Source organism: Micromys minutus, assembly GCF_963924665.1.
Source record: "Micromys minutus genome assembly, chromosome: 10".
Classification (NCBI taxonomy): domain Eukaryota; kingdom Metazoa; phylum Chordata; class Mammalia; order Rodentia; family Muridae; genus Micromys; species Micromys minutus.
In genome coordinates, this window is record NC_137979.1 from 26,489,597 (window position 1) to 26,772,004 (window position 282,408).

Genomic DNA, 282,408 nt, shown 5'->3' on the forward strand with positions numbered 1-282,408 from the left:
ACCGTATGAGTGCTGGAAATCGAACAGGCAAGGCTCTTAATTGTTCGGTCCTCTTTCCAGGCCTGGACCTTGAATTTATGGTTATTTTGCCTTCACAGCTCCCCTTCTCTCCTCACTCCCCGCCCGGCGAGTGCTGAGATCCCGCAGGTCTATGCATTGCCAGAAATGGGATGAACCAAGGGCCTCTTGTACACTAGGCAGATACTCTGAGGTACTTTCCCATCCTAGACCATACATTCTTGCCAACCTTCCTTCTGCTTTGGACGTTCCAAGAGTTAGTTATTTGACTATTTGATACACAGTGAGCACTCTTAACCATAATGTAAGGAAGGAATAAAAGAACAAAGGATTCATTGAGTAGGAGCTAGTACTACGTATCAGCTCTGGATTCGTGAGAATAAGTAAAGGGAAAATGTGCAACGTAGGCAAACGTTAAATTGTTATGGCTTTGGCTTTTGAGGAACAATGTTAATAGCCAATTAAATGTCACTTCTAATAGAGGCCTCCTAAACCAAACTGATTGGCAGAAGGCGGGCGTGAGCCTACCCCCACAACACCCCTCCCAGTGAAATCTGCTTTTAGACCCGCCTCCCTCACGCAAGTTGCACCGTCAATTGGGGTTTTCGCTAATCCATCAGAATGTCTCGGCGCCTATTGGGTGAGCTTCTGAACCCGGTTGCGCACTTCCTGGAGTTGGGAACGCGGGGCGGACGTCGTCTTTCCGCCATTGCTCTGCGAGCCCTGCCGCTACCTCAGTGAGGGACGCCAGGTGGGTGGCGGGCGTCTGAGGCTGGGCTGCAAGGCGGTCGAGTGGGCCGAGCGGCCTGAGGAGCTGCGCCACGCCCGGGTCGCGAGCGCTCAGCCCGGTTAGAGAGCAGGCCGGGAGGCTCCGGACGTGTTCCGCCAGCCCCTTGTGGGCCCGGGCCTAGCCGGTTAGTTTTGGCTTTGCCTCTCTATTCCAGATTCTCCCGGCATGGCCGGAGTGTTTCCTTACCGAGGGCCGGGTAACCCGGTGCCCGGCCCTCTAGCCCCGCTGCCGGATTACATGTCAGAGGAGAAGCTGCAGGAGAAAGGTGAGAGGCGAACGGGAACAGCGCGCGCGGGCCGGAACGTGCAGGCGGGTTTCATTTCTTCCTTCTATAGGCAGGTCATCTGGCATGTACTTATTAGCAGTATTTACATGTTTAAAATTTTATTTAAATCATTGAGAGTTTGGAAGCGTCTGTTATTTGCAGGAGCTAATAGTGTGTGTGTGTGTGTGTGTGTGTGTGTGTGTGTGTGTAAAATGCATCAATGGTGACAAAACCTGCTCCTTTATAGGGTTTGCATTACTATGAAGGAATTAGACAACAGCCCTTCCCTAAACATCTATAGCAAAAATGTCAGGGGGCTTGGGGTAATAAAATGGCAGGATATTTGGCAGTGAGTATTTCTCTTCACAGCACGGGAGAGTTACCCCAGGAGCAAGAGTTGGGGATAATTAGGGTAAATGTGTGCAGCCTTTTAAGCTGAGATGCTTTTATAGCTCGAAAATGGCAGCAGTTGCAGGCCAAGCGTTATGCAGAGAAGCGGAAATTTGGGTTTGTGGATGCTCAGAAGGAAGACATGCCCCCAGAACATGTCAGGAAGATCATTCGAGACCATGGAGACATGACCAACAGGAAGTTCCGTCATGACAAAAGGGTCTACTTGGGGTAAGTAACATCCCAGGATAATTTCATATGGTCCTTTTTCTGCCCCTTCATTGACAGTGTTGGATAGAGGGACTATTATTTGGAACATAACTTTTTAATTGAGACAGTTTTCTTGTGTGGATCTTTCTGTCCTGGAATTACCTCTGTAGACCAAGCTGTCCTTGAACCCACAAGGATCCCTATGCAAGGCAGAGGCCACCATGTCACCTAGGATGATTGTAAGAGTAAAGTAAGGACCACTGGGATTCAGTGATAGCTTCCAGATCTTCTACTTAAGCCATTTACTGCTTTGCTTTGCCCTGCTGATGTCATTGTTAAATAGCTGTTACTGTTGAACAGTTTGAAGCTCATATTAATATACTGCACACTCTGGATGCGTTTTGGTCACTAGCATTTGGGGGTTTAGGATGTTTAATTCCCAAAGTCTCTCTTTTACTGTTAATTCTGCAACCTTATGCTGTAGAGATTCTTAACATTTCATTTGGATGCCAAAATTTGGCCTGCTAAGTAATTGGTGTGGGGAAGCCTTGGAAATTTTATTTTAAAAATATTTTTTTGCCAGCACATGTCTGTAATCCCAGCACTTGGGAGTCATATCTCTTTGACTTTGAAACCAGCCTGGTCTACAGAGTGAGTTCTGTAATAGATAAAGCTGCACAAAGAAACCCTGTATTAAAACAAAACACAACAGAAAAATCGTTCTTAACCATGGTGGTGAGTTCATGTAACTCAGCACTCGAGTTGCAGGAGCATTACAGGCTTGAGACCAGCTCAAGCTGCTTTGTGAAGTGCTCATTAAAAGCAAGAGCCAAATGTGGCACAGGCATTAGACAGACAGGTGAGCTTCACTCAACAACACGCATCACTATTATTGAAACTTGCTTTTGGTCCTCAGTGAATAGATGGTAGATGAGAGAGAAATGGTTACTGCATAGAACAGTGAACGCGCTGGTATTTACAGGAAGGGCAGAAGGAAGTTGCTTTCAAAGGGACAGGTGTTGATTTATACAAGCCGAGTCCCACTTTGGTGGAACTAAGATACTTAGAAGGGAGAACAGTATTAGATGAAGGGAGCGATGAGCAGATAGGACTCGTAGTCACATAGGACCTGAGTCCTAATTTGGGGCTTTGGATCGTAAGGCAGCCTTTTGTGTGGAACATGTGGTAACTTATGGATGGCTTCTAATTATCTCTTGTCCTCATGTTGCAGAGCTCTCAAGTACATGCCCCATGCCGTTCTCAAGCTCCTAGAGAACATGCCCATGCCTTGGGAGCAGATCCGGGATGTGCCCGTGCTGTACCACATCACTGGAGCCATTTCCTTTGTTAATGAGATTCCCTGGGTTATTGAGCCGGTTTACATCTCCCAGTGGGGGTGAGAAGGGCTGAAGTATGGGGGCAGGGAGTTGGGGGCTGGTGGGGTATTGTGGGTGTTGGCTGTTGTTGCTTAGATCAGTGAGCATGATACTCTTACCTTGTAGGTCAATGTGGATCATGATGCGTAGAGAAAAAAGAGACAGGAGGCATTTCAAGAGGATGCGTTTTCCCCCTTTTGATGATGAGGAACCGCCCCTGGATTATGCTGACAACATCTTAGATGTTGAGCCACTGGAAGCTATTCAACTAGAGCTGGACCCTGAGGAAGATGCCCCTGTGTTGGACTGGTTCTATGACCACCAGCCATTGAGAGACAGTAGGAAGTGAGTGGAACTAATTTCTGTGAGAGTTCTGGAAACAGGAACTAATTTCTGTGGGAAGGCAGTAGGTAAGCTGCTTGGCTCAATGCCTACTTGATGTGGCCCTCCATCTTTTCCCTAGGTATGTTAATGGTTCCACCTACCAACGCTGGCAGTTCACATTGCCTATGATGTCCACTCTCTACCGACTGGCCAATCAGCTCCTGACTGACTTGGTAGATGACAACTACTTTTATCTCTTTGATCTGAAGGCCTTCTTTACCTCTAAGGCACTCAACATGGCCATTCCTGGGGGACCCAAATTTGAACCTCTTGTTCGAGACATCAACCTACAGTAAGTTGGGAGACTATCATTTTAGGCACCTTGTGTGTGTTGAAATTTATTTTAAGATTCTGTCTGACAATGGAACTAGTTACTCACTTGACTTTCTGTTCTAGGGATGAAGACTGGAATGAGTTCAACGATATTAATAAGATCATCATCCGTCAGCCTATTCGTACTGAGTACAAGATTGCTTTTCCTTACCTGTATAACAACCTTCCACACCACGTCCACCTGACCTGGTGAGACTCTTGGAACATAGCAATTAGAAGGGAAAGGCCTGAGCACAAGAACGTTTGCTGACTATTCCTCTTGTTACAGGTACCACACTCCCAATGTTGTGTTCATCAAGACTGAGGATCCTGATTTGCCAGCTTTTTACTTTGATCCTCTGATCAACCCAATCTCCCATAGACACTCAGTCAAGGTGAGAGGTGACCACATGCTTTGGAGGGTGGCAAGGAATGAGGGTCTTGAAGCTTGAGCTTGGCGTCTTATCCATGCTGGGCAACTCAGCAGCCTATGTTCCCCCTCCCCACTTTTCTTTTTGGACGTATACTGTAGGTTAGCTTAAATGTACCGCATAATTTCAGATTGGTCTTGTTCAGTCTCTTTGTCTTAGCTTCCTCCTACATACATTCAGGCCTCCTTCCTTGAGCTCAGGAGTTCTGACAGAAATCGATTATGGTGGGTACTTTCTATAGTATGGTGCTGGAGCTCCTTTGGGAGGCTTGTAGTGGTATGCGGGTGGGTTGATTTCCTGCTTAGCTCTTGTCTCTACTCCTTTGGCTCCTTGTCTTGCTCTTTAGGCTTCTCTTGTCAGTCATCCATTTTCATGGTATGTGTAGACACTGTGCTTGATCCCAGAGAGTTTTCTACTCATTTCAGCTCTGCACTCAGTGAATGGGAAATGAACCCTCCAGGATTCCTTTTTCAGAGCCAAGAACCACTGCCTGATGATGATGAGGAGTTCGAGCTCCCAGAGTTTGTAGAGCCCTTCCTGAAGGACACACCTCTCTATACGGACAACACAGCCAATGGCATTGCCCTGCTCTGGGCACCACGGCCCTTCAACCTACGCTCTGGTCGTACCCGCCGGGCCCTGGACATACCCCTTGTCAAGAACTGGTGAGTCTTCTCCCTAGGGGGTAGTAGATGTACAGTATAGGACTGAACAGGCATGCAGCCTTCCCAGGGTGTCTGCAAGGAGAGGTGGGCAAGGCTCTAATGGGCTTATTTAACCAGGTATCGAGAGCACTGTCCTGCTGGGCAGCCTGTGAAAGTTCGAGTCTCCTATCAGAAGCTGCTTAAGTATTATGTGTTGAATGCCCTCAAGCATCGGCCTCCCAAAGCCCAGAAGAAGAGGTAAGGTGCTGGAGGCCCTGGTACATACACCTTGTGTTCCAAAAATGTCAGTGTGTCACTTTAACTCTCTTATGTATGTTTACCCAGGTATCTGTTCCGCTCTTTCAAAGCTACCAAATTCTTTCAGTCTACCAAGCTGGACTGGGTGGAGGTTGGGCTGCAGGTTTGTCGCCAGGGCTACAACATGCTCAACCTTCTCATTCATCGTAAGAACCTCAACTATCTGCATTTGGACTATAACTTCAACCTGAAGCCTGTCAAGACACTCACCACCAAGGTGCCTGGCTGGGATCCCGAAGCTCTGCTGGACTTAGGGGTGGATGGCACTGTGGCATACCTCCTTCTGTGGCCACTATCATTAATGCTCTTTGTGTTCTTGGTCTTTTCAGGAAAGAAAGAAATCTCGTTTTGGAAATGCTTTCCATCTGTGTCGGGAAGTACTGCGTTTGACCAAGCTGGTTGTGGATAGTCATGTGCAGTATCGCTTGGGCAATGTAGATGCCTTCCAGGTGAGGCCATGTTGCCTGGACCCCTGCCCTGGGGGAGAGACAGGGTGAAGTCTGCTGGCTCTGGAGCTGGCTCTGGCTCTTAGTCTAATGGGTGATTTTATTGCAGCTGGCAGATGGATTGCAGTATATATTTGCCCACGTGGGACAGTTGACAGGCATGTATCGATACAAGTATAAGCTGATGCGGCAGATCCGCATGTGCAAGGACTTGAAACATCTCATCTATTACCGCTTCAACACGGTGAGACCCTGCCCTCACTGCCAGCCTTCACACTCTTGCTTTTTCTTTGCAGTTAGAGCTCTTTCCCTGGACCTCCTTGGAGATAATCTTTTGACTATGTTATTACTATGCTCAATGAATCTTAGCATTTCCTCTCACACCTACACTGAATCCATCCAGGAGTCTCACTTTCTGCCTTAAAGTTCTCATATGTGTCCCCGTTCTAGACTGTGAGGACTCAAACAGCACTTGCGCTATCCCCACAGCAGCCTGATTCATGTCCTTCCTTTACCTCTAGCCAGTTCTCTTTCTATCATTTTTCTAAAGGAATCATCCACTTATGTTCCTGATTTCTGCTTGACTGTAGGGTCCGGTAGGGAAAGGCCCTGGCTGTGGTTTCTGGGCTGCTGGCTGGCGGGTCTGGCTGTTTTTTATGCGTGGAATTACTCCCTTGCTAGAGCGATGGCTGGGCAACCTTCTGGCACGACAGTTTGAAGGTAAGTGGTTTTCTTTACCACAGGCTGTGTGCTGCTCCCTGTCTTTGTCTGCATTTGTCATCTACCCTGAGTCTGCTTTAAATGAGCCGGACCTGCTATTCTGGGTCTTGGGCTGTTCTCTGGGATTTTGAGTTATCGTGTTTGTATGCTCGTAGCTCTCAGAGGCGGCTTGTCTTTTTGCATGTGTGGATCTTATGGACACTTGTTACTCTTTTCTGATTTAATCTCTGGGCTGTCCCTTCACTTCTAGGCCGTCACTCAAAGGGAGTAGCAAAGACAGTAACAAAGCAACGAGTAGAGTCCCATTTTGACCTCGAGCTTAGGGCGGCTGTGATGCATGATATTCTGGACATGATGCCTGAGGGCATCAAACAGAACAAGGCCCGAACAATTCTGCAGCACCTCAGTGAAGCCTGGCGCTGCTGGAAAGCCAACATTCCTTGGAAGGTAGGCTTTCCTCCACCTCCGCAGAGGCACAACCTTTCATCCTTCTGTTCACCTTCTATTATCCCCCACCCCGCCTTGAGACACTCTCACTGTGCTGTCCTGGATGACAGTTGTGCAGGCCAGGCTGGTCAATCTGCCTCCATCTTTATGCTGGGGTTCAGGTGTGAAGCACTATGCTTGGCTCTTACTACTTTTTCATTGTGTTTGTACCTGCAGGTCCCGGGACTGCCAACACCTATAGAGAATATGATTCTTCGGTATGTTAAGGCCAAGGCTGATTGGTGGACCAATACTGCTCACTACAACCGTGAACGGATCCGTCGTGGGGCTACTGTAGACAAGACTGTTTGCAAAAAGAACCTGGGCCGCCTCACCCGCCTGTATCTGAAGGCAGAACAGGAGCGGCAGCATAATTACCTGAAGGTTGGGCCAGCGAGGCTGGGTGTGGGGACTGTAGAGTGAGAATTATGCTTTGCCCCAGTTTGGACGGTAGTGGGAGACTAACTTGATGTTCACCTTCCAGGATGGGCCTTACATCACAGCAGAGGAAGCAGTGGCAGTGTATACTACCACTGTGCACTGGTTGGAAAGCCGTAGATTCTCTCCCATCCCGTTCCCCCCACTCTCCTACAAGCATGATACCAAGTTGCTCATCTTGGCTCTGGAGCGTCTCAAGGAAGCTTATAGGTAAGGAGTAGCTGTAGAGTTCCTGATGGGAGGGTAACAGAAAGAGAATGGCATCATGGCCAGAGTTCAAAGACAGGTATAGTCCCTCCTGGTTTAGCATTTCATTTGCCTTTCTTTTTGCTTTCTTAGTGTGAAGTCTAGGTTAAACCAGTCTCAGAGGGAGGAGCTGGGTCTGATTGAACAAGCCTATGACAACCCCCATGAGGCTTTGTCCCGCATCAAGCGTCACCTCCTCACACAGAGAGCCTTTAAAGAAGTGAGTGAAATGCTCTCTAAGCTTTCTTTTGGTCTGTGCTATTTGTTCTTGGCATCTAGTGGGGGGCAGATTGACTTAGGTGAATTGATGTGAGCCAGGTTTCTCCTCCCACAGGTGGGCATTGAGTTTATGGATCTCTATAGCCACCTTGTGCCAGTGTATGATGTGGAACCACTGGAGAAAATAACTGATGCTTACCTGGACCAGTACCTGTGGTATGAAGCGGATAAACGCCGTCTTTTCCCGCCCTGGATCAAGCCTGCTGACACAGAACCACCTCCACTGCTTGTTTACAAGTGGTGTCAAGGTAAAACTTTGCTGGAGTTAGTTAGCCTCCACAAAGAAAGGAGATGAGTTGAGTTCTGTGTAGAGACTCAGGCCTCGGCTGCATGGTCCATTTTACATGATGAGAGTGACTAGTACTGTGTGGGTGGTGGTTCCATGTGCTTTAATCCCCGCGTTCAGGAGGCAGAGGCAGGCAGATCTCTGACTTTGAGGACAGCCAGGTCTGTCTATACAGAGAAACCCTGTCTAATGAACAGAAAGAAGAAAGAGTGAATACTACTGATGTTGAGCAAAGCTGATACTTACAGCAACCAGGAATGAATGAATGGATGGATGGATGAATAAGTGAATGAATGGTAGAGAGTTTTGGGATGTGTTGAGAGCTGCTGAGGTTACTAGTCCTGAAAAGAAATTGGTAATATGCCATAGCTCCGGCATTTTGCTTTTTCAGGCATCAATAACCTGCAGGATGTGTGGGAGACGAGTGAGGGCGAATGCAACGTCATGCTGGAGTCTCGGTTTGAGAAGATGTATGAGAAGATCGACTTGACCCTGCTCAACAGGCTGCTGCGCCTCATTGTGGACCACAACATAGCTGACTACATGACAGCCAAGAACAATGTTGTCATCAACTATAAGGTCTGACCCATTGAGTTAGGATTTGCTGAGGGAAAATGGAGGAGATTGGGCCCTAAAGTGCCTGGGACACAGCCAGCCATAGCCATAGCTAAGAGTTGTGGTTCTTTTTTTCCTCTTTCCATTTCTAGGACATGAACCATACAAATTCATATGGAATCATCAGAGGCCTGCAGTTTGCCTCCTTCATTGTACAATACTATGGCTTGGTGATGGACTTGCTTGTATTGGGATTGCACCGGGCCAGTGAGATGGCTGGGCCTCCTCAGATGCCAAATGACTTTCTCAGTTTTCAGGACATAGCCACTGAGGCTGCACACCCAATCCGACTCTTCTGTAGATACATTGATCGCATCCATATTTTCTTCAGGTAATGACACACGGCTCCTTTAACCAATGGCAGGGAGCCATGTTCTGCCTGTGAAGTGGCTCTTGTACCTTAGTTAACTAATTGGTTTTAGGCTATAAAGTGTAATGAAGCCCAGAGTTGCATAGTGTCCCCACTATGGAGCTGGAGTTCTTGAAGGGTCCTAGTATATTTGGACTTCAAGCATGTACCTTGTCTTAATATAGGTTCACAGCAGATGAAGCTCGGGATCTGATCCAGCGTTACCTGACAGAACATCCAGACCCCAACAATGAAAACATTGTTGGCTACAATAACAAGAAATGCTGGCCCCGAGATGCCCGTATGCGTCTCATGAAGCATGATGTCAACTTGTGAGTTTCGGTTGGGTTTATGGGGAATTACAAGGATATTAGTCCTAGGGACTCAGAAATCAATTAGGACTGAGGAAGTGGTGGCCTGGGTAGGAGGATTATAGGCCTGTTGGGGTGTCATCTTCCTGGTCTTTGAATGCAAGCGTGTCTTCAACAAACTGAAATGCCTCTGTTCTCTGTGGATAGGGGCCGGGCAGTATTCTGGGACATCAAAAACCGGCTGCCACGATCGGTGACTACAGTGCAGTGGGAGAATAGCTTTGTGTCTGTGTACAGTAAAGACAACCCCAACCTGCTGTTCAACATGTGTGGCTTTGAGTGCCGCATCCTGCCTAAGTGCCGTACCAGCTATGAAGAATTCACCCACAAGGACGGGGTCTGGAACCTACAGAATGAGGTACAGTCTAGTAAGATCATCATTTTGTCACCCCTGTAACTCTGGAGTCAGTGGGGTGAACAACAGTCAGAGCTTCTCATTATCATCCCAGTGGGTTGGGTTTAGTTACAGTTAATTCTTGCTTGTTTAAACTGTCTCTCTGTGACTCTGGCTTGTCTGGAGTTTACTTTGTAGATAAGACTGGCCCTGATTGTTTCAGCGATCAGCCTGCCTCTGTCTCTACCTTCCAAGAAGTTAGAGGCTTGTATCATGCTCCACTCTTTTTTTTTTTTTTTTTTTTTGAGACAAGGTCTCACTGTGTAGCTCTAACTAGCCAGCTTAGCTTTGAATTTACCAAGATCCACCTCTACATCTGCTGCTCCCTGAGGACTAAGATTAAATGTACACACTACCATGTCTGGCTTTTTGCTTTCATTTATGCCATGGTATTTGTGTGGAGGTCAGAGGACAACTTGTAGTCTGTTCTACTATGTGGGTTATGGGGTATAAGTAAGAAACTAAGGCTTGATAACAAGCACCTTTGCCTGCTCTGAGCCATCTCACCAGCCCCTCTGGAAGGTTCTGAGACAATTTAACACTGACTTTGTGGTTTAGGTTACTAAGGAGCGGACGGCTCAGTGTTTCCTGCGTGTGGATGATGAGTCAATGCAACGCTTCCATAACCGTGTGCGGCAGATTCTGATGGCCTCTGGTTCCACCACTTTCACCAAGGTATGTCGGGGCATAAGCCTTAGCTTCCCTGCCAGCCTCTGTCTTGGCATCCCTTCAGCTCCTCCCTGGTTTGAGTTTCTTTCTCAACATTGCCTGGTTTTCTAATCTTCGTGTATTATTTTGGGATGGTGACTTAGAATGTTAGATTTATTGGGGTTTATTTCTAAGGATTTCCTGCAAGAATTTAATAGGCTGCATTTGTGGGGGGTTTTGATGATTTTAAGTCAAAACAAAAGTGGAGTTTATAATTTGAAGAAGAGTATCTATTTTGCATTTTTCCTTGGCTTGTTATCTAAGTCAAACAGCTTATATTTTAGGGAGTAGTATAGAATAATGCAAGGTCTTTTGTTTATATTTATTTTTCTTTAAGTTGTTTCTGGGGCCCACTTAACACATTTGAGGAAAGCTAGAGATTTTTTTTTTAAACATTTGTTCTTTTTTATGTTATGAGTACATTTTTGCTGTCTTCAGACACACCAGAAGAGGGCATTATATCCTATTACAGATGATTGTGAGCACCATGTGGTTGCTGGGAATTGAACTCAGGACCTTTGGAAAAACAGTCAATGTTCTTAAGCCATCTCTCCAGCCCTGGAGATTTCTTAGTTGTATATATTTAGGGTCTTGCAAGGCCAGATCTCCCATGAAGAAATTTTTTGAATGTGGCTCTTTGGAATTAGCTTTTCCCTTTAGGTTGATCTCCCCATCTTTGGTAATTTCTGTGCTGTAGACATTTCGCATATACTAGATGTTTGCTACAAAGTAGAGCCCTTTCTCTTTGAGAGACAGGTCCATGAGCAAAGAACCACTAATATGATGTTTATAGAGCCATTGCATTTCATTATCTGGGAAGCTGAGAATACTAGAGTTGATGAGCTCAGATCCTATCTGAGTGTGGAAGAAGCAAGTGAAGGTGTTGAGCTTCAGCAGAGGTGTGGAGATGTACTCGGTTAGCATGGTGCTTGTATAGCTGTAAGAAGTTTAAGGTTGGCTGCAGTAAATTGTGGAGTTGGATATTTTCTAGATCCCTGGAAAAAGAATTTTTTGCAAACAAAAAAAGTGTAAGGCACTCTTTTCTTTAATTTTATAATTTTTTTTTTCCAAGACATGGTTTCCCTTCATGCAGCACTGGCTGTCCAGGAACTTGCTCTGTAGAACAGGCTGCCCTCAAACTCACAGAGCTCCACCTGCCTCTGCCAACCAAGTGCTAGGATTGCAAGTGTGTGCCACCACCACCAGGCAGTTTTCTGATTCTGTTCTGAAGGTTGGAAGCTCAAGGATGAGTGAGGCTGGAAGAATGGAGAGTGAGAGGAGGAGAGACAGATGAGGGTGATGGGAAGCTCTGAGGTGCACTAGCCAAGACTAAGGCCCAGAACCGAGCAGGTGCTCAGTTTCAGTTGCCTGAGGTGAGACTGAATGGGAGCCAGTGGGATTGGCATAGAACGTTCTTGGTGACCTTACAGCTATTTCAGGGTTGGGATGTAAGCCAGACGGTGTGGATGAAACTTGATGGGAGGTGAGTGGAGAGAGTGAATTTGCCAGAACTGGAGTAGATGCGTTAGAATCTCCCTTTTCTAGAGGGAGCTATCAGGACAGGGCTTTTTGTTTTACTTTGATTCACTTTCTTTTCTTTTGTTTTTTTGTATAATTCACTTGTGTATGATGCATTATAATCATATTAAACTCTAGTTATCCTCTTTAATCCCCCTTCCTGCTGCCCCCTCATTTAAAAAGGTGTGTGTGTGAGTGAGTGAGAGAGAGAGAAGGGTAGGGGGAGAAGAGAGAGATAAAAAGACAGGGTGGGGGTGGAGTGTTGCTCCATCGCTATCTTTCTATTCCTTTGATGCAGGGTCTCTTCTAGAGCCTGCAGCTCTAAAAGCCTGTGAACTCCAGCAATCCTCCTGTCTCAACCGTATTCAGAACCTTATGGGGAGTGATGAGAATTGTGGGAGGTGCTTCACAATCATGGTTAGACGTACATGATCTTGAGTCAGATTGATAATTGGGTCTGTTAGTAGTTAAGACTTTGGGAGGTCTCCCACCCTCCACTTCATTATCTATAAAATGAGGATAACCATAGTTCCTAGCTCAGAGGGCTTTTGTAAAAATTAATTAAATAATGCATATAGTAGTTCAGTAAGCCATATTATTTTATAAAGGGCTTTTATTAATTAGATCAGGATTATGATAAAAGCATAATGTTGGATTTGAACTTGTTTACTTTTTCTCCTTTTGTTTGTTTTGTTCATTTGTTTGCTTACTTAAGACAAGCGTTATATATAATCCAGGCTGACTCTAGACTCTTGATCCTCTGACTCAGCCTCTGAAGTACTGGGATTACAGGCATAAGCCATCTGACACTGATGTCAGGCCTCTACATATACATGTTCCCACACATATGTATGTATACACACTTATACTGACAGGTATATGTATCATATACAGCCACACCAGAAAACTCCCAAACCTGTCTCCTGGGTTAATAGAAGGAAAATCTCCAGGAGGCTGGAGGTGAATTGACCTTTCAAGCTCCTTTTCTTCTTCCATATTTATATTGTGTCTTGTGTGCTCACAAGTATACACATGCCACAACCTATGTGTGGATGTCAGAGGACAACTTGCAGGAGTCAGTTTTCTCCTCCCATGCAGGGTCCTAGGGTTAAAGTAAGGTAGGTCCTTCTGGTTTGACAGCAAGAACCCTTAACTCCATTTAACTGGTTTGTCTTTTCAGTTGTGTATTTTTGCTGTGCTGGGGATTGAACTCCGTGCTAGGTAACTGTTCTACCACTGATCCGTATTTTGAGATTAAAGTTTTCTGGTGTTGCCCAAACTGGACTTGAGCTCCTGGGCTCAACTGACCCATTGACCTCAACCTCCCAAATAACCGAGACTATAGGTGTCCTTTACTGCTGTGGCTTTTACTGTCCTCAGTTTCCCTTTCCCTCCAGTTTTGTTAGAGTCATGCTGTCACTCCCAGCTGGGTCACCACTCGTATGCTTTAGGGATTGTGTGGTACGTTTAGCTCAAGCCTGAATATGACCTTGATAAGATCCAGGAAAACAGAAATGTGCCTCCTTAGGTCCTCTGACTGACAGCTCTGCTTTACTTTGTAAGGGCGAAGGCTGCTTTTCTGATTAGTTCTTTGTTTTCCCGCAGTCATCAATGCTCTTTTCCTTCTTTGATCTGATCATCCCCCAAGTTTCTGTTATTCTGAAAGGAATAGTGTAATGTGACTAAACAGGGTCTTATCATGTATCACTGACTAGCCTAAAACTCACAGAGATTAAAGACTTGTATCGCCTGCTCAGCTATTAAAAATTACTTTGTATTACATTTATTTGGGTGGGTGGATGGGTGCTTGCCAAGAGTGTTTGTGGAGGTTTGAGAAGAAACTTGGAGAAGTAGGTTCTTCCCTTCACTATGTGGGTCCTGAGGATTAAACTCCAGTCTTTAGTCTTGGTGACAGTCTTACCCACTGAGCCATCAGAGTGACCCAGTCATCTCTCTCTTGGCTTTTTTCTATCCTAGTGGGTGTAAAGTAATTTTGTATGTTTTTTTTCCCCTTTCTGTAATTTCTAATGATTTTAAGATTAATCCTTACAGTAGGAATGTGAGTAACTAACTAGTAACTTCAAGACCCACATTGCTCATGTGAAATTTACTCTTTTCCCCTAACTTAGATTGTGAATAAGTGGAATACAGCTCTCATCGGCCTTATGACATATTTTCGAGAGGCTGTGGTGAATACACAGGAACTCCTAGACTTACTGGTGAAGTGTGAGAACAAGATCCAGACACGTATCAAGATTGGATTGAACTCCAAGATGCCAAGTCGGTTCCCCCCTGTTGTATTCTACACCCCTAAGGAGCTGGGTGGGCTTGGCATGCTCTCCATGGGCCATGTGCTTATTCCCCAGTCTGACCTCAGGTATGATGTGATTGACCTTCAGTGTTAACTTCATTGTTTCAACTCTGAGGGAAATGGGTTTTTTGGTTACAGTTGAGTTTACTTTTATCTCTTGTCTCAATTTTCCAAAACAGGTGGTCCAAGCAGACAGATGTAGGTATCACACACTTCCGTTCAGGAATGAGTCATGAAGAAGACCAACTGATTCCTAACTTGTACCGCTATATACAGCCATGGGAGAGCGAATTCATTGACTCCCAAAGGGTCTGGGCTGAGTATGCACTCAAGAGACAGGAGGCTATTGCTCAGAACAGGTGGGCATTCGGAGGGTGTGCCAATCACAGAGCTGGGGGTTGGGTCACAACACTTTGAATCTTATGTGGAGGTAATGGGCAGAGTTATGTTTTTAGGAGTTAAGACTGATTCTGTTTATCCTTGGCCAAAGAATGTTGAATGCTTCCTCTTTGTGAGAAAGGATGTTGACTCTGTTTTTTCTGGCAGACGCTTGACTTTAGAAGATTTAGAAGACTCGTGGGATAGAGGCATTCCCCGGATCAATACCCTCTTCCAAAAAGACAGGCACACATTGGCTTATGATAAAGGCTGGCGTGTCCGAACTGACTTTAAGCAGTACCAGGTATATGGAGTGGAGAGTAGAGCAAGTTTCTCCCAGTCGGGGTAGCTTGGCATCCCTATCACTGAGAGTGGTAGACACCCAGACGCTTCACTGTACCTGCTTCACTGTCTAGGTTTTGAAGCAGAACCCCTTTTGGTGGACACATCAGCGGCACGATGGCAAGCTTTGGAACCTCAACAACTACCGCACGGACATGATTCAGGCGCTGGGTGGTGTGGAGGGCATTTTGGAGCATACTCTCTTCAAGGGCACCTACTTCCCCACCTGGGAAGGTCTCTTCTGGTAAGGACTCTGCCGCGTTACAGGGACCCATCACAACTACCCGAGCCTCTTTGTTACCCCAGTGAGGGCTCGGCACCTCTGGGAGGTGGATGTGCAGCGTCTCATCTGGTTCCTCTGCTCATCAGGGAGAAAGCCAGCGGCTTTGAGGAATCCATGAAGTGGAAGAAACTGACCAATGCTCAGCGATCAGGATTAAACCAGATTCCTAATCGTAGATTCACTCTCTGGTGGTCCCCAACAATCAATCGAGCCAATGTGAGTGTGATTCTTCAGCAGGGGAGCTGAGGAAAGGGGTTTCTTTTGCCTTCATCTTTGTCCTAAAAACTGACCTCCTGTGGTCTCTGCAGGTCTATGTAGGCTTCCAGGTGCAGCTGGACTTGACAGGAATCTTCATGCATGGCAAGATCCCCACGCTGAAGATCTCTCTCATCCAGATATTCCGAGCTCACTTGTGGCAGAAGATCCATGAGAGCATCGTGATGGACTTGTGTCAGGTGAGCTGCAGTTGAGGGGTGACATCACAGTCACATCAGCTCACTCACTGTTTTTATTTTTTGAGACAAAGTCTATGTGGCCTTGACCTAGAGCTCCTTAGGCTGACTACCTGCCTCTGCCTTTGCTTCCCAAGGGCTCAGATTAAAAGTATGCACTGCCTCGAATAGCCAGCTTGCTCTTTTGAGAATGGGAAATTTATCATGAACATGCAAGGATTAGAATCTTATTGCCTCATCTAAATTCTCTCAGCTTTGAGTATAAGTGGATTTCTATAACGAGGCACATTTACTTCCAGGTCTTCGACCAGGAACTGGATGCCCTGGAAATTGAGACAGTACAAAAGGAGACAATCCATCCCCGAAAATCCTATAAGATGAACTCTTCCTGTGCAGATATACTACTCTTTGCTTCCTATAAGTGGAATGTCTCCCGGCCCTCGCTGCTGGCAGACTCCAAGTAAGTGTTCTGTGGCCCAGCTTTAGGTGTGAGGAACATTGGTGTTTCTGTGATAGGCATTAGCCCTGCCTCTTCTGCTTTGTTATTTTGGCTTTAACCTTATGATACTATTGCCTCAGCCCCTCCAAATGCTTGTTGTACAAAAGTGGGTACCATTCCCAGCTTTTGCCTGACATTCTTTTAAACTTTGGAGGCAATGTTAACCTCTGTAACCCGTCAGCAGTCAGACCTGCCTGTTTCCTGGGGGTCTTGCTGATCTGTTTGGTTGGTTGGCTTTGGTTTGTTTTGTTTTTGTTTGAGACAGGGTTTCTCCATGTAGTCCTGACTGTCCTGGAACTTCCCCTGTAGACCAGGCTGGTCTTGAACTCAGAGATCTACCTGACTCTGCCTCACAAGTGCTGGGATGAAAGCCAAGCACTACCACTGCATGGCTGAGGGTCTTGCAGATCCACAATGAGGAGGGGATGATTTTGAGATTTAGGTGCAATGTTGGGAGTTGTTGCGATTTTGAGACATTGGTTATGCTGTGGTTTCCTGGAAACCTGACCTTTTCCCCCGCCCTTAGGGATGTGATGGACAGCACTACCACACAGAAGTATTGGATTGACATCCAGTTACGATGGGGGGACTATGATTCCCATGATATTGAGCGCTATGCCCGGGCCAAGTTTCTGGATTACACCACAGACAACATGAGTATCTACCCTTCACCCACAGGGGTGCTCATTGCCATTGATCTGGCCTATAATCTACACAGGTGAGTTAGGGCTCAGAAGCATGGGATTTTCATTAGCCCTGTACTTTCTATGATTGTTTTGTTTCATTTATTTGAAGTACGGTCTCATTATATAGCCTTAGCTGTCCTAGAACTTACTATGTAGGCCAGCTTGTCCCCAAGCTCACAGAGATCCAACTGCTTCAACCTCCCGAGTGCCGGTACCAAAGGTGTGTGCCACCATGCCCTACACATCCGTCTTTGCACCAATTTTAGTTTGCCTGGCTAAGATGAGGTTTTTGTCTTCTGGGTCACTGACTCTCTGGATGTATGTGTGTTAGCAGATGTTTACATAAGCCTGGCCAACTATCTTTGTCCTTTTGTTGTACTTGGAGCTTTCTGCCTCTCCCTAAGTTCTTGTGACTCCCTTCATCCTCACAGTGCCTATGGAAACTGGTTCCCTGGGAGCAAGCCTCTCATACAGCAGGCCATGGCCAAGATCATGAAGGCAAACCCTGCCTTGTATGTGTTACGGGAACGGATACGCAAAGGATTGCAGCTGTATTCATCTGAGCCCACTGAGCCTTACCTGTCCTCCCAGAACTATGGTGAACTCTTCTCGAACCAGATTATCTGGTTTGTGGATGACACCAATGTCTACAGAGTGACTATCCACAAGGTGAGTCTTGGGTGCAGTGTGGGCATGCAGGCTTCAAGTGCCTATGAGAGAGTAAGACTTAAGTATGTATACACATTGGGTAAAATTGGGGTGATTATATCTAGGCCATGCTAACCAACATAATTGTTCTTTAGACCTTTGAGGGGAATTTGACAACCAAACCCATCAATGGGGCCATCTTCATCTTCAATCCACGAACAGGACAGCTGTTCCTCAAGATAATCCACACATCCGTATGGGCTGGACAAAAGCGTTTGGGCCAGGTAAGCTATTTAAATGATAGCGAGGCCATAGGACCTTTTTGTCTCATTTTTGGTAGGGGGCAAAGGGACATGATAAAAAACACCTATTTCTCTATTGAAAGACAGTATGGCTGGGTGTGGTAGCATATATCTCAGTATTCAAGAGGCAGGGAAGAGGGTTGCCATAGGTTTGAAGCCAGCCAAGGCTGTGCACAGTTATAATAGGGGTGGAGATATTGTGTGAATTTACCCCCTGAAATACTTGAGCTGAATGCAGAGCTTGTCAGCTTACTTTGCTCTGAGAGTTAGAATTACAGGTGACACCCCCCCTCCCAGTCTCACCCCCATCTGTGGCTGACAGTAAGTGGGTGCTGGGAATCCAAACTCTGGTCACAAACACTTGACTCAGTGACTCTGACTCCGTTCCTTAGCCTCCCTGGAAAGTGTTCCCATGGAGGAGGTCCAAGCCTGTGAAGTCCTTCCTTACCTTTGAGCTGGGCTTTCTGCGTCCTAAGCCTCTCACTTCTGTCTTGAAAGAGCAACTAAACATCTTTATAAAGCACACCCTGTGGCTTTCTAGACATTTGATACCTGGCTGGGCTGTACCTACCACATTTCTCATTTCTGTGCTCATATAAGTGTAGTGTAATGATCATACTATTGTAATCCTTTTGCGATTACCCCAAATCCCAGCACTCATCTCGCTTCCGGAGCTCTGTCCATATTTCTGTCTCTAGAAGAGCTCTCATTTTCACCATGCTCACTGCAGTCCTATTCAGGAAGTCTCATTTCTTTATGCATCTTTTATTAAATTATGTTACCTGTCTGGGCATGGTGGTACATGCCTTTTAATCCTGTCAGTTGGAAGGCAAAGGTAGGTGTATCTTTTGCAAGTTTGAAGCCAGTCTCTTCTACATATTGAGTTCTAAGCCAGCCAGGACTGCATAATGACAGCATGTCTCTAAAAAAAATGTTTTATTTTAATTGTATGTGGGGGAGGGCACTTACAGAAGCCAGGGGCATCAGATCTGGAGCTGGAGTTACAGGCAGTTGTAAGCTGCCTGGTATGGATGCTGGGAATCACATCCCCACGTCCTCCGAAAGAGCATGATCTTAACCTCAGGGCCCGCCGCTCTGGCGCCTGTCTTATGCCACTGTTTCTGAATCTTAATTCATCATTAAAATGTAGACACCTTTTTTAATTACTAAGTTTAGCACTCATGTTCATCATTACAGAAACAATTTATTTTAAGACTTTTTTTCTAGGTAATTGAGGGAGGTAGACTTAGTTTTTGTCTTTTTCTGTATTAGTTGGCCAAGTGGAAGACTGCTGAGGAAGTGGCTGCCCTGATCCGATCTCTGCCTGTGGAGGAACAGCCTAAACAGATCATTGTCACTCGGAAGGGCATGCTGGATCCACTGGAGGTGAGAGGTGGACACAGTAGAGGGTGGCCCCGGGCTCTCTGGCTGTGTTTCTGACTTCAAGCTTTGCTTTAGGTACACTTACTGGACTTCCCCAATATTGTGATCAAAGGATCAGAGCTCCAGCTGCCCTTCCAGGCTTGTCTCAAGGTGGAGAAGTTTGGGGATCTCATCCTTAAAGCCACAGAACCACAGATGGTTCTCTTCAACCTCTATGATGACTGGCTCAAGACTATCTCATCCTACACGGTAATTTGATACCTTAGGAGATGGGGGGGTCTCTCTGTGGTGAGTTTGGAGTCAGGAGATACTGTGTGCTTTAGGGCTCTCCAGAAGCCACTTGATAAGATCATTTTAAAAAATTTTTTTAAAAGATTTATTTATTTAATGTATGTGAATACACCATCGATGTCTTCAGACACACCAAAAGAAGGCATTGGGGTCCCCATTACAAATGGTTGTGAGCCACCATGTGGTTGCTGGGAATTGAACTGGAAGAACAGTCAGTGCTCTTAACTGCTGAGCCATCTCTCCAGCCCCATCTTTAAATTCTTTACCTATGTACACAAAGAACAAACTCTTGCTGGGGGGTTGGCACCTTAAGAAATTGGGGACAGTGCTATTCCTGTGAGGATAGGGGAAGGGGGGGGGAAATTCTTACAAAACTGACAGTCATACTTGACACATCTTTTCCCAGGCTTTCTCCCGCCTCATCCTGATTCTGCGCGCTTTGCATGTGAACAATGACAGAGCAAAGGTGATTCTGAAGCCCGACAAGACCACTGTTACAGAACCTCACCATATCTGGCCCACGTTGACTGATGAGGAGTGGATCAAGGTGGAGGTGCAGCTCAAGGATCTGATCTTGGCTGACTACGGCAAGAAAAACAAGTGAGGAGGGGCCAGGTGTCAGTGCAGTACGGGCAAGGTTGGCTTGGGACATAGGTTCTGCTGTTAGGTAATGCATGCCTGTGATCCTAGCACTTGGTAGGTAGAGGCAAGAGGTTCAAGAATTCAAAGTTATCTTCAAGTACATGAGTTAGAGGTTAATTTGGGCTACATAAGGTCATGTCTCAAAAGAAAAATAAACACCTTGGGTACTTAGAAATGCAGTTTTCAGTGAAGGCACTGATACCATTTTGAACAGATTTACTCTCTCTTTTTTTTTTTTTTTTTTTGTTCCTGCTGTCTGCATTTCTCTTGTGTTTCAGACAGGGTTTCATTGTCTATCCCAGGCTGACCTTAAGCTTCCAACAACCTTCTTGCCTTAACCTTGTAACTGCTGGATTCTCAGTTTATATCAGACTATATCTAACTACCCCCAATTTGGGGTTTCCATTTTTGAGAGTTGTCCTGTGTCAGGGCAATTTTTTTGGAAAAAAAGTAAAAGTTACAGGTGTGAACGAGCTGAAAGTACATGTGCACTTGGATACGGGGAGTCCTCACAGCATCTCCATTTCATGCTTTTCTTAGAAGTGTCAAAGAATGGTTTGTGGATAAAGGTGCTTGCTACCAAAAACCTGAGTTCAATCCCTAGAACCCACAAGGTGAAGGAGAAACCTTCTATAAGTTGTCCTTTGACTTCTACTCCTGCACTGTGATATGTCCCCCTCCTCCAGAGTAAATACATTTAAAAATTTAAAAGAAATGTTATTTGAGGATTATCCTGGCCCAGTATACCCTATCTACCCAAGTCTACTTTACTATCAAGACAAAAGTGACTAGTGTTTAACTCTGAGTGTCCCCACAGTGTGAATGTGGCATCATTGACACAATCAGAAATTCGAGACATCATCCTGGGAATGGAGATCTCAGCACCATCACAGCAGCGGCAGCAGATAGCTGAGATTGAGAAGCAGACCAAGGAACAGTCCCAGCTCACTGCTACACAGACTCGAACAGTCAACAAGCATGGTGACGAGATTATCACCTCAACCACTAGCAACTATGAGACCCAGACCTTCTCTTCAAAGACTGAATGGAGAGTCAGGTACTGTGGAGGGCAGGAAGGTGGGGTGGGTGGGCCTGTTGATGTTGCTGAGTGTGCTTGCACTGAGATGCTGACATTCCCTGTCTGTCCTTTAGGGCCATCTCTGCTGCCAACCTGCATCTACGGACCAATCACATTTATGTTTCATCTGATGACATCAAGGAGACTGGATATACATACATTCTTCCCAAAAATGTGCTTAAGAAGTTCATCTGCATATCTGATCTTCGTGCCCAAGTGAGTAACTATGACACACAGTGTGAATGCCCTTAGTCTGTGCCTAAAATTCACTTGATAGTTCAAGAAACTTTGAGGCGCTGATTTCAGAATTCATGGATGAATGAATAACTTGAAAAAGACAGCACAAACAAGAGCGTATCAAGACATAAAATAAAGCCAGCTCAATTAAGAGAAAATGTTATTGGGGTAGAATTTATTGGCAGGAGTAACAAATAGATTCAGGTGTATATAGTGCTGACATGCTGTTTCACATCTTGTATTACTGCATGAATTATGATACTGAGAAAAGAAAGGACAGGGTCATTTTCCATACCTCAGAGTAAACTATGAATGTAAATACTAGAGTGTTGGGAGAAAATACTGATGACCTTAGTGTTGGGAAGCCTGTAAACACAGCGTTAAGCACATCTGGGCGTGGTGGTACGCACTGACCCTCAGTGCTTGTACAGCTGAGGAGAGAGGGTTGCTGTGAGTTTAAAGGCAAACTTGAACTACAGACTGAAACAGCTGTATTCGATCTGGGTGTGGTGACACAGGCCTGTAACCCAGATTCTCTAGAAGTAGAAGTGGGTAGTCGAGAGTTCAGAGCCGGCTTCTGTGGCACGCTGAGTTTTGTTTTTTGGGTTTTGTTGTTGTTGTTTTAAGGTTTGTTTGTTTATAAATACATTGTCACTGTCTTCATACAGACTAGAAAAGAGCACCAATCTCATTATGGATGGTTATGAGCCACCCTGCGGTTGCTGGAATTTGAACTCAGGAAGAGCAGTCAGTACTCTTAACCACTGAGCCATCTCTCCAGCCCCCAGCATGCTGAGTTCTAGTCAGACAATGCCAAAGAAACTGTTTCAAAACAATGCACAAAACCTTACATAAAAATGACAGGCTGGTGAAATGGCTCTGCAGGTAAAGGAACTTGCTATCAATCTGCTAACCACAAGCTGAGCTCCAGGATCTACACAGTAGAAAGAGAATTGACTCCTGCAAACTGTCCTATGGCTTCCAACATCCAGTGTGACACATGTGCACATATGTTTTAAAAGCATTAAAACTTGGACAACAGATAACTGAGCAGATATAATGTGCTGCACAACCTGAGTTAAGTCCCCAAATTCCACTGTGGAAGAGAACCAGCTTTCAGAGTTGTCCTCCGACCTCCACATGCATACCACAGCATACATTCATCCACAGGTGCTTGTATAATAATAATAAAAAAGAAAGAGGGAGATGAAGAGATCACTCAGTGGTTAAGAGCACTGGCTGCTCTTCCACAGGTTCTGAATTCAAATCTCAACAAAGACATGGTGGCTCACAACCATCTGTAATGGGATCTGATGCCCTCTTCTGGTGTGTCTGAAGACAACTACAGTGTGCTCATATCTATAAAATAAACTAATCTGTTTAAAAAAAGAAAAGCTCCTTTCGTAACAGAGTACTATGTGAGTTTGGGGCCAGCTTGGTCTACATAGTGAATTCCAGGACAGCCAGGGTTACAGAGACAGAGAAATTTAAAAGGGAAAGAAAAAGGATATGGATAGAAAGCTCAACGACAGAAAGAACTTGGTATACATTACCTATGCATACCTGGGTTTACTTTCTTGTGTTGAGAAGAAAAAACCTGAGGCTGATGAGATGGCTCTGGGTAAGACACTTCTCACAGAAACCTGATGACCTGAGTTTGATGCTCCAGAAGCCCTGTAAAGGTGAAAGGAGAGAGCCTGTTTCATAGAGTTTTTCTCTGACCTTCACACTCAGTAGAACACATAAAATATATACACATATATTACATACACATATGAAATAATACATTAAAAATGCTTTTGCATATGGGTATTTTGTATGTCTATACACTATATGCATGCAGTACCTGTAGAAGGCAGAAGGTGTCTGGTCCCCTAAAACTGGAGTTACAGACAATTGTAAGCCACCATGTGGCAGGTCCTCTGGAAGAGCAACCAGTACTCTTAACCAGTGGGCCATCTCTCCAGACCCAAAAGTAAAGTTTTAAAAACTTCTGGCATTCTGGGTTGGTACTAAGAATAATTTCTGATCTCATCTCTAGATTGCAGGATACCTATATGGTGTAAGCCCTCCAGATAACCCTCAGGTGAAAGAGATCCGATGTATTGTGATGGTGCCACAGTGGGGCACTCACCAGACTGTACACCTGCCCAGCCAGCTGCCCCAGCATGAGTACCTCAAGGTTTGTGGTGGTGGTAGAGCCTAGGAATTGCATTTACTGTCATGTTACCTTAATGGGTGACATTTGTCTGCAGACAGATGAGTTGAATGTCTCTTTGTTGTTCTTTGCCTACAGGAGATGGAACCCTTAGGTTGGATCCACACTCAGCCCAATGAATCCCCCCAGCTATCACCCCAAGATGTTACCACTCATGCCAAAATCATGGCTGACAACCCATCTTGGGATGGGGAGAAAACTATTATCATCACCTGCAGGTGGGTTTGGGCCTCCTTGGGTGGAAATACAGGGCAGGCACTGCAGGCCAGGACCTGGATTGGTGGCCTGAGTGCTTAGCCTGTCTCTCCCACCCCCCCAACCTCCAGCTTCACACCAGGCTCCTGCACACTGACAGCCTACAAGCTGACCCCCAGTGGGTATGAGTGGGGTCGTCAGAACACAGACAAAGGCAACAACCCCAAAGGCTACCTACCATCACACTATGAGAGGGTTCAGATGCTCCTGTCAGACAGATTCCTCGGCTTCTTTATGGTCCCTGCCCAGTCCTCCTGGAACTACAATTTTATGGGTACGTGGTTGTGCGTGACAGTAGCCCAGCAAGTGTGGGGGTAGAGACAGATGACCAGCATGCATGGGTTCTTGGGGTCTGACTGCCTTGGAAATGGCCCAGGGGCCCAGGCTGGACAAGGCAGCAGACCCTTGTTAACATCTGATTTTTTTCCCCTTCTATAAGGTGTTCGACACGATCCCAACATGAAGTACGAACTGCAGCTGGCAAACCCCAAGGAATTCTACCATGAGGTCCACAGGCCTTCCCACTTCCTCAACTTTGCCCTCCTGCAGGAGGGTGAGGTCTACTCTGCAGACAGAGAGGACCTCTATGCCTAGTTACTTGCTTTTGCTTCAGATTCTCAAAGGCTGGAGCCTCTCAAATGCCCTCCCCACAGACAAGCTGCTGACATTCAGCAGCCTGCCCCTTTGTGTTTTGTGCTTGTGTTGATAGACTGTAATCCTAAACAAATGTAATAAATTTTATAAATAGGAGTGCTTTTGTTTTCTTGGGTCAAATACTGGGTATACATAAGTAAAAGTACTTGGAAACTACCATTTTCAACATCACTTCCAGGACCATGTGGTCCCTTTATAGCTGTAGTGCCCAGCCTGGTTCATTTGTAAACTTTGTGTGGTTCCTGGTGGGGTAACATAACTTAAGTGACTGTCCCTGCAGTCCAGTAGAGGCTGCTTGCTGACCTTCAGTCTTTCACTTCTCTGTAGTGCTTGGCAGCCAAGTCCAGGGGTGGAGCCTGGATCAGGCGCTATGGGGAGGGCTTGCCTAAAGTGACCATTTACAACCCTAGTCTTCAACTTGGATACCTGCCTGGAAGTTGGCCTTGGCCGTCCTGTGTCCAATGACCTTTTGGGGCTCAAGGAGCCCAGAGCACTCTCCCACCCCAGGTCCTTTCCCCCTATTTGTTCCTCCCTTATTGCTTCTACCCCGCCCCTTATGGCCCTAAACTTCCTGGGCAGGAACTTTTAAGCCTTTTTCCTGCCCTAGTTGAGGGTGTGGGTGGCTTTTGACCTTAAGAGGAAAAAATGGAGCCCAGGAGGGCAGCGCCTGGGCTACCCAGCCAGGCCTCTTCAGTGGGCGCGGGGTCACCTGCCGAGCTCGTGTACCATCTAGCGGGGGCTCTGGGCACTGAGCTACAGGAACTGGCACGCCGTTTCGGACCCGATGCGGCAGCCGGGCTGGTGCCACTAGTCGTGCGGGCGCTGGAGCTCTTGGAAAAGGCCGCCGTGGGGCCGGCTCCGGACTCGGTGAGTCACCGGCTCCTCCTTTTACCCCCAGGAGCCAGCAGGCCTAACCCTGAGACCCCTGGCTCCCCCAGCTGCAGGTGTCCGCACAGCAAGCCGAAGTGGAGCTACGGCGGCTGCGTGACGAGAACCAGCGCCTCCGCCAGGAGCTAGGCTCCGGGCCGCAGGGTGAGTGTGGGTCCGGCCGGAGCAGAGGGAGCTGGGGACAGTCGGGACCTGCGTATCCCAAAGACCGGCGGTGCTAAAAACATCTCTTCCTCAGAGGGGCGCGCGCTGCTCCGACAGCTCAAGGAGGTGACAGACAGACAGCGGGATGAGCTTAGGGCACACAACCGAGATCTGCTGCGCCGAAGCCAAGAGACCGAGGCGGTGAGGGCGGGGCCAGACGGAAGCGTGGAGTGGGAGGGGCCGCTGCGGCTCTCGGAGCTCCGCCTTCTAGCTCTCTTGCTCCACCCCCAGCTGCAGGAACAGCTGCAGCGCCTTCTGCTGGTCAACTCTGAGCTGCGGCACAAGCTGGCTGCAGTGCAGACCCAATTGAGGGCGGCGCAGGACCGGGAGAGGGAGCGCCAGATAGCTCGGGATGGCTCCCAACAGCTGGCTAAAGAACAGAGCTTGGAGCCCGATGCGGCAACCCCAGATAACCCGGTGAGAGCCGGAGCGGAGTCAAAATACATCCTCACTGCATTCAGCAGTTGGTGGTCCAGCCTGGGTATGCCCGGCATGAGTGTGCCATGCAGTATAGGAGGTACCCAGGAAGTCAGAAGGCAGCAAAAGCAGTTATTTGCCATCTATATAGGAGCAACCTTGTCCCCTAAGTTTTCCTAGCAGAAATTTCCCCTAACATTATTGTGAGCGCTGGGACTTAGGGGAGAGCTAAGAAAGGCTGCTCTCTGACTATTCCTGACCTTGCATAGGTGGATACTCAGAAGCAGCCAGGGAACCCTCCAGAGGGATTCAGCCGGGAAGAGCTTGAGCAGATCCTTCAGGAGCGGAATGAGCTCAAAGCCAACGTATTTTTGCTCAAGGAGGAGTTGGCGTACTTCCAGCGGTGAGGGACTGGAAGCCAGGATGCCTGTTCCTGGTTACCCCACCTTATTCTTTGGGTCATTTATAGATCAGCAGTGACAATTGTCAGTGTCCTGCTCAGGCACTGGGAAGAAGTAACTTCCATAGTCCTTGCCCTTCTGGAACCTCATTCAACAGGGCAGCACTGGGGGTCACCAAGCTGAAACAGCAAGCCTTATCCTTAGGAGGGGTCATCTAAGCTCAGTTCAGAGGCGTTGGCAGTACAGAGCTTTCACTTGTTTCCAGGGGAACAGTGAGCAGGTACTTGATTGACACCTATCAACTGTCTTCCCTTCCCTCTTCTCTAGAGAGCTGCTCACAGATCACCGGGTCCCTGGGCTTCTGCTTGAAGCCATGAAGGTAGCAGTCAAGAAACAGAGGAGGAAGATCAAGGCCAAGATGTTGGGGACACCGGAAGAAGCAGAGAGCAGGTAAGTTCCTGACTCAGTGCCCACCGAACAGATCCCTAGGCCTATTGCAGTTCTGCTATGCCCAGTGATGCCACACCCTGCACCTCACTAAGCCTGCTGTCCAGCTGCCGTCCTGTCCTGTTCTCTGGACACTGCTCCCACTTGCCCTGGCTGCCGTACCTCCTGCTGAAGAAACTGCGGATGCTCCTTCTCCAGACTCAGTTTTCTTCCTTGGCTGGATGTCTTTACTAAAGGAAGCTGTGCATCCTTGTGAGGGGCTGTTGTCTCCCAGGCTATAAGGTGTTCTTTATCCCCTCAGTGTCCCCTCTCCAGCCCTGAGGCCTCTGTGGTCTCTTCATTCTCTCCTCACGTTCCTGAAAGTCCTTCAGAAGGCTCCACATGAGCGGGACTCAGCATCCCTTAGGCCCTGATACATAGCCCTTGCATTTCTTTATCCTAGTGATGATGAGGATGGCTCTTGGCTCCTGCTCCCCAACGACAAGGAAGATGTTCCCCTAGTTCCTGGGTCCAGAATTCAGAATCTGTAAGTTGGAAGAAGGGAGGAGAGGAGGGCTAAGGGGGGCCTGCCTGGCTTTTCTCCATCCTTCCTTTCTGCTCCGTTGCCTTTCACGCTGTTCTAAGATCTGTCTTCCCTCCTGCTTCTCTGCCCTGTGACCTGTGCTGTCTCCTTTCTTCCAAAACCTCCTTTTCACCCTTCTCGACCCTCAGCCTGCATCCTTGACATCTCTCCTCCCTGGCTCAGTGTACCTCTCTTGGCTTTCCTTCCAGCGTTGGCATATGGTATCGGGGTGAATCTGAGACCCCTGAAGCTGAGACCAGCAACACAGCTCCCAGCAGGCTACAGGAAGGAGAAGAGGCCACAGCAACCCCACCTGCAACCTGTGGACAGCCTTCCAGCCCCAACTCCTGACTAGTTCTCTGCTTTCAATGAACTTCTTGGTCTGAGGACTTGAACTGTGCAGGAGGCTTAGCCATACTGTGTGTGGGTGTGGGACCTCAAATGAGGATGGGGCTCCCAGCTATACCTAGCCTGTACTAGGTATGATGAGACTTCATTCAACCTGTCTGTCTCCCTTTTTTGACATCTCTGTACCACATTTTAGAGCCAGAGGTAAAGGTATCTCTGAGCTCTGCTTTTCCCCCTTGTGAGGTAGATGGCTGCCTGCCTGTCTCCCTGGGGCTTGTGCAGGTGGTGAGAGTGGAATAAATACCCATAATACCCCTAAAAGTTCTTTCGGTCTGTCTGTCTGTCTGTCGTCCATGTTACCTCCCAGCCCTACCAGGAACAGAGGTATGGAGATGTTTCATTAGAAAGTCTCCTCAGCTCCTCACTGAAGATGAAGAACATCTCCTTATTTTGGGGGTATGGCTCCTACCCCCACCCCATTCCTTTGCCTGCCTCCAATGTTTAGGGAACCTGTAACTTCAATCTTTTGGCCTCCTCCTGGTTGTATTCACTCAGCTTTTACCATCAGCCCTATTTTCCCTTTCATTTCGGTGTGCTAAGCTGCCTGCCCTCTCCGGAGGTACCTCATAGCAGCCCGCCCTCTATCCTGGCTTCCTCAGGAAAAGCCTTGGGAGGAAGCAGGGAGGGGGTTGGGAGCTGTGGGGACCAGATCAAATCAGGCCCTCCTACTATGCTGGCCGCCATGGGGCTAGGGCTGGTGTTCTCACTGTTGCTGTTCTGGATTCGGGGGATCCAGGGATCCACGCTAGACCCAACTGGTCAGCACGTCTGTATGGGCAGCAGGTGGGTCTTGTGGGAGTCCGACTGATATGGTGGCTGACTAGTGTTGGGTCATTTTGGAAAATAAGAAGGTGGGTGGGAGGCCATGGGCCTCAAGGAAGGGGACTTTGAGCGGCAGCCTGTCAGATGATAGACTGTCATGCAGCTAATGGGAAGGGAAGAAGAGTCGGGGACATGGATACTGTGACTCGTGGCCTGATTTCCTAAGTGGAGCCGGGGAAGACTCCCATATCTCAGTGACCCATGCTATGGGGCCCTGCTACCCCACTTCTACCCTACAGCCCCTCTGAGCTCCATTGCTGTCCGGGCTGGAGGCAGAAAGATCAAGAATGCACCATCCGTGAGTAGCCAGGACAGTCCCCTAGCCAGGGAAAGGAAGGATGTGACCCGAGGGCAACCTTTCTACTCCATCTCCCCTCCTGAACCCTGGAAGCAGTGTCCACCCTGTGACATATTACCCCTGTCCAGCACGAAGGATGGCTTTGAAGGGAGTAGAACCCCAGGAGTGGGTGAGAGGCCCAGGGGTGCCCCTAACTTGCTTGTTCCCCAGTCCTTTCAAGCCTGGGTGGGATGTTTTTCAGCCATCTGTGAGGGACCTGATGCCTGCAGGAAAGATGAGGTGTGTGTGAAGCCAGGCCTCTGCCGATGCAAACCTGGATTCTTCGGAGCCCAGTGCAGCTCCCGTGAGTTTTAACGACTGGGTAAAGTTTCTGGGCAGAACTGGTTAAGGGGCAGGAAGCAGGATGTAGGCACAGTAGAGATGTGAACTTAGAGTGGTAAGGTTAAAATTCCCCAAGCTTTGCTTAGAAAATGGGCTCAGAAATCAGAAATGAGAAGTGATCCTGGAAATGGCCCTGGGTTTTTTTAGCCACAGTCAGAAAGCCCTGCTTATCCAGTACCTTCACTTTTAACTTCTCAGTAAATACAAATAAAGAGATGCAGAGGGTGTGAACCTGTCTCTACTAACTATACCTCAGACTTGAATGGTGGGTGGAAGAAGGTGCCTAGAACTAGGCTCTCAAAGGGTGAGTGGCAGACACAAAAAAATCCCTGAGTTGGAAGGGGACATATGTACTTTCCTGCAACCCTGGTAGGCATCTTCTACCTAAAATTCAGACACCAATAATGACCAAGGACAGGGGGCACCTTAGCAGAGAGAGGAAAAGGACATAAATGATATCCCATCCACCTGAGCCTGGGAACATCACTGTCAAACTCAAGATCTGTGTTCTGGAATGTGAAATGGAGGCTAAGCCAAGACTAGGGGTTTTGTCATCTGAATCTGGGGCCGGAAATGAGCTGAGTCCCAGGAGGAGAGGCTGCCAGATGTTCTCAGGGTCTGTCCTTGGCTCTTTCAGATTGGGCCTGTGTCCTCTTCCTTGAGGAAGGGTCAGGGCAAGGACCTGTGCCCAGCCCTGAACCTGATTATCTCCCATTCCTAACCTCACAGGCTGTCCAGGCCAGTACTGGGGCCCCGACTGTCGTGAGACCTGCCCTTGCCATCCACGTGGCCAGTGCGAACCAGCCACCGGCGTGTGCCAGTGCCAGCCCAGTTACTGGGGCAGGCTCTGTGAGTTCCCCTGCACCTGCGGACCCCACGGACAGTGCGACCCAAAGACCGGCTTGTGCCACTGTGACCCTGGCTGGTGGTCACCTACGTGTCGCCGCCCATGCCAGTGCAACCCAGCAGCACGCTGTGACCAGACCACCGGAGCCTGCATATGCCCGAAGGGCTGGTGGGGTCACCGCTGCAGCTTCAGTTGCAACTGCCACACCTCGCCCTGCATCCAGAACACCGGCCGCTGCACCTGCCTGCAGGGCTGGTGGGGTCCAGAGTGTAGTCATAGGTGCCAGTGTGTGCGAGGCCAGTGCAACGTCACCTCTGGCCGCTGCTCCTGCCCTCCCGGCTTCCACGGAGTCCATTGTGAGCTGCCTTGCAATCCTGGCCGGTATGGGGCTCAGTGCAAAGAAAGGTAAGCCAGCAACGGGGGTGGGGGCAAGAAACAAGACACGTGTACAGAGGGGGTTATCCCAGGCAATCTCCAAAATATATACAAGGCAAGGATGAAAGAAAAACAAACACGTCCGTGCACCTAGGTCTACATATACTTTCTTCTCTCAGCCTGTTAACGTTAAAAAGTACAGACCACTGGCTGGGGAGAGAGTGCAGTAGTGAAGAGGGCCTGAGTGTTGTTCTCACTTCCTCTCAGCACCCACATTGTTGCCTTCTGCTTTCCAGTAACTGCACTCATGTGTACATATACCCACAAACACACATGCAGACACACACACACTTTTTTTTTTTTTTTTTTTTTTTTTTTTTTTTTTTTGCATAGTAGTATATGCCTCTAATCTAAACTCTGGTGAGCAGAGGCAGGTAGATCTCTGCATGTTTGAGGCCAACCTGGTTTATGTAGTTCTAGGACATCCAGAACTACATAGTAAAACTCTGTCTCACAAAAAGTGTGTGTGTGTGTCTGTGTGTATGTGTGTGTGTGTGTATCCCTTGTAATCCTAGCGCTCAGAAGGCTGAAGCAAAAGGATTCGCAGTGAGGTTGCAAGTTCTTAGCCTGGTTTATATAGCAAGTTTAAGTCAGCCAGCATTTCATAAGTGAGACTCAAAAAAAAAAAAAAAAAAAAAAAAACAAAAACAAAAACAAAATGCTGTCCAGCCTGTTGGGGCTGGGCAGGCCTCTAATGTCAGCACATGGAAGGCAGAAACATAAGGATCACACATTAGATGTCAGCCTGTGCCACACACTGAGGTAGCATGTCTGTGTGTAAGGTCAGTAGTAACAAAGCAGGTTGGAGGCAGCAGGATCACTTTAATATCATCTTTGGCAACACAGCGAGTCTGAGGCTAGCCTGGGCTACATGAAGACACTGCCAGTGATTCCCTTCCCACAATGTAGCAATAAGCTCCATTTAGAACAAAGAATGGGTCTGGGGAAACAGATCAGTAATAGAAAGCTGGCCTGGCATGCACTAAGCCCTTGGTTCAGTTTCCAACACCAGAAAGGTCAGGGAGCAAAATGTAGAGCAAGATATTATATCCCATAATTAATAGTGAGTATCTAAAACAACCTGATCAAATGTAAGCAGACAACACAAACTCGGCCTTTCCTAAGAACGCATAAGAACGTGCTACAGTCTTTTTCTTTGTTTTCTTCCTTCCTTCCTTCCTTTTGTTTGGTTTGGTTTTGGTGTGGGTTCCAGTCTGGTGTGGCTTAGGCTGACTGTGATCCTCCTGCCTCCACCTCCCAAGCCCATGTACTGCAGCAGCCAGCTCCTCCCACATCTTTTCTTTGATATTTTTGAGACAGGGTCTTACTCTGTAGCCCAGACAGGCCTGGGACTCTCCAAATAACCCAGGCAACCTTCCCTCCTCTGCTTGTAATAAATGCCACACACACACACACACACACACACACACACACACACACCTCCAGTGCTAGTCAGAATCAGACAAGCTGATTTTTTTTTAAGACAAGGTCTTTTTGTGTATCTCAGGAACTGTTCACTTTGCAGAGCTCTTCCTGCCTCTGCCTCCAGAGTGCTAGAATTGTGAACATGGGCCACACCCAGCTCAGCTAAACTGATTTTATGATCACACTTTCTCCCTGATAATGGATCTCAAACGATTTTGTATCAGCAGAGAAGAATCTAGTTCCTGTTAGCACCACTGGAAAATTAAGATTGAGTTAATCCTGAAACTATCACGACAAAATAATTTCTATTTTCTCTATCTTTTCATTTATGTATTTTAAGTAATTTTTAAAGCTTTAGTTTTATACATGTGAGTGTTTTGCAGGCATGTGTGTCTGTGCACTGAATGCCTGCAGAGTCCAGAGGAGGACACTAAACCCCTAGAGTTGGAGTTCTATACAGCTGTAAGTCACCATGTGGGTGCTGGAAACAGAACCCTGTACCAACAGTGCTTCTCAGCCTCACTAAAGTTTCTGCCCTTTCACATAGTTCCTCATGATGTGCTGACCCCCAACCATCACATTATCTTCACTGCTACTTCATAACTGAATTTTGCTACCGTTATGAATTGTGACATGAATATCTGGTATGCAGGACATCTGATGTGTGACCCTTGTGAGAGGGTCTGTCAATGTCCTCAGAGGGGTCGTGACCCACAGGCTGAGAACCGCTGTTGCTCCTCAAGTCCAGCAAGTGTTCCTAACCATTGAGTCATCTCTCCAGCACCTATGTGTTTCTTTTTGAGACAAGATCTCACTATATAGACCAGGTTGACTTCAGACTCAGAGTTCTGCCTGCCTCTGCCTCTGCCTCTGCCTCTGCCTCTGCCTCTGCCCTGCTACATGATTTTTCAGGTGCTGGAATTAAAGGCCTGCGCCATAACTGGAAGCATTGTTGACCTTTTACAAAGACAGAATCTCGCATGGCTGGAGGGGTAGCTCAGCAGTGAGAAGCACTGACTGCTCTCGAACAGAACCAGAGTTTGATTCTCAGCACACGCACAATGGCTTGAAATCATCTGTCACCCCAGTTTCAGGGGAGCTGAAGCCTTCTTCCTGCTTCCTTGGTCAGGAGGCACTCAAGAGGTGCACAGACATACATGCATGCAAAATACCCATGCACATTTGAAAAAAGAAAGAAAGAAAGGGTTTCTTTCTACTGACTTCAGAGGCTGTGCCATGTGTGTGTTCAAGAAGAATGAGTTTGTAGATTTTTTTCATTATAGTTAAACTAATATATCCTTAAAAATTAAATAAAAAAGGAAAGGGTCTCTGTGTGTTGCCCAGGCTGGTCTCAAACTCCTGTGCTCAAATGACCCTCCTCTCAACAGCCTCCTAAGTGGTTCTTATGTGACATGTGTCACTGCCCTTAGCTGCTCAGTCTAACCTCAGAGATTGTGTGGTACGGGAAGCAGTGTGGGGGGGGGGGAGCCGTGAGTGGGAGGGAAGTGAGGGGTGGGAGGTAACTTGGCTGCTCTGAGCTGGTAGCTCCCAGCATCCTTTGTGGACTGAGGGAAAGATGAGTCACAGAGCAGGGAGTCAGGAGTGAGCTAGAGACCTGGAATCCCTCAGAGATACATCTGCCCAACCTTTCCAGTGTAAAACCCAGAGAAACTGAGGCTTTAGCTTGAGGGGTCCATCTGGGACCCAGGTTTTTCCACTGCCCTGAGGCCTGACGACGTGGGCAGTACTCAGGCTGGAAGGTATGGCACTCGGGCTGACCCCAGCGCTCCCATGATTCCTTTCTCTTGCCAGCTGTGGCCACTGTGAGCCGAATGCCACGTGCTCTCCAGTCACCGGCAACTGTGAGTCCTGCAAGCCGGGCTGGAACGGAACTCAGTGTAAGCAGCCATGTCCTCCGGGCACCTTCGGTGAGAGGTGCACGGGGCAGTGTCCCCGCTGCTGGCTTGGAGAGCCCTGCCAAGCAGAGACTGGGCACTGCCGGCGCTGCGACCCTGGTTGGCTGGGGCACAGGTGAGGGGATATCTTGATCTGAAAGCATTTTTCTCCTCGACCCCTCCTCTCAGCTGTTCTTTCTGGGAGGACCGCCACTTCCACAAAATTCACATTCACACAGTTCAGGGTCCGCCTCCTGGCCCGGCTGAGGGGAAGAGGAGGTTCTGAGAGGGTTCTGGGAAGGGTGTACATTTAGCTGACTCCTCCCTAGTCCTTTCCTTCTCCCTCGGGGACCTGTAGTTTGTCACCCACTTGGGTTTGGCTTCAGCTTCAGGTCCATGTATATTTGAGCTTTGCTGTAGGGGAACAGCCCTTTCGGGACCCCGGGAAGATGGGGGAAGATGGGAGAGGCTACAGGACCTTCCTGCCCTCCCAATTCTGAGTCCTGCTTCCCTCATGTGACCTCAGGTGTGAGAACCCTTGTCCCCCTGGTACCTTTGGGAAGGGCTGCAGCTCTACCTGCCCCACCTGTGTTCAGGGGACTTGTGATGCAGTTACTGGGGAATGTGTCTGCAGTGCTGGCTACTGGGGGACCAGGTAAGGACTAGGCCGTGGGGGCATGGGATTATGGGAAATGAGGTCAGACCTCTGTAATGTTTCTTAAATTTCCCCCACTGAGCCTCTTCACTTCCCAGAAACCCTGTGATGAGGATGTGTGGGGTCGGTTAATCTAAAAGTACTAAAAAAAAAAACAAACAAACAAAAAAAAAAACAAAGAAAGGAAAAGAAAAGAAACTTTTTAAAGGGAAAGAAAAAATAAAATAATTTTAAAGGGAAATAAAACTATCTGGAGGGGAAAAATGTAGTTGGTGCCTCATTCAGATGAGGATTTGCTTAGGGGTGGGACCAGGACCCCACTGATGCTCCTCTGGTTCTTCAGGAGGCAAGAGTCAGCGACCCCAGACAGGCGTCTAAATCTAAAGAACAACACATAGGGTCAAATGCAGGAGGCCTGTTCTTCAGAGAAAGGGATGGAGGTCCAGGGAGTTAGGGGCAGGGCTGGTCCTGATGCAAGGCATCTTACTTCTCCCACATTAAGACTGAGGGATAAGGGCTGTCACCCAAAGTCTCTACAGTAAAGCGCTCTCAACATTCCAGGCCACTTAGGATGTGGCTTAGAATGACTTCTGAGGGTCTCCTGGCAGGACCAGGGAGGACGGTATCTAGAAATCTATGTTACCTTCCCCTCTGTGGAGCCTTTAGCCCGCCTTTCCTATTATGTACCCCTAGCTGCAATAGTTCCTGCCCATCTGGTTTCCACGGAAACAACTGCTCTGCCCCCTGCCAATGCCCAGAGGGGCTCTGCCACCCTGTGTCTGGGGCCTGCCAGCTGGGTAAGTGGAGGGAACATGAAGGAACATTTGCTCATTTCCATGAGCTACAGGAGTCTTAGCAGCAGGGAAGGATTGGGTATACCACAGAGACTGGGTCCTCAAAGGCCCTGACTGTGTGACCATCCCCCATGTTCCTAGGCCAACATGGTAAAAATGCCCTCATCGTGGGCATCCTGGTACCTCTGCTCCTCCTCCTCATGGGCATCATCTGTTGTGTCTACTGCTGCTCAGCTACCCGGCTGGACCCCAAGGACAGGTAAACACTGGCCATTCCACGTGTTCCTTTGGGGATGGGGAAGGGCTGAACTTGTCACTCTTTAGGTAGAGTTGCCTGGCACAGACCGAAGCCTGGAACTACTTGTCTTCCTGACAAGAAAGTGTCTGAGTCACATGAACATGAGCAGGGGTCCTGGGCGGCAGGGGACTCAGAGTCAACCCTGCAGAAAAGGGGCTGAGCTCGTGACAGGAGAATCCACACGGCTCAGCAGAGAAGGGAAGAGACTGGATTTCAAACCATCAAGAAAGAGAGGGACCGGGCTGGGGAGATGGCTCAGCGGTCAGAGCCCTGCCTGCTCTTCCTGAGTTCAATTCCCAGCAACCACGTGGCGGCTCACAACCATCTGTAATGAGATCTGATGCCCTCTTCTGGTATGTCTGAAGACAGCTACGGTGTACTTAGATATAATAGATAAATAAATGTCTAAGAAAGAGAGGGACAGAGAAGTCGAAGCCGTGGATTTGCAGAGAGCACAGCCCGAAGAATAGATTATGGAGGAAGGACTGGGGAGGCCCAGAAGAATGTGTTCTCTCCATATTTCTTGGTCCCTTGGACACACCACATCATGGAAGTCTGGAATAGGGACTGTGGGGATGAGAGGGTTCATTTCTTCCATTTACAAAGATGCTGAGGTCTCAGCTGCTCTGGGCTCACACAGAGGCCCTGCCTGGCTCTTTGGACTCTGCCCAGGGTTCTTTCTCTTCTGTCATGCTAGGAATGAGAGCCAGGCTTGCTCCCGATAAGCAAGGGCTCTACTACTGAGCTTGCCCCCAGCCATGTTTGTTTGCTTGCTTTTTGATAAAATACCTCACTGTGTAGCCCAGGCTGTCATGAACTGGATATCTTCGTATTTCAGACACTCACGTGCTAGGAGGCTGGCACCATACTAGATCCTGATCCTTGATTCTGTCCTCTGTGCCGTGGACAGTCCTAATGAGCACATAGCCTGGCAGTAGGGAAGCGGCCCACCCCCAAGCCTCCGGAAGAAGAGGAGGACTTGTCCAGAGGCTGTCAGGGAACTCTGACAGACTGTCACTCCAGTTTGGAGCTGGAGTGCAGTGGCTGGTGAAGAATGGGTCTCCGCTAGGAGGGAAGTCCTAAGAGCTACGTTTCTGAGAAACCATTGCAGGCATCTAGTCTCAGTCCGGTTCCTGGCTGTGTCAAACCTGTCAGATTTACAACCGAGGCCAGGAACAGTGAAATCGGAGCCAACATGTTTACCCAGACATTCCTGGCTCTAGTCAGTGGTTCTCAACCTTCCTAACGCCGTGTGATCCTTTGATGCAGTTCCTCCTGTTGTGATCACCCCCCCCCACCATAGAATTATTTCTGTTACCATTTTGCAGCTGTAATTTTTAAAAAAGATTTATTTTATTTATACGAGTCCACTGTTGCTGTATCCAGACACACCATAAGAAGGCATCGGATCTCATAACAGATGGTTGTGAGCCACCATGTGGTTACTGGGAATTGAACTCAGGACCGCTAGAAGAGCAGTCAGTGCTCTTAACCGTTGAACCATCTCTCCAGCCCACACAACTGTAATTTTGCCACTGTTATGAATCATAATGTATTTGGGGATAGAAGTTTGCCGAAGGGATCGCGGCCTATAGGTTCAGTGCTCTAAAGTGATGTTGTCCTCTGTGATTGAGATTTGGACTCCATGGTTTGGATTTTACTCTGTTATCAATGTGCAGGGTCACTGAAGTAGATGTAGCCACCTGACACATCCTTCCAGTCTGACATGGCTTTCCTTAGGTCTTGTACCCTGACCACCCCTCTCCCCCTCCCTCAGGCCTGAGAGAAGTGGAGCTGCACTTTTCAGAATGAAGCAGCAGGTGTGGGGGGCCCTCACCAGCTTGGGCTCCTCATTGCCCTGTGGCTCCCTCAGTAACTACAAGCTACCCTGGGTGACAGGTAAGTGGGCACTGGGGGTCAGGGTCAGGAGTCGAGGGCTAAGATGGGCCAAGGCTTCCCATCAGACCCCATGCCTGACCTGGAATCCCTGCAGTTTCTCACCATGATCCGGAGATTCCCTTCAACCACAGCTTCATCGAGCCGCCCTCTGCCGGCTGGGCCTCTGACGACTCCTTCTCTTCTGATCCCGACTCTGGAGATGAGGACGAAGATCATGCCTACTTCATGCCACCTCGAGAAGGTAGCCCCAAACAGCTTGCTCAGCCCAGGAGGCCTTTGGCAGGTGTCTGTGCTTGCTTTTCACCACCTGCTGTTTTTGGCTCTGAGAACAAGCTTAGAACAAAGGAACATCTTGTCCTCACCAAGCTTGTAGTGACAGTAAAGAGGATAAACGTCATGTTGGGTACAGTGGTGCACACCTTTAATCCCAATATTTGGGAGGCAGAGGCAGGTGGATCTTTGTGGGTTTGAGGTCAAGGCCAGCTTGGTCTACATAGTGAGCTCCAGGAGAGCCAGAGGCTCTGTCTAAAAATAAAGAATAGATAGATATAGATATTAAATATATGTCACCTGACAGCAGAGGACAGAATGGGTCATCATTGCTAAAATTCCTTCCCAGGGGGAGACATGAGCAACCTCTACCCCATTCTTCTAAAACTAAGGTTCCCAACAACAAACGAAGACATGATGCTACCAAAGCTCGTTCTGGGAAGCAGTGAGTTTATTAGGTTTTCATATAGAGCGTACGTGAAGGGTTTTTACAGGGCACAGGAGCTCCTCCCTGCAATAGGCCATAGTTAGAAAGCCTTTACGCACAGGGGTGTGGGCTTACTCAGCCACATGATAGAGCCCTCCTCTCCTGTATGTTCTGCAGCTTATATATTCTGGCCCCTCCCCAGAGGCCTCATGCAGTTAAGGTTAGAGTTGCACACAACAGGTGATAGGGAGGGCTGGAGGCTCAGGTCAGTGTCTCTTAACCCATCCCTCCATGGGGTGTGTGTGTAAACAGTCAGCAAACCCAGCTGGAATAATCTTTTTCCAAGTGCGCAGGTGAAAACTCCAACATGTCAGTTGCTTGGCTCAGAGGATGGCTACAACGGTCATGCTTTAGTGGGGGTGGGAAGGGCATGCAAACAGAAAGGAGGGACTCGGAAGCTACCCATGCCTGGGGTAACTGGGGTTAAGCAATATGCCTGTTGGTAAGAGCTGTGTTGAGCTGAATCAGTGGGAACTGGCCAAGTGAAAATTAGGCAGCAGCGATGGTGTTTTGCATGAATGGAACCATGTGCAGTGGATCAAAGCAAAGAGGTGTAGAGAGAAAAGTGTACATTAGCCTCTCCCCACCTCACCCTTCCCTGCCACATTTCAAGGCCTCTGGGAAGATACTGTACCCCAGGTAGAATGGACTAGAGCAGTGTACCTAGCCAAAGCTCTTCTGTTTTCTCCCCTGCCAGAGACAGTCCCTATGGCCCAAGAAGAATCACCAGCAGCCAGCCTTGCTGGAGGCTCCTTCCCTCCCCCTGAGGACGCCTCCACACCATTCCCCATCCCACGTACCTCCAGCCTGGCTCGGGCCAAGAGGCCATCTGTCTCCTTTGCTGAAGGCACTAAGTTTGCACCACAGAATGGCCGAAGCTCTGGGGATCTCTCCAGCCCCATACGAAAACCCAAGAGACTCTCCAGAGGTGCTCAGCCACATCCTGAAGGGCAGGAGGCTGAAGAGTCTACAGGCCCAGAGCAAGCAAACACCGAGGAGGATGTTCCTACAGCCACAAGCTCTGGAGATGCTACGAATAGTCACAGCCAACTTCCACCTGGTAGCCAGACAGTGACCAAGTGTGTGGAAACCACTGATGGAGGCATCCAGGAGAGCTCAGGGTCAGTGGCCACTATCTATATGCTGGCAGGGACACCCCAGAAACCTGAGGGCCCTGTCTGGTCTGTCTTTCGTCGTTTGGGAAACTACCAGAAAGATCAGGCGGCACCCAAGGTAAAGAGTGCCATCCCTAAACCTTTGCGCCGATCTCTGGGTCGGAACCAGGCCAGCTCTGGGCTGTCCCAGAGCTCTGTCTCAGCTCCAGGGGCTGTGCTCCCCGGGGCCAAGGAGTCCACCGCAGTTAGGCCAGAGGAAGCATCCAGAGGTCTGGGAGATGGCATTGAGAGCTTAGGGACAGTCCAGGAGCCAGTCGCTGGAAGCAGTTCCCTGGAGAAGGGTTCCCAGAAGCAGGCTGAAGAGCAGGAGCAGGAGGAGCCCTTGTATGAGAATGTTGTGCCCATGGCGGTGCCGCTACAGCATTGAGGACCTTGAGTTTGGTGAGTGGGAAGACTGTGGATGGGGATGCAGTGAAAGAGGGATACTGAAGCTGCCGTGGACCAGATCGGGCTTTGTGCCGGGAAATGATGCCAAAGCTGTGACCGACTAAACAGAAACTCTGCCCTGGAAGAGATGAGGGTTAGAGGCCAGCTGGCTGTGGGTCTGGCCCTGGCGGTATCCCCAGGTGGGACTGGAAGGCCTGAGCAGAGACCCCGTGTAACAGGGTCAAAGGAAGGAGGAGATGGCAACAGGGCTTTTCCTCCCTTGTCCTGGATTCCGTTCCAAGACTATTCTTCCAGTCACTTCAAAACATTTTTTTTTCTTCTGAAATGAAAAACAACCTAAATGTTTTATGATAATGGTTGATTAAACATATTTCTTTTAGAAAATTTATTAATTTATTTACTTCTGGGGAGGGCATGTACCATGACCTGCATGTGGAGGTCAGTGGCCAATTCTTGGTAGTTCCTGTCATCTCATGAGTCTGGAGATGGAACTGGGGCCTGCAACTGTGCTTCTAACCACTGAGCCATCTTTTTTGGAGACAAGGTCTCTCTTACAGACCAAGCTGGTCTCAGACATGCTCTGTGGCTTCAAATGCTCTTGAGTTTATGATCCTCCTGTCTCTACTTCCCAAGTGCTGGTCTACACAACCTGTGGCTAGGCAAGCATGTTACCAACTGAGCTACACATATCAACAGATATTTCTTACAGCTGATTACTGCACAATGGCTAGATACATTTATTCAAGAAATATTTGCTAGGTGGGTCTGGAGAGATGGCTCAGTGGGGGAGAGCACTGACTGTTCTTCCAGAGGAGCTGGGCTTGGTCCCCAGCAACCCCATGGTGTCTCGCAGCTTGGCCTGTTGAGGGCATCAGGCATGAAGTCACTCACAGAACATGCATGCATGCAAAACACACACACATATGAAATACACTTAAAGATTTAAGAACTTGATATGTGAGAGTATGAAGTCACTAAGAGGGTGGGGGAGGGAGCACAGTGCAGTTCCCATGATCCACTGCTGTTTCCTTTGGTGCTGGAGATCAGGCCCAGGCTCTCATTCCTACTTGGCATCTGTTCTTTGGTTTCCCACACCACTCACCCCAACTTCTCTTTACATTTTTTTTTTTTAATGCTAGGCTGAGGCGGTGCATGCACTCAACCCTAACACTTGGGAGGCAGAGGCAGGCAGATCTCTTGAGTTTGAGGCTAGCTTGTTCTACAGAGCAACTTCCAGGACATCCAGGGCTACACAGAGAAACTCATCAAAACAAAACAAAGCCCCTCCTGACTTATTTCTTTAAGACTTGCCAAAAGTCCTGGAAGTCTAGCCTGGACTCTCTCAATTTTAAAAGAAGAATAAGAATTAGGACTGGAGAGATGGCTCAGCGGTTAAGAGCACTGACTGCTCTTCCAAAGGTCCTGAGTTCAATTCCCAGCAACTACATGGTGGCTCACAACCATCTGTAGTGGGATCTGATGCCCTTTTCTGTTATGTCTGAAATCAATGACAGTGTGCTCATATACATAAGAAAATATTTTAAAAAACGAATATGAAGCAAGAAGAGGAGAAGTAGTAGTTTTGTCTCAACAGTGATATCTTGTTTCATTGGAAAAAGCCACCTAAATCCTGTTTTCCATCTGGAATGTAAGGCTAATGGCTATATCCAGGACAGCTGTAGGGCTGGAGTGCACAGGATAAAAGCACCTACTACTAGTTTAGCTATCGATAAAAGGCAATCCTCATTGATCCTCCCATCATCCTTCCAGCACCCTGTGATCTTCCGTCCTTGAACCTGGTACTTTTCACTTGCTTGTGCTTTCCTTCCACAACTCATACTGTGCACCTAGGACTAGGGCATGTGCGCCCCCAAGGGATTTAGAGCCAGTGGAAAACGGGATACATATTATAAGGCATTACAGTCACCAGACAAAGAAAGCAAAAGGCAGTATCAAGAGTGGCTAGGGAAGGCTTCCCAGAGGTGCTGCCCAAGAAAGGGCCGTCAGTGAGAGCAGCAGAAAGCCAGAACCACAGCAATTCCACAGAAGTGGAGCATCCAGGACCAGGGAGGAAAAGGCTGCGGCGTAGGAAGCAGCATGGTCCAGTCAGTTGGGGAACTTGAACTTTATCTTGAAGAACAAGGTAGAGAGTTTCTGCAGGATCTAGCAATAGGTCAGGTTTATCAAGGTCAGGTTTACATTTCCCATAATTCACTGCAGAGTGGATATGCGATGCAGAGATTGCTGGATGAATAATTGTGTCCCAGGGACAGTAATGGGCAGATAAGATAAACAGAACACCAGTTTGTACTGGTGCAGTGGGGTGAAGGGTGAGGGAGAAAGAGAAGACTCACAGTAGATAACCTAACTATTCTGTTGAAAAGTTCAGTGTCTAACATCATTAGATGTTATTAGCTTAGCAGGGTGCCTTTGAACCTGAGTACTAGGAGACAGATGCCAGCCTGGTCTACATATTGAATTCCAGGACAGCCAGAGCTACATAGTGAGATCCTGTACACACACACACACACACACACATACACACACACACACACACACGTCTGAGGTGGAAGGGGGGCCCACAAGTTACAATTTTAAAGGGGGGGGGTCATTTTAGATACATGTCTGGAGAAGGTTCTCAAGAAGATTGCCTAGGGAAAATGCTGAAGGGTTTAATTTATTATTGGCAGGTGGTAGGTCCAATTTGGAGCTTATGAGATTCTGCACAGTAGGTCATCAGGCCTCAAACATACTAACAAGCTTAGAACAAGTCTGGGAGCGCATGCACTGGCAGGACGCTAACAAAGGTTCTGGGCACCAGGGGGCGCAGTCGAGCTGAGGGAAGCTGAGCCAAGCTGCAGGGGACTCCCTCAGCCACAAAGCCAGCTGGCCCTTGAAATGTAGAGAATCTGAGGGGTACCGAGTGTTTTCTGAAAATGACCTAGTGCCTCTCGTCAGGAAGACTCAGCTAGACAGAAAAATCTTTCGATCTGAGGCTCCATTTTCCGTCCAGGCAGGTCCTCAGAGCAGCGCAGTTCCGCTGATGATACAGAAAGGAGGGAGCTCTCTAGACCCCTAGCGATCTATTGCGCTCTCCAAAACCAGACTTAGATGAGGTGCTCGGGATTGCTCACAGCATGAAAGGTGGAAGAGAAAGTGTGCCAGCCACATGAGTCGTTTGGGAAAGGAGGGCAGGGCATGCCAAGGTGGCCGGCCTGAACACAGACCAGTCTCGGGAGGGCATCAAGAAAAGAGGGTACGGGATGGGGATGGTGACGCCTGAATGGAGGACCAGGGGCGACTCGGTCCGAAATCCTGACTACAGATCTTTAAGGGACACCGATTAAACACCAGGCAGGAGGCTCCTGAGGGCAAGGACCCGGCGAGTCAGGATATCCAGCAGGGATGCAGTAATGATGCCAGGACCTGGTCCGGGTGTTCTGATACCCGTAGACAGCGCCTGGATAGGACAAATGGGGCTAGACAGCGAGGAACCCGGACACAAAGCCCAAAGAGCAGTCCGGGAAACACAGCACAAAAGGGCGGCAATGGCCTGTGGAGCTGGAGCATCCGGCCCTGGTTCTCTCCGAGCGAGGACGGGGGTCTACACAGCGGGCCGAACCGTAAGGTGCTGGAGCCCAGCTCGCTGTGGACCGAGACATCCTGAAACGCTGACCCAAGGACTTGACAAAGGAAGAGGGCTCCGAGAAGAGCGCGGGGCGATGCCCGGGTCGAGGGGCACTCCAGTTTATCGGGGTAGAGCTGGGCCGGCTCGAGCCGCCCCCCAGCCCCCCCATTCCTCTTGTTTGTCTTCAAGTCCGGCCGGAACCGGCTTCGGCTCGCCGGGGGGCGGGCGGGTAGCTGCTGATTGGCGGATGCCTGTTTCCAGCCCCACTCAGCCAATCAACGGGCAGCAGTGTTTTTCATCTTAGGATAGGAATAAAAGGGCTGGAAATAAAGGGGACAGAAAAGGCGCCGGGCGGGCCCGACACACACTGGTAGGAGCCGGGTGAGCTGGACTCCCTGGATCCGGGTCTCTGACGAGGGTAGGGGAACCTGAAGCTGCTCACAGGCAGGGGTTAGAGGGAAAGTGCATGCTTGTCAGAGAGACGACACCGGGAGGGAGACGTAAGGAGAGGAACAAGGACAGAGGGACGGGATCCGCTTCTACGGAAACGGGCTAATTGCCGGGGTAACAGCCCGGCACGGGGGTCGCGCGGTTGGCTCGCGCCGCCGGTTTGAACCGGCTTCGCCTCTCCCATGCGGGGTTCGCGTGGCGGTAGCGCCTAGCGACCTAAACACTAACCAATGGCGCGGCAGTTCCTGTGCGTTCCCGCCAATGAACGCGCCGTGGGCGGGCCGTTCCGGGGCTCTCTGCTGATTTTGTGGTTGAAGGAATAAGCTCTAAGAAAGGGTCTCGAGTGCGGGCGGGAGGGAGCCTGTCAGGGTCCCTGGGAGTGGCAGCTCTCAGGTGTGCTCCTGCTCAGGTGACCTTACTGCAAACTGCCTCTTTTTCCGGCCCCCAAAGCAGCTGTTCAGTCTTGCTTGGGATCAGGACCAAGCTCCACGTCCTTGAGCATACATTAGCCCTTTTCCAGCTGCCATGCCTCAGTTTACCTCCGAGTGAACTAAGGGAGAAGCCTTTCCTCTAGGCCAGCAGGACTCCACTGTGTCCTAAGGTACCAGGCAGCTGTGGGTTCGGGGTGGCCCAGGTCCCTGACAGGGCTAGGGTTCTCTTCTTTTGCGCCTTGCACCTATAGCCTGGGCTGCAAGGGGCTGTCAGGCTGGTCGCTGTGCGCTAGCTGTTACACGGGTTGGGTAGAGCCACCGCTGAAGCGAGGTCTGCGCGCAGGTGTCTGCAGAGCCGGATCCAGGCCACCACCGCCACACCGCACCATGGCGCCCACCCTGGCCACTGCCCATCGGCGCCGCTGGTGGATGGCCTGCACCGCTGTGTTGGAGAACCTCCTCTTCTCGGCAGTCCTCCTGGGCTGGGGCTCTCTGCTCATCATGCTCAAGTCGGAGGGCTTTTACTCCTACCTGTGTACGAAGCCAGGTGAGATGGGCGCCTCGGTCGGGGGTCAGGTTCCTGGAGTGGGTCTTTGGGAGAGAGCGGTTGGTGGTGAAGATGTAAGTCAGCTATGCTTGCTTGCTGCACAGCGCCTCTGAGTGCCAAAAAGCCCATTGAATCCCCATTGAGCTCTCTGGGTGCATCTCATTCTCATCGTCCCTGTTTGTGGATGGAGAAACTGAGTCTGGGACAAGTCTTCCATTTGCCCAAGCTGCAGAGTAATAGACCCCTGCATGCAGTCAGGAACATTGCTGGCCTCCTGGTGTTCCAAGGCCTGTAGCATTGCTTGCCTTGCAGTAAACATGTGTGAGAAAGAGGAACTCTCATAGGCCGGAGTGCAGCAAGAGAGAGAGGAAGTGGCTTCGCCTCCACCCGAAGGAAGGTTCATCTAGACCTACGTGTTTTTAAGTCAGGCCATTATTGGAGTCTCCTTCAAGGCTTGCCAAGATAGAATTTCTTGTCTATTTTTTTGCTGCTTTATGATTCTCCAAAGGCGATTTCCTCTCCTGAACCTGCGAGAACATCTCAGTGGCTTTCTAAACATAGTAGGGAGGAAGAGGAAGGGAGATAGTGGTAAAAGAACGAGTGAAGGCAGGCTGAGGTTGGCCCCCATTGCCCCCACCCTTCCTTCTTCCAGTCCTGTCTTCCCACCCTGATTGCTGTAGGGCCCAGTCGGCGGCCATCCTCTCCCCTTCTTAGGCAACTGCTTCTTGGCTTTGTCTTTGCCTCTTGTCTGTGCCCCACCCCATACCTCAGTCTTGTTTGATGGAGCTGGCCCAGGTCTGACTCTGCAGGTCACTGCTGGTGTGTCTTTTTATTTCTAGAGTCCTATTAGTTTATTTTTTACTTTTAACGTTTCTCTTACATTTATTCATTTATGGAGGGAGCAGAACTGTGGAAGACAGGACAACTTTGGGCTGTTGACACTCTTTTTCCACTATGTGAATTCATGAGGTCAAACTCAGGCTGACAGACTTGGTGGCAAGTGGTTCAACGCCCTGAGTGTCACCTCTTTACCTCTAAGAAGTGGGCTTGCTATTTATTTATTTATTTACAAAATAGGGTTTCTCTGTGTAGCCCTGGCTGTCCTGAAACTCTCTTGGTAGAGAGGCTAGCCTCCAACTCAAAGATCCACCTGCCTCTGCCTCTGCCTCTGCCTCCTGAGTGCTGGGATCAAAGGCTTGCACCATTATTGCTGGACTCTAAAGATTTTTTGTTTGCCTTTTGTTCTTGAGACAGGATCTGGCTATGTAGCCCAGGCTGGCCATTACTTTGTAATCATGTCATCTCATTCTCCTGAGTGAAGGGCTGACAAGCCTGGACTACCTCACCCAGCCTCTCATTCTTGGCAGTCAGGGAAAGATCTGAACCCACTCCCACTGCCTGGCCTGTCAGTCAGTCTTCCCTTCCCTTCCCTTCCCTTCCCTTCCCTTCTCTGATCTACCCAGAGGATCTTTAGAATACAGAGCTTAGCAGGAGAGGGGAAAGGCGGGAGAAAGGGAGGGATCCAAAGGCCACCCGGGAGAGGGCAGAAAGCCTATCGTTTATAACCAACCTTTAGCCTTTAGCACTCAAAAATATTTCCTAATAGCCTTAGGGTTCTTGGCAGGTCTTTCCTCACATCAGCAAGAAATCTTGAGAGGCAAGAGTCAGACCTTGTTCCCTGACCAAGCTTTCTGTTTTGCTTCAGGGATGTCAGGAGGTTAAAGGCCCCTCTGAAAGGAACAGGTGGGAATGTTAGCTCTTTCTTCTCTCTTTGTTATAGGATATGCTGGGGATTTTTTAAAAGAAAAAGGAAAATATCATAAGCCCCATGCGAAACTTTTAGTACCTTATCCTGACCAGAGGGCTGCTGTGTTCAGATTTTTTTTTTCTTTTCTATTTTTTTTTTTCCTGACTCATGACCCTGGTGACATCAGATTATCCACTTTTACACAATTTCTCGGATGGTATGGGCACTATGGGTCTGGGAACTGCTTTCCTGGGGAAACCCTGTCTTCTTCCTTCCTTTGGGTGAGGGGAGTTCAGGGATTGTGCCAGCAGAGAGCTGAGTTTGTGTTGAGCCCTTGAGAAACGTGTCAGGTCACTCCTACAAAACACAGCGAAGGGGAAGGGTCAGGATCGTAGGTTGAACATCAACTTCTTATCCTATGCCTTTGCTCCTGTGTCTGATTTTGGTTTTTCTGATTATCTGGCAAACTCGCTGACCTAGCATCCTCAGCAGGAAAGCCTGCTGATTCTACAGGGCTTATCTCTCTAGCCTCCTTGCTTTGTGGAGTCCCAGGAACCTGTTGACTTTTGGGGCCAGAAACCTCTGCTCTTCCTTCACTGGGAGTGTCTAGCAAAGCTAGGGTCAAGGTTTGTAGTGTGGCCCAACACTGTCAGCCCTGGTGGATGGCTGAGTTGATTGCTTACGGCTTTGGAAGAGCTGACCTGTATACAGCTGATTGAGACTCGAATGTCTCAGCTTTTTGTTTTCTTTAAGACTGATGGCATGGATTTGTTCCCCAAAGGAAATTTGCCTGAACCTGTTGAAAGGTTTGGGACTCTAGCCAGAATCTGGCTACAGACACCGGCTTCCAGTTTGGTGATGTGGAAAAAGGAAAGGAACCCCTCATCTCTCTGTGGCCCAGGAGCTTGCTTGGCTTTTTCTGTCTCATGGACAAAGAACTTGGGAGCTGGGCTTGGGCATTTCATGAATTTTGTGCAAATGCTCACCTAGTAATAGCAACTAGAGCTGTCTCTTGTCCTCCTGGTATGGGCTGCTGAGTGTCTAGTCTGGGAAGAGGGGGCTTTCCCCAGCTAAATCCCTTGCCCACTATATGACCTCCATAGTCATTCTCTTGATATGACTGACCTCTTCCCTTGTGGTTTTTGTTGTTGTTGTTCTTTGGTGGATGTGGGGTGGTTGTTTTTGAGACAGGGTTTCATCATATAACCCTGACTAGCCTGAAATTCACTGTGTCAGCTGGACTGGTCCATCCACCTGCCTTGAGCCTGGGGTGGGGGCATTGGGAGTAGGGGGTAGAAATAAGACCAGCAATGGGGATCTGGTTGTGCCCAAGTGGGAGGCCTCCCTAAACTTAGGGCACAAGCCTCCAGGGTAATAAAGGGTGAGCTGGTGTTGGGGGCACCAGAGTAGGACATCCCTACACCTTGGAGGGGAAGATAGAAAGGACTGGCCCAGAAGAGAGCTAGAGGATTGGGCAGGTGGAAGGGCTGGGAGGCAGGGAAAACTGGATTTTATTCTCAAGGCCGGAAAGAAGCCAGAGGGGCAGAGGACTGCAGAATCCAGTGAACCTCTCAGAGGCTTGGGCTTGCTACATGCTGGATGTGACTGTGGGTGGAATGAGGTCTGAAGACAGAAACCTCTGGCGCCCCTGCTACACTTCAGCTCAGCTCTGAACAGGAAGATGGCCCCCACTTCGTGTGCACATGTGAATGCTCTCACATCTAAGGACATGTGTGCACATGCAAGTCGATGCTAAGATTCTTCTGTCACTCTCCAGTCCCCACCCCCGCCTCCCCACCCCAGACAGGGTTTCTCTGTGTGTTCTCAGCTGTCCTGGAACTCCACCCGGCTGGCTTCGAACTCACAGAGATCTGCCTGCCTCTGCCTCTGAGTGCTGGGATTAAGGCGTGTGCCACCATCCCCTGCTCCGTGTGCCCTTTTATTTATTGAGGTAGAGTCTCTTACTGAGCCCAGAGCTCACTGCCTTTCCATGGGTTCTGGGGAGCAGATGCTGGTGCTTAGGGTTTGCACAGGGAGCGCTTTATTCCCTGGCCTCAGATCTGTGTTCCCGGCCCTCACAGTCAGTACCTGGTAGGACTGTGACAGCAATAAGCAAGACCCTCACCCCTGGAAGACTCACTGTGTAGACCAGGCTGGCCTGGAACTGCCATAGCCTCTGGAATGCGGTGATTACGGTTGCAAACCACCTCCCTGGTCTTGTTTTAACTTCTTCCACCCCGTTTGCTTCTTACTTATTTATTTCTTTTCAGTGCTAGGGATCAAACGCAGGGCCTCACACCGGCCGGTTCTACTACTTAGCTACACCTTTATTTAGCTCACCCCTAGTTTATTTTGGATTCAGAAAAAGCCCAAAAAAGAAACAGTAAGGGGACTCAAAAGCTTGCACCCACAGCCTCTAAAACATTTCATAAAGCGTGACCCTTAGCTGTCACCACCACCCTTAGCCTCCCGTGACCTGGGTCCCCTCCCTGACATCTGTCAGCCTATTTTGTCTTAGTGTCTCATGAAGGTCCTGTCAGCTTGGGTTGGCTTTCCATGCCTTTGTGAGAGAGCGGAGGGACAGCCCCGTTCTCACTAGGTGATAGAAGAACCTCTGGTGGTGCCCAGCATTTCCCCAGCTTTGTTCTCTCTGCCTTCCAGACTGCTTTTAACCCATGGGGACTGGGACAGCACAGCCACAGTCTCCATTCCAGCCTAGTTCCACAAGACCTTCCACAGGATTCACACCTGCTCTGAAATGCCACGTGCCCTGGTGTGGAAGATGGGGTCAGACTGAGAGGGTGCCTAGGGGCTTGAGGAATGCCTACTACAGAACACGGTGGCCAGAACTCACAGGCTGCCTGCAGGAGGCTGCTGCTGCTGCTGCTGGGACCTCCATAAGAGGGCCCGCCCTGTGGTACTCTATGAGTTCTGCCTCCTGCTTGCTCTGTGGCTCAGGCGACCTCTCACCCACATCTCTCCTGCTGGGCTGACATGCTGCTTCCTGTTGCCGGATAGACTAAGGATGGAAAGAGAGGCAGGGGATGCTGGGGCAGGTACCCTCAGGAGGGCTGGCCAGGGGTCAGCACCATGAAGGGGAGGGGCTCAGTCACCAGCCAGAGAAAGGACTGCTAAGAAACTTAGGGGGTGTCTCCATGTGTGTGCCTCTTTGTTTCCTTAGCACCACGAGGGAGGTGTTCTGGAGCTCCCCACTCTCTTTGTTTGCCTGGGGTGAGAGGAGGGCTCTCTCTGACCCTAGAGAAGTCAAGGGGAGCCCTGAGTGGGGTCACAGAACCCTCATGCCTCCTCTGCCTTCTCTGTTAAGATTTTGTTTGTGAGGGGGCCAACAGTACAGGGCATTGTTCTCCCTTCCTGGCTCTGGCAGCCTAGTCCTCTTCTCGGCACACTGGCACACCAGTTTCTTGCCTGTCTTCTCCTTTGCTTCCCTGGCGGGGCTAGCCGGGGCTGCTCTGGCCACTTGATGGTTGAGGCACCTGTTTAATAAACAGGTCCGAAACAAGCTGGTCTGAGCTGGGTTGGTGCTGGCTGCACTCTAGACTGAGCCAGGGACCCCTTGGGGCCTGATACTTCCTAGTGTTCCTCTCTGGTTCTCTGTAGCCAAGTGGGAGAAGAGAAGACCAGGGCAGTCTGGGTATGAGCCTATGAGAGGGGATGATTGGTGTGGGCTGTTTACTGCTAACAGAAGTCTAGACTCCCAGAAGATTCAGTTCCCTCTCTATGTATGGGACACTTAAACTCCCCAGAGAAAAGAGGCCCTAACTGGTCCCCTAACTCCCAGATTATTTGCTGTTAGACATCACTTTCTGAAGGCAAGTGAGCAGAGTCCTGGTGACCCTCTTGGCAGGGATTTAAGAAAAGACACTGGTGGCTTGAAGTATTGGGACCTGCTCCTGAGCATGGTGACTCTCCATAAATGAAAGGCTAGACGCCCTCACTTCCGCCCTAGGCCCACTCCTCAGGAGCTCCATGTCTAGTTACAGACTGAACAGATCGTCAAATAACTGCAGAAACTTGTCTTTGTGTGCTTGCTTTTACCATATCAGGAGCCTACAAGTGCCTTGGGATTTAATCTTTTAAAATTTCATTCAGTTTGTGTGTGTGTGTGTGTGTGTGTGTGTGTGTGTGTGTGTGTGTAGCATGAACCACAGTGTGCATGTGGTAGTCAGTGAACAACTTGCAGGAGTTTGCTCTTTGTTTCCACTATAGGGGATCAAACTGAAGCCGTGGGGCCTTTGATCTCAGTGATCAGAAGGCAGAGGCAGGCAGATTCCTGAGTTCGAGGCCGTCCTGGTCTATGGCTCAAATTCCAGATCAACCAGGGCAATACAGAAAAAGAAAAACCCTGTCTAGGAAAACAAACAACAACTAGAGTCATGAATGGACCCTCGGGGACTCTTTAGGAGAGTGGGTCCCAATCTCTCAATAGGCTGTACTGACCTTGTGCCCCGCCCCCCCAAATCCTTCTTCCTCTCCTGCTCTGTGTCACTTGGGAGCTCATGGCACCTGAAGTTCTTGAGCACAAGTGATTGACGGCAGACCCTTGGTGGCCTCCTCCACCTGCCCACTGTAGCTCATCTGTGCCGGCTGCCCCGTACCTGCAGGATGCGGAGGAATGCTCGTTGCTGGGTGGAGGCCCTTCCCCCTACTGCAGGTCCAGTTCCTGTTCTGGCATGGCTGACACCGGAAACCAGTCTTCTCCTTCCAGGAGCTGCCTTACACCTGCCAGCCACAGCAACACATGGGACCAATGGGCTGGGAGAACCCTGTTTGCCATGTGTTTTGGCTGTCAGTCTTGGAAAGGGGATTGGAGGTGGCAGGGGCAGGAGTCTGGCCTGGAAGGTTTTGTTTGTGAGGGTTCAGGCTGTTAGCCTGTGGCTCTGATCCCCCTAAATCCCTCTGTCTTCAGCTTGGTTCTGCATGTCCTATTTCCATACCCACTCTTGATCCTTTTCTCTACTGAGATTTGGTTCATTGTTTCCACTCACTGGGTAAACAGGGAAGGTGGTCAGGGCGCTACACAGTAGCTAGAAGACAATTGTTAGCCTTAGACTCAGCCCAGGACACAACTAAACACACACTCATACTCTCCTATGCTGATATAGCACTGTGCTCCTTGCTACTGTTGAGAAGCTGCCATGCTATTAAACCACCCCCATCCCGAGCCCCAGAAAGGCTGACACAGCAAAAGCAATAGTTATTTGCCACATCCATGCTCGGTATGCCTGTTGAGAGCTCTAGAATGCTATCTGCTTTTTCTCATGATTGTCCCCAAAGCTCTAGAGGTATGTATTATCATATTGTGTCTAGTTCACAGATAAGGAGACCAACAGAGCACGATCAAGTCACATATCCAAGGATATACAACAGGAAGAAGGGGAAGGGAAGTTAGAATCCAGAGGCAGGTCGGCCATTTTGGTTTCTGCAGGCCCCTAGCTTGGCTCAAGAGGTAGGCACGTGGTTGGTCACCCCAAGTGTTTTCTTTTTCAGTTACCTTGGGTAGCTCTGAGAGGCCCCAAGCAGGCTTTGTAGACCTCAGCTGAGCAGCCCTGGCAGGCAGAGGGCTGCAGCTGGGAGGCAGGCAGTCTGAGGAAGAGTTTCTTTGGATCTTTGGTGGAGCCTCAAAGCTAATCAGTAAGCTTGCGTCTGCAGGATTAGCCAGCATCACTTAAGGAATGGTTCCAGCAAGGAGCGTTCCTCAATCCCAGCTTGTCCCCCACCCTCCTTCCTGCCAGTGCAGGACTTCTCCCTGTGTTGTTTTGACCCTGGCTGAACTTTGGTGGGGGCACTTATGTGGGCAAGGTATGGCTGACACTGCGGGCAATGGGTGTCATCATGGGAGGGGCAGCCAGTAAGAGCAGTAAGAGTGGTGCCTGTCAGTAAATCAAAGAAAATAACTGTGCCATTAACAAAACAAAAACTCAGGCAGGGAGTGTATCTAAGTGGTAGGTAGCTTGCCTTATATACATGCGGACCCGAGTTCAATTCCCACTACCTCAAAAACCAGGACGAGGACTCTAACCCTTTGGTTCTGACTTGCAGTATGTGGTGGTGGGAAATGCCATACGGTGTATGCCGTAATTGGGAAGTATAAGTTTGCCCTGTTTGGCTGAGGAAGAACCTGGTGTTCTGGAGAGACCAGCACCTTGTCTTTCCAAGTCCTTCTTTACATTGGCTGTGTGTGTTCGTGTGGACAGAACTATTGAGAATGTTTGAGACAGCCCGCGGCTCCACAGCAAAGGCTAGACCCAGAGCCACTGTTATTGGGTGTAAGGTATAGGATACTCTAGAATGAAAATTACACTGGCCTTGAACTCTTGGAGATCCATCCTGAGTGCTGGGGTTAAAAGCGCACACCTCTACCACCTGGCCGAAGTCACATATTTTTGAGACAAGGTGTCACTCTGGAGCCCAGGTGGCCTTGTGTATGTGCATGAGTGTGCTCATGCCCACTGCATGTATGTATGTATGTTTGTGTATGTACATAACCATGTGGAAACAGCCCTAGGTGTAGTTCCTTTGGGAGCCATCCACCTTGGATTTGTTTGTTTGTTTGTTTGAGACAGGGTCTCTCACTAGCCTAGAATTGGCCAAGTAAGGTTAGGCCAGCCAACCACTGAGTGCGAAGGATCCACTTTTCTCCATCTTCCCCACTTGACACCATGCTCCTCTCCTCTCCTCTCCCCTCCTCTCCCCTCCCCTCCTCTCCTCTCCTCTACTCTCTTCTCCTCCCTTCTCCTTTCGGGAATCGGTTCCCATATCATCTGACTGCAAGTCAGAACCAAAGGGCTGGAGTTCTTGTCCTGTTTTTGAGGTAGTAGGGATTGAACTCTGGTCCCCATGTATATAAGGTGCTACCTACCGCAGAGATACACTCCCTGCCTGGGGTTTTGTTTTGTGGGTCCTGAGGATCCAATTCAAGTCATTATGCTTGGTGGCGGTTGCTAAGTCATCTTGTCCCTCTACTCACTCTCCTTGCTGGCCCAGGGTCTCTTGTAGCCTAGACTGCCCTTGGACTCCTTATCTGTGGATGACTTTGGGCCCCTCTTCTGACTGCATTCAGCTCTAAAGTGCTTAGATAATAGGCATCTACCCTCTAGCTAGAATAAGAATTCTAATCTAAGACTAATGCTGTGTCAAGGTACACTTGAAGTCTTGAAAGTGTAGAGAAGACTGTGTTTTCTGAGGAATGGCTTCTTTATTGAATTCTTCGACGGGTCTCTGGTTTCTACAAACTGAAAACATCTGCATTATTGCTTCAGGGGGTCTGCCAGGCCTTGTCAGTTGCCAGAACCTTAAGGCACTCAGGGCCAGCTTTGGTTTTCTCGGTGGTAAAATCCTGAAAGTGAGTCTGTCTCGTCAATGTTTGGGGAAGCCTACCATGTTCTCTTTCTTTATACAAACAGAGAATGTCACTAATGGCACGGTTGGGAGCACGGCAGAGCCGGAGCATGAGGAGGTGAGCCTGGTGAATGGCTGGCTCAGCTGCAAGGCCCAGGATGAGATTCTGAACTTGGCATTCACCGTGGGCTCCTTCCTGCTTAGTGCCATCACACTGCCCCTGGGCATCATCATGGACAAGTATGGTCCAAGGAAGCTCAGGCTGCTGGGCAGGTCAGTATGGGCTTCTTGTGGGCTGGATCAGGATAGGTGATACTTTGAGCTGCATTTCTTGCTGTAGGGAATCTTGGGCTGTGGTAACAGTGCACCATGGGGCTGCCTAGATGCCCACCTTGGACAGGGTTACTATAGTATCTGGCACAGAATTAGTAGATACTGTGACCCTGCTGCCTTCTACATGCAAGCCACAGAAGCCGAACTTGTCTTTAACATTAGTTTTGGGGGTCAATAGAGATGGCTCATCAGGTAAAGACACTTGCCACCAAGCCTGATGACTTTTGTTCTGTCCTTGGGACCTACATGGTAGCAGCTAGAGAACTGACTCCTGCAAGTCACTGACCACTATCCTGTGCCACGGGATGGACACACCAACACGTTTGTGCACCTACACACACTAAGTAAAATAAATAGAAAAGAATTGGTTTTCTTCTGGCCTTACACTTTGTCCAGAAAAAAAATAGTTTTAAAACATATATAAGTATATGCATGTGTCATTCTTTCTCCTCCTGTGTTGCATGTGTGTGTGTGTGTGTGTGTGTGTGTGTGTGTGTAAGAGGAAGAGAGTTGCTGTACATGAAATTCTACCTAATATGTGCTAGGCTAGTGTTCTACACATGAATTATAGTTCACATGTGCCATTCTTAATAGTATGGGCTTTAAATATAAAGGCTACAGTTGAAGCTCAGTAGTAGAGTGCTTGCCTTAGGCTCAGCACTGCAAAAATTAAATAAACCTAATCAATTAAAATGAATGAAGTTTTTCTTTTTTCTTTTGTGTGTGTGTGTGTGTGTGTGTGTGTGTGTGTGTGTGTGTGTGTGTGTGCTTGAAAACAGGGTTTCTCTGAGTAGCCCTGGCTATCCTAGAACTCCTTTTGTAGCCCAGGCTGGCCTTGAACTGCTTCCTGAGCGCTGATATGAAAGACAATGTGCCACCACAGCCGTGCAGCATGAATGAAATTTTAAGTTATGAGGCCGAGGATGCAGCTCAGCAGGAGAACACTTGTATAGCACACGAAAGAGCTGAGGTTCGATTCTCCGCACTGCGGACAAATCCTAATAGATCAGCATCCTCCCGGGCTTTCTTCATATCTCATGAGGCATCTCTCCTGAGTCTCCCTACAATTGTGAAGTAATGATTGTAAAACATCCTGAAGTAACACGTAGTAAATACCCCACATAACTATGTAGCAGTAGTAGTTGATAACATAATGCAAATACCATACTTTCTGTTTGGTTTTAGTGCCTGCTTTGCTGTCTCCTGCTTGTTGATTGCACATGGAGCAAGTAACCCAGACTGTGAGTACACCTTTTCTCCCTTTTAGCCAGAAACTTGGGGGAAGATCCACCATCCACAGGGGCTTATTGACACCTGCTCTTGAATGCTGTGTTAGGCTTGGTGTCGCCCGTCCAAGTCAGCAGGGACACGTGTTGTCACTAATCACGTGGGTGGCCATGGCAGCTTCCCGGTGGCCTGTTGCCCAGGGTTAGCTCTTTCAGGCATGGGTAGTAAGAGAAGAATTGTCCCAAGCAAAAGTATGAGAGGTGTTTGCAGGGTGTGTGAAACTCCTGCCTCGTCCCCAAGTCAGAAACCCAGTCCCTTGTGGTATCCTTATCGATACCACTCTAATGACAAGCTTTAAGGACCAGGTCAGCTACAGGACATGGCCTTCCATGGTGCAACATGGTAGGCTGAGCTATCTCTTCCTCCTCCCACCCTTCCCTTTTCTTTTTCCTTTAGTAATGGGGATTAAACCTAGGGCTTGCACATGCCAGGCAAGCGCTCATCACTGAGCAAACCATTCCTAGCACTTGGACACTTGCGATTGAGGTAGCCCAAGCTAGTCTCAAGCCTGCAATCCTTCTTGCTCAGCCTTAGGGCTGGGATTACAGGCAAGATACATCACACCCAGCTGAGCCAAGCCCTCAAGGCAGCTTTCGCTTGTCCTTGACAAACAGTTTAGGAACCTCTTTGTTCTGGACCCCATCCCTAGACAAGGGGTTTAAGGGCTTTTAGGGTAACACCAAAACAGGATCTGACTTTCACTAACATCTTCACCAGGCTCATCTCCTGGTTGTCAGGAACCTGGGGTTTTAGTGTCTGCGAGGAGCTTTTTGTGGCCGTTTGGTTGCTGCTAGGTTAACAGAAAATAGAGCGGGTGCGTGTCTTTTGCTAGAACTCAAGCTTCACGAGGTAGACAGGAGGACGAGGTTAAAAAGAGAACTCTCTCCGGGTGCCACTAACCCTCAGTGGCCTGTCCCTTATTTTTAGCTCATCTGTAGGCTTCTGAGCATGGAGCGCCGTGCTGCTGGGTTCCCCTCTTACGCCTTTGTGTCTGCCCACAGCGCTCTCCGTGCTCATCTTTATCGCCTTGGCTCTGAACGGCTTTGGGGGGATGTGCATGACGTTCACTTCGCTAACAGTAAGTACTAGTTTGTCAAGGAACATTCTCAGCCGAGTAAATGGAACTCGGGCATATTTGATGGTTTCCAGGTCTTTTCCTTACATTCTCAAATACACGGATGTCCCAAGCAGCGTAGGGGGCTGTGGGTGCAGTGGCCTAACAGCAAAGCCAGTCCCATGGGATCTAAAGCGGGCAGCTGCGCCTCCCTGGGTGACTTGCAAGTGTCTCTGGCCTTACCTTTGGCATGAAGGACGCAGGTTATTAGCGGTGTGTTCAGAGAAGACAGTATCTTCTCTGAATGGCTGCCGTCCTCAGGCTCTCCAAGAACTCCAGCTAACAGTGCCATGTGTAGACAAACCTATCTCAGTACTACCCAGCCCCAACCTTTGCGGATGCCTAGAGCTGAGAGGCAACATTGCCACATTCTTCTTGACTAGAACACAGATGTCTGGCCAGATAAGTGGAACTGTTTCTTGGAATTTTGAGCATGCTCTTTGCAGGACTGCAAGGATGCCACAAAACGGGTTTCTTTTTAAGCAGTGAGGAGGGTTGGAGGAGGAGCTGAAGGAAGTTAAAGAAGGTATAGAAACATCTTTGCCAGATGGAAGACTTCAGACTTGCCCAGCCAGGCAGGGGTATCACTCAGAGGCTTTTGTCAACAGGGACAACTCCCTATTCAGTTTCCCTCTGAAGGTCTGGGGGTACACCAGCTGCCGTTACTGTTTGTCGTGAAGTCTGGTTCTGATTTTCCATTACGACTGAGTCAGGAGTCAAGCTGTTGAGAAATCCCTTAGGACTTTCCTGGTCCTTTGATAAAGGAGCCTGGGGAGGTGAAGGTGTCTTTGTGACCTGCCTATAACCCACATCTTCTGTTTCCTTTTCCTAAGGTTTGCTCCAGCAGGTAGGATTAGCTGTGTGGGACTGTCTGTGCACACGGAAAGTTCACTACAGTCTCTATTCAGTACCAAAGGCCAGTGGTGTCCCCTGGGTGTGGGTGTCTGAGGGTGAGTGACCCACAGAAAACTCTGCTGGTGCCAAGGAGATTTACTTTGTATCTGTTGGGACATTTTGCTTGTTTGTTTTAAATCAGATGCGCTTAAAATAAAAGTAGATATCTTCTCCCCTCTCATAATCCCGGAAGAAAACAAACAGTAAGCACTGAGCAATGTGTTCATTCTGTGGCGTGCACACAGATAGCACTGTGTTGTGTAAACGTGAAGCAGGAGTCCTGCACAGGCCTGTTTGTTCTTGGACAACACGACAACCACCAACCCTTTTTATCAAGATGAAAACTATAAACCTGGCATCGCCCTTGTTGTTGTAGAAATGCTGGGCATCTGTTAGGGCAGATCTGAATTTCAGGGATATAAGTTTGAGATGGTCCTGGGACTTGAGGAACTTAAGCACCAAGATGCAGCACGGGTGCTTACTCAGCACGAAGCATGGGTTAAACACAGGCTGGGGTGTGGCTCGGTGGTAGAGCGCTTGCTTGCTGCGCACATGACTTGGGGCACCAACCCCGGCACTTCATCTATAAAAAGAGAAGAGCTGGGTATGGTGGTACATTCCTGCAATCCCAGCACTTGTGGGGCAGAGGTGAGACAGTTACTGTGACTTAGAGGCCAGCTTTAGTTACAGAATGAGGACTTGCCCCTGTTCCCCTGAAATGTTAAAAGGAGAGCTAAACTGTAGCATGTTCTTGTAATCCTTGTGATTAGAAGGAGCAGTGGATCAGGAGGAGTTCAAGGTCATCCTGTTACCTTTTCTCAAACAGTAACAGCATCCTCAGTTACATAGCAAATTCAAGGCTACCCTGGGCCAAACAGTAAGAGCAAAAGGCAGGTAGATGAAAAATACCGAGTGGGAATTCTGTTTAAGAAGTCCTTCCCAGGCAGTGGTGGCACACACTTTTAATCATAGCACTCAGGAGGCAGACAGGCAGATCTCTTAAGTTTGAGGTCAGCCTGGTCTACAGAGCAAGTTCCAGGAAGGTCAGCCAACTCTACACAAAGAAACCCTGTCTCCAAAAACAATCCCCTCCCTAAAAAAAATCCTAGGTGTCTTCCTTCATGAATTTTAGAATATACCCTTCAGTATTGTTTGCTCTGTACACATCCGTGTCATGTCCTCTGGCTTCGGCGACCTCAGTTTGCTTCATCCGCACAATGCGGCTCCCGTTTTCCCGGCCGGTACCGAGCGCTCTGCATTCCTTATGTTTAGTCCTCGCTCGCTGCTGCCCTGTAGTAGAGACAAACTGTAATCCACGCACCAGTTCCCCACACTGTGGGAAGTTTCCAGTGCTTCCCTTTGTGAACACTTGAAATCATTGATTTGTTTGATTTGGTCTGTTTGCTGTGTGTGTTTGTTGCTTGTACACATGAAGCTCAGGTGGAAGTCTGAAGATGGCTTTCAGAGTTGGTTTCCAAAACCACGTAGGTTCTGGGAAATGAGCTTTTTTTTTCTTTCTTTTTTTTTTTTTTTGTTTGTTTGTTTGTTTGTTTTTTTAAAGGTCTTACTAATATAGTCATGGCTCTCCTGGCATTTGCTGTGTAGACCAGGCTAGCCCCAAACTCAGAGTCTGTTCCTGCTTCCTGTGTACTGGGGTTCAAAGGGTGTTTAAATGTTTTATCCTTTAGAGATCAGGCATGCTGACACCAGGAAAATGATACATCATAAACCTTTTCTTTACTAATAAGACATCTTCTTTCCTCTTTTTATTGTTATTTATTTCTGAGACAGAGTCTCATGTAGCTCTGGCTGCTTTTGAACTTAACATGTTGCCCAGGCTGTTCTTCACACCATTCCTCCTGCTTTCACCTCTCAGTGCTCAGATTACAGACGTGTTCCCTGGTGTTCCCTGTCCCGGCCACTGCCTTCGGTGTGTCTTTTCAGTGAATTGCTTCTTTGTATCATCTATCTTAGTGTTATTTTTCTTTCTTTCTTCTTACTTTGTAAAACTCTCTGGGACACAAATAATCTGTCTGTAGGAGTAAGGGGTTTACCTAGGGTTTTAGATTTCCATATGGTCCATGAATATGCTCCAGAAAATCTATGCACTTGGACGCCAAGCGAGCAGCGTATATACATGATCTGTTCAGGGGCATTGTGGAGTGTCAGTTGCTTTCAGCATCATTGTGTGTGTATATATGTGCATGTGTACATGTGTTTGGTAGCATCTTTGGTAGCTCCTTTCTCTCCTGCCCATCTCAGGGACCTGCCCAGGCTAGCTGGCGAGGGCACTGTGTAAAGCAGTGTAGGAGGGGATCCATCCTTGTAAGGGAGCTATAGGCCTTGTCCTCTGCCATCTTTACCTGGGATCCAGGTTTTGGAGGTTAGTGAGCTGCTACCCCAGGCCAACTCCAAGCGTCTGCCTATCTTTTATTAACAAGGTTTTGCCTGAACCACATCATGCCGGCTTGCTCACGTGTTGTCTGTGGATGCTTTCATGCCACAGGGGCTTTTGGACTATCATGACAGAGACCATATGGCCCACAAAGACAGAAATGTTTACTGCCTGGCCCTTCATTTAAAAAAAAAAAAAATTGCCAACTTTGTGTCTAGAGGCCCTAAGACACTACACTGTTCACTGCCTGAGGACGGAGGGCCAGCACCGCCCGCAGATACCGCCCCAAGTTGTACAGGTTAGCTTTTTAAGTCACCTTTTCACCCCTTCCCCCAGCTGGAGGATGCCCTGGGACATTCCCTTTTCCCGTGGGCCTTCTCATGGGACCTGATTGCTCATGAGGATCAACCCTGAGAGGGGATAGGAAATGGGTCATCGAGGACAGACAGAGGCTGTTAGGCAATATCCCAGGGCTGGTGATGCTTTCTGCTGAGCAGAGCTGAGTCTCCTTCTGACACAGCCCAGGCCTTTCCAAAGCAGAAGTCAGGGGCTCCCAGGGACACGGTGCTGGCAGCACAATGGCACTTTCTGTTTGTGTCTCCCATCCGTGTTTTCATTTTGGGGACAAAAGAGTTTTCAAGGTTGCCTTTAGAATTCCCTAAATCAAATCTACAAGGACTTTTAAACAAAGAATGGCTCCTCGATAACCTGGGAATGTGGGGGAATGTGTTGTCAGGGAAACCCTCATTTGGGGACTTTCTCAGGCCCAAGGGCTTTGTATGACACGGACTGTGGGCTGTCACACCCATTGGTGGAGAAGGGGCCCCAAGTTGGCAAGATGCCTTTTCCTCACAAAACAGAAGGACGTGTCCCATAGCTTGCACCCCACTTCCACCCTCCCCTCCCCCTCAGAGTCTTGGGAGTCTACACTCTGTCCTCCACACCAGAGTCCTTTCCTCCAGTGTAGAGGTTCAGGGGCTGTCCAACAGTCATGGCTGGTTAGCTCAGGTCTTTTGCCGCAGTGGGCATCCCTGTGAGAGGAGCACGCCAATCCACTGGCGCAAGCACACACCCCATGGTGTAGAGCCTTGGCCTCCCCTGGACATCTGGTCAACACACTCTGGTCTGTTTGCTCAGCGTCTCTAGTTTGTACAGCCCTTTAGTTCGCTCCATCAGCTGAAGCACAAACATCAGCCAGCGGCTGAGGTGGCGTCTCTGGGCCGCCACCCCACAATCCAGGGCCTGGGTTGCTTAGAGATGGGAGCAGATGCAGCCAAAATTGTGAACATATCTTTTCCACTTCATTACCCTGACCCTTGTCAGTGTGGGCGGGATGGGGAGTTCTGGTCAGAAATACTTACAGAAGAGTGGTTACAAAATGTTCAGGGGGGAAAATCTCTCTGTGGGCTTTTCCCATTTTATTCATCGGAGTTTGGCTTTAAACCTGAGGAATAAATGACCCCAGGGGAACTAGATTGGAGTTTGAAGAGGACAGAGTACTCTCTCTAAGGACCGGAGGGACAGGTGTGGACACGAATAGCCCCATGTGAGCGGACGTGAGTCCAGCAGCCTTCCTGCTCAGCTCCATTCCACAGCCGGCATTCTCACTTGCTTCCCTGCCCGGAGAGCCTAGGAACTAGGCAGGGAGGACTCTCCTGGTGCCACAGCCCACTTAGCCTCTGATTTCCATCCATATCTTGGGAAGCCAAAGCAGTCAGCAGATGGCCATTGGCCTGGGGGAAAATTGGCCTTTCTTTCAGAGGAGTTCTACCTGATGAATCTGTTCCACGTGACATGTGCAGGGGCTGACAGGAGGCAGTGGGGGTGGCGATGGGGGATCTGGGCTTGGCAGGTGGAATGGGAGGCGGTTGGGAGAATGCAGTTTTCCCTACCCCTGCACCAGTGAAGCGGAAAGGTGACCGCAAGGACCCGTGATGTGTGCTGAGGGTGCCTGCTTGTTTCAGTTAGGGAACGACCCAGCTTTACTGAGTCCACTTGTCCAGACTAGTTCCTGGGTAGATAGTCGGGACAAGACAAATGGACTGGATCCTGGCCTATACAGACTTTACTGAACTCAAGGTGTATACTAGCCATCTGAGGACAAAGCTCATCTCTTCCAAAGGACCCCACTCTTTGCTTGGCTCTGTGACTTCATTAGAGAGTCAGAGAGTATCGCAGGGTGAATGGATTCAGAAGGCCTTGGATATAAAAAAAGGACTGTCATTAATCCCACAGCCTCTCCTGGGGGTTCCTGTGAACAGACAGACAAATCTTTGGGCATCCTAGGGTCCCTAAGGAAGATTGTCTAAACTGTTTTTTGGCCATAGCCTCTGGGGTTTCTTGTCCAGTGGCCCGAACACCAGGGGAGGGGCTGCCTGCAGCTGCTGTTTTCCCCTCTGGGAATGTGACACAGCTGGGCCTGTTTATGGTACAGCTGAGGGACTGAGGGAGAGTGAGTCATCAGGGTGAGGGAAGGCCTACCACAGGCCCAGGAGTGCAGGCTCGGAGGACAGGTCTTGCTTAGCAGAATAGAAGCAGCAAAGGGGCTGAGAGAAGAAACCAGGATGTGGGAGGGGGTTTAAGCTGCCTACCCGTGGGTGTGCCTGGGATCTAGGAGGCAGCCTCTGCCAAGCAGAGTGCAGCGTTCCCCCTGGCACCTGTCGACGCAGCACGGCTCCAGCTTCCTATTTGGCAGTGGAGCTGATTTTCCCCTCCAGCAGGCCCTTGAGGCCTCACTAAGGCAGTCAGCTTAACACTCAGACAGCAGTAACTACATCACCATCATCTCGGCACCATTATATCTGACAGGACTGAGCAGGGGCAGGAGGACAGACAGAATAAGCAAGGAGAGACCAGACTAGTGAGAGAGAGGACCCAGATAGGGAACACACGGGGCGAGTTCATATACAAACACATATCCCTGGGCGGAATGGTCCTGGATCACAGGGGTCAGCTGAGGGCAGAATTGGGCAGAATTGGGTAGGTTTGAAGGGATATAAGAATCCCCAGCGAACTGAATCAGTAAGGATGCTTCATAAGAAAACATAAGGGAAAGAAACAACACTGATGGAGAAATGACTTGAGGTACCAACAGAAGAAATATGGCACCAGGCCTTCATCTAGCAAGAGTTTTGATTCCTAAGGTTGACCTTTGCTAGCTTGAGGGGCCTTTTGACCCTTAAATGTTTTGTTCTAAGATAGGTGTTCGTGTAACCCGGGCTGGCTGGGACGACCGTGGAGTTCTGATTCTTCCACCCCCACCTTCGGAGGGTTAGGATTAGAGGTGCACACCACCGTGCCTGGTTTAGACTCTGAAAGTTTTGTAAGCGGTGAATGAACACGGACAAGGAACATTTAGACAGTTGCTTTCAGGATTTTAAAGATATAGAAAGCAGGTGCTAAAAATAGTTGTTATTGGTATACGTGCTCTTTACTGGGAAGGAAATCTGACCACACTGCTCCGGAGCCAGCCAGTGAAGGAAATCTCCAGCCGGCATGCAGGCCGGCTTTGGAAAGAGGAGAAGGACCCAGTCTGAAGGAGAGAACACAATTAGCGTTACTACTTAGATACAAGGTAACCAATACCACAGGGAAACGCTGGCCTTCTGAGCCTTACCCTCTCCTGAGCCTCTGACTATTGATGGCATGTTTACGCTTTGGGTTGCTTTAGTCAAGGTCAGCCTCAGGCTCCTTGCTGAGCAGTTTTGTCCAGTACAAGCCCTGGTAGCTCCCAAGCAAAATCGAGTGCCCTTTCTCTTTCCCACGGTGTTTGAAACAGTTACATTGATTTAGCCCAGACTGGCCCCATGCATCTGATTCTCCGGTCATTTCACATAGAAACATGCCACTATATCCAGCTTGATCACCTATTAAAAATATGTCTTTCTTTCTTTTTTTTTTTTTTTTTTCAGTAGGGTTCACAGCCTTTATTGGTACAATAATGAACACCAAAGAAAACGTTTACTATCATCCCGGGGGGGTTATGAAGACGTGACCGCCACTCAGTGAAAGCAAAATATGTCTTTCTGTTCATTTTTATGAAAAAAAAAATTAAGAGCAGGACATGGTGGAGCACACCTTTAGTCCCAGCACTTGAGAGGTAGAGGCATGGGGATCTCTGAATTTGAGGCCAGTCTGGTCTACAGAGTAAGTTCCAGGACAGCCAGGGCTACACAGAAACACTGCCTCAAAAAGAAAATTATACATTAAGAGGAAATTAGATGACAAAGAAAAACATACTTATATGTGGTCATATAGGATGCCTGACTTTTATGTTTGATTTACTTTTACTAATTTTTTAGTTGGTATACAAAATAATAGGTCTCATTAGGACATGCTCATATGCATATATTACTGTGCCTCCTCCCGACTTTCCTCTTCCTGTCCTTCCTCTTCAAACCCCCCTTTCAGTGTTACAGATTAAACCTAGGACCTCACACATGCAAGGACTCTACCACTGACCTGACCCTCTAAGACCACGACTTACCCTCTTACCTCATGACTGAAGTTTTATTTAGGAATAAATATAAAATGACTTAGGGTCTAAAACCAGAGACAACGGGCTGGAGAGGTGGTTCAGATGTTAAGAACACTGGCTGCTCTTCCAGAGGTTCTGAGTTCAGTTCCCAGCAACCACATAGTGGCTCACAACCATCTGTAATGGGATCTGATGCCCTCTTCTGGTGTGTCTGACAACAGTTACAGTGTACTTATGTATAATAAATAGACAAATCTTTTTTAAAAAATGGTGGGATTTGAACTCCGGACCTCTGGAAGAGCAGTCAGTGCTCTTAACTGCTAAGCTGTCTCTCCAGCTCCCAACCCTTTAAGATTTATTTATTTATTTTATGTATATGGTACTCTGTAGCTTCAGACACACCAGAAGAGGGCATTGGATCCCATTACAGGTGATTGTGAGCCACCATGTAGTTGCTGGGAATTGAACTGCAACATTGTACTCACATACATAAAATAAATAAATCTTTAAAGAAAAGGAAAAAGTAGTATGTTGGACTGGTGAGATGGTTCGGTGGGTAAAGGTGCTTGCTGCTAAGATTTATGTCCCAAGTCCCTAGGTTGTGGTGGAGGGAAAGAACCAACTCCCACAAGTTGTCTTTTTTTCCCCCAAATGTTTTAGAATAGATATGCATTCCTTTTCAGACTAGGAAAAAATATTCATAATTTAAAATACAGGACGTAGATGTTGGCAGGAAGCTGTCTAATGTGGTTTTGCCCTGAGGCTCTGTGCTGCCCTAGGAGTGGCATACTGGCCAAGATAGCAGGAGTTTTCTTGGTTTGGTAACACTCTTCCAGGTAGGATGCTGGGTGTGGTGGGGTGGGAGTGGGGTAGCAAGATTGAGAGATCACAGCAGACCTTGTCTCAAGAAATCAGAAAGTGCTCCAGGCAGGTCGAGCAGATGGACAATATGGCTGCCGTTGATCCCGCCCTGGGCAAATGGTTTCCTGATGAACAGGCTAACCTGCTCTTCTTTCTCTGTTCCGAGTTGTCTAAGGAGATGAGAGCGGGCTGCACCATCCACCTCAAGCCCTTGTTACGCCTTATCCTGGATAAGAGTTAAGGCAGGCTTGGGATAAAGGAGAAAGAAAAGGGCCAACCAACACATGCTCTGCTTTCCTGGGGTGTTTCCTAGCCCCTTTGATCAGGACCCAGGACTGATTCTGATGTGGGGAATTTCCCCTAAGGACATAATGGCCGTGTGCAAATGCAGATGAGTTGATGCTCAGTCCCCTGGCCCCCTTGACCCTGACTGAAGGTGGACAGGCGCTTGGCCTCAACTGCTCTTCTGACCCCCTGATCACTTATTTTCTCCACTGTCTTGTCTGGACTAGAATCTATTTCCCTTTCCTACAAGTATGCCTTGCTGCCTGACTACGTGTATTTGGGAACTGAGTGTGTCCTTGAATTACAGCATTCCTTCTGTGCTAGGTGTACAGCCTTGTCACATTTCCTATGTCTCCTGTGCTCATCACGTGTCCCCTTCTCACCTTTCTCAGAAAGTCTAAAACGATGAGAAAAGGCTATTTGTGTGCTAAGAATTTGGGAAGAAACTTGGCTGGTCACCCTGGCCTTGTACCATGAAACTTACAGATTTGCTAATGTTCCTTTTTAGTCCTGTGGTGCCCCCAAAACAATTACTGACCTAGAATTCACATACCATCCATTTCACCTAAAGCGTCCACATTCGGTGAGCTTTAGTGTATTCTGAGGCGTGTAGTCACTTCAGCCACCTGCATCACCCCAACAGAAATTTTGTACCTCTCTGGCCGCCCTTCTTTTGTCCCTGGCCTTTGCCTGTCACAGAACTACTCTTTGTCTTTTTGGATTTGTCTTTTTGGGGCATTTCATGCAATGGATCCATGTAACATGTGCTTTTAAAGAAAACATTATTTTATGTGTAAAGTATTTTGCATGCATGTGTGTGCGCCACATGCATGCAGTGCCCATGGGTTCCAGTAGAGGACGTCAGATCCCCTGGAACTGGAGCTGCAGACGGTTGTTAGCTGCCGTGTGGGTGCTGGCCGGAGCAGTGTGCTCCAGGTGTGCTCTTCTGTGCCGGCTACTGTCTCCAGGGTCTACACCTGTTATTCCGTTCTTTCTGTGATTGTGTATATAACTTTTGTTTATCTATTCATCTTAATGGACATTAAGCTGTTTCCACTTTTTGCTATTAAGATTGCTGTCCTAAACATTCATGTGTAGCACATGCTTTTATGTCTCTTAGGGAATGAATGTACCTAGGAATGGAATGTACCTGGTCATGTGGTGTTTTTTTTTTTTTTTTCCCCAGGGTGGAGAGGTTTAATAAAAAGACAGGACAAGGGGGAGGGAAGAGAGAGAAGAAAGAGCTAGAGAAGAAAAAAGAGGGTTATTCTGTTTTAATTGTCTGAAAAACCAGCTGTTTCCACTGTGGCTGTAGCATCGTATTTCTCCTGGAAGCTTATGCCAGCTACTCCTGGGTCTCCCCAACATTTGTTACTGTCTAACTTAAAGTAACCACCCTAATGATCTGCGCATGTGCATAGGCACCCGTGGAGGCCAGAGGGTGGCTGGTGAGAGCTGGTTCTCCTCTCCGTGTAGGCCCAGGAGTTGAGCTCAGGTTGTGAGCCTTGGCAGCAAGTGCTGTTACCCAGGAGCCATCACTCTGTAATTTACTGAGACAGGGTCTCACTCCGTGGCCCTGGCTGTCTTGAAAACTGTTATGTAGAGCAGGCTCGCCTTGAACTCACAGAAATCCACCTGCTTTTGCCTCCCAAGTGCTGGTATTAAAAGTGTTCACTGCCACACCCAGCCTCTTTTGTTTTTGCTTTGTTTTGTGTGAGTTTGGATTTTGCTATGTAGCCCTAGTTATCCTGAAATTTACTATGTAGACCAAGCTGCCCTTATACCTGTAGTGATTCCTCCTGCCTCTGCCTATCTTGGAGCATAGACATTCAAAAAAATTTTTTTGATATAGGTCCATTGCTTATTTATCTAATCAAGAGCAAAACCGGGCAAAAATAATGAGAGGCGGGCATAGTCACAGCTAGCCCCATTTCAGTAGCAAGGAATGGGCTTGCAGCCTTCTCTAGCCTTGATAGGATCTTGTTTGAGCCTCTGCTGGCCTAGGATTTTTTAAAACTAATTTATTTATTATATATAAGTACACTGTAGCTGTCTTCAGACACACCAGAAGAGGGCATCAGATTTCATTACAGATGGTTGTAAGCCACCATGTAGTTGATGGGATTTGAACTCAGGACCTCTGGAAGAGCAGTCAGTGCTCTTAACCACTGAGCCACCTCTCCAGCTCTAGCCTAGGATTTTGAGTCCTCTCTTTCTGCCTGAGTGCTGAGCTTCTGAGTATGCTTAGGCTGTAGTCACAATGATTAAACAAAAAGGACCCGAGACAATAAGAAAAGGAGCATTGCACTAGATGAATTTAGTGAGATGGGTGGACATGACTCCCAAGAGAATGTCCCCAGCGCCAATAGCACTATTGATGATGTGGCACAGGCTCCTGAGCTGGGAGAAAAGTTGCTGTTCTCGTGGGCAGGACTTGCTTTGCTCCGGTGTATTGGAATCCACCATGGTTTGTTGTTTGTTCTTTTGAGTTTTCTAGACAGGGTTTCTCTTTGTAGCCCTGGCTGTCTTAGAACTCACTCTGTAGACCAGGCTGACCTCAGACTCAAGAAATCCACCTGCCTCTGCGTTCTTTGTGCTGGCATTAAAGGTGGTCACCACCATGCCTAGCATTTCTTTAGGCTATTTTATTTATTTGAATGAATGCTTTGTTTCTGCATATGAATGTATGTATATGGAGTATGCAGTACACAGAGGCCAGAAGGTGTTGTAGTTAAGGATGACTTGTGAGCTACCCTGTCAGTCCTGAGAACCAAATCCAGATTCTCTGCAAGAGCAGTAAGTGCTTCTAACTCCTGAGCTGTGGGCCCAGCCCAGGATGTGGTGTCTTAGCAGAACTGAGTTTCTGCGGAATCACTGAATGTTGGCCTTGAAAACATTTCAGATGAGCCTGGTCTTGGTTTGCATCCGTGCTCAGAGTGGTCGTGTTAAAAGCTAGAGCCTTCCTAATCTTGGCTTTCTGGAGGTGCTAGGTAATCCCCAGGGTAGTGTCAAGTTGGAACAAACCCTCTACTTACACTAAAAAACTCAGGCAGGAATTGGGGAGTCACCTATCTTGTTAGGACTGTGATTGGCACCTTCCAGAAACATACTCTCCAAACCAAAAGCAGCTTTTGCTGACATCTGGGCTTTCTGGGACTCTGATATTTTTATTTATAAAATGACACTCATTTCCCCAAATAGATTCTTATTTTTAACGGGCTTTCTCCCTTTGAGGGGTGCTTAAGGCTCACAGCTCTGTTCGTTGACACCTCCTTTAAATACAGCAACTATGGTGAGGGCCTTGGTCTGTGTCAGGAGTGGTGGGCAGTGTGCAGACACTCCTGTCTTTTCTCCATCTCTGTCCGGGAAGGGAAAGAAAGCTTGTTGCTAATTTGTGGCGATTGCCTAGACTGCTGTGCTGTGAATTCCACAGAGGGAAAGGGACTGAGACTGAGGCCTGGCCTGTGCTTGCTGCTCACTTCCCTGCTCCCTTAGGCGAGTCCGACTCAGCCCAGGACAGCTATGAGCACAGCCCAACACAGTCATAAATCTTATTACTTAGAACCTTCCTGGCGTTCTTGTAAGCTCAATTGCGTAGTTCTCTGGTATGAATTTGCAGATTACAGTGTTGTGTCACAATGTCAAAAGGTGAGATGAAACTGTGACCTAAGCCTTTCTTTCCTCCATCCGTCCCCTCAGCTGCCCAATATGTTCGGTGACCTTCGGTCCACATTTATTGCCTTGATGATTGGATCCTACGCGTCCTCGGCGGTTACCTTCCCGGGAATCAAGGTGAGGGTGTGACCGGCCCTTGCCTCTTCACTCCCAACTCAGGCCTTTTTCTAGCACCTAGGCAGCGGCCTCCGCTTAGGCCACTGTAGCCTCTCTGAAAAGAGCCATCACTGTGAACACTAAGGGGTGGCCCCCTCAACTGCCCCTCCCACCTAGGCAGGATGCACCTGTCATCACAGGAGCAAGAAAAGACAACCACTGGGCCCTGGAGGGGAGCTTGAGGGTTGTTCTGTGGTGTGTGACCCCAGACTGCCTGGGGAAGGGAAAGTAGGGTGAGTGAGTTTGCCTGTTGATGTTGGGCTGTTGCTGCCCATTAGCCAGAGCTCTGCTGTCCACCAAGTTGGTTCAGCTGTTTCCCTCCCAGGCAGGATTCTAAGCCTGTGGAAGTCACATGGCATCAGGAAGAAGCCTAGGCTCAGAACGTCCTAGGCTTTGGTCCCTCCTCTATTCTGTTTGTCTGTCAGGGTATCATCAAGGGCCCCTCTCTCTCCAAGTGCTGACATCAAGATGAAACCCATTTCAGGGCTATGGGGAGCTGTGATGATGAGAGGGGGTCTCAGATATAGGCTGGGAACCTGGGGGGTTCGTGTGTTGGGTGGTAGCAATTTGGCCAGCCACCCTGGGAACTTCTTCTTGCTCCTGGATGGTGGAGGAAACAGAAGCTCCTTGGCTTCTGTGTATAAGTTTGGCCCCCGCCTGGGGAGCTGGGCAGATAAATGCTAAGTGCCCAGAGGAGCCTCACAATGGTTCTGGGAAAAAATGGGGATGATCAAGACAGGCCTAGGGACACCAGCCTGAAATCATGAAGCTAAGGCAGGAGAGGATGGGAAGCTCAAGGGCAGCCTGGTCAAGTTAGTCTCTACTTATCTCATAAAAGGGCCATGGGTAAAGGTCATTAGTAGATAGTTGGCGAGCACACGGAGGCCCCAAGTTCAATTTCTGGTACTTAAGGAAAAAAAGTAGGGAAGAGGAAAAAAAGAAATGGTGTCAATTGGTGCTAAAATGCTTGGCCCTCTGCCCTCTGCCCTGATCATCACTAATCCTGGCTGAAGCACTCTCCCAGTGTAGCATCAACTCTGTTTCACAGAGGAGCCAAAGGAGATGTGTCAGTCGGTCTCCCGAGTGTCTGGAGCACCTGCCGTGTGTATACTTAAAGGCTAGAGAAACATCCGTGGACGAGGCTGGCAGGTTCCTGTCCTTGTGGAACTGGACAGTCAGGCAGAATAGCTAGGCTGCCTTGTGATCCCAGCATCTGGGTGTGGAGGCAGGAGGATCAAGAGTTTGAGGCCTGCCAGAGCTACACAAGAATTTGTCTCAAAACAGGAGAAAAGCCCTCAGAAGGAGCAGAAAAATCTTAGCTAGCGCTGTTCACTGTGACCCAGAGAGACAGACATGACCCCAATAACTCAGTCACCTTTAAGATGGTGACATTTGGATCAAATTGGATTCTCGGTTCAGACGGGTTGGGATTATCAGTACATGGGGGTTCTAATAGTCAAACAGCTCAGCTCACAGGGTTGTGCCTCTCGTTGAGAGCTCCCGACTGTCCCCTGCCCAACACTCATTCTGGTTTCTCATTGATAACACTGCTCCTCTCCTGACAGCTCATCTACGATGCTGGGGCCTCCTTCATTGTCATTCTAGTGGTCTGGGCTGGCTGCTCTGGCCTGGTTTTCTTCAACTGTTTCTTCAACTGGCCACTAGAACCTTTCCCAGGACCAGAGGACATGGACTACTCGTAAGTTAGGCGTGTTTTCTGCCCTACCCTCAAACCAGCCAGGGTCCCAGGCAGCAACCAACGAACACCCTTCCTGTGGCTGCTAGGGTGAAGATCAAGTTCAGCTGGCTAGGCTTTGACCACAAGATCACAGGAAAGCAGTTCTACAAGCAGGTGACCACAGTGGGGCGCCGGCTGAGCGTGGGCAGCTCCATGAGGACTGCCAAGGAGCAAGCTGCCCTGCAGGAGGGCCACAAGCTGTGTCTATCCACTGTCGACCTGGAGGTGAAATGCCAGCCTGATGCTGCAGGTACCCAAACCCCAACTGTCCCCTTCCAGGTTTCCCCAAGAGATCTGGAGTTGGGGGAAGGGTATCCTCATGCACACTGCAAGTGTAGCCCACACCCCTCTTGATTGGGAATCATTGGCTGGGGCTCCGTGGGTATCCTCTCCCTGCATACCTAGTCTGTCTTAAAGGGGGAGCGTTCGTTACCTGCTGTACTGACATATACACTGCATCCACAGACCTTAGGGAGTCTGTTGATGAGCATCAAGACCTCAGCAGGGCTCTTTCCTGTCCCTCACCTTCAGCACAGTCCACACATTGAGCCTTCTTCCCTTCCCCAGGCCCTGGATGCTGGATGGGCCATATTTCCTGGCCCTGAGCCCCATGCCTTCTTCCCACAGCAGCCCCCTCGTTCATGCACAGTGTGTTCAGCCCCATCCTGCTGCTCAGCCTGGTTACCATGTGTGTCACACAGCTGCGGCTCATCTTCTACATGGGGGCCATGAACAGCATCCTTGAGTTTCTGGTCAGTGGGGACCAGAAAACAGGTAAGTGTCCTCTAAGCCTTTCTTGATTCATCCCTCCAGGGCAGGGAAATGCTGCTGCTCTAACCAGCCCAATAAGCCCTCCAGCCCCTCCAGCTGATGTAACTGTGTGACCCAGATCATTAGGGCTGTGAAGTTGCCATGTCTGAGGCTCTGCTAGCTTGTTGGAGCTGTCTTGTCACGGCCAGCTTGACTGTCCTTTTATGTCCCCATCAGGGTTTTCCCGGCTAAGGAGGGAGAGGACTGAAATAGCAGTGTTCAGCGCGTGCAGTGAATGTTTCCAGTGCCCATGGGGAGGGTGGAGGGCTGTGTCTGTGCTGAGAACACTACCCAGAGTAGAAGACAGCAGCCCAGCCCCACCCAGTCACATCCCTGATCCGAAGGGACTGGCTTGGCATTTGGACAACCTGGGGACTGAGGGAGGACCTTTGTCCTCACTGAGGACTCTGGGTCAGTGGGGGCTCACTCTATGATCGATGTCCCTCCCTGGGAACCAGGGAAAACAGAGGCTTCCCAGGAACAAAGTACTCCAGTTGAGGCTTGTTCGCCCTGGAAGCAGAACTGATAACCCACAGGAAAACACCAGCAGGTCTTGAGCTGAGGAGGGGCTCTGCTTCGCAGAGAAAGTCAGTACTTCCCCAGGGCCTGGCTGACTCAGCTTTAGTCATCCTGAGCAAGCAGGACAAACACTCGGCAAATCCTCTTTGTTGGCAGTCTCACCAGCCTGCCACTTTCTTTTGTTGGCTAACTTGTTTTTACCAAGGGAAAGATAACGCAGTCCTTGCAAGGAGCCAAATACCAGCTTTCCGCTGGGACAGGAAGGAGGGAAAAGCTCCAGGCACCTAATTTCTTCTCGGTGGGGAGAAAAACGTGGAAAGAAGTCAAATGTAATGAGCAAAAAAAAAAAAAAAAAAAAAAAAAAAAACATAAAAGGAGACAAGAATGACCTCAGGGTCCTTAAGGAAGAAAAAGACCTTAAGTTTTGTTTAATCCAATGATAATTTCTTAACTTTTTTGTTTGTTTGTTTTGAGACCGTGTTTCTCTGTGTAGCCCTGGCTGTCCTAGAACTCACTCGGTAGACCAGGCTGGCCTCCAACCCACAGAGATCTGCCTGCCTCTGCTTCTCAAGAGCTGGCAGGATCAAAGGTGTGCGCCGCCACTGTCTGGCTATGATTTCCTAACATTATGCCCCGGAACATTTTTATTTTTAAAAAATAGAGGGTCTTGAGCAGAAATGTGTCTCATGTGGCAGAATGCTTCCTTAGTGCTCATGACCCTGCACCACATAAGTCGGCACAGGGATGGCTTCCTATAATCCCAGCACTCTAAAGGCGGAGGTAGAAAGGCCTGCATGGGTTAGGGAGCGTGTATCTGGATGGGTCTGGCCTGCGGCTGTGCTTAGCCTCTTCAGGGACCTTCCTGCTTCCGTCGCCTTAGCCATGACTACAAGTGAGGGCCACCCTACCTGGCAGAACATTTTTGGGGTGTTGTTTTGTTTGTTTTGTTGTTGTTGTGGTTGTTGTTTTTGAGATGTGGTAGGCTAGGCTGGAATGGAACTTGCTTAGTAAACCTGGTCTGCTTCAGACAGCAGGTAATCTAAAGGTACTGGAATTACCATCGCACTCAGCTTAATCTGGTATTTCACGTAAATAAAAATTTTTTGCTGGGAGCAGCTCAGCAGGCAAGGATGCTTGTTGCTCTTGGGGGAGTCAGAGCACAGTGGTCAGGAGTTGGTTCTCTTCCTCCCCTGTGGATTTAATCCCAGCACTCAGGAGCAGAGGCAGGTGAATCTCTGTGGGTTCAAGGCCAGCCTGGTCTACAGAGTTCTATCTAGGACACCCATGGCTACACAGAGAAACCTTGTCTTAAAAAAAAAAAAAAAAAAAAAAAAAAAAAAAAACAGAAAAAAAAAATATGGAAATTCTGATACACTCCCACAAACTCAGGTGCTAGGCAGAGTGAGGCAGGAGGATTATGATTTTGAGACCAGTTTGGCTACACAATAAAACCTTATCTAAAAAAAACAAAAAACCTGTCAGCTTCAAGAAGTAGAGGGGCTCAGGAGAAGTCTGGAGTACAGTAGACAGGCACTATGTTCTCCCAGTCTCCAGCATTCTGCACCCACAGGCCTGGCTCTGCTCAGAAGGGCTGCCCTGGGGTCAGGGAGCTGAAGGAAGAAGCCTGACTGTCTAGGGAGACTTGTGTCAGATGACTGTGTGCCTGGCACGGTTCCTTTGACCTTTCCTTCTCTCTGAGTGTGCCAGTGACAGAGCAGCTCTCCCAGGGGGCCAGGCCTGCTGCCTTTAGCTTGCACTTCCTCATCGTGGTGCCCAGACAGGACCACAGGCCTGATATACCAGCTTGCTCTTTATGAGCAGCCAGCAGCCTGGAGAGTATCAGCTGTGCTGGGCTCTCGTTCACATCCAACTTGGAGTGGAAGTGGGCAAGGCCTTCATTGAGTGTGCTCTGGGGGAGAGGGTCTCGGGAAGTGGGATGTGTGTTGTCCTGTCTCATGCGTACCTTCGGCCGCTGACCCCTCTCCTTTCTGCTCTTCCACATCCGTGCTCTCCATGAAGTGATGGCGACCGGTAAGCCAGGGGCGTCAGGGAACATTCCAACCCCCCAGTCCTCTGCTTGACCCAGAGGTTTCTTGCCTCAAATATCAAACATCCCTCTTGACTAAACTGGCGGGGGTAAGGGTAGAACATTCAATGTTCAGTTTTTTTTTTTTTTTTTTTTTTTTTTTGTACCCCACCTCTATAATTTTAAGTCTCTTTGAAGATAGAAGCCCTGACATCTGAGTCTCTGGGAACGGTGCCTTCCTGGGGGTAGAAAGGAATGGTCACTCACATATGAAGCCCCAGTTATGGACATTGGTGACTTTGTGGTTTCCAAGTCAGAGTGACTTCCTGAAACTTGGGAACGTGGGTATTGTGACATGCTGGGTATCAGTAGATGTTTCAGGGGAAGCAACAGGCTTGGAGCAGAAAATTGGCCTTTGTTCTAGCTTTGATTTGAGAAGTTAAGGTCTATAGGTTTCCTGCAACTCACAGTGACCAAGAGGCTCCAAGACAGACCTCTAAGGACCCATAGAATTCACTCAAACTTCCCCAGGGCCGTGTGCCTGGTGCTCCTGTGACATGCCTTATTCCTTCCCAGTTGCCCTCTATACCTCCATCTTTGGCGCACTCCAGCTGCTCTGCCTGCTGACAGCTCCTGTCATCGGCTACATCATGGACTGGAGGCTAAAAGAGTGTGAAGATACTTCTGAGGAGCCTGAGGAGAAAGACGGCGCTCAGTACGTAGGCCACAGCCTGCTTGCGTCCCCCAGAAAAAGACAGCTGAAACAGATATTAGGCAGGGCCTGGTGGGCAGCAGGGGACCCTTGCAAGCTCAGTACCCTTTGTTCCCACCTCTGTGGACATTTTCTGATAAGATGGTGTTTGGGAGATGCTGAGGTGGGTGAAAACAGGGAACCCGGGACTGGCATGAGCCACACTAGGGGGCTATCTTAAAGCCACTTGCCCCTGGGGTTCATTCCACTCCCTTGAGTTGTGGCCACGCTAGCAGGGTGTGCTAATGATGTGCTGACTGTGGAGATTAAACAAGGCTCTGGAGTCCTGCTTTATGGAAGGGCTGGGCTCTGAGATCAGAGGATGAGTTAAATGCTGTCGTCTACAACCCCCGTCACGTGACAGGCTGCTATTTATTGTGTCAGGCCCAATGCCAAGCATTTAACACAAATGTCTCAGTTCAGCTTCAGTGACATGATGCAATGTGTGTTGGTGTTGTACCCACTTGACAGACGAGGGGACCAGGGCTAGGTGTTGGAGTCTTCCTTCCGAGGTAGAATAGTTAAAGCGGGCCTGGGAGTCGTTGCCTTCCTTTGCATAGTTGCCGTTTGTTCTTGTCATCATCCGTGGGGTTTCAGTGTGGGTGGCGTGGCTGGAATCAGCAATAGTTAATCCACGAGGAAATAATTACAGAGACTCTCTGTTATCTAGGTTAGGCCCTAGAGCCAAAAGGCTATTTGCCATCCTGGTTCCATCTGCTTCATGTTTGTTTCCCCTCACCCTATCCTGCCCCGCAAGGCGAAACCAACGCACTCCCTTATTTGGCTTATTATCTGGCTTATTACCAGCTTCCTGCAAGATATGGGTGCACTGAGGCTTGGTTGGTCCTCCTCACAGGGGCACTCTCTGCTCCTGCCCCTAAGCAGGGTGGGGGAGTGAGACTGGGAAGGTGGGGGGGGTGGGGTACTGAAGCTGTCTTCTCAGCTGTGAGAGTTTCCATTTGAATCAGCCTCCACTCAACTGAGACAGTAGCCCAGAGAGTGTCCCTACTGCTGGGCTAAGATGTGGTTGAGTGGCCTGGGGTCAGCCCACATACTGGGATCCCTGAAGTCTGACTTTTTGGGGAGGGCCCACCTTCCCCCAGGGAGCCACCCCCACTGCCACCCTTAGTTCTGTGTGCCCTTTCTCTACAGAGGTGAAAAGAAACAGAAACGAGACAGGCAGATTCAGAAAGTCACAAATGCCATGCGGGCCTTCGCCTTTACAAACGTGCTGCTCGTGGGTTTTGGGGTGACCTGCCTCATTCCTAATCTGCCTCTCCAGGTACGTTTGGGGAGAGGGAAGACCAGGATGGGGATGGGACACAAATGAGAGGTCTTTAGAGGCCAAAACATGTATTCATTCTTAATCCATTCAGTTTGGCCATCCACCGGTATTTGCTGGGGTCTGCTTAGCGCCCTCCATTCCCCAGCTCTGGGCTTGAGGAGGACTGTGAGCTGTGAACACGGCTTTCTTTCACAGGACTCCTCTCCAAGAAGGCTCTTTGTTCTTCTCTGTTCTCGGGCACCTTGCATGCCATGGCCACCACCATCCTCTGTTTCCTGAGACTGCATGGTTTTGTAGTTCCTCAGACAGTTGAAATCTGCTGTCTAAAGAGGTTTTGGCCGTGGCTGAGAGTGGTGGTGCACACTTGTAATGCCAGCACTCTTAGTGGCAGAGACTGCAGTGTCCACACGGCTGGGATCCTGGAGAGAACAATGACTGGGCCTGGCTTGGTGTCAAGGTTCACAGGTGTAATTCCTTTATACAAGATTTCTTTTGTCTTTTGAGACAGAGTTTCTGTGCAGCCCAGGTTGGCCTCAGACTTCCTCCTCCTGCTTCAGCCCTTCAAGTGCCAGGGTTACAAGAACGTACCACCGAGCTTCACCTCATACTAGATTTCCGAGTTTTCTAAAACCTGACTTGCTCGAGTTTGTAAGTCAAGTAGACTTTGCACCCGGCCCCACCCTTTGGTGTGTGGAAAGGTTCTAGCAGTGTGTCTGGGCCCAGGTCCCAGGTTTACAAGTTGAAGGGATGCACCTGATAGCATTGCTTCCAATGGGCGTAGCCAAAGTGCATCATCGTCTCAGGCCAGCTCTGGAAACGAAGAGGCTCTTTGTTTACATGGTGCCAGGTGCTGAACTATGTTGAGCACACAGGTGTGCACACCCACAGACACTGTTGCACATACGTGCTGGTACTGGGTGTATACACCAGAGTAAACCCTGGGAGACATGCACTATTTCCAGGTTGGAGACCCTCACAGACCCTGTCTTGACCATCTTGTCTGATGGAGGGAAGATGCTCAGTTGAAGACAGTTCCTTGTTCTTTGTTTAACTCGGTTTTCACTGAAGGCCAGCTTTGAAAGGGCAGCAGTACATTGGAAGGAAGAGAGAGAGCCTGTGTAAATTCACATCTGCGTAGCCTTTTAAGCTGCTGCCCCATCAGGAGTAGCCCTGGCCCCTCCACTACCCACATTTCTGGGAGCAGGACCTCCACACAGCACACTTGCATACGTGAAATAAATGAATATAAATCTTTTTTTTTTAGAAAAAGATTTATTTCTTTATTCTATATGAGTAACACTGTAGCTGTCTTCAGACACACCAGAAGAGGGCATCAGATCCCATTACAGATGGTTGTGAGCCACCATGTGATTGCTGGGAATTGAACTCAGGACCTCTGGAAGAGCAGTCAGTGCTCTTAACCACTGAGTCATCTCTCCAGTCCATGAATGTAATTCTTTAAAGAGGAAAGCTTATCCCAGCACTCAGGAGGCAGAGGCAGGAGGATCTCTGTGATTTCAAGGCCACCATGGTCTACATAGAAAGTTTCAGGACAGCCAGGACTACCTACGTGTGTAACTCTGTGTCCCAAGTGTGGGATATTACCTATAGAGGTCAGAAGAAGGCCACAGGTTCCCTAGTTGCAGACACTAGTCCACTGCCATGTTGGTGTTGGGAACTGACCAAGATCCTCTGGAAGAGCAGGCAGTGTTCTCAACTGCCGGGCCATCTCTCTAGCCTCAGTTTACACTATTTTAATTATTCAAATGAGGACCTAAAGAGATGGTTCCGTGGATGCTCTTGTGCAAGGACCTGAGTTCAGTTTCTAGCACCCACATGGTGACTCAGAGCTGTCTGTAATTCCAGTTTCAAGGAATTTTCTGGACTCTGGCACAAGGTACACACATGGTGTACTCATACACATAACTAAAATTAAAATACATGTATTTATGCAGGTCTGTGGTTATCAGGCTGTGACTACTACGTTTTGTTTTAATGATACAAGATGTTTTATCTAGAGTCAGGCATGGTGGTGCCCAACTTTAATTCCAGCACTGTGGAGGCAGAGACAAGCAGATCTTTGTGAGTTCGAGGCCAGCCTTGTCTACATAGACAGTTCTAAGGCAGCTAGGGATCTTGTCTCACACAAAACAAAGACAAAAACAGACAAACCAGAACAAAAGAAAACAAAAGAGCGGTCTGCACTAGAGTGCTGGTAACACCCAGCTCCAGGTGGCTGCCATTCCTGTACCCGAGTCTCCAGGAGCCAGAGGGCAAGGACAGAGGAGGTCCTGAGGGTCTGCTGCTCATGTCTGCTCTCCCTCCTTCCCTCCCTCAGATCTTCTCCTTCGTCCTGCACACAATTGTGCGAGGATTCATCCACTCTGCAGTAGGGGGCCTATATGCTGCCGTGTAAGTCCTGGAAGCTCTGGGTGGTGTGGTGGCCCTAACCCAAGGGGACTTCAGGTGTCACTGAGACCCTGGAACTAGCCTGTCCTGCCCTGCTGCCATGTGTCATGTTGTATCAGGACATATACTAGGGTTTCTGCTGACTGTGTCTCAGAGGCCATCCTCACACCTGACAGCAGGTGAGTCAGTAGGCAGACAGTTGGGTGCCCACAAGCCTTGGCATTTCACACAAAGTGAAATGCTTCAGCTGGGGTCAGTGCCTTCGAGCCCCAGGCATTGCTGTTCAGCCAAGTCTTGGCACTGTCCCTGGCTGCTCACTGGGACAGGGTTGGGTTTTGGATGCTCGAAGCTAAATACTAAAGTGTCCTCCTCCATAGGGGCAGTGACAGGAGTAACTGGTCTCAGAAAGTCCTAGGCTGTCCTTACCCAGGGCCTCAGAGGGTTATTTGCTGGCCATAACCTCCTTGGACCCCAGCTACAGTGAAACCTACATCTTTTCCAAGAAGCTACACAGCTGTTCCTCCCTCTTTTGCCCAGAGCTTGGCCCACAAATTGAAACCCAGGTTCCATCATCCGCCATCTGTGACCGTGAATATAGCTCCTTGCTCAGGGCTCCGTCATACCCCTAGGCAGAGCCCAGTGTTCCCCAAGATTAAGCCCGGAACTCCTTCCCTCTGTCTTTAAGCTACATCCTACAGGGTCATTCCAGGTCTGCCTGTCCCCCGCCTGTTCCCCCACCCCCAAGCCTGGAGGAAGTTGTGGCTGCCCTGGCAGGGTATGAGGGAGTCGGGCAAGAGCTGTGATGCTGAGTTTCCGTGATTGTGCAATGCTCCTGAAGGGGGTACAGCAGAGCCAGGCTCAGCCTCCAACCTGCTCCCGGGAATGTTTCCCAAGCCGCAGACTTTGCTGGCACCATGCTTCCCACCCTGCTCAGCCCCACGCCCACAGGCTGAGGGCACATCTGAGTGTGGGAGAGGCTTGCTCCAGAGTCTGGAGCCTCAGTGACCTGCAACCAGCCATCCTGAGGCTGATCCGGCCTCTCCCTACAGGCACCATTGGTGCAGCCTTGGTTTCCAGCATACCTGAGCCAGGCCAGTGAGGGACTTGGGAAGCCCGTGAACAGTGCTGGCTGTGATGGGTCTCATTGCCCCAACAGGTACCCCTCCACACAGTTTGGTAGCCTCACAGGACTGCAGTCCCTGGTCAGTGCGCTCTTTGCTCTCCTGCAGCAGCCGCTGTTTCTGGCCATGATGGGTCCACTTGGAGGAGACCCTCTGTGGGTAAGAAGGGTCAGGGTGTTTCTCCATTCTGCTCCTGGGAAGTGGGGCCCACGGACAACAGGTAGTGTGGGAACAACAGGTAGAGTGGGAATGTTGGACAGTATCCAGTCAGGGGTCCCTTGTGGATGGTGGCCAGAAAGAGGGAGGAAAATGGCCTCGATCTGATTCTGGGGTGATTCCCAGGCGTGCCATTCAAAGACCAGCATTCTCATCCAAGTGACAAGAGTTACCCCAATCCCAGCTCATTCCCTGGAGGCTTTGGAGTGGCATGTGGAGGGCAGGGGAATTTAGATGCTGGAATGTGGATTGACAGCCTGGACCTCTTGAACCCTCCTCTTAAGTTTTGAGTCTTTTCTACTCGACCTCCCCCCTTCCCCAAACCTTGGTGTGCGGGAGGGTACTGCCTTGTGTGAACGTAGCCTTTTCTGACAGCCCACTCCCCACCATCCCAGGTGAACGTGGGTCTGCTCGGGGTGAGCATGCTGGGCTTCTGCCTGCCGCTCTACCTGATCTGCTACCGGCGCCAGCTGGAGAGGCAGCTTCAACAGAAGAGGGAAGACAGCAAGCTGTTCCTTAAGATCAATGGCTCGTCCAACCAGGAGGCTTTCGTGTAGTGCCCACTCACCTGCCTCAGAGTTGTGGCCTCCTGCCTGTGCTTCAGTGACTGACTGCAGTCATCTCCCCGCCCCAGAGGATCCTATGCACTCCCTGGATCCTGCCCTTCACCACACTGGAGCCCATACTTCCTAAAAAAAAAAAAAACCCTGGCCCTGCCATGAAGTGCTGGTGTGAGGGGGCAGGAGAGGCCCCTGGACAAATGAACTTCCCACTGCCAAAAGCTGGGCTGCCCTTGCTTAGCTGTCACCCAGAGGGTCTGAAGTCTTGAATCTTCGTGGGGTTTGTACCTGGAGCCAAGGGGTCCTCTCCAGCAAGCATTTTCCCCCTTTCTCACTGATCTGGATTCTGCCTCTTGCCAAAGCAGAGAGGCCTATTATCATCCTCTACCTGTCCCTGAGCTGCATGGCCACCAACCACACCCACTCCCACTGGAGGACAAAGGCTTACACTGTCTGCACTCCCCTAGCTTGGCCCCTTACCTCTCCTGGCCAGTCTGGCTGCCTGAGGAAGGAAGGACCCGCTTCCTGTTGTTGGTGCTAACCCCTTTGTAATCCCAACATCCCCCCCCCCGCCCTCCCCCCCCCCCCCCCCCCGTGGCTTGTCCCTGGCCCCTGGCCCTTCTTTTCCTTGAAAGCCTGAGGAGAAGCCCCCCCTGTCTCAGGCTGGGGAAGGAGTGGAGGGCAGAATATTTACACAAAGCCTCAAAAGCCACGGGCAAGGCTTCTTACTTCAGGAGCCAGAGAAGTACATCTCTGCTGGCACGCTTTGTTCCAGTCTGCAATCTGAAGGGAGCTAAGGGGACACTACAAGGGCACCCTTCCACCCACACACAGCTGTTTTTCTGGGGTGGAAATAAGGCTGTGTGACTGGGAGACATAAAGAGCCAAGCCTAAGTAGGGAAGAGGATTAGATTAGTGAGTAACCGAGGGTGTGTGTTTCTGTGGTGCGAGTGTGTGCATGTGTGTATACGGTAGGAGGCTAGCCCCAGGGGCTGCTTTTATCATAGTGGACCAGACAAGAAGCCAGCCAGTCCTACCACAGGCTCAAAATGGGAGAGTCAGCCTTGCTTTATGATGGGGACCTGTGCATGACCATGTGATCACAGTGCCCCCTGCTGGCAGACTCCATCACAGCCCTGGAGCTGTTTGTGTGGGAGAAGCCTAGCTGGCCTGCCTAGCTCACTAACCCACCTTACCTTGGCAACCCTTAGAAACCCTGTCTGAGACCTCTTGGTGTGCCAAGAGGGGTCCATTGGTTTTTCAGTTTGTGGTTTTTTCAAGTTTTATCATGATTCTTTTTATGAAGCAATAAATCCATTTTCCTGTTGGTAATGGATCCCCCTTCTCACATACCAGTTGGTACTGTATGTGCCTGTTTTATAATTGAGAAGAGAGATAGGGCAAGCGGTTCTGCCAGAGAGGAAGAAAAAGAAAAAGCCAGATATAATGGCACTCACTTTAATCCCAGCACTTGGAAAGCTGAAGCAGGCAGAGAGTGTGAGGACAGTCTGGTCGACGTGGAAAATTCTAGGCCTACATAGTCAGAGCCTATAGCTGTTCTGTTAGTGACAAACCCTGCTGCACCTGGGTGCGCACCACCTTCCTGAATGGTAGGTCCAGGGAAATGGGGCTGTGGAGAGCTGTGGGCTGTCCTCACTGACTTGACGGGTCAGTCCAGACCCTTCATCTCCACTGTTCACTGTTACCTTGTAACCCCAAGGATTGTTATAGGGTGACTCCAGGAGAGTTGTACGCTAAATAGCACCTGGTGGGATGAAGGGAGAGACGGTAGAGATGCCCTCAGCCTCAGTGCAGGCTCTGTTGTGATAGTGGACTGGCAGGTCTTGGCTCCAATCTGTTCAAACAGTGAGCTAGTAGAAGCCCTTCGAGGCTTCTCATGGCTTGGGGATAGAGTTCACTCTTAAGATGACTAAGACCCTAGGTTCTGTTTCCCAAGAGAACTGTATGTGTATTTTTCAAACTGACTCTCAGATGCTGGTCTGTGAAAATTTCTAGTCAAATATCAGGTATGCTGAGTTTAAGTAGACCTGTCGCTCAGAACAGGAACCCACAGCACTTTCCCCATGTTTGTGAACATTGGAGCTAGCTGTAGCACCGGGTGTGGTGTCAGGAAGACCTCTGAGTTCAAGCTCAGCCTCTACATTTCGAGTTCCAGGTGAGCCAGGACTATTCAATAAGACCCTTTCAGGCATTGTTGTCTGAATGGTAGAGTTGTGGTAATGTGTAATACCAGCACCAGAAGGCAAAGGGTGGCATGTTTCACCCTGAGCTGAAACCCTGCTTGACATACAAGGTTGTGACATGCTGTTGAGTGGTGACAATCATAGGAGCTGTGACCTTGCTGCATGGGTGACACGGTGACCACTTGCCTGAAATGTTGGTTGGTTCCAGGGCTGAGTCTAGATGTAGCTCAGTTGGTAGCATGTTTGCCTAGCTTACCCAAGGTTTGATACAGAGCCCTGAATAAAACTGGGCTTTGGTGGTGCATGCCTGTTGTCCCAGCACTTGAGAGGTGGTGACATCAGGATCAAAAGTGCAAGTCATCCTTGGTCACATAATGAGTTCAAAGCCAACCTGGAATCCAAGGGACTCTCATCTTCTAAAGAAAGGACAACAAAAACAGATGGCAGGCTGCTGGTCTTGCCTGCGTCTTGGTTTGAATCTCATGCTGCCCAGCGGTCAAGATGCCCCAGTAAGAAGGAGAATAGCTTGAGGGAATACTTACTGACAAAGCCCCTTCATGCTAGGGACATGTCCTGAGGTTGATCAGACATGACCCATGCAGTCCCCAGCAACACTGAGAGGGAGGGGTCCATACTTTTGATTGTGATGCTGAAGAGAATATCCTAGGATTGAGAAAGTAGACATGGGATGGAAAAGAGCCAACAGTACTGGAACATGAGAGATGTCAAGCAGTAGCAGAGAACAGAGGTGTGGCAAGTTCTCCCTAGTCAAGGACCATTCTGTCCTGACTTGGCAGACATGTTTTCTTCGTGTCTTTGAGTCATGGTGGCAACTTAGAATAGAGTAGATGCTTGGAGAAACAGTCCCAGGGGACTCTCAGTCCTGTGTCTCAGTCACTAAAGCAGCCAAGGCCCCCTTGGCCTGAACCTCCCATTGGAAGCAAAGGGCCCAAAGAGTGCAAGCTCAGGATGGTTTTCATTTATTGGAGCCAGTGCTTTCTCAGGTTTGAGGCAAGCTATTTGTACGAAGGTCCTATTCACAGCTGCCCCCAACCTTTATTAAAACCAAAGTACAGGCCCTGGGGCTACCTCCTGTGTTCTGTCCCCTGTGTCCACATCCAGAAGTTCTGATCAAAACTGGTACATAGTTGTTACAGCCTCAGCGCTGTTCCTTAGAGAGGGCAATAAGGTTGTTGTGGGCTTTGGAGCAGTGAGAGTACCTTAATCTGTGAAGTTTCTAGGGCACAACCTAAGTCTATAGACTCAGCTGTGAGGACGAGCACCCAAGTGTTATGGGAGGGTTTGCTCATCCTCTGGCTGTAGCCCTTTCCCTGGACTGAGGGTCAAGATGAGACTGTACCCCATGCTAGAACTCACCTGAGCCCTAGAGTGTGGACAGAGCCTCCTGAGTTGAGAGTCAGTGTCCTCTATGAGGAGGTATGGCTCTGCCAGCATAACCGCCATCTATGCCCCTTGGTCCTTACAGTGAGTCATTCTTGCAAGGATAGATCCAAGACAGAACCACAGGTCACTTCCTAACCTTGACTGTTCTCTGGTGGAAGCACATGGGTGAGCAGCCACCCCACATTCTCAGGGAAAGCTTGAGTGTCATTTTTTCACACGAAATAGAGTCACCTGTGCTCTCGCAGTGTGGCTGAGGGGACCTGTAGAGAAATCACATGAACTGCAGTGTGTGGAGCATACAGCAGAAACGTAACCCCCAGGACCCTAGAAAAAGCAGACAGTGCTGGAAGCCAGGCACCCCCTCTCTACTGTGACAGGACACTCACATAAAGGGACTGACTATGCCAGACTTGTGGCCAGACAAAGATGGTACTGACCTCTGCCTCTTCAGAACTTGTCTTACTGAGAAGCCTTAAGTTTCCCCCTTGCCTACTTTTCTATTTTGTCTTTCACGTTTTGGTAAGAGGCTTGGCCAAAGAATCTTGGTGTCAAAAGTCCCAGCCCTGGGGTGGCATTTCTAGACCACCTTTTTGAATGATTGCTTTGCCAGGTGTGTGTACATGTTTGTGTGTGTGTATGTGTGTTGAGAGAGATGTATAGGTGTGTCTGTGTGCTGTAACATCGGGAGGCAATGGAAAGGCCCATGGTGTCCCTTTCTGTTACCAGGAGCACCTAGGCAGGTCAGAATGCAGGCCACATCAAAGACCCAGACCAAGCCTTAGAGTGAGGCCCAAGGTTCTTTGGTTCACCAGGGTCACATAGTGTCTCTGATAACTCAGCAGCTGACCTTGGCTCTTCCCTGTCACTTTTATTGTTCCTAGCCCCCAGCATACTCCTTGGCACACAGTAAGCACTTAATAAATGTATGCAGAGAATGACTACGACCTCCTCTGTGGCTTCCATGTCTCTTTCTGCCAGGACCCCAGCACTCTTACTCATTCCCTGCCCCTAGGGAGAAGCTTGGTTCGCACTGCTGCTGGAGTGGAGGGGGCCTGAAGGTTAGGAGAAGGGATGGTTGGAGGGATGCGGGGCAGAGACGATGGGCGGTGAGGCCTGCAAGCTTGGAAGTTGGCTCCACCTCCCATCTTTTGTCACCATTCTCCACCCCCACCCCACTATGGATGGAGTAAATGTCTTTTTTTTTTTTTTTTTTTTTTTGGGATGGAGCAGACATCTTATGATAAGCAGCTAAGTTCTGTGACCTTTACCTCAAGGGCAAACCAACACTTGGGAACTGCAGCCCCCACTTTCAGAGACAGCCAGTTACTGTCAGGTGGAATGTGCCCCATGGGGCCAGATTTGATCTTTTTTTTTCCCCCTGAGAAGCTAGGAATCCTGAGTTTTATGTAAAATATTACTCTTTTCCAGTGTTAGCTCAACAGCTGCTTTACATGTTTTAACCCTGTATAGGCCAGTGTGAGAGGAGATGGGAAGGTCAAGGGTCCCCTGCCTTGCAAGACACCAGGACCTCCAGCTGTTCTAGTAGGTCCAGCATCATGGGTTTTTTTCTTTGTCTTGCGTTTTAGTTGTTTATATTTTTTTTCTCCCAGCCTGGTTCATAAGGAATACTATTCAGAGACAGCAAATGGGTTAAACACTAGAATCTAATTCCTGAGGGACACAAAGTCTCCATTTAGTGACAGAATTGTTGTGGACACTCAGCAGCTGGCCCTCAAGTCCTGTGGATCATTTGGGCAGAATTATGGGTAAGGAGGGGGACATTTGTTTCCATTTTGTTTCTTTTTGTAGTACTGGGGACAGAACTCAGGGCCTCAAGCACCCTAAGAGCCTCACGGCCTTGTTTCACCTGCAGCCTGGTCATTTTTGTCCAGTGTCTTTCTGCCTACCATCAGAAGCAATGTTCCTTGAGAGCTGCCTCACAAGCTCTGTCTTGATCATCACGATACCTCTGGGGACTCAGCTTTCGCTGGTGTGAAGTAGCTGCCCAGCAAACGCTGTTGGGGATGAAATTTAAAAAGACAGAGCCAGGTGTGGTGGCTGGAGCCTGCCTGTGATCCCAGCAACTGAGGCGGGAGGAACAGGTTGGAGGATCACGAGTTTGAGGCCAGCTTGGGCTACAGCCCTGTCTTAAAGCTAGAGAGACAAGGAGTTCAGGAAACAGACCAGTTGGCCAGCTTGGCAGAGGCAGTGCAGAAGATGGAAACAGTGAAACACAGTCCCTGGGAGATAGGAAGAGATTGTTTACAGGTGCGGCTGTGGTGAAGCAGTAACAAGGCCCAGCCAGGGGAGACTGCAGGGCCGAGCCAAGAGATCCAGAGAGACAGAGACATGCCCAAAGAAGACAGTTGCAAAGAGAAGATAAAGGAAGGCTGAAGGTATGCTCCCCAGAGTCTAGTAACAAAGACATTCGGTGGGAAGAGAGTGGGGTGTCTCTTGAGACACAGAAAGGAGATGGAGGGGCTGGAGAGATGGCTCAGTGAATTCTAGGACAACCAGGGCTACACAGAGAAACCTATCTCAAAAAAGAACAACAACAAAAATAAGCAAATAGGGGTGGTGGGAGAGGGGGCTCAGAGTGCTTTAAGAGCAACTGCTGCACTTGTCAAAGACCCGGGTTCAGTTCCCAGTGCCCACATCAAGTGGCTTACAACCACCTATATAATTCCTGCCCTAAGGGATGCAACATCCTTTCCTGACCTTGTGGTATGTTACCTATACTCAGAAATGCACATATACACAAGATAAATAAAAATTTTTAAATAATTTTTATCATTGTAATCTCTCTCTCTCTCTCTCTCTCTCTCTCTCTCTCTCTCTCTCTCTGTGTGTGTGTGTGTGTGTGTGTATACATGGATATGTTGCACATGAGTGCAGTTGCTCTGAGAGGCTAGAGGTATCAGACTCCCTAAAGCTACAAGCAGTTATGACTTACCTGACATGGGTTCTGGGAACTGAACTCGAGTTCTCCATAAAAGCAGCTGGTGCTCTGGGTTGAAGAGATGGCTCAGTGGTTAAGAGTGCTGGCTGGGACCAGAGTTCAATTCCCGGCATCTACATGGCAGCTCACAGTTTTATGTGACTCCAGTTCTGGGAAATCTGATGCCCTTCTCTGACCTACTTTGTACCAGAAACACAGTGGTACATAGACATACATCCAGGGAAAACACCCGTACCCAGAAAGTAAGATAATTTAAAATACCATGGAATCATATCGCATGCTGCAAACACTGCGTTGGGTCCACAGGTTCCTCTAATGAGTCCCTGCAAGCCCATTATGCATTTGTCACTTCCCCATTTTATACATGAAGAGGTTAACTTGCCCAGGGTTAGGTGAGACAGTGTTAGGTCTGGGACTCCGAGGCCTCAGGCACCTGGAATGTCTGTTGAGAGGAAGCTCTAGAGAGTAGGGCAGTTACCGACAGTGGGGATCTTGGATCTGAAGACCTGTGCCTGGGTGAACCAAACTTGCTAGGGTAACGTGATCTAGGAGACAAAGTTCAGGGTCTGGGGATGTGGCTCAGTAGATAGAGCGCTTGCCCTGTATGCATAAAGCCCTGGTTCAGTCGCCATCATTACAAAGACCATGGGCTGGAGAGATGACTCAGTGGTTAAGAGCACTGACTGCTCTTCTAGAGGTTCCGAGTTCAAATCCCAGTTCACAACCATCTGTAATGGCATCTGGTGCCCTCTTCTGGTGTGTCTGACAGCTACAGTGTTCTCATATACATAAAAAAAATAAGCGAATAAATCAATAAATGGAAAAAGAAAAACAAAGACCAGATGTGGTAGCTCCTGGCTGTAATCTTAGCCCTCAAGGGATGGAAGTAGCAGCATTAGAAGGTCAGGACTGGAGAGTGGTTAAGAGCATTGGCTGCTCTTCCAGAGGTCCGTTCAATTCCCAGCAACCACATGGTGGCTCACAATCGCCTATAATGTGATCTATAATGTGATCTGATGCTGTCTTCTGGCATGCAGGTGTACAAGAAGACAGAGCACTCATACATCAAAAGAAAGAGAAAAAAATCAAGGTCATCCTTAGGTCATCCTTAACTACACAGTAAAATTGAGGTTAGCCTGGGCTATATAGAACAGACAAAACAATAAGACTCAAAATATAAAACAAGCAACCACAGGACTTTATTTACTGAATTTCTCTTTAAAAATAACACTACACATTTAGAAGGGGAAATTGGAATATGATCTACAGAAGATATAATATAAAGAAAGTAAAGCTGGAGCCTGATGTGGCCATTCATGTCTATAATCTTGCACTCCCGAGGCAGGAGGATCACAAGTCCAGGTCTCAAAACTAGTTCAAGGCTAACCTGTACTATGTGGTGAGAATCTAACATGCTTGGCAATGGTGGGGCACAAACCTTTAATCCTATTACTCTGGAGGCAGAGGCAGGTGGATCTCTATGAGTTTGAGGCTAGCCTGGTCTATAGAGCAAGTTCCAGAATAGCTAAGACTTCACAAGAGAAACCCTGTCTCAGAAAAATAAAATAAAAAACCATGGGGGGGAAAAAGGTTTTCAGGGCTGGATGTGGCACACACCTTAATTTTTCTTGTATTTATTTTAATTCTGTCTATGTTTGAATGCCATGTGTCTGTGTGCAGTTGTGAGTGATGGGTGCTCATGGAGGACAAAGGAAACATCAGCTTTTCTGGAACTGGAGTTGTAGGTGGTTGTGAGCCACAATATAGATGCAAGGAACTGAACCCAGGTCCTCTGCAGGAGTAGCAAGTGCTTTTAACTGCTGGGCTAGCTCTTCCCCTCCAAGGCACACACTTTTTTTGTCCTAGCACTTGGCAGGATCACTGAGATCACCTTATGACAGAGGCAGGTGGATCGCTGAGTTCAAGGGTCAGCCTACTCTACATTAGAGAGTTCCAGGCTAGCCAGGGTCATATAGTAAGATCCTGCCTCAAAAAGTAAATGTTAATAAATAAAAAGGCTTAGGGGGTGTAACGTCGTGGGAGAATTTACAATGTAAGAAACCTGGTTTCTAATCCCAGCACTCAGGAAGTAGAAGCAGGCAGATCTCTGAGTTCAAGACCAACCTGATCTATGGAGTGTTTCAGGACAGCCAGGGTTATACAGAGAAACCCTGTATTGAAAAACTAGAGACAGACAGACAGACAGACAAAAGAAAAAAAGAAATCTTGATTTCATATCCTTGGTACCAGTTCCAGAATAAAAGAAGGAAGAAAAGGAAAAGAAGGAGGAAGGGGGGAAAAAGCCTGGTGAGATGACTCTGTGGGTACAGTGGCTTGCTGCTGAGCCTGACAGCCTGAGTTCAATCCAAGGGAACCAGATAGTGAGTGGAAGGAGAGAACTTTTACAAGCTGTCCTATGACCTCCATGCATACACTGTGACACATGTACACACATTCACATGTGCATGTGTGGAAGTCAGAGGACAGTTTGGACTCCAGTCAGTTGTCAGGTGTGGCCACGAGAACCTTAACTCACTGAGCGGTTAAGATGGCCTCTTTAATGCAAAAAACTCAACAACAACAACATTGGAACTGGAGAGATGCCCAGTGGTTAAGAGTTCTGGCTGCTCTTCCAGAGGACCTGGGTTCAATTCCCAAGCACCCACATGGCCACTCACACCTGTCTGTAACTCCAGTTCTGGGGGATCTGACGCCTTCACGCAGACATATATGCAGGCAAAACACCAATGCATATAAAAATATTTTTAAGTGAGAGAGGAGTAATGGTTCATCTTGCTAAGTGTGCTAGCAGTAGACTTGTAAGACAGGATCTGCATTCTGATTAGACACGGTGAAGCTTGGAGGGGTGGAGTGACCTGCCTCTGCCTCGGGGACTTTGGAATGCTTGGAGAAGGGAAAGATGGGCAGGAATAGCAAGCCTTCCAAGTGAAGCTGGGCTGTAAGTTAGCACTTCCTTAAGGCCCCTTAATTGCTCCCTTATCAGAGGGAGACTCTCACCTGGCACTCAAAAGTCCCAAGCTCAGCGGTGTCTGAAGGCCACCCCATTGTCAACTCCTATTCCAGTATGTGCTGTCCTGGCCTCTGCCCCCAGCAAACCATACCCTGCACCAGTGGCTCTCCTGCTTCCCCTCTGCAGAGCTCATCCTAGTCCTCTTTCTTTCTTATTTTTTAAAGATTTATTCATTTATTATATATAAGTATCTTCAGACACACCAGAAGAGGGCATCAGATCTCATTACAGATGGTTGGGAGCCACCATGTGGTTGCTGGGAATTGAACTCAGGACCTCTGGAAGAGCACTCAGTGCTCGTAACCGCTGAGCCATCTCTCCAGCCCTCAAGTTGCTTTCACCCTGCCTGGAATATTGGTTTTTCCTTGGAATAGGTGCAATCCTGGCTCTCCTGGAACTCACCCAATGAACCAGGCTGGCTTTGAACTCAGATCTGCCTGCCTCTGACTCCTGAGCACTGTCGGGCTGTCTCCTTGTATCTTAACCGGCATTGACCCTCCTGTCATCTATGGTCACCTCTGTCACAGACTACTTCAAATTGATACCTGTGAAAGTCAGGAGTGGGCGAGCTGACCCTCACATTTGCTGACAGCTGTACCTGTGAAAGGGTTTGTGTGTGTGTGTGTGTGTGTGTGTTTATTTGTTTTTTGTTGTTTATTTAAGGCAGATTTTTAAAAAATGTAGCCCTGGTTGTCCTAGAACAGGCTGACCTCTGACTCATAGGGATTTGCCTGCCTCTGCCTCTCTCCTGGGTAACATGACTAAAGGTGTGTGTCACCATTTCTGGCATATATATATATATATATATATATATATATATATATATATATATATATATATATATATATATGCAGGAGGCTGGAGGCATCAGATCCCTGTGAGGCTGCAGTTACAGGTGCTTGCTAGCTGCATGACATGGGTGCTGGTGGCTTGGGAGCTGACAGGGATGCCCCCCGTATTCTGGAAGAGTAGAATGCACTCTTAACCAAGCCAAGCTGTCTTTCCAGCCCTTTGGTTTTCTTTTTTTTGGGGAGGGTGTGGACAGGGTCTTATGTAGCCAAAGCTAGCTTCAAACTGAATGAGTAGCTATAGATGACCCCCTCCCTCCCCCTCTTTTTTTTTTTTTTAAATACTTTCCAAGATTTGTTTATTCATTTTATGTATGTGAGTACACTGCAGCTGTCACCAGACACACCAGAAGAGGGCATCCGATCAGATCTCATCACAGATGGTTGTGAGCCACCATGTGGTTGCTGGGAATTGAACTCAGGACCTTTTGGAAGAGTGGGCAGTGCTCTAACCACTGAACAATCTCTCCAGCCCAATGACTCCCTCTCTTTAAAGAATTATTTACTTATTTAATGTATATAAGTACACTGTAGCTGTCTTCAGACACACCAGAAGAGGGCTTCAGATCCCATTACAGATGGTTGTGAGCCACCATGTGTAGTTGCTGGGATTTGAACTCAGGACCTCTTAACTCATTGCTCTTAACTGCTGAGCCATCTTTCCAGCCCTGACTCTTAAACTCCCTGTCACTATCACAGAAGTTTTGAGATTACGGATGTGAGTTACCAGGCCTGATTTATGTGGTACTAGGAGTTGAACTCGGGACTTCACCAGTGCTAGGCGAGCATTTTGCTAGGGGAATTACATCTCTAGTCTTGATGTTTTGGGATTTTAGCTCCCCCAGTGTCCAGCACAGCCCTCCAGTCTCATGCTTTTGCCTTCCTCCACTAATTAGCAGCATTTCCTCTGTCTAAATTTCACTGTTAGTGTTGTCCCCAGGGTCATTCACCCAGTTCAGCTTCCGAGGGACACTGGTCTCTTCTAAAAGCGACTCCTGTAAGATTATGCTTCCCTGTTTTCAGCAAGGGAATCTTGTTTGCTCGGTCGTCCCTGGTGTTTGACCCAGGACAGGGCCAGGTGCTTAATCAATATTTATTGAGTGAATGAATAAATGTAGTCTCCCAAACTAGCCTGCAAGTTCCCAGGAGGGCAGGATCTGGTTACTTCCTGGAGAGTGCCAGCATTTTCTAGAGAACTGTCCATTGAGACCAGGGAGGAGAGAGAGCCTTTTGCTGGAGGCCAGGCCACTTCTTCACCCTTGCCTGTCTTTGGGTTTTTGTAGTTCTCCCCGTCCTCCTAGAGTTTGATGACTGAATGACCAATAGATTGAACACTTAGAGCAGCCCTGGGAACTGGTCACAGCTGGGTGACCGTATGGCCACCTGCCCTCCAGGGCCTTTCTGAGCCACTGTCTCAGGTAGTTCTCTCACAGTGACTTCAGGTATCTTTCAGGTACCCCCTCTCCCAGGCCTGCTTTTCCCCCTTTCCCCATGGCTCTCACCCTGTTGCCCTTTAGGCCAATCAGTCAACAAGTCCCATTTTTTGTCCCCCCCCATGCTCCCTATATCTCTGCTTTCTCACTAGTGTCCCTGCCTGTGTTTAGCCCCATCCATCCCTCTCTTCTTCCCTCCCTACCTCCAACATTTAGGGAGAAACCATCCCATGCATCTCAGGACTCCTAAAACCCTGGAATCCCCTCCCCTGGCCTGCGGTCCACACTATTATCACCCACCGGAATGATCTCTTCCCAGCTCTTCAGCCTCCTGACTCAAAGCTCCAGTGACTTTTGCTAGTCCTGTGCCCCTCAGTTGTTTCATCAGCTTTATGTGAGCTGGGGTCATCTGTGAAAAGGGAACCTCAGTCAAGAAAATGTCCCCATCCAATTTGCCTATAGGCAAGCCTATGGAGGCATTTTCTAGATTAATGATTGCTATGGGAGAGCTCAGCTCACCCTAGCGGGTGCAATGCCAGACCAGTTTGGTCCTGGGATATACAAGAAAGCAGGCTGAGCAAGCCAGTTGGGCAGCTTTTCTCCATAGCCTCTGCTTCAGTTCCTGTTGTCAGGTTCCTGTCCTTTTTCTCTTGCTAATGGACTCTAATTTCAAAGTTGTAATAGTAATAAGCCCTTTTCTCCCCAAGTTACTCTTGGTCTTTATCACAGCAAGAGAAAACCACACTAGGACAAGTCCCTAAATGCAGCCTTCACGTACCTACTCACACTGTCTGCTGTGCGTGGTCCATCTGGGAGATCTCTGGGATGTTCTCCCTTAAAGGACTCCTCACATATACCAGGTGCCTCTCTGTGTGGTCCCATCAAACACAACTTTCAGCCCTCTCAGCCTCCTGCTGAGCTTCTTTTTTCTTCTGTGATTCTAGGATTGAACCTAGGGCCTCCTGCATATGAGGCAAGTGCTTTATGAACTTGCCTCACAGCCCTCTTCTTAGTGGCTTACTAAGCTTTTCAGGCAGCCTTTGAATTTTCCATCCTCCTGCCTCAGCTCTGGACAGCTAGGATTACAGACCTGTCCCACCAGCCTTGGCAGTCCCTTTCATTCCAATTGCCTGCTACCCTCAGCTGTCACCTGCCTCTCCTCCATTTGATCACCAGCTCCCTAAGGGCAAGATAGTGCCAACCTTGTTCTCTCTATCCAGACTAGCACAGGCTCTGGTACACAGCAGATCCACAGCCAGTATTTATTGGATGGATGAGAAGACACTGAGATATTAAGTTAGAATCTCAGTTATACCTAGCACTCAGGAGGCAGGTGGATTTTTGTGAGGCCAGCCTGGTCTACAGAGTGAGTTCCAGGACAGCCAGAGCTACATCGTGAGATCCTGCCTCAAAAAAAAGAAAAGAAAAAAAAAAAAAAAAAAAAAAAAAAATCAAATCTTAGCTACGTCATGAAAAAAAACCTGTGATGAACAAATCTAACTTCTGCAGCCTTATTGCCTGTAAACGAGGACAGTAACAGTGTCATTCTGATGGAGTTGTGGAGTCAAGTATTTAGAGAAAGCATATAGGAAGGATATACACACACTTGTTTGGTCTTGGTTTCTTGGTGAATCCAAATTAGGCAAGTGCTTCGTGGTTGAACTAAATCTCCAACTCCCACATTTTATTTTTGACACGTTTGGCTCCCAGTACACCCACCAGCGAAATCCAAACATATAGGCGCCCCAGCTCCTGATGTAGAAGAGCATTCACACCAAACATGTCTCTTTACTTCCTGACTACCAAACCAGACCTGGGCCCAGTTGCTGACATGGATCCGGAGCCACTGCCCATTTAAGGATGGAGGGGCGGGCCCGGGAAGGCCCCGCCCCACGTGAGGTCAGCGCGCACTGCTGCGTCTGACGCTTTGGTTGCCGCAGAGACGCCCCGCCCCCGCGTGGCGCTGCGGAACCGGAGCTCCGGGCGGCGTCGGCAGAGGCGCGGGAGGTGGCGAGGCCAGGGCAGGGCGGCAGAAGCCCGCGCGGAGACCGCAGCGAGAGCAGCGGGGACAGAGCAGACCACGACGAAGGCGCACAGGCAGCGAGGCCGGGCCGGGCCACGGGGAGAGCGGCCACCGGGAAGCGGGCGGGAGGCCGGGCTGGCAGCTGGCAGCCGCCGAGCCGCGAAGCGACATGGTGCTGCTCAAGGAGTAGTGAGTGTCGGGTCGGCTGTGCGGAAGCGAGGCGGAAGGGAGAGTCGGGATGACGGCCGCGAAGGCAGATCTCCTGCCGGGGGATGGAGAACACCGGATGGGGCTGTTGGGCCGCCTAGCAGGGGCGGAGAGGACAGCGGGGGCTGGACGGGGCCTGAGGTGGGGCCGAAGGGGCTAGAGGGTGACAGACAGCACCTGAGGTGGGATCGAATAGGCCAGAGTGGAGGCCGAGAACCGGTGCGGGCCGGTCAGGGCCTGAGGAGGGGTCAGGAGGATCGGGAGCGCCCGAGAAGGCATGAGGAGGGGCCAAAGGAATGGAGAGTGCTGGATCTGGAGTGGCCCTGAGGGATGGTGGGCGCTGAGGGATGAAGGGGCAGGCAGAACTGCTTGAAGGACTGAGGAGTTGTGTAAGGGACCAAGGAGCAGTGGGACAAGGGCAGGCAACGCTGGTGAGTTGGCTGACGGTGGGGAGGGGTTTGAGGCTGAGCTGTACCAAGGGGCAGGGAAGATCAGATAAGGTAGCTCTTGGAATGGAGTTGAGGTGGTGGGGAGGAGTGTTGAGGCGGAACCTGGGGCATGGACAGTGGCTGCCCGAGGCAGCAGAGGAAGAAGGATTGTAATAATTGGTTGCAGAAAAAAGGGCTTCAATCAAAGTCACGCTTGGATGATGGGATAGGAGAAAGCATAGGGGACTGGATAACAGGGCTGGGGTGGGGATGGCAGGAGTGCCGTGGTACCCAAGTAGGTGCAGAAGAGGAGGCTTTTGGAAGAAAATCAGCATGCCTGCTTAGGATTTGGCAACACTTGAATGAAGAGTCTAGAAAATACTGGGCAAGTTCTGAAGTGATGTGAAGGAGTGTGGGTGATAGAGAAGGGCAGGAAGTTAGCAGGGTCCAAGACCATCCAGGAAGATGATTTAAGAATATGCTTGCTAATGGAGGTGATGGGGACCAAGACAGGGATATCCAGTCCTAGGGGATGCTGGTTATTGGTGCAAAGAGATAAGGACGTTGTTTGGAGGAATTGAGGAGGTCCCACAAATGTTTTGGAGTATGTGGAGCTGTTGATATGGGGGGGGGGGGGTGGGCAGGGCTTGCAGGGAGATAGATGTTTGCTCCTGAAACCCAAGGGCTTGGCTGACAGGTGGGGCTATTTGGATTGCTGTCTTTCAGACAGTATGACCCACTCCTGAGGATTATGGTTCCAAGTGGATGTCCCAGGGCTTTCTGCTCCCCTCCAGGAGAAATTGGATGTGTGTATAGACTTTGGTGCCACTAAGCTTCACTGGAGGGGAGGGCAAATGTGCAGCATTGGGTTCTAAGCTACAGAAGTTCAGAAATGGGAGATGTTCAACTAGAGAGAAACTTGGGAAACTCTTATTGACCAAGTAAGTGTGCAGAGGACTCTTTCTGTCCTGTCAGTGAAGGCACTTTGTCTCTCCCCACAGTGTTTTCTCTTTGGGGGTGTTTAAGATGTTGAAGGCATAGTGCAGTTTGAATGACAAACAAAAGAGATCCAGGTGTCACCCTATCTTGACTCTTGAGAACAATATTTGGAGACCCCATTGCCTCTCTTGCTACCCAGTCTGATGGTAACCCAACCAGAGCTCAAAGCTTTATGTGGTGAAGAGCAAGAACGCTTGGGTGCCCGTGTTCTCCAAGGAGAACATGGTGCACTTTGCATTTTAATCCATGGTGCTCAAACGAACGAGCTCTTCTCACTTTTCAGATTTGAAAAAAAAAAATCCCACATGAATTCTACAGTCTGTAGAAATGTGTAGTTTTGTAAAGGTCAAGCTGGGGAAAGAAGGGCCTTTTAAAGAGACAAGTGAATTTGGGAGGCAGGCGTTTCTTTCCCATTCTTTGTTCTCCCCACTTGAAGCCTGCTAGGGAAACGGCCAAGGGTGCTAGTGATACAGAACCTGCCGGGCATCTGTATTTCATGTGATGGACAGGTTCCCCGCGTGTGCATTCTTGAGCAGGGGACAGGATGAGAAACTGGGCAGGAGGGGGCATGCAGATACTTGGCTATGGTTGCAGCGCCGCAGCTCTGAGACGGACACCAGTGAAGGTCATGTCACGGTGAGCATGGCTCCAGTCTTGCCCAGCTGGGCCTCTGTGGTCCCATCCTTTCAAATTTTCTCCTGTGGCTTCTGAGGTGGTTTTGTTCTGAGGGAGCAAGGGAGAAATGTCCTGGTGTGCAGATGGAAGCAGGCTCAGAGCATCCTTGAAAGCACTGGACTGTAACTAGTCTGTTCTGAGGGGCTGCTTGGACCTCAAGGTTGTCCCTGCTGCTTTTTCTGACACTTCCTCTGACAGGATTTTCCCCGATTTTATTTCTGCAAATTCTTCGATGTGATTTCTGCTGTGTTCTTGAAGATAAAAGGCGTATTGTTTTCTAGGAAGTTTCTTCTGACGGTGCAGAAAGTCTGCCCTCTAAGTTGGAAGTGCTTCTGTGTGCTGTTGCTTACCTCTAATGGCAGGATTTACGTTATTCGAATCTTTCTGGAGGAAGGGAATTAGCAGGCGGTAAAGACTTGGAGCCCGTTTTATTTCTTTATTTTCCTGCTGCTTTTTCTGCTTGATGTTTGGCTTTTACTGTGATGTTTTCTTCAGGTCTCACTGTGTGTTTTCTTGCTGCCTGGGAGAACTTTGTGGAACTAGGGAATAGCAAGCTGTTATGCAGCCTGGAGCAAAAAGGCATACTTGAACCTCTGCACTGGAAGGATGCTATGCCCTTGCTTTCCTAAGCATACAAGGTGCAGAGGGCCCAGCAGGTTCCAGCAAGGCTCTGAGAACTGAGAATCTCAGCTTTGCCTCTTTCTAAAATGTATTTCTTTAAGGGTCTCTCTGTGTAGCCCTGACTGACCTGGAACTCACTCTGTAGACCAGGCTGGCCTCACACTCAGAGATTTGCCTGCCTCTCCTCCTGCCTCCTGAGTGGTGCTGGGACAAAGTCATGCCCCTACTGTCTCCACTTTAGTTGTCTTCAGACACACCAGAAGAGGGCACCAGATCCCATTACAGATGGTTGTGAGCCACCATGTGGTTGCTGGGAATTGAACTCAGGGCCTCTGGAAGTGCAGTCAGTGCTCTTAACCGCTGAGCCATCTCTCCAGCTCGGGTTTTGTTTTTAAAGAAACAAGGTCTTGCCATGTAACATTGGCTGTCCTGGAACTTGCTACACAGACCAGGCTGACCTCAAACTGAGAGACTACCTGCTCTGCCTCCTCAGTGCTGAGTGGCTTGACTTTTGAATCCAGTCAAGGCTTTTCTATGGTTCTGACCTCAAAAGCATTACACCGGGGGTCACCCACCGGGGGTCACCCACAGGTCTGCTACAAATGCAAGCCACCTGGAGAAGTCCCTCTTAAGTCCACTGGGCTCTCTGGAGTTCTGTGACCCTCTTGAGGACTTTGCTGTTGACAGTTTCTCCATCAGCTTATGCGGTGATGTTCAGAATGGAGGTAGAAAGAAAAGTGAAGGGTTGGGGTGCCTTTGGATAGCTCCTGGAGGTCAGATCTGGGTGTCCTCTTTTATTGCTGCATGAGGGAGCCTGCACTAGAGCGTTCTCTGGAGAGCAGAGGAGGTGGCGGTTAACCTCTAGGGGAATTGGTCCTTTCCTAGACTTTGACCATGAGGGTTGATGTTGGGATGTTGGGCCCACTGATGCATATCCCCAGGGCCATATTACATTCTTCAGATCTTAATCTTCATCATGGTGAGCCTTCTCTATTAGCTTCTCAGTTACTAGACACATTAGCAAGTCCTACTGGGGAAGAGATGGTTGAGGGAGAGATGTGAACGAGTGGCCTGTAAAGTGAGTGAGAGGAGTTGAGGTTTGCTCTGAATCACAGGGTTCTAAATGGGATTCCAGAAGGCCATGGGGGACCCTAGCCTGCTGGGTTTTCATCAGTGAGTAGAGGGTCAGGTGTGGCAAGACCTAGGTGATACTTCAGAGCCTGGAGCTTATATTCTTTTTTTTTTTCTTTTTTGTAGTCGGGTCATCCTGCCTGTGTCTGTAGATGAGGTAAGTCCCTTTTTCTCATCTCACCCAGAGTTGTTCATGAGTACCTGTGAATATAGGCTTAGTTATTAGTTAGGCTGGGAGTGGCCGCACTTTGTGTAACTTTCACTTTTTTTTGTTCTAATATAGAGATAGCCAAGGCTTGGTTCAAGTATTGCTGTGCTACTCTCTGCTAAAAGAGGGCACTTCTGTGCCGAGCCTAGCACTGCGCACAGCCTAGCATCTGGATACTTGGGCACAATCAGTTCCAAGCTGTTGATTTGCTGGCTAGCTTTGAGCAGGGACTAAAGCAGTTCTTCACCTGCTGGGGGACTGGACTGTTTGGGGCGCGTTCCTGATGAGCTTCCATGTTGTCCATAATGTGGGTCCTCCATGACCAGGCTGGGGACAGTGCTCTCTGGTTAGTGGCACTCTAGCTATGAAGCAAGCCATCAAGTCCAGAAAGCTCTGAGTCCCCAGCCATGCTGGTGGCTGCTGGGAAGACCAAGGCACAGAACCCTCCTTTTACGGAGGGCAGGGGCTGACAAACGAGCTTGGCTTGCCTTCCGTCCTTTTATGGTTCCTCGGTCTGACAGCCTAGCATGTGGAGCTGGCAGCAGTAGTTGCCACAAGAAGGTTCATAGGCCATGCTGACTCAGAGCCGTCTCTGGATAGAGAAACCGGCCACGGAGCCTCCCTAGTCCCACCCTTTCTCTGAACTTCCTCTATTCGCCTTTCCTGGCTAAGTTTATTCATGACTTTTCCTCTGAATCCACAGCTCCACCCCAGCTTCCAGCAAAGTGAAGGCCAGCCGCCTGAATCCCCCGTTGAGGCTCCATCTCTTTTTCTTGGAGGACCAATGGGAAATCCTGTGCTGCACACAGGAACTGGCCCTCTGAGAAATGAAAATAGGCCAGGAGAGCCCAGAACTTTTTTTTTCACCCCCAGCCAGGGTTTCTCTGTGTATCCCTGACTGTCCTGGAACTAACTCTGTCGACCAGGCTGGCCTTGAACTCAGATCCCCCTGCCTCTGCCTTCCAAGTGTTGGGATTAAAGGCGTCCCACTGCCCGGCAGCTCAGAGCATTTTTTAAACATTTACTTTTATTTATGTGTGTATATTCCTCTTTTTGTGTATATATGTATGCTATGTATGTGGGGTACCTGCAGAGGCCAGAAGGCCTAGGAGGAGTCACAGGTAGTTGTGAGTTTACCTAATGTAAGTGCTTAGAATCAAACGCTGGGCCTCTGAAGGTCAGCAGGAGCTCTTAACCACCAAAGCATCTCTCCAGCCCTGTGGGAGCACTCTTTAGATGATGTGCATGCATTGGTCTCTGGAAGAATTGTCTGCATTGGCTACTGTGTACTTGTTGGAAGCTTCAGATCTGGGAGAGAGGGGCAGATGTGAACTTGAGCATGATCTGAGCAGTCAGAAGTAAAGATACAAGAGACATCTGGGTACCAGTGGTGGAAGAAAGAGGAAGAGATTGAAGCTAGCTTGGGCATAAAGATATGTAATAAAATATAATATTTCATGAGATCTCATAATAAAATTAACTAATTAAGAAAAAAAGAAAAGCTCATACTTCTTTCTAATCCTGACACTTGGGAGGCTGAGGCAGGATTATCAAAACTGAGCTACAAAGTGAGTTTCAGGACAGCCTGGGCTAAAAGAGGGATAACCTATTTCAAAAAAATGATAAAGAAACTGGGTGTGGGGGTGCACACCTTTAATCCCCTGCACTGGAGGCAGAGGCTGGCTGGTCTCTGAGTTCAAGGCCAGCCTGGTCTACACAAAGAAACCCTGTCTTGAAAAAAAAAACATACAAAAAGAAAGAAGGGGTGGGGAGTCCTCCCTAGGATATGGATTTCAGGTACAGTGGGTCGGACGGAGTCTCTTGATGGCCAAAGGCTATCAAGTGCTGCAGAATGGGGGACACAGGACTGTCCCTGTGCTGGCCTGGCCTCTCTCAGTGGGTGCGCCCACGATTGGAAGAAAAGGGAAATGCCCACCTTGCAGACCTCCACAGCTGGCAGTTTTAGCTTGTGGTTTTGCAGCGTGGAGGAAGTGGTGAGACAGGGCAGGGTAGCCGGAGCCTGGAAAGTGTGCGCTGGTTCAGATTCAGCTGTCTGTGGTGCTCAGCCTGTTCTCAGCAAGCCGTCACTGACAGCAAAGCAGCAGGTCTGTTGGGGAGAAGTCACTCCATCAGTAGCTTGAACCTTAGTTCCGGATAATCAGAAAATTCTAGAATGGGGCAGCGAAGAATAAAGAAGTAAGGAACAGCCCCCTTTGAGAGTCTCTATTACCTCTTTCTGACTCACCAGTGGTTCCCATGAGAACAGTCCAGTGTCATGTGACTGGTAGATTCATATTGGAGAGCATGACTTGAGTCCTTGGAGCTTCTGATTTGGGGAGGAAAAAAGGAAAGGAGACCATGGGCTTTTAATAATCTTGATGCCTGAATTTGGGGGCAGAATTAGCCTGTTTGGACAGAGCCTGTAGTGTAACACTGCTTTGGGTTCCCAGGCATCCTGCAGCAGAGCAAGAAAGCTGTGGCTGTTTGACATGGGTGTGTCCACCAGTGGTTCCTGGCCCACCTCCTGTGGACAGGGCAGGCTCAGGGCATCCTCTAATGCAACCTGACCTGACAGGGCTGTATGGGTGGGTCAACAGAGGACTGTTTTTCTTTCTTATTTTTGAGACAGAGTCTTACTGTATATCCTTGGCTAGTCTGACCTCAGTATGTGGCCCACAGTGGCCTTAAACTAATGCATGGCAGTCCTCTTGGCTTATCCTCCTGTGTGCTGGGATTACAGTCACCTGTGTGGGCCACTTGTGCCCAACTGTATTGTTTTTTCTTCATGTTTGTCATTCATTGTTTCTGCTGCACATTTCTTCTCCCCAGGTTTCTACTCAATTGATTATCCAAGTGGTAGTTTTATTTCACTGAGTGACTTAGTCTATGGGACAAGGGGACAACTCTCAAGGGCAAGGTGACATTGTTCTCAGCCTAAGCAGGCTGGAATCCAGGTTTCCTTGGGGCTCCTTATCTGATTTTGTAGTCTGACCCCCACCTTTACTGCCACCCAATCTTGAATCTGGCAGCCTTCCCACAGTGCAGAATGGCTGTTCCAAAGCAAGCCTTTTGACATGAAGTGTCCCTCACTTGGACTTTGTGCTGATCTGACTTCTGTACCTCTTTGGTTTAACAAAACCGCCTCTCTTGTCTGATTGGGATTAAGGGATTAGAATATCAAGAGAGATTAAAGGGGAAGAGGCCAGCACGCAGACTGATCCTCTTAGAGCTTTGCCCTCTGATCTCCTGTCCCTGAAGGGAATCCCTGAGGACCATGGTCTTCCCTGGCCCCAGGGCCCCTCTCCAAGGAGTACTACTAGCAAGTGGCAGCTAGTTGGGCCCCCAGGCCTTCTCCCCAGCCTGCCCTTTAGGATTTGCTGAGTCAGTTGTTCAATGTCCTTATGACTCTTTTCAAAGCAGAGGTCCCGCTGCTTCACGTAGAGGAAGCCCTGGCTCAGCCAAACCCTGACCCATTTGCTACCGGTTTCAGGTATGCCTTAGCAGGTGTTGGACTGGAGGGGCACAGGGGGTGGTGTGGGCATCTGTGAGGCACCAGAGCAGCATGGGTATTGCTCAGGATTAGCAAGATTGAGGTAACTTGTCTTACCTTCTCAAATGTTTCTCTTTGATGGGATTAACTGAGCCTTGATCACTTACCTTTCCTTGGCATTCTGTGCTCGGCTTTTGCTTTGGAAACTTGGGCTTTAGGCTTTGTAGTAAGCAGTGAGCTGTGTCGCTCCTTTGCTCTTTAGATGTCTCCCAGAAGTTTTCTTGCAGTGCTTAGGTGGCTGAGGTGGAGAAGGCTTCCAGGTGTGGTAGCAGACCTGGACCTCCGTATCCTGGTCTTGCTGACAGCACTGTGCCTTGGAGCGGGTGCCAGAGGTACAGCTACTCGATTTTGACCTCAGAGAGAGAACACCCATAGTCTTACTCCTGGGGGTGTCAGGAATTCAAGGGAAGGGGACCTTATGTCCACCCCAGCAGGTCGGGTAAATTGAGTTCTCGTCTGTCTTTTCCTCAACCTTCTTAACCCTGACTGCCACGAGAAAGATGCATTTGGAACAGATGTAATTTCCTGTTCTGCCACCATCCTTTTTTTTTTTTTTTTCTTCTTGTATTGTTTTTGAAACATGAACCCTGACCTAGAATCTGTTATGTTGACCAGACTGGCCTTGAACTCCCAGAGATCATCTGCTCTGTCTCCTGAGTGCTGAGATTACAGGCCGCCATGCCCCGTCTTTGGCATGTTTTCCTTGTCCAGATAATTTCTCTTAGAAATGGGAGTGGGATCGGAGCTGGGTTGGACACTGTCTTTAAGTCTTTGGTTCTACACCAAGCTGTCCTGAAAGGGTCAGAGGAGGCCAGTGACTCGATAGGGTGACATGTGACCCAAATAAAGGAAAACCAGGCTTTTGTCATCTAGCAACTGCCAAGGCAGAGGGGCAGGTAGCCAGCACAGCCTGAGGAAGGGATCTGTAAGGCAGGGAACACGATCATGGCTTCAGCCCTCTGTGAATGGGGAAGATGTGGACAGGTCTTGTTTGAGAAGTTCTGAGATCCCTGCAGGGCCAGGAAGAACCACACAGGAGAAAGAGCAAGTGGGCTGAGCCAGTTTTCTGCCTGCTGGTGGGATGCACAGCACCGGATGGCCTGCTTTGACCAGAGGTTGGAGTCTTGGTTTTAGATCATTTATGTGTCTAGTTGTTGTTGTTTGTGGATTTTGCTTTGGTTAGTTGATGTATTGGTTGTCCCCCTCCACACATACACAGGATTTCTCTGTAGTTCTGGTTGTCCTGGAACTCACTCTACAGACTAGACTGGCCTCGAACTAAGAGATACATCTGTTTCTGCCTCTTTTTTTTTTTTTTTCCCCAGAGCTGAGGACTGAACCCAGGGCCTCGTGCTTGCTAGGCAAGCGCTCTACCACTGAGTTAAATCCCCAACCCCTGTTTCTGCCTCTTGAGTGCTGGGATTAAAGGTCTGCATCAGTACTGCCTTGGCTTGTTTTGTTTTTTTAACACAGGGTCTCACGCTGTAGCCAAAGATACCCTAGAACTCACTGTAGCTTGAGCTGGCACCATACTCATGGTAAACTTCCTGCACCAGCACTCCGAATGCTGCCATTTCCAACATGAGATGCCATGCTTAGCTTTAGGGTCTATGAGATAGATTTTAGTAACTAACTGTTTTAGGGTCTGATACCAGAGCTGGGTCCATGCCGAAAGAGACCCTGGACTATGTAATGCTTTCTGGGTGGTACAGTGAGATTAAGTATAGCCTCTGCTCTTTTAAACTCATGGTTTTATAAAAATTGGAGGATAAAATTGAGTATTTCTGATAATTAAAAAGATCCTGCAATCCCAGCTATTTGGGAGTTTGATGCAGGGGGAAAGGGGAGGCTGAGGATATAGCTCAGTGGTTTGAGCATTTACCTAGCAGCCCAACATGCTTAAGGCTCTGGGTTCAGTCCTTAGCACTGGGGGAAAAAAATGAAAGAGAAAGTAAAATAAAAATAAGTATGAGAGGCCACAGAGCAGAGTTCTCTTTATTGCTTTGGGAAGATTTTGGACAAGGACTGCGGTGCATCCACAGGTAGCGGTTGGAGACTACAGTTACAGTTGGCCCATGTGTAACTGTTTGTTGTAAATAATGCTTGTCTCTTTGGTTCTGTAGTATCAAGTGGGGCAGCTATATTCTGTGGCTGAAGCCAGTAAAAATGAAACTGGTGGTGGGGAAGGTGTGGAGGTCCTGGTGAACGAGCCCTACGAGAAGGAGGATGGCGAGAAAGGCCAGTACACACACAAGATCTACCACTTACAGAGGTACGTACGTGACTGGATGGCCAACAGCAACGTGGCCTGCTTTGGAGGTGGTGGCATTGGCTGACTGGGAGTGTCTCCAGGTTATATGGGCTGGCAGCCTGTGTCACTTCACCTGCCAGTTGGGTGCGGGTGGTACTTCTTTGTTTATTCAAAGCTTTTTGTTGTTGTTGTGGGGCTGGAGAGAAGGCTCAGTGGTTAAGAGCACTCACTGCTCTTCCAGAGGTTGTGAGTTCAAATCCCAGCAACCACATGGTGGCTCCCAATTATCTGTAATGAGATCTGATGCCCTCTTCTGGTGTGTTTGAAGACAGCTATAGTGTACTCACATATAATAAATAAATAAATCTTAAAAAAAAAATCGGTGGTTCCACTTATCCCATCATGCTCCCAGTCCTTAAAAGCTATTTGCTACTTGAGCTATTTTGGCATGTTGGGGCCCTTCCATTGTCCAGAGTATATGAGTGTATGGAGTGCGTGTCTAAGCACACACCCATTTCCCTTGTTCTTGTGTTGAGTATACATACTATACATACATACAGACTACTCTTCCTCTGTAGTTAGAGCTCATTCATAACTGCCTTCCACAGTTCTTCCCCCTGGTTGTTTGCTGGGGATTCAACCCAGAGCCTCACTTAGGACTTAGGGTAGGCTTATGGTCAGACCCTTGGCTCCCTCCCCAGCCCTCCTGCATTATGCTTTTAAAGCATGTATAAGGACCAGGTATGGTGATGCTTGCCCAAAATCTCAGCACTTAGGAAGTTGAGGCAGGAGGATGGTAAGTTTGAGGCCACTTCAGACTGTGTAACCAGTTCCAGGTCAGTCTAAGCTACAAAATATCTCAAAAGCAAGCAAGGAAACAAAGCCCACAACTACCAACAAAACAGACAAAAACTTCTCAATGAACAAGTAAGGAAATTAAGAATATAACGTGCTCTGCCTTTGATCCCGGCACTCCGAAGCAGAGGCAGGTAGATCTCTGTGAGTTCAAGGCCAGCCTGGTCTACAGATCGAGTTTCAGGATACCCAGGGCCACATGGAAGAACCTTGTCTGGAAAACCAAACAACAGGAACAAAAAGCAGAAAGAAAAAAAGAACATATGTGCTCATAGTATATTGTGCACATGCTATAAGCTGTTTGAGCAGTTCTTTCTTGATATGCAGAACACATCTTTTGAGATACATCTGTAAGTGTAGTGAGTGTAGTAACAGTGTAGTTGTTAGGTCAGGCAGTATCAAATTTTGTAGAATCGGATGCCAGAGAAATCTTAGTTCCTTTCTTTTGATCAAAGATATATATATATTTCAGCTCTATCAATTTTTGTGTGTATGTGCATGCATGCGTGTGCCTTTGAAGGGAACCGAACTTCGGTCTTCTGGGAAAAGCAGCAATTGCTGTTAACTTCTGAGCCACCTCTCTAGCCAACTCCCTTTCTAAAATTAGTAAAAGTTGGTTTTTTTTTTTTTTGGTCCAGTATTTTCAAGTAACTTTGGAAATCATTTGTGTACTAGAACTTAAACCAGACACGTTTGCCGGGTCCAAAATGAAGATGATTTTACAGTGAACCATGAGCTGGCCTGAAGGACTTTCAGATCAGCAGTAAGCTTTTACCGGCTTGAATGGAAGTCAACCCAACTGCTTGAGAAATGACTCTGGGCTGGAGAAAAAGCTCAGCAGTTGAGAGCACATGCTGCCCTTGTAGAGTACCAGAGTTTGTGCCCAGCACCCACATGAGAGCACTCACAACTGCCTATAACTCCAGCTCCTAACACGTCAGTCAGTGTATTCTGAACACTGTAGGCATCTGCACCTATGTGTACAGACATGTGTGCATACACATAATTAAAAGTCAAATACATTAAAAGAAAAAACTACTTCATGGGTGGAGATGACACACACCTTTAATCCTAGCACTTGTGAGGCAGAGGCAGACAGATTTCTGAGTTCGAGGCCAGCCTGGTCTATAGAGTGAGTTCCAAAACAGAAAACCAAAAAGAGAAAAAAAGAGAGAGAGAGAAGAATCTGCATTTTAATTCCTATCACAGAATGGAGCTAAAGCAGACTCATTCTCATATGTTGAAGACCTGGGTTTCCTGCAGTTGCTGCTCTGGTGAAAGGACACTGAGCCTGTGGGGTCACAGATCTGGCAGGGCTGGGCAGAGAGCAGGCTGTCATCTGCTCACTGAACTCAGTGATCATGCAAGAAAGTGTAGACACCGAGTTGCTACCACTGTTAACTCCAGAACACATCATTTAAAGGGTGTGTGTGGTCCTGGTGGTCCTCAGCAGCCGTCCTCATGAGAACGAAAGCCTTTCTGGGGAGGGTCTGATGCCCGCTATAGTCCACGGTGTTTTTCATTTCCCTGCTGTGGATTGCTGCTGCAGCCTTCGCTCTTCTCTTGCCTTCCATTTCTTTGTGTGACAGCATTTTGTTGTAGGCTCGGTGCAGTCTTTTTGAAAGCTGTGGACTGTGAAGCTTCCCTTTGTCCTTGGGATGAAGTGGGACTGCCTCACTTAATTTACAGGCTCTTTTGTGACTCCATCCCTGTGTTCTCTTCCATTCTGCCTGGTACCTTGCACTAACCCCTCTCCCAGCCTTACCTTGCACTAACCCCTCTCTCTCCCAGCCTTACCTTGCACTAACCCCTCTCTCTCCCAGCCTTACCTTGCACTAACCCCTCTCCCAGCCTGTTTCATGGTACCCTGCATACCCCCTGCCTATGTGTCTGCTTGGTTCTGACTGTCCATAGGAGCTTGCCTCAAATCATGAGCCTCCCCAACTGTGTTTTTGCTCCTCCTCCAAGAGCCCTTTGATCACCCTATCAGGACGTATTCTTTCGGAACTGTCATCAGTTGTCATCTGTCTCTGGACCCTTTGGTTCCTGGGTTCCTGGCGTACAGAAGCATCACCTGGATGAATGTGTATCAGTGTGTGAAGACTTTCAGGCTCGCTCTAGCGGCTCAGGCTTAGTTAGCTCATTCCTTTAGGCTTGAGGCACTAAAGGTGATTTAGTAGGCTAGAGCCTATTGAAGATTATGTAAGCTACCATCTAAAAGCTAAGAAAGATGAAGCTGCTGATGTAGCTCAGTGCTCAGGTATGTATGAGACTCTGATCCCAGCCTCTCTCCTTCCTCCCTTCTTCCCTCCCTCTCCCACCTTTCTTTCCCTCTCCCTCCCTCCCTCTCTCCCCCCTCTCCTCCTTCTCTCTCTCCCCCTCTCTCTCCCTCTCTTTCTCACTCTCCCTCTCTTTCCCTCCCTCTCTCTCCCTCCCTCCCTCTCTTCCCCTCCCACTTCTCTCTCTCCCTCCTTCCCTCCCTCCCTCTCTCCCCCCTCCCACCTCTCTCTCTTTTTCTCTCTCTCTCTCTCTCTCTCTCTCTCTCTCTCTCTCTCTCTCTTTCTCTCACACATACCCTACAGGCATGCTAAGAAAGAGGAATTTATGTGCTTGCAAAAACTAGGTACATACTATCTATATTTTCTGTAACATGAAATAACTGAATAGAAGGGCTAAAAAGATGGTTCATTGGCTAAGAACACTGGCTGCTCTTGCAGAGGACTTGGGTTTAGCTCCTAGTACCCACATGGTGGCTTACAACCAACTGTAACTAGTTCCAGGAGATCAGAAGCCCTTTTGTGGCCTGGGTAACCACACATGGAGAACAAAAGTATGTGTAGGCAAAATATTCATACACATAAAAGTAATAAATAAATCTTTAAAACCAGTGGAAAGAGATGAGTAGAAAATGTTATCCAGGTGTGACTGTACACACCTTTGTAGGTTAAGACAAGAACGTCTAAGTTTGAGGCCAGCCTTGGCTACATAGTGAGTTCAAGGGTACCCTAGGTCCTAGGTAGGGTGGGGTTTGTTTGTTTTGTTTTTCTTCGATAAACACCACGACCAAAAGCAATCTGGGGAGGAAAGGAAAAGGCTTCTTTCACTGTCATCAATCAAGAGAAGACAGGGCAGGCGTTCACAGCAAGTACCTGAGGGAGTAACTGAAGCAGAGGCCATGGAAGAATGAGGTTTACTGGCTTGCCTCTCATGTGTGCTCTGACTGCTTTCTTATACCATCCAAGATCTCATAACCACCCACTTGAGCTGGGCCCTCCCACGTCAACCATCAATCAAGAAAAATGCCCTACAGGCCGGTTTTATGGAAGTATTTTGTTAACCTTCCTAATTTTTTTTTTTCCCAGATATGTCTAGGTTTGTGTCATGTTGACAAAAACTAACCTACCTACTTAGGCTACAGAGTGAGATTTTTTTTGTTTGCATTTAAAGAAGAACTATATATGAAACTTAGTTGGTAGAATGCTTGCCTGGCACAGACAAGGCCCTGGGTTTGATCCCTGGCACCACATAACTGAGTGTGGTAGCACGTGCCTGTAATCCTAACATTGGGAAGTAGAGGCAGGAGGATCAGAAGCTTAAAGCAGAGAAGAGAAAAAAGATGGCTGGCCTGGAACTCACTGTATAGACCAAGGTTGGCCTCAAACTCACAGAGATCCACTTGGCTTCGACTCCTGAGTGCTGCAAATAAAGGCATGTGCTGCTGATCCCAGCCCCAACTTACTTTTTGAGCTAGGGTCTCTAACTGAACTAAGTGGCTGACTGGCTGGCCTGTCTGCTCCCATCTCTAAACACCAGCACTGCTATACCTAGCTTTTTTATGTGGGTGCTGGGGCTCCAAACTAAGAGAGCTACTTTCCTGACTGAGCTCTGCCTGACCCTCTGAACCCACCTTCTGAGTCGATCAGCTGGTCACACTGGCTTTAGACCTAAGTTGCTAAGTGTAGTGAAGCGTTGGCTATGCCGCTTGATCGTGCCCATTGGGCTCTAGCAGTCTGTAATGAGAATGTGGAGTGATAGCAGGCAGCCCACGATCTCATAAGCTGTCTTGCTCATGGTGAGTGTCGGGGCAGGTTAGGATGTTATGTGTAGCCAGTCAAGCTGAGGTGTCAGGCTCTGACCATCGCCTGCTTATCTCATGGAAACTTGCTTGTCAACTTGTGACCCTGAGAGCAGGAGCTGTGGGCTGGAGACTGCTCCGTGGCTCCTCTTTTTCCTGCTTTGTTCACTCATCAGCTTTTTTCACTACAGCAAAGTACCCACGTTTGTTCGAATGCTGGCCCCAGAAGGCGCCCTGAATATACACGAGAAAGCCTGGAATGCCTACCCTTACTGCAGAACCGGTGAGTGCAGGGCTGCCCAAGGGGGGTACAAGTGGGTACAAGTGGGCAGTGAGGCTGGAGGGAGGGGAGTTAGTTAACTATGTGTTCACTGTAACTTTTCCTAGTAAGCCAGAGGAGGGAACGGGGGCTCCCTCAGGCATGGGGCATGTTGGTGTTACTGTTCAGCTTAGCCACGCTGACGGTCAGAGCCAGAGGCAGCACAACTTCTCTTATTGGGGTTAGTTTGACAATTGTGATTATTTTTAATGATTTCAAAAGTAATGCTTACTGCACGGATTTCAGAAAATAGATTACTTATGATTCTTTCATCTCTGGATAATCACTACTAACACTGCAGGGTTTTTTTCATTTTGGATGTTGTATGAGTTTATATTTAACATACACATATAAAATACCAGACACAATTTTTAGATGATTACTATTTTTTTAAATAAGGTCTCATGTAGCTGATTACTAACTAAAATTTAAATTACATTTACTTCTCTCTAAATTTTTAAAAATTACATCTCTCATGCACGCATGTGATGGCATGTATATGGAAGTTTATGGATGATTTTTGTAAGTCCATTCTTTGCACTCTACAGATGAAGGGGGACAAACTTAAGCCATCAGGCTTGGTGGCAAAGAAGGTTTTTCCACTCACTTTCCTTGCTGACTGGAATTGCTCTTTTTTAAAAGCTCTTTTAGATTTTTTTAAAATGAGTTTATTACTTTGCCCCATGTGTGTATTTGTGCCATGTATACTTCTGGTGCCTACAGAGGCTAAAAGAGTCAGAAAGGCTGTGAACTGCTTTGTGGATGTTGGGAACGAAACCCTGTTCCTCTGCAATAGCAGTGAGTGCCCCTAACCACTGAGCCCTCTCCCCATCCATCACCCTGTTGCCCATCATGTGCATGTGTAGCCGGCCAGCACCATCCATGGGCTCTGCATCCAAGATACAGATCAAAAGTACTTGGGAGACACAATCCCAGCTTCTGTAAGATGGAGGCAGGTGGATCTTTGTGCGTTTGAGGCCACCCTGGTCTACATAGGGAGTTCAAGCCTAGCTAAGTCTACATAGTGAGACCCTGTCTTTAAAAGATAAAAACAACTTCAAAACAAGAGAAAAAAAAAGTCTGAACAACAGAGAGTAACAGTTTATATTCTGTTAGGTATTATAATTCATAGACATACAGTGTATAAGAAGGTATGCATTGGTAATATACAGATATTCTTATTTTATATAAAAAACATGAACATCCACAGATGTTCTTTGAGGTAACTATCCTGGATCACTTTTTAAAATCACCCCCTTATTAGATAAAGTTAGGAAGAAAATTGCCAATGTTGTGGAGGAAAAGAGGAAATGAGCTTATTCTTCACTGACAAAGGGCTCAGGAATACCCATTCCCAAAGTGTTTGGCATGTGTGCTATGCATGGGCAGGTACTGCAGTTAGGTTGTCTCTCTTCAGAGGGCTATAATCAGGGTTGAATCATCTTTGGTCTGGAGTTTCAGAAAGGAAAACAGATGGAGTCTCTGTAGATGTACCTGCAGCATATTCTGGAATTCCTTCTGAGTAGTAGCAGGACTCAGCTTTCCAAGATTCTGAGGTCTGAAGAACTATCTAGAAACAGGCCCGTCTCCCCCCCCCCCCCTTCCCTCTCTCTCTTTTCTTCTTCAGGAAGGGTCTCAGCCTGTAGCCTAGCAGCCTAGAACTCCCTGTATAGCCCCAGTTGGCCTTAAACTGTAGCAACCCTCTTGTGTGAGTCTGCAGGTGAGAGCCATGCCCCCTGGCTTTGGAATAGATCTTTTAGGACTGTGCTGGCACACATTCACGTGAGGAAGGCTTAGATGGCCACTGAACTCACCTCAAGGTTGTTCATTCCTCCTGCTAGCCTTCATTTGTTGGCACAGGCAGGCCTGCTCTGGTCCCACCTGCTTCTGCTCACCGGTACTGAGTCACTGGCTGTTTCCTGTTCATTCCCTAGATTGTATTTGATAGGCATATGATCTTTATGTGACCCAAGTATGTCCTTATCTTGTGGACTTTGGAATGACCGAAGTCATTGCTCTCTCCAGTCTTCCATGGCCCTATACAAGTTCAAGGACCTTGTTGTATCAGGAGATAAACAATCAATGATGGGACTTAGGCTATGGACAGGTTTTGCTGTAACTGAAAATGGAAATTTTACTACTCTCTACACATAGGACAGGAAGCTGTTACCTGCTCTGTGTGTGTGTGTGTAAGTGAGAGATAGAGACAGACTGAGAGACAGAGAGAGAGGGAGGGAGGGAGGGAGAGAGAAGGTTTTAAGTAACCCAGGCTGGCCTTATAGCTTGGGACTGGCCTTGAACTCCTGATCCTCCTGGCTTGTACCTTGTAAGTGCTGAACTAATAGGCCTGTAGCACCATGCTGAGCTTGTTTTCATTATTTTGAATAACTTTGCAAGAGCCAGGTAGGGTGGCACACTCTTGCAATCCTAGAACCTAGGAAACAGGCAGCTGGATTTCTGTTAAGTTTAAGACCAGCCTGGTCTATGTAGAAAGACCTGTCTTAACCACAACCCCTTCTGTCTCATTCCTCCCCTGTAGTTGAGTGATAACGTGGCTTAGCCCTGGGTTTGCTCTCTAGCACTGCAAATAAAGAAGGAAAAAAGACAGCACAGTTTAGCAGGGTGTGTCTGGTGTAGGGACAAAGGTGGCATTCCTCCATGCCTAAGAGTCATAAGCTATAAGACCTTAGTCAGCTGAGGCAAGCTTAGCATGGTTTCTGGTGTACCACTTGTGCCAACTGAGGGATGTCACCGTCTGCTGTGTAGCTCTTGGGAGATGTGCTGCAGTTGGCATGACAGTTTCTACACAGTAAATGTTCACACATTGATTCTTGACAAAAGAGAGAAAAGTACAATTTCTATATCCTCCATGAAGAGAGGTGGCAGTGGGCGGGAGAGGGAAGGCTACTTCCTTAGTGGCTGCCAGCTTGTGAGTGGATCCCACTCCTACAGAGGACCATGCTGGACCCCGGGTCTGCTCATCTTTCCTCCTCTTTCAAACGGGAGACAGGACAGATGAGGAAGGCTTCTTTCTGACCTTTCCTGGAGGTCTGTGGACAGAGGCCACTAGTGCTGGTGGCATTTCAGTTTGGCCTAAGTCCATCTAAGGTTCAGGAGAGGCAGATAAGGAATGTGGAGTTTCCCACCCCTGCCTTTGGAAGGCTCTCGCTTTATTCTGGGAGCAGTGAAACAGATTTGGTGAGCTCTGTTCATCATGAAATTTTTCTGTTCTCTTACTTTATTTCTGTCTCTTCTCTCCTGAAGCTGACAGGGCAGGTTGATAAATGAAAATGGGAAGAGAAGAAATATCTGTTTCCTTGTCTCCTCCCTTGAACTTTAACCCTCATCTGGGACAGTAGCAGTTAGGGTTTTAAAATACCATATTAAGAGACTAGACATGGTGGTAAATGCTTATAACCTAACATTTAGGAAGCTGAGGCAGGAGGATCACAACTTTAAGGATAGCCTGGGGGGCATAGCAAGACTGCATCTCAAAAATACGCTCTAAGATAAAGTACATTATTAGTTTTGTTAGGAAAGCCCTGTGTGGTTGCTATGGATATGAGATGTTTGGAAGATAATGTGGGGTTGGAGAAAATATTAAGAGAAGTTACCAGAGTCAACACTAAAGGCCAAGAGCAAGGTCCTCACCCTCATGGGTTCAGAGACCCAGTGTTTTCAGAATTCTGTGGATTGGTTTCTCTGTGACTCACATACTAACATGTGAAAACCTCAAATGTTAAACTCTGAATTACAAAATTTTGTAGTGAAATACAAAACCATGGGTCAAACCAGCTGCCCCGTATACCGATCAGGACCTTTGTTTTCTTGGGATGTCCCACCATGGGGACTGAAGGTAAAGTAGAATGATGTGTGATGGTGCAGATGGCAGCATGGGGACAGGAGCAGATCTTGTTCTGTAGCGGCCAAACCAGGAGACAGTGTCTTAGAGGAGGCGGAGTCCAAAGATGGAGGCTGGCTGGAGAAGCTTAATGGCCAGGGTCATAACCCCAGGCTAGCCTGAAGCTGTTGTCTCTGTGACAGTGGGACAGAATCTCTGCCAGGCTGGCATCTTTGGACGCACTTTTTTGCCCATCATTTCTCTTGTGCCAATATGATTTTCCCAAGTGCTAATAAGGGAGTTTCCCGTTTAATCCTAATCTGCTGCTTCCGGTGTCTTTGGCTGGGATTGGGGAACAATGGCTGGCGGTCTTGGCCTGTTTGTGCATTTATGTCTTCCCACCGCCATTGGAGTAGTTAGTTTTATTATTTTGTTTTTGTTGTTTATTGTTTTTTGGGGGGGTTAGAGTGATGGAGTTTGTTGGCCCACTGTATACTCCAGACACCGCAGTATGCATTACCAGAAGTGGGGATAGCACAGTGGGGTAGGGTACAGAATGAACTGAATTGTCAGGAGGAGAGCTGGGCTCTTCCCCAGTGACATGGAAGCTGCAGTCATTTTCTCTGATAAATAATTGACCTGTGCTTTCCGAGGGATCCCATTACAGTGGCAGCAGTGTAGAGCACGCAAGGTTTGGTTACAGTGTGAGGAGGACTGTCTCCATTAGAAAGACAGCCTGGCTCGAGTACCCTGCTCTGTGCCCCTGAGGGGGTACCCCATCCCCACCCAGTGCTTCTCTCAGGGGAGAGAGAATCCTAAGAAGCCAAAACAGGCACCATTTTAATAACCTCCCAAGTTTGGTCCCAGAGGACTTTGAGTGAACTTAGGGAAAGGGGAGTTTGGTGCACTGAGACTTCCCCATGGAGGAAGCCACGGGGGTGGGGGTGGAGTCTTTGCTCTTCATAGTCTGTTTATATCCATTAATCTCCTTTCTTTCTTTTTTCCATGTCTTTGCCATGGAGCAGTTATTACAGTAAGTATTCTCTGCAGGGGTGGGGTACGAAGATTGGAGTTACAGATGATTTATCAGAAATGGAGAAATAAAAGTGAACCTGCACTAGATGTCTGGCTCTTCTCTTGTTCCCCGTGGGTGTTGTTGGGGCTGTTGAGGCTCAAGTGTTTCAGTTGTAATGAGGATCTTACTTGCTGACTTTAAGCTGTATTGACTAGTGGCTTTGCCAGGCAAGATCTGACTCTGGGTTCCAGAGGTACAGAGTGGATTGAGGTTCGCCTTTGTTTCCTTGGACCCTGCATACCCAGAGCTATACAGAAGTTTCAATTTAGCCAGCCTGAATGTGACATCCCTCTCCCATTTGGCCATCTGTTGACCTCAGTGAGCACTGACTGCTGGCAACTCCTTACTCTTCTGGAAGCAGCCCCGTGCCCCACAAGCCCTTGTTCTTCAGTATAATCCTCCAAATGCTTGTCCCTGCCACAGAACTAATCCTGCCGAGGCATCAGTGAGCTCCCTTCCTCCTTCATGTAGCTCTTTTTACTAAAAATTTTAAACAGGTGCTATAATTTTTCAAAAGCACCAAGGGAGGGAGACAAAATTAATGGGAAGCTTCAGCAAGTGACTCATTGCAGACAAGGGGCCAGCTCGAGGACTTCACCACTTTTCCTCAGCGAGGAGACTTTGTAGGCTGTTGGTTACATTTGCATCCTGTGTGTACAATAGTATGGGAGACTGGTTAAACACTAAGTTCTAAACTCTAGGACAAACATGGGGTTTGGCCTAGCTGTGAGATGGCTCTAGTATAGGCCAAGTCACCTACATTTTTTGGACTCGGATTTTCTTCCTCTATCAACTAAGGGTGAGTGTATGTGTGAAACAGACCTAGCACTGTGGCCACCCAGGGCATCTCTTAGTATTAAGTCAGCTGGAATCTCAGAACTCCAAGGCTGCACGATCCCCAGTGACGGGAGGTGGTAACTCTCCAGTTCTGACCTCATCAATTACTGAGGTATGTTTTCCCTCTTCCAGAATGAGTACATGAAAGAAGACTTTCTGATTAAAATTGAAACCTGGCACAAGCCGGACCTTGGCACCCAGGAGAATGTAAGTATCACCTCGCAAGAGCCCAGGGCTCCGGGCCCTTGGCAGATCTGAGTTCCCTGCACTGGCCCTCTCTGCTTCTCTTCTGCCTGTCTAGGCTTCTCTGTCAATGATTTGCAAAATGTCATCCTAAAATTCTTTGTAGGCTTTCTTGTAGAGTAGGGATTGGTCAAAAATGTAGTTTTGGATAGCCAGGAATGAAGTCTTTAAAACATCATAGTTGCGGTTTTAAAGTTGAACTCCAAATTCAAAATGTGCTCGTGTATCTTAACTATACCTACGCACGCTCAAGACTGTTCTTTCATGTGTTCATCCCTCCATCAACTGGAGCAATCGGCATATTAATCAGGATTCTGAAGAGGAACAGACTAATAAAATGAATCTGTGGGGGAGGTTATTCCAGTGGCTTACAGGCAGTGATCTGGCTAGTCCAACAATGGCTGTCTACAATATAAAGTCCAAGAATCCAGTGGTCATTCAGTCTATGATATAGGCTGCTACCATAAGGTGTGGCTCACTGTCAAGGTGGATCTTTCCACTTCAAATGATTTAATTTAAGAAACATCCCACACATGTGTACCCAGCCATTTGGATTTTAGTTAATTCCAGATGACAACCAAGTTGACAACCAAGAAGAGCTATCATAGAAAGTCACTTTTCTTTAAAGATGTAACCCCTGGAAGGTTGACCATACACTAGGGCAGGACCCACCCCCAAGATTAGTTGGGCGGTACAAACTGAACCAGATAAGGAAAAAAGGAGGAATAATCTCAGAGTAGGGTGTGAAGGGTGGTTAAAGAGGTTGGGGGTGAATATGTCCAAATTTTGGAAAAAGAAATTAAAAAAGAAAGATAGGGCTGGATATAGGACCCAGGAGGTAGAGACAGGCAGAGTTTGAGGCTAGTCTGGTTTACATGATGAGTTCCAGGCCTCCCAGGGTTCACAATGAGACCTTGTCTGAGAAGAAAGGGGCAGGAGAGATGGCTCAGCAGTTAAGAGCTCGTCCTGCTCTTCCACAGGACCTGCGTTCAGTTCCATGTACCCACACTGGGTGCCTTATGAACCAGTGAAGGTATCAAACACCCTCCTGTGGCCCCTAATGGCTTCCATACACACCCACATTGCAGATACACAGACACACAAACCACAAACATGAATAAAAAGTAAACCTAAAAAGAGCAAGATATGAACCATATGTGTGTATGTGTGTGTGCAACTGTTGGCATTAAAGGAAAGTCTGCACACAGACCATATCTTCTGTAACTGGAGTCAGAGTCAGGGTTGGGGAATGAGCCAGAGGTGATTTTACTGTCTAGCCTTTTGCACACTGACTGTGTGAAAAGGCTGCAGGTCCACAGGTAGTTAGTCCTCAGCAGGTGCTAGGCAGGGCCTGCTGAAATTAACTTAGTCCAAGGACAGATCCAGCACATTTGAATAACTGTACCCCAGCTGTGAAGTTAAGAAGCTCTTATCTGAAATGCTTGGGGCCAGAAGTTTTGCAGACATTAGATTTAGAATGCTTGCATAGGACTGTATGCAAATCACAAAATATATTGAAGAAGGGACCCAGATACAAACAAATTCATTCATGTTTTGTGTACTTTCTATACACAGTTTGAAGGCATTTTACATGGCATTTTTTGCCTGCCTATGTTAAAGTGTAACCCATCATATCAGATCACATATGGAATTTCCCCTTGTGGTATCATGGCAGCTCATTCAAGGAGTGTCCAATTGTGGCTGTACACCTGTTGAATAATTCTTTACTAGTAGGAATCCTACCAATGTCTGTTTCAGGTAGAGGACACTTGTCACTAGCAGAACTGCATATGCATATCAAGTGGTCTGTTCTTTCAGGTGCATAAGCTGGAGCCTGAGGCATGGAAACATGTGGAAGCTGTATATATAGACATTGCTGATCGAAGCCAAGTGCTTAGCAAGGTAGGAACTCCCTAAAAGATGTGGGTGCAGAGTTACTTGTAAATGTCAGACTGAGAGCCTTACCCAGGTTGGCTCCAAAGGAAGTCCTTTCTGGTGCAGCACTTGTGTTGTTACTGTTTTTATGGCACTTGTGGTTAAGCCCAGGGCCTCCTATATGCTGGAGACCCACTCTGCCTTTGAACTCCATGTCCAGCATACCTCCCACCCCCTTTTTGAGACAGGGTCTCACTGTGTTGTCTTGGCTCACAGAGATCAACCTGCCTCTGTCTCCCAAGTGTTGAGATTAAAGTTGTGCACCACCATACCTGGTGACATATGTATGCATGTATGTATTCATTTATTTTTAGTTTTTGAGCCCTGGCTGTCCTGGAACTCACTCTGTAGATCAGGCTGGCCCCAAGCTCATACAGATCCACGGGCCTCTGCCTCCTGAGTCTTGGGATTAAAGGCATGGGCTACCACTGCCCAGCTCCAGCTAACGTCTAAAGTAAATGTTAAGAGGTTCGTTGGCCAGAAGAGATAACAAAAGGGTTAAGTACACTTACTGCTCTTGCAGAGGACCTAGGTTGGATGCCATGTGCATTACATGCAAGGGGCACACATGCATGTAGGTAAAACTCATACTATATATATATTTTTTTTTCAAGTTTCCTGGGCCAGCAAGATGGGCTCAGTGGTTAAAGCACAGGGCATCAAGCCTAGCAACCTGAGTTTGATCCCTGCTACCCACGTGGTGAAGGAGAACAGTGACTCCGTGTTGTCTCTTGACCTCCTCCACACTCAAGCACACACTTGTATACACTCTTACACACACACACATGTTCCGGTCTCACTTCTTTTCTCCCTCCACTGAAGACTCAAATTTAGGTCCCCAGGCTTGTGTGGCAAGGATTCCTACTAGCTCAGCCATCTCACTGGTTTTAAATTTTATTTATTATTATTCTATCTGTGTGTGTATGATGCCCACATGTGAAGTCAGAGTACATCAATTTGAGTTGATTCTCTTTCTCCACTGTGGGTTGTAGGGATTAGACTCAGGTTATTAAGTTTGCTTGGCAAAACTTAATCCACTGAGCCATTTCTCCAGCTATGACTGAGATTTTTTTAATGAACTTTTAAAAAGATTTATTTATTTACACTGTAGCTATTGTCAGACACACCAGAAGAGGGCATCAGATCTCATTACAGATGGTTGTGAGCCACCATGAGGTTGCTGGGATTTGAACTCAGGACCTCTGGAAAAGCAGTCAGGGCTCTTAACTGTTGAGCCATCTCTCCAGCCCCACTGAGATATTTTTATTGGTGCACTCCCAAAGAGATGCATACTCGGTGTGGTGGAACACACTTAGAATTTCAGTATCCACAAGTATGAAGCAAAAATAATTGTGATTAAGACCAGCTTGGGCTTAAAAGTAAAACTCAAAAAACAAAACAGTCTTTTTTTTTTACTGAAATACAATATACATAGAAAAGTGAATACATTATAAACGGACAGCCAGGTGAGTTTCTCAGACTGAATTTGTAAATATATTTCACAAGCAGAAGAGAAGCAAGAATTATGGGTCTTTGAGTAGCTTTTTATCTCTGTGAGTGGCAGGAAGATTAGAAAATAATAACGTAGCCAGGTGTAGTACACACCTTTAGTCCCAGCACTCAGGAGGCAGAGGCAGGTGGATCTCTGTGAGTGTGAGGCCAGCACAGTCTACAGAGTGAGTTCCAGGACAGCCAGGCTGTTACACAGAGAAAGCCTGTCTTGAAAACAAAAACAAAAGTAAATCCAAACTAGATAGGTATGTAGGTAGGTAGGTAGGTAGATTGGTTTTGCCTGCCCAGTAATACCTAAGAGGTTATTAACATGGAACACCTTCGATAATTATTTTTCATTTTTAAATTTGTCATTTATTTGCTTATTACTTAATTATTGAATGTGTTTCTTGAATACTAGCAACCGTACACCACAACAAGTGTGTAGAAGTCAGGCAGCTTCGTGGAGTCTGTTCTCTCCTTCCTGAGTGGGTTCTGAAGATGAACTCAGACCACCAGGCTTGACCATCAGCAAGCACTTTTACTTGCTGCTCCATCTTGAAACTTTTAAAAAAAAATTTTATTTTATGAAGCAGTTAGAGTTTATTAAAAGAGGTTTTTTTTTTTTTTTTTTTTTTTTTTTTTTTTTTTTTTTTTTTTTTCTGCAGCAAAGCGTTTATTGCATCTTGAAGAGGAAGACCAAGAGGTTTTTAATATAGATTTTAACTACAGGGACTAAGAGAAAGGCACTGTGGAAGAAAGTAATGCATGTTGGAGTGGAGGTGTGTGGGCTTCTTAAAGGAGTGTCAGCTTCCATACTGATCCTATTTAAACCAGGAGCTTAAGCTAGGAAATTTTAAGGCTGTGCATTAAAGTTATCTAAAGAGATTTACTTATTTGCTTATTTATTGAAACATCTCATGTAGTCCAGGCTTGCTTTGACTCCTCTATGTAGTCATGGCTGCCCTCCAACTCCTGGTTCTCCTGTCTCCACTTCACAGGTGCTGGGAATACAGATATGTTCCATTGTGCCCAGCTACCTGAAATGTTTAAAAAGAAGTCACAAGATATGGCGACTTATGCTGCTAATCCCAGTGCTTAGAAGGCTGAGGCAGGTTCAGAGTCACAAGTTCCAGGTTACTTTGGGCTATAATAAAAAACCCAGGCTGTCAAGATGGCTCAGCAGGTGAATTTGCTGAGCCAGAAGACCTGGATTTGATCTAGGGAACTAGCCTGGATGGTGAGCATTGACTAGATGTTCCAGGGAGCATGGCTACTTTACCTCCTACAGGAGTCACTGGTCCTGTGGCCTCATTTCAAGAAGGATACCCAGGCTGGAGAGATGGCTCAGAGGTTAAGAGCACTGACTGCTCTTCCAGAGGTCCTGAGTTCAATTCCCAGCAACCACATGGTGGCTTACAACCATCTGTAGTGGGATCTGATGTCCTCTTCTGCCATGCAGGTGTACATGCAGGCAGAACACATAAATAAAATAAAAGAGAGGGGAAGAACCATCTTTTAAAGGCTGTCTTCTATCCTCAACATGAGCTACCATGTACATATGTTCAGATACACACACACACACACACACATACACACACACACAAATAAGTATTATGTAAAAAAGAATTTAAGAAAAGAATAGAGGTGTTGTTACATTTAAAAAAGGAAAATTCATATTGCCCCCAAACTGAAGACATTTTATGTCTCTGTGGTTTAGGTAGGATGGCCCAGAAATCTCTATTTTGAAAGTCTCTTTTAGGAATTTGGATGCATACTTAAGTTGGAAAATCTGTCATTAACACTGGAGGTACATGCTTGCTCAGATAGTCTGCTGACACTTTGGTACTGACAAAATTGCAAACAAAGCCTGGCAGAAAAAAATCACACAGACCCCTGAGGCAAGTGTAAACAGTTTGTCTTAGGGTCATTATGGCAGTGATCACACAAGGAGGAAAGGGTTTATCTGACTTACGTTCTATATCATGTTCCATCACTTAAGGGAGGCAGGAAGGAACTCACATAGGGCAGGAACCTGGAGGCAGGAGCTGATGCAGAGGCCATGGAGGAGTGCTGCTTACTGGCTTGCTCCTATGGCTTGCTCAGCCTGTTTCATTAGAGAACCCAGGACCACCAGCCCAGGGATGGCACCACCCACAGTGAGCTAGGTCTTCTCCCACCAATCACTAATTAAGAAAATGCCCTAAAGGTTCACCTACAGCTCAATCTAATGGAGGCGTTTCTTAAATTGAGGTTCTCACCTTTTAGATGACTGTAGTTTGTGTCAAGTTTAAAACTGTCCAGCACTATTGACCCCTTGTCATCTTGATCCACATGTAACCATTAAGCTACAACCTTTCCTTTCTTAAGCATCCCCAAGACTTAACATCAAAAACAGAAATAACTTTAAAAGTTCTACAGTATACAAATTTAAACACATTAAAAGTTCCGTCCCTTTAAAATGTTCAGTCTCTTTAAAAATCCAAAGTCTCTTTTTAAAGTTGAAATCTCTCAACTGTGGGCTCCAGTAAAAATCAAAATTAATTAAATACTTCCTTACTTCAAAAGGGAAGAACCAGGGCACAGTTACCATCAGATCAAAGCAAAACCAAACTCCCAATGGTGTTAGTAACACAGTGTCCAATGTCTGGGCTTCACTCATGCTCTGGGCTCCTCCAAAAGCTTGGTCACTTCTCCAGCTCTGCAGCACGTACAGCTTGTACTCTAGGCTCTGGTGGATTCCACTCCACTCCATGATACTGGCACCTCCAAAGTGCCGAGGTCTCTGCTGCAACTCGGCCTCACTTTCACCGATAGCCTCTCCTAGGCTGCCAAGCCTCAGCTTTCTGAACGACCCCATCAGTCATTTGCATACAGTTGTCACTGAGGCTGCACCTCACCAATAGCCTACCCTGGCCCCTCTCCGTGCCACGCATCAGCTGCTCTCCATGACCCTTCATGCCTTCAAAACCAGTACCACCTGGGTGACTCTTACACTACCGAGTTTGATTGCCAGTGCAAGGAATGACCTTGTCCACGTCTGGAATGTAGCTTCTGTGTACTGACTCTCAGAAAACACTGCCAGAAGAATTCCCCTCAGTGATGCTGGTCTCTTCTCAATCAATCCTAATTCCTCAGCTACAGCTTCCCAACACCAATTATCCCAGTAAAGTTTCACTCTAATGGTTCTGGTCTTTGGTTAATCACAGCTGATTCTTCAGCCCCAGCTGACCTTCCCATAGCATCTTTAATAAAATTAACAAATGGCCCATTAGAGTCTTAAACTTCCCTCTGAAACTTACAAACCATACCTCTATTTTCTTGCCCTCAGCATTGTTATTCTCCAAGCTCTTAAAGAACAGCCCACTCAACACCTTTGCTGTGATGAGATACCATGACCAAAGCAGAGCAAAGGGTTTATTCTGCTTATGCTTCCATATCACAGTTTATCATCAAAGGAGCAGAGCAGGGACATGGAGGCAGGAAGGATACAGAGGCTGTGAAAGGTGCTGCTTGGCTTGCTCAGCCTGCTTTCTTATATCCAGTCTGTATACCAGTAGTCTAGTGATAGCATCACCCACAATGGACTGGACCCTCCCCTACCAAACTCTGAGAAAATGCCCTACTGGCTTAGCTACAATCCAATCTTATGGAGTCCTTTTCTTTTTAAAAAAGATTTTGTGTGTGTGTGTGTGTGTGTGTGTGTGTGTGTGTGTGTGTGTGTGTACACTGTCACTGTCTTCAGACACACCAGAAGAAGGCATCAGATCCTATTACAGATGGTTGTGAGCCACCATGTGGTTGCTGGGAATTGAACTCAGGACCTCTGGAAGAGCAGTCAGTGCTCCTAACCACTGAGCCATCTCTCCAACCCTGGAAACATTTTCTTAATTGAGGTTCTCTCCTCTCCAGTGATTTTAGCTTGTGTAGAGTTAACATGAAACTGTTTAGCAGAGCCAAGGTGTGGTGATGCACATCTTTAATCTCAGTATGAAGGAGGCAGAGGCGGCCAGATCTCTGAATTTGAGGCTAACCTGGTTTACAAATGAGTTCCAAATGGCCAGGTTTACATACACCTATTTGTCTTGAAAACAAAACAAGACAAGAAACTCTTCAGCAGACAGTTCTTTATCTTGTCTATAACATTTTCCCATACTCCACACCAGCAACTTCAAGAACTACTGTAGCTGGGCATGGTAGTCAGTTTGGTCCTCATAGTGAGCTGGTACATGGCGGCCAGGGCTACATAGAAAGACCTTGTTTCACAGCACACAAACCAGAAAGAACTGGTATGAAATGCTCTCTCAAGAAACGCTGCCATTTCCTCGTCCTCACCTCCCTTTCCTTCCTCATCCCCTCTTCCAACCCCATTCCTACTATATTTTCAGGATTACAAGGCAGAGGAAGACCCAGCAAAATTTAAATCTATCAAAACAGGACGAGGACCTTTGGGCCCGAATTGGAAGGTACAGTTCATACCCTTACCACCAGGGGGCTAGGCATATTTGGGTGGGCCGCCCCTCTTGGAGGAGGCTGTAAGTGGAGTTTGGACAGCCTGAGGTCTTTTAGTTACCAACCTGCTTCTGGGTATTTTTCTACTGCAGCAAGAACTTGTCAATCAGAAAGACTGCCCATATATGTGTGCATACAAACTGGTTACTGTCAAGTTCAAGTGGTGGGGCTTGCAGAACAAAGTGGAAAACTTTATACATAAGGTAAGTTTGCAGGCTGAGGCCTTTCCATGTGTGTTCTGAGACTAGTTGGACCCACAACTGACCTCTCAGTTGCTAGCATTGGAGTCTTGGCTTCGCTTTGCTAGCCCTTTCCTTGCACATGGTGTTCTACATTTAATGTTGTCCCTCTATGGGCAGCACATGTGACAAGGAAAGAAACGGAGGTGAAAGAAGACAAACAGGAAAAGGCTTTGCTGTGCTTGAACTACACATAAAACAAGTTTCCCTTCTCAAGCCAGAAGGCAAAGAGGGACTGTGCACCAAACTCCCCAGTGTCCCACGTTGCCGAAGTGGACAGACTTAAGCCTCTAATTCTCACATATGTTAGAATCACACTTTTGGTCTACATTTTATAGCTGCTGACTAGTCATAACCCAGCATTAGGCACTAGAGACTGGAAATTTTGGCATTTGTTAGGGGCCTTGGCTTGGCCAGATCCCATGAACAGCCTGTCTTGGTAGTATTGGGGACAAAGGGCTCACATGTAAGGTGGATGACCATCCTTACTGGAGTACTTACCTGACAAGAACAGGAAGACAAAGGTCACTGACCTGCGTCTGCTCCAGATAAGCCAGCCAGGCACCGCTCTTCCCCTCCACCCCCGTGAACTGGATACTGGGGAGGAATGCAGAGAGGCGTTCCCTCACCGCTCTCTGACTTGCTTCCCTCCTCCTTACAGCAGGAGAAGCGTCTGTTTACAAACTTTCACAGGCAGCTGTTCTGTTGGCTCGATAAATGGGTTGATCTGACTATGGACGACATTCGGAGGATGGAAGAAGAGACAAAGAGACAGCTGGATGAGGTGAGCCAGATGCCAGGGGGGACTCATAAGTATCACTGTCAAGGAGACCGGGACACATCTAAGGGCACCGTCAGCCTGCTGTTCTAAGAACAAGCCTGCTTCTGTTGTGGATAAGGTTCCTGCCAAGCAGTATGGGAACTATAAGGAGAACAGTCTGTACTCAGGAATACAGTGTGGCTGAGGTCTTGGCACAGGCACAGAGATAAATATGGTAGTCTATACCTGATGCCAAGTGAGTAATCCACCCGCTGCAGTGACTCTTCAGTCAGGGTGGGGGATGGTGCTAGGCTATGGAACTTGAGGTGACTGTGGGGCCAGGCAGGTTCAGCTGTTCTACCAATAATACCACCTACATTACTTAGAGAGGACAGCCACAGCACATGCAGAAGCCCACTACTCTATGTGGTTGTCTCAAGTTATTTTTGCAGATGGGAGGATTTTTTAAATTTTGTTTAGGTATTTTGGGTTTGAGCTTGGCATTGATCCCAGAAGTAGAGCACTCTGCTCTCTGAGAGCCTGAAGACCCAACACTCTTGTTTTATTTAAGGAATAAAGAAGTTTTCCCCAGAGACCCATTTAAGGGGATGCTCAGTGAGCCACCAGGCATCCTTTTTGATCTTGTTCATACACTGTCTCACAGTGTGAGAGGCATCTTCAGCTGAGGCAGGTGAGGCCCAGCACTGCTGCACTGCAGGTGACAGTCAGTGTAAGCGCCCAGTGCTGTCTGGCCTAGGGCTACGGCTCTCAATCTCTTGCGTTACTCTGCTCTACATGCACATGGAGGGGTGGGGGTCCTTCTGCCCTTCTATGGCAGGAAGTTTTGTATCTTTTTAAGGCATGCCTGAATGTCCAGCAGAGCATGTGCTTTCCAGCATGCTCTCCTGCAGGGCCCCAGCTGAGGGCCTGCCTTAAGTACCGTGGTGCATAGCATACAGATGTTTATACTTCAGTGCTAAGCTAGGGCAGAGTCTGGGCCAGAGCCCTTCTTTCTTCCAGAGCCTCCCGGGAACTGTCTCTACCTTCTGGGATGACATTCTTCCTGGGCTGACTCACAGGTTTGCAAGTTAGTTCCTGCTGAAGGCGGATGTTTTGCTTATTTATTCAGCCACCTATAACAGACAAGGGGCAGGGTCTGGAGCACAGCCCTGATTCTTTAGGAAGGATCCTCAGGAAGTTGTAGACCTAAGTCACATTGCTGATTCTGTTTGTGTGAGAGAGAGGCTTGACTAGGTCTTCCTAGTCCTGACCCTCCCCTGCTCCCTGCAAAAGTTAGCAGATGGAGCAGCAGGAGGATTGTAATCAGGTTTGACAGGGACTCTCAGTCACTCTCTCCCAGCAGTGGTCAGCATTGGGTGTCCTAGAATCATTAACAGTTCCTTTCTTTGTCTGTTCTCTGGAGCATTTAGCATGGGTGAGGAAGGTTCTTGGTTTAAGCACAGTGCTAATAAATAAAATACTTTAATAGATAAATAAAGTGGTGCTGTAGTTCTGGGGGAAAGTCCCCAAACAATCTTAGGAATCTGCCTTCCTTGTGTTCTAAATTTGTTAGTCCTTAGGGTTAGGACTTTGCTTTTAACATGTGTCCACTCCTGCTTGAAATGACCCTCCAATACATAAAGGGTTGTGCCAGTAGCTTAGACAGATGCTCATTGTCCACCAGGGAAGTGTGGATGCAAGGAACCTCTTTGGGATTAGAATTTTAAAACCAACTTGTAATGGAAGAGAAAGAACCAAAGCCATGTCATTTTGAAATATGTTTTAACCTCTAGCAACTCTGCAGACCTTTATGTGCTAATTTGAGCCCTGGCTTGTTTATCTGTCTTGTCTAAAAATATAGTTGTTGGGTTGGGATATGGCTTGGTGGTAAAGCACTTAAGTGTCTAGCAGGCACAGACTGAGTTTTTTAATACCATGCATATAAAGCTTTAAAAAAATGTTTTTAGTTTTTGTTGTTTTTAAAAAAGACAGGGTCTGTACTCCAGTCTAACCTCAAACTCTAAATGTAGCCAAGAGTCACCTTGAGTTTTCAATCCCCCTGCCTTTGCCTTGGGAGTGCTAGGGTTGCAGGCATTCGGAATTCTGCCCACTCTGTAGTGCTGAGGATCCAGTCCAGGGCTGTGTGCATCCTGGGCAGGCACTCTTCCAGCTGAGCTACATGTATTCCTAACACAGAAAACTTTTATTTTGATTTTTCTGATTAAGATTCTGAAGTATCAGCCACCAATGGTGGCATACACCTTTAATTCCAGCACTCGGAAGGCAGAGGCAGGCTGATCCTGAGTTCAAGGCCAACCTGGTCTGTAGACAGTGAAGTCCAAGACAGCCATGGCTATACAGAGAGACCCTGTCTCAAAAAAGCAAAGCAAAACAAAACAAACTAGCAAAAAAAAAAAAAAAGAAAGAAACGGAAAGAAAAGGAAAAAAGAGGAAGAAGATTCTGTAGTATATTTTCTTTCCTATTGTGCGTCTGGTCTCTCTCCCACCTGTTCATTCTGCAGCTGGCCCTGTGTGGTTAGCTGAAAAGCTGCCTGACGCCCACGCTCATGCCATTCCCAGGAGGCTGCTGGTAGCTTGGGTGAGAAGGTTATTTCTTGCCTCTGAAAGTGGAAGACTGCTAGCTTGCTATTAGAGTTTAGTTTAAGTTTTGAATTCACAAATCTCTGTGTAATGAAGTATTTAACAGGAACCACATCTGGAGTTCACTGTCTTGAGTTATGGCGGATTTGTGTTTTGAGGGTTAGGCCAATAGGGGAAGCAATTCTGTAATGAGCTCAGTTGCTGGGACAGACAAAAGAGAGCATACACTCTGGCATTTTAGGCCTGTGAAGGAAGTAAAGGCACCTGCTGCTGACCTGGTGACCAGAGTTTCATCTTTGATCTACCTGGAAAAAACTGGTACTCACTAGGCATCCTCTGATCTAACTCTGAGCCATAACACACACACACACACACACACACACACACACACACACACACACACACACACAGTTCATGTTTTTAAAAGATCCCCATAACATCTGCAGAAGCAAGCTCTCATCTTAATTTTCTCTGACCTAACAGAGATCTGTCCCAGAGCAGATCCTCTGAAAAGCTGGCCAGTGTATTAAAACACAGTCATAGCTTTATTTTAAAGTACAATATGATTTCTCGGGACCGTTGTGATACTTGTGTCAAACAAAAACTGAAGGACATGCCTGTAACCCTGACATTTGGAAAAGTGAAGGAAAATAATAGTAAAACTCTGAGCTGGGAGACAGGGTCATGAGAATCATGGCAAGTTTGAAACAGCCAAGTCTCCAGTCAGGCGAGCCTCTCCCCCAAGCAGGGTCTCCAGGCTTCAGATTCCCTATGGTGCTAGGATTATAGGCCTGCACTGTCAGTTCTAGATCTGCCAGGGTTACACAGTGACAGCCTGTCTCCAAAAACAAAAATAGCAAAACAAACCCCTTCATATCATATAAGCCTCAAGAGACAGGAAATAAACATTCTTAGAACATTTTACTATAAGCTTTAAACAATGAAACAGTGAATTATTTCAGTAGCACCCCTTGTCCCTTGACAGGAAGGGAAGTGGCCATTTTCTTTGATAGGAAGTTACATCTTTTTTTTTTTTTTTTTAAGTTTTTTAGATTGATTTATTATTTTTTCTGAGAGTTTTGCCTGCCTGCATGTATGTGCTGCCATGTAGTTGTTGGGAGTTGAACCTAGGTCCTCTGCCAGGAGCAACAAGTACTCTGAACTGCAAAGCCAGAAATAGAAACAGAGATGGGGAGGCTGGTGACTGAGGTCAATCCCTAGGATCTAAATAGAAATGAAAGGAGAAAACCCACTCCTGAAAGTTGCCCTTTGACCTTGGCATGTGATGACATGCATGTGTTCCACTCCCCACCCCCACATACACATGAAATACAGGATCTGGGGCTAATTCCTTAGCCCACTAGCCTACTTCTGCTCTTTTATTTATTTATTTATTTATTTATTTATTTATTTATTTATTTATTTATTTATTTATGCTACGTATATGAGTGCACAGTTGCTCTGAGGACATTGGATCCTGTTACAGATGGTTGTGAGCCACATGTGGTTGCTTGGAATTTCTCTCCAGCCCCCACTTCCACTCTTGATGGTGCTTTTTCCTGTCTTAATAAGCAGTTTAGAGGCCACAGAGATAGCTCAGGAGTTTATGGTGCTTGTTGACCTTATAGAAGACCTAGGTTTGTCTCCTATCACCCACATGGCAGCTCCGGGCAATCTGTAACATCTCTTCTGGCCTCTGTGGTCACCAGGTATACACATGGTATATATACATACAAGTAAGCAAAACACTCATACATATAAAATAAAATAAGTATTCTATTTTTATTTTGTACCTAACTTAAAAGGCATGATTTCTCTCAGTCTCCACCTGACACGCCGGGTTTTCTCTTAAACTCTAATAAAATTGGCCTTGACAGTAAATAAATGAAGTATAAATTAAAGCATCAATAGGGAGCTGGAGAGATGGCTCAGGGCTTAAGAGCACTGACTGCTCTTCCAGAGGTCCTGAGTTCAATTCCCAGCAACCACATGGTGGCTCACAACCATCTGTAATGAGATCTGATGCCCTCTTCTGGTGTGTCTGATGACAGCTACAGTGTACTCACATACAATAAATAAATTTTTTAAAATAAATAAATAAATAGAATCAGAGAGAAAATAAGCCCGGGCTTGCTTGGTATACACACACACACACACACACACACACACACACACACACACACACACACACACACGAATATTCTGCCCTGCTGGCAGGATTGAGAAGATGGGGTGCATTCATGGTGGAGTTCCATTAGCAACAGAAGCTTTCAATTTCCTTCTGCTTTTTCTGTTCCAGATGAGACAAAAGGACCCCGTGAAAGGAATGACAGCCGATGACTAGCACCACCACCCTCCCTGCACTGTATGTACGAGTCCCCCTCACTGGGCGTGGGTTCTCAAGGCCAGCTGCTCCTGTGTAATGAGAAAATCTACTCCATTCCTCATCCTGCACTCTAGGGATGGTAGTCACTGCTATGCTAATGAGGGGACTCCTGGGTTTCCATGAAAAGGAATTATAGCTATTGTTTATTTCAGGCTTTTTTATAAAGACCCATGCAGACAGACATGGATGGGCATGGCAATGAGAAGTAGAGGTGGGGTGCAGTGTGAGTAGAAGTGGGGTGCAGTGTGAGTGGAGGTGGGGTGCAGTGTGAGTAGAAGTGGGGTGCAGTGTGAGTGGAGGTGGTGTGCAGTGTGAGTGGAGGTGGGGTGCAGTGTGAGTGGAACTGGGGTGCAGTGGAATCATGTTCATTGCCACTAAGCACTCTTCCCCACTTGTAACCCACCCTTTCAAGCTGGCTTACTGGAGCACTTCTAGGCTCACCCTAGCTCCCTAACACTGGCATTCCCTCCCATCCTTTGAAAACTAGCTGGACCACTTTTAGCATTCAGCACATCTGACACCCTCCTGGTGCTAACATACTAAGTAGCTCTGCCTTCAACAAAGGTAACATCTTCCAGATGCTGGAAGACTTTTACCCAGGTCATAGGGCTAAGTTGGGGTGTCCCTTGTTTTACCTGTCATTCTTCCCCAAGGCCTATCCTGTTAGATCCAAAAGCTGGTTCTTTTTCAGTGTATACTTGTATACAATATACAAAATATGCCTATGTACTTTAAGACTCATTCTGTAGCACAGAATGAGACACCTGACTCTGCCTCCAATTAGGCTGAGAGGATGTTATTAGCTCTAGCCACTAGCACCAAGAGTCTAAGGAAACCTTAGGACCTTTTTGTTCTCTGGCTTTCCCATGGCTCTTTTTCTTCTAGTGCTGGGTCAAACCCAGGGCTGTGTGCGTGCTAGCTAGGCAAGCACTGTATCTCCAGCCTAACCCTGTTCTTAAGCAGCTTCTGGGAGATGGAAGGGGAGGATTAAGCAGATGCCAGTTTTGTAAGTCAGTGCCAGAACCTTAGTACCCTCTCTCCAAGCCCCCCCCCCCCAATTGGCACCCTTCCTCCTGGAATTTTTCCACTTGTCATGATTTACTGTGTGTTTCTGTTTTCCCTTGTTGCTTCCTTAATAATTTCTATTTCTTTTCTAGTTTTGCAAGACAGTGGTCAACAGGAAGGCCCAGCAGCTCCACCCTCCTGAGTGGCAGGCCATCTTTGGACGCAGCCTTTCTGTGCTCATTCTTCAGGCAACTTTCAATCCCTTACTATAGCTATTTCTAGATGCCCTTTAACATTGTGAACAAATAGACCGTCTGGTATTATAAAGCCTGTGTGTGCGGGAGCCTGATCCTCTAAGATATATGGTGTACGCTGCTGTATTTACAGCTCGTCCTCTCTCCATTGTGCTCTGACCCATTTCTGTATGCCCTCCCCCTTTCTTTCCAAGTGACGTTCTCAGTCTTTCAAATGAGCTGCCTTTTGTGATGTGATTATTTAAGCTCACTTATTTCAGCCTTGGGATAAACTGAGCTATTTTGCTTCCTGGGCAGATTTCTGGCAATGCTGAATATTCACTTGGGGAGAAAGGGGGAGTTAAAAATACAGAGACACCTACCCCCAGCTCCTCACAATAGGAATGTGGCTTCAGAACCCTGACCTCTGCTCCTAGTGACCTCTTGTTCGAGTGCTCTAAGCACCAAGAAGGCACCCAAGGCCCAGCCAGTCTAAGAAAATTTAGCAAATAATAAATAACCCCTACTCAAGTCATTGCATCTCTGGTTAATATTCTTAGAAATCTTGGCTTCTCAGCCCTCCTGTTGCCCACCCTGAATCTCTTTGCAGAGCCTACAAGAACCCACCACTGCCCAGCTAGAGAACTGTCCAGTGTGGCCTGTAGACACCGGTCAAACCCCCATGGAGCACTGTATGTCCGTGCTCCTCTTCCCTTTTGGGCTGGTGCTGCCACTCAGCAATAATCCTCTCTGCTTTCTTAGACTCCTGTCCTCTTTGAGGCTGGTTAGGATGCAAGAGTCCTGGTTTTTTCATGCTGCACAAAACAAGCATGCAAAAAGCTTTTATCCCTAGCAAAACATGTACCTTCCTGTTTCTAATCACTGGACAGGAATTTGCAAATCAAGAACTCAGCTCATCCTGCCCCATACTGAGTTCTGTCCTGGACAATCAAAAGCAAGCAGTGACTGTAGCCCAGAACACAGTAGGCTGGTAAAGCCCGGGCTCTAGGGGAGTAGAAGCTGCAGAACACTTCCTAATTTGCCTAGATTGACAGAAACTGATTGTCTAGATTGTCTGCCTTTCTGGTGGGGGAGTGTGATATAGTTGTGTCACCTGACATTTCCCAAGCCCTGTTCAGTCAGTCAGCCCAGTGTGTAGTGATCCAAGCCCACGAGAGCCAGGGTACTTGTTAGAGACCAAATCTCTGCTAGGGAACTGAGAAGTAGGATGGATTGTTCTCCTTGCTTTTGTCAGTGTTTGCCTTACTCGTTTCTAAGTGCAATAAAGGCAGTGAGTGTCTCACAGGACTGCACCTGTGACATCCTAACTGGATGCTTCCCTGTGGTTCTCCTGCAGCAAGGGTAGACAGATTTGGGCCCCTTGGTGTGGCTAGCTCTGACCTTCCTTGAGGTTCTTTTGAGACCAGGAGACGTCCTGTCCTGTTTCAGAAACCGATCCTGTTTTAATCTTCTCACCTTGTAGAGTCTTTATGAATGCACCTGGGGCTTCTTGGTTGGTGATTAGCATATCACCTGCTAGTAGCATGGGAAAGTTGAAGAAGAGGCATTCCTAATGGAGAAAAACATAAATGTTCTCATATAAGCTCTCTATTACCTGTCAAATCATATTTGTACTTAAAATTTTCCGTCTTCAGTAACTAGGTTGAAGCCCAGATGCAAGTTATCTTGAGAGAAGTTGATACTCAAAGCAGATAGATGTTTACATGGTATGAGGCTCAAAAGATGTTTTATCTCCTTCAGCACTTCATGAGATCAATACATATCAGTCATATCAGCCTCAGTCCAGGCCTGCTCTTACCTGCCTTGTGCCCCTGCTGTTGCCCACTTTTGCAAGCATCCAAATGATCCGAATTAGACTTTTGTGAGACCAGCCTGGATTTAGGGCTCCTGCTCATATAAACACAAAGGAGGGCTGTCCCTGTCTGTTCCATCCCTGTGGATGGTGCTGCTGGGCAAGTGTTGGTTGGTATTAACTCTCCCATTTACCCATCCCCAAAACTAACCCTCAGTGGGCTGCTGATGAAAGGCTCAAGTCTGGTGATAATCCTGAGAGTGTGCCATGCCTCTTCAGACTGGCTGCTGCCATTACATTTCCAGGGTCTGATTTACTCCCAGCGGGAGCAGCAGTGCCCCTGCACAAGGCCTGCTGGGCTCCAGCCTTCGTGTGGAGAGACACTGGGGAGGGACAGGACAGGGTCACTGTTGTGGGCATGTGTGTATCCTTCCACATTCTCCTTTTACAGTCCCTGCTGGGACCTCTGATTTTCTTGGGTTGGTTCTTAGTGCTACTTCTTTTACAGACTACACTTTATAGAACTGATTAGATTTCCTGTTTATTTAATGTGAGTTTGTGCCTTTTTGTCTTAATCTTCCAATACAGGTATATTGGGGAAAAAAGCAGTCTAATAAAATCCTAGACAGTTTTTTTTGGAGTCCAGCTTATTGGTGATGTTCCTATATCCATTTTTCAACTTAGATATCCATAAAGCTTCTACTGATATCTCCCAATTTATTTACCAGAAGAGGATTATAAAAAAAAAAAATACAGTGGTGTTTCTGACATTTTAAGTAAAAAGAGCATTCCTTATCCAAAAAAAAAAAAAAAAAAAAAAATCACATTTTTATGGATTCGGCCTAGGGGTATAGTTCAGTGGTAGAATTTACCTAACAGGCATGAGAAAAGTTACATTAAAATAGTCCCTTGTCGATTGAGTTTTCCTAGGCAGCAGTACATATCTCAGTAGCCATTTCTGCTTTTTTTCTCTTTTTACACTACTAAGCAACACATTTATTTATTATTCTTTTAAGTCATAGACTTAGATATTTTTATTAGTTTGAGGGGGAAACAACAGTGCAAGCTGTAACTCTTGGCAACTGCCTAGAAGAGCGCTCTTTCCCTTTTGAGCAGCCTCATGGTGAAGAATGGCAAAACCCAAAGTATCGGGAAGCATGCCTGAGCTTTCGAGATAAAGAAGAATAAATTGCATTCTGAGGGTTGGAGAGATGGCTCAATGGTTAAGAGCATGTTCTGTTCTCTTAGAGGACCTGAGTTCAATTCCTAGCACCTACATCACCATTTACAACTGCCTGTAACTCCAGCTCCAGGGGGATCTAATGCTTCAAGTCTCTACAGGCACCTGCACTCTGGTGCACACACACACACACACACACACACACAAGTCTGGTGCCACAGAGTTTTAATCCCAGCACTTGGAAGTTAGGTGGATTTCTGAGGCCAGCTTGACCTAAAGAGAATACTAAACCAGATTTGTTCATTTAACTGCAAATGGGCAAGATTAATGTGCACCACTAGCCACTAGCATGCTTGGTACCCAGAGAGGGGAAACTTAATTTCTTGCATCTGGAATTAGAATGGTTATGAGCCACCACGTGGGTGATGGGAAGGAAACCCTAGGTCAGTCGTCAGTAACTGCTGTGAATCTGAGCCCCCTTCAGCCCTTTCAGTTTTATTACTGTGTTTATGGCTACATGTAGAAGTCAAAGGACAACTTTGAGTGATTCTTGTCTTCCCTCCAGGGGTAAAACTCAGGTGGTTAGACTTGTAGCAGAGGCTGTCCCCTCCCCCCAGCAGTTCTAATGCCCTGTAACTATAAGGTAGCCCAAACTGGACTAAAACTTGGAGTAATCATACGGTCTCAGCGATTTTGGGGAATACATCACTACACCTGGCTCCAGAACATATATTTAAAGTAGAGGAACGTTTGTGGGTTCTTGAGAGAGCATCACTGAGTAGCTGATACTACAGGTGTGCTAAAAGGTAGAAACCACCAACTTAGCTTTTAAGCATGTGAATTTTATGTTGTTAAAACTTCATTTCCCTTGGGGAAGTCATAACTATCAAAACCATCCCATGCACCATCCCTCCGCCCTTAAAAACTAAGACTCAAAAGATCTAAAGGAAATAATAAACCGAAGTCTCTGGCAAAGTAAATAATCATGAATATACACCAAATAGCAATTTTCATTTACTGATGGCTCTCTGGAATTCTCAATTTTTTTTTTTTTTTTTTTTTTTTTTTTGCTTTGTATTCAACAAAACTAGTTTCGAGTTGGGCGTGGTGGTCGAATCGGCTTGGTCTGCAAAACAGGCCCCGGGATTTAATGGCAAGACAATCTCAGATGGAAAAACAAAAAACCCTTAAACAGCGATCACCGAGCCACTTAAAAGAATGGAAGTGATCTTTGACAACCCCCCCCCCCATATGAAGGCGCCAATGAACATGAGAAATAACTTGTACAGTGGGCGAGGGAGGCCGAACAGACGACAGGGAACTTCCCTGTCTGTCCGCTCCGGGTTTCTGAAAGTGGGTAGGCGGCGGCGCACACCGTACGCCGCGGGGCGGTCGCGAGCCAGTCAGAATCCGGGAGCCACGGCAACTTCCGCCCGCGCCCTCGCGCAAAGCAGGCTGGGAGCGCGAGACCTAGGCGGTCGCGCAGCAGCCCACTCGCACGTCGGTGCGGACAGTGTGGCGTCGGAGGTGGATGACACGTTGAACACGCCCCTCGGAACCAGTGTCCGCTCCGCCTCTGGGCGGTTCGCTCTGCTGTAGAGCCCCGCCTATGTTCCCCAACCGCACCCCAAAGCGCTAAACGCTCAGGATCCACCTCCTACGGAAGCCGAAGTGCAGTCAGAATCCGGAAGAAAAACAATCCAGAGGGGAGCATCGCTGCTTAAAACCGGAGACCAAGGGCTGCTCCGGCTCGCACTAGCTGCAGCTCCGAGACATGAACCCACCGGGCCCCGGTGAAGGAATAATGTCGGCTGTGAGTCAAAGGAGGCCGAGCGCACCAAAAGACTTTGTACTCAGGTGAGACACAGATGCAGGCCGGTAGGTTCCTAGCGGTTAGCTGTCTTCAGCCCAGTCTGATTTGTGGGGCTGGGTTTTAAACCCAAAGTGGGATCGAGGCTGCCCTAGTTTAGACACCCAGATTCTGTCAGGCCAGTATTGAACAGGCTATGTTAGGACTGATGCACGCTCCAAACTTGGGCTGCCGAGTTAGTCACTGCAGATGCTCCCAAGCAAGTGTCCAGTTGGTTTTTTGGAGTACACAGGGTTAGACTGCTAAGAACCAACATTTGCCTCTTCAGCTGTAGATTAGAAGTTTTGTTCCTATTCTTCAGCAGTACATCATGGGGTCTTCTTGATCCGGCTGTGATCTCTAGAAATCCGAAATCAGATTTAGATAAGATCCTTTAGCGAGGTGAAGCCTGGTCTCATGCTTGCTCTTTAATCACGAGTTTAATCTTTAAACACCACTAATCGTCCAACTGAGCGTAAATCACGGTGCATGGATTTGTTACTAATCATCAAAACTGAAAATTGGGGTTACAAATCCCGAGTTTTATTCTTTATCCACTTAGTGAGTTCCTGGGAATACAAGGAGCCATTGAGTAAAAGGGTTACCTGCCTTAATCCTCTGCTGGACAGCAGGGGGAGACTGTAAACAGACAATTAGAGGGCTTGAGAAGGCAGGTTTGTATTATTTTGTTTATATTCATAGGGGAGAGCCAGGGAGCTGCTTTAAGCTATCCAAGAATTTTTGTTTTGTTTACAAGTCATGCTGTAAGAACATGTACCTCTAAGAACAGGATCTGGTGGAGAAGAGATGATTTAAAACAGCCTACCTTCCCCTTTCTGGATGGATCATCAGGATCTTATTCTTCAGTGCCTTAGTATTTCTGGAACTTACAGGTTTCATCTCTGTACAGTCTGAACTCCTGCTTGCTTTCTCTGGAGACAGTCTGTGCTTGGAGTGTTGCTATAGCAACATCCTCACTCAAGGCCTCTATAAGTCTTTGCTTTTCTGAACTTCTGATGGATGCCTTGGTATTTAAGAGCTGCTAATTATTTCTCCTGATAGTGAGACTTGTAGAGAGCAGAGTTTGGAATCTTATGTTCCAACTGATGACTTTTCCCCATAGAGAGTAGGCTCTAGAGGCAGGTATTTAAAAACCTGCTACTCAGAAACTTGTACCTAGGCTCCATGAAGGCCTTGGCAGAATTTCTTATGCTCCAAGGATCTGCCAGGTAAGAATGAGGAAGGAAATATGCTGTCAGCTTTGTTCTTTCTGAATTTCTGTTCTTGTAGCTCTGAAGCACGTGGTCATGTACAGTCAACCTCCAATTCCTTCTTGGTGCTTTTAGGAACTCATAGGTTGAGGAGTGGGCATACAGAGTTGCTGACTAAGCAATGGAGAGTGAGTGAGGTGTATGTAGCTGAAGGGGCTAGTGGGCTAGTTCGTTCCTGTCTATCAAACTCATCATTCTTTCCTTCTGGCTAACGGCTTTTGAGCTACCTTTGGCAGCTCTGTGCCAGGTTCTGCCAGATATGGGCAACTGTAGACCTGCCTAGAAGAGCCAGTTCAAGGGAAGAGAGTCCTAAAAGGGAAGGCAGAAACTGTGTAGTTCATTGCTCTGTTCCTCTTTTACTACCACAAGATGCAGAAACAAGCTGGGCATAGTGCTACACAACTTTAATCTCAGAATTTAAGAAGCAGAAGAAGGCTGGTCTCCGTGAGTTCCAAGCAAGCCTGATCTACATAGAGCATTCTAGGCCAGGCAGGGCTGCACGCATAGTGAGACACAGCCTCAAAACCACCAAACAAACAGACATGCTGACACATTTCCCATGACCACTGTAGTGAAAGTCTTAAACATGTCTAAGTCTCTGCCCATTATCTGGAAAAATCTTAGCATCCGTTTTCTGTGACTTAACATCCTTTCCACAGCACACATGTTGTGACATGGAATGTGGCCTCTGCAGCCCCCACTGTGGACCTCAGTGACCTACTTCAACTGAACAACCAAGACCTGAATCTGGACATATATATCATTGGGTAGGTGTCTAAGGGCCCCTTAACCCCCCATCCCTGTAGATTTTGGATTCTGGGGGTAAGGAACTTTCATCCTCATTGGGTCCTATGTTGAGTTTCTTGTTGTGGTTCATCAATGGTCATGGATTGGAAGTCAACAGCCACACAGCCAGGGAAGGGGGGACCCCTTGGTCTTCAGAACCCAGGTCTGATAATGTCTGTGGGAGACGCAGTGTCCTCTAGACCAGGGTTGAGACTCTGGCTTGGAATGGTTAGTTTGCAGGAAATGAATGTTGGAATCATAAGCCTTCTTTCTGATGCTGCTTTTGAAGACCCATGGAGCACTTTCTTCATGGATTTGCTTTCTCCACTGAACCTTGTCAAGGTAAGTTAAGTTTATGGGCAATGGAGGGATTGATGTGTATCATCTGCACTGACTCTAATTGCTTGTCTGATATATTTCCCTTTCTCTCACTCAGCTAATTGTTTGATGTATTTATCTTTCTTCCACTCAGCTTTTCGTGTTCTTTCCCATTCATCAAAAGGTTTAAAGGTCACACTATACTTGGCTCCCTGGAACTCCTGCCTGCCTCATGCTGTCTCAGTGTACCTAGGTCTGAGCTATGAGGCCAGGGGTTAGTTTCACACCTAGATATTTATCACCTTGGGAGAATTCCTAGTGGAAATGCATCAGGGCTTACTAATATCTCAGTGCTTACTCCTGCCCTACCCTCTGGTCTCTACTTACTGCCCAGCATGAAATCTCTTGACTGTAGTACTTGCTACAATTTACAGAGTGCTCACTTGATGTTAAGCATTATAAATAAGTTCTTGGTGTGTGTTATTTTACAATCTTAATTCTTGAGAGGATACAGATGAACTCAAAGCTCAGAAATCTCATGGGCTCTCCGAAATCTGAATCCAGAGCTTTCAAACCTCTGACTTGTGTTTTAAACTGCCATATTTTATTGCTATGCTTGTGTATGCTAAGACTGACAGGTAATCCCAAAGCTAACCTGCTGATATCACAGGGAATATGAATATCAAGTTCTGACAGGCTCAGAAGTTGGGAGGGGGGAGACAGGTGTAGTGTAAAGTGGTTCTTAGTCTGAGGGACCAGTACACTTTGCGGACTCATTAGACCATAGGAGAATGACAGGAAGGTTTAAGGTCCCTCGGTTTTCTTTCTGCTCTGCACCCACAATGAATGAATCAACTCCTAATCAGAGTATCTAGTTCACAGCTTCTTGGAAATACCAGAATTCTCTTTGTTCCCTTTCTAGGATGAGTTTTATTCTGCAGTAGTAATTCAGTTACCTAGTTTTCCCAGGAATACTGAAGCAAGAGCTGTGTGGCTCTGAGAAGAAATGCAAAGCTTAGTTCTCCTGAGGCTAGATAATGTCAGCCCTAGAACCCTTAGGTTCCCCACAAAACAAACTGAGAAGCTTCTTCTAGAAGATTTGGAGATATTTCTTCGTGGAGGAAGAACCACCTTTATCAAAACCCATTTCTTCCCAAGACGTCACAACTCCTTGTGCCTTGATGAATTGGCAAGGGGTTGGTAGGGTGGCTCCATTCCACCCTACCAACTTAGCTCAACTTGTGTCAGAGGCACAACCCATTCCACTCAGGAGGCCTAGGCACACAAAGCATATGTCTCTTCTTTCCTTAGCCAAGTGGATGGGTGAACCCTATTTATAGCCAGTTCCTTGTGGGGATTTACCAGCTGTTGAGACCCTTTTTGGTGCTCCAGTGTCTAGTGACTTCCTGCCAGTTCCTACAGCTCCTTCAATTTCGTTTCTTCACACTGGAACTTTCCCTGGAAGGCTTTGGCTTCTCCTCACAACTCCACCCATTCTTTCAGTCTCATACTCCCTGCCCTTTTCCCCTACTTCCTGCTGCTGTATCACCAAGTGGACTGGTCTTTGTGCCAAAGCCCAGTGGCCTGAACTTGCTATGTTAGTTAGGATTAAATGTAACTCCACTCCTGAATCTTATCTTTTTTTTTTTTTTTTTTTTGTTTTTTGTTTTCCGTCCTGACCCTGGGATTTGGTTCCTCATAATATAACCCTGCCCAGATTTCTGTTGTCATGGATAGTTGTGAATGGGAGAAATAGAAAACTATAGCTCAGTAGTAGAGCACTTACACTAGGCTTCTATAGGTCCTGTTCTAAAAACAAAACAAAATTAAGAAGACTTAGGGTAGAGAGTAGATTAGTATATACTTACGTAGCAACCTCAGAGGACTCAGGCTCCAGTGTCTCCCTTGTTCAGTACTGAGTTTGAGGATCTCCCTCCTTTGACTCTTTTGCAGTGCTGGGGCTGCTTTTGGACTGGGAGATCAGGTTTCATAATTCCTGGAAGGCACCAATGCAGCTCCCCACCCGGAGATTTCCTTCTTGGCCTTTGCACCTCATGCTCCGGAAACAGCTACTGGAGTGGTGGACAGTCCAGCCCTGAGAAAGAGGGTCACTAGGGGTGGCTTTTTCCCACCCCACCTCTGCAGCCACTAGTAGTAGGCATTTTGACAATCCCAAAACAGTCTTCTAGTTCCCCTGCCTCTCAGAATCTCAATCCTACATCAGCAATCTCGGACCACTGGGGAAAAGCTTAAGCCTTGCTATGGGTATTAGCTACTTGCCCAGCTCTGGAGCTCGAATCCTCAGCACTCACTCCCATGCCATGCACATTGCCTCCATTGGACATTCAGCCAGAGTCTGAAGTTACTTTTTTTGCAGCTGTGTCTCCTGTTTCAGAGACTGGTCTTAAACTCCTTATCCTCCTGCTTCTACCTCCTGAGTACTAGGTTATAGGCATATGCCATCATGCCTAACTTCCTAGTTACAATATCACACACACACACACACACACACACACACACACACACATGCGCGCACGCACGCGCGCGCTCTCTCTCTTTCATGTTTCACTGGGCTAGAACATGTATAGAATAGTATTCAGATGCTCACTGAGCAGATATAGAGCTCTGAAAGTGGCCCTCAGCATTAGAGATGGGTGCAGTTAGTCAGTGTACAGTCAATGAATTCCTGTAGTTGATTAGATATCAGTCAACTCAAGATTCAGAACAGCACCCTAGAAGTGTCTCTCTTGTTCTTACTTATGTTGAAGAGTCCCTAAGCCAAAGTGGGTATATGGGAGCACATACCTCTAATCCCAACACTCAAGAGGCTGAGGCACGAGGATTGGCAGTTAAAGATCTACCTGGGACACCTAGCAAGACCCTGTATCAAAAAGGGGAGTGAGGTGGAAAAATGACTCAGTGGGTTAGGACACTTGTTGCAATGACCTCTCCAGGAGTTCATATCCCAGTACCCACATAAGAGCACTATGGGGGAGTGGAGAGAGGAGGCTCATTGGGCTTACTGACCATCAGCCTAGTTCCAGGGTCAGTGAGGGATCCTGTTCCAAAGGAATAAGGTGGAAATCAATAGAGCAGAACACCCAGTAACCTCCACAATGCTCACCTGCACACAGATAGAAACTGAACCAAAAGAGTATCTTCACAGTATGTATGACATAGTGTTATCCTGCTTCATGGATGAGAAGAGAGGCTAAAAGCTATAGAAGTCTACAGGGCTCTTAGGACAGCACGAGTGAGAGGAGAGGAGCAGTTCTATGACCACAGGCTGGCTGGGCAAGCAGTGCCTTTCTAGTGGCGAGCTACCCTAGAAGCCTCTTCTCTTCCTCCATCCTAGGACCAGAAGCAGAAACTGAAACTGCAGCCCCTGGAATGTACTGTTTGCAGTTCTGAGTTAAAAAGGAAAAGGCTGAAATTTAAACTCAAACTGGGCTCCATAGACTTCTGGGCAGGCCTTTTCATTAGTTCCAGACTCTCTTAGAAGTCCTTAGTTGGACTTAGCAGGGATACAGTTAGTCTTTGCAGTTTAATAAATGACCTTTGCTCTTGGATGCAGATATCTCAAGTCCGTATGCAGGGGCTTCTCTTACTGGTCTTTGCCAAGTACCAGCATTTGCCCTACATCCAGATCATCTCTACAAAATCCACCCCTACTGGCCTCTACGGGTACTGGGTAAGGACTGAGCTCTCGTCTGAGACTTGAACTAACAAGGGATGGATGCTTTGGATCGAAACAAAACGGGAAGTCAACTGAGTCTGCATATTCTGTGTAGCCTAGGACCCTGCATACCCACCCCCATAACCCACCCCATACCCTGACATCCCAGCAGGGCCTGGATATTCCTGAGATCCTAGATTTGGGTATTGAGCTTTGTGCATGGAAGAATTAGCTGGGAAGCTGTGTGTCTATCTATGGCTGAGATCCTGGGGGAGGTAAGACTGCCTCTCCTCAGACCCAGGATGGGAAAAGAGGGGTATGTATACAATCCAGAGTCTCTCCCCACCCTTCTTCCCACCTTTCCTACTAGGGGAACAAAGGGGGAGTCAGCATCTGTCTGAAGGTTTATGGCTACTATATCAGCATCGTCAATTGCCACCTGCCTCCCCATATGTACAACAATGACCAGCGCCTGGAGCACTTTGACCGAATCTTGGAGAGTCTGACTTTTGAGGGATATGATGTCCCCAACATCCTGGACCATGAGTGAGCCTGAAGCTACAAACTGTCATCCCTGTCCTCCCCCTGCCAGCTCAGACTAGCATTGACTGAGTCTACTTTCCCGCCAGTCAGTAGGGCTCCATCTTTCAGCCCCTTTCCTGGTATCCCATCCACTGTACCACCCAGCTTTGCCTGCCTGCTATCTACCTTCCTCAGGCCTCTCTGTCCTTCTAGGAACCCTGGACAATTGTAAACATCCCAAGTCAAGAACCTTGTGGTTTCTGAGTTCACCCTTGGCTGTTTATTAGTTAGCTTGTCCTGATGGCCAGCTTGGAGACAGAAGGCTAGAGCCTTCCCTGTATTTGCCATGTGCTCTTCTGGGAAAGTCCTTTAACTTAAATAATAGCCCTGAAGCCAAGGACTGTCCTATTGGACCTAAGCATGTCCTGGCCTTCATCTGCTGCTCTTACCTTTCCCCTCAGCTTTTTCCTCCTCAGCAGCTCTTGTGCTCAACAGGCCTGTGCCTCTTCACTGACTTCATCACAAACCCTCAGGCTGCCCTCCTTTTTTTCCTGAAGCCTCATTCTGTGGTTTGGAGACATGAACTTTCGAATTGAGGACTTTGGGTTGCTCTTTGTTCAGGAGTGTATAACAAGGAAGTCCTACAGAGAGCTGTGGGAGAAAGATCAGGTATTAAGTGAGCAGAGGTCTGGGGTACATGAGTGTGTGTGTGTGTGTGTGTGTGTGTGTTATCTGAACCTATTACGGAGCTCTGTGAAACGTTCAGAGAGCAACAGTGATTAGATCGTCTAGGATCTATTCTCCTTTGTCCATAAGTGGGAAGAAGAGTCTAGCCAGGTTACAGGCTTTGCATGAGGAGATGGGGCAGCCATATTGTTAGGGAGCTAGGCTGGGCATAGTGTTCACACCTGTAATCTTAGCACTCGGGAGACTGAGGCAGGAGGATTGTTTTGAGTTTGATGCCACCTTGGCTACATAAGTTCCAGTCAAGTCTAAGCTACAGTGTGAAATCCCAGCATCCCCCTAAAAGAGACAAGGAGACGGGGATCCAGATCAGCTTTGGCCAGCCCTGGTATAATAACATACATCAGCCTATGTATCCCTGTTGCCTCTCCTATCCCAAGCCTGGTTACCTCTTGGAGGAGAATATGCCTCCCCTTTGGGGGCTTTGGCTTCCCTATGTCCTCTGACACAAGCTTCCTAATTATCTCTGGACAATGGGAACTTAAAGCCTGCTTTACTGAGGAAAGATAGCAGAGAAAATGTCAGGCAGCTGCTTCCCGTGATCCTATAAAGTCCCATTTTCAGAAGATGTGCAGGCTGCTGAAGCAATGACAGAAATGAGGGTGGGCTGACCTGCTGAATCAGGACTGTGAGGAGATGGGGACTGTGTCTGTTCTACAGCTCTTCATTGCCAAGAAGCATGACCAGCTGCTCCGGGAGTTCCAGGAAGGCCCACTGCTCTTCCCACCCACCTACAAATTTGACAGGCACTCCAACAACTATGACACCAGGTGAGGAGGACATCCGTGCTAGGAGGCTCGGGAAGACTTACTATACCAGTCAGCCCTAGTAGCAGGGTGGAGGTTAGGGCATGCCACAGAGTAGAAGTGCTAGAGAGGCACGAATGGATTAGCCATCACCTCTCCGGAGTGGAACCTGGACCTTTTTGGTTGTGAGCCTGGCCTTAAATGGCTGAGCCATCTCTCCAGCCCTGCAGGCCTTTTCTTAGGCACTGGCTGTGGGAGCTTCCCAGACTGGTCTGAGAGAGGGAGGAAAGGCTGGTATCGGCAAGAATGGAGTATAGGGGAGAAGGTTATTGAAGCAGATGGAATAGGAAAGTGCAGAAGTGGCCCTGGCTTAGGAGGGAAGGCACCAAAGCATTCTGGGAACCCTTGCCTCTACTTCTCAAGGCCTTCTGGCCTCATACTGGGGTGCAAAAAGGTTACCTAAGACAGTTACAAAGTTCCCCTGCCCCAAACTCAGAGTGAGTCAATTACTGTGTAAGGAGATGAAAAATACTGGGAAAACAGACGTGGTTTTACACAGCTGTAATCCTTGCGCTGGGGGGGGGGGGGGGGTGCAGGCTAAGCCGCCCTTTGTTACATAGCAAGTTCAAAGCCAACCAAAGCTACATGAGACCCTGTCTTTAAAAACAAAAACAAAAAAACAACAACACCCACCTAAAGGAAGTAAAGAAAGGAAAAGAATTCCCAGAGAACCATACAGAGCAGTGCACACTGGCTGTCCTCACTCTGCCATCCTCACCAGCTGCTCCTTATATTCACGAAATGGGGACGATCAGTAACCATGACTCAGAGTTGACTGAGACCTTACATATGCTTAGCCCAGGACTAGGTACCCAGCGAGCATGGGCGGTATCTATGGTTATTATTTACATTGGTCTAAGTGCTGAGAAAGGGCTAGGTGACTACCAAAACCTGAGGCTTAAATGGAGAGCAAGAGCAACTCTGACAGTGGGTTTCCAACAAGTTTAGGAAGCTTAGCTAATATTGTTAGGGGTGGGAGATACCAGCAGGGTGGCCCAGACTCCTAAGAGTAAAAGGGGAAATAGGTATCTCTACAGCAGGCCAGGGAAAAAGTTAGCTATGGGCTTCATGTATGGAAATGGTTTGACAAAGCCTAAATGTCCTCACTAAGGAAACGGGGAAAGGTACATCATTTCAGGAATGGAGAGCAAGACAGGGATTGGGATAAGGCAGTTCACACAAGAAAGGGCAATGCACTCTGGAGACACAGAACAGCCTGGCAGCAGAAGAGGCTGGAAAATAGGTAAGAGGACAAGTTGTGGCTGACTGATGTGACTGTAGCCGCAGGGAGACTTTCTGCAGCCAGTCACTGAGCTTGAGCAGTAACATGGTACCTAGCAGGCCTCAATAACTGTCTGGTGCTTGGAGGCCAGCACCTCAAGACCTCAATGTGCACTGAAGGTGTAACTTGGTGGTAAAGTAGTTGGCTAGCACATGCAAGGCCCTGGCTTCAATCCTTAGCAAGTAGGGGGCAATTCGATTTGGGCACAGGATAGAGACTACCAGCAGACTCTTAAGTCCTGGCAAGCAGCTAGATCTGGGCTAGGTTTGGCAAGGTATGACAGGGTAGATAGGCTCATAGGTAGTGAGTACAGACCCCCCCGGGGAGCTTAGCTGATGGGTGAGCTGGGCCTGTGTCTCAGGACGTGTAGTACTTTTCACCTATGTTACTTCATCTAAGCACAGTGCTGCAGCTCTGCGGGATAACGTCTGCCTAGCACAGTATAAGTCCTGGGTTGCTTCAGCAGACCCCCTTCCACTCACACACAATAATTCATAGCCAGCCAGTCTTTCCAGAAGGAGCAGAAGGAGGCAAAACAAAACACCTCTAGGAAGATGGAGATTTTATCGTTATGTAATAGCCCATTGTGACTGACATTGAGCTCTTTGTGCACAAAGGTTTGCACCATTTCATTCTGTACACATATTCAAAAGGCAAATAGTGCTGTTGCTAAAAGAAGGCTAACCAGGGAGTGGTATCCCAGGCCTTTAATCCCAATACTCAGGAGCCAGAGGCATACGAATCTTTTGAGTTCAAGATCAACCTGGTCTACAGAGTGAGTTCCAGGAAGGTCAAGGACTACACAGAGAAACCCTGTTATGTATCCCAGGCTGGTCTAGAAGACATGATTCTTATGCTTCTGCCTCTCAGGTGGCTGGAATTATATTTACTTGTATGTTATGGTATGTTTGTGTGAGCACATGTATATGTAGAGGTCAGTCTCTTTTCATTGCTCTCAGTCCTGTTTCGTTTTGTTTTTTCCAAGACAGGGACTCTTTCTCTGTAGCCCTGGCTGTCCTGGAACTCATCCAGTAGAACAGGCTGGTCTGGAGCTCAGATCTGCTCGCCTCTGCCTCCCGAGTGCTGGGAGTAAAGGTGTGAGCCACCACACCAGGCTTGTTGAAGGCAGGGTCTCTTACTGAATCTGGCAGTCATCATTTGTTTGGTTATTACAGTTTTGCTGACCAGTTAGTTGCAGGGACTTGTCTGACTCTGAGAGACATCTCCATCTCTGGGTTACAGGTATACACTTTAAATGAGTGCTGAGAATCACTACAGTCTAGCCCCAAACAGGCATTTCAATTACGACGTCCACTATTCCTGCCTAGATACCCCTCTGTGTTTCCGCTCCAGAACTACTGAAAACAGCTCTGCAGTCAGATAGACTGGGGTTAAGATTCTTCCTGAATCACAATGCTTTTTACTACCTGGCTTGCTGCCTGTCTCAAAAACTAGGAGATCTATGTAGTTTGCTGGTAGAACAATTATGTGTCAGGTACTAGATTTGATACCTACCATTGCAAAATAAAATAAATCTGTAGTGAGCCACTGTTGGTCTCTTGATGCCCAGAGCACAGAACCTGGATCTAATTTATGTTCATCCCAGGTATAAGCACAGAGTCTAGCCTTTGTTTTAATTAGGGGCTTGAGAACAATATTTGAGCCAGACTAGCAAAGGGACCCACCAATGACAGGGAGTTAGCCAGTACCTTTCCAGAAGTCAGTGCAGTACCAAAGGAAGCTGGCAGCAAGAGACAGGAGGGAAGTGTCAATTAGACTTGTCAAGAAGAGGTTTGTTAGTTTGTTTTTGCAGGGGGTTGAACCCAGAGTCCCACATGTGCTAGGCAGGTCTTCTGCCTCAGCTATATACCTCAGGAGTATACACTGAAGGAGGCAGCAATGCTGGTAGACAGAACGGGTAGGCTCTCTAGTCCTTCAGCAGTACTGAGTAACATGGGGGGGGGGCACAAGACCCTATCCTGTGTAGCTGTCCTAAGTGACTGTGGGTGATTTATGTCTCATTTTACAAAGTGACTGCGGATGATTTGTGTGCAGAGCTCAGAATGCAGCGTTCATTAGCCCTGCAGTGTCCCTGAGCCAAGATGTAATAAGAACCTCAGTCAGCTCCATTACAGGGGAGGGTGGAGGGGCTAAGGGCAGGGCGGGAATCCTGTTAGAGTCAGGGATTGCACCAGGTGTTGTTACAGTAACCATTATGGATGCAGACTGGGCAGATTGAGCAGGGGATATTATGATCAAAGCTAGTCAAGACTTGTGTCACGGACACATTAAGTGCCTGACCAGTTAACCATGCTCCAGGGTTCAATGAGGCACTTAAAAGCTGTCCATAGGGAGCTGAAGTGAAAAGTGCTCTCATACACAGACACTGAACAGAGTATCATGTGCCACAATTCCTCTGGGGTCAGTAGATTGGCTCTCTGAGGGGTTTTGCTTGTTTGGTTGTTTTGGGGTTTTGTTCTTGTCTGTTTGTTTGTTTTAGAATCTAGAGAATCCTGCAGAGTTTTTGCCTTTTTTTCCCTGAAAGTGAAGATGTGTTCATTCATTTGAGAAACAGTTATATGGAAACCATTCATTCAGATGCCTTCTTGAGGACATATATGGTAGGCAGCTCTGGCTGCTCCGAAGGGAGTTAGCAGGCTCATAGAGGTGAGGGGCAGAGGGCAGCACAGTGAACACACATGGATTTTGTGCTGGCACAAGCTGTGGGCCAACACCCAGCTTCCACTGAATCAGAGTAGCTTGTCTCAGCTTTAGAAAAAAAAATATGACTTGTAAGACAGGACTGTGGGGCTGGAACTGCTCCAGAGGGTTACAACAGTTGTTCCATCTGCAGGGATCCAAGTTTGGTACCCAGCACCTACACAGTAGCTCATAACCGTCTGTCACTCCAGTTCCAGAGGATCTGACACCTTTGGCTTCTTTGGGCACTGTGTACATAAGCTTCCATGTAGGTAACACCCATATACATAAATAAAAATGAGTAAATCTTTTTTTAAAGATTTCTTTCTTTTTTATTTATTTATTGTATGTGAGTACACTGTCGCTGTCTTCAGACACACCAGAAGAGGGCATCAGATCCCATTACAGATGGCTGTGAGCCACCATGTGGTTGCTGGGAATTGAACTGAGGACCTCTGGAAGAGCAGTCAGTGCTCTTAACCACTGAGCCGTCTCTCCAACTTGAATAAATCTTTTTTAAAGATGACAAACAGCACTATTGGAAGATGGGAGCAGTCACTAAGGTGTCGCGGTACATAATACACTAAGTATCCACTTTTAAATTATAGGAAATGTAGAACTTGAAGAATAGATAAAATAATATTTGAACATATTTAATTTGCATTTTGTTTCTGTCTTGTTTGCCAAACAAGCCAAACTGGAGGAATAGCTCAGTGATAGTCACCTACCAGATACCCTGGGTTCCATCTTGTGCTGCAAAAAGAATCTTCTCAACTCTCTTTGGTTTGCTTGGTTTTTGTTTTTTGGTCTGTTTTGAGATAAGAGTCTCACTATACAGCTCCTGCTGGTCTGTACCTCACTATGTAGACCAGTCTGGCCGTGAACTCACAGAGATTCACCTGCCTCTGCTAGGATTAAATGTGCATTACCACACCTGCCCCGCTGACCCTGCTTTTCAATCTTTCTTACTTGACATATGGTAACCCTTGTTGGAAAAGATGAACAATACAGGGCTGGCTGAGAAGTACTGAGGAGAAAGGAGGTAGATGTTGGCTCAGGACTGCAGATACTGACCATCTCAGAAAATTGGATAGATCTAGGCTTTGAAGTAGTACATTTGTGTAGCTTTCATCAAGTTCTAAGCCTTGCTGGGCATCTCGTGCTCATGATGACCAAGGACACAGTGGCTAGGCAGTTTCTTAGTAATCCTGACACTGGGGAGGCCCAGGCAAATGGCTCTATGTGAGTTCCAGGCCATCCTGGTCTACAGAGTGAGTTCCCAGTTGTGCAAGGGGCACATAGTAAGACCTGGTCTCTGAACAGAAAGGTGAGCATCTGGAAACAGCCTTCAGAGCTGACAAGCAGAGGTGGTTTAGCCAGAGTTTTCACTTTTTGGCCACTCCTCCACACCCCAGCCCCTTTGAAGTAAGTTTGGTTATCACCCCATCTGAAAGTCCAAGAAACTGAGCTGTGGAGAGGTGAGGTCATTTGCCTAGGGGTACAACTCTAGAATTACCAGACCAGAGCCTTCCTCCAGCTGGCCTCTGATTCCAGAGTCTGAGTTCACCATGGTATCACCCTCATTTGCTGAAAGACGTGCTGCTGCTTAAATGCCAACAGTGCATTGGAAGTCCTTAGTAAACATAGGACTGAAGAGAGCAGGAGATGGGAACTTCCACAGTGATTGGGACAGAAGACTGCACATTATGACTGGATGCATTTTTTTGTTGGTTGTTTTGTTGTTGTTAGGTTGTTTGTTTGAGACAGGGTTTCTCTGTATAGCCCTGGCTCTCCTTGAACTTGCTCTCTAGACCAGGCTGGTTTTGAACTCACAGAGATCCACCTGCCTCTGCCTCTGTAGTGCTGAGATTAAAGGTGTGCATCACAGTGCCTAACTGGAAAGCTTTTTTTTTTAAATTTTGGGTTTATTTTTTGTTGTTGTTGCTTACTTTTTTGTTTATGCATGTGTGTGTATATATATGTATGTGTACATGTATGTAGATGCACTTGCCTATAGCCTGTACATGTGTCTTGCTTACATGGAAAGCTCTTTCTGATGACTTTTGAGAGCAAAGAATCACAGTGAGAGCTGGGATATAGCGCAGGTGATAGAGTGCTTGCCTGGTATCTGCAGAAGCCGTAAGGTGATCGCCAGCACCACTCTAACTGGGCATGGGAGCACTCACCTGTACACTGAGGAAGGCAGGAGGACCAGAAGGTCAGGGTCACCCTCCTCTATGCGGAGAGTTTGAGGACAGCCTAGACTGCCGGTGACCCTGTCTAACCTAGTTCTACAGGCAGCTTGTTTCAGGCAGCAGCCTGTGCTAGATCTGGAGGCAGTTCAGCTCATCCAGCCGTTTTAGCAGCCCTGTGCGTAACAACTGCTCTCATCTCCATTTTGCAGATAAGGAAGCTGAGGCCTAAGAGGGTTAGTGTGGTGGTTAAGAGCACGTGCTCTGTGGTCATGCTACTCGCTTGGCCTTGAGTCCTGGATGCACCACTTAGTAACTCTGTGGCTTTGGGAAATTACTCTCATTCTAAGGCTCAGTCTCCCTCCTGTAAAGGGCGAGTGGTCACCCTACTAACCACAGGCCTGTGGCAAGTCTGAGTCTCTACATCTTCAAACCCAACTTAGGTTCTTTTCTGTTTTGTTTTGTTTTTTTTTTTCTTTAAGAACTGGCTTGAATAGAATGTTCCTAAATCACAGCTTAATGCATAAACATGTGGGCTTAGCAGAGGGTTTGTGATGGATTCCTACTGTCGGATACTCTTACCTGCCAGTGTGCTACCTGCCAGGGTTCCAGAAGTCTTTGGGTGCTGGTAGACCCTGAAGCAGATACATGGAGGCACATGCCTGCTCTCATACCAACTCCTTTTCTTCCATTTTTCCCCTACCCTAAGTGAGAAAAAACGCAAGCCTGCGTGGACTGACCGCATCCTGTGGAGGTTGAAGCGGCAGCCGTCCCAGGCCAACCCCATGGCCTCCAGCCTACAAACCTCCAGCTTCTTGCTGTCACTGAAGAATTACACCAGTCACATGACATACAGCATCAGTGACCATAAGCCTGTCACTGGCACCTTCGACTTGGAGGTGAATGTCTGGGCTTCCCAAAACCTGGCAGTAGGATAGCCGTGCTGGCCACATTACCAAACCCTCGGTATGGGCTGTAAAGTCAGGCAGTCTGCAGGGGACACCTGTAGGAGGACATGATTATCTTTCCTCCCAGGTCAGGTAGCCCAGTGCTTCTGAGGAGCTGTTGATGGGCCTTTGTGTACAGGCTTCTGTTTCCTCTTGGTTTTCTCCCTGGAGGTTAATGAGTTTCATCATGCTCATTACCTACTGTGAAGTAGAACTTCCTTTTCTTTGTCTTAATTGTGTCTAGATCGAGTTGCAGAGGGAGCTCTGCCTGTCCTTTATATCTTGCCACCTAATGACAGTGCACTGCTGGCCACACTAAACTGCCTCTCCTCTCAGCTCCAGTGCTGGCCCTTCCACGTTTCTGTCCTCACCAGAGCCTTTCCCAACAAAACTGAATTGGGGCCTTTGAGGCAGAAACGTAGGAAGAGAGTGGCTGTCAGTCCTCGTTTCTTTCTTTTTCTTTTTTAAAGATGTATTTCATGTATGTGAGCACACTGTTGCTGTCTTCAGACACACACCAGAAGAGGGCATCAGATCCCATTACAGATGGTTGGGAGCCACGATATGGCTGCTGGGAATTGAACTCAGGACCTCTGGAGGAGCAGCTAGTGCTCTTACCGCTGAGCCATCTCTCCAGCCCCTAGCCCTCTTTTCTTAAACCAGGTCCTTTTCCCCATATCCTTGCACATCCTCAATTCTGAGTTCTGTGCTATTTACCTGGTTGTAGACCGCATTCCTCTGGCAGGGCAAGCTTTTCCTATGTCAAGCCTTTGGCCCTTTCTCTTTCCTACTGGCCAGCTAGGGTCAGCTAGAATAGCCTAACAAAGTTCTTTGCTCCCAGTGTCCCTGTTGCCCCTATCACTCTAGCAGAACACAGTAAGGAACTGTGCCTTAAGGATTTCAGCTTACCACCCATCCCTGTGTACAGCTGAACCCACTGATGTCTGTCCCACTGATCACTATGATGCCTGAAAACCTGTGGACCACGGAGAACGACCTGCTGATCAGCTACACCTCCACCCCAGAGTTCCTCAGCAGCTCGTGGGACTGGATCGGACTATACAAGGTGATATGGCAGACAAGGCAGGGAGTCCATTATCCTCTGGTTTGTCCATTACTGGGGCTCACAGGAGCTGGCCAGAGACAACTGAAGAGCTTACCCTTGCTCACTCCAGGGACCCTGTCCAACTTAGGGCCTATCAGGAAAGAAAAGACTTAGTGTTAAGACCAGCCCTGTCAGTTAGACCATCTTCTTAGGATTTTTCTGTAGCTCTCATACCTTCCCCTCGTCAACCACAGATTGACTGACTGATCTTCACTCACAGGTGGGGATGCGCCACATTAATGACTATGTATCCTATGTCTGGGTCGGTGACAACCAAGTCTCCGGTGGTAACAACCCAAACCAGGTATATCTCCGGCATGCAGAATTGCCTCAATATTCTTGTCTTCTGGAAGGAAGAAAGTGTTTGGATAATTTACCACTGTACTAGGAAGGCCCTAGAACTGACCCCATTCCTGTTGCCCCAGGTGTATATCAACATCAGTGCTATCCCTAACACTGAGGACCAGTTCCTTCTCTGTTATTATAGCAACAACCTGCACTCTGTAGTGGGGATCAGTCAACCCTTCAAGGTAAGGGGTTGCTGCTGGGAGAAGGGGAAGGTTACTCTGAAGGACCTGGGCACGGTATGCCTGTGGAGCTCGGTTTGGTGGTAGGTGGGGCATTTAGAAAGGAGATAAGGACTCTCTTCACCTCTTCTGCTACATGTTTTACTCCTGCAGATCCCGTTTCACTTCTTTTTGAGAGAGGACACACTGTGTGAGCCTGAACCACAGTTCTGAGCCCAGATGGGAGTGAATGAATCCAGGGCGGAGGCTAGAGCTGGAAGCCAGCTCTGCCTCAGCACTGCCAGCAGCACTGGGTCTGGCCCAGCCCCTGAGGAGGCAGCTAAGTATCCTCCAGCTCCCCACCTCCAGGGGAACTCAGCCAAACTCCTCTGCTCTCTCCGGGCCAGATGAACTGGCCCTTTAATACAGATTTCTGTTAGAGATGGAATTGAAACAGAGTAGTGTGTCAGTGGTGAAGACTACTTGGAGACAGTCCACTGCATATAGACTTGCTTACTTCCACTAGCTTGCACGTCATTTCTTTTCTCTCTCATCCACACATAAACACTCCCTCTCACATCCAAGTAGTTGTGCCAGGCACATGCCCTATCTGGCACAAGCCTGCATTCCTATCACACCATCCTGGGCCTCAGGCTGCCTGGGAGGGGGAGAAGTTCACATTTGAACGGGCCCTGTAAATTGAGTGGCACGAACAGCACTGGGTTCCAAAAGTCTTGGCATCTCATGGTTTGTCCCCATGGGGATGAGCAGAGCTTTCAGCTGAAGCACTGTGACGAACATAGATAGTAATGCTCATCTCTACTCTGGAGAGTGGAACCTGACCAGGAAATCGTAGGGCCTGAGGTTAGCTTCTGCAGGTGAGTGAAGCCCCATGTCCTCACCTGCCTTTCACAGAGAGTTGACAGGGAGTGGAGGAGCCATAGCCACTGTCCTCCAGGGTCTTCAGATCAAGCTCATCTGCTGCTGCTCCCACCCTGAGTCATTGGCAAAGCACTGCTCCACCCTCTGGGCCCTGCTTTAGGGACTTAGAAATGGGAAGCAGCAGCAGAACTAGGTTCAAGACATTTTGAAGGACCTAGCGACAAGAGGACTCAGCAATTTCCAGGTGCCATATGGAGATAGCCTGTCCCTGTTCCTGACGATTGCCTTCTGCCAACAGTGACTCAATACCTCTTCTCCCAGGAGAAGACACCTCAGGGAGTCTTGCCCTGTAATTCTCATGTCCATCTTGTGACCTAAGAGTCACTCTAGTTGCTCTAGGTTCTGTATTCTATCCTGGGAACCACTGTGTGTTAAGAATAATCCCCCCAGGCTTATTGAGCTGAGGCTGTCTGTTCTCTGTGTGTTGTTATATTGGAGGATAATTATAAAGATGGCTTTTATGCTTGCTCGAGTGTGACTCCTCTGATGGGCAAAAGGACCAAAATAAAGGAATGGGGCCTGGAGACTGGTCTTTCATCTGTGATCCATCCTACCCTGCCTTACCCACTGGAGTCTCAGTTATCTAGAAAATGCAAATGATACCTGTTGACAAGTCACTAAGAAAGCTGTTGCTAAGACCCAAAACTGTCAAAAACACTACCAGCATTGCTGTTCTGACTCATGAAGCCCTAGGGCTGGCTCTAGGGGCCAGGACTCCCAGCGCTTCTCCACAAACTCACTTCTACTCTTCCTGCACCTAGTAACACCGCTGCACTGGTGGTGTCCTTGTGCAGGACTCCTCCTGAACTGGGAAGGGTGAGTTCAGCTGTGATTGAGAGGCGGAAAAAGGAAGGGGATTGCTCTCCCTCTTAGGCCCCAGTCAGGATATGGCTGTTCTGGGCCCACCCCTGACCCGTTGGGTGGAAACAGGAAATATGTGAGACTTGGTGTGTGCTGGGTCTCGGTGCCTGGCTCCGAGACTGATAAGAACCATTGTGTGGCCACTAGGATGAGCATGCTCTGGATAGATGCACTTCCCAGAGGAAGGAAGCTTTATAGGCCTTTCCTGGGCGGAGGAAGCGAGGGAGAAAAGGGACAGTGCCCAGCCATCCATGTCAGGGCAGGCCTAGGGTGCCTCTGCCCCTCCCATGCCAGCTTCTCCTGGAAAAGTCTGTTTCCCCCTGACTTCCCTGTTCGTTCTCATTTCCTATAAGGAATGACTGGAGACCCAGAGCTCAGTTCCAAGCCAGGAAAATGTCAACTGTGATTTAGCAACAATGAAGACAGAAAAACAGGAACACTGGGGGTTGGGGGTGCAGTTGAAAATAAACAGAGGGGACGCATACCCAAGGGACCCAGGAACTTACCTTGAGGCTCTGGAAATGGGTAGGGTAGAGGCCTCTTGCTGTTCCTAACAGCCCCTTCTGCCCAGCATGACCAGCCTTGGCTTCCCCCCCCCAAAAAAAAAAAAAAAAAAAAAGATGTAGTCAAGTGGTCAACACATGCCTATCCTGCTAGCATCAGGAAGACATAGGAGGGTCACTTGAGTCTAGAAATTCAGGACTACCGGGGCAAAATATAACGCATTAAAAAAATGGTGTAAGGCCCACTACCACTGGAGGCAGCCAAGTTTCAGGAATCTCTAGAGGGTTGATGCTGCGTAAGGGATCCTCTTGGTTTGTGGAAGCATGCACCTCTGGTTAGGAGATGATTATTTAGCTCTTTAATTGATCTGAGAGAGGACAGCTTGAGAGGCCTTGCCAAGGAGTTGCTGGGAAGGGGGTGGGGGGTTGTCTCCTAACCTTTGACCTGGAGCCCAGGGTCCCTCATGGGTGGATGCATCAGCTCCTCTGGTTACCTGAGACAACAGGCATTTCCTCCATCCTTCAGCCCCTCCTCTTCCTGCCCCAACCCTCTGGCCGAGAGACCTCCCAATCAGACCTGGACTGCTCCAGCTGTGTCCTGAGAAACTGGACCAGCCACATCCCCAGGGGCTGGAGTTGAAGCAGAACCAACTGGCCTTCCCAGCGTGAGAGAGTGGAGCCGCCAGAGCCAGTGGGCCGCTCGGCAGTTTTTGCGTTCTGCAGGCTGGCTCTCCACACAGCGGAATGGCACTACAAGTAGAACTGATACCAACGGGAGAAATCATCCGGGTGGTCCATCCCCACAGGCCATGCAAACTTGTAAGCGATGATGATACTGTGGGCTGGGGGGAATGGTGGGTGGTAGGGTCTCTCCTGGGGCTGGGCCACTTCTTCTGTACGTCCCACTGGAAAGACATGAGCACTGAGGAGCTGTTCTGATCTGTGATGAAGACAAGGAGCTATGTGGGAAAGAAGGGGTAAGGGACTGTGGGCTACTAGAAGGAATTTCTTCAAATCGGAGGTTTGGATTTGAACTCCTCTGCTAGCTCCCTTAACCTAAATGGGCTTAGCTGGAAACTGGACATAGCAAGATGACAGTGCCCTGATGCCAAAAGACTAGTGCATGTAAAAGTTGCAGATATACAGTACAATTAATTCCTTCCCTTTCCCTGCCGGGCACGCAAAACTGGGATTGCCCAACTCTAGCAGCATTGAGCGAAAAGGTGGGTGAAAGAAGAGAGAAAATTAGAAATGGGGAAGGACTGGCCTAGAACGCAAGGCAGTATAGTGAGGGTCTGGTTTGCTTAAAAACAGAATCGCTTCTGGTGTTCTCACCTATCAAGTACTACAGCGTGAGTTGGGTCTTCTACTGGAGGAATGTGTGCGTGTGCACGCGCCCGAGTATAACTGTGACGCGTCTTGTCCTGCGAGTTAGTGTAGCACCAAGCCTTGGCGGGCGCTGGCCCGGGCCCTGGGGAGGGCCACCAGCACGGGGCGGGGCCCAAGGGCGCGCGCGCGCCTGAGCCTGGGCCTTGCGGGGGATGACGATAGGCGGCGGCCCGGCCCCTAGCGGGTCCTGGGCGGGGAGAGCGTACCCTGGCTGCGGACTCCGGAGGTGGCCACGCCGTCCAACCCAGCCCCCGCCAGACCACCCGAAGAACCAAGCCGGTGGGTACACGAGGGAGGGAACATAGCCACAGAGTCCCAGATGGCTGGAGGGGTAGGGGGCTTAGCGTCTTCAGCTAGCTGCCAGAGCTGTGGTCGTGCTATATCTCTAGCTGAGTATTGCTGAGACAGGATTCGCTCAGCCCGACTAGTGCAGGGTCCCAGGACCCGCAGGCACTGGGGCTCAGTCTCTTGAGGGCGGGCGCGGGATTCAGGCACTCCGTGCTCCCTCCGGGCCACTCCCGCAGGCCCTCCCAGCTCTGGGTTCCGGAGAAACTGGTCGAGCCCCGCCCCTTCCCGTCCTTCGCCCCCGGAGCCCAGGCGCGCCGGTGATCCCTGTGAAAATGCGGCGGCGGGTGCGGGCCTCAGAGATGAATGGGAGGATGAATGGCTGGCCCACAGTTTTATTCAATTACAGCATGAGCCAGCCTCTTGCTCACACTCCCGGCCTCTAGGATTCATTCATTCATGCAAGCGCCCACCAGTGGGTTATTGAGTGCCTAGCTGAGTGCTTGCATAACACCGGAGCAGTCTCCCGGCAGTCTAACCAGGAAGCAGACGATTAGTACTTAATTTATGGAGGAGGCTGTGTGTTAGGGGAAATTAAGAAGGAGGTATGGCGAAGGTGATTTCTGAGCTGATTCTTGGGGATGACTAAGTGAGGTGGGTAGGCCCAGAGAGCTGGACTAAGGAAGCTGCAGGTGCAAAGCCACAGAACGTGCAGTCTCGCGTGGTTGGTGGTTGTCAGGACGGGCACAACCCCCTTGCTGTGTGTGGTAACGAAGAAAGAAGGGACTGGAGAGGACGACCTGTTCAGTTATAGATTAATACAGGGTCAGTGCCGTAAACTGAGTCCATTCTCAAGCGCTCGCTCGACAAGAAGCAGGGAGTATGAAAGGAGTGCTTTCTAAGCCTCCCCTCCAATAACTTGAGACATTAACTGTGAGGTTTGCATTTGTAAATGCCAGAACCAGCAGAACTGCTGGCTGTCACTTTGATCCAGAAGAGGAGCAGGATAGGGAAACAAGAATAAGGTTTTAGCAGGTAGTGCCTGATCTGACTGGCGAAAGGGGAAGAGGACCAGCCTTGAATGCCAGCCAGGTCATGATTACCAGCTGGAGATGCTGCCCCCCTCTCCGGAGAAGGACAATGAATGTGAAAACTCAGTTAGGGGACAAGGTGCTCTGTTTACTTCTGCTGGACTCTCAGGTAAAGAATCCTGGGAGACCAAAGATCCATGGTTCTGGAGCCAGAGTACTTAATTAGGCACTGTGAGTAACCCCCCCACCCCCATTCTCTCAATCCTCTAACAGTTCCTGATGGGGCAGCCCAGGACCAGACTTAAAATAGATTTGATAATCTAAATTAAGTCAGGCATGATAGCATGATCACAGCACTAGGGAGGCTGAGGCAGGAGGCTGCTGAGTCCTGGTTACACAGACAAAACAAGCGTATGTGCTTTGTGCCCAGCGCTGACCTACCAGGCTTTCCCTGTTTGCCTCAGTGAAAGTCAGTTCAGAACAGTTCCTCCAGCCTCACTCCACTAGAGGTTAGGCTCAAAAACACTGGGTAAGGGACACTCGATAAACCAGTTCCGCTGTCAGCCACATTCCCCACAGTTCTAGTACACATCTGCCCAGGCAGGAGGAGCCCCAGAGGTGCTTTTAGGAATGAAGTCTTAGGTCATTCACTGGCTTTAAGGTGTACTCCAGCCTGAAGCCAACCTTAAGCCCAGGGCCATGCTGTGGTCCTCGCCTGTTCCCCAGTTGCCACCCCTAAACATCAGTAGTCACACTACACAGGTTCCTGTCCTAGGTCACTGAGGAAAACTGTCAGAGCAGTCCTGTTAACTGTTGGGAGGGATCTGTGCAGCACTACCTTAGTCGATTAGGGGTCCTGGGTTCCAGTCCCATTCCTCATACAAGTCTAGAAATCTTGAACAAGGCTTCCCACCTACCACTGGCACTACCAACAGAACTCATGGAGTGGCGTCCGGCACTGACAGGAGTGACTTTTAAGCAAGAACGCAGGAAGCGCCTGGCAAGGCGGTATCCCTCACACCCTTGGTTCTGCACTTCACTTCCCCTCTCTGGACCCACGCTCCCGTCCAGAGAGGTGGAGCAGGCTAGGAGTAGTTGGCCCCAGGCCTGCAGGGCGGCGGCGACACGCCCTCCTTCCGATGCGGGGCGGTGGCTGCGGGGGCGCCAGCGGGCATCCTAAGAATGCGGCTGCGCGCCGCTCGGGATGGGTGAAGTCCACCGGACCCCTCCACGCGCGGATTCCCCTCATTCCAGCCGCTTGACGCGGTGGGGCGGGGTGGGCACTGCGGACTCGAAGCCCCTCCCCTCCCGGCGCGCTCCTCCCACCCAGACTCCAGTGGCCGGAGAGGGAGATCAAGGAGGCCGCGCAGGGGGAGGGGAGCGAGCCCAGCTACTGCTGGGGACTCCAAGCTCTCCCACCTCAGGTCTTCTAATGCTCTTGGGTGGGTTGAAGGTCGTATTCTCTCTATGCTTTTAAACCTGGGGGCACCGTAGAAGGCGCTCCCCTTGCCTTGCTTTGCCGTTCACCCATCTTCCACCTGCACCACCCATTCCGCTGGCCCGCTCCAAAGGGTTTCATTCCCCAGCTGGTGTCTCGCGCCACCCCCACCCCCGGGTTGTGGCTCAGGCTGTTGTTCACGAAGTAATGAACCATCCTTCCCCTCGAGGCTGCAGGCAGCACCTGTCGCAGGCTCACCTCCTCCCCAGGGAGTCCGGGTCCAAGGGGTGGGGCGCTTTGGTGCTTTGGGTCCTTACACCCCGTTTCCTCTCTAGACCAAGTCTCTATCCTCGGTACATGCTTCAGGTTGCTTACAAAGGACGAAGAATAGATAGATAGATAAGACGCTTGAGAACCCTTTCCAAGTGGCAGAAGGGCGGGCACTTTCCCCACTAGAGAAGAGTGGACTTTCCACCAAGTCCCCCTAGCAAGTGTGTAGAATGAAAGAGGAAGAGGGTATTGGCATTGAGAGCTTGGTTGGTGCTTCATTTCAGACAACCCAACAATTCTGGCAAATATTGACCTCATTTTAAAGAACAGACAGTCTCTTAAGGCACTTGCTCATGGTCATCCTGGTAGTAAGGAAAAGCCAGGCTGTTTCTTGTTTGTTTTGTTTTGCTGTAGATAACCACATGCCACAAGCGGGGGCAACTGAGCCAGAGTCCGCTCCGCTCCTCACACACACTCTTCTCGGGCCTAAAAAGAGCTGGTGTCGTCAGAGAGCCGGCGAGGTGCTGCTGCTGGGAGCTGGATAAGGCAGCCGATGTCCTGAGTTCATGAAGGGAAGAGCAGGGGGCAGAGGGACCAGAAAGGAAGGGAGAGAGGAGAGGAGTCCATGGGGCAGGGCACTGAGTCCGGAGGATGTTCAGACTGGAACATACGGTTATTGACTACACATGTAGGAAAGTCAGAAGGGTGCTACCCACCCGGGAAACAGGCTTCTTTAGGGCCATGCTGGGCAAAATCAAAGGCACCCTGCGGCCAACTCTGACCCTAGGACTTGTTTCTTTGCTGGGGAAGAGATCTTTAAAGAAATTTTTTCTCCTCAGGCACCCTTGGCACAGGTTTATGATCTCAGTACTCAGGAGGCAGAGGCAGGAGGATCTTGAATTCCAAGCCAGATTGGGCTCTGTAGTGAGAGCCTGTCTTCCCAACCTCTTTTCTAGGGATTTAAAGAACGGAGGCCAGTCCTTCGGGAGTGCGTATGGGGGTGGACAGTGTCCCGTACAGAGGATCCGCCCGTCCCGGGGCGCTGGCCGTATTTGGACATTTCGTTCTATTTTTAACTTTCCCGGGACACGAGCTTGGGGGTGGGGAGGGAAATCCTGCTTCCCCGGTGACCCACGGGCTTCAGCCTTGGTCTCGCGCGGGGTGTCCGGCCCCGTGTTGTAGACACGAGCCCGGAAGTGAGTTCCGGAGCTGTGTAGACGCGGCGGCCGCGCGGGTTCCGGGCCCCACCCTGGAACTAACGACGTTCCTCCTGGAAAACCTGACTCAGGCGGAGCCCGCGGCACGCAGGAGGCCCCGCCCCTCGCGCTCCCCCTCTTAGGTCCCGAGGCCCCCTCCCACCCAGCCCGGCCTGGCCGGCTGCAGAGGGACCCAGGGGTCGGGACTCCGAGCCCCCTAAGCCAAGGGGCCTGCAAGGGGCGGTTCGGGGGGCGGGCTGGCCCCTCCCTCGGTGACGCCAAGGCCGAGCACCGACCTGGAGCGCGGGCACTGGAGCGGGGCGCCGGGTTCGGCAGGATGCGCTACCGGGCGTCGGTGAGCACGGGCGCGGGCAGGTTGGGGGTCCGGGGTATCTCTTGGTGGCCTGCGACGCTCCTGGGCGGGCCTTGAAGCGGGCGCGGCCCAGGAATTTCGGTGGAAGATGTCCCTGAAAGTTGCTAGGACAGGAGGCCAAGGCGGAGAGAGCTGCAGAAGGCTCGAACCCAGGGCCATGCGGTCGCCCCTGATGATTGCTAAGACCCCTCCCACTTGAGGACCAGGGGGCGGTGGCTGGGGCGGTGTTTGGCAGCAGTTGCTGGCTGGGTGGGCTGGTCTGAGGGAGACAGGCCCCAGGTTCTTAGGGGTGACGGAGAAGCAGAGAACTCCCGGACAACTAGGGTCAACAGCCAGGGTCAGGGGAGACTTGGTGACCTCCCTGGAATTTACAACGGCTCCTAATCTCTTTCTCTTCTTTGACCCGCATAGCATTTTCTAGACCCTGCAGGTCCTCTTTGAAAGCAAAGCTATGCTTTGGACACAGCTTGAGGGTCTAGCTAAGCCTGTACCTGCCCCACCCTCGGGTGGCAGCTGGGTTTCCCCTGGGAGAACCCTCCACCTCCTGAGGCTTCTCAACCGTGGAGTAACTGTGGGGGGAGTCTAGCAGCTGGAGTGGAGGGAGTGGCTCCAGTGGAGGGAGGGCAGGCCACCTCCTTCTGGGGTGGGCGTTAAGTCCAGCCGAGGTGGTGGCCCATGAAGAAACGCTCTTCTGGGACTTGTGCTCTTGCTCGATCCCTAAACAACTTCTACTTCTGGGAATTCGGGTGGATGAGAGCAGGAGAAACGGCCCCTCCCTGTCTGCAGAATTCACTCTGAACCATTTGTCCTCCAAAGCACCTGTAACGTAGCTGAGGGATTTAAGGTCACCTGAACTAACTCACTCCTCTGAAGAGGAAGCAGCCCTAAGAAAAGAGGAGATTTGTCCAAGGTCAACACAGCATTCTTTCTGCTGTTCCTTCTCGTGACCCACACCTTTCTCTGCTCAAAACTACGCCTCCCTGGATTCCATGCACTTCAGTGTCTGCAGGGCCCCTGGTGCTCCTGTGGGCTGTGTGCATGTGTCCTATGTGATCTCTTTTCTGCATTCCAGTATCCTGTGACCCAACCATACGTCCCAAACAAGTACTGTAGCCTGTGTCCAAGTGCCCCTGCCTTCTACATCCTGAAGGCGGGGTAGGAGACACGGCTTTAACTTGCAGACTCTGACAGCGTCTTGTGGCTGATTCCCCACAGGCCCTAGGCAGTGACGGGGTCCGAGTGACCATGGAGAATGCCTTGACTGCCCGGGACCGGGTTGGGGTGCAGGACTTTGTTCTGCTGGAGAACTTCACCAGTGAGGCTGCCTTCATTGAGAACCTCCGGCGGCGATTCCGGGAGAACCTCATTTATGTGAGAACCATGAGCACTGCTGGGCCCACAGACCTCAGGGAAGGTGGCACCAGGAACCTTCAGGAAATGCCTCTGACACTTCTCTGTCCCCCCAGACCTACATCGGCCCTGTCCTGGTCTCTGTCAACCCCTACCGAGACCTACAGATCTACAGCCGGCAGCATATGGAGCGCTACCGTGGTGTCAGTTTCTATGAAGTGCCGCCTCATCTGTAAGTGCTTTATTTCCCCTTACCTTTCCGGAAGTTACCTACCCTATCCTCATGCAAGATGACCCCATCTAAGCCCCACTCTGAAGTGATTCCCTGACCCCTGGGTGTCTCACTGTTGACTCATTAGTTGAGTCTGAATTCTGTCCACCAACCAGGACTCTCAGCTCAATTCCCACTCATGAAGTATTCCTTTATCTTAACATGACCCACCTGTGAGGATTCCCAGCCTCCTACAAGGGCCAGCTTTCCACCTGGCTGGCACATGATTCTGGGCAGATGTACCTTGTGAGGGCTTCCCACCTGTCCACCCCCTTCTCCATCTTCCAGGTTATAACCCCCACAGTTTACAGGAGTGGTCCAACCAGGCATGGGTGGGGCTTTCCCCCCATCCCCCCACCCCTGCTGGGAATTCCCTGACAAACCTCTGCCCCAGGTTTGCAGTGGCTGACACTGTATACCGGGCACTTCGTACTGAGCGTCGGGACCAAGCAGTGATGATTTCTGGAGAGAGTGGGGCAGGCAAGACAGAGGCCACCAAGAGACTGCTCCAATTCTATGCAGAGACCTGCCCGGCCCCTGAACGGGGTGGCGCAGTACGAGACCGCCTGTTGCAGAGCAACCCCGTGCTGGAGGTGAGGGGACAGCAGCATCTGAGGAGAGGGTTGGACAAGAAAATCCAGGCCTCCTTCTCATTCCTATCCCCTCCTAGGCCTTCGGGAATGCCAAAACTCTCCGAAACGACAACTCCAGCCGGTTTGGGAAGTACATGGATGTGCAGTTTGACTTCAAGGTACCTGTGGCTATATTGAAGATAAGGATAGGGTAGGTTAGCCATTCAGTAGGTTCAGTACTTGTTGAGTGCCTACTATGTGCCAGGCACTCTTCCAGTTGCTGCTCTTGGAGCAGTGAAATTAAACAGATCTTGCCTCCTGGAGTGACAGGTGAATTATTACAGAAGCTTAATAATTCGGTCCTCATTTCTACCTGGCCACATTCCCTCAAGGACCGAGGCTTTGCAGAAGCAGAGCCCTTAGTGTGTTTAAAGACTACAGCAAAGCCAGAAGCTGGAGGAGAAATCAAGGTCTCAGCAAAACAGGAGTGGGAAGCCAGATACACCGAGGGCCTTTTAGGTCTTTGCAAGGATTTTTTGTTTTGTTTTGTTTTGTTTTGTTTTGTTTGCCTTGGTGTGGTAATTAAACCAAGGACCTCAAGTCACGTTAAGAACACCGGCTAGGCTGAGAGCTATCCTCAGAGCCCAGCAAGAATTATTTTTTTATAAAGCTAAGTGAAAAGGAACTATCAGAGGGTTCTGAACAGTCGTGTCGTGATGTAACTTTCCTACTGAAAAGGTCATTCTGGCCTTTGCTGGGAGTAGATGACAGAGGAACCCAGCCAAGCAGGGGAACCGGTTGGGAGGCTGATGTAATGCAGCTGACAGATGGCGGCCTCTCAGATCGTAGACGTAGAGATGATGAGCAGAGGCTGGGTTCTGGGTGTTTTCAAGGGTAACACAGCAGGATTGGCGGTTTGTTTGGATATAGGAAGTAAGTGGGGCTGGGGGTTGGGGGGCGACTTCCAAGGAGGACTACAAACCTCCCTCTTGAATAACTTGCAGGACAGAGTTGCTACTGACCAAGATGAGAGGCCATGAGCAGAGTTAGTGTGGGAGAGGGGAAAGCTGGAGTGCACCATCAGGCTTGTTAAATTTGCAACGTCTGGCAGGCATACAAGCATGACTCCAGAAGTAGCTGGAGCCTGTGTGTGTGTGTGTGTGTGTGTGTGTGTGTGTGTGTGTGTGTGTGCCTGTGTGCATGCGCGTGCACGCCCAGAGTGGGTACCTGAGCCCACTTAGCTAGTGGCAAAGCTAGAATTAGAGCCCAGGTTTACTACTGAGGAGAAAGAGGAAGACAGCTTCTTTCTCCTGGTCCAGCTGACAGTCTCTGTTCCCCACTCTACCCACAGGGTGCCCCTGTGGGAGGCCACATTCTCAGTTACCTCCTGGAAAAGTCACGAGTGGTACACCAGAATCACGGAGAACGGAACTTCCACGTCTTTTACCAGTTCCTGGAGGGGGGCGAGGAGGAGACTCTTCGTCGCCTGGGCTTGGAACGGAACCCCCAGAGTTACTTGTACCTGGTGAAGGTGAGTGTTGGCAGGGTTGATGCCACCCAGGGGGCACAGTGCCAGTGGTGGCAGCATAGCTGTGTTCTTCCCCCAGGGCCAGTGTGCCAAGGTCTCCTCCATCAATGACAAGAGTGACTGGAAGGTTGTGAGGAAGGCGCTGTCGGTCATTGACTTCACTGAGGATGAAGTGGAGGTTAGGGCTCTCTGTGAACCCTCTCCCCTCACACCCCAAATATACCCACTTTTTTGGAACCCTTTTCTACTCAAGCTCCCCTTCTGCTCCTGAGGGCCTTACCATCCATCCCCTGCCCTATTTGAGCATCTCCTAGTTGCTCTGACCTCCCCTACCCCATAACCATCACGTGCCTCCTGTTGCCCCACCTCAGGACCTGCTAAGCATCGTGGCCAGTGTCCTGCATTTGGGCAATATCCACTTTGCTGCTGATGAGGACAGCAATGCCCAGGTTACTACTGAGAACCAGCTCAAATATCTGACCCGGGTGAGTGTGGCAGGCCGAGGGTAAGGGAGGGGTACTGAGGCGAGAGGGACCGGCCCCTCACATAAGTCCACCCCACCCTCAACAGCTCCTTGGTGTGGAAGGCACAACACTGAGGGAAGCCCTGACCCACAGGAAGATCATCGCCAAGGGGGAAGAGGTGAGACTCAGTCTGGCTGCAGGAATAGGAGGGGTGTGCAGTCCTAGGGAGCCCTGGCCTGTGTTCCCCTCTGCTTGTGTACTCGGGGCCTTCAGTAATGCTAGAGGGGCATAAGGCTCAGAGAGGTACAGTGGGCTGGCCAAGGCTCCCACCTTCAAGGATGGGACTGCTATACCAGCTTCCCCCTGGTGTCCCAAATACCACAACTCTCCAGGAGGCAGGGTGGTGAGAACATCCTTGTCTGATGCCTGAGTCCGATGGGAGGTCAGACAGAAGGCTGTCTGTGGCATTCACCTCCTGTCTTTTCCCCTGTGGCAGCTCCTGAGCCCACTGAACCTTGAGCAGGCCGCATATGCAAGGGATGCTCTCGCCAAGGCTATATACAGCCGTGCTTTCACCTGGCTGGTCAGGAAGATCAATAGGTCACTGGCCTCTAAGGTGAGCACCCAATCCATGCTGCTTCCAAAGAAGACCGGGAGGGTGGTCAGGGAGACCTGTCGCAGGGAGCAGGGGTAGACACTGGGGATCCATTGCTGTTTGCTGACTGGCTGGCCCTAGGATGCTGAGAGCCCCAGCTGGCGAAGCACCACAGTTCTTGGGCTCCTGGACATTTATGGCTTCGAAGTGTTTCAGCATAACAGGTCAGTCCTGCGCTTTTACCCCTGCCAGCCTGCCTGCTAATGTCCCCGCCCCTCTTTCCCAGCTGTGACCCTGCTTTGCATCTCTTAACCCTGCTGCTTGTGCCCGACCCCGTCCTTCCTTTCCCGGTCCCCCGCTTTGTGTCCCCGGCACTACTGTGGGTTCTCCAACTGTCCTTCAGCTTCGAGCAGTTCTGCATCAACTACTGCAACGAGAAGCTGCAGCAGCTCTTCATTGAGCTGACTCTCAAGTCCGAGCAGGAGGAGTATGAGGCAGAGGGCATCGCGGTACGTGTGTGCCTGGGGTGCCCTGCCTGTGATGGGAAGCTAGGCACTGAGGCACCCAGGAGAGGGCATGGAACCCTGTAATCGGTGCCCTTCTCATTCTGTGCAGTGGGAACCTGTCCAATATTTCAACAACAAGATCATCTGTGACCTGGTGGAGGAGAAGTTCAAGGGCATCATCTCCATCTTGGTGTGTGTCCTCTGCTCTTCTGGCTTCATGCTGGGAGACAGTTGGGAAGCCTTCTTTTCTCTCCAAGGGTGTCCACTGGGTCAGTGAGGGGCATGGTAGGGTAAGGTGAGGTGCTGGTCCAGTCTGCAGGCTCCCTGTCAGGGGTTCCCTAAGCTCTGCCCCCTTTTCCTGTGCCTGTGGCTTCCTGCATGGTGTCCTCTACACCTTTGTCCCTTTCCAGTAAACCCCTCACCCTGTTCGCTGCCCTGCAGGATGAAGAATGCCTGCGTCCAGGGGAGGCCACAGACCTGACCTTCCTGGAGAAGCTGGAGGACACTGTGAAGCACCACCCTCACTTCCTGACGTGAGTGGGCTGCTGGGAGTATGGGAGGCAGGTCACCACGGCAGCAACACTGTGGTTGAAGCTGGGTGGTAGAGGCCCAGCCCAGCATGCACAGAATTCCTCTTAGATCCCCAGCACCCAAAACAAAACAAACCCACAGCCACAAGTTAATCAGCAGAGAAAGTGCTGATAGGGGCGGTTAGAGAAAGCCACCACTGGCCTTTCCTCCTTAATCTTTTTTAGAGAATGAAACTTGCTAAGGTTTTTTATTTTTTTTAAAGCTTCCTTATTTGTGAATTGTTTTTTATGCGAGGAAATCTCCTATTCTTAGGAGGCAGAGGCCATAGGGATCAGTAGTTCATCTTGGCTACAGAGCAAATTCAAGGCTACAAGATTTTTTCTACAGAAAACAAAACAAACAAACACAAAATGGGGAATACAAAATGGGGAAGCACACAGACTGGGTGCATGCACCTCATCTCCTAGCCTACAGCACCCTGTAAAACTTCCTGTGCTCCACCTAACACAGAAAAATTCACTCATTGGGTAATGACAATCTAATCTATTTACACTATAGAGCTTGGGAAGACATCCCAGGGCTTTGAGACTCAAAAGTCTTGAGCATTGTTTGCTTATCAATACAGAAAGCCAAGCATGAAACAAAACTGTTTCTGGTTATGCTAGATGGTTTATACACTCAAGAAGTGGAGGCAGGGGGTTTCCTGCAAGTTTGAAGCTAACTTGGGCTACCATCATGTGAGCTCCTACCAGGAAAAAAAAAAAAAGGAAAGAAAGGAAGCAGACAGAACAATAGAACATTGGGGGAATATTTTTTTTGAGGGGGAGACATATTGTTTGTTTTAGGACAAGGTATCACTAGCCCTGGGTGACCTGGAACTTAGAGATCACCCGTTTCTGTCTTTGGACTTCTAGACTTAAAGTCCTGCATTACCACATCTGATTCTTGTGTCTTGTTCCCCCTTTTCCCTTTCCTTTCCCTCCTGTTGTTTTTCTGTTTTTGTTTTGTTTTTATTTTTTTGAGAAAGAGGTTATCTATGTAACCCTGGCTGACCTGGAACTTGCTCTATAGACCAGGCTGGCCTTGAACTCAGAGATCCACTTGCCTCTGCCTCCCAAGGGATCAAAGGTGTTTGAAACCATGCCTGGCTGGTTTTAGTTTTTTGAGGCAGGGTCTCATGTTGCCCAGTCTGGCCTCGAACTTACTATGTAGAAAACTATGGCCTTGGTCTCTTGATCACCCTCTGTCTAAAGTGCCAGGGTTACAGGCTTGTGCAGTCATACCAAACAAAATTCACTTTTGATTATAAAAATAAAACTGCTCATTAGAGAGAGTTGGAATGTGTGCAAAGCCTCTTGTGACCCTGTTATCCAGCGGTCACTATTGGTAACAATTCCAGGCATTTCCTTCCTGCCTTTTCCTATACATTTTTTCCCCAAAGTCAAAAACTTGTTTTGTATAAAGCTCAGGATAATTTTATGTTTTAAGTTTTTTTTTTCCTGTACATAAGCAGAAGAATTTCTTCAAAATATTTCTTTCAAAAACTGCTTCCCTTGGAGACCTCACAACTCTCGCCCTGCCTTGAGGTCCAAAGGAGCCTCTCCAGGGTTTTGATTTTTTTTTCCCCTTTGGCAATATTAAATATGGAGTGTAGGAATTTACATGCCAGGCAAGCATCCTCCCAGTGAGATACCTTGCTGCTGACCCTCCAGGTTTCTGCTGTAAGCACAAGGCTGCCACAACTCACCTTTGGGCCTTCAATCTTTGTATTTCCGGTTACAGACTCAGAATAGTTCCTAAAAGTAAAAGACAGGCTAAAGGGTACAGACATGTTTAAAATGTAAGTAATCTCTTAGTTCAGATTCCATTCTGGAAATGGAGAGACAGCTTTACCACCCTTTAAGCAGCTGAGCACAGCCCAGAGGCTATGAAAGACAGGTCCTATGTCTATAATGCTTGATGGGCCAGAGCCCACGTTCCTACTCCTAGCTCCCGGAGCTGTGCATCGCTGGACAAGTTTGTCTACTGTTCTGAGCCTCTGTGAACCCTGCAGCAGGCATGCACAGTCTGCCCCGCAGCGTGCAATTTGTGGGACAGCCCAGGGGCCTGCTGGCTCCTTCCTGGATGGCTCTCAAAGCCTCTTCAGCAGGCATGGGCATGCCCCAGGTCAGAAATCTGTAGTTTCCTGTTCTCGTCACCCTCAGGCACAAGCTTGCAGACCAGAAGACCAGGAAATCCCTGGACCGAGGGGAGTTCCGCCTTCTTCATTATGCTGGAGAGGTGACCTACAGTGTGACTGGTAAGGATCCTGATGTTGGGTTTAGGGGGGCAAGAAGAGGGGGCACTCTCTCACCTTCTATCGGTTCTCCTCTTCCAGGCTTTCTGGATAAAAACAATGACCTCCTCTTCCGGAACCTGAAGGAGGTGAGGGAGACAGGCGGACTAGGGTGGGATGGGTACCCACAGCTCTGTGTGTGTCTCTGACTTGATGCTCAACCCCAACCCCACTTCTGCCTCACAGACCATGTGCAGCTCCACGAACCCCATCATGGCCCAGTGCTTTGACAAGAGTGAGCTCAGTGACAAGAAGCGGCCAGAGACGGTACAGAGACTATGACACTGGAGGGGAATGCGTGTGACCGAGTACAGACTAGAGCCTATACAGCACTGTGCCTGTGAGCGTGTTAATACCCGTGTGCACTGCCATTGGTGTGTGTGGGAGGCTCACAGGGCCATTTCTTCTTTCCAGTTTATTTATTTATTATGTATATGAGTGCTCTATTGGCATTCAAGCCTCCTTGTCAGAAGTGCATCAAACTGAAGAGGGCATCAGATCCAATGACAGATGGTTGTGAGCCACCATGTGGTTGCTGGGAATTGAACTCAGGAACTTTGGAAGAGCAGTCAGTGCTCTTAACCGCTGAGCCATATCCCCAGCCCCCCTTTTCCAATTTTTCACATTTGAGTGTGTAAGTGTGTGCCTACTTGTGCCACAGCATGAATGGAGGTCAGGAGACAACTCATTGGAGTCAGTTCTCTTTTTTCAGCACATAAATCTTGGGAATCAAACTCAAGTTGACAGGCTTATCAGGAACTGTTGTTACCCATGAGCTACCTTTCTCCAAATTTGGCCTTTGTGTGCCTGCCTGCTTCTCTCTGTAGGTTCCCTGTCTGTGTGGGTGCTTGTGTGCATCTGCTCAGTCAGCGGACATCTCTCAGCTCTGAGGAATCAGAGACAAATAGGTGCCCTCACAGCCAGCTGTGGTTAGGTCCAAATGCTGAATGAAAAAGCTGGAAGAGTCCAGGCTTGGGGACTGCATGCATGGGTGCTTTGGGAACCACTAAGAGGAAACAAACTGCCTGAGGGAGTGGAGGGGTCTGGGAAGGTTCCAAGGCAGAGGCAGCATTTGAGGTAAGAGGATGAGTAAGTGCTTGTCAAGTGGACCTGGAGGGGGATGCTGTAGGCTGCAGCAGGTCAGCACATACACACAGAGGCCAAGCCAAGCTAGACAGTTGAGCAGAACAACACAGTGGAGGAGAGACTGGAGAAGGCATATGTGGCCAGTGGTGCCCAATGCAGGGGACCTTCAGCCTGCTGAGGGCAGAGAGGTGCAGCTATTGGGATGAACCAGACGAGGTTATCACAGCTTCAGGTTGGGAGGGAGAGAGGACTATCCAGGTCCCTGCTTCTGCTGTCCCGACCCTGTCCTTTCCTCCTCCTGCCTGAGCCTCTTCCTCTTCCCAGCCAGTATCTCCCCACTCCTGACACCCCACACACCCCCATACTCTGTAGCAAGCCTCTGGTTTCCAGATCCAGTGACAGCCCCCCAACCTCCACCCTGCCCTGAGCCTTACTCTTCTCTTCCTGACTCAGAACAGGGATTACTCTACCCAGTCCCCCAGGCCAGGGACTTTTCCTGCTCTTTCATGGGTGATGCCTATTTCTAGTTCTGAGTATCTGACTCCCTCTCCTTTGTCCCTGTAGCCACTGATCCGGGTCAGTCCCTGTTATTGTACCCGTGAGCCAGCCAACCCCTTCCCTGGTCTCCTGCCTCCCCACCGACCCCTCCCAATCCATCTTCCACATGAATGCTGTAGAAATAATCTAATGTATTATCTCATTGCCACTCCCTTGCTCCAAACTCCTCATGGGCTATTTTCCTAAAGATAAAATCTAGTCTCTCTAGTGCAACCCTGCTCTGATACACTGCCTCTGCCTGCCTTAAATCTTTGCAAGGTTGTAGCTCCTTGTGTGACAAGCCTTTGCTTGGACTGGCTTTCTCCCCTGCTATCTCCTGCTGGCGCTCACAATCTTGATTTAGGGTCATTTCCAAAAGATCTTTCCTGTGCACTTTTCCTTAGACGGATCATTTGCCTCAAAAATAAGGAGGGGGCGGAGCTATTTCAGAGATAGGATGCTCTTCTAATGAGTAGGAGGCCCTGACTTTTTTCCTCAGCACCAGGAAAAAGAAAAGAATGGGGGTGGGGGGAAGAGATGGGGTGTGATGTCACCAGGACCTGAGGAGGAAAGTTGGGTTTCTAAGCTGAGATCTCTAACTGGCTGAAAGGAAGTAGGATGAACTCCAGCCCCTTCTGGTATGAGGCAGGAGTGACGGGAGGAAGCAGGGGACGGAGAGGACATTCAGGCTAAGTGGCCTCAGCCCAGCTCCAGTCAACCTCCTATACTCCTTTGGCTCATTAGGTGGCTACCCAGTTCAAGATGAGCCTCCTGCAGCTAGTGGAGATCCTGAGGTCTAAGGAGCCGGCCTATATCCGGTGCATCAAGCCAAATGATGCCAAGCAGCCCGGTAAGTCCTCGGACCCTATGAGCTGTGAACTGGGCCTTCGGGATGGGAACACTGCCTCTCAGGGAGAGCCTGAGGACCACCTTTGTTCCTCTCAGGTCGCTTTGATGAGGTGCTCATCCGACACCAGGTGAAGTACCTGGGACTTATGGAGAATTTGCGTGTGCGCAGAGCCGGCTTTGCCTACCGTCGCAAATACGAGGCTTTCCTGCAGAGGTGGGTGTGGTCAGCCCACCAATGAATGGATGAACTGGGAGAGTGGGCACCTCCTGGAACCTGTGGGGTAGGAGGGACGGTTATAGCTCTAATTTAGATATGAGGGTGCAGAGGCCCTCGGCAGCTGTGAGACCCAGACCAGGAACCTTTTTATGCTACAGGCTCCATGTTAGACTTGGAAAAGACAATATAAGTCATGTACACAGCTCCACCCTCCCTGAAGCCCCTAGTGAGAGGCACAGGAGGGGAGTGAATTGGAAAGCTGCCACCAGAGATGGTGTTGTGACTATATAGTTATTCAGAGAACAGGACCTGAGCCAACCAGGATATGAATCCCATCTCTGCCTTAGGAAGATGGGAATACTTCAGTCCTCCATCTCTAAGATGGAGACCCTCAGGCTTGTGTACCATGTACCAGCCAGTGGGAATACCTGTAGATTCTCAGCAGATTCCCCTTCATTCCTAGGTACAAGTCACTGTGCCCAGAGACATGGCCCATATGGGCAGGACGGCCCCAGGATGGGGTGGCTGTGCTGGTCAGACACCTTGGCTACAAACCAGAAGAGTACAAAATGGGCAGGTAAGTGGGGCCTGTTTCTGGGGCCTGGAGGATGAAGGAGGTGGTGTCCAGAGTCTGATCACTGCTGTTCTCCCAGGACTAAGATCTTTATCCGATTCCCCAAGACCCTGTTTGCCACAGAGGATTCCCTGGAAGTCCGACGGCAGAGTCTAGGTGAGAGAGACTCATCTTTGCTGTCCCACAGGGGTCCTAGCGAATAGAAACTGCTTTTGGGCTTTCTCTCCAGGAAACCTGCCCATCCACACTCAAGTCTCTGGCCCGCTTTTGCCACCCCAGCAAAGGCCACCAGCGATCCCAGTTGCCTCTGCTTAACCCTTTACTCATTCATACCACTCACCATGCCAGGCCCTCAGCTAGGGCTCTGAGCTCTGACAGTTCATTTTCTCTCCCAATCACAGCCACCAAGATCCAGGCGGCATGGAAGGGCTTTCATTGGCGGCAGAAATTTCTCCGGGTGAAGCGATCAGGTGTGGGGGTGTGGGGGTCTTTTGGAGGGGCAGGATCTAGGGGTGGGATGGGCCACCATGGTGAGAAGATAAAGGTCAGCTGTCTGTGGTGTCTACAGCCATCTGTATCCAGTCGTGGTGGCGTGGTACACTGGGCCGGAGGAAGGCAGCCAAGAGAAAGTGGGCAGCCCAGACCATCCGTCGGTGAGTGTTGGGGTGCCAGTGTGTGGGAATATGGATCAAGGCGAGTAGGGGGATCTTTTGTCAGGTTTCTCACCCCGGCTGTATCTGACCTGCACTCCTAGACTCATCCATGGTTTCATTTTGCGCCATGCGCCCCGCTGCCCTGAGAATGCCTTCTTCCTGGACCACGTGCGCACATCATTTTTGCTTAACCTGAGGCGGCAACTACCCCGGAATGTTCTGGACACCTCCTGGCCCACACCCCCACCTGCCCTGAGAGAGGTCTGTGGGCCCTCCCTGCTGCGTTAGGGATATCATCAAAGCACTTAGCACAGGAATCATCTTACCCTGTGTCTGGAGAGCTGGCCAGGGAAGGCTCAGCAGGGAGAGGAAATAGAGATGAGCTATGAAAATGAGTCTCCTGGAGAGAAAACAGGACTGTCTGGATTGAAGGGCCTTTTGAGGGTCTTCAGTGGGAAGGACAGGCTGGAAAGTTGTTCTGATCCTGCTCTTCACGTAGGCCTCAGAGCTGCTGCGGGAGCTATGCGTGAAGAACATGGTGTGGAAATACTGCCGGAGTATCAGCCCCGAGTGGAAGCAGCAGGTACGGAGGACTTGACTGCAAGTATTCGGCCGTAGGGGCCCTGGGAACAGCAGGCATTTTGCCTGGTCAACACTGTAGCCTCAAAAGAAGGCCAGGCCTTCATTGGACTTCATATAGGAAGTGGACGCTGCAGTAAATTTGAGGAAGCAAATAGAAGTTATGTCCGTGGGCCAGCTTGCTGTGGTTGGTAGAAGCTATAGGCCTTGATTGGTCCAGCTTCACACTCAGTGATTAGTGTCAGCCATTGATGTACCTTGTATTTACCAGCATGGTGTTGGATGAGGAAGACCTTAGATAACCCATCAAGGCACTCAGCCACCTACACCATCCTAAGCTGGAACTGGATCTTGAGGTGCCAGAGGGCTTGGTGGGCATCAGTTCCAAAGTCAAACCTGTAACTTGATAGTCTGTCATGACTCCTCGTTTAGTGGGGACAATGGGCAGGGAGACTTGGTGACAGACCAGAGAACTGATGAGGGAGGGAGCTTCTAGGACTGCCCTCCGGTTGTCCCCAGTCCTTTGACACTGTATTCTCTTTGTCTCTTCAGCTACAGCAAAAGGCGGTGGCTAGTGAAATTTTCAAGGGCAAGAAGGACAATTACCCCCAGAGCGTCCCCAGACTCTTCATTAGCACACGGCTTGGTGAGTCTCCACTCTCCAGCCCTTGAGTCTTCCAGCACTATCTTGTACCCTCTGGCCTTACCTGACTTCCTTTTTCCCTATCCTGGGTGTAGGCACAGAGGAGATCAGCCCTAGAGTGCTCCAGGCCTTGGGCTCTGAACCCATCCAAGTAAGAACCCACTGTAACTAACCCATCCCCCACCTCTAAACATCCCCCCTCCCCGCACAGTTCTCTGCCCCAAGACTAGAGAAAGTGGGTCATGGCCTCTACAGTGGGCAAGGAAGTTGTCCCTGCAACCCCTTAACTCTGACCCTGCCCCTCACACTGTTGTTCTGTGTCTAGTATGCCGTGCCAGTGGTGAAATACGACCGTAAGGGCTACAAGCCTCGCTCCCGGCAGCTGCTGCTCACACCCAGTGCCGTGGTCATTGTGGAGGATGCCAAAGTCAAGCAGAGAATTGATTATGCCAACCTAACCGGTTAGCCAGAGCCCTGCAGGGGTGGGAAGGAGTCCTGCTCTGACCACCACGTCTTGACCTCTGTCCTTCCCTCTCAGGAATCTCTGTCAGTAGCCTGAGTGACAGTCTCTTTGTGCTTCACGTGCAGCGTGAAGACAACAAGCAGAAGGTACCCCTTTAGGGCTTGGGAGACCAAGGGGGTCCTCTAGCCCTAAACAAGGCTTGACTCATCCGCGCATTGTGCTCCCCAGGGAGATGTGGTGCTGCAGAGTGATCATGTGATCGAGACACTAACCAAGACGGCCCTCAGTGCTGACCGTGTGAACAATATCAACATCAACCAGGGCAGGTGAAGCACGTGGGGGTGGCTGGAGGACATGGGGACAGGACCACCTCAGGGGGTCCATCTCTCTGAACAAGTCTTCATGTGCTCCCTTGCCTCCAGCATCACGTTTGCAGGGGGTCCAGGCAGGGATGGTATCATTGACTTCACATCTGGCTCAGAGCTTCTCATCACCAAGGCGAAGAACGGCCACCTGGCTGTGGTGAGTGGGACCACGCCCTCCTTGGACTATGTATCCCCTTTTCCCTGTTGCATGCCCATGAAGGCCGGAGAGGGGAGTTGCTTGGGCCCCTGTGGTGGCCATAAAAGGGTGATAATAAGGAGGACAATAGGAAAGTTTGTGGAAGTTGCGGGGAATGGTGGTGTGTATATGGGAGTTCACTCTAGCAAGAGCAGCAGGTATTGCTGTGGGAACAGAAAAGTCTTCAGGACCAAGACTCCCATAGGACTGCTAGGGGACTATCTAACCTGAGCCCTGTAAGCCCCTGCAGCCCCTCCACTTACTCCTGGCCTTCTCCCCATAGGTGGCCCCACGGCTGAATTCTCGGTGATGAAGGTGCCAGTGGACCCCTCCTGACTCCTGATGCTTTGCTTAGTTCCCTCCTCCCCTCCCAGTTACCAAAGACTCAAGCTTCCAGACAGGGATCTAGGGACACCCTCAAAGCCCACCTGCAAACTCCTGCCTCCTGTTCGTCCTCTCTTGAGGTGATCGGAGCCAGGGAGCTACCCCAGGAGTGGGCCAGGCCGGGCCACAGCAATAGAAAAGCAGAGGCCTAGGCAGGCCAGGCCAGCCTCTGCTGATGCCAAATATCTAAGAGAAGGGAATTTTAACTGAGGTTTTCTCTGAGATTTTTTGATGCTTTATAGGAAACTATTTTTTTAAAAAAAGCCATTTTCCTACCCTAAACACACTGGATGTGTTTTTCCTGACTCACACAGGGCAAGGAACGTAGCTGAAAGACTGACTGGGCTGTGAGGCCCTCTTCTCTGGCCAAGCCTCTCCTCATTCCCTTGGTACCTTGTCTGTCTATCCATCCACCTGCACCTTTTGCAGCTCACTATGACCTCCACCAAGAGGCTGAGGCCACCTTTGCCTGCCTACCCCATATTCCTGCCTTAAGAATGTCCTTTTAGGGTCTGGGGTATAGCCCAGTGGGAGAACTGGTGCTAAGCATGTGTGAGACCCTGGGCTCAATCCCCAGCGTTAAAAAAAAAAAAGTTTTTAAGGGTTTAAAAAAAGTTTTTATTATTTCACCCCAGTTTGAGGGCATCCTAAAGCTGGGGAAAAGTCTTAAGAGTTTGGAATACTTCAGAGAAATCACCTGGTCCAGGCCCCTGGAATCACAGAGCTGGAGACAGGCACACAGAGGGAAGGCTTGCCTAGTAGAAGATTGGAGCAAACCCTGAAGTGAAGCCTGCCCTCAGCACATCTCACTGCCTTTCCCAGGGACAGGGAGGCCGGGAAAGGAAAGGTCGTGTCTTATGTATACACCTGGCTCTCTGACCAGCATTCACCCTTGGGAGCCACCAGGTGGGAGGGAATCTTCTACCTGTGTCTATGCCTTAGGATGACAACCTCCTCATACACACATACTTTCCACCCACTTTAAAAGTGGTGGGGTCTTTATTGGCCCCGGGTGCCTCTGTGACCTGGGAGCATGGGGACAGGGCTGGCCTTGGAGGAACTGCAGGGGCATCACTTCTTTCTGCTGCTTCTCTCCACCCCAGAGGTCCTTGGGTTTGCCCAGCTCTCTCCTTGCCCTCTGGGGCTCTCAGCCCACTGCTGACACTTCTGCAATCCAGAGAAACACTAAATAAAGCAATATGTATTTGCCAACACAGTCTCCCTGAGTTCTGGGGAAAAAGGACCCTAAAAGGTAGCCTGGGACTTGGTACTACAGAAGAAAGAAGACAGACCTACTTAAGAGCAATAGAAACCAAGATGGGTGTGGTATTGCAAGCCTTAGTGCTCAGGAGGCAGGGACAGAAAGATTGGATTTCTGAGTTCTAGGCCAGCCTGGTCTACAAATCAAGGTCCAGGGACACACACACACACATATATATACATACATACATACATATATATGAGAGAGAGAGACTAAAAAAAAAAAAGCCAATGGTTGTACTGCTTGCTTACTGTCCACCAAGCCCCTGGCACAGGGCTCTGGATTTGGGCAAACATCTGGTATAGCAGCACTGGTGACCAAGGAGACCTAGTATGGGCCATATAAGCCCCAAGGGCTGGTGCTGATGTAAAACACTCAGGTGGGAAGGGGTCAGCACTTAATAAAGAAGCTGGTGTTTGAGGTAGCTCAGAGGCTTGTTTCCAGTTCTAGGGATAACGAATCCATCCAAAGTGGCTTGGGTGGAAAAGACCACTTGTCATCAATGGCCATTTTATTGTTCTGGGGAGATCTATTTCTAGGTGCTCAAAAGACACTGTTAGGAACACGTCTTGGATCAGTTCTAGGCTTAATCTCTGGGTACCACTGAAGGAATCACTGCCCCCCCCCCCATATTTGTGAGAGCAACAGCTGTCAGCAGTTCCAGGCTTTTATTCTATCAGGGACAGAAAGGAGCTGTTTCTGCCCTAATAATTTGAAAGTCTAGAGATGAGTTCACTAGAGTGGATGGGATGCTCTGCTCCCTACTCATTGTAGTTAGAAGAACATGGTAATTGGCTAGCCCTAGGTCCCATCAGCCAGAAGGAAACTGATCCAAGAGCAAGGACCACGAATGGGAAAGAGGTGACCCCCCTCACAGAATCTGTTTCCTCTCTACAGAAGAAGAGGTTGCATATTGCAAGCTAAACTGCCACATGCTCACAGCTGGGCAGTCCACCACTAAGATGCATGACAAGAGGGAGGATCATCATGGCAGGACCAAGAGGCAAGAAAAGGAAAGGCTTAGGGCTGTTCACTAAAGGCACATAGAGTAGTCGTTCTTGAGAATGTGGGCCCCATAGTGTACCACTGTCGGACCTTAATGTCAACTTGTGAGCAGAGCAGATCTACATTTAATACCTTCCCCAATACTTTTTCTCCAGAAAAAAAAAGTTGTGTGTGTGTGTGTGTGTGTGTGTGTGTGTGTGTGTGTCGGGGTGGGCAATGAGATGGTTTAGCAGTCAGAGGTACTTGGTGTCCAGTCTGATGAAGGAATTAAATAATACTTATCAGTTCTATCAATAGTAACTATGGCTCCAAGAGACTGATAACTATACATTTGTAATAAACTAGAAGCCCTGTATATTTTGGTTGGCCTCTTTCATTTCAGACAGGGTCTCACTACAGTCCAGGCTGACCTCAAACATCTTATGTCCCAGAGGATGACCTTGAACTGAGTCTTCCTTCCAAGTGTTGTGGTTACAGGTGTGTGTGCCTTGGATTTTCTTGGGTTTTTGTGTTTGTTTGTTTTGGATTTTAGTGGCAGCAGGGAGGGAGATGTAGCCTAGGCTGACTTCAAGTTTAGGCTAGTCTTGAGTTCACCTCCCGAGTGCTGAGATTACAAGCATGAGTCACCACACTTGGCTAAAATTTGGAGAGCTGAAAATGATTTGTGACCAGAACTAAATCTGAGGAAAGCTAGTGCCAGCCGGCAGCTATCTGCCCATTCTAGGGATCCTAGGAAGCTGTCTGTCTATGGACAGAAGCTTATACCACGCTCCATTCATCCCTTCATTCCTGGATGCTGCCTGGGCAGTGGGGGAGATAGCAACAATAGAAAAGACCCAGGGAAGCTGGGTGTGGCGGTGCACACCTAAATCCCAGCTCTTAGGAAGTAGAGGCAGGAGGATCTCTAAGTTTGAAGCTAGCCAGGTCTACATAGTGAGTTCCAGGACAAACAAGGCTACATGAAGAGACTGTCTAAAAAATCTAAGAAAGGAAAAAAAAAAAAAGATTCCAGCCAGGTTGGCTCAGTACTTAAGAACACTTGCTATAGTCAGGTATAGTAGCACATGCCTTTAATCCCAACACTCTGGGAGTTTGAGGCCAAATCTACATAGTGAGTTCCTGGATAGCCAGGGCTACACAGAGAAATCCTGTCTCCAACCTCCCCAATGAATACCTGCTCTTGCAGATGACCAGATTGGATTCTCAGCATCCACATGGTGGTTCACAATAATCTGTAATTCTAGATCAAGGGAAACTGAATCCTTAAGGGTTGTGCAGGTACCAGACACACATGTGGTAAACCTACATACATGCAGGCAAGATATTCATACACATAAAATAAAATATAAATAAACCTAAAACAATAAAATAAAAAGTAGCCAGGTGATGGTTGCACAGCCCCCAGGTGGTAAAGGAGGTAAAAGCAGATGGATCTCTGTGACTTTGAGGCCGGCCTGCTCTTCAGAGTGAGTTTCAAGACAGTCAGGGCTACACACAGAAACCCTGTCTCAAAAAAACTACTAAATAAATTGATAAATTAATAAATATAAAAAGTAAAGATCCAAATATCTTGAGGCTTACAGTATATAAATATATAGATATAGAGATAGATTATAGATATAGATATGTGGGGGAAGAAAACAAACAAAACATGGCCAGGTGTGGTGGCCCAATGTGGTAATCCCACTCAGAACTCTGGAGGCAGAGGCAAGCCTGGCTTACATAGCAAGTTCCAAGCCAGTGAGACCCTGTCAAAATTTCTTTTTAAAGTCATGAATATCAGGAGAAGGTCTTAGGGATATCTATAAAGAACAGAGAAGCAGAGGATGTATGTCAGGTGTGTGATTTGAGATTTTATTATAATGAGCTGCTCCCTGAACTTGAGAAGCATAGGCAGGAAGATTGTGAGTTCAAGGCCAGCTTGGGTTTTAACCAGAAAAATCACTCTTCATAGAACTCTAAAACCTAGGCCAGTTATGGTGGCACATGCTTATAATCTCAGCACATGGGAGGTAGAGACAGGAGAATTGCCATAAGCTCAAAGTCAGCTTGGCCTACATAGTAAGTTCTGGGCCAACCTAGCAAAGGAAGATTCTGTCTTTTAAAAACAAATCGAAAGACAGTTTCAGGAATCGGGGGGGGGGGGCACACAACATCAGACAAATGGGGAGGAAGAGAAAAGAAAGGAGGGTGCGGATGACCCTGCTATCTGGGTAAGTGTGGTCACAGAGGCTTGTGCTGTGTGCATGCTGAGCTGTAGGAGGAAACTTGGTGAGGAAGAGTGGGTCAGGACATGTGGGATTGCCTCTCTTCTCAGCCCCAAGAAGACAGCAGCCCCTTTTCTTCGCCCTTAAAAGACACCTGTGTGGCTTTCCTAGAAGGAGAAGGCAATGTGCCAAGACACTGTCATAAAGTGAATGACCCCAACAGGAAGCAGCCAGGTCACCACTGAGAATTTGCCACTGACCTTCAGGGAGGGCTAACCCTCTCTATGGTTAGCCCCTACATACACTAAGCCCCTTTTGGTGCCTCCTTCTGGATTCCCAGAGCTGTTATCTGATGTCTGTCTTTTAATCTGACCATCATAGATTTTTAAGAGTGATCCACAGAAAGCCAGACATGATGGCCCATGTCTTTAATCTCAGCACTGTTGAACAGACAGGCATCTCTGCGAGTTTGAGACCAGCCTTATCTACGGAATGAATTCCAGGACAACCAGGTTGGGTGTATGTAGAAAAACCTTATATTGGAAAAAATAAAAAAGTATTACTTGGAGCAGGAGAGATTTTTTAGCAGTTAAGACACACACCAGCTCAGTTCCCAGCATCCCATATCAGGCAGCTCACAAGTCTGTCACAACAGCCTGTACATCTAACACCTCTGCCTCTTTGGGCACTGCTGAACATGTGTACACACTCACACACACATACATATAATTAAAAGTTATAAAGATAGGGTCTGGAAAGACCGTTCAGTAGTTATAAGTACCAGCATGAAGGCTCGCAGTATGCTGTAAATCCCTCTACAGATGCCAAGCATGCACTGGCTGCATACACAAACATGCAGGCAAAACACCAGTACATAAAAAATAAAAATCTTAAAAAAGAAAAGTGGTCCTTAAGCTTATTCCAGCTACCTTGAGCTCAAGAGTTCGGTAATAGCTGGAGCAACATAGCTAAACCACATTTACTTTTTTTTTTTTTTTTTAAGATTTACTCATTTTATTTCATGTGTGTTTTGCAAGTATGATTATATGTGTTCTGCAGGTGTTCTTGGTGCTTGCAGAGATCCAAAGAGGCACACTGGATTTCATGGAACTGGAGTTATGGATGGCCATGAACCATCTTGTGGGTGCTGAGAATTGAACCTTGGTTTTTTGTCTGAGTAACAAGTGCTCTTAACCACTGAGCCATCTCTCTGCCCCTATATTTAATTTATTTTTCCTATTTTTAAAGGGAGTATGGAGCAAGGTGAGTCATACCTACAATTCCAGCACTCAGGAAGCTGAGGCAGAGGGTCTCAAATTTAAGGCCAAACCCAGGCTGCATAGTGAGGCCTTGTCCGAAATAAGAGAAGAGTGGTCTTGAGATGTACCTTTGAAGCAAAGGACTACCCAGCATGAACAAAGCCCTGGATTTGATCCCAGACCTGCAGACAAAAATGGAAAGGAGAGAGAAGTTAATTAAAGAAGAATCATTGTAAAACATGAAGACCAACAATTTGGTCAGTGGGACATCACTTTTTCTTTATTCAGAAGTTCTACACAGCCCTGGCTATGCTGAAGTGCAATGTATAGTCCAGGCTGGCCTCAATCTCACAGAGATCCACTTGCCTCTGTCTCCTGATTACTAGGATTAAAGCCACTATGTACAGCTTCCTTTAGAGTGCTTTATTTTTTTTTAAAGATGTATTTATTTGCTTTATGTATATGAGTACTCTGTTGCAGAAGAGGGCATCGGATCTCATTACAGATGGTTGTGAGCTACCGTTCTGTGGTTGCGGAGAGTTGAACTCAGGACCTCAGGAAGAGCAGCCAGTGCTCTTAACTAACCACTGAGCCATCTCTCCAGTCCGAGATGGAACTCACTCTGTAGAGAGGCTAGCCTCAAAGTCAGAGATCCACCTGGCTCTGCCTCCCAAAGTTGAGTGCTACCATGCCTAGTAAGAACTTTAATTTGAAAGTAAACACACATTTTCTCCTGACCTTGAGAATTAATACTTTATTTTTAGCCTCAACTGTTGTGCTAACGCTGTTCCTCTTGTTATCTATTACCAAAACCACTTTAATTAGCACTATAATTAGCAGAGCATCCCAAGTTGTGCATCACATAGCTTATGATGTTGCCCTGGTGACTTTAGGAGAAACAGAACACACAGGTAAGCAGACTTTCCTGTCTACTCCCTGCTTCTCTGGCACTAGAATAAGGGCTGGCTTTCTTTTAGAAGAGACGCTGAGGCTTGGGTGCACTTTGCTCTTGGTTACAGAGTCTTCCATTTCTCTCCTCCTTGCACTTGTCTCTCAGTGAGATTGCTCCCTCTCTTCCTTCCTGGCCCCAACTCACACCAGAAGCCCCCTTTTTAAAAAGATATATTTATTTATTTTATGTATATGAGTACATTGTAGTTGTCTTTCAGACACACCAGAAGAGGACACTGGATTCCATTACAGATGGTTGTGAGCCACCACGTGGTTGCTGGGAATTGAACTCAGGACTTCTTAAACCAGTGAGCCATCTCTCCAGTCCCACGAGGAATTCTTCTTAAGGAGGTCATTTCCTTTGTGGGGAACATCTCAGGCTTATCGAGGAACAAAACCTACCATCGGGACTACAATCCTTTGGCTCCTTAAGTACAAAAGGAGGAGAGGAAAGAAAGGGCTAAGGGTCAAGTGAAAGTTCTAGATTCTTCTTGCTGGGCAACTCCTGCTGGCTTTGGAGTTACAGAGTCTTGGTGTCAAGGAAGGTCACACTTGGGCAGCCAGGCCTCCTCTACTGATGGAGTTTCCCTTTTTTTTGAAGCTCAGTTATTATATGCGTTTTGCCATCAAATATGTATGTGTACCACGTGTAAGCTTGATGCCTGCAAAGGTCAAAAGAGGACATTGGATCCTTCAGAACTGCAATTCCCGATGGTTATGAGCTGCTATGTGGGTGTTGAGAATGGAAAACCTAGATTTTCTGCAAGAGCAGCTTCTCTTAAGCGCTGAGCCATCTCTCTAGTCCAGTTATTTTATGTTGTTTGTTTTACAGACAGAATATTACGAACTAGGCCTGGCTAGCTTAGAACTCACTATGTTGACCAAATTGGCCTTAAACTTGCAATGCCTCTCCTGCTTCTGTTCTGAGTGCCAAGGAGACAGAGATGTGCAGACACACTTGGTTTAGGAGAAAGTTTAACTGTTCTGTTGATTAAAAAGATTTGATTTCACATATCAGTGGTGCTTTAATCGAGCAGGGGGTGGGAGGCAGAAGCACACAGATCTCTGACTTTGAGGCCAGGCTGGTTTACAGAGTGAGTTCCAGGACAGTCGGGGCTACACAGAGAAACCCTGTCTCAAAGTTTTTGTTAAAAATTGTATGTAATATGTACTAGTGTTTTGCCTGCATAACTGTCTTTGTACCTGTGGAAGTCTAGAAGAGGGTGCTGACACCCTGGAGTCACAGATGGCTATAAGTTGTCATGTGGGTACTTGAATTCAAATCTACAAGAGCAGCAAATGTTCCTCACTGCTGAATTTTCTCTCCAGCTTCTGAAGAGAGTATTTTAAAAGAAGAACGAAGGCCAGGTGTGGTAGCACACGCCTTTAAGACCCTAATTCTACATGAGAGGCAGAAGCAGGTGGATCTCCATGATCTGGGGCTAGCTAGTGTGTTCTACATAGTGGATTCAAGGCCAAAACAGGTGAGCCTCCATCTAAAAAAAATAAAATAAGATAAACGAGGAGGGGGAGAGCTGGTGAGATGGCTCAGCTGATAAGAGACTTGCTGCCAAGCCTGAGGTCCAGAGTTTTGAACCCCAGTACCTACATGGCAGAAAGAAAGAACCAATTCCCCCAAACTGTCCTCTGACCTTCTTACCCAGGCCACATGCAAATGATCAAATGCATAAGTAAATGTAAAAAATATAAAGGAATATAGGAAGCAGAGAAGATTCTGGTACAGGGGTGCACACCTGCAATCCCAGCACTCTAGGAGGATCCAAAGATCAAGGTCATCCACAGCTACGTAGTGAGTGGGAAGCCAGCCTGAGATACATGAGACTATGCAATAGTAAATGAATAAATACTCCTTTATTTATTTATGAGTGGGAGGCAAAGGCAGGCAGGTCTCTGACAGTTTGAGGCTAGGCTGATGTGCACAGCAAGTTCCAGGCCATCTATAACTGTGGGGACCTTGTTTAAACAAACAAAAACAAAAACAAACAAACCAAATAGTTCTTTTCCTTTTCACTTACCCTAAGAACTGGGTTTGGAGTCTCCCAGAGAGTCTCTGGGTAAGGTCTTGCCTTAAAGCTTAGCTGTCCTGAAGAGGGAGAAAGGATAGTCCTTTGCTCTGAAGGGCCAGATTTACGCTGAAGGGCCTTTGCTGCTGGTTCCTGGTGACTAAGCTAGGTCAAGATGAGTCACTGACACTGGGAAGGTGCCCTTTTCCCTGCTGTCTCACCCAGGGCTGACCCAGGCTATGGGTGGAAGCTCTAGAAGGCCTAAACTATTGACTAGGCCAAGGATAACTTTGGTTTTGTTTTGAGACAGGGTCTCACGATATACAAAACACAGTAGTAGTAGTAGCCAGTGGTGGTGCATGCCTTTAATCCCAACAATGGGGAGGCAGGTGGATCTTTGAGTTCAAGGTCAGCCTGGTGTATAAAGTGAGCTCCAGGAGAGCAAGAGTTACATAGAGAAACCCTATCCTGAACACCCCGGCCAAATAGTTTTTCATTAAAATATTTTTTTGAGATAGATGATGATGATCATGAAGGAATGGAAGTAGGAGGTACCCCTGACTACAACTGAGAGTTTAAAAGAATCTGTCTGGTTGACATGGGGAACCTCAATAGGGAAAACTCCATTTTTTTCTTTCCTAGCTGGGCATTTTGTTTTCTTTGCCTTAAGTACCCTTCCCCACATGCCATTCAACATCCAACCATTCAACTTATGCCGTCTCATCTGTGGGCTCCTTTTTCTTATTTGTTTTGGTTTTATAATACAGGGCCTCAGACTCATAGTGATCCACCTGTCTCAACTTCCTAAGGGTTGAGATTACTGTCATGACACTTTACCCAGCCCTTAGATCCCTCTAGGACAACTTAGTTGATTTCCTTGTGTCTCTGTTTCCCATCACAGCAGACATTAATTGTTTCCTGCTTCCTCCCACTAGTCTGTGAATTCAGTGACTTCAGGCCCAGTCTGGGTCAGCAGTGCACCTGCAAGGCAAATGCGGTATCTATGGCTGCTCCTAGATAACAAGAACTTCATCTGACCTCGGGGAAAACCGAAGGAAACACCGGGAAAAAACCAGCTTGTCAGGGAGCTTTGCGGGCGACTACCATCCTGGGACCTCATCATCTTTTTTACTTCAGTCCTTTTATCGGAGTCGCTACCTGTAGGCCCGGGGAGAAAGACCGCCCCTACCAATCTGTCAAACACCAGTCAGTCTGAAGATTGAGGCTCCGCCCCTTAGACCTAGACTCCGCCTTCCCACCCTCCGCTGTTGGGTTCTGGACCCGGCGGCGACGCCCATGAGGCCGCATGCGCACTGCGGGCCCCAAGGACTCCGTTTCCCTTCTCCCAATGGCGGGCGGCGGTCCCCTTCCCGGCAGCCTCCCTCGGGTAGAGAGCGCGTCATTTCCGGTGGGGAAGGCCCGCGGCTGCCGCCGCCATTTCGGGCGCTGCTGGGAGGCTGACACCGGAGCCGGTCCGCTGGGCGGCGGGCGCCAGGGCTGGAGGGGCGCGCGTGCCGGCGGCGGCCCAGCGTGAAGGCGCGGAGGCGGCCATGGCGGGCAACTTCGACTCGGAGGAGCGGAGTAGCTGGTACTGGGGCCGCTTGAGCCGGCAGGAGGCGGTGGCACTATTGCAGGGCCAGCGGCACGGGGTGTTCCTGGTGCGGGACTCGAGCACCAGCCCCGGGGACTATGTGCTCAGCGTCTCCGAAAACTCGCGCGTCTCCCACTACATCATCAACAGCAGCGGCCCGCGCCCTCCAGTGCCTCCGTCGCCCGCTCAGCCTCCGCCGGGTGAGGGACAGACGGGTGGGAGGCCCGGGCGGGGGTGAGGGCCGAGGAACCCTCGTCTGCTGCAGGAGGGACGTGGGCAGAGAGGGCTGGCGTGAACCTGGCGGGGGAGCTGCCTTCTGACCAAGCTGGTTCCCACCGACGGGCGGGATTGTGGGGGAGGAGGAGCTGCTCACCGAGGCCTCTGGGTGTGCCTTGGGAGCCGGGGAAGGGGAACTGCTGCGGCCCCGGGGTGGGGCTGGGCACCAGGGTCAGGCCCAAGGGCAGGGCAGGGCCAGGCAACTTGGGGACAAAGAGTTAATGGGGATGTTGCGGAGACATCATTTGGCATAGGTGCCCAGAATGGATCTGCTAATCCTACAAGTGGCTTTTAGGTTTGAAACGTTTCCTGCAGTGTTAGAACCGGGTTTGGCCATACTCCCCTGGTGGCCTTCGGTAGGAAGTCACCACGTACTGGCTGGCTGGGAGGGATGGAGACACCCTCAGGAAGCCGGTCAGCTTTTTCCTTTCTTGGGCATTTTTCCAAAATCTTTTTACCGTGCTCTTCCCTTGTGGAAGGTGGAGAACTAAGTGACTTGGTAATAGAAAAAAGCTTTCTGTGACCAGCCCAGTGTAATTGAAGTCTAGCTGGCCAATTGTGTCCAAGAGGCTTTAAGTGTCCAAAAAACTGCTCGATGCAACTAGAGTTTCTAGTTTCAAAGTAATTAGTGGAGGAAGATTTTTTTTTCCTTTAGAAATTAAACCAGGCATAAGTCAGTGAGAACAACCTTGGAAGTGAATGGGGCTCATTCTTCCAGAGCTTAAACAGTGTCAGTCACGTACTTCTGGGTCTTTTCTTGCTCTCTGAAGATGGTGCTGTGATCAGAATCTTCCAGGATATGAGAACAGACTTATGTTTTTCTTGTCAAGAACCAAGTAGTTGTAGTAGTGCAGTTGTCTTGGCAATGTTAAGGAAATTCATGCACTTAGCCCTTGAAGTTTGTGAGATGTGCGGTGATTCTGAGATTACTGCTGTCTCTGTGTGTAACAGTACCAAGCTTCTTCCTTGAATGCTTGAAGTGCAGGCTTTCTCCTAGAGCTGAGCTAATCTCATGAATTGAGACTCCCTGGTTAGCCTTGTAGCAAACCTGCCCTTTTAGGATAGTCCTAATTCAGACTTATTTCCCTTTGGCTACAAATGAAGAGGTGGGATAAACAGTTCTTTGTGTTAGCACACAAGTTAAGAGGAAAATTTGAGTATTGTGGGTTTTTTTTTTTTAGTTAACAAATGTAGACCTTTCTGTGTCTTGTTGGTTTAATAATATAAAACTAGATAGGAATATTAATGCAACACAATTGGCCTAAACAAAGTAGATTCTATTTTTGTGCTATTTGTAAAATAATCTATTGCTTTGTGTTAAGTGCAGTAGTAAGATGAAATGTTATTAAAATTCAGTTCTCAGCCAGATTTTATAGTTCATGCTTCTAATCCCAGCACCTAGGAGGCTGAGGCAAGAAGATTTTACAAGTTCCAGGTCATCCTGGAAAACTTAGCAAGACTCTGCCACAAAATAAAAAATGTTGGGAGTGTGACTGGGGGTATAGTTATGTGGTAGTTTTATTTGCCTGGCATTTGGGCAGGCTAGGTCTTTCTCTTAGTAGTTGGGGGTGAATGATTCAGTCCTCAGCTTTCTCTGTGTGTGTTTTGTTAGAAAATGTGGGAATAGTATCAGGCAGGCTTGTTATTGTTAGTTTGGTATTTCTCTATACCTGGGCATTGTGGTTTTATATCTCAGTAGCTCCACCTTTTCAAAATAGGTGGTTGGCCTAGGAGATTGCCAGTTTGTGGGTTAGGTGTGGAAAGTTCATTGGCTTTATGGCAATTTGTCCTGTCATGTTCCCCATTTTTTCTGTAGGGCAGTCAGTTCACTTGCTGTCTTTATGATGGCTATTTAATCGCTCTTCTCCCCATTAAGCTGTTTTTCTTTTGAAGCCACAGGAATTATTTGAGTAGAGAGGCATATATAATTTTAATAGTTAACACTTATTGACTGATTACTGTATACCACATGCTTTGCTAAATACGTTGTGTGCCTTATATAATTCACCGTTAGTAAAACAGTCCAATGAGTGAAATTCTGCAGTCTCCATTTATTAAAATATTTTCATTTGGGGGTGGGGGAAGAGGAACTAGAAATCCAGTAACTTCTAACATTTAGTATGTAAATCAGAATTTGAACTAGACAGCGTGACTTGAGAATTTATTATATAGTTTTGATATTCAAGTGTACATAGGAAACTATTCTACCTTCTGAGTGCTATCAGATCCAGCAACATGGCTCAGTAGGTAAAAGCACATGCCTTGCAAGCTTGAGGATCTGAGCTTGATCCTCGAGATCCCAGGTAGGTTAAGGGAAGGGACACATGAGGGTTGACCTACCTCCACGTGCCCACATCATTCATGCACATACTATAGTTCTGGCTGGCCTAGAACTCATTACACTTGCCTATACACAGTGTAAGAGGCATGTGGGTAAGATAGGCCAGGGATTGTCATCTTATCCCAGTAACCTTTTTTATTTGAGATAGGATCTTTTTGTAGCCCTGACATAGCCCTCACTGTGTAGACCATACTAATTTCTAACTTTTGATGATCCTCCTGCTTTTGCCTCCCTGTTAGGATTACAGGCATGAGCCATTAGGGCAAGCTCAGTGACCCTATCTGAACTTATCATAGATGCTTAGCTCCCACAGATGTTCTATGCTGCGATAGCCTGGGAGCATCTTTACTGTGCCCCAGGGCTATAGGGTGAAGCCTGTTGGAGTTTACTGGTCATGTTCTGTAAGGTTGTGCTTCAAAGTGAGCCTCTTGGGAAGACTTGGAACAATTGGTCCCCAGGACTAGACTTAGACTAGTCCTTTAAACTGAGAAGATGGGGGTGTACCCAGCTTCTACTAATTTATAGGATTTTCATTTTAGCAAGAATGAAGACCCTGGTTTCAATCCCAGGTCATACAGATTAGGATTAGTAATTAGTAGATTACAGGCCTGTAATCTCAGCATTTAAGAAGAGTCAAAGCAAGATCATCCCTGGCTGAGCAGGGAATTGGAGACCAAAACTCAAATTTGAATGGAGGGAGGGAGGGAGAGAGAATGAGAATACACATGTATAATTTAAACACAGGCTCTCACTATAGTTCTGGCTATGCATTGGTGGTTTGCCTGCATGTATGTTTGTGTCAGGATATTGGATCCTTGGTACTGGGGTTACAGCCACTGCTCCTGACTGCTGAACCATCTCTATAGACCCATCTTCTACGTCTTTCTTGTATAACTTTGGGCAATTTTTGTTTTTTAAACTTTGCTATAATTTCTTCATTTGTGAAATTCAGAAAATATCAGTACTTCATAGGATGGGCTATTGTAATGAGTAAATGGATTCATACCCAATATGTAAGACACTTGAATGTAGCAAGCATATTTCATAAAGGCCCAGACTGTAAATTTAATCTTAAAAATATAATGATGTTAGAAGATAATTCAAGTGAAACGGAAAACATCTTAACTGTGAAAGGTTCTCTGGCATGCAGTGTGGTTGGTAAATACATGACCTCTTAGGGATAATGCTGGGTAGAAAGGGGTAGAGGGCTTGGGGTTGAGAACCTTGGGACTACAGTGTTTTGATCACTGTTACTAGGCAATCAGAGTTTTCCCCCTGTTGCCTAGTAGGTGGGTGAGGGAGCCTCAGACCTTGCCTTAGGCTGGGGATGTAGCTTACTGATACTGTGTTTGCTTAAAGTGTTGTGTTAAGGTCCTGGCTGTGATCATCTTACCTCATTTTGGAGATGAATGGCCAGGGTATAACTCAAATATAATGATTCCAGGGAAGTTCTTTCTTGATTTTCTTCTTTAAAAGATTTTCTTTAATTTTATGTGTATGGTTATTTTGCCTACAAGTGTATAAATATATAATGTACATTCGTTGACTGCTGAGACCAGAAGAGGGCATTAGACTTCCTGGAATTGGGTTGGTTTCATACAACTATTATGTGAGTGCTGAGAACTGAACCCAGGTCCTGTGCAAAAGCAGGTGCTCTTACCTGCTCTGCAGTTTCTCAGCTGCTCTGTGGTACTTATTGAGAAGCTTTATGCAAAAAAAAAAAAAAAAGAAGAAAAGAAAAAAAAGTCCCATGATAAGATAAAATAGGTTAATTAACTGTAGGACTTGCCACAGCTTTACCACACTCCTGTGATTTGCAAATTTCCTGGAGAGAATTCTGAGTTTGTTAGACCATACTGTTTTCTAGGATTACTGAGATACTGTGGAACCTTCTCTGGCAAAAATTGTAGTTCAAAGATTTTTTTGGGTGAACTAAAATTTTCTTGACATTAGGTCTGTAACCTGTATGTGTTTGTTTGCCCCTTTGTATGAAGGCTAGAGGTGGGTGTTAGGTTAGGCATCTTCCTCTATTGCTTGCTATTTATTTTTTGGAGAAATGATCTGTTACTATACCTGGATCTCTTCAAGCGACTAGACTGGCTACCCATTAACCCCCTGGGATCCTTCAGTGTTAGCCTCTCAGTGTTGAGTTTTCAGGAGCATGCCACCAAACTTGGCTTTTCATTGTAGATGTTGGAAATTTAAACTCAGATCCTTGTGCCTGTGCATCAAGCTCCGTTCACTGAGTCATCACCCAGCCTGAAATTGAACATTTCTTAAGGAATTGAGAAGGTTTCAGGGAAGGATGGAGCCGAATTTTAGTCTTGTTGCATATCTATGATATACCAGCCACTTTTTGTACATTTTGTGTGTATGTGGGGTGTATTAAGCACTTTTGGACACATACAGGGATCAGAGAAAAACTTGTGGGAATCTGTTCTACCATGTGAGTTCTGGGGATCCAACTAAAGCTGTCAACTTGGTGGCAAATGCTTTTATTTACTGGGCCATTTTACTCATCACTAGCACTTTTAAATATAATTACTGTAATTTTTTAATGTTATTTAGGGGGTGCATGTGCTGAGGTGTGGAAATTAGTGGGAGCTGGGTTTTGTCCTAACATAGTCTTGTGGGTTTCAGAGATTGAACTCAGATTACCAGGCTTGTACAGCAAGCCTTCTGACCTGCTGGGCCAGCTCACTGGCCTCCTTGCCACTTGTTTTGTGTTGTGTTTTGTTTTTAAGTAGATTTTGTTTTTGGTCTTTGGAGATGGGTGTCACTTTATTCTAGGCTGCTCTTTTTAGATTAGACAGTTCTCTTCAGAAACTGTTAGGTTTTACAGAGAAATTAGATACCAGCTTATACAGCCAGTAAATGAGAATATGATTCTGTCAAACTTCGGTCTGCAAAGTACCATGCCATTATCCACTGTCTTTTTTTTTTTTTTTTTTCCCTGTTTTTAAAGAAGATTTTTGTTTGCATGGTCTTTATTCATTTGTTACATTTTTTGAAATGGTCTCATGTAGCCCAGGCTGGCTTGGAACTCCCCTGTGTAGCCAAGAATGATCTTGAACTCCTGATACATATTACAGCGAGGCTTCCTTAGTCTGCAGAATCCTTTCTTAGATGGAAGGGCAGCAGCCTTTACTCCTTTGTATTGGACAAGTAGTGAGTATTTCTACAACTTCTGTAAATACCAGAGGTAGTGGAAGAAGAAGAAAGGATTGGTAATGAGGGGCAGAAGTACTGTGAGTTTGGAAAGGTTGATGGTGTAGCAGCTGTTGTTGATGATCTTGCCAGAAGTAACCAGGCCTGTTTTAGCACAGAGCCCTCAGGTGTTATGAATTCTTTAGGGAATGATACTGTAAAAACTGATGTTGCCTGAGGCCTGGACATCTTAAAATTGGTTTTGCAAATAGTAGAGAAGTACTGACTTAAAATAGTCCCAATTATCTGATTATTTATTTATGTTTTTACTTAATTATTTAGTTTCTTGTTTCATTATATAGTTTTGGCAGGTCTGGAACTCAATTTGTAGACCAGGGTGACCAGGAACTAAGAACATTTGTTCTGTTTTTGCCTCCTAAGTTCTGTTATTATAGGCATTTGCCATCACACCTGGCTAATATTTTTTCTGATAAGTTAATTCATAACTTCACATTCAAGCTGGCCCAGTGATGTAAACCTATATATAATTCAAGCTCTTTGATGGGCTGAGACAGGAGGATCACTTGTCTAGGTTACAGAGTAAGTTCAAACTGGTCTGAACAATTTAATAAGAACCTGTCTCAAAATGAAACTTGCTTGGCATGTGTGAGAGCTAGGTTCAGTTCCAGTATCCAAGCTGCACATTGAGAATCTTGCCCAGGTTTGATGTAGAGGAAGTGAAGTTTTCCCAGTCCCAGACAGCTGTGAATTCTGTAGTTCTGTCCTCTAGAAGGTCAAGTATTTCCTTCCTTTCCCTTCCTTCTGCTTCCTGTCTTTGGCTGTTTGTGGTTAGGAGTGGGGAAAGGAACCCAAATGCATATCTGTGGTGAGGTCTGGACTTAATGTACATTCTTTTCCCGTTTCTTCCCTTCTGGAGTTTGGATCAATGAGGTTTTCCTGCCCCATATATCTGACTGCCTACAGTTGTCAAACAAGGCATCTTTTATTGTAATGTTATCGCCCACTAAGAATGATGTACAGGGAAAGTGTGTCAAAGGTTTTGTTTGCTGCTTTGCTTGCGTTTCAATAGTTGGGATTGCCAAGGCAAAAAAGATTTGTGTCAGGTGTGGTGACCTGTGCCTTTAATCCCAGCATTGGGAAGGCAGAGGCAGGAGGATCTCTGAGTTTGAGGCCAGCCTGGTCTACGAAGTGAGTCCAGGACGGCTAGAGCTATACAGAGAAACCCTGTCTTGAAAAACAAACAAAAAGATTTATGTGCTTTGCCTATATATGTATGTATATGCACGACTTTTGTGCCTGGTCCTCTCAAAGGCCAGAAAAGGGTGTTGGGCCTCCTGAGACCAGAGTTGCTGGAAACCCAGTCCTCTGCAAAGCAGCAAGCATGCGTAACTGCTAAGCTGTCTCTTCAAACCTTGTCTTAATTGTGTGCTTAGAAGCTTCTGAAACTGTCTTAAAATTTTTGTTAATGCTGGGCGTTGGTGGCACACACCTTTAATTCCCAGCACTAGGGAAGCAGATGGATCTCTGAGTTCGAGACTAGCCTGGTCTACAGAGTGAATTCCAGGACAGCCAGGGCTACACAGAGAAACCTGGTCTCAAAAAACCAATAAAAAATAAAAATAAAAGTTTTTGTTTCACTCACCTTTCAGAGGTGTTTGCCTCTTCTAGTATGTTTGGGTCTTCCAGGCCCTGCCCACCTCCCAGCTCACACAAGCACATCCCAATAGCAGGTGAAGGGGAGGTGTGTGTCTGGGGCAAGGTTGCCTTTCTTTTTAGAGCACAGGTGCTTTGGAAATGCTTGCTCATGCCTCGTCAGAACTATCTCCTTGTGATTTGCTATACCCCCACAGTTTGCTGTTACTGATTTTGTTTCGTTGCTGCTGCTGATTTTTTTATAGGGACACATCTTCCATTGCAATAAAAGCCATGTGGAAAGATGCCTAAGACATGCTGCTTTGTTTCTTGCTCACCTTCTTTGTAAGTTGCTAAAAGCTGGGTATAGAATTTCATTTTACCATTTCCCCTAATTTCAAAGTTAAACATTTATGTTGATTAAGAATAATCAACATAGGGGTCAAAGACATGGCTCTGCAGATTGTTTGCTGCTCTGGGAGCACCTACATAAAGATGGTATAGCATGCATATTCTCATTCTCTCTCTCTCTCTCACTCTCTCTCTCTCTCTCTCTCACACACACACACACACAAATAAATAAATAATAATAAAAAGGAATAATACATGGGGCTGATGACTCAGCAGGTACATAAAAGCTTTTGCCACCAAGACATATATATGGCCTGAGTTCAATCACTGGGACCTATAGGGCGGAAGAAGAGAATCCACCTCTTAAAATTGCCCTCTTACTAACATAGACCTTAACAAACATAGACCCACACATTTAATTTCAGAAAACATTTAAGAATAATAGGTAGGGCCAGTGAGATGGCTCTGTGTAAAAGTGCTTGCTAGGCAAGCCTAGTGACCTGAGTTAGATCTCCGGAACCCATGTAACAAAGCCAGATGTGACAGTTCACGCCTGTAATTCTAGTGCGCCTAAGTGACCTGGAGGTAGAAATAGAAGCCCCTGGGATTTCAGGAGCCAGATAGCTTGGGGTATGAAGCACAGCAAAAATGGGAGAGACTTTGCCTCAGTGAGGTAGAAGGGAAAAATCACCTGAGTTGTTCAGTCACCTCCACAGACATAAAGTAATAATTATAATAAATTGGCTTGGCTTGGCATATGCCTAGAGTCCTAGTACCTGGGCAGCAGAAACAACTGGATCTCTAGGACATTGAAGTTAGCCTGGTGACAGTTTCAGGCCAGCCCTGAACTACATAGACCCATTTTAAAAGTAAATCTAAAGATAGCTCATGTTTCTAATCCAGTACTCAGGAAGCTGAGGCAGAAGATGTCATGTGAATTTAAGGCTAGCCTGGACTACATGCTCAGGTTGTCTGAACAGAACAAAGAGTGGCACTTTGTGAACAAATGTTTGTCAGCCACAGTTTCAGCAGGGCAACAGGTAGAATCCATTTTGGCAGGGGCACCTGGGTCTGTGTATGGCTAAACATTAGATTAGCAAGGCCCTCCTTGCTCTAGGCCATTTTCTTAGCAGGTGCTTTGCAGTGTTAGTGCTTCTGTGCATTGTGCTTGGAGCTTTCTGGAGCAAGCAGCACTGACCAGATTACTTAGCTGCACTGACTTTCACAGTTGCTGTCTTCTTCTGAAACATGGTGAATTAGATTAGTGGGGACAGACTGGAATAGGAACAGTTCTTTGTGAAAAGAAGTTGTATTAGTTGGCACTAGTGTTAGAAGTCTCATCCCAAATACTGATACACACTTAAAATCCCAGTAGATGGGAGGCCAAGGCAGGAGTATCATAGAGGGAAGCCTACTCTGACTATAATCACAAGCCACTTTCCAAAAACAGCCATTGCAGGGCTGGAGAGATGGCTCATGGTTAAGAGCTCTGGGTGCTCTTCCAAAGGACCCAAGTTCAATTCCCAGTACTCACATGGCAGTTCACAACTGTAATTTCAGTTCAACGGAATACAGCATCCTCACACAGACATACATAGAGACAGAACAGTCGTTGGGTTGGTGGATTGGTTCAGCGGGCAAAGTGCTTGCTTGCCCCACAAGCCTGGCAACTGGAGTTTGACCTCTGGCACTCACATAGAACTGGAAGACAAGAACTGACTCTGCAGTTATCCCCTGATTACACGTACACATGCACACACACAATTTAAAAAAAAAATCTAGCTAGCAATGGTTACTCTAGGTTGTAATCCTACAAGTCTGAACTGTGTAGGCACATGCAGGTGCCTCCACTTAGATACACATTCATAAAAGTAATTACATCTTTAGGTCTGTGGAGATGACTGGGAGCACTTGCTGTTTTGCTGTTCTCAAAGAGGACCTGAGTTCAGTTCCTTGTACCCACATGGCAGCACACAAAGTAATTCAGATCTCAGGGAATTTGGTGCTCTCTTCTGAGTTGTATGTTTTAGTGACGGTAATGTGTGCTTAGAGTATCTTTTAAGCTTTTCTTATCTCTTGCTGCAGCAATTGGAGGGACCTAGTAAAAAGGAGTCCTTAAGGCCCACATGCCTTTAATCCCAGTACTTGAGAGGCAGCAACTGGTAGATCTGTGTGAACTTGGTCTACAAAGTTACAGGCCAGCCAAGGCTTCACAGGCCCTATTTCAAAATAACCAGGGGACTGGGGGTGGGGAGCTTGCGGTGTTTCCTGAGGCTGCAGGGTTGTACTTGGTTACTTTATTTCTGGGGTAGCAGCAGAACACAGTATGGGAGAGTCAAGAAGCGCCCCTGTTGTACTCTTTGAAAGCCAAGTGGCCTGGTCTTGTCATGGCCTCCCTGCGGTGATGGGCATCTTGCTTTCCAAGGGAAGCTCATCTTACTGTATGTGTATGGGTGTTTTGTCTGCATGGATGACTGCATCAAGTGGGTCAAGTGCCCAAGGAGGGGAGGAATGGACATTGGATCCCTTGGACTGGAGTCACAGCAGCTGTGAGCCAGTTGAGTGCTAAGAATCGAACCTGGGTTCTCTGCAGGAGGATGCTCAATTTTAAAGGGTGATAACCATCTGGACTGTGAAGAAAGTTTTTTTTTTTTTTCAGTGTACTTTTTTTTTTTGGTAGTCAGATATCGACAAAATAGAGATGCATAAAGTTTTTAACTTCAGTATATCTTCAAATGACACTCTGCTCTGTTTTTTCCAGGAGTGAGTCCCTCCAGGCTCCGAATAGGAGATCAAGAATTTGATTCATTGCCTGCTTTACTGGAATTCTACAAAATACACTATTTGGACACTACAACATTGATAGAACCAGTTTCCAGATCAAGGCAGGGTAGTGGAGTGATTCTCAGGCAGGAGGAGGCAGAGTATGTGCGGGCCCTCTTTGACTTTAATGGGAATGATGAAGAAGATCTTCCCTTTAAGAAAGGAGACATCCTGAGAATCCGGGATAAGCCTGAAGAGCAGTGGTGGAATGCAGAGGACATCGAAGGAAAGAGGGGGATGATTCCTGTCCCTTACGTGGAGAAGTATAGACCTGCCTCCGCCTCAGTATCGGCTCTGATTGGAGGTAACCAGGAGGGTTCCCACCCACAGCCACTGGGTGGGCCGGAGCCTGGGCCCTATGCCCAACCCAGCGTCAACACTCCGCTCCCTAACCTCCAGAATGGGCCCATTTATGCCAGGGTTATCCAGAAGCGAGTCCCTAATGCCTACGACAAGACAGCCTTGGCTTTGGAGGTACATAATGTGCAAAATGTAGAAAGACGAGATCTGCTACAGGGTCTCCCTTTCAGACCTTCGGGCTTTGTAGGAATGCTGTTGCAGCGCCAGCTTTGTAATGTTGTAGATGTCAAACCATTAAGTACTGACCTTAGCATTTTATGTGGGTTTTCTCTTTTAGAGAAAACCTATTTTGCAATGAGTAAATTTAAAACTGTAACTGAATGTTCTGATTGATTTACTAAACCTTTGACTAATAACCACCTGAATAGGAATTAACTTGAAGTAATTTCTCTCATCTGTATTCCTAACTTCTTTCTTGCTGTTTGCCACTCTCTAAAACAAAATGGGCCCACCCAGATTAGTAATAAGTAGTAATAAGTGGTATGGTGTGTAGCGATATACTTAAGTGGGATTTTTCCATAGTTTTTTTGTTTTGTTTTGTTTTGTTTTTTTTGAGACTGGGTGTGTCTGTAGTTCTGGCTGTCCTGGAATTCACTTTGTAGATCAAGCTGACCTCAAACTTAACAGACATCTGCCTGCTTCTGATTCCTGAGTGTTGGGATGAAAGGTGTGTGCCACCATGCTCAGTCAGAAACGGCTTTTATTTTAGTGGACAGTAGAGTCCTATTGATTGCTTGACATGAATCAGGAAAAGCTGAATGCTGCCTTCATCGGGCCTTAGTCCTTGGTGTAGGGACACACACAGTGTACAGATGTGAACTGAGCCATAACTAAGGGTGAGTTACAAAAAACAGATTTAGTTTTCTTTGTTGCTTAGTGTGTTTGGCAAAGGAGAAGCCAGTTCTTTACAAGGATTATTTTTACCTCTGTCATTCATGGAAGCCCACTTTGTTAAGACCTGGCATTCATTACAGGTGTTCCTTGTTCCTCTTCAGCACTCACAGCTCAAACTCTTGTGTGTCACGAAGAGTAAGTAATTCAGGACAAAAACAGATGCATAGGTGACCTGCTCTGGAGTATTTCAGAGCCTGCCAACAGACTGGCTTGACAACTGTCGTTGTAGACTGCCTTGTTGGTGCTGGCACTCAAATGCTGGTATTCTGGCAGAGCAGATGGTGTACCTAACCACTGAGCAATCTTACCAATCCTGAAATTTTTCTTTTCATTTCTAATTGAGTTGAGTTTCATAGGTTTGACTGAAAATTGCATTATTGTTACTGATTTTTTTGAGGCAGGGTCTAACTGTGTAGCTTTGGCTGTCTTGAACTCACTATGTAGACTTGAGCTCCCAGAGAGGGTGCTGGGTGTAAGCCACCACACCTAGCTTCAGAAACTGTATTTTTGAAGTGTTCGCTTTGTTTGTTGATATGGGAACTCGCTCTAGTCCAGTGTGGCTGGACGCTCACTATGTAACCCACAGTGATCTGGTTTCAGATTCTTGATATTCCTCCAGGAGCCCTCAAGTGTTAGGATTATGGGCATCACACCCCTGCTGAAGCTTGGTATTTTTTGAGATTAACTTCAGAACATGTCTCGGCTTTGAGAAGTGGACTGTGTGTTACTAGGGCACACCGCTTGGCAGATGAAGAAAGAAAGTTTTCAGGCTGATGAGGGGTGAGGGGATGATGCTTTTATCTAACAGTGCTGTGTACATTGTGGGTGGGCTCTTGACATTGACTGCAGACCTTACTGACAGCGGCCTGGGGTGGGAGCAGCATTCCTGCCACATGCAGATGAGGACAGTGAAGGAGTCAGTTCCACTTTGGCTTTGTTCTTTCTTTTTTTAAGATTTATTTATTTATTATATACAAGTACGCTGTATCTGTTTTCAGACACGAGAAGAGGGCATCAGATCCCATTACAGATGGTTGTGAGCCACCGTGTGGTTGCTCGGAATTGAACTCAGGACCTCTCAGAGAGCAGTCAGTGCTCCTAACCATTGAGCCATCTCTCCAGCCTGAGATTTTTTTTTTTTAAAGGTTTATTTATTACATATAGGTACACTGTAGCTGTCATCAGACACACCAGAAGAGGGCATCGGATCCCATTATAGACGGTTGTGAGCCACCATGTGGTTGCTGGGGTTTGAACTCAGGACCTCTGGAAGAGCAGCCAGTGTTCTTAGCCACTGAGCCATCTCTCTCCAGCCTCTGAGATTAATTTTAATCTCTGGTAATTAGAGGCATCAATGCTTTAAAATGGTTGAACTGCTTTCTCTGTTTTGAAATACTATCCAAATCTTGCCTCTCAAATTTGGTGGTTATATGTGTGTGTTACCATGCTATGGCTATCCTGCTTTTTAAGACAAAATCTTGGTATTCAGCCCAGGCTGGCCTCACACTAGTGCAGAGTAGAGGCTTGTGTTACCACATGCTGTTTGATTACCCAACTTGTAAGTGTGGATACTAAAGCTTATTTTATGCCTCTGTAGACTATCCAGAACAACAGTGTTTTCTTTAAATGTGTTAGTTTTGTAGTGTCCATATTTAGCCTGACCAATAAAGCTTGAGATGACTTGGATAGCTCTGTACTTGAAGACCTTTTTAGAAAGGAAGGTCTTACTGTGCACCTCTGGCTGGTCAGTAATTTGTTACATAGACCAAGCATGCCTTTGACTTACAGAGATCATCTCACTAGTGCTGCCTCCTTAGGGCACCGTGCTCATTGTGAACCTGTATGTTTGTTTGTGTTTTGTTTTTTGGGACAGATGAGAAAGATAAGAGTGAGTCTCAGAGTGACTATTGACCTAACTTTGCATCTCTAATTGGGCCCAAATTGGTGGTGCCTTTTGACTCCTTCATCCCTGTGATAGTTGAGGTTATGAAGAGCAGATGTGTGGTACATCTCTTAATTTTTGTTTTTCTGAAACTCTAGCAATAGGTTTCTGGTCACAGAGACATGATTTTCTTCTCACCCTCCTCCTCTGGACTCTAAACGTTGTTATTTGGAGCCCTGGAAAGAATGGCTTGGGTAGGAATGGGACCTGGGGTTCAATGTTAGAACACTTGTATAGTATGCACCAGACACACACACACACACACACACACACACACACACACACGACTTTGGAGATAACAAATACACTTTTTTAGATGAGATTTTAATAAATCCTAGCCTGATGTTGACATCAGCTGTCCTTGAGCAGTCTTCCTCCTTGGCCTCAAATACATTTTTTCTTTTTGGTTTGGTTTTAATTACAGGTTCTTTTTTCTTGTTTTGTTGTTAATTTAGGTCTAAGCAGAGGGGATGTACCACTGAGGTGTATACATAGTCTCCAAATGCTGAAATTACAGACCTCTGTCACCATGCTTAGATTCAGTCTTAAATATTTGTATTTTAATAATTTAATGGCTGTTTTTAAAAACAATAAATGTAATTAAAAGTAAATATTTTTAGTTCAGCATAAAATACCTGTCATAACTTGTCTAATAAGATGTGTTCATCTGTCAGACATCTCCCAGCTTTCAGACCTTGGGGTCATTGACATGGCACTCTCATTCCTCACTTTGTAGTTTATACTCTGCATACAGATAACAGGAGTCTCTGTGGTGTTTTTTGTGCTGTGCTCATGTTTACATCCTATTTCCACTTCTGCTTTTTTCTTTGTTGGTGTATATTTAAAAGGTTATGTTTATGTATTTATTTTTGGGAATGCATACATGTATGTGGAAGTCTAGAGAACAGCTTGTGGGAGTATTTTATCATTTCAAACTTCTACAATCCAACTTTATGAACATGACATCTTTCAAGCATCTATAGTGTGACCTACTGTCCCAACTGAACTTCCTCAAGCCTACTAACTCAGTACAGATCAAGTATCCTCTCGCAGCATCTTAAAATACTTCCTGGCAGTCCTGCGTGAGCTGTGCCATGCCTCTGACATACTTTGAAGACATTAGGTCTCATAATATTAATTGTTAGAAAAAAGTTGTTTTTGCAGTGAAGCCTCTCTTCACTCCCCTCCCAGGAAATGCCATTTGTCTAGATTCATTTGTTAAGTTTTTCTTTGAGGAAGTGGGGATTTGCTTGTTTTTGAGACAGAGTCTCACTGTATAGCCCTGGCCTAGAACTTACTATGTAGACTAACCTGGTTTTAAATTCCAAGAGATCGTGCCTGGCTCCCGGCTGTGTTTTTTGTTTGTTTTTAATGTTTATGCGTACACTGTAGCTGTCTTCAGACACACCAGAAGAGGACATCAGATCCCATTACAGATGGTTGTGAGCCACCATGTGGTTGCTGGGAATTGAACTCAGGACCTCTGGAAGAGCAGTTGGTGCTCTTAACTGCTGAGCCAGCTCTCCAGTCTGACCATGCAGAATCTTAAGATGTTGTACCCTGTACCCCAACTGATTTTTTTTTTTTTTTTTTGTCTACTTAGACTCATTTAAAATTTGAAATGACAGGCAGAGAGATGGTCCAGCAGTTAAAGAACATTGGCTGCTCTTCCAGAGGACCTGGGTTCAATTCCCATCAACCACATGGCAGCTTACAATTGTCTGTAACTCTAGTTCCAGGGCATCCAACACCCTCACACAGACATATATGCAGGCAAAACATCAATGCACATGAAATAAATTAAGTAGGGCATGGCGATGTGTGCATTTAGTCCCCACATTCAGTTGGTACAGGTAGGCTGATCTATATGAAGTCAAGGCCAGTCTGCTCTGCTAATCGAGTTCCAGGACAGCCAGGACTATATAGAGAAACCCAGTCTCAAAAACCCCCAAATAAATAATAAATAAAAAATACTGGAAATGAGTAGTGTTAGAACTGTTGTAATCTCTACATTCAGAGGAAAGATACAAAGGTATTTTAAGATTGTAACATTTGAGCAGGCATGGTACATGCCTTTAATCCCTTTATTCTAAGAGTGGGGAGGCAGAGGCAGGAGTATTTCTTGAGTTCCAGACTACACAGAGAAACAAGTCTTGTCTTTCTACTGTATGTTGTGGCATATATCCATGATTCCAGCACCCAGCAGGCAGATAGAGAAGGATAATGTGCAGATTTAGCCTGGTCAACAAAGCAAGCACCAGGCCCTCTGAGAATCAACAGTGAGACCTCAAGAAAGAAAAACAACTTTGTAGCACTTCTGGGGCAGATACTTTTGTTCAACTGGTTTTATAGGCCTTTATCCCAGCATCTGTTGCAAGCAGAGGCAGGAGGATCTCTGAGTTGGAGGGCAGCCTTATATAGTGAATTTCAAGCCAGTTAGCCAGGGCTTCATAGTAACACCCAGTTTCAAACGGACAAATATAAAATAAGTAAAATAGTACAAAGTGGGGTACGGCACTGCACATGGGCAATCCCAGCACGGGATGTGTGCCGTCCATCCTCCGCTGTGTGAGTGGAAATCAGCCTACACCACTGTCAGAAAACTAGAGGAAAGGAAGTGTTAAGCCTTTTACCTCCTTTTGTTTGACCTTTAAGACCATGCTTTAGTGAGTTGATGTCTAACTAACAGGAGGAAGGACATACATAGTTCTGGCTTTCTGAAACAGCAAGAACTGTTCTTGATGCCCCGGAATTAACAGTTGCCCTTTTCCCCCAAACTGTTGTGAAACCTGTCTCATGGGGCTTCAGTGACAGCTTTGACCGTTTAGGGTTAGTCATACTCTTTGGTTTTTGTCCTTGACCTCATGAGCCCCCAAGTACTTTGGACATTTCAAGAGGACGACCCCACGAGGCAAAAAGGGTTATTTTAATGATGTCTTTTGAAGAGTATGTGGTTGAAGGCCACCTTGGGGAGTTTTATTAGCCCAGCTAATTGCTTACATGTCCCCATAGGTCCTTTAAAAATTACAATCATTTCATCTTTTTCTTTTAGTTCCTGATAGTTTGATCTCACTACTAAGAACATCTGTGTTTAAAAAGAAAAATTTATGTTTAAGATACTATTCTTCTTGACTCTTCTTTATAGCATAGAACCAGGAGAATGAATATATATATATATATATATATATTTTTTTTTTTTTTTTTTCCTGAGAGGGTTTCTCTTTGTAGACTCAGATCTACCTGCTACTGACTCGCTGGGACTAAAGGTGTATGCTACCATCTTGAGAATCTTAAAGATGGCTCTGGGACCAGGCTTAGTAGCAAACACCTTTCATCCCAGTATTTGGGTGGCAGATGCAGACAGTTCTCTGTGAAACTGAGGCTAGCCAGGACTACATAGTAAGGAGACCCTGCCTCAAAATAAAGTACCCCCCACACACACACAAATAAAGGAAGAGAAAAGGTGTCTTTGGTTTGTCCAGAGGTTTGCTGAATGGCACACACAATTCTATTCTAGTAGCCTCTGGGAATCTCCATTTTCTTTAAAGGAGAAAAGGCCTGATGACAAGTGGGTTGATGTCAGATGTAGGAAGGGCTAAGTAATATGTTGACTAATAGTCCCTCCCACTTTTTCCTGCGGTGTAAAGTCATTTGTTAACATACAAAACTGACACGGGCGGTTCAGTGAGTTTACAGGTATGGCGTGTGTATGGTGATCAAGAAACTCAAGGTGTCAAATATTTCCAGCTCTTTTAGAATATTGCCTGTGCCCTTTCTTGAGGTCCTTGTGTATGCCTTGTGCACCCCAGCCTTAGATCACTTTCACTAGCAAGTAAAATTTCACTTTAATATTTTGGGTTCTTGAGGACTATATACCAATCTGTGGTTCCCAGAATCAGCAACCTTGGATGTCAGGATGCGCTGAATGATTGTTAGCCTTGACCTGCATGCACCCTGATGTACACTGGAGGGCACAGGCCTGGGTGTGGTGTAGTCTGCAGCTCTCCTGCCCTTTTTCCTCCATGGCCCCCAGTTAGAGCTGCTGACTTAACCTTTGTATCTTACCCTTTATTTCCATTACTCCCTCTGGTCTGCTTTGTTTTTCTGTTATCTAAACAACCACATCAGTCCTTGGGGAAATTACAGACAGACCAGTAAGCAAGAATTTTCCCTGTTAGTGAGATCAGACTGGTTCTGCAGGAGATCCTAGATCTCACATAAGTTGGTATTGGCCACTGACTAGTAGAGCAATTCTTGAGAGTCCCTGAAGTGTACAGCTGAGCTTCCAAGTTCCCCATCTAATAGCACTGTAAGTTTTGGTGTCAGGTAATTCTGAGTTTAAGTCATTAGTTGTGTGAATATTTTTCTATAACTTCACTTTTTCTATAAAATCAAAATTGTTATCCTGGAGACTTATTGTGAGAATTAGAAATTAAGGTCTATAGAATACCCACATACACTCAAAAGACACGAACAGTTCTGTGTAAAACTCGAGTGACAAGCAAGGAGTGCTCATCTTGCTTTTTTTTTTTTTTTTTTTTAAATTTATATGAGTGCACTGTCACTGTCTTCAGACACACCAGAGGAGGGCATGGGATCCCATTGCACAATGGTTGTGAGGCACCATGTGGGTGCTAGGAATTGAACTCAGGACTCAAGTGGAAACAGTGATATGTAGTTGGCTGATAATAGCTATAGTAGCTAGTGGATTTTTTTCCTTTGTCCCCAATTGGGTAATAAATATGTGCCAGTTTAAGGAACAGCAAGTCAGCTCCTAGATGAGAGAGAGGTAACATTTATGGGGAACTGGGAGGATTTGGAGTTCTGGCCTGTATCTTCTCTTAGATGCCTGGCCTTGGCTGAGAAGCAGTAGGGCCCAATTGCAGCATGCTTGCTGTGATTGCCTTCTGCTGTGCAAGCAGTAGCAGCCACAGTGTGTATGAGAGAGAGTTGTCCTAGCATAGGGCCAGGACATGCTGCCACATATGTCAAGGAGGGCTAGGCTTTATCCCCTAAGTCATGCTGTGGGGTGGGGCAGGGGTTGCTGAGGATAAAATAGAGAGGACTATTAGCTTATCTAGACATGATGAGGTTTGCAGAGAGGATCATCTTCTAGGAACCTTGTTACTTTCTGTATTCTCAGTTTCTTTCTTCATTGCTAACAGCACTCCTTCTTTTTGCCTGCATTAACCACAAGTTAACCAGTCTGGTTGCTGGGGCTGGGGAGGTAGTTAGTAGTCATTTCTATAACATCAGCCCTAGAGCAATCACATGGGCAGGGTATGCCTAACAGAGAATGGAGATTTTCACCTTGCATTCTTAACTGGAAATAAAGTGCTCTCCTTATTCTTGTCCTGCAGGTCGGTGAGCTGGTAAAGGTTACGAAGATTAATGTGAGTGGTCAGTGGGAAGGGGAGTGTAATGGCAAACGAGGTCACTTCCCATTCACACATGTCCGTCTGCTGGATCAACAGAATCCCGATGAGGACTTCAGCTGAGTATAGCTCAACAGTTTGCTGACAGATGGGAACAATCTGTTTTTTCCCCCAATTGCCATCTATACAATTTTCTTACAGGTGTCAAAAGCAGTCTAGTTTATATAAGCATTCTGTTACCTGTGATCTTTTTTAAGACTGAATTACTCCATTCTCACTTGTATTTACCATATTCAGGGTACGAAACCGGAGGGCTTGTGTGGTTAACTTCTGAGTTGGCAGTTTTAGGTGGCAGTGGCCGTGCCTGTATGAGAAGACGTAAATACATTGCCTCCTTTCTCTTGGGCAAAACAGATCAACCTGTGGAACGCTGATGGGCAGGAAAAGAATGTTACACACTGCTGACCCTGATTTCTTCAGAGGTTCTGTTTTCATTCTGAATCCATACTGTCAAACGGCAGCAGACTGTTTCCCCCACTCCCATGAAGTAATTGTGCACTGTGTGAATATTACCCAGTGGGATTGCATTTGTGTTTATGGACCATGACCATTGTATGACTCATTCTGACATTTCAAATCCTGAGGATTCTGAGAACACTACTAGAGGCATTTGTCTTCCCTGGATTTTTTTTCTTGGATTCTTTCCTTGTTACTCTCCGCCCCTGTACCTATAAATGGCTTGACTCTTAGGATAGTGTATATCTTCATTCCAGATGAGAAGCAGGATGTGCAGAGCACTTTATTCAGTGCATAGCTTTAAGCCAGTATTGGATTCACTCAGTGGATAAACTCCCAGCTCTCTGCCTTCCCCCAAGGGGGCATCGTAGGTTCACACTGCTACCACAGCTAAAGAATCTTCTTGTTGGGACGGATCTGGCAGGGTCATTTTTCCTGATTGCTAGTATCCTAATGGGATGCTTAGAGTTCTCAGATTCTACTTGGAGTGGAAGGACCAATCACTTACTGTATCCTATAGAAAGTATCAAGGGCCAAACTTTGCCCTCTGCATCATGTGCAAGTTGTATAAAAGGCAGGTTAGAATTCTATGCATTTGGGGTAGGATTGGTACTTTGAAAACTGTTCCAGTCATAAATTGCTTATGTATAATTTTACATGGCCAAAATAGTTCTTGAAGTGTATTACATTGCCTTAATTTGGGTTCTCCTTTGTCCAGATTTAGTTTACAAGCCCCTTAAAGTATAGGATGATTTATATGAGGTCAGATGCTCCAGAGACTAGGCCTCTGAGACCACAAATTGTAGGGTTTCTTTAGACTATAACATGAGACTTTCAGGTGATAAAGGCACTTGCTGGTCTCTGGTGTAGGTGACCAATAGAAATACCTTATACTTTGTTTTGAACCTCATTTTAGAAAAATAATGTACCTTCTTAGTTGTCCTGTATAGACTGTTAAGATGAATTTGTATTCATTGAATATACACCAAATCATGTAATTGCAGTGATGAGCACATTGCTTGGCACATGTGTGTAGAATTTCTGTATGAGAAAGAATGAGCAGGGTGCAGACTTGTTAATGGCCCAGGAACACCAGTTGGCCTAGGGTTGCATGTTACCACAGGCAGACTCAATGAGTTGATGCTAATTAATATACTTTTACCTCACTCTAAGGTAAATGCTTGATAACAACAGTAAATACTCAACTTTAAAGATGTTGGCCCAGTGCTGAGCTCATAATAGGTGCTCAGTGATACTGAATGGACAGATTTGTAGCACGTGACATATTCCACCTAACTACTTGTTAGCATAGATTCTGTAAATCCAAATGCACATTAAATCCTGTTTTCCTAAGCCAGGTGTAATGACCAACACCTTTAGTGCAAGCCCTTGGGAGACAGTGGATCTCTGAGTTCAAGACCAGTCTGGTCTACAGAGCTACTTTAGGACAGTCAGTTACAAAGTGAGACCTTGTTTCAAAAACCAGAAATAAATTAAACAAAAAATGTTTCTGAAATTACGGCATCTAAAACATTTGTAGAAAATCATTGTCACAGCTGATTTGATTGTTGGTATTTTTTTTTGCCTTTGATGCTGGCTTGTGTTGTCTCTTCATTGTGTGTGGTGGTGATGGGATATGCAGCTCTACGGGAATCATAAGAACTCCTCAGTGATTAGTTGTTCAGAGCCATTACATGAACTGTTTGGTTGGATTTGGCTGGGTGTAGCTGTTATTGAACCTCAGAAGATCAAAGGACTTCTTACAAATATCTTCCAAAAACAGTGAGTGCAGTAACCCTGGTCAGAGGCGCTTGTGCACTGTCACGGAGCAAAGTAAACTGAAACCGGCTGCTACGTTCTCTATAATCACTTCTGCAAGAGCCCACTTTTGGATACTAATATTTGACATGGTTAATTCTTATTAATTTGTTGGAATTGTTTATTAATAATACAAATAGATAATTTTAATTTTCCACAAGTAACATTTCACTATTAATGGTTTGAAATGGGTGGTAAGCAAACCAATTTGAAATAAAATATGAACATGTGCCATTGTATTATAACACTATACACTTTCTTGACAGTTTAAGTAAATTTAAAAAAAAATGGTTTTTTTTTTTTTTTTTTTTTTGTAGCATGTATTGTATATGTTTATAGTATATGTAGTAAATAAAAGTATGGCCAAATGTTTGGCTTGGTGATCTTTTGGAAAAAGTAATCTTGGAATATTTTTCACAAAAGTGAGTTTTTATGTTTATAAGGAATAGAAGGTGTGTGTCTCAACTGTCCATTAGTAGTCACGTAAACTGTTGCATACATAGTGGGTATGCTCTGGGATCTCTAGAAAGTATGACACTACTGTGAGGGAACATGAAGAAAAGCATACATATGGAATATAAAGGAAGCACATTGTGAACAAGGAATACCGGGCTTGCCTGGAAGTGGGTCTGTGAGTGTAAGATGGCAGTGTGATAGGGACTGTAAACTTCAGACAGCCAGTTGTTAGGAATGCTGTATAGATACTCCATTGATTTCTCCTTTTTAATGTAAGTTGCAAATGCTCAGGGAAAGTTATGGGGGTAAGAACAACAGCGGAGCGTACATTTCTGTATGCTCATGTCACCCGTCCCCAGAGTGTGCATGTGTACTCCACATTGACACTTTACTATTGGGAGCTGTAGTCAAAGTTTCAAGGTACTGCGGCCTGTATAATTATTGCAGTACTTCTGAGGCTGTGGAATTCCTTGAACCCAGGAGTTCAAGGTCAGCTTGGGCAACTTAGCAAGACCCCTGTCTACTAAATACCTAACAGACAAATTTTACCTATTGCCTATATGATACTCTGCCTTAGACTCAACCTCAATCTCATAGTTGCTGCCATAGATGTAGACATGTATTAGAGTAGAGCTAAGGGAAGCTGACGCCTCTGGGGGGATCCAACGTTTGACATATGCAAGGTTGACAGCAAGGTGGAAAGTGTATTCCAGCTTTTGACAATAAAATAAACTGTCCAGCGTTTGTTGTACTATGTTGAATGTTGGGTTCCTTTATGTACTCTGGGTGTTTATACATCTTACATCTAGCTTAGGGAACTTCATGTGGAGACGGGGTACCTGCATAGGAGAGGATCTGGGAAGAGGCCCAGATGTGGAGGTGGGAGCTGCAGGAGCTCTACCACCACTCATAAAGTGAGCTCATTCATTCCCTCCAGCCAGTCTCCAGCCTTCCTCATGGCCCAGCTCCCCATTCACACATTAACATACCCTCAGCTTGTACTCGGTTCCATTTTAAATGTTGCCATTAGAGTTGGTCTCAAACCCCAAATCTTATTTGCCTTCGTGATGCTCCATTCAAGTGGTGCTCCCCGGAGCCCTACAAGACAGGGTTCCTCTGTGTAGCTTTGGCTGTCTGGGACTTGCTTTGTAGACCAGACTGGCCCTGAACTCAGTCCACCTGCTTCCTCCCAAGCCCTGGGATTAAAGGGGTACGCCACCAACATCCTATGATGCTTACACACCATTTTTTGTGATTGTTTAACTCAACTATAACAATACGAGTAATATTTCAGTTTCTTACATTTCCATAGCCTACCATAGTGCTCGGCTCCCAGGAGTCCTGTTGCTGATGACTGGCAGTGGCCCTCTGTCTTAGGGTTTCTATTCCTGCACAAAATATCATGACCAAGAATCAAGTTGTGGAGGACAGGGTTTATTCAGCTTACACTTCCATATCGCTGTTCATTACCAGAAGAAGTCAGGACTGGAACTCAAGCAGGAGCTGATGCAGAGGCCATGGAGGGATGTCACTTACTGGCTTGCTTCCTCTGGCTTACTCGGCCTGCTTTCTTACAGAACCCAGCTAGTGCACCCTCAAAGGAAAAGTAGATGCCCAACACTAATAATGATCGTTTGTCTTCATCCCCCAACACCACAAGACCATACAGGCGCTGAATGTTTTCCTCATATGGAGTCTTAGGGTTTTGATTACCGTGAAGAGACACCACCACAACAACAGCTCTTGGAAAACATTTTATTGGGGCTGCCTTACAGTTTAAGAGGTTTAGTTTATTATTAGTGTTGTTGCATGCGAACAGACATAGGGCTGGAGAAGGAGCTGAGAATCCTACATCTTAAGGCTGCAGGAGACCGGCTATCCCACTTCAGCTACCTTGAGAATCTTGAGACCTCAAAGCCCACCTCCATGGTGGCATACTTCTTCCAATAAGGTCACACCTGATGGGCCAAGCTTTTAAATAAATGAGTCTATGGGATCATTCTTATTCAAGCCACCACAGGTGAGCTAGAGTATGGGCCAAAGGGCACCTCAGCTGCTTTCCTAGCATCCTTGCTCTTCTGGAAGCTCAAAAATTAGGTTCAGCCACAGCTACTTACATGGCTCTTTGTAGTTACACAAAATGTTCAAGTTTGTTCTTAAGGGGGCGGTGCTCTCCCAGCCTTTTGAATGCATTTTTCACAGAAGGGAAGGTAATCCTGTCACTCCCTACTGTATTACACATACAGTGAGTCTTTAGCTTTACCCGAATTTAAGAAGCATTCCTCAAAGCATCAGAGTTACATCCAGCATGCTTTGCTCTGAAATACCATATAGAAATTTATATCGTGACTCATTCATACTGGTCTCCGTTCTGCTGCATGGCTTGTTACCTCTCCTTAGTCCTAGCACCCTTTCCTTCCTCTTGCTGTTAAATCACCCTGCATCTGACTCCTTCCCAGAGTTCCTCTCTCTCCCTGGAAGTTCCACCTATCCCTTCCTGCCTAGCTATTAGCCATTCAGCTCTTTGTTAAACCAATCAGAAAATGTCTTAGGTAAAGAAGGACAGAAACATCTTACAAAAAGATTCTCCTAACATCTCCCCCTTTTAGTCCTATAAAAGGGTCTTTCTCCAACATTAATAAATTACATACAATAAGAACAATTACACGAAATTATCAGGTGAGAGTTACATTTGCAGTATCAAGTCCATGTGTATTTGGCAACTTGGAGAAAATACTACATTTCATTGCTGTATCTAGTGAGTCCAAAGTTCTGAACCTAAATCTTGTTCTATCTTAACTTGTATTTGTCAACCTAAAAACATCTTTTTAGACCTTAAAACATTTTCTTAAATCCTAAATAACTGGGGCTGGAGAGCTGGACCAGAGGTTAAAAGCACTGACTGCTCTTCCAGAGGTCCTCGGTTCAATTCCCAGCAACCACATGGTGGCTCACAACCATCTGTAATGGGATCTGATGCCCTCTTCTGGTGAGTCTGAGGACAGCTACAGTGTGCTCACATACATAAATAGTAAGCTTAATGTGAGATGCTAACTGTCTAGTATCCAGTCCCCTCAGAGACCTGAGGAAAGAGGGGCAGAGTGAGCAACTTCCAAAACTAGACCTGACAGACTACTGCTGCCAGGACAGTCACCCACGGTCTCTCCAGTGCTGGAGCATCCATCTTTGACCTGCAAGCTCAGAATAACTGACAGACTTCTCTGTGAAGCGCGAATGCTGAACGACTAGCCCACCTTGTCTTGGCAGAGTTCTGCAGTTGACCTCCATGTTCTGCTTGTCCACAGTTTGGACAGCGTGCTGAAAGCAGTCAAGGCAGTCAGGTGTTTGCTGACTAATTTTGTCATGCTTGAAGAAAATTCCAAATGGAGGCTCTTCGATGCCCACCTTTTAAGTAGTTTGGGGGTGCTGCTAGAAGCTGATGTGTCATTGTTGTGAAAAGCCTTATGTTATTAAAACATCTTAAATGCCATTTTCTGTACATATCTGAAGTGTTTGAAGACCATCTAAATTATATCTGAATAGGCAAATGTTGCTTGTTTCTAGCTATTTACTATTTTACTTTGAAAACATCTATAATAGGCCTAATAAAAGCTTATTTTTGTAATAAACTAAACTAGTACCTAACATGAGTTTGACTATTATCTTGCATTTCTTAATATCCTAAACAGTTCATAATAGCAGCGTTCAAAAGGACTAGAGCTTTATATTTTCAGATAGTCATATAGGCACAATACCTTAAACGAGAGTTGAAACATATACAATGTTGTAGCAAAAATAATCTTAAATTTCTATCATACAAAAATTCACAGCAATGTGAACTACTTGACACTAGTGGTTGCTTTTTAAGTCTAAAAGTACATTCAATAATGTACCCTTTCATCACATCATTCCTATACCCACCCTCATTTTCTTTTCATCCCCTCTCCCCCATGGGTAGGAGAGGAGGAAGGGTAGAAGAAAGAAAAGGAGAGAAAGAGATCCCTGAAAGAGATCTCCGTTACTTTGTTTCCTCCTTAACAAGACCATTAACAACTATGACCAATTTCCCTAAACAACGACATGGACATCCACCACCCAACCAACAATCCAAAACTACCCACCCCACCTCTTGGGAATGAGAACATCATTCTCTTAAGCCTACTTACTGCTGTTTGGGGACAGTGGCATCTTTTGGGACCCTATGAAAATTGGGATAATGCCCAGGTCCTAGGAAAGTTAGCGGTATCATTTGCTGTCCGGTCTCTGTGTGATGGAGATGTGCTGGTACAGTGTGATGCTGGGCCATTTTAGCTAGCCATTTTGAAGTTTCCCTGGCTGTAGATTTTCGAGGAAACAGCTTTTGAGGCTGTATGCGAACCTGGATCACCTGGGCTACTTGACTTCATTGGTGTCTGGTTCTTTTGCTCTGAAAGCACAAAGTTTTACAGATAATATACATTTCTGCATTAACACGTGGATGCAATGTTCTGTGTGCACAAATCAGCTAACGATGTTTCTCTGCTCTTTGAGCAGGTAGAAGACATCAATCTTTGTAAGTCTGTTTGTACTGCATAGCCACACTTTAATATGAATCTCCATCCATGCCATATGGAAGGATGGCATGTAATGGTAAGTCCTGAGGACTCTGTAGCCGAGAAGATTTATTGGCTATGTCTCAGCCATTTTCAGGGTTGTCCCCATGCAGAGGGATCAGCATCCACGTCCCTTGTTTTGTTCTTTTGGGTTTCTTCCTGTTTACACTCAAGATTTTCTGGAGGTTTTCCCACAGTCTAATCTGATCTTTATTCATTTTGTGGGGATCCACAGCTTTTCATTTTCTGTTAAAACAAAGGCATAAGCTCTCCCTTAATTCATCCATTTCCTGACTTCCAGTCAGATTATCACATAGAGACTGGTTTAACTCAGCAGTGCTTTCTGAAATCCAGTGCTTTTTCAATGGCTTTGCTACCTGTCTCACTGACATTTAAAATTTTTGAAGTCAATAAGGATTATTTAATCTATCTCTGGGAGATCTTGTATCACCCTCCTGTTCCATGAGCAGCTCCTTCAAGTTGTAACTAGATCTTTTTACAGTTGCTTCATAAGATATATCTGTAACATGTTCTATGCCATAATGTCTAAAAAAAATTGTTGTACTCTAATAGATACACATGCCAGGGCACCATCAGCTTCAGTCTGCAAAGGCATCTCTCCAAGATAGCCACGAACTCTAATAAATGTGCAATCTCAGAATCATCCATTTTACAGCTTGTACTGACTGGTTTTGTGTTAACACAAGCTGGAGTTAATCACAGAGAAAAGATCCTCAGTTGGGGAAATGCCTTCATGAGACCCAGCTGTAAGGCATTTTCTCAACTAATGATCAAGTGGGGAGGGCCCAGCCCATTGTGGGTGGTGCCATCTCTGGGCTGGTGGTCCTGGGTTCTTTAAGAAAGCAAGCTGAGCAAGCCAAGGGAAGCAGGCCAGTAAGTAACATCCCCCCATGACCTCTGCATCAGCTTCTGCTTCCTGACCTGCTTGAATTCCAGTCCTGACTTCCTTTGGTGATGAACAGCGATATGGAAGTGTAAGCTGAATAAACCCTTTCTTCCCCAACTTCCTTCTTGGTCATGATGTTTGTGCAGGAATAGAAACACTGACTAAGACACAGCTTAAGGCAAGAGCCTCTTGAAATCCTGAAAATGAGTTAGTTGTATGGTGTATTAACACATATACATACTTTAAAAATTCAAACTGTACAAAATGAAACAAATAAGATATTGGATGACATTGCTCTAAACATTAAACTCTTAAATCAGAATACTGTATCTCTATGGGTTGCTATTCTGCAATCTTATCACAAGGTGGCGCCATAGGCTTTAGATTAATCTGACAATTTTTCTGATTTAAAGAATCCTATCATTTTTGTTCTATGGCCTTTAATCTAGTAATCTATTCTTCAGTTCTTTCATTATCTAAGTCTGCCTTATCCTGATTTTTCTTAGAAAGGTTATAAAAAACTGTGACCATTACTGAACACAATTATGCGTATGCTTACAATAAAAACAAAATAATCCAAGTGCCTTCTGTCATCGTGTTTTTCATTTTTAAAAAAGTTTATTTCTTTATGTATGTGAGTACACTGTTGCTCCCATCAGACACACCAGAAGAGGGCATCAGATCCCACTACAGATAGTTGTGAGCCACCATGTGGTTGCTGGGAATTGAACTCAGGACCTCTGGAAAAACAGTCAGTGCTCTTAACCACTGAGCCATCTCTCCAGCCTGTGTTTTCCATATTTTTAACACAGAAAATATTCTCTTTTTAATCTCTCTAACTTCTACCTTCAGAGATTTTGCTTTTATTTACATTTACAAAATATCTTTATTTCCCTTTTGCTCTCCTGTCTTTGAAGACCTTATACACATTTATAGAACAATTTACTTGTTTCTTTCTCTTCCTTTGTAGTCTTTGCTTTTTATTTTCAAACTCAGCAATTCTCAGACTGTATATTCAGCTTCTTTAGCATCTATACACCTTTCAAAATATTTTTATTTACATTTCAAATGTTACCCCCTTTCCAGGTTTCCTTTCCAGAAGCCCCCTATCCCATCCTCCTCCTTCTGTTAGGGTGCTCCCCCACCCACCTGCCCACTTCCTCCCGCCTCCCCGCCCTGACGTTCCCCTACACTGGGGCTTTGAGCCTTGACAAAACCCAAGGGCCTCTCCTCCCACTGATGCCCAACAAGGCCATCCTCTGCTAAATATGTGACTGGCGCCATGGGTCCCTCCATGTGTGCTCTTTGGATGGTGGTTTAGTCCCTGGGAGCTCTGGTTGGTTATTATTGTTCTTATGGGGTTGCAGACCCCTTCAGTTTCTCCAAAAGATTTCTATTGCTTTCTTCTTCCTTTAGAGACTTTACTTTCTATTTTTACTTTCTATGATTGTCCATACCCAGTTTCTTTTCTTTCTTCTGCTCGAAGCACGTTTTCAAGTATACCGTACCTGTTGAAAGGTTTTCTTGGTCTGGACCTGGCTTTCAAGCACACCTGCAGCCACCCTCTAACCTTGTGAGCCAAGCCTCCACTGACTGCACAGGGAGCATCCACAAGCTCTGCCCGTGTCTGAGAAGTGCTTCTTCCCTGCTTCCAAGCTACCTACCCATGCTTGGCAGCTCACTGGCTGCACAGAGGTGCATGGTGTGTCTTAAAGGAGCCACACCTCTGTGCACTATGAGCACCAGCCTGTGAGACTGGGTCTCTGGGAAGCCACATCTGTTCCCCGCCTTCCCAGGCGCTTCCACTGCTTAAATACCTGGCTCGCCCAAAGCCTGAGTTTGGGTTTCTACCGCCTTCCACCTGGAACTTTTCTCAGGCTCTAAGCTTGGATATACATACACTCAGGGTGGACACCATTTGTAACAAGTTTTTCTCTAGGGCGCCAATTAACCCGTTTATACTAATCTACACTCTGCCACTCTGGCTCATTTCCTTCAGTCTCCACACCGTACCTTCCCCCAATGTCTGGCAGAAGAATCTCACTCATCTGAGTTCTTCCCAGAGTTGCTCTCTCCCTCCCTGGAAGTCTCTCCCTCTCTTCGGTCAACCCAACCGCTGCCTGGCTACCAACTGTTCTGCTTTTTGTTAACCCAATCAGAAAATGCCTTAGATAAGGGAGGGAGGACAGAAACACCTTCCAAAAAGATTTTCCCAGCAGAAATTGCTGAATATATTCAAAATCTTATTCAGGGTTGGAGAGGTGGCTCAGTGGTTAACTTCGCTTGCTTCTCTTGCAGAGGACCTAGATTCAGCTCCCAGCACACTCTTCTGGCCTCCTCAGGCATTAGACACATGACTCACAGGCAAACATACATGCAGTGTCGCTTCTGTTATGACTTAGGTCTTTTGGTATTGTAGGTCCTAAAGGCAGCAGCTCAGTAACAGGACATGCTACTTTCTGGTGATCCCATCTATGTGAGACTGAAGGGCACGGCCATATTAATGCCAAGGTGCACTGCTAGAATTGACCTGAGCCAGGGCCCCAAATGTGTTATAAAAAAACAACGAAAGGATTGACTTAAACTACCCATGAGTATCTTTCACTGGAGTCAAAGCATACCATCTAGTACCGGGTTTTTGTTTGTTTGTTTTTGTTTTTCTTTCAGTGCAACTGCAGCAGGGCCAGAGTTCATGGGCTATGTAGTGAGACACTGGTTTAAAATGAATGGTGTGGGCTGGAGAGATGACTCAGAGGCTAAGAGCACTGACTATTCTAGAGGTCTGGAGTTCAATTCCCAGCAACCACATGGTGGCTCACCACCATCTGATGTCCTCTTCTGGTGTGTCTGAAGACAGCGACAGTGTACTCACACACACTTTAAAAAGATTTATTTTCATAAGCCACATGGTAGTGAGCAGAGCTAGAATAGCTACTGCTTTAAAAAGGAATCATAGTTGTAAGAAATACTGACTGTTTTATTATCTTTTACTTGTTCTTTTTTGTTCACCATATTTCCTCAGCTAAATCTCTCCAAACAGTTAGACGATGGGGGACATTCCTCATCGAAATACCACAGCCTTCCTTTCTCAAAACCTCTCTCCCTCTGTGTAGATTCCCTTCCAAACTGTATAATCTGCCCACACTTGCCTCCATAGAAATACACATACTTTAAAATTAAACAATGGGACTCACATGAGAGAACACACTGTATTTGTTTTCCTCAGTTTTGGTCACCTAACTTCCAGTTTCATGAATATTCCCGTAAGCATCATTCTTTTAAATTTGCATGTGTGCGCTGGTTTGTCTGTCTGTCTATCTGGCAAGGATTTCACTACACAGCCTAGGTACCCTGGATTTTCTATGTAGCCCAGATTGGCCTCAAACTCAGAGATCTGCCTGTGTCTGCCTCCCATGTTCTGGGATTAAAGGCCTGTGTGGCCATGCCTGACTAGATGTATTCTTTCGACTTTTGATACATTTTGTGTCTCTGTGTGGGACATGCATGCCATGACATGCATATGGCAATGGAAGGACAACTCTGAAGTCAGCTCTTCTGCCGTGTATGTCCTGGGGCTCAAATTCATGTTGTTTGGCAGCAGGCACCCAGTTAGCCATCTGAACACCCCAGCAGTTGCATTTTTAGTAGTTGTTTTGGAGATAAAACTCTTACATATTCATGTATGTAGCCTAGGTTTTCCGTTAACTCATGGCAACCTTGCTGCCTCAACTTCCTGGGTACTAGGGTTACATGCATGAGCTGCCATATCCAGCCAAACCAAAGGCCTCTGGAGTATCGGAAACAATCTAATACTAGTTAGCTTCTAACTATGTGCCAGTCTGTGTGCTAAACACACTGTAAAATGAATGGTATGGTGTGAGCTGTACCTCAGTGAGGTCTGGGGATGCAGCTCAGTGAACTTCGGCTTGCCTAGTGAGTCCAAGGCTCTGGGTTCAGTCCCCAGTACTGCAAAAAGCAGCCAACCAATCTGTGAACCTACCATGAACGTATTGTTTATTTGAGATGCAGAGCGCTCGCTTGCCCAGCACCTGAGACCTTGAATGAGATCCCCATCCTATATAAACTGGACACGGCATTGCAATCCTGCAATCCCAGCATTTGTGGGGTTTTTGGGGAGGGGTGTGAAGGGGGCTGGTTTGATTTGTTTACTGTTGGCTTAGGGGGCAGTGTGTTTATTGTTTTAGGACAGGGTCCCTCTATATAAGAGCAGGCTGCCTCAAACTCATGAGACACCTGCCTGCCTCTGCCTCTGAAATGCTTGGGTTAAAGGTTTTTTACCAGCATGCTCTGCTATTTCCATCGTTAGGGAGGCAGACACAGGAGGATCAGAGGCTTAAAGTTGAGCCAGGTGTGGTGGTACATGCCTTTAATCCCAGCACCAGAGAAGCAGAGGCTGGGGGGAATCTGAGTTCAAAGCCAGCCTGGTCTACAAAGGGAGTTCTAGGCCAGACAGGGCCACACAATGAGACCTGTTTCAAAAAACAACAAAAATTCAGGCTAGGGTTAAGGCTAGGGTTAACAGTGGTTAAGAACACTTGTTGCTCATTCAGAGGACCTGGGTTTGATTCCCAGTACCCACAGAGCAGCTTACAACCATCCATTAACTCTAGTTCCAAGGAATATTCATCCTTCCCTGACTTCTGCAGGCACCAGACATGCATATGGTGTACATGCATACATAAAATTCAATCTAAAAACGTTAGGAGGGGAGGCGAGCCTCCGCCGCTTTTAAGCGCAGGGCGGGCCTTGGCCGGGGGCGGCGGTAGTGAGGCCAGCGCCCGGCTCCAGCCCCCTTTTCCCACACGGATTCTCTCCGCTCCCGCGAATAACTCGAATAACTCGGCTCCAGGGCTCCGCTAGTCCGCAAGCCCGCACGCCGCCCGGGACCACGCCGCCTCCTTCCGACGGCCCTCGCGGCGCAGACTCGGCAGCCTCTCGCCCCTCCGCCCCCGTTGCGGAAAGTTTGGAGAGGGGGACGAGGGGAACATGGACGTGAAGAAAAGGATCCACTTGGAGCTGAGGAACCGGACCCTGGCAGTTGTTCCAGAACTTGTCTTGGATAATCGCAAAGCAATGATGGAAAAATTGAGGGGCTAACAGACGAATTTGAGTTCCTCGGTTTAATAAATGTTGGCTTGTCTTCAGTTTCAGACCTCCCGAAGCTACCTACATTTAAAAAGCTTGTGCTCAGTGAAAACAATCTTCAGAGGTCTGGACAGACTAGCTGAACAACTTCCAAGTCTCACACGCCTGAATCTAAGTAGGAATAACCTGAAAGATATCAGCACCCTGGAGCCGTTGAAAAGGTTGGATTGTCTGAAAAGCCTGGATCTTTTTGGCTGTGAGGTCACTAACCGGAGTGATTATTGAGAAACTGTCTTCAGGCTCCTGCCCCAGCTGTCCTATCTGGATGGCTATGACCAAGAGGACCAGGGAGCACCCGACTCAGAGGTGGAAGTAGATAATGTAGAGGAAGCCCCTGACTCAGAGAGGTGGATGGTGCTGACAAAGAGGAAGAAGATGAAGGAGAGGATGAAGAGGAAGATGAAGACGTGGACATAGAAGAAGATGATGAAGATGAAGCCAGCAGGGAGGAAGAAGAATTTGGACAAGATGAAGTTGATGAAGTTGAGGCTGAAGAGGAAGGATGGAGAGGAGGAAGAAAGTGGGGAAGGTGAAGAGAGAAAGAGACAGTGGCTAAAACTGGAAACAACCTGCCAGGAGCAGAACTGCTGAGTATTGGTTGGACTTCTGGTGGGTTTGGTAGCTGCTTTCAAAAGGCGGCTGTGATCCAAACCCTAGGACACCCCCACCCAAAGTGCCAAAGAAAGTTTCCTCGACATTCCTCCTTCCTCCTTTTAGTCCCTTGGTAATCCACCCTTGGTAATCCACCACCAAGCCTGGGGACTTTGCCCCAACAAAACTGTAAACAAACATTAGGTTTTCCTGTAAGACACCTGCTGTATCGTGATGGCTGTGGTTGGTGAGTTGCCTGTCCTGGCTGCCAGCAACATTTTTACCTTCTGTACAACAAGGAAAAGCTTTGTAAATAAAAGCTTAACATTTTGAAAAAAAAGAAAAATCTTTAAAGGTAAAGATACATGTACTGGGGCTGGAGAGATGGTTTAGTGGTTGGTCCTGAGTTCGATTTCCAGTAACCACATGGTGGCTCACAACCGTCTGTAATGGGATCCGGTGCCCGCTTCTGTGTGTCTGAAGATGGTGACAATGTACTCATAAACTTATTTTTAAAAATAAATCTTATTTTTTTAAAAAAGAAAAAACATATAAAAGAATTATGTAACTGTCTTTACACACCTGAAGAGCAGTCAGTGCTCTTAACTGCTGAGCCATCTCTCCAGCCCTAAATATTTCTTTAAAAAAAAAAAAAGAAAGAAAGAAAGAAAAAGTGTCTACAAGCTTTGAGTTTGGGACCCAGTGACAGGAAACTAAATTGAAAGAAAGCTTTTCTGTTGGCTTGGATAGTGCTGAGATGCCCCCTGCTTCTGCTGGAGACAAACTGTCCTGAGTTCTCACTCAGCTGTGGACTGTGTGCCACACTAACCTGTCATATGTGCTGACAGTGGGAGAGCTCCTGTGGTTCTGTTGGTAAGTAGGGACCTACAAATGACTCAGCAGGTAAAAGTACTTACTGACCTGAGATGTTTGGTGTGAAAAGGAAAAGATACTTAATTTTATGTGTGACTGTTTAGCCTGGCCGTATGGATGTGTGTACAATGCACATGCATGGCTCTTGGAAACAACGACTTTGGGTCCCTTGGAACTGGAGTTACAGATAGTTGTGAACCACCATGTGAATGCTGGGAACTTTTCCCGGATCTTCTAGAAGAACACAGTGCTCTTAATTCCCGAGGCATTCCTCCACCCCCTTTCCCTGTGCAGGCAGGATCTCACATGTCCCTGGCTGGTTTCAAATTTACAGAGACTGTCTGCTCTGCCTCCAGGGCACCAGAATGAAAGGTGTTCTCATTCTGGTACACAGAGCGGAAAGAAAATGTGTTTCTTATCCCTCCATGTTGAATACTGCAAATCCATGTACCCAAATGCACATGTACATACAGATAATAAAATGTAAACAAGTAAATGGAATGGGGCTGGAGAGATGGCTCAGCGGTGGAGAGCATGCACTGCTCTTCCAGAGGTCCTGAGTTCAGTTCCTCGGACCCACATCAGGTGGCTCACAACAGCTCCAGGGCAACTGACATTTTTGGGCACCTACAATCATGTGCACACCTCCATCACACTCAGACACATGTGATTAAAAAGTTAATCCTTTAGTGGTTGCTGGTGGCTCACATTTTTAATCCCAGCACCCAAGAGGCAAAGGCAAGTGAATCTCTACTTTTGGCTACACAGAGAAACCCTGCCTCAAACAAAATAAAACTAACAATTCAATTGAGCATGGTGGCTCATGCCTTAATGCAGAGGCAGGCAGATCTCTGAGTTCAAGACCAGCCTGGTCTACATAGTTCCAGGACAGCTAGGGCTGCACAGAGAAACCCTGTCTCAAAAACACAAACCAACCCCAAAAAGAATGTATGAATGAATGTGTAAATAAATAAAAACTAGTGAAGCTGTGAAGTGGAAACTTAAGGGTTCTTTGGAAAGTCTGTTGGATGGTGTTTTGCTGAGCAAGCATGTAAAGGAATTTTTTGTTAAAGTGGACACGGGTGTGAAAGGTAAGGCAGACTTGTGAATGAACATTTCACTGAAGCAGACCCAGGAGAGAGGATGTTCTGCTAAAGCAATCACGTGGAAAAGACATGTGATGAAGGACTCTATGCTAACAAACACACATGTATTGGTTCATCTTAACATTGTGTGGTTGAGCTGCATCTGTCAGGACTCCATAGAGAGAAATTCACCAGGATATGGAGTGCTTCAGCCTGACTCGGGCTGATTGAATGCACGTGCTAAGGCTCGGCACGTGGAGGACACTCCATGTTTGGAGGGTGTAACCAGGACTCCACAGAGTGACAGAGACAGAGCTTGGCTTGTTGGTACAGCTAACTGTGCAATGCTCGTGAGTCTCACTTGTGGGTCTCTACCGAGCTTCATTTCCCTGAGAGAAGAAAAAGGAAGGTTTGAAAAAATTGTTACATTGTTTTGTTTTTTTTTTTTTAGATTTATTTATTTTATTTCAAATATGTGAGTACACTGTTGCTCTCTTAAGACACACCAGAAGAGGGTATCAGATTCTGTTACAGATGGTTGTGAGCTACCATGTGGTTGCTGGGATTTGAACTGGGACCTCTGGAAGTCAGTGCTCTTAACTGCTGAGCCATTTCTCCAGCCCCAAATTGTTACATTGTTAAAAGTAAGGTTTGAAAAAATTAGTTACAAAGCTGAGCACACCTTTAATCCAGCAACTGGGAGTCAGAGACAAGCAGATTTCTGTGGTCTACAGAGTGACTTGCAGGACAGCCAGATACATTTCGAGATCCTGTATCAGAAACAACAATGAAGCTAATGGTACTAGATGTGCCATCAGATGCCTTAAAGATTGAGGAAGCCCAGAAACAAATGCCAACTTTAAAGAGGGAAGGGAAGGAAGGGGTGCTTCCTCAGGGCCTCTGGCAGTGTGACTTGAGTAGTCTTCTCCCAGAATTTGAAGGTGATAAATGTGGGTTGTTTTGTATCTCAAAGGTGGTGGGAATTAGTTACAGCAAGAGGAAAATCTTACAAAGTATGTTGGTGAGTCTTGATGGGATGAGTTATTTTTAGTCCACATTCCCAAGAGTACAATTACTGAGTCACTGTGAAGGCCACATTTCTATTTCGTTTTCCAGAGGCTGTTTACCAACAGCCTGTGCTATCAGCTCCTTCAAAGACAATTTAGGAAGTTTAAAATGTATCTCATATGATTATGGGACTGTACCTAAGACCATTTTTTTTCCTCTTTTCTTTTTTACCTTTAGACACAACCTGGTTCAGTGGTGGCTGTTTGGGACTTGCTGTCTAAATCAAACTGGTCTTGTATTCGGAACAGTCCCCTATGTCTACTTCTCCAGTACTGGGATTAGTGATAGTACTTATTTATCTAATTTTTTGACATAGGATTTCTTTATATATCCCTAGCTGCCCTAAAACTCACTATGTAGACTGGGATTAAAGGCCTGGCCCTAAAAATAAATCTTTTCTTTTGTTAAAGATTTCATATATTTCATATATATATACACACACACATAAATATACATACATACACATATGTATATATATATGTGTATGTGTGTATATATACACATACATACATACATATATACGCACACAGACTGTAGCTGTCTTCAGACACACCAGAAGAGGGCATCAGATCCCATGACAGATGGCTGTGAGCCACCACGTGGTTGCTGGGATTTGAACTCAGGACCTCTGGAAGAGCAGTCAGTGAGTCATATCTCCAGATCCCTGAAAAATATATTTTAATAAAAAACAAAACAAAACTCTGCTTTCCTTAGGATTGAACTCAAGACCTTGTTCATGTTGGACAAGCATTCTTTTATTAAACTATACTCCAAGCTCTATCTTAAAAATTCATATGGGGGTCTTGTTAGACTCAATTGTAGATCATTGTGCCACAGCCTCCTAAATGCTGGGAGTACACATGTGTAGCACCACACCTGGCTTCAAGTTCAACCAAATCTTTGTGAGTTCAAGGCTAGCCTGGTCAACAAATTGAGTTCAGACAAGCAGGACCACATAGTGAGACACCATCTCAAAAGAAAATAAGAATAAACCTTCAAAATAAAAAGATGCATGGTAATGCACACCTGTAATCAGTCCTAATACTTGAGAGGCAGAGGCAAAGGGGAATCTCTGAGAATTTGAGGCTACTCTGGTCTACAGTGTGAACTTCAGAACAGTCAGGGCTACATAGTGAGACCCTGTCACAACAACACACCCATGCATATTTTCCTCATGTAGACCAGTCTTCAATTTCCCACTTGCCAGTCTCTTGGGGTACAGGTGACAAGGCTGTAGGACCATGAAGATCATAATTTTAGGTATTCCCCTTTTTATGGGGTCCAGATGAGGGTGTTGTACCCTAACTTGGTCTGATGTATTTGTTAAGTGTTTAGGCCTAATTTTTCTTACTTTTTTTAAAAATTCTTTTGGTTTATTTATTTTCAAAGTTTTTGTAATTATATTTATATACAGAAAACTTAGTGTACATTTAACCCAGTTTAGTGGCGAGTTCTTTAGCCTTTGCTTTTTCCAGCTTGGCAATGTGAACCACAGACTTAGGACCCAGATCGTTGCCTCCCCAGTGGCAATGGATCACGTTGTATCTGTCATAATTGGTCCTAATAGCTTCCACCAGTTTAGCCAGAGCACCCTTGTCTTCTGAGTTAATCTGTGTGAAGTTAACAGTGGTGCATGCCTTCCTCTGGACCAGGTGCCCCAACCTGATCTTTCTCTTGATCATGCAGTAGGGCACCCCCATCTTTCAATACAGAGTAGGCAGAAAAAAACACTAGCTCAATGGAGTCTACATCATGGGCAATCACCACCAACTGAGCCTTCTTGTTCTCCACCAAGGTGGTGACTGTATTGACTCCTGCTCGGAGGACAGGTGGTCTTTTAGTTGGGATGTCCCCTTTGTCTGCAGCATTCTTCTCAGGCCTGGCATAGCCTTTGCTTCTTCTCTTGCTTTGTCTCTGGCCTGCACTTGTGGGCAAGCTTAAGCAGCTGAGTAGCTGTTTGCCTGTCCAGGGCCTGGGTGAACTGGTTAATGGCTGGAGGTACTTTGAGCCGATTATAGAGTATGGCTCTTTGCCGATGCAGCCTGATGTAGTATGGCTATTTGATGAAGGAAGTGTGTTAGATCTCTTTTGGGCTGGATGTCCTGCTCAATGCCAAAGTTCTTGGGCCTTTTCTCAAACAAAGGATTGACCACCTTTTTGGCCTCCTGCTTCTTGACAGGGATGGGGGCTGGGGGCACCTTCTTCTCATTGGCCTTCTTTCCATTGGACATCTTGCTCAGCTGGAGGAGAGAGTCTTCAGACACACCAGAAGAAGGTATCGGATCCCGTTACAGATAGTTGTGATCCACCATGTAGTTGCTGGGAATTGAACTCAGGACCTCTGGAAGAGCAGCCAGTGCTCCTAACTGCTGAGATCCCTAGTTATTGTTTTTATTTATTTTTAAATATTTTATGTATTTGAGTACACTGTCACTGTCTTCAGACACATCAGAAGAGGGCACAGGACCCCATTACAGATGGTTGTGAGCCACCATGTAGTTGCTGGGAATTGAACTCAGGACCTTAGGAAGAGCAGCCAGTGCTCCTAACTGCTGAGCCATGCCTCCAGCCCCTATTTTGTTTATTTTTGTGGTGCTGTGGGTGGAACCTAGGCCTTCTTATGCATGCTTGGCAAATGCTCTACTTGGAAGCTATGTTCTCAGTTCTGTGGCTTTAATGTGTTCAGGTACTCTTATGTTTACCACTTTGATAGGTTTATAAGTGGTTTTTTTCTGTTTTGTTTATCGAGACAGGGTATCTCTGTGTAGCCTTGACTGTCCTGGTATTAGTTATGTAGACCAGGATGGCTTTGAACTTATGAAGATCTACCTGCCTCTGCCTCCCAAGTGCTGGGATTAAATTCATACCCTGAGGTTAAAGGTGCCTCACCTTTTTACTGTTTGGTCCTGGGCAGTGTAGGCATGTAAGTCAGTCATACTGTTTCTGCACTTACTCTCACAGTGGTGCTAAGTATTGCTTTGTAAAATGGAGTCACTCAGGCAAAGCACAACATGAGGCCAATTCTTTAGGAGCTGAGGAGGGGTAACTCAGAGGAGGGCACGAATTGTGCACCTCAAACAGCTTAAGTTAGAAGTTGAAACACAAAACTGGGGCTGGCGATGCAGCTTAGTTGATAGGATGCTTGTCTAACATCCACTAAGTCCTAGGTTCAGTCCCCAGCAGTGCTTAAAACTGCACGTGGTGGTTGATGCACACCTATACTCCAGAGGATTGGGATTTTGTCATCCTTTGATATGTAGCAAGTTTGGAGAAATGCATACATACAATGCTGGCAATAAAGTGTGTGAAGACCAGACATCTATCTGCTGAGTGACTTCACCAGCCCCTACCTTTCTCTCTCTCTCTCTCTCTCTCTCTCTCTCTCAGACAGTGTCTTCTGTTGCCCAGGCTGAACTCAAACTTTTTTTAAAATTAAAAATGTCTTTATTATATACACTGTAGCTGTCTTCAGACACCAGAAGAGGGCATCATATCTCACTACAGATGGTTGTGAGCCACCATATGGTTGCTGGAAATTGAATTCAGGACCTCTGGAAGAGCAGTCAGTGCTCTTGACCACTGAGCCATCTCTCTAGCCTTCAAATTTAACACATATTCTAAGATGAACTTCTTACCTTCCTATCTCCACTTCCAGAGTATGGAATCATAAGCCTATACTACCATGGTGTTTTATTTGTTTTTGTTTTGCTTCAGGGTCTAACTCTGTAACCCTAACTGGCCTGGAACTGGTCATATACACCAGGCTAGCCTCCAATTGGTAAGAATATCCTTGCTTATATCTCCCACAAGCTGGGATTAACTATGGTTATCTTCTGCATGGGTGGATGGACCAGGGCTTTGTGCATACTAGGTGTCTTATAGTGTTAGTGTTAGTGATGGAACACTGAGAAACTCCAGGAGGAAAGGGTTTATCTAGTTTATGCTTCTACATCATAGTCATCAAAAGAAAACAGAACAGGAATTCAAGCAGGGCAGGAACCTGGAGGCAGGAGCTGATGCAGAAGCCTTGGAGGGGTGCTGCTTACATTCTTGTTCTTTTAGAACCCAGAACCACAGCCCAGGAACAGCACCACCCACAGTGGGCTGGGCCCTGCCCCATCAATCACCAATTTTAAGCAAATGCCCCACAGGTTTGCTTTAACTGTTCTTTTGGAACATTTTTTAAATTGAGGTTCTTTCCTTTCAGATGTGTTTAGTTTCTGTCAAGTTGACATAAAACTATCTAGCATATTAGGCAAGAATTCTACCAAATGAGCTACAGTCACAGCTTCTGTGCATATTAAATAAATCTGGGTTAAATGTTTAAATATGTAACCTAATGCAGTGATTACCCTAAATGATTTTCTTCTTCTTTTTTGTTTTTAGATTTATTTATTACACATAAATACACTGTAGCTGTCTTCAGACACACCAGAAGAGGGCATCAGATCTCATTCCAGATGGTTGTGAGCCACCATGTGGTTGCTGGCATTTGAACTCAGGACCTCTGGAAGAGCAGCCAGTGCTCTTAACTGCTGAGCCATCTTTCCAGCCCACCCTAAATGATTTCCAATAGGTTGTAAAGTCTCCTTTACACTCATGTTCAGAATTATGTAACACACAGTAAGTGCTGCCTCAAAGCAGTGTCAGGGTTTGTAGAACTTCAGTTGCTTCTTCCATCTGACTTTTAAATACGAATTAGAGGAAATAAAGAGATGGGTCAGCAGTTAAGAACTCTGGTTGCTCTTACAGAGAACCTGGGTTCAGTTTACAACACATGCATGGTGGCTCACAACCATCTGTTAACTCCAGTTCCAGGGGTCCAAGGAAGCCCTCTTCTGGTCTCCAAGGGCACATCACACACACCATGCACAAACCTACCTACATGCAAAATCCCTGTCATTATTACAGTAAAAAAATCTTAAAAAAAGCAAAACCAACCTGATTACAGCTAATGAAACCCAAGAGATATAGCATACTACAACATCTTGATTTCTGTGAAAATGCTTCTCTGCTCAATACCCAGGAGGGTTTGCACTTATGTGTAGCCAAGAGTGGCTTTGAACTCCCAATCTTCCTGCCCCAGTGTCTTCTGTGCTGGGATTACAGGTACGTACCACCATGCCAGGTTTATCAGTCTCCCATTTCAACTTCATGTTTGCTATTCTACCTGCCTAATGCTTGGAGAATCTAAGAACCATCATGTGCTTAAATAGCTCATGTTTTTCTCTGTATCCTATCAGTCAGCAACTCTTCCTGGATTCCTGTTTATTTTTTATTGTTATTGTTTTGGTGTGTATTTTTTGAGAGAGGTCACAGTGTAGCTCTGGGTGTCCTGAAACTTGCTTTGTAACTTGGTCTGGAACTCAAGAGGTCCAACTGCCTCTGCCCCCACCCCTGGCCTTCCTGTTTGCTATACATAGTCTTATCCTCTTAATGGGACTGGTCTGGAACTGGAACTATGTAACCAAGGCTGGCTTCAAGCTCATGGTATTCCTCCTGCCTCAGCCTCTCAGTGCTGGATTATAAGTGTGAGTCACCATATTCAGCTCTGTATTTCTTTAGTTACGGGTACTGTTCCTCATTCCTTTGCCAGGGTGGGAAGATGGGAAATCAAGTTTTATTTTCTATAGCTGGTCAAGCTCCAGAGTCTTGTGGCTTCTCTGTGATGCTATTCTGGTCTGTCCTTTCCTCTCTGTCCAGAGGCTATTATTGATAACCTTTGGTTATATTTTGTAATATGACCATTCTTGTTCCTTACTGCTATACAATGTTTTCTTTCTCCTGTTGGCATTTTTTTGTCTAATTTCCGTTTTTCTTATAACTCTACCTTCCTTCCAAACCTATTCTACCCTAATCCTTTCTAAGCCCCAACACTAGACCTCTAAAGGCTGCTTCCTGCTCACCGGGGCATTGGGTTCCTTGGGGGAATTCCAATCTTTGTCCTCAGGGTATCTCCAACTTCTTGTCTCTTTGCTTATGACTATTTGACAAACTGCAACAGCAGCGGCAAGGAGCAGCAGGGGAGCAGCAGCCTTCTTCCCCGGAGTGCCCTCATCCCCCTCTGGACTCGGGCATTTATTTCTCCCTTCTCCAGAGTCTCCAGAATTCCAAACATAAACTCTCTATGGCTAGCAAAACCACACAACTGCTAGTACACAAGGGAAATCAATCACCGGCTGTGAAGCAGCCTCTGATCCCACACCTGGGATTAACACAAACATATTCACATAACATCTTGGTTTTGAAAGAAACCAAAACTCTCACTGCAATCTCCTTTCTTTTTCTGTGTGTGTTTTGAGGTAGGGTATTTTTGGTCCAGGTTGGCCTGGAACTTGTGGCAATCCTTGTCTCTGGTTCCACAGTGCTGGAATTATAGGCATGAATCATCATTTCAGCAAATATGTAATACTTTTCTTAAATATGATGTTACCTTCCACTCAGAATCAACAGAACACAGCTTACCCAGCTAGGGCTATAACTCACTGGTAAAGCACATGCTGGAGGCTCTGGGGTCAAAACAATTCCTGTCCGTTCATAGACTAAGATGCTAGCCTCTCAGCCCAGATGCTCTGACCTCAGGCCTATCATAGTTTGATCCCAACCTTTTTATTTCACACTCATGTTGAGGCCCTTTTCCCGCAGCGAGCAGAGATTAAGTGATGGGGAAAACCCATTAGGAAGCAGAACAGGCATGGCCACTGCAAGTGAAGCAATTCCCATTGAGGATTTTTTATTTCTAACTCAATGTCCATTTGCCCTTACTCAGGTGCACCTTGAACTCCGAATGAGGCAAGCCACTTTCTTGTCTCTTTTTTCCCCTCGAGTGAGGGTATTCCTTTAGTTACTTTGGTTGACCACCTTCTCTCTTTCTCTCTCTCTCTGTGTGTGTGTGTGTGTGTTTGATATGGGGGTTTCACAATGTAGCCCTGGCTAAACTGGGATTTGCTTTGTAGATGAGGCTGGATCTAAACTCGATCCTCCTGCCTCTACCTCCTCAGTGCTAGGATTAAACACACGCACCAACGCGTGAGGCAAAAACAGACTTAACAAAAGTCCTGTCTACGATAGGCCAAAGAGATAAAATACTCTTGGGGGCTGAAGAAAATGCGTACAGCAAGAGAGATGGTGGTGCGTGAAGCTCTCTCATTTGTCAGTTCTTTACCTAGGGGTTAAAAGGACCTGAAAAGGGCGTACGGATGAGAAAAATGTGCTAGAGAGCATAGGGCAGGTTGATCACAATGAAGAAGGCCTGCCGTACCAAGAATCCATCAAGCCTCTGCTCTGTCGCCCACAGGCTCCTGGCTTACTTCCCTCCCGCAGTCTAGGCCGACCTCGCTCCCAACAGATCCAGGGGCCGCCCTCCGTCTCAATCGCAGTTCCCGCCTCGCCGCAGGGCCGCCCGCTGAGCCGACGGAGGAGGGGCGTCCGTCCTGTCGGTTCCAGCCTTTTCTGGCGCCGAACTCCCGGACCCGCCCCCCCGCGCCAGTTGCCAGGGAGCGGTTGCCATAGAGCTGAGCAGTTGTCCGCGTGCGCAGGCGGAAGTCCCGGATTGAGGCGCCGCCATTTTTACTGCTCGGACGCGGAGCGAGAAGCTGAGAGAGTCGGAGACGCTATCCGCTTCCATCCGTCGCGCAGACCCTGCCGGAGCCGCTGCCGCTATGGATGATCGGGAGGATCTGGTGTACCAGGCGAAGCTGGCAGAGCAGGCTGAGCGATACGACGGTGAGTTGAGGGGGTGTCGGGGGGCTGGAAGTCTCGGACCCTCCGCCGCCGCCCACAGAGGCCGGGAACCGGAGACAAAATGGCGGCATCGTCTCCGAGCCTGATTTGGGACGTGGGCCGAGAACCAGGAAATGGCTTGCGGACTCCTGGAGCGGTGGGAGTCTCCGGGCCCAGGAATTTGACCCCTCCGGTGTCCTTAGCTTGCAGACGCTCGCTAGCCAGCAGGCTGGGGTGGAGGGTGGAGGAGTTGGTTGTAAAATGGCGGCTGGAGGGGGAGGGCGAGTCCGCGGGCGGGGGAGGGGGAGGAGATGGCGGGTGCCGTCTCCCGGCGTGCAATCCCCACGGGAGCTTTCGGGATCGCGGCGGGGTGTGGAGGACAATTGGGTGGGGTGATGTGAGAAACAGCACCGGTCGCTCGAAAGAGGGCGGAATCTAGGAGCCGTACCGCGGACGCCTTTCAGAGAAATATGGCGGGTGGGGGCGGTGGCTTTTCCCCGGAGGCCCAGTGTGGGGCGGCGGCTGTGGAGCCTCACAAAGGAGAAGCCTCTGGAGCGGACAGCTTCTCTGGGCCGGCGGTGGAGAGTAGTCCTTGGTGAGGGTGGAGTGTTTGGAAATCACTGCAGATCATCCATCCCTGAGTGGAGGCAAGCTGAGATGCTGCGATTGGATTTCTTCCCTTAGGCCGACACACCTTGGAGTTGAGGGTTTTGGGGTCTTTTCAACCTCGCCTTCTTCCGGGGAGGTGCAGAACCTCACTCATGCTCCGTTTGTTCTTACCCAGGATATCCCAAAGTTCCTGCGTTTTTTTCTCAGCCTTCACAAGCACGGAGTTCTGATGGATAGAATACAGGAGACGAGGCTTGCCTGGACTCCTTAGTACTGATTGCCCTTTGCAGTGCTAGTGCCTCAGTTTACCCGTTTGTAAAATTGAAGAATTTATTATTTACACTTAGCATTATGAAGCATGGAAAGACCTGTTGAAATAGTTAATTCAGATAATGTTTAGTGACACTTTTGGTTGACAATCAAAGTTTGGAATGCATGTTCTTGCTTGGCTTGGGGATCTTTACCTATTTTGAGCACTCAGTTGAGGCTTGGGGATTTTGAATTAGGGAACTAGAAGATTGTAGATTTTCTTCTGTTTTATGATTTCATTGTTACATGATTGGGGCTCGAACCCAGGGTTGCATGCAGGCAAGACAAATGCTCAAGTACCGCGCTGCACCACAGCTCTGCTTTTATCTAATTTAAGTGAGTGGTTTTATGAACAAATCTCTATGGCTACTCTTTGTTCAATTGACACCCCCCTCACCTCCTCTAGGTGATGGAACCCAGGCCCTAGTACATGATGAGTGTTTTCTCAATTTAGGATGAAGCTTAGCTCCTGCTAATTTGAATTTAGTCTTTTTTTTTTTTTTTGAGAATTTCATTGACATATCTACTGTGTGTAGTCTAGCTACAAAATTATAATTTTGTAACTAGATGCTTGAGTTAGGCAATAGGCCTTTAAACTAGTATTTAAAAATGAATAGTTACACATGGTTTCTGTGATTTTTTTTTTTTTTTAAATTAATTGCTATATAACTCTGACTGTTCTGAAACACACATTATGTAGATCAGACTGGTCCTGAACTCAGAGATTCATCTGACTCCGCCTCCCTGTGTGCTGAGATCAAAGGCATGAACACTAAGACTGGGTCCTGTGGGTTTAATATATTGGGAGTGGTAGAGTCGGATGAGACCAGTTTGGAATTAAGTGTTCCTCATGTTTTTTTCCAAGTTAGTTAAACCATTTGCTTCTCATGTTAGGTCAGACCCTTTCATTGAGTGCCAGTTTCTCCTGTGGCGGCCTTTGAACTAGTCTAGCATCTTTGCCAGAGTCACTGTTGCAGCATTTGGAAAGTAGAGCAGCAGCCCTCAAAACCTCCAACTTAGAGACGCTGAACTAAATTTTGTTTTGCAGGTTTTAGTTTGTACTGAACTAGGCTCCTGTTGGGAGGTGGAGGAGGTGGGATGGGGAAATACTAATGCATTTCCAGGTGAGCCTTGTTTGCAGTGTTTCCACCGGGAGAGTTGGCTCTACCTCCCAGAAGAGGCCCCCCTTAATCTTGTGTCCTTGAGAGGAAACATGAAATTACATTTGAAGACTGGTGATTTAGGCTTTATGTAAATATGATAGATCCCCAAAAAAGTGTGGGGGGGAAGCTTTTTGATTTGTTTCTAAAAGTCATTTTAAAAAGGGATTTACAAGCATGATTGTAGTTTCCAGATAAATGACATTTTAAATCATACTTAGGGTTTGAATAATCAGGAATTTTTTGACCAAAGCCTGGCCTTGTTAGTTATTAATTGTAGGATTCTAGAAAAGCCCCGTGGTAACTATGTTCCCAGACACTTAATGAGGAAAGGAAATAGGAAGCACTCCTGTGATTTGGCATAAGAAAGGGAGTCAGAAGAAGGCAGCCAAAGGAAGTGATCACACTCCTCTGTTGACTGGTAACCCAGTCTTTTTAGTGTAACAAAATTTGATTATAGTCACTGATTATAGTAGTATTCACTAAGGAAAATGCCAAGAGTAGTGGAAGAATGCATTGGAATCCTGAGTTTTGGGTACTATGTAAATGTTGGCCTTTTAACTGCCTTCCTTATTGCTGTTGTAGGTTTTCTCTTGTATTTTGCATGCTGGGTGGAACTTGGTGCCTGAAGTGTCTTTTACTTTCCCCATAGGGAATAGAAATCAATTTATATAGATTAAATAATGGTCTTAGAAAAGGTGAGAAGCTGTTTCAAGAACAGAACTGTTTAGGGGTTTTTATAGGAAAAATTAAAGCTGAGGCCAAGACTGTTCATTTTAATTGTTAGTATTCTTTCCCTTTCCCCTCATCATTTAATTAATTAATTAATTAATTTATTGAGACAGTCTCTAAAGAGCCCCTGTCCCAGAACTCACTATTGACCAGGCTGGCCTACAACTCACAAGACCCTCCTGCTTCTGCCTCATGAGTGCTGGGGGAGTATGGCAGTATGCCCAGCCTAGTTTAGTAATTTCTTAAGTCAGCAGGTGAAAAAAATAGTGTTTTTTGTATATTTGTAGCCATATTAATCAAGTTATAGTCAGACAAATTTCATACCTGTAAAACACGTTAGTATAGAAAAGGAAGAGGAGGCCTCAATTAGGAATTGAACTGAGGGCCTTGTGCATCCTAGGCAAGTGATCTACCATGGTACTATATCCAGTTATATTTTGAGACAGGGTCTCAATAATATGCCTAGGGTGCCTTGAACTGGCCTTGACATTACCATCCTTCAGCTTCAGCCTCCCAAACAGCTGAGTTTGGCCTGTCCAAAAATGACTATTTTTTCTCCTATTTTCTGGGATTGGAGTGGTCAACATTTGTAATATTTGGCTTGTGTGGTAGTTCTGCTTTTGTCTTTCCTAAATTTTATCCTGCTTGGATTGGCTCAGTGGAGCCTAGAATGGTGGCACATTCCTTTACACTTAGAAGACAAGTCAAGAGGATCTCAAGTTCCAGGGTATCCTGAGTTATGAAACCCTGAAAAAGACAAATTAGCCAGGTGGGATGGCATATGCTTTTAGTCCCAGCACTCAGGAAGCAGCACACAGGCAGATAGTTCTAGGTTAGCCAGAGTTGCACAGACTCTTTAAAAAAAAAAAAAAAGAATTGACTATGGGGTGTGGCTTGTTGAGGTTCCCACCCCCCATCACTGGGTCACTCTGAATACTGAAATACTAGAAATGTATCTGTTCTGAGTCATTGGCTTGAGAGCTGTTTTAAAAACTTCAAAGTCTCATTGCTAAAACATACTGTGCTAGTTAGGGAAGGATGGGGAACACGTATTCATTCATTCACTCACTCATTCATTCACCCACCCACCTACCCACCTACTTACCCACCCAGAGACAGGCTCTCAATATTTTGGCCTGGAACTCAGGGGGCCCTCTTTTTTCTGTGCCTCCCAATTGCTCACAGTCATGTCTACCCTTGTCTTTGTTTGCAAGGGATGCTCTTCATAGGGTGGGTGGTACATACAGTAACCCCAGTGCTTAACAGGACAAGACAAGAATCTGGGGTTTAAGGCTAACTGAATCTGCACATAGAGAATTTGAGGTTACACGACACTGTCTCCCCTCCAAAATAAAGGGACACTGTGCATTGGATTTTTGTACAGCATTGTGCATGTTCTTTTGTGTTACACAATTTGGGGATACTATGAGTTGTGGAGGTCAAAGGACAACCAATGGAAAACTTCCACCATGTAGGTCCTGGAGATCAAACTCCAGTGGTCAGTCTTTTTTTTCTTTTTCTTTTTTTAATAAGATTTATTTTATGTGTATGAGTACACTGTAGTTGTCTTCAGACACACCAGAAGAGGGCAGAGGGCATCAGAGTCCATTACAGATGGTTGTGATTTGGTTTCTGGGACTTGAATTCAGGAATTTTGGAAGAACAGTCAGTGCTCTTAACCACTGAGTCATCTCTCCAGCCCCCTGGTGGTCAGTCTTGACACAAGTGTCTTCACCTGAGCTGTCTCACAGGTCTTCTTTTCGCTTTCTTAATTAAGGATTGCTTTTATTTTCTGTGTAAGGGTTTTGCCTTCTGAGTATGTCTTTGTACCACATAGAATGAATGCCTGATACCTGCAGAGTCAGAAGAGGTTGTTGGATCCTCTGGAACTGGACTTATCAAGTAGTTGTGAGCCATGACTGTGTGCTGGGAGTCAAACTTGGGTCTTCTGCAAGAACAACTGAGCCAACCTCTTCACCTTTCATTAAAAATGTTCCGAAGCAAGGCACTAGGGCTCATGACTAATTCTAGTAGGAGGTTTAGGTCGGAGGATGTAAATCTTTGCAATTAACCCAACTTGGTCTTAAAGTAGAAACAGAACTTGAGTATCTTAACTAAGTGATTGAGTGCCTGCTGAACACAGGGAGGCACTGTTCATTCACTGCCTGGGGGAATGAAAGCACAATAAGCACAGGCTATAGACTGTGTAACAGTGTTGACAAACAGTGCCAGCGCCCTTTTAACAACCAGAAAAGTTATTTTGGGGTAGTACACTGATAGGGTGCTGGTACAGATCTATAGATCCAGCATTCAGCATTTGGGAGACCTTTAGATCAGTTCTCCTCAGCCCCCACAAAGACACATATAGTTGACTAAGGAGGTACAGAGTGTATATAGTATGCTTATTTCTTTAATATATTTTTTATTTTATGTTTGTGAATACACTGTTGCTGTCTTCAGACACACCAGAAGAGGGCATTGGATTCCATTACAGATGGTTGTGAGCCACTGTGTGGTTGCTGGGATTTGAACTCAGGACCTTTAGAAGAACAGTAAGTGTTTATAACAGCTGAGCCATCTCTCCAGCCCTCTTTAATAGTTTTGAAAGTTTTTTTTTTAAAGGTTTATTCCCTTTGGAAGTGTACAGTGTGCATACCTGGTACCCTTGAAGGTCAAAACAGGGTGTCCCATCCCCTGACATGTGAGCTACCATGTGGGTGCTGGGAGCTCAAATCTGAGCCATCTCTCCAGCACCATAGGTGGTGGGGTGTTTTTTTTTTTTTTGTTTCTTGTTTTTGTTTTTTTGTTTTTTGTTTTTGTTTTGAGAATGGATCTTGATGTGTGTAGCCCAGGTTAGCCTTAAATTGGTGATTGTTTTCTTTAGTGAAGACAGCTAGGTAGCAGTATCTTGATGCTTATGACAATGTTTCTAGATTTCTATAGCCTATTGATGCTTATGATTTATCTGAGGATAAAAGTTTCTTAGCATTTTTCTGTAGAAACCTGGTCTTTATTTCAAAATTCCATCTCAAGGCATAAAGAATGAGGGATTTATGTGGCCTGCTCACATTTAGGGTCTATGACACTCCTCTTTCCCTTTGCTCTTTTGGTGCTGTGGATCAATGAAAACATATATCCCCCTTTTCTCCTGTAAAGGAGGTTCCCTGTTGCTCAACGTAGGCTCAAACTTGACTTTATCTCAGTATCCTGAGCACTAGGTGATTGGAAGGCTGTACCAAGCAAAGTTATTTTCTTTCTTTAAAGCCCTAGTTGAGGCTGGGCATGGTGGCACAGCCTTTAATCCAGGACTTTTGAAGCAGAGGCAGGGGGCACTCTGTTAGTTGAGACCAGCCTGATGCAGGCCAACCCGAGCTTACATAGACCTCTGGCCTCCTTGGTGTACTCATAGTGCACATCCAATTCATTTAAAAGTTAATTCTAAAAAAACTAAACAAAAAACTACCCTTATAATATCAGCATCTCTGGGCTGTGGCTAATGTCACAGATTAAGACAGTATTTCTAAAATGCTCCCCCTACCCTTTTGTTTATAGAAATGTCCTTAAATAACATGTAGAAGTTTTGGAGGGGCACTCACTGGTGGGCATACAATTAGTATTTCAGATAGCCCAGATAGTGGGGAGTGAGTAGCAGCACCACAATGTGGCTAGTTTGCTTCAGTTAAGTACTGTTATATCCAAATTGGTGGGTGAAGTTGCCCACATAACCTTTATAGATTGAGCTCATTCTGTAACTAACCAGGCCTATAGGAACAGTTCCAGGGGCTCGTCTAATCTTACTAAACAGAAGCAAGTTATAACAAAGGGGTCTTCAAAATTTATCATAAAATTCAGAAGTTGGCATGAACTTGCCATTTGATATTACCAGTTTGTGTGTGTGTGTGTGTTTTAAGTTTTGGAGATAGAACTCAAGTCTTCACATTTGTTCTGCAGGTGCTTGATGGGCTAAGCTGACTGACTTCCCAGTCCCTATTTTTATCTCTCTCTCTCTCTTTTTTTTTTTTTTTTTTTTTGTGACGACAGGGTTTCTATGTTTGGCTGACCTGCAACTTGCTTTGTGGTCCTGGGTGGCTTCAAATTTGTGAGTTATTCTGCCACTTCTGCTCAAGCAGTGGAAAATGACATGTGTTTTACCATACCCAGCTAATTTCTTATTAAGACAGGGTCTTCTGGCTGGCCTTCAGTTCACAGATCCATCTGTCTCTTCTGAGCATCACTATGCCTGGCCTACTTTTTATTTTGAGACATGGGTCTTGTTTCTAGGCATATGCTACCATACCCAGGTTAGTTTTCTCACTAAAGAAAATTTCCTAAGCTTTGTTCTTCACAGATATTATAGATCTATGTTCTGAGAACTTTGGCTTTCTTCAAATTTTGCATTTGGTAGAAATTAAAATAGACCAAAGGAAAAATTGAAGCTTTGGAAGCTGTCTCATTCTCTTAAGTGGGAATGGGGAAAGTCAGGAATATTATAGCTGCTGTTAATAGAGCTAGCTGGCATGCCTAGCTTTATTATGGTGTTAAAGCCAAATATGCTGTTTTATTTTGTCTGCTTTGAGCTGGTTCTAAATAATACTTACGAGACTTAGAGTTGGCAACAGTACCCTAAGTTCAGAACTTTGCCCATAAACATTTGTGGATTTTCTTGTACTTTATAACTGTGCTGTTAGAAATACCAGATTTTGGGCCTGGAGAGATAGCTTAGCAGTTAAGAGCACTGGCTGCTCTTCTAGAAGACTTAGGTTCAGTTCTCAGCAACCACATGGCAGCTCATGTAACTCCAGTTCCAAGTCTCTGATACACTCAGACAAACATACATGCAGGCAAAATACAAATGAACATGGAATATAAACAAGTTAACAAACCATCAGATTTTATGTAGCAAACATAATTATCATGATGTTCCTTATCTTTTTTCCTCCGCTTCCCTCTCCCTTCTATATTGAGGATTGAACCTAGGACTGTCACCTCACATATGCTAGGCAGATCTCAGCTATTAAAGGCTAGACTGGCAACCAATCACCAACATATGTTTCCTGGTTTATGACCTTGAAATTTAATCCTTTTAAAATTACATTAATTTTTGTGGAGATGGGCATGTGCATCAGTGTGGCATTCAGGGGACTCCATGTGGTTCTCTCTTTAAGATTTATTTATTATATATAAGTACGCTAGCTGTCTAAAGACACATCAGAAAAGGGCATCAGATCGCATTACAAATGGTTGTGAGCCACCATGTGGTTGCTGGGATTTGAACTCAGGACCTCTGGAAGAGCAGTCAGTGCTCCTAACCACTGAGCCATTTCTCCAGACCCCAGTTCTCTTTTACCATGTTGGTACTAGAGCTCATATCTTGTACAATGACCTTTTTTTTTCTTTTCTTTCCCTGTAGCCCAGGATGACATTGAACTCATATATCCTCCTCCTGATCACCATGCCTGACTGGAATTATTACTTTTTGTATGTGTAAAGAGGTCAGACTGAAGCTGAGTGGTGGTACATTCTTTACAGCCTAACACCCAGGAGGCAGACACAGGCAGACTTCTGGGTTTGAGGTCAGCTTGGTTTACATAGTGAATTGGAGGACAGCTAGAATTACACAGAGAGACCTTGTCCCTAAGTTATTGACAGTGGTCTCTGCTCTGTGCAGGGTAACAGAATAACAGGGTAGTGTGTTCCCTGTTGGTTCTCTTAGTTAGTAGTGAAATAAGATGCCAGTCTTGTAACAAAACCATGGTAGTGATTCCTTGCACCACATAAAATGGGCATGGTAGCACATAACTTGTAATCCCAGCACTCAGAGCAGGAGGACAGTCACTACTACATTTAAAGGCAGGGCATCCTGAGCTGCATGAGACTGATTAAAAAACAAACCAGTCAACCCACCACCACCACCACCACCACAACAAAAAACCAGAAAGAACCCCAAAACAAAATGTCATTTTCAGCCAGTCATGTTGCACTACACCTGTAATCCTAGCATTTGTGGTGTTTAGGCTGGAGGATTCTGAATTGAAGGCCAGCCTGGGCTACATAATCAGATCATGTCATAAACCTTGTCTTAAAGACAACTGTTGACTACCATAAGATATCTTTAAAATAACTTAATTCTCTTTTTAAAGTACCATTCCTAAATGCTATTCTACAGGGTTCAGCTGATGGCACATGCCTTTAATCAAAACACTTTGGAATTAGAGATTGGGGGAGTCTCCAGGTTGGAGGGCAGCCTGGTTTAAATAAACAGCAAGTTCTAGGCCTACTGGAGTTGCATAGTGAGTGAGACCTGACCTCAAGAAAAAAGAAACCGCCCTGCAAAGCAGGCACCACTCACTTTCCGGATAAATATTAAATGAGACTGGGCTAAGGACATGGCTCAGCAGTTAAGAATGTTTGTTGATCTTGCAGAGGGTTCAGGCTTGGTTCCCAGCATCTATGAAACAACTCACAGCTGCCTGTTACTCCAGTTGTAGGGAGTCTGACATTCTCTTCTAGTCTTCATAAACACTGGCATGCATTGGGTGCACATTCATACACTCAGGAACACATATAGTAAATGAGTATTTTAAAAAACATACACTTTAAATCTAAAAAAAAATAAAGATTTAAGTGAGGACAAATAGGTAACATTCTATTTAGGTGTGTGTTACTCTATAAAGTATAACTTCCACTTACTTGATGCTTGTGTAGTAGTGTAAACATCAGTCTTTTCCTTCTCCCTTCTCTCTGTTCAAGACAATGTCTCTTGGAATACACTCGGGCTACCCTTGAACTTGCTTCTTAACCTAGATGGCCTTGAACTGCTGGTCCTCTCATTGAAGCTCTATTCTTAGTTTTTAATTTTATAATGTGGAAATTGCTTTGGGGGCCTGGGGAGATAGCTCAGTCTGTCAAGTGCTTGTCATGCAATCACAGACTGAGTTTAAGCCCCAGCATCCAGTTAAAAACTATAGTTGCTTGTTATTCCAGCATATTTGTAATCCTCTCTCAGGAGGCAGGGGCAGATGAATCCCTGGGGCTCCCTAACCAGTTGTCATAGCCTAATTGTTGAACTATAGGACTTAGTTAGAGAAGTCGTTTTTTAAAAAAAAACAAGGTGGAGCTATGTGGTAGTGCATACTTTTGGTAGACAGGCAGGCATATCTATAAATTCAAGGCTAACCTGGTCTATAGAGTAAGTTTCAGGATAACCAGGGCTACACAGGAAAGCTTTGTTTAGAAAAAAAAGTAATTAAACATTTTCCTTATATTTTTTTGTGAATTAGTGTATGAGGGTGAAGTCAGAGGACAGCTTGTGGAAAGTTTGTTCTTTCCTTCCATATTGGTTGTGGTAATTGAACTTAGATCATTGAGCTACATTGAGCCCCTTCTGTGTTTTTAAAGATTTATTTATTATATTTATGAGTACACTGTTGCTGTCTTCAGACACACCAGAAGAGGGCATCAGATTCTATTACAGATGGCTGTGAGCCACCATGTGGTTGCTAGGAATTGAACTAAGGACCGCTGGAAAAGTAAGTACTCTTAACCACTGAGCCACCTCTCCAGCCCTGCTTCTATGTTTGAAATGGGATCTTACTTAGGCTAGATTGGGTGGGGAGCACTCAAGTTGTCTTCTCCTCAGCCTCTCCAGTAGCTAGAACTTTAGGGGTGCAGATGTGTGCTACATTGTGCCTGTATGAAGTTTTGCTTTGTGTATCTACTTAAATCAATATTTTAGCTACAGGGTTGGGGGATAGAGTTCTTAACTTTGTAGCCCAGGTTTTGTTTTGTTTTGTTTTGGAACCTGGTGATCTGGATACTTCTGCTTCACTTGTGCTGATTATGAGTATACACAGGAGTTGGCTGAACTAAAGCTTATAAAAGCTGACTCAGGAGTCAGAGGCAAAGGGGTCAGGAATCAGTGTCATCTTTGGTTTTATAAAAAATTCTAGGCTACCCAGCACCCTAACTCAAAAAATAAACAAATGGTCTGGAGTGGTGGCTCTGCAGTTAAGAGCACTTAATGCTTTTGTGGAGGACCCAGTACATTGATATCTAGTACTCTTTCAGAGGCTTACCACCATCTATAATTGGGGTTTCAGGGGACCTTGTGCCATCTTTAGAATTCGTCCTTGGGTACCAGGTATGCTTGTAATCCTAACACTTTGTACGTACAAGAAGCCAGCTTCTACTGTAGAGCAGAATTCAAGGCTAACCTAAGTTACCCAGCATCTCAAACACAGATACATGGATAGATGGAAAGCTATGAACTTAATTGATTCTCATAGCTATATTATTGGTGTGTGTGTTCCCATGTGTGTGTACCACTTGCGCCTGGTGTCTTCGGAAGTCAGAAGATTGTTAGGACCCCTTGAAGTTAGGGAATGTCTGAGCTGCCATGTGAGTGCTGGGAACTGAACCCGAGTCCTTTGCAAGAACAACTGCTCTTAATTTCTGCATCACTTCTCCAGCCCTTCTTTGCAATAGATATCTTTGGCATGCAGTTTTAAGATGTGAACAGATGAACAGAGGTTATAGAATCTTCCTCCTTTCTTGGTGACTGATAACCATGCCCTTTTTCACTGGGGCACCCCCACCCCCTTTTTTGAGGCAGGGTTTTTCTGTGTAGCACTGGCTGTCTTGGAACTCACTTTGTAGACCAGGCTGAAATTTACAGAGATCCACTTGCCTCTGCCACTCCCCACCCTTTCCCCTCGAGATTAAAGGGATGTGCCATCACTGCCTGTGTTGCATTTTCTTAATGACCCTGACTTACCTTCATTTCAGAATGCTGCTGGTATTTTCTTAGCCTGTTTTGTCTTACATTTTATCTTTTCATATTACAAATTAAATAAATACTATCTTCCAATTTTCTTTCCTTCATCTTAAGACCTAGAAGAATTAAATGTTGTCATTGGTGATAGTGTTTAGCTATTTATTTTACTTTTGTATGTCTTAGTATACAGATGAAATATTTGGCAGCTATTTGAGAGTAACTGCCAGCAAGTCAAGATTAGAAAATGATGAAAAAGTTTACTTAAAATAAATGTTATTTATATACAATGTTTTTATAACAGCATTCAGCAATTTGTACTTTTATGTGTACACATTTTTAAAAATTGCAAAATTTTGACTAGATTATCAAGAGAATTTAAACTTGTGTGTATGCATTGTATGTGTGCATAAGGCCAGAAGAGGGTGGTGTTGGATCTCCTGAAGCTGAAATTACTGGCACTTGTAAACTGCTTGATGTGGGTGCTGGGAACAGAACTCTGGAAGAATAAGAATAGCATTTAAGATACGAGTTGGGCTAGAGAGATGGCTCAGAGGTTAAGAGTGCTCTTCCAGAGGTCCCAAGTTCAATTCCTAGCAACCACATGGTGACTCACAACCATCTGTAATGGAATCTGATGCTGTCTTCTGGTGTGTCTGAAGACAGCGAAAGTATACTTATACATAAAATAGATAAATAAACCTTAAAAAAAAGAAAAAAAGAATACGTTGTTTTACCCTAAAGAAAACCTTCCTAGGATCAAGACCCATTGTTTTTCAATACTTAATTAAATTAGCATCACTTAATTAAACTCTGGGATTTGGTCTACATTTAAATTTATTGTTTTAGTTTTGGATATGCAGTTGGTTGTACCAGGCGACTTTTACCCTTTTGGTGACCGTAGGCTGGTAATCTTCCTAAGACATCTCCTGGAGCACAGGCTGGACTTACTCTTTTTGCTAATATTGGATACTACTACACCGAGCTGCTTTAGCCTTTGGAACTTTTTCTCCAGAACCAGCTATTTGTTTTTATTTTGTTTACCTTACAGACTTTATAGTAATTTTTTTTTTTCATTGTAGCTGGTTGATGCCCATTATTCTTTCTGTGTCTGCCTCTATATTCCTTCCTACCCTTCTAAACGTTTTTGTTTGTTTGAGACAGGGTCTTTCTATATAGGCTTGGCCGAGATCCACCTGCTTCTGTATACCCAGTGCTGGGATTAAAGGCATGTGCTACCATGCCTAGCCCCCAGTTTTGTTTTTAAGTTTATATTTTTTTATTTGTTTATTCATTTATTTAGATATAAGGATTCTTTGTAATCTTGGCTCATCTGGAAGCAGGCTGTCCTCGAGCTCAAAAGATCAATCTGCCTCTGCTTCCTTAGTGGTGGCATTAAAGGTGTTTGCCACCACCACCCAGCTGTTCAGTTTTTGTTTTTCCAGACATGGTTTATATGTTGTAACAGTCCTGACTGTCCTGGACAAGGCTGGCCTTGAATGTTTTTCAGTTTCTTAAACCCATTTTCTACCTTTTTTTTTTTTTTTTTTTTTTTTTTTTTTTTTTTTGAGATGGCATCCATTTTAGAGTCCTGGGTGTTCTGGAATTTATGGAGTAACACAGACTGGCTTTGAACTCATGTCAGTCTTTCTGCCTTAGTCTCATAATGTTGGGGTTATAGGCATGATCTCTGGATCTCTGGATCCACAGGTAAGAAGAACTGCTGGTTTAGAGGATTGCTGAGGTGTCTTGATTTAAGACTCAGACCCTCAGCCTAATTCTAAACTAAAGTGAGAGACCCAACTAAAGAGAACAAGGCAAAGATATAGACCAGGGTGTCTGGCATCTTCTTTGGCCTTGTGTGAATGCTTACACCATATACATTTTACATAGTTTTTAGAGCACTCAGATTTAATGAGGCATGGTGACTCATCCTTGGAACCTTAGCACTTGAGAGGCCAAGGCAGGAGGATTGCTGTGAGTCTGAGGCAGCCTGAGCTTGCATAGAGTTTTAAGCCAACCTGAGGAATAGTGTGAGACTATCTCCCCCCCCTCCACCCCAAAAAGAACAAAGTCCAGGTTTTTTGGAGGGAGTTTTTTTTTTTTTTTTGTATTGTGGGATGGCCTCCCACTTGAGATGTAGTGGATGATGGCCTTCTGATCATCTTTGTACCAGCACTGAAGTAGCTTAGGTCACATCTTTTTTATTTCCCCCCAAAGATTTATTCATTTGTTTTATGTATATGAGCACACTATAGCTGTCTTCAGACACACCAGAAGAGGGCATCAGATTCCATTACAGATGGTTGTGAGCTACCATGTGGTTGCTGGGAATTTAACTCAGGGCCTGGAAGAGCAGACACTGCTCCTAACCACTGAGCCATCTCTCTAGTGCTCAGGTTGCATTTCTTGTGAAAATTTACTATTTTATGTGTACGGTTTTGCCTGTATGTGTGTCTATGTACCGAGTTTGTGCCTGCTGTGAGCTTGCTGTGTGTGTACTGGGAATTGAACTCTGGTCCTCTGGAAGAACAGCCAGTGCTTTTAATTTCTGAGCCACCTCTCCAGACCTTGGATTTCTTTTCTATGTTTTATGGTGTATACTTGTTGTCTCAGTAGAGTATTTGTCAGTGTGATATAGGAGGTACAGGATGCTTCAGATGAAAAAAAGGTTGCCTTATTTCTGTTCCTAGGTAACAGCTGCATGACCTTAGAAGACTGGTTTGTGATCGTGCATACCTATCTATTCCCAGCATTTGGGAGGTGGAGAGAGGAAGGAGAGTCTGCCTAGGGGAACATAAGACCTTATTGCAAACAACTAAATTTTTGATGAGTTTATTATATTTAGTAATAGTTCTAATTTTGCCTATATGATAATTATATTGGGTTTTTTTGTAGTTCTGTAAATTTCATGGAATTATTTGAAGGCAACCCAACACCTGGACACTTTTAACAGTAACTTCCTGTAGAATTCATTCGAAGGCTGTTGCTCATGTGGAACGCTCAGCAAACATTTTCTTCTAATTACTCCTCTTAAAGGTTCACATTGTGTGAATGCCTTATTTTGCACTTACATGCCTCCTCATTCAAAACAGTTGAACTTTTGTGTGTGGCAGAAATCAAGCTCTGACCTGCAGAGGCTAGGTTTGGCCATCCATCCCAGGATGTATGCCAGAAAAAAAATAAGATTTTTTTTTCAAATTCATATTGGGAAAAGGGACATGTAGTGTCCAGTGACCTCAAGACACTTGCCTTCTTCCAAGTGAAGGAGACATACTGATTGGCAAGGTCAGGCTTTCATCCTGGTTTTAGTTTCTTTGTATGTGCCTGCAAGCATGTGCATGGAGATGTCAGAAGACAACTCTGGAGTCAGTTCTCTGCTTCTATCACCACCTTTACCATGGCTTCTAGGGATCAGGCTGCCATGCATTTGTGGCAAGTGCTTTAAGATTTGTTTATTTAGTATATATAAGTATACTGTAGCTGTTTTCAGACACACCAGAAGAAGGCATCAGATCTCATTACAGAGCCACCATGTGGTTGCTGGGATTTTGAACTAGGGACCTCTGGAAGAGCAGTCAGTTTCCAGCCCGTCTATTCTTTTTCTTTGTGACATCATGGATTGAACTCAGATTGATAGGCTTGGCAGCAAGCATTTACCTGCTAAATCATCTAGAGTAAACGCTGCACTATTTTGTTTACATTTTCTTTATAATTTCTAGCAAAAAAAATTTTTTTAAATTCTCTATCATATACTCAGTCTCTTGTCATTTTGGTTGGCTTGTACTCAGGGTTTGTATTTTGGTTTTATTGTTCTGACTTTAGTCAGATTACCCTTGGCTTCAGTTTCCTGCCATCCTGAGTGCTCTGGCTTAGGTCAAGCTAGCATGACCTTGAGTTTTATTAGGAACTATTGGATTAGGCCCTGGGGTAACTTACTAGTTTTATAATAGATACTTGTATCATTTAGGTATTTCACATTTTGTAAGGTTAATCTGGTTAGGTCTAGTTGATAGAATTAAGCTTACTGGGCTGATAAGGAAATATACCAGGAGCCATGGAGATGGATTATTTAAGATCTCTCTATAAAACTTTTTACTTGGCTATAGCAGTTACATTTCTTTAATCCCATCAGAGGCAGAAGGGCATATTTTTGTGAGTTCCAGGACAGCCAGGGCTGGTGGGTATACTCAGACCCTGTTTCAAAGATGTGTGTGTGTGTGTGTGTGTGTGTGTGTGTGTGTGTGTGTGTGTGTGTGTGTGTGTGTGTGTGTGTGTGTTATATCAGCGTTTGAGTGTCTAGTGCCTTTTTAATCCAGAAGGGGTTGCCAGATCTCCTGGGACTGGAGTTAAGAACATTAACGTGGGTGCTAGGAATTGAATTTGGGTCCTCTGCAAGAGCAGTAAGTGTTTTTAATGCTGAGCCATTTCTTTAGCCCTCAGGTTTCTTTCTTAAGCATGGGATCTTATGTGTATAGGTATATGTTCCTGATTGCAGGTACCAGGGAGATGGGTGAGGCATTGGATTTCCTCAGAGCTGGAGCTAGAGGTGTGGATGGTTATAATTTGTCTGGCACATGTGCTAGAAATGGTTTCATTCTCTGCAAGGACAGTATGCACTTTTAACTGCTTACCCATCTCTCTTGCCTCTCACCTCAAAGTTTGTGCCATATCAGTTTCAACCCTAGTTCCTTAATATCTTTTAAATGTTGTTATTTTAGGGGTTTCTGTTTTGTTTTGTTTTTTAAAGACAGGCTCTCATTTGCCCAGGCTATCTTTAGAGGAGGATGAGCTTGAACTCCTCATTTCTCATGTCTCTGCCCTTGTAAATGCTCGTGTTAGTAAAGTTATGTGCCACCATACCCAAGATTCATATCTTGAATTAATAGAAATGGTCTCAGCTGGATGGTGTTGATGGACAGTTTGGGGAGGCAGAAAGTCCTGAGTTCAAGGACATCCAGGGCTATACACAGAAATCCTGTCTCAAAGCAACAAGACCCCAAAAATAAAACAGTGAATGAAAATGACCTAGAACACAACAGATCTAGTGTATTTATTTAATGTGTTAAATATCTATGATGTCTTCATATATGTTTCAAAATTTTTTTTAGATTTTTTTTTTTATTACATACAAGTACACTGTCACTGTCTTCAGACACACCAGAAGAGGGCATCAGAGCCCATTACAGATGGTTGTGAGCCACCATGTGGTTGCTGGGAATTGAACTCAGGACCTCAGAAAGAACAGGCAGTGCTCTTAAATACTGAGCCATCTCTCCAGCCCTACACACTCTAATTTTTATGAGACAGCTTCTAACTAGCATTCCTAGTGCAGGGTTTACAACTGCAGCATGAACTTGTATTTGGCTTAATATAACTTAATTCACTGTGTGATAACTGTTGGCTAATGTAGACTCACTCTCAGGGTATTACTGTATGCTTCTGATGCTTGTTAAAGTATAAATCTTGCTTCTTAATACCAGACATTCTGAATCAGTAAATCTAAAGGTCTAGTTAGTGATAAACCTTTGTAAAACCACCTTTCTCCCCAATATTGTAGTTACTCAGTATTTATTATGTTTTCAGTTTTTCTGTTATTCATAGACCACTAGTATTTATATTTTTGCTAGTATTTTTTTTTACTCTACTTGGAATCTCAGATTATCGGGCCCCTTTGCTTGCATTCTAGTGGTAAAAAATAATAGTCCAAAATTTATACCCACAGAGGAATTCAGAGTGGGTCATTGACATCTAACTCATTGACTTAGCCTTCTGAGATTGCATGCATGCATGTGCACTCTCCCCTCCCCATGCTTGACTTCCCTCATTTGATGATTGTAAAGTTATTTTTAACTGGAAAGGATATGTGCTCCAGAATAAACCCAGGGCTTTTGTGTTCTAGCTGGGCCAGACAAGATTGTCTTATGTAGCTTTCTTTGGCTGGTCTCATACTTTTGTAACTCATAGTGGATTTTGAACTTAAGGCAATCTTCTTGCATCAGCCTCCCACCCCACCTCTAGATTTCCAGCCCCCCTAATTATCTCTTGTTTTCTATTAGCTTTGCAGGGGGAAAAAGATAACCATGAAAGGGATGGGTCAACAAAACTTGTTAAATCTATAGTCTCCCTTTACCATTTCCTGCATAGAAATGGTGGAATCAATGAAGAAAGTAGCAGGGATGGACGTGGAGCTGACAGTTGAAGAACGAAACCTTTTATCTGTTGCATATAAAAATGTGATTGGAGCCAGAAGAGCATCCTGGAGAATAATCAGCAGCATTGAACAGAAGGAAGAAAACAAGGGAGGAGAGGACAAATTAAAGATGATTCGGGAGTACCGGCAAATGGTGAGATTGTTAACCATTTTGATAATGTTTTTATAATTTTTTCGAATATGTATGGGCATTTTGTTTTTACCTATCTCTGTATTGTGTGTGCCTGGTGCCCTTCCTTGAAGGCCAGAAGAAGGTGACAGATCCTCTAGTACTGAAGTTAGAGGTGGTTGGTTGTAGACTGCCATGTGGGTGCTGACAGTTGAGCCTGGGTTCTCTGGAAGAGCAGCCAGTATTCCACCAGGGTCTCACTCTTGTAGCTCTGGCAGGCCTGGAATTCATGATGTTTTCTAGGCTGCTTTCAGCCTCTAGTGCTGGGCTGTGTACCTCCACACCTAGCTTTTGATAGCAAAATAATGGAATAGGATAGGAATAATGATTATTTCTCAAATATAGGTGACGTTGAGAGTTAATTTGCAGTTTTAGTATTATTAGTTTCTATATCACTATTAAAACTGATTAATTTATATCAATAACAGATTAATTTACTCACACTTATAGAGGGCTTCTGTCCTGAATTGAAGTGGATCTTGTATCTCTGGGCATTTTGGATGGTAGTGACTGCGTACATGTCTGATAGCAAAACTTCTTTCTTCATCTTGAGCTAGGAAGCATGGAACACATTTATCCAGGCCAAAGTGGTGTCCAGAAATAGCAACATTTGTGACAGAAGTAACTGGTTTTTCCTGAATGTCCTAAATTGTTGCCTTTTTATGTTTATATTTAATACCTGGTAGAGAAAGGAGACCTGTTTGAGTATCTGGCTAAATCTTAGGCCTATAGCTTTAAGTAATTTTAGATTACCACTTACTATAAGCCATCGTTCCAATTTAATATTTGTGAGCCTCTGTGTACTAAATAATGGGTATAAATACTGATGAAGCTGAATTACTGTCTTTATGGAGACTCCTTTTGTTTTTTGTTTTAATTTTTAAAATTTTTATTTATATGAATACACTGTAGCTCTTCAGACACCAGAAGAGATCATCAGATCTCATAGATGGTTTTGAGCCACCATATTGTTGCTGGGAATTGAGCTCAGGACCTCTAGAAGAACAGTCAGTGTGCCCTAACTGTTGAGCCATCTCTTCAGCCCTTGTTTTTGTTTTTTAATAATGGCAATTATTGGGACTTTTGACATTCTCAAAAGAGAATTTCTGAAGTTATTTCAGATGGGCTGTAAGTGTATGCATATTAAAAAATGGGGACCTACTAGTGCAGGGCAGAACTCTAGCAACATTAGAAGTTAATTAAATAACCCTGGAAAGGTAGCTATTGTATTATCCCAATTTATAGATAATGATAATGGAGATACAGCTGGCTTAAGGAACATGGATAAGTTGGGATTGTCATTACCCTCAGATACTTTAGAACAAAGAATATATATTGACAGACAATTTGGTGTTCCTCAGGCATGAGGAGATTAAGAAAAAATATGGTAAAGACTGGGATGTAGATGAAGAGAACAGGGGAAAATTGGGAGATGAAGTTAGTAGTCTGAAGTCTAGATAAAAAACCTCTCAGTAGGAATAAGAAACTCGGGAGGAGGAGGGCAAGGATGGAATGCCTAGAATGGGGTAGAGAGGTAGGGCTGTTGAAACCTGGCAGGTGAGGAAGATTAGTAGTTTCTTTATACTATGGTGATATGTCAGGTACTTGGAGAAATGAACTGTAGTTAGTTTGTGAACAAGGGGGAAGGGCATGTCAAAGCTGAGTAGTGGATTCAAGGAGAGCTTTGGAGTGATTGTAGCTAGTAAGGATCAAGTGACTTGGTCTTTGTTGAAATGTCACGAAAGAGTTGCAGGCAGTCTTGCTGAGTTATTTTAAAGTGTTTGTGAATACATTGAAAATGGAGAGAAAGATGTTTGTGAGAAGTTAGCCAAATCATCTCTCCTGACTAATGCTGGAAGAAATGTAGGTTGGAAACCAGGAGCCTCCAGGCAGGCTGACACTCCAATGCAATTTGTACAAGGCTCATTTTTACTACATATATTTATTACATTTTATTATTATAACAGGTAGGGGTTTATGGTTCAGCTGCACAGGCCAAAATGTTGTATAAAGATTATATAAGACACAACAATGTTGTCTTCAGAAAAATTCTGAGGTATGGGAACATCATTTACCCTAATTCTTCTGTAGAAATTGTACAAGATTATAGGTGCTCCTTGTGTTTCTTTTAAAATTTGTTGTCATTCCAAATTCCCTTCTTGAAAAAGAGTAACATCAGATATTCCCATGGTCGTGCCATAGATTCATATATACTCATATAACCTTAAGTAACCCAGTGTGTTCAGAGATGCCATGTGCTTTAGACTATTAAAACCAACAGAGAGACACATCAATGTTAAATTTGGCCTACAGATTCTTTGCTGTTGTAACTGGTTCTTGATTTCTACAATGGTGATTGTTGGAACATACTGGTACTGAAGAAAAGTGGATTTGTGCTTTGATTTTTGTCTTAGAACTGCTTTGGTTCAAATCCTGTCACCTCTTTACATATTTGTGGTGCTGGGAATTGATCCATTCACTCTCCTCACTCTCCTGGGTTGTTTTTTTTTTTTTTTTTTTTTTTTTTTTAAGTTCTTGTAAGTTGGGCCTTTGAGCAAATGTTCCATCTTTAAAATAAATGAAAACACACCACCCACACCCCCCCCCCCCACATACACACACACACACACACACAATTTATTAGAGCAGCTTTTAGGCTGTGGCCCACGTAGTCCAATAATAGCTATTTCCTGACAGAATGGCCAAGGGTTAGTAATTGTTTTGAGACTAGATGCCCAATATAGTGCTGGAGTATCTGGGAGGTACAGAGCTGTCAGTTTTCAGTCTACACCTGAACCTCAGAGTGTAGGTTCTAATGCCAGGAAGGAATGGTTCAGGATGCACTTGTCAGTGAGAGTGGGGACAGAGAAAGCACCGTCTTTCTTCATCTTTGTCATTTAAATGAGGTGACCCAGGTTTAGGTGTACCCTCTAACCTCATGTGATTTGGGATGAGTTTCCCACCTCAAGTTGGCTGCTTGGGTTTTAGTTACTTCCAAGTATAGTCAAATAGTTGGTACTTTATAAAAGGAATTAATTCATGTAAGTGCCTATCACTCCCTGGTGATTCTTTAGGTGAACTATGGGGGTTGTGTGTGCTTTAAGGAAGAAGAGGCTTAAGTTTTCTGTCAAGTTAAAGTTTAGGCCTAAGAATTTAGAGACACACATGCTTTGTTTAAGTTTAGGTTCTTCAGATTATAGTCAGGTAGAATATACTAAGACTTTTGAATTGCCAAAGTTAATTTGATGATGTTTTCCCTCCCTAGGTTGAAACTGAGCTCAAGTTAATCTGTTGTGACATTCTGGATGTACTGGACAAACACCTCATTCCAGCAGCTAACACTGGCGAGTCCAAGGTTTTCTATTATAAAATGTAGGTTCTATACTAGAAGGGAAAAATGTAAGATTTAAAGTTGGCCTTAGAACCATAACTTTTAAAAAATATTTATTCATTTTATACATAAGAATGAATACACTGTGGCTGCCTTCAGACACACCAGAAGAGGGCATCAGATCCCATTACAGATGGCTGTGAGCCACCATGTGGTTGCTGGGCATTGAACTCAGGACCTCTGGAAGAGCAGTCAGGTCTTAGCTTAGCCTCTGAGCCATCCAGCCTGAACCATAACTTTCTAAATGCAGATTTTCAACTTTTATTTAAAAAATAAGCTGGATTTGGAGGGTTAGTTATCAGAACTTAAAGTTTTAGTGTTGGAAACACAACGCTAATGAGTTGTTCCATTTGAGATTGACTGTTGTGCAAAGTGCCCATACAAAATACCTAGCTTTTAAGATTTATTTTTAACATATACAAGTCCTCTATCTGCATGTACACTTGCACATCAGAAGAGAGCATCAGATCTCTTTACAGATGGTTGCGAGCCACCATGTGGTTGCTGGGAATTGAACTCAGGACCTCTGGAAGGGCAGTCAGTGCTCTTAACCTGAGTCATCTCTGCAGCCCTGTTTTCATTGTTGAGCCCACCTTCCCTTCCTCATCCTTGGCTAGCCTGGAGCTCACTAATGGCAGACCATGCTAGCCTAGCATTTAGTGATCTGCCTGCTTGTTTCCTGAGTGGGATTAAGGTGTGTGCCACTGTGCCTAGTTTATTTTGAGAAGAGGTCTGTGTAGCCTGGATTGGCCTGGAACTCTGTAGATTGGGATCATCTCAGATTTGAAGTGATTCTGTCAACTTCTAAAGTGCTAAGATTATATCCTGCCTGGGCTTTTGACTTTGTGGCCTCCTTCTTAGCTGAAGTCTCCTAGTTCACAGTATAATCTTTCTGTAGAGAAATAAGGCTGAAAATAACTCCGGAATAATAGTCGGGGCTCAGCATGCTCAGGGCTTCTGGGCTCATGGCACTGAAGTGAGGTCAGGAAGTGTGTTTTGTGATTAGTGGGTGTGTGCCTTTCTTTGGAGACACTTGTGTAGTAGTCAGGTGGTTTTTTTTTTTTCCCCCCTTCATTTTTTTTCTGAGGTAAAGAAGAGCCAACCTGATGATACTGAATTTTGTAAAGTTTCTAAAAATATGTCATTTGTAAAGTTTCTAAAAAATCTATATTTTATGTGTTAACTGTATTTTGTCATGTGCTACATGGTGGTGAAAGTTACGTACTGTAAGGACTATTTTCTAATATTGTTTTTTGTCTACTACTGTATTTTAGGAAAGGGGACTACCACAGGTATCTGGCTGAGTTTGCCACAGGAAACGACAGGAAGGAGGCAGCAGAGAACAGCCTCGTGGCTTACAAAGCTGCTAGTGACATTGCGATGACAGAACTTCCTCCAACGCACCCCATTCGTTTAGGTCTTGCTCTCAACTTTTCCGTATTCTACTATGAAATTCTTAATTCCCCTGACCGTGCCTGCAGGTAAGGAGTGGACGAAAGTTCCCAGTGTGGAGTGCAAAGGTTCTTCTGTTTTCATGTAGGTTGTCACAGGATTCTCTTGATTAAATTTTATTAGCATTTATTCAGTCTTTTGGGGTTTGCTTCTTTTGAGGTAGGATCTTGGTACTAGGTATCTAGCCTAGCCTTGAATGGATTATAGATGTTTACCACCTCAACTTCCTGGGAATGCATTTAATATTGTTAGTGAGCAACTTTCTTTTTAAAAATACTTTTTTCCCCTAAATTTATTTTATGTGAGTACACTGTTGTCTTCCGACACACCAGAAGAGGATATTGGATCCCATTAAAGATTGGTTGTGAGCCACCTTGTGGTTGCTGGGAATTGAACTGAGGATCTCTGGAAGGGCAGTCGGTGCTTTTAACTGCTGAGCCACCTTTCCAGTAACCCCCCACCCCCACCCCCATGTGTGTGCGCGTACATGTGCCCACCGTATGGCAGGAGAAAGTCAGAGGAAAACTTGAAGGAATTGATTCTTTCTACTATGATGGACCATAGGAATCAAATCATAGCATCACTAGTTGTGAGCACCTTGTGGGTGCTGGGAACTGAAAATAGATTCTCTGGAAGGACAGCTAATACATGTAACCACTGAGCCAGTTCTCCAACCTCCTTTCCTCCCATTTTTATTTCAGCTTGTTTCTGGTTTTTAAATCATGTTTTAGAATCCTCATCATTAGCTATTTCAAAAACATTTTCATCACTCCACCCAGTTAAGTTTAAGCCATGACTCCGTTATCCAGTTTCTCCTAAGCTGTTTTACTGTCTAATTTTGCTTGTTCTTGGCATCTTTTATATAAGTAAAGTTGTTTTAACTTCTTGGTAACAGTATTTGTAGATCTTCTATCCTGTCCAGGGGTGGTGGTTTATGCCTGTAATCCCAGTCCTTAGGAGACTGAGGCAGGAGGATGAGTTGCCTTGGTTACAGTGTGAAATTGCCTGTTTCCTTTCACCTTTTGTAAAGTTCATTGGTATATGAATGGTTTTCCTTGTTTTTAGTGCAGAAAATTAAACCTAAGGTCTGTGTGTTTTAATGTTTTTGTGTTTTTATGTTTGTGTTTGTATCTGTATTTAGGTACATGCCTGTTGAGGTGGGAGGTAGAAGTGGAAAAGTGGACATTGGATGCTTTTCTCACTTTGCACCTCTTAAACTTATATATGAGCCAGGGAGGTAGCTCAGCAAGTGAAAATGCTTGGTATGAGGCTTGACAGCTTGAGTCTCCTCCAGGACCCACATGCCCACCCACAGTGCAAAATACAAAGTGTTTAACATGTGTGTCAGCACAGTGTTGAGGTAGTTGTACTTGTTATCTCAATGACAGGGTTTCCATAAATCTGTACTGAAGAAGTGTAGCTGTTGATATGTTGGTGACTGAGTCTCTCACTTTTCTCACTATTCCTCATACATAGCTTGATGCCTCTTTGCCTTTGCTAAGTATAATTTCTTTTTTTTTTTCTTCAAGATGTAGCAAATGGGACTGAGGCTGTAGCTCATTGGTAAATTAGCTCACGTAGCCCAATCTCGATTAAAGTGTATTGATTTATACTATTGTGCAGCCAAGATTTTTTTTTTTACTTTTTTTTTAATTAGATGCTCTGTATTTACATTTGAGATGTTATCCCTTTACCCCGCCCTGCTCCCATCCCCCCTCGAGTTTCTTTTTTTAATGAAAAAATCTTACAGAACTCAGGAAAATATCACACATGTATTTTTATGGCAGTTTTGGGTGGAGTGTATAGATCTTCTTTACAGTCTAGCTTATTTGTAATAGTTTTCATAAATCATATCAATAATTAGTGCTTTGGGCTAGAGTTGTGCTTTCAGAGGACGTGAGTTTTTATTTCCAGCACCCACGTTAAGCAGCTCCCAATTGCTCATGACTCCAGCTCTAGGAGATCTGATGCCTCAGCCCTCATCAGACACTTGCACTCTTGTACACATTAACTCTCACACACGTATCAAAAAAAAAAAAAAAAAAAGAATTAGTGCCTTAGCTGGGTGAGGTTGTATGGGGTTGTAATAATCATCCCATATGAGAGGCTGAGGCAGTTTATGTAATTGCTTTAAGACAAGCTCTCACTATGTCACCCCAGCTGGCACGGAACTAGATCCTGCTCCATTCCTAAGTGCTGAAGTTAGTTATGTACTAGCACTCTTGGCTAGGGTTGGGATTCCAAGGCCAGCCTTGGTTTATATATAGCAACTCTAGCATTTCTTGAGATGGCTGCATAGGTAGAGATGTTTCATAGCCAGAGTTTGATTTTTAGGATCTATGTGATGGAAATAGAGAGGCAACTATGACAGGTGCTTCTATACAAAATTGTAGAAATACATTTTTTATTTTTATTAAAAGCAAGCTGGACAAAAAATAGATTTACATAATTTTTATTTAAAGTTATCTTTTAGTAATTGTTGACTTTATGTCAGGACAAACCTTCATGTCAGTGTGATTGGTAGAATAACTGAGAGATAGACCCATTGTTGCTATCTTTATTGTTAATTGGTTAATGATAGCACATTCATTTCAGGTTGGCGAAAGCAGCTTTTGATGACGCAATTGCAGAACTGGACACACTGAGTGAAGAAAGCTATAAGGACTCTACGCTCATCATGCAGTTGCTACGTGATAACCTGACGCTGTGGACCTCAGACATGCAGGGCGATGGTGAGCAAGCCCAGCTGTCTTCTCTTTGGTTGTCTCTTCTAAATTCTTTTGCTGTTTCTTAATCTTGGTCTGTAATTCAGATTCATAGCCTGTCTGCAGTAATTAAGTATTCCTTCTATATGAAATGGTGTTTGAGTGCCATTTTGGCCTTTGATAGTGAAAGCAAAAAAGGCCTATTTGACAATTTCATACATGGTATAGAAATTCTATGCTAATATTTTAAAATGTAAACTTTTGCCTCTATTTAATGACACTTTGTTAATACTTATACTGCTTTAGTCACAATTGGGACAAAATGACAGGAACCATCATTTTCTTTTTATCTCATCTTACAAACTTCTTTCCTTCTTTCTCCCCCCTTCCTTCCTTCCTTCTTTCCTTCCTTCCTTCCTTTCTTTTTTTTTTTTTTTTTTTTTTTTTTTTCATCTTACATGTTTTGGCTGTATATGTGACTGAATGCATGTCCTCTTGAGGCCAGAGGCAGCAGTAGATCTAGAACTGGAGTTAACAGATGTTTATAAGCCTCCATGTGGATGTTTGGGATTGAACTTGAGTCCTTGGAAGAACAGTCAGTATTCTTAATCATGGAACCATCTCTCTAGGCCTCATCATTTCTTCTTATATTTCCAAAATTTATTTGGGAGGGAGTGACAGGGTTTATAAAACTATGGCATTAGTAGATATTAATGAAACATCTTTTCTCTGTGTGGGGTCTCTTCAAACCCTAGGCCTGTGCATGTTAGGTACTTAACTTCATTCATCTGGCTGTACTCTGGTGCCTGTGTAGAAATCTTTTTTCTTAAAAAAGCAACTGTTTTCCTCTAGAGTCCTATGAGGAATAAAATAATCTGTCCTTAGGTACATGCTTCTGAGTTTTGGTATTGTCTGGTCTTGGATTTTCATTTACAGAGTTAACTATTTGTTGCAGAAGTAATTGATGTTTGGGAGATATGTGGGTAAATTTTAACTTTAGATATAAAAGTTGAAGTTTGTCACATTTGGAGAGAGAGAGAGAGAGGTGAGAGAGAGAGTAGGGTAGAATTCAAACCCATGTACATGTTAAGCACATGTTCTAACACTTAACTAACTGCAGTTTCTTTTCCAAAGTTCAGTTTCATCTGGGGTTGATCTGTTTTATATGGTTGTTGTGGGGGGATTGGAGGCAAACTTAAAAGTAAGATTCATTTTAAAATAGTTATTTTATACATATGGGTGTCTTGCCTGCATATATTTTTGTGTACCACATGTATAGCTGGTATCTTCATAGGACAAAAGAGGTTATGAGATTTCCTAGAACTGGAGATACAGGTGGGTGCTAGGAATTGAACTCAGGTCCTCTGGAAGAACAACTAGTGTTCTTAACTTCGGAGCCATCTCCTTGTTTGTTTATTCATTTATAATGAGTGTTTTTCTAGCATACATGCATGAACATCTCATACATACATGTTTAGTGTTGAACAAAGTCAGAAGAGGGTATCAGATTCCTCCGAAATGGGATCACCATTATATGGATAATGGGAATATAGAATCTAACTCAACTATCTTCTGAAGAGCTGTAAGCACTAACTGCTGGACCATTTCGAATTCCAAAGTTCATGGCTTTTTTAAAGATTTATTTATTTTATATATGTGAGTACACTGTCAATGTCTTCAGACACACACCAGAAAAGGGCATCTGATCGCATTACAGGTGGTTTGGAGCCACCATCGAAGCTGGGAACTGAACTCAAGATGTGGAAGATAAACCAGTGCTCTTAACTACTGAGTCATTTCTCTAGCCCAACTTTGTGGGTTTTTAAATTTATTTTTCGAGACAGGGTTTCTCTGTGTAGTCCTGGCTATCCTGGAATTTGCTCTGTAAAGCAGGGTGGACTCAATTTCACAGAGATTACCTGGGAGTGCTGGGGTTAATGATGCACACCACCCCTGCCCAGCCCCTGGAATTTGTATTAATTGCAATCATGTTAAATGTTACTTGGGCAGAAACCTATATTTAATTGCTTACTTCTGTCTATAGGTTCTGGTTAGGTTGACAGGCTTTATGTTGTTCTTGGAAATGTGCATGGGTTATGACTGGTATCAACTTCCCTTTTCTGGCAAAACAGAGCTTGCTTGTTTATTTTTGCTACCTAGGTGAGAACTTGTTTGGTTCAACTTCTAAAAGCTCACTAGGTCATTGGGTATTTATATATTATATGACGAGTGTTGTAATGAGATACATGATATGAACTTCTTACTTTGCCAGCCTTGAGAGCCATGGCATACTTTCCCACATAGCACTTACACAGCCTCTGCCAGCCTTAAGAACTGATGATGGTGACCTAAAGTTTTTGCTAGCTTTAAGTTTTGTCCTATTTTAGCAGTAAGTTTGCAGAATGACAGTACTCAGCTGCATTTTGCACAATGCTCTATAGCTTACAGAGAGCTAATAGCTCTATCTTAGAAGGAATAAGGGAAGACACAGGTGAGCAGTATTGATCACTGTACCTTTCAAATCTCTGAAGACATTAAAATTTAAAAGTATTACTGGCTTGGTGACACCTTTAATCCCAGCTGAAGAGGCATAGGTTCGAGGCTAGTCTGGTCTACAGAGCAAGTCTGAGAGCAGCCAGGGCTACACAGAGAAATCTTGTCTGAAAAATAACAGCCCCCTCCCCCTGTTTTTATTTTTTTAATTAGTTATACATGGATATGGGTAGATGTGTACCCATGTCTGAAACTCTCAAGCCCCTCCAATTAAAAGAATAAAATAGAATTTATACACATTCTTAATTACATTTCTTTAAAAAAATTTATTTGCTTTATGTATGTACTTAACATTGTAGTTGTCCTAAGGAATACCAGAAGAGGGCATTGAATCCCATTACAGATGCTTGTGAACCACCATGTGGTTGCTGGGACTTGAACTCAGGACCTCTGGAAGAGCTGTCAGTGTTCTTTACTGAGCCATCTCTCTGGCCCTACATTTCATTTTTTGTGTATGTGTGAGTATGTGTGCGCACCCATTCATGAGTGTACACACATGGAAGTCTAAAGACAACTTTGTAAAGTCTGTTTCTTTCCACCTTTTTTGGTAGTCAGGTTTCTTCGTATAGACCAGGTTGGCCTTGAACTCAGATCCACCTGCTTCTGCCTCCTGATTGCTGGGATTAAAATTGTGCACAAGACACACCTAGCTCATGTTCTTTCCACCTTTACTTGTGTTCTAAGTTGTAAAAGTTCTATGGCAGGGGTTCAGTGGCTGCAGTTTGTGGTACATACAGAAGTCAGAGGACAGACAGCTGTTTTTCCTTAGGTGCCACTCACCTTGGCATTCTGCTCTCTCTCTCAACTTGGAAATACTGCTGTCATGCTATTGGCAGCTTTCCAGTATTTTACTTAAGAGACCTTTACGTGAAAAATAGTGTTTTAAAAAAATGTTTGAATTAGGAATTTCTGATGAGTCTCATGTGTTTTGCGTGTATACATGTACACTACATGCCAGCTTAGTGCCTGCAGAGGTCAGAAGAGGGGGTTAGGTTGTTTGGAATTTGTGTTGAAGATGACTGAGCCATCACATGGATGCTAAGAACTTGGCCACCTTCCAAGCTCAGGATGTTGATTCTTTTTAAAAAATGTTGTGTGTATCTGTGGAGGACAGAGATTCTCTAATCCTCTGATTCTCTCACCATGTGCTGTTTCCCATGGTCTTGGTTTTTCCCTCTCTGTTTTTGTTTTTCAAGACAGGTTTTTCTCTGTCCCCCAGCTGTTGTGGAACTTACTCTCTAAGACTAGGCCAACCTTGAACTCAGTAGAATCTATTTGTCTGTCTTGTCTCTGCTGGGGTAAAAGGCGTGCCTACCACCACCCACTGCTGTTTCTCATGGTGCTCAGTCTATTTCTCTTAGGTCCTAGAAGGACTGCTTTCATAGAGAGGGAATGTGTATGCTCTGCCTTCTACTCCTAAAGTGGGCAAAATCCATGTGTCTGTGGACCCCACCCCATTTATAAACCTATAAAGAGTTTCTTGAGAGTAAAGGAAAAAATTGCACAGGTTATTTGTTTCTTGTGGTTTATTCAAGTAGAAAGACCAGAGCTGATTCCTGATGTTCTCTTTGTCCTCTTGTGGTTTTATTTTTCTGTAATGTGCTCTCACCTGATCTCCCTCCCTCTTTCCTTGACTGTAGATTCCTAAAGGAAAACCCAACTCTTCCTTCCCTTAAAACTACGTTGTAAGTCATTGTTGTGTTGCAGGGACCTCTGCTGTTTGGTTCTCACTAATACTTGCCTGTTCCTCCAGACTGGTTGCCTTCTCAGGTGCTAAGTCTGGAGACAGCCATGGCCTGCTACCTGCCTTGGCTAGTTGGGTGTGGCTTATGATGTGTGACTTTGATTTCTTGTGTCTGAGTGCCTGGTACTCTTGCCATGTTTTCCAGTTGCTTGTGTGTTCCTTTTACAAATGAGACTGAACATGCAAGCTATGGAGGGTTGGCCTCCCTCTGTTCTTTCCTAGGAGATGGTTATGTTTGTCTATGCATGTGTTTTTTTCTATCTGACAAGTTAAACCCACCGTGTACTCTAAGCAACTTTCATTTTTGAGACAGCATCTTAATAAGTACTTCATACTGGCCTTTTAACCCTTGTGTTGTGATAAAGGCTTGGCCTTATGTATCTTACATCAGTAACTTACTAGATGCTTCAGACTCAGTGTAAATGTGTAAGCATTATAAACAGGAAGTTTGTCATCTAAGCTGTTCTCTTTTTAGACTGCTTTTGTCAAATAGTTCAGAAGCATTTTAAAAATTGGTTCAGAAGCACTTAACTGAGTGTGTGGTTATATGTGTTCCTATTTTTAAGTATTGTTGGGGATTCAACATAGAGCCTTATGCATGTTAAGTACATACTGTATCCCCCCCCTTGTTGGTTAATTGAAATTTTTAAAATTCAAAGTAACAATTCTCCAAAATTTTTTTTTTATTATATATTATATATGAGTACACTGTTGCTGTCTTCTGACATAACAGACAGAAGAGGGCATCAGATCTCATTACAGATAGTTGTGAGCCACCATGTGGTTGCTGGGAATTGAACTCAGGACCTCTGGAAGAGCAGCCAGTGCTCTTAACCGCTGAGCTATCTCTCCAGCCCCCCAAAATTTTTTTAAAGATCTGTTTTATTACATACAAGTACACTGTAGCTGTCTTCAGACACACCAGAAGAGGGCATCGGATCCCATTACAGATGGTTGTGAGCCACCATGTGGTTGCTGGGATTTGAACTCAGGACCTCTGGAAAAGCAGTCAGTGCTCTCAACCGCGGAGCCATCTCTCCAGCCCCATCTCCAAAATTATAATACACAAATGGATATATTTTTTACCTGCTTGATTTTTATTTTTTTCCTTTAGCAAAAGCTTTGCATGTTTCCTTAACTATGGCTGATTTCATTCATGCTTCTAAGATGACCCTCCAGTGAATAGACTTGGCTTTCTCTTGCATGTTAACAGTGCAGTCGAAACTCAGCAGGCTAGTTATTGTGTTCAAACAGTAAAGAGAAATAGCATGAAAGTTTGCCCAAACCCTTCTGTTATAACCTCAGTGACCCTGTGTTTTACTCTGAAGAATCTGCTGTTTGACCTAACTAGCCACCGTAAAAAGAAATATTCATATATAGTAGTAGCAACACCACAGAACTCCTGTGGAACTTATATTCCCTAGAAGGATAGCTAATGTTGAGCTTGTAGGCAAATACCTCCAACCCCCAAGGTCAAGAGCGAAACACTGTAGATTCTTGAAGAGATGAGGTTATTGAGAAAGAGTATTTGACCCAAGAAACATAGGAAAGCTTGAAGGTCATTTTAAGAGTGTTACTTGTGTGTACATTTGATGAGCTTGTTTAACAGACATTTGATTTCTGAGCCTTTACATTTTTAAGTTTTATCATTCTGTAACACTTGATTAGGACTGTGGTTGGTAGCTCTGGTTAAAGCACTGTAGCTGTGAGGGTTAGAAGACCTTTGCCTGCTCATGTTTGCTAACAGTTGTGAAACTAGGGACCCTTAGCTTGGAATGGTATCTTTGTGACCATTAGAGCATGTGACAGTAACAGTGCCTTGTTCCTTACAGGTGAAGAGCAGAATAAAGAAGCGCTGCAGGATGTGGAAGATGAGAATCAGTGAGACGTAATAAAAGCCAACAAGAGAAACCGTCTCTGACTCCCCCACCCCACCCCTGCCCTTGGAAGTTCCCCAGTGTCACTGAGAACCACCAAATTTGACTTTCACATTTGGTCTCAGAATTTAGGTTCCTGTCCTGTTTTTCTTTCTTTTTCTTTTTTGTTTTCTTCCCTTCCCTTTTTTAAAACAAACAAACAGTTTTCAGAAGTTCTTAAGGCAAGAGTGAATTTCTGTGGATTTTACTGGTCCCAGCTTTAGGTTCTTTACGACACTAACAGGACTGCATAGAGGCTTTTTCAGCATTACTGTATTGTTTCCGGCCACATGTGGCAAGATCATCATTAGAAATGGAAATGACATTTGAAAGCCATTAGACTTCTAGGTGATGCATCTAAGAAAGATTAATCACACAATAGAGGTGTATGTGCTGTCATTTTTCCTTTTTTTTTTTAATTGTTAAATTGAATTTTATACCAATGTTTAAACTTAAATTGGGTGTTAGCTTGAGGTGTTTTGGGGGAGTTTGTTGTAATGGTTTTGCTGTAAAATGTGTTTGGAACTCTGCTGAAGTGTTGCTGAAAAGCATGGTGCTGGTAACAGTTCAACAATCCGTGGCTGCTCATTCTTGCCAACTCCTCCCCCTCTGAAGCAGGTTAGCATTGAAGGTGGTATGGAAGCCTGCATGCGTGTTCAACTCTGTTCCTCCTCCCTCCTCCTCAGTCTCCCTCCTCCCTTCCTCCTTCGCTCGCTCAACCTCTTTTGTTCAGTATGTGTAACTTGAAGCTAATTTGTACTACTGGATATCTGACTGGAGCCACAGATACAGATCTGTATTGTTCTTACTGAAACACAGCATGGAATTAACATTAAACTTAAATAAAACAAACCTAAATTAAAAATGCCAAATATATTATGCCTCCATCCTTTATACTTCTAAAATAAAATCTAGTCCAAACATATTTGACAGTATTGTTTGTCTGAATGTGAAAATATTCCCCATTTTATCCCATAAATCATTTGTTTCCCAATGATGTGTATTTGGGGGGTGGGGAAATTGCTTGTAATCTGGTGTTGAACAACTAAGTCAGTAGGATTGTCCTGTCTTTCAAACCAGTTAGCAACACAATATTTATGTTTAAATTTATCATTAAAGTACAACAATCATTTAACACAGGTGTAACTATGAATCATTTTCTAATGTGTAATTTTGACTTCTGCAACCAGATAAGGCTCAGTGTGTTGAAATAAACCTTGGTCTAAAGTAGAATTACACTTCTCACTGTAGAAGTTAGTGGCAAGAACCGTAGTAGAATGAATTCCTTGTCCGTAACCCCTATTAACTGAAGCAGCTACACTGTTGGCATAGTTTCTTCAGAGGCACTTGTCTACTTCAACAGATAAATGCCTGAGTTCCTAAGAACAACTCATAAGGCACATCCAATAATGATAGTTCTTCAGTAAATACAGTTGAGTCAGGTGTTGTGTGGATAGGGTAACATGGTGCATTTGTAAATATCTTTTGTCAGAAAACATCCCTTTTGCAATATTGAGGTTGAAAATGTTTTCAATTAGAAAACAGTTAACAGTTGGCTTTCTAAAAGTGCCACACTACTGTAATCTGGTGTAGGAGGACCATGATTTGTTGTTACACAAGGTCCAGTCACACAGGCTAGCTAACTCAAAGGCACTATCCTGTCTCAGCCTTCCAAATTGCTAGGATCACAGGCACACACATGGCCAGGTTCTAGTTTTATCTCCAGCACATGCCACCATATGAAATAATGATTTTTGCGAATTCCTTTTCCATAAAATTGATAGACAGTTGTCTTCAGTGTCATAAAGGGGCTTCAGATGATTGGTCTAGCGTAAGGTTTACAGATAATTGTTTTAAGGCCAAAATCAAAGTCCTAAGACACAGACCGGTTTTAAAGCCACTCGGGGAATGCAGGTGTTCACAGTGTTACTGCACCAAACACTAATGTCTACCAGACTTCAATCCAGGTAGTGGAGATAGGGCTGGCTGGTAAGGGTGTGCAGTAAACACACCACAGTGGACTCATTCAGTTTCCAGAACCCATATTGAGTCGTTCATCATTGCCTATAACTCCAGTTACAGCAGAATTGACACCTGGCCTCCACAAGCACCAGCAAACGAGTGTACTCAGGAAAAAAGTTTTTTTTAGAAATAGTTAAGCTAAAAAGTATTTTGGCAGAGGCGGGTGGATGGATCTCTGTGGTCCGGTCAGCCTGGTCTACCTAGTGAGTTTTAGGACAGACCAGGGACACATGGGGGAAAACAGGCAGTTGTGAGTTGCCGTGTAGTTAAACAGAAGTCAGATCTTGTTTAAGAGCAAATTATCTAAACTGCAACAAATTCCCACTCACCCAACCCTTCATGAGCATTTCCAAGCAAATTGATACTGGGCGAAAAATAGTCTAGAACTTCAGAAAGGATCAGGAGTTGAAGGCCAGCCTTTCCTTCATGAGGTCATGAAGAAATCTGCTAACATCAAGAGGGGACTTTTGAGGTTTTTAGAGCTGCTAAAAGGCAAGCAGGAAAGGCAGTTAAGGTGATTAACCCTGCAAGGACAGCTATTCCATTGCCTTGGGCTACAAAGGTCTAAAGTGTGAATTGATTTAGTAGCATCCCCTGAACATTTGGGTTCAGAAAATCTGAAATATTTTATGGACACTGGTGTTTTGTCGGTTTTCAGCCCTTGTTCCTTGGCCACACTGGGCTCGAGGTTCCCCAGCCATTCCAGGCCTGCTGTTCCAAGAGGCCACATCAGTTCCTCCACCTGGAGCATGCCCCTCACGTATTCCATCCCCAGTGCCCTCTCTCCACAATGTCTATCCGTGGAGATCACAGGATCGTCCTCAGGTACCTAGCATCAGCACCAACCCTAGCCTTGTGGACAGCACTGATCCCGGAGATCTGGGGTTGAGCACCGTGTGATGTGTATAAGCATTTAAACTTATTATTTTAAAATTTTATTGTGTGTATAGGTGAGGGAAGGGAAATAGAGGGAGGTTGAGATACTGAGCATGCAAGCTGGCTGGCTCAGCTGTGTGGCGGTCAGGATCACTTTTCTCACCTTACACTTTGATGCAGGTGCACTCCTGTTTCTACGGTGTATCTTTTAGGTTAGTTGGCAGGAAGGCTCTGGGCCATTCCCCTATCCCCACTTCCCATATGGCACCTGGAATTACCGAGACTTTTAATGTCACGTCACATCTTGTTTTGCTTTTTGAAATGGTTTGCCCTGTAATTTAACACTATAGACCAGACTGGCTTCAAACTCAGATCTTCCTGCCTCTGCCTCCTGAGTGCTGGAACTAAAGGCCTTGCTACCACAACCTGGCAAATCCTGATTTTGCTTGCTTGTTTGTTGAGACAGGGTTTCTTTGTGTAGCCATAGCTGTCCTGGAACTAGTTCTGTATACCAGGATAGCCTCGAATTCACAGAGATATACTCGCCTCTGCCTCTGGATTTGAGATGGGGTCTTAACTATGTTTCCTTGTCTGTCCTGAAAGTGTGTGTGTGTAAACCAGGCTGGCCTCCAACTCAGAGATCCATCTGCCTCTGCCTCCCAAGTGCTGGGATTAAAGGTGTGGGCCACACCTGAAAAAGCCTTACCTTTTTTATTTGGCTTCCAGGGATCACACTCAGATCCTGAGGCTTGTGTGTCAAGTGTATCTAATCAGCCTCACATATTCAAACTTCTGAGACCATTTCAAATGGCTCTTGGGTGGAGTAACTGAAGAGGCAGAAGGATCACCACAGGCTGGATGCTAGACTGTTTTACAAGTGCATTTCAAAAAAAAAAAAAAAAGAAAGAAAGAAAAGAAGAAGTAAACGCCACACGTGAGCCCCAGTTGCCTTTCGCTTGTTCCCTCCATTTCTTCCAAGGAGTCTCCCAAGCTAGTGCGACCTCAATATGACGTTCCCATTTACTTTCAATTATGTATCGTTATAAATATTAACAAATAAGACTTAAAAAGGACACCTTCGGGAAGGTCAGACAAGATTACAAAAATTGTGTCGAGGCGCTGCAGTTTGAGGATGTATTCTGCAGCCGTCGCGTGGCAGCAAAACTGTAAGCAGTGCACGAGTCCGTGTCGACGACAGCCAGAGTCCATGCATCGGGAGGTTCAGTTGACTTGGAGAAGGTCGAAGGGCATGCTTGGCCGGAGCTCCACGGGCGGGCTACGGAGGTGCAGCTCCTCGTTTTTGCCACTAGAGGTCGGGAGGTCACCGCCTCAGGGTTGGAAGACCGGCCGTCCGGGGATTGGCTAACGGTGACGGTGGGCGGGGCGGAGACCGGAGGCGAAGTGGATGATGGGCATTAAGAGATGCCCTAGTTACTGACAGTACTTTGGAATGACCTTTGTTTTTGGTATCAGATTTTCTCTTTGCAACGCTGATGGGCCAGAAGGAAGATACTCGTTAGGGATGATTCTGCAACTCCTCAAAGGGCTTTTCCCCTTCAGTAGAGATGTACAAATGGCCCAGGATCCCGGGAAAGTTCTATCACTTTTTAGTGAGCTCACCTTACATGTGAGGAGGCCAGAAGCTCTGCTTCCCACCCTGCCTGTCCCTGGGATTGACAAGGATCATCATCGAGGCCCAAGCCTACTTACTGCCTAGGGCAACAGAGGATCTAGATTTCTTGTCCATCTGAGCCCCGGTTTTGTTTTTGCTGAGCCTCAGTCACCTCATGTCTAATAAACGTTTCTGTATCTTCAGGTTTCCAGGCTCCTCTCTGAACAAAGCACCCCGAAAGGAAAAATCTGAGTTCCTCAAAGCTCAACCAGGTGCACTAAAATACTGCTCCCATTTCTAGCTGTATGGGGAAAACATCAAGCCTGTCCCCTAAGTCCCTTGACCTCGGGCAGGGTGTGGGACTGTTGAGTCGTAGGGCTTGACTGTGGCCTTTTGGCTAATCCTAAATGGCACAGATTTCAAAGCCAGCAATAGGGTGAGGTGGCGGACAACACTTCTCTGTAACGGACCTCACCAAACCCCAGTAACTCAGGAGGGGAGGGCCTAGGAGTCCTCATCCTCAGTCAAAGGGCTTGGAGTTTTGCTTCAGTTCTTCCCACCTTGGTGGCCCTGGAAGTTTATCAACTACTCTGAGACCATTTTATTTGTAAAATGGGTTGGCTAAGCCTCCCACCACACAGGATGGTGAAGATTCAGTAAGGTGCCTGACGATTCGGTAACATAGGCAACACCTTTTCTAGAAGAAAACAGGTGTCTTGGTGCTGTGGAGGGCTAGAGACCTGTTTTCCCTGACAACTGGGGAAGGCTGGTGAGCACTCTGGATTGGAAGCATGCCCTGGGGCCCCGAGTCCCTATTTCAGCTGCGGGTGGGTTCCAGGCTTAGGGCAGGACCCCCATGTCTTATCACCCAGTGATAGATAACGGGGCTCTGAGATGATGGTGGAACTCCTTGGTTGGTTCCCTGTTCCTCCTGTGTCCCTGAAGCCTCAGTTGGCAGGAGACAGTTGGGAACTTCAAGACTGAGAAGTGTCCTACCCTTTCCTAGAAAGAGGCCAGAGCTCTGAGCTCCTGAGGGCAGAAACCCCCATCCCCAATCCCTCCCCCAAACAAGGCTCTCTACTTTCCACTGCTGGTCCTGAAGGCAACCAGCTGTCCTGACAGGGCCAGGATGCCATGAGTAGCTGTGAGGGGCTAATGCCAGCCCTAACTGAGAGGATGAGGAAGGGAGGGATGGGTAGGCAGAAGGGGATGCTTGCCCTTTCCCCCTTTCTCTCTCACCTGAAGCTGACTGGATATTTGTGTTGAGAACAGGAACAGTGTGCATTGAGGCCCCTTGGGAGCAATATCAAATGGGAGAGCTTGGGTTTGAAGTTTCCCTAGTTACACATCTCCTGCCTAAAAATCCAATGCTGACCCAGGGCAACAACCCTAGGCCCCCATGGCTCCCTGTCCCCTGGTAACCTCTTTCAGGCCTCCTCTTGTCTGTATTTGGTTTTCTCTTAGCTTTCAAGCCACAGCTGGTGTTTCAAGACCATGCTGAGCCCTGACTGCCCCAGGATGCCTTCCCTGCCCTCCATCCTGCAGCAGTCAACAGTACCCACAGCCCCTGCAGACAACTGGCTGGTCCTGGTATGCCTTACCCCTTTGCACTCGGATGCCCTGCTAGACTGGGAAGCCCCACCCCTGAGACTCACAGACTCTAATCTGTCCATCAATACCAAGCACAAGCAAGTCAGAAGCTCCCGCTGGCTACATTGTCCTAGAGTCTTGGGCTCTGGCAGCCCATAGTCCTCCCTCAGTGGTCTCCAGGTAGCCAGAGTACCCCAATTTCTGTGCTTGCAGCAGGACTCCACCCCTCACCTCCAATAGGTCCTCACTGTACATAGCCCTTCCTCTGGACAGCGCTGAGGCTGAGGATTCCTCCTAGCTCTGGCCCTCTTGGGTGCCAGGGGAGCTGCAACAGGTCTCATGTTGTGTTTTCCTGTCCCTCCGAGGGAGGCTGGGTGCTCTTGGCCTCCTAGCCTCCTAGCAGGGGCTGCAGTGGCCATGTCCAAGCAGACAACCTGGATCTTGCCCATTGTGAGGGCCACAGCCCTTGATGGTATCCGAGAAAGCCCAGGGTTGGACCTGTTTGGGCCGGTGGCAGGGGTGGGTGGCAGCAGATGGGACAGTCAGTCGCTGAGCACAGCCCCTGGGAGCTCATTGGTGAGTGTGTGCCAACGCTCAATTCTCTTGTCCTTGTTCTTGAGACAGTCAAACCAGTGCTTCAGACGCTCACCCTTGGCATTGATGCCCAGAACCACTCCACCTGCAGAAGACACCATAGGAGCAGCTAGGGACTCAGTGATGCCAGTGTCTGGGCCTTCCCTCCTGCCCACTTGTGTGTGGATAACCCCTAGCTTCCAGTCATACCCTGCCCACTTCACCCAGCGTTTGATGTCATGTTTTTTTGTCTACCAGGGGACCAGTGTGAGGCAGGGTTCCGTGGCACATAGTAGGGAGTGAAAAGGAGAGGAAGGGCTACAGTGGCCCACTGTGTACCAATGTCATGCCCACCAGAAACTTGCGGTCACATGAGCTCCGAGTGCTGACCCACTCAGGTGCCGACCAACATCGTTCTGTGTCACCAGACTGCCGTGAGGTCTTCTGAAGCTTCCTCCCCTCCCTGCCTTCTGTCACATGAATATGTGTAGTTTGGAGAGTGTCTGAGGGTAAGTGGTTCTTGGACAGGTACAGCTAAGTGGCTGTCCCCTCATATGCCTTACCGATGAAATCATTGGATTTTCCAATGTCATAATCCCAGACAGTGACCTCCAGGGTCTTTTTGGCCAGGTCTCCATGCTTGATCTCATAACAGAACTCCTGCTGGCCAGAAGAGGGTGTTAGAGTCGAGGACACTTGGCTGAGAGCTCTGTGATGTGCTGAAGTATTGAAGTGGTCGGTTCGGGGGTCACTCTAACCAAGCTGCCCACTTCTGCCTGAAGGGATGCTAAGCAGGCCCCTCCCTCCACCCACGTACTCTCTGTCCCTCAGGCTGCCCCCAGATGCTGCAGAGACCCTGGCTGCGATTAATTGTCTAGTGGAGTCTTTGTCATCCTCTGGGGCTGGCCTTGCTTTCAAAGCACCCCTACTTCCACCAACAGTAACCTTCTAGAAGGTTCCTTAGTCCTATGAGCTTCCCCTTGCGGAGTAGTCTGGTAGAGCCTTATCTACCATGGCTGAGGGCTCTTCTGGCAGCTGCTCCCTCTCTTACCACTTTCCAGTTCCTACAGTACCCCTTTGAAGACCAGGTCCCTCCAGACGCCCACCCAGTCCAGGGAAGTCCCACAGCTTTCATGAGGCCCAGCAGCCCCAGGCCATACCTCATTGAATTCTGGGTTTAGTGTTTTCTTCTTGACTGCAGTCTTATGCTTGGATTTCTTGTCTACATCCGGCTTCAGATATCTGGAATGATAATTGGGGGCGATTAGAGCTGGGAGAGCTGGGCGCTGCAGATGGCACTGGTAGATGCTATGGGGCTCTACCCTGGAGCTGCATCCCTAGTCACCTCTGCCCTAATCCCAGAGACCCAGCCTGCCCACCTGTGGGTAACATCGAGGTGCTTGCAGGGTCACCCAAGCACACCTTCATCCCCAGAAGAGGATGTGTCTTTTCTGTGAAAATATGATCTTTACAAAGCAAGTTTTGTTAGCCAGAGTTTGTCCCTTGTTCAGGAATTGTCATTGGTTTTCTTTTGGGGGGGGAGGGAGACATTGGGATGATTGCAGTAACAGACACTGAGCCTAAAATATTGTACATACAAGGCAACATTCTACAAACTGATTTTAGCCCCAGTCCCAAGAGCTAAGAGCTCGAGAGCACACACACACACACACACACACACACACACACACAAAAGCACCCATCCCCCACCACACACACCAGTTTTATTAAGAATTCTCACACCATAAAATCCATTTTCTCAAGTGTAAAATTCAGTTTTTCAGTATACTCCTTTGTTAGAGCCTTCAGGAAGGTTCTCTTGTGGCAGGTATCAGGGTTGATTCCTCCGGAGACATGGCAAAGCCTTTCCCTCCTTGAACTTTAATCCTCTAGGCCCAGAGAGGTGGAGTGATTGCCCAAAGGTCTCACAGCTGGCAAGAGTGACACTTGGGCTGGGTGGCTCAAAGGCTTGGGCTCACGCCTTTAATCCCAGCACTCAGAAGGCAGAGGCAGGCAGATCTCTGTACATAACGGAAGCTATGCGGTTATATCAAACATGACATCCCCAGTGTATATACTGTGTGGATGAAACTTAGGCAAATCATTCATTACAGGAGAGAAGCTCAACCAAGAAGAATCCGGGTGATGCTTGATGTGAAATCTGGGAAGGGCAATGCTACTGGGATAGACAACTGGCCAGTGGATGCCTGGAGCTCAGGAAATTCTGGGTAAGAGCAAATCCGCTGGCTTCTCATATTCTCTGGTTTTAGACCCTTAGATTCAACCAGGTGAGGGCTGGATTTGGTGGTGCATGCCTGCAATTCTAGGTCTTGGAAGGCAAGGCAGGAAGATCACAAGTTTATGGCTCGCCTGGGAAACATAGTGTGACCCTGCCTTAGTCCCTGCAAAGATGAAGGAAACTTCACTTGCACTGAACCTCTGCAGCCTTTCCCCATCTTCCTTCAGAGGACAGATAGCATGTTGACCAAGTTCCAGTGGCAGGGAGGAGCCCGGAGCCTCAAAAGCATCCTGCCAGTTTGTTTGTGCAGGTCAGCACCAAGGGAGACCCTGGGTTCTGGGTCACCCTTCACATGATCTGGAATTGGAGTTCACCCAGAAGGTTGGAACTGAACACCATTTCAAATGTCCATGTTGGTTCCTCATCCCATTTCTGTGTGAAGAGGAATGCAGTGTGACAGGTGGAGGTGACACACCCAGTGACCCTCCAGTGCTGCTGCTCTGTGCCTCTGTGTCTCCCCTCAGGAATGCTCTGCACGGCCCTTCAGTGTCTGTGGATGATGGCACATCTATACAAACTATAGATTACCTAACATCAAATGGGCTGGCATCTGCACAGAACCCTCCACGGCCTGCTATAGACTTCCAAGTCACCTCTAGATCCTCTCTGATACCTCAGCCACTGCAAATGCTGCACACATGATCTCTACTCTGTAGCTTAGGGACTAATGGCAAGGAAAAGTCTGCATGTGCTCAGAAGAAAACCTTTTTTTTTCTTTTAGATTTTTAAAATGTTATTTCATGTGTGTGTGTAAGCACCTGCATGTGTGTATGTGTACCTCGAGTACACCTGATCCCCTCTGAGACCAGAAGGTGGCAGAGCCCCTGAGAACTGAAGTTACAGGGGCATCTAGCTGAATTCTTCCCTGGCTCTTCTCAGAAGAGTATCCCTGTGAATGCAGATGACATTTATGCTATTGTGAAGCATGCCAATACTAAGGGTGGGCTCTGTGTCACTTGCCCCCTTCTCCAGAAGGCCACCCTCTTTTACCTGCCTCCCGAATCTCTGAGAGCGGCCTAACCTGGTTCAGGTCTACTCTTGTGGGGCCCAGGACACCGGTACGACCCCTAGCCAGTGTCTATTCATAGCTTTACTGACAGTGGTAGGAATGGGAGACACATGGTCTGGGCACACAGGAAGACTTGGCAAAGGTCTCTTGCCAGCTCCCCTAACCTCCTGGCTTCAGACACTGGGCCTGCCTCCTCCTAGAACTTGCTTGAAAGCTACTAGTGACCTTGTATTCCTGGACCCAGGTTTGATCTCCAACAGCAGACGTCCAGGTGTGGAGTTCACACCATCGATTGCAGCGATCACATGTGAGGTAGAGGAAGTAAGATCTGAAGATCACGTAACTTCAATTTGGCTACACAGAACATTCAAGGGCAGCCTAGAACGCATGTGACCGTGTTCCCTATGTCCAAAAGGAGGTAACTATTCTCCCTCCCAGGGGGTGAGCCTTCTGAAGGTTTCAGTTTCCCCATCTATGGAACGAGATGGCTGTACTTAACCCCAGAATCACAAAGGGAACCCAGACGACAACACCCTGGTGGACAAAACCCATTACTCCAAGGAAACCCCCTTAGTGCCTGTCATGCTGGGCTCTAGCTCCAGCCATATAGGACTCTGGTTCTCCCAGGCGAGCAGGGGAGTCAAGCACAGGCCTGGCCGCACACTCACGTTTTCACATAGGGGTCCGAGTAGCCGTTGGCGTCCATGGCAGCCAGGTGTGCACAGCGAACAATGCCCACCAGCAGGCCCTGCTTCTGTGAGCTGTACTTGAGGGAGATGAGGATGCGGCCACGCTCCTCCAGGGACTTGTCCTCTGCCTTGTCCACCTGCAGGAGAGGGTGGTCACTCTGCTGTTCTTGTCTGCTTCCACCTTCTTGGCTCAGCAGACAGCGAGGCTGTCCCTAATGTCCCTAGTGTCCACCTGCTGATGCGAGCAGATAGGGCTTGGACGTAAAAGATTCGTGAAACCCAGAGGGCTGGGGGGTGCAGCTCAATAGTATAGCAATGGCCAAGTAAGGTCCTTGGGTCCATCTCTAGCTTGGAGAGGAAGGAAGGAGGGAAGGGGAAGGAGGGAGAAAGGAAGGTATGTAGGAGGGAGTAAGCAACTTCTGCTTCCTTGAATATAAGTTTTCTGGAACACAGCTTGCCCCCCCCCCATTTCCATTTCTCCTGCAGCTGCTATGGCCCACTGCAGGAGAAATGAGTGGAAGTGACAGCGATGGCCTGGTCTGCAGGAAGTCACCCAGCCTGCTGTGCCCCTTGTCACACTCAAACGAGCCTTCTCTGTGGACTTTAGCTCTGAGCTGGTGACCTCTTCCATGCCTTTGCTCAGCTCCACCCACTCCCAGAAAGTTTGTGAAGGTGGGGTCTCCCCCAAAAGAACTTAAAAGATGGAGCTTTGCCACCTTTCAAGCCTCAAGGCAGCTGGAGCCTATGGGAAGATGCCCCGCCCCTCCCAAGCAAGCACTCCTTGGGCCTCCACATTCCATCCCTCCATGTCCTGACAGCTGGACATACTCCAGTAAAGTCATCCAGACATGCCCAGTTGGAAGCTCATGTCCCCTGAGGGTCCCTCCTCAGGCTTTTCTAGTGCCCTCTTTGGCAGCCTCAACCTTTGCTTGCAGCTGTGCTCTGCTTGGGACTGATCTGAGTTCCCCATGTGGCCATGTCCAAACCTTCCTGGAGAGGTGGGGGAGGGGGGCCTGTGACCCACAGGCCTTTCTCCAAGTTCTGTGCCCAGAGCAGACATGGCTAATTGATCCCAACATTCACCATGGCTAATTGATCCCAGCATTCACACAACCTCAGCATCCTTCTGAACCCAGTACTCAGGCAGTCATGCCCAATGGTGCCTCTGTGGGAGTCTAGGCTCTGCATGTGGTATATAAGAACAGAGATTTTCAAAAGCAGCTGGTACTACCATACTTTGGACTGTTTCATATGACAGCCAGTGAACTTGTTCTTATACTTAGAACAAGCAATATAATAGAGTGTAAAATCTAAACCACAAAAATATGTCCTTACAGTCAGAGTGCTTATCCCAAATGCCACTCCTGTGGTCCCTGTATGTCTACAAACTGGCCAATGAATAAAGAGCAAATTCAAGGGAGGCTTCGCAATGGCCAAAGATGCCTTTGGAATACTCAACACATGCTCATGCACGCTCATTCACATACATGTACACCCACATATACGTAGTGCACATGTGCACACATGCTTCATAAGCATTCATGCATCCATGTGCAGTTTTGCTTATATCTGAGGTCAGAACTGGGATGTGGGAGCTGGTAGTGCCTTCCTGAGAGGTGTAGGCCACTTGGGAAAATTGGGTCAGGTCTGCCAAGTGACATTGAAGGTTCTGCCCATCACGAATGCACCTGAGTGAAGAGAACGTTACACGAGAATGCAGCCTGAGGAAGCCATGCACAAAGGCGCAGTCTCAGCTGCTGGGCGCATTCTAAGGGTTGGACTTGGTTCCAGCTTTTGGAGTGGCCATGCTCCAGACCCTTGCCAGGCCTGGCACACAGGGGCTAAGTGCTGGGTTTCCTCTCCTTGGCTCAGGCTTTGGGGAGACAGCCATGTCCTGAACATTGGGAGATAAAGGGCTTAGGCTGTCTCTTAGCCTTGAGCATTGGGGCTCCCTAGACCTTCTGCCTTATAAACCAGAGGAAGGAGAGCTGAGGTGAGAAAGCAAACTGGAGAGTGATTGGAAAGGAACAGGCACCAAAGCTCTTGGAGGGCTCAGCTGCCGAACACAACGGGGGACCAAATTTATCCTGACATCCTGCTGAACAATTACAGTGTCTAGGAGAGAATTATGTCCTCTCTAGGCACCTCACGGCTCTCCTGGCCTAACACGCGCCAATTGAGTTGTCCTTAGTGAAGGCTCCGTAGACCTGGAACTGCCCTGGTGACAAGCCTTTGTCTCCATCCAGCCCATTCTGTCTGGTTCTTGGTTCCAGCCTTCGTCTCTCTCTGCTTCTGGCCATTCTGAGCCCAGCAGGCAGGGAGCCTGTTAAAATAACACATGCTGCGCCTTGTGCCACAGGGATGACTGTACTCTTAGTTGCTAAGGAAGCTGAGGCAGGAGGATCAAGAGTTCACTGCCGGCCAGGTGGTGTTGGTAGCCACACACCTTTATCACAGAAGCAGGCAGATCTCTGAGTTCAAGGCCAGCCTGGTCTACAGAGCGAGTTCCACAACAGCCAGAGCTGTACAGAGAAACCCTGACTTAAATATAAAAAGAAAACAAACAAAATACAAAACGAAAAACAGTTTACTGCCAATCTGAGCTATAGTGAAAGTTCAAGGCCAGTCTGGGGAATTTAGCAAGATTCTTTTTGGGGCTGGGTATGTGGGATGGTACAGTCAGTCAAATGCCTGCTATGTAAGTGTGCATCCCCAGCACCACGGAAAAGCTGGGCTTGTGGCCTACATATTAACACATGTACTCACTGCAATCACATAGACTACACACACACAGGCCTACACATTCACACGTGTACCCACTGCATTAACACTTACATAGACTACATACACACACACACATGCATACACATACACACTACATTACACACAAGCCTACACATCCACACATCTACCCACTTCACACACACTCACATGTGCACATACATGTACACACATGCACACACATGTGCACACACATGTACATACTTATACACACTACATTACACATAGGCCTACATGTTCACACAGTATTGCACTTGCACATAGACTATAGACACACACACATGTACACTCTCATAACACTGTTACATACAGGCACATACTCACATATACTATACACACACATGCACATACATACATCCACATGCACAAACTCATATACATGTTACATACAGGCCCACACATCCACACATCTACCCTCTGTATGCACACTCACATAGATCACACATACACAATGTGCACACACATGTACATATGCATACATACTACTTTACATACAGGCCTATACATTCACACCTACCCACTACACACACACTCGAATAGACTACACATACACACACATACTCATACACACTATATTACATACACATGAACATTTAAAAAATTTGTAAAAGTAAAATTTTAAAAGTGCTGGGATATAGCTCAGGTCTTAGAATTAGTCTTCAGCACCACAAGAATTGTTACCTTGCTATTTGTGGAAGGTGCAATGACCCCTTGCCACTTCTGTGACATCCCCTCCTAGACTTGTCCCCTCCACTGTGCTCTCTGCTCCATTAATTAGCTCCACTCCTGTACCGTCAACAGGCAGCAAGTTCCTTCCATCTCCCTGCAACAGTGCCTGGAACGCAGTATTGGCACATAGTAGCTGCTCAGTAAACTCCTGCACAGCTGGGGTGCCGGAGGCTTCCTCCACTCACCGGCAGCTGCTTCTCCAGGCAGATGCTGAATGTCTTGGTGTGGTTGGGTTTCAGCTTCTTCAGGGGCACTCGTGTCTCTCCGATGAACTCATTGTGGCGGAATTTGTCCTCATCACACACGGAGATCCTGGGGGTGATTGGCTTCCACAGTCAGTGGGAATTCACAAGTGGTAGGGTGTCCCCAGGTTGGGTGTAGGCACAGGGGCCCTCACCCACCTCAGGGTCTTTCGGATCATGTCCTCATCCGTGATCCCGTAATAAGTGAGGGTCTCATTCCACGAGGGGTTCAGAGTGTTCCGTAGAGTTTTTGTTCTGAGCTTATTTGCCTGGAAAAAGACAAAGCGATCTTATTTTGGTCCTGAATGAGCGTGACCTCAGGGCTGGCAGGCCTAGGCCTTCCATTCACACATCTGACATAGCGAAGGGGACCTGAGGCAGAAGGTGAAAGGACACTGTTCATTAGCTGACTTAAAACCAAGCTTATTGGAGGCATGCGAATGGCCCCTGTGGTCACAGAGGTCATTAGCAGAGAAAGGAGCCAGGGGAGAGACAGGACTGGCTCAGCTGGGAGCTCAGCTGGGGAAGTGCGCAGCCTCTACTTGGAAAGGCGAGGGAGTGACTGGACATTCTCTGGAGCTCACTTAGCAGATAGGCCAGGGACCCTCACCTTGCTGGCTCCGGGCAGCAGGTGCAGTTTGACATAGGGATCAGCCAGTCCGTTGTGGTCCATCGGCTTCAGGCCCTGAGCAGAGACGGGGAGTTGGGAGAGAGGAAACAAGAGGCCTGCTGGGTGGGGCCTCCTCTCTGACATATCCAATCTCCCTGAAGATAGATCCAGACAGTTCTGGTATAGGCTTCCCTCCCCCACTTCTGGCCCCCAGGGTCCTTTTTCTTCCTTCTTGACAAACTGAACCCAGAAGACACACATCATTCTAAACTTGGAGAGGCCTGTCTCTCTCCCCACTTTCTAGACACCACTCCTTGTTGGTTCTTCCCTCCCTCTTCCACCCCAAGTCTCCACGATTGGCTGTATACTCATCCCTACATTTTTGTGGATGCTGGGAAAGAACCTCATTCCAAGTCTTGGAGGTCAGCGGCAACTGTCATTTCAGCCAGCGTTTGCTGGCTGGTGTCTCTAGAAGTCACAAGCTGCCTGCCATGGAGTGTCTTTCCACAAGATGGCACCCCTCACTAACTTTGACTTTAGTTTTTTGTTTTGTTTTTTTTGTTTTGTCAGCCCAGGAATGTACAGCTTAGGGCAGGGGACTCACAGGGGCCTTAACTAACCTGGGAATTATGTTTACTCCCCTTGATGCTGAAGGCCTAGGGGGGTGGGGGATAGGGAGGCAGCAGAGGTGTACATGGCCTACATTCCAGATACACACATCTGGAATGGCTCCATTCCTGGCCAGGTGCCTGTCGTAGTTTGAATATGCTTGACCAAGGGAGGGGCACTATATAGAGATATGCGGCTTTGTTGGAGAAAGTGTGTCTCTGTGGGTGTGGGCTTTAAGACCTTCGTCCTAGCTGCTTGGAAGCCAGTCTTCTAGCTGCCTTCTGAACAAGAGATGGAACTCCCAGTTCCTCTAGCCCCACACCTGCCTGGACACTGCCATGCTCCCACCTTGATGATAATGGACCTAACCTCTGAACCTGTAAGCCAGCCCCAATTAAATGTTGTTCTTTATAAGAGTTGCCTTGGTCATGGCTCCTTTCACAACAGTAAAACCCTAAGACCCATGTTCCAGATCTTTCTTCCAGCTGGCATGCTAGGATGGCAATGAGGCTGCTCTGCCCATTGGCTCTCTAGTCGACAATGTAGCCCCTAATGTTACTTTCACACTGTGTACCTAGCAGGTCTCTAGGCAGCCTAGAGCACCACACACTGGGGTAGAAGCAAGGATGACGGGCTCAGCTAGAGGCTGAGTTCATACAATGACTCTAGCTCAGGCTGCCTCCCTGTCCCTGAGTCTGGGGTATGCCCTGCAGGACCTCCTCCCCAGGAACTGAGTGAATCCAAGAGAGGGGCAGTAGGCTGTGTTCAGCCACAGGTAAGAAAGGGGTGTCTCAGACAGATCCCATCCGCTTATCGTGTTTTCGAGGGATAAAAGCAGGTGCCAGACTCAGAGATGGGTGTGGGGGGGTGTGTGCTATGTGGGGCCATACTACTAACATTGGGGTGACAGAGAGGACCTGGACTATAGAGGTGGACTCCCCCCAAGCCAAGTTCTTGTCCCTGCACTGTCTAGAGGCTACTGTTTGCTAGGTATTAGGGACTGGAACCTTTTGGATAATCAAAGCTGGGGCTCTTAGTGCTCAGCCTAGAGAGACACTGCATGACTTTGTCCCTCCAAGATCCCTGGAGACAATGGGGAGGGGCATCTTGGGCCAGTGAGGAGAGGCAAGGGGAGACAGGCGGCTGTTCTGAGGGCAAGGTGTTTCAGTTTGGCAGGCTGAGTGGGCCCAGTATTCTGCTGCTAAGTTTCACATGTGTGATATTTTGTCACAGAAGTAACACTGGTCTCCCAGAGCTGTGGCTCTGTTGGGGATTTCCTAGACACTGCTTGGAAAGGTGGGCCCTAAGTTTACCTGTGGGTAGATGTGTCTCCAGACAGTACCCTGCAAGACAGTGTTAGACAAAGTACCGGATGGCAAGTGTATTATTCCTACCTGGCTCATCTGTCATACCGGGTGTGAGGTGAGTCCTGTTACAGATAACAAACTGAGATACATCCTCTCCTGGGAGGTGGTGACCAAGTGACCTGGTTAGTTTGATGTCAACTTGACAGGAGATGGGCTCATTTGAGAAGAGAAAATGCCCCCACTGGATTGGCCTATGGACAAGACCATGATGCATTTTCTTGATGTTTGCTGTGGGAAGACCCAGCTCACCATGGGCAGTGCCACCCCTGGGCTGATGGTCCTGGGCATGTCTAAGAAGAAAGAAAGCCCTGAGGAGCAAGCCACTAAGCAGCACTCCTTGCTGGCCTCTACCTCCCTGGATGATGCTCTACAAGCAGGAGGACAAAACAAGCCCTTTCCTTCCCAAGTGGCTTTTGGTCAGTGTTTTCTCATACCAACAGAAGATTCACTAAGACACCAAGTCAGGGTGCAGCCTGGGAAGTCCATATACCATGGATTCCCATGAGGCTCTGAGTGTGAACCCTGCTTCAGTTTACACCCCGTGGCTCCCCTCGGGGGCCTCAGTATTTCCCAGGCCTGTCCTCTTTTTTTGTAGACACTTACGGAGAAGAACAGGGCATCCATGGTTCATGGGCCTCTGGTCCTCATCTCTGTGTACACCAGCAACCATGTAGATTTGTGCTCACAGGCACACACACACACACACACACACACACACACACACACACACACACACCTGGAGCAGGAAGAGGGCAGCAGGAACCCTAAGCTTTGAGATGGGGGTAGGGAAGCTGGTCTGTGATCTGGCAGCTGGTCCCCAAGCGTGGATAAGTTCTGCTGAGCAGGGAAGAGTAGGATGGGCTCTACCTGGCCCTGTAGCCTGCCTCTCCCTTGCCAGGCTGGGGTCAGCAGGTGCTCAGCTCTGTTCCCTAGGCTGTCACAGCCTAAAAAAAATCAGAGGAGTGAGCAGGGATGCAGGATGGAGTAGCTGGGCCTTCAACTACCCAACCTGGGCCCCAATGTAGATGGTTCTCATAATTGGCCATGGCAGTTCACATGAGTGACTCAGGCTGGGTAGAGATATGGCATCGAGTGTCCCTGTAGGCACAGAGCCAAGGGCAGCCCCTCAGTGGCAAGGCAAGTCAGAGAGAAGGGCAGAAAGATACTAAAGGTTGGGGGTGCTGGGTGAAGTCTAGGCCAGGTAGCACTTGGAAGCTATTCCGTGTGTGCTGGGCTGACCTAGGCCCCTCCACAGCCCTACAAGGGTCTCTAATGGCCACACGGGCCCTTACCTTTCTGGAAAACATCAGCTTTGGCACCTTTCTCCCAAAGGGAGCAATGTGAAGGGAACAATATGGTTGAGACCACAGAAGAGACAAGGTTCAAAAGCAGAGCCACAGAGGAGCCCAGGGAATAGGGTCTGATTGGCCACTCTGGGTCTACAGATGTCCATGACTCTCCACAGCAAGGCTCAGAGGGCCTCTGGGGCTCAGACCCAATGGCTACACCCTGCCGAGAGCCAACTTCTTCAGTGGCATCTGTGGCTTCCAGCATAGGAACTTCTTAGGGACTCTAGGAAGCCTAGGGGGTTGAAACTTTGGAGTGGAGAGACCCAGGAACAGTGGAATCCAACTTCCTTCGCTCCCCCTATCTTCCCCCCTTCTCAGCAGCCCCTCCCAGATTCTACAAGCTGTCTGGCTTTCTGTGATCCCACTCCACCCCATTCTGAAACTAATTGCTTTACTGGGCAGGGCCAATCTGGGAATCGGGCAGCTGTACTCCATAGAGCAGGGACATCAGGAAAGCCTGGGCAGAAAGGATGGGCAGGACCCTGCCTGCTTCCTAAGCCCCAAGCTGTCGCTGGCGCACGGCCTACCTTGGCCTTGCTGATGGTGCAGTGTAGTGCGTTGTTCTCCTGGTCATAGAGCAGACTGAAGTCCAGTGTACCCAGGGCAGCTGTGGGAGAAGAAGGGTGGGTCACACGCTGGCCACATGGGAGAACTGATACACTCACCCGTGTGGCTTCAATAGCCACAGTATTATTACTTTACACGTGTTTATTTGTACATGTCTATGCACATGTATGTTCCAGGATATGCATTGCGGAGCCAGAGGACAAGTTTCAGGAGTCGGGTTTCTCTTTCCACCATGTGGGTTGTGGAACTTTGAGTCTTCAGACTTGGCTGCTGAATCATCTTACTAGCCTGACAGTCACACAGTTTTCTCCCCTCTTCCCCCCCCACCCCCTATCCTGGAACTGAAGTTGGCCTCGAACTCACAGTGATCAGCCTGCTTCTGCCTCCTGAGTACTGGCATTAAAGGTGAGCACCACCACTGCTTCCTGGTGCATCACACTGTTTTTCGAGATTATTTTGGTGGCACCTGCTTTTAATTCCAGCACTCGAGAGGCAGAGTAAGGTGGAGCCCTGTGAGTTTGAAGCCAACTTGGTCTACAAACTGAATTCCAGGTTAGCCAGAGCTACAAAGTAAGATCCTCTCTCAAAAATAAATATATAAATTAGTAAATAAAATTTATTTGGAAGAGCCATAGGGCAAATATGCCCATCACAATCCTCAGATTATGTGAACATGGGGGGCTGGAGAGATGACTCAGTGGTTAGGAGCACTGGCTACTCTTCCAGAGGTCCTAGATTCTATTCTGAGCACCCACATGGTGGCTCACAGTTATCCGTACCTCCAGGTCTGGGGATCTGACAGTCTTCAGAAGAAGAAGCTTCTATGGGCACCAGGTACCACATGCAGACAAAACACCCATACACATAAAATAAATAAGTCAGTAAATAATTTAGAGAATATATGAGCACGAATCTGTGAGTGAGCTGGTTTCCTGGCACGCCCCCATGGTGCACAGTGTACACTCCGTTCCCATGGACACTAGCTGTCCCCAGCTTCTGTTTTCAGGCTGCTGCACAAACTAAAATGTAAAATTATTTTTGCTCCTAAATGGCTGGAATTAGCTAGAGCAAGCACAATATGGTTACAAGGCTTAGTGAAACCACATTAGGATGGCACTAAGGCCATTTTAAATTACACAGATGACTTTCATATGGAGATTAAGGAAGTGGACAGACCCACAGTGCTGAGGCCCAATGGAAGTTGACTTAGGGTGGAAACACAAGTTCAAAGTCACCATCACCAGCCCAATCTACAGGTCTCGGAAATAAAGCAAAGATGTTGACAGGAGTGTGGTTTGGGAGCAGATGGATGGCCTAGCCTG

General features: G+C 46.9%; 10 protein-coding genes and 1 pseudogene across 18 annotated transcripts in view; 10 read left to right on the forward strand and 1 right to left on the reverse strand.

Moving 5' to 3' along the window:
* Positions 1–787: 787 nt before the first annotated feature.
* Positions 788–24,749, forward strand: PRPF8 (pre-mRNA processing factor 8). The gene is made up of 43 exons (XM_080923370.1): positions 788–866; positions 963–1,073; positions 1,526–1,694; positions 2,905–3,069; positions 3,176–3,394; positions 3,513–3,725; positions 3,830–3,955; positions 4,035–4,140; positions 4,651–4,841; positions 4,959–5,078; positions 5,166–5,355; positions 5,468–5,587; positions 5,694–5,828; positions 6,175–6,304; positions 6,555–6,751; positions 6,968–7,174; positions 7,275–7,438; positions 7,568–7,694; positions 7,809–8,001; positions 8,431–8,618; positions 8,747–8,985; positions 9,189–9,335; positions 9,522–9,732; positions 10,327–10,443; positions 14,124–14,371; positions 14,485–14,664; positions 14,852–14,987; positions 15,100–15,269; positions 15,395–15,524; positions 15,617–15,763; positions 16,060–16,220; positions 16,786–16,977; positions 17,377–17,614; positions 17,749–17,877; positions 19,168–19,281; positions 19,354–19,527; positions 19,976–20,169; positions 21,029–21,268; positions 21,364–21,505; positions 23,568–23,708; positions 23,823–23,962; positions 24,071–24,273; positions 24,439–24,749. Exons 2-43 carry the CDS (start codon positions 974–976, stop codon positions 24,591–24,593), a joined length of 7,008 nt encoding a protein of 2,335 aa, XP_080779496.1. The 5' UTR covers positions 788–866; positions 963–973; the 3' UTR covers positions 24,594–24,749.
* Positions 24,750–25,169: 420 nt separating this feature from the next.
* Positions 25,170–28,334, forward strand: RILP (Rab interacting lysosomal protein). Its single transcript, XM_080923140.1, is given in 9 exon segments — positions 25,170–25,520; positions 25,592–25,685; positions 25,780–25,886; positions 25,977–26,162; positions 26,432–26,565; positions 26,891–27,013; positions 27,453–27,536; positions 27,782–27,868; positions 27,870–28,334. Coding segments are annotated over 9 exon segments (1,095 nt in total). The 5' UTR covers positions 25,170–25,298; the 3' UTR covers positions 27,928–28,334.
* A 276-nt stretch (positions 28,335–28,610) lies between these two features.
* On the forward strand, positions 28,611–40,372 carry SCARF1 (scavenger receptor class F member 1). Its single transcript, XM_080922755.1, has 11 exons — positions 28,611–28,763; positions 29,042–29,100; positions 29,342–29,443; positions 30,211–30,733; positions 34,001–34,219; positions 34,610–34,738; positions 35,432–35,535; positions 35,674–35,791; positions 37,608–37,729; positions 37,824–37,970; positions 39,184–40,372. Exons 1-11 carry the CDS (start codon positions 28,651–28,653, stop codon positions 40,026–40,028), a joined length of 2,481 nt encoding a protein of 826 aa, XP_080778881.1. The 5' UTR covers positions 28,611–28,650; the 3' UTR covers positions 40,029–40,372.
* Positions 40,373–43,997: 3,625 nt separating this feature from the next.
* Positions 43,998–85,647, forward strand: SLC43A2 (solute carrier family 43 member 2). 4 transcript variants are annotated; one of them, XM_080923784.1, is made up of 14 exons: positions 43,998–44,094; positions 44,901–45,104; positions 54,276–54,483; positions 55,729–55,784; positions 56,832–56,908; positions 69,556–69,648; positions 71,253–71,386; positions 71,473–71,675; positions 72,053–72,199; positions 75,357–75,495; positions 76,684–76,813; positions 79,155–79,228; positions 80,382–80,505; positions 80,958–85,647. In XM_080923784.1, the coding sequence occupies exons 2-14, from the start codon at positions 44,945–44,947 to the stop codon at positions 81,117–81,119; spliced, it is 1,707 nt and encodes a 568-aa protein (XP_080779910.1). In that variant the 5' UTR covers positions 43,998–44,094; positions 44,901–44,944; the 3' UTR covers positions 81,120–85,647. The 4 variants fall into 4 exon arrangements, with proteins under 4 accessions (XP_080779910.1, XP_080779913.1, XP_080779912.1 ...); XM_080923787.1 differs by having other exon boundaries at positions 44,013–44,046; XM_080923786.1 differs by having other exon boundaries at positions 44,025–44,057.
* Positions 85,648–94,947: 9,300 nt separating this feature from the next.
* On the forward strand, positions 94,948–132,032 carry PITPNA (phosphatidylinositol transfer protein alpha). Its single transcript, XM_080922757.1, has 12 exons — positions 94,948–95,213; positions 99,212–99,242; positions 104,967–105,115; positions 110,216–110,307; positions 115,210–115,217; positions 116,229–116,303; positions 118,158–118,241; positions 124,154–124,231; positions 124,370–124,480; positions 125,178–125,300; positions 130,177–130,242; positions 131,421–132,032. Exons 1-11 carry the CDS (start codon positions 95,194–95,196, stop codon positions 130,219–130,221), a joined length of 816 nt encoding a protein of 271 aa, XP_080778883.1. The 5' UTR covers positions 94,948–95,193; the 3' UTR covers positions 130,222–130,242; positions 131,421–132,032.
* Positions 132,033–135,960: 3,928 nt separating this feature from the next.
* On the forward strand, positions 135,961–154,635 carry INPP5K (inositol polyphosphate-5-phosphatase K). Its single transcript, XM_080922229.1, has 12 exons — positions 135,961–136,351; positions 138,274–138,381; positions 138,634–138,742; positions 142,293–142,409; positions 142,765–142,940; positions 143,474–143,585; positions 144,321–144,430; positions 151,350–151,539; positions 152,516–152,653; positions 152,913–152,996; positions 153,118–153,222; positions 153,373–154,635. Exons 1-12 carry the CDS (start codon positions 136,269–136,271, stop codon positions 153,430–153,432), a joined length of 1,392 nt encoding a protein of 463 aa, XP_080778355.1. The 5' UTR covers positions 135,961–136,268; the 3' UTR covers positions 153,433–154,635.
* Positions 154,636–156,118: 1,483 nt separating this feature from the next.
* MYO1C (myosin IC) lies at positions 156,119–177,396 on the forward strand. Of its 3 annotated transcripts, none has more exons than XM_080923961.1 (32): positions 156,119–156,323; positions 162,702–162,857; positions 162,953–163,068; positions 163,502–163,700; positions 163,778–163,858; positions 165,031–165,210; positions 165,287–165,385; positions 165,579–165,692; positions 165,778–165,849; positions 166,168–166,287; positions 166,408–166,490; positions 166,670–166,775; positions 166,882–166,962; positions 167,214–167,305; positions 169,508–169,602; positions 169,681–169,727; positions 169,825–169,905; positions 172,006–172,111; positions 172,207–172,324; positions 172,791–172,904; positions 172,981–173,057; positions 173,303–173,371; positions 173,470–173,554; positions 173,656–173,815; positions 174,054–174,137; positions 174,686–174,779; positions 174,872–174,927; positions 175,102–175,237; positions 175,315–175,385; positions 175,468–175,565; positions 175,662–175,761; positions 176,084–177,396. In XM_080923961.1, the coding sequence occupies exons 1-32, from the start codon at positions 156,249–156,251 to the stop codon at positions 176,108–176,110; spliced, it is 3,192 nt and encodes a 1,063-aa protein (XP_080780087.1). In that variant the 5' UTR covers positions 156,119–156,248; the 3' UTR covers positions 176,111–177,396. The 3 variants fall into 3 exon arrangements, with proteins under 3 accessions (XP_080780087.1, XP_080780089.1, XP_080780088.1); XM_080923963.1 differs by lacking the exon at positions 156,119–156,323 and adding an exon at positions 157,080–157,172; XM_080923962.1 differs by lacking the exon at positions 156,119–156,323 and adding an exon at positions 161,031–161,468.
* An 8,942-nt stretch (positions 177,397–186,338) lies between these two features.
* Positions 186,339–209,185, forward strand: CRK (CRK proto-oncogene, adaptor protein). 2 transcript variants are annotated; one of them, XM_080923791.1, is made up of 3 exons: positions 186,339–186,682; positions 197,012–197,547; positions 205,630–209,185. In XM_080923791.1, the coding sequence occupies exons 1-3, from the start codon at positions 186,442–186,444 to the stop codon at positions 205,765–205,767; spliced, it is 915 nt and encodes a 304-aa protein (XP_080779917.1). In that variant the 5' UTR covers positions 186,339–186,441; the 3' UTR covers positions 205,768–209,185. The 2 variants fall into 2 exon arrangements, with proteins under 2 accessions (XP_080779917.1, XP_080779918.1); XM_080923792.1 differs by having other exon boundaries at positions 197,012–197,377; positions 205,630–205,755.
* A 9,755-nt stretch (positions 209,186–218,940) lies between these two features.
* LOC308425178 (acidic leucine-rich nuclear phosphoprotein 32 family member B-like) lies at positions 218,941–219,690 on the forward strand (annotated as a pseudogene). The gene has a single exon. The product of its transcript is annotated as an acidic leucine-rich nuclear phosphoprotein 32 family member B-like (transcript).
* Positions 219,691–230,268: 10,578 nt separating this feature from the next.
* Positions 230,269–263,244, forward strand: YWHAE (tyrosine 3-monooxygenase/tryptophan 5-monooxygenase activation protein epsilon). Of its 2 annotated transcripts, XM_080923762.1 has the most exons (7): positions 230,269–230,441; positions 248,166–248,365; positions 251,667–251,773; positions 253,067–253,273; positions 255,840–255,976; positions 260,143–260,187; positions 262,079–263,243. In XM_080923762.1, the coding sequence occupies exons 1-6, from the start codon at positions 230,378–230,380 to the stop codon at positions 260,148–260,150; spliced, it is 723 nt and encodes a 240-aa protein (XP_080779888.1). In that variant the 5' UTR covers positions 230,269–230,377; the 3' UTR covers positions 260,151–260,187; positions 262,079–263,243. The 2 variants fall into 2 exon arrangements, with proteins under 2 accessions (XP_080779888.1, XP_080779887.1); XM_080923761.1 differs by lacking the exon at positions 260,143–260,187 and having other exon boundaries at positions 262,079–263,244.
* A 5,560-nt stretch (positions 263,245–268,804) lies between these two features.
* The window catches only part of DOC2B (double C2 domain beta), a gene marked incomplete at both ends in the record, with an annotated part of 21,176 nt that continues 7,572 nt past the window's right edge, over positions 268,805–282,408 (reverse strand). Inside the window, 8 exons of the mRNA XM_080923040.1 lie at positions 268,805–268,941; positions 269,399–269,495; positions 269,996–270,077; positions 272,812–272,969; positions 276,528–276,654; positions 276,744–276,853; positions 277,195–277,269; positions 281,047–281,126. Of these exons, the coding sequence (XP_080779166.1) occupies positions 268,805–268,941; positions 269,399–269,495; positions 269,996–270,077; positions 272,812–272,969; positions 276,528–276,654; positions 276,744–276,853; positions 277,195–277,269; positions 281,047–281,126 (866 nt within the window). The remainder of the gene's footprint in view (positions 268,942–269,398; positions 269,496–269,995; positions 270,078–272,811; positions 272,970–276,527; positions 276,655–276,743; positions 276,854–277,194; positions 277,270–281,046; positions 281,127–282,408) is intronic.

Coding starts and splice junctions, on each gene's coding strand:
- YWHAE (XM_080923761.1), top strand. CDS start 230,378: ATGGATGATCGGGAGGATCTGGTGTACCAGGCGAAGCTGGCAGAGCAG. Junction 248,366..251,666: donor TTCGGGAGTACCGGCAAATG/GTGAGATTGTTA, acceptor TTCCCTCCCTAG/GTTGAAACTGAGCTCAAGTT. Junction 255,977..262,078: donor CTCAGACATGCAGGGCGATG/GTGAGCAAGCCC, acceptor TGTTCCTTACAG/GTGAAGAGCAGAATAAAGAA.
- SLC43A2 (XM_080923784.1), top strand. CDS start 44,945: ATGGCGCCCACCCTGGCCACTGCCCATCGGCGCCGCTGGTGGATGGCC. Junction 55,785..56,831: donor TGGAGCAAGTAACCCAGACT/GTGAGTACACCT, acceptor GTCTGCCCACAG/CGCTCTCCGTGCTCATCTTT. Junction 72,200..75,356: donor CAGTGGGGACCAGAAAACAG/GTAAGTGTCCTC, acceptor ATTCCTTCCCAG/TTGCCCTCTATACCTCCATC.
- PITPNA (XM_080922757.1), top strand. CDS start 95,194: ATGGTGCTGCTCAAGGAGTA. Junction 95,214..99,211: donor ATGGTGCTGCTCAAGGAGTA/GTGAGTGTCGGG, acceptor TCTTTTTTGTAG/TCGGGTCATCCTGCCTGTGT. Junction 99,243..104,966: donor TGCCTGTGTCTGTAGATGAG/GTAAGTCCCTTT, acceptor TTGGTTCTGTAG/TATCAAGTGGGGCAGCTATA.
- PRPF8 (XM_080923370.1), top strand. CDS start 974: ATGGCCGGAGTGTTTCCTTACCGAGGGCCGGGTAACCCGGTGCCCGGC. Junction 8,619..8,746: donor ATGTTGTCATCAACTATAAG/GTCTGACCCATT, acceptor TTCCATTTCTAG/GACATGAACCATACAAATTC. Junction 19,282..19,353: donor GCATGCTGGATCCACTGGAG/GTGAGAGGTGGA, acceptor GCTTTGCTTTAG/GTACACTTACTGGACTTCCC.
- CRK (XM_080923791.1), top strand. CDS start 186,442: ATGGCGGGCAACTTCGACTCGGAGGAGCGGAGTAGCTGGTACTGGGGC. Junction 186,683..197,011: donor GCCCGCTCAGCCTCCGCCGG/GTGAGGGACAGA, acceptor TGTTTTTTCCAG/GAGTGAGTCCCTCCAGGCTC. Junction 197,548..205,629: donor AGACAGCCTTGGCTTTGGAG/GTACATAATGTG, acceptor CTTGTCCTGCAG/GTCGGTGAGCTGGTAAAGGT.
- SCARF1 (XM_080922755.1), top strand. CDS start 28,651: ATGCTGGCCGCCATGGGGCTAGGGCTGGTGTTCTCACTGTTGCTGTTC. Junction 28,764..29,041: donor CACGTCTGTATGGGCAGCAG/GTGGGTCTTGTG, acceptor TCTACCCTACAG/CCCCTCTGAGCTCCATTGCT. Junction 34,739..35,431: donor GCTGGCTACTGGGGGACCAG/GTAAGGACTAGG, acceptor ATGTACCCCTAG/CTGCAATAGTTCCTGCCCAT.
- MYO1C (XM_080923961.1), top strand. CDS start 156,249: ATGGCACTACAAGTAGAACTGATACCAACGGGAGAAATCATCCGGGTG. Junction 169,603..169,680: donor GGTGACCTACAGTGTGACTG/GTAAGGATCCTG, acceptor CTCCTCTTCCAG/GCTTTCTGGATAAAAACAAT. Junction 175,762..176,083: donor AGAACGGCCACCTGGCTGTG/GTGAGTGGGACC, acceptor TTCTCCCCATAG/GTGGCCCCACGGCTGAATTC.
- INPP5K (XM_080922229.1), top strand. CDS start 136,269: ATGAACCCACCGGGCCCCGGTGAAGGAATAATGTCGGCTGTGAGTCAA. Junction 144,431..151,349: donor TCCAACAACTATGACACCAG/GTGAGGAGGACA, acceptor CCCTACCCTAAG/TGAGAAAAAACGCAAGCCTG. Junction 151,540..152,515: donor CTGGCACCTTCGACTTGGAG/GTGAATGTCTGG, acceptor CCCTGTGTACAG/CTGAACCCACTGATGTCTGT.